Raw genomic sequence first — 280186 nt, forward strand, 5'->3', positions numbered from 1 at the left:
CTTGCAGCTTGCATGCGTTCCTCCTCGTACCATTCACTGAGGCTCTTACCGCCGAACATCAGGTCGTCATCGTCGATAACAGTCGGAGTCATCCAGCCCTGGCAGGCCAGGTCGGCCTCGCTGGGGAGGAAGTAGTACGACACGTCATCACGGGGATGGTGGTGGTGTGCGGTGGAGGATGTGGTAACCATCTTGAGAGGTGAGGGCTGCGGTGCCTTGGCGTGGGAGTGGACGCTGGAGCGCTTGGTGGAGATGTTGATGTGCGAAGATTGCGGCGAATGAGAGCTCATGTGCACCGAGTAGCTAGTCTGGGAGGATGTCCTGCTTCGTGCTTTCCTGCTTTCGTCGGAGACTGAAGGGTTGTGTCGCGACATGGAAGTTTGGGATGACGAAGTCGGGATATATAACCTGGGTGGGATGGAGTTTATGTTTGTCGATGTGTGATGTCGAATCGTCGATGAGTGTGTCGATGATGTGAAGAGATGCGACACCGGGACAGGATATATATGGCGGGCCGTGGGTCACGGAGCGCGTCGGGTTGTATAAATGATACGCGGGTGTGCTGGGATGTCGCGGAATGCAAGACAAGAGTTGCGGTAGAGTTGCGGTAAGAGATGCAAATGACAAAGAGATATTGCCGGGGGGGTCCTGCCTAGCACTAATAATATATCTTGCCAGAGATTTGGTGTGTTTGTCCCGGATTGTTGCGGTTACGGGGCTATGTGGGAGTGGAGTCGTCTTCACAAGGCTGCACCCGGCTGCCTTGGTTATGCCTGTCGAAGGGGAGGTGGGAGAAGTTACGGATCGAAGGCTTGCGGCGGCTGGGAAAAGTGGCCGATCGCAGTTATATAGGCCAGATCGGATTCTGCAGCGTAGTCGCGGCCAGGGCAGGAAAGAAAAACCTGACTGTTTGGACACGGACAAGGAAGCAGGATGAATAAGGATAAGAACGGGTCGGGAAAGGTGGACGCGTCCTGAATCTTAGCTAATGCCTAAGTAAATTGGGATGGGGTGGTGGAGGCAACTGGACTGGAGGCACAGGGAGGGAGCTGAGACTGGGTCCTGGTCCTGGCGTGGGCTGGCTGGTATCCTCTGTTGGGATGAGAAGATGGCCCGAATGGAGACACAAAAAAACCCTGTGCACTTTTGTTGTGTGTGTGGGAGGTGCAGGCGTCGAAAAGGTCCCAAGCTTCGGAGTGGCTGGAAGGGTAAGCCGAATGCGGGGATATCCGGAATGGGAATCCTTGGGTATTTTCTTATTGTGAGGGCGAGGGAGAATTTGGGGGATGCGATTCTGCGCTCTTGCAGACACAATGAACACAACAGGAGAGAAGTGCGAAAAGAGACGGGGTGATCGTCGCGTCGAGACGAAGGGGGTGCGGGTGATGGTGCTGGTGTCTCAGCTGCAACCTATTGGGTGGTGGGCAAATGAATAGGTGGCTGGCTGGTAGGCGGGTCAAGCGATCTGGTCCTGCGTTACACCAAAACGCAATGATACTGTAGAGTAGTCGACAGCGCAAGAAAAAGCCCGAAACGCTGCGTTTCGGCGTTACACGCTACTGCTTCTTTCCCCCTTGTGTCAGAGGCTGAACAAATTACTGGCGAAAACTAAAATCGGCTGACAAATATTTTTTTCGTCGTAACCGAGTCGAGTCGAGGCGTGTCGTGTCAGAACACTTTGGCGAATAGTATCAACGGCCTGCCCGAACTTCTAGTATGGGGATATCGAGTTGAGTCAGAGAAAAAAGAGTCCATCCGTGTTGCGGTCGGCCTTGGCAAGAAAGAGGCTGAAGGTGATGTTGTTTTGGTTGGGCGATGCAGGAGAAAAAAAAGGTCTAGGTCTAGAATCGCGGATCCGAGAGCGTCAGGATTTGAAGAGTCTGGGGAAACTGGGAAATAGTGCAGGCAAGATTGAAGAAGCGGCTCGTGGGGGAAGATGAGGAGGACATGGGGTGGATATATGCTACCTACGTGAGCTACGTTAGCCTTTTCTCACTTCTTACATACACACGGCTCAACGCCCCTTACCTAGTCGTATTGGATATTCCACTTCGTATATTGGCCAAGAGTTACAACAGGTCGTAACGAATCTGGTATGATGGGTCCCGCTGACGGTGATAGTTTATTGGGAGTGGGTGTGCATGATGGGGTTTGCTGACAGGGAGCGATACCTGCGCCTGCCGTCATTTCGCCCCCGGGCCCAAGTACCTCATGTCAGCTTGGGTAAGGCTGTCCCTCTGCACGTAAGCGCCAAAAGCCCTAATAGACCAGATCAAATGGGCTAATAATATGCGTGTCAATCGAGTCTCCAGTGAGGTACTTCGAGCACCAAACTGCGGTTAGGTACCTATCGCCTGCATAAGTATGGATGCCACCTGAAATCGTTGACATTTGATTCCAACGCCAAACGCCTACCGAGCTACATGGGCATGAACACATACAGTCACATTGATGATGTCGTCGGCTGCAGCACCCGTTCCCCAGAGTCGCGCGCGCGGGCTGCAGTCTTGCGAGTACATCATGGATCTTTCTTTGTGACAAAGATGACGAAAATGGCGAAACAGAGGACCAAAGAAACAGAAAGAGAGGGTCTGGCCCATCCGGGCAAACCTCGAAATGCGTTCCGGGCCCCATCGCCTCTTCGAGGGCCACGCCAAATGCATGCACAGAAAATGGTAGTGCGCCCACGCCCAGTGGAGCGACTGACAGACAGCAGCCGCGGCCTCTGTGCCTCGGAGATCCTCCGACGTTACAAGGCCCGCCAGCTTAACTTGCCTTTTGTTACCCGGCCGTTCGATCATGACGACGATCCGTGTCGCGGGCAAAAAGTCATTTCGATTTATTCCAGACAGACTGGAAACCCAATGATATTACAACAAGCGAGCGACACGATGTTAGCGATATCGATTTTTGAATTGCGCTGTCTCGTGATCGTGCAGGACCAGACCCTCCGCGTCGCGTCTTGACTCGCCGACCTGTGTGACAGGCTTTTAGAATGATACCTACTCAAACACGTCTGCAGTAGTTGGCGACAGTTACTGAATCTAACAGAGACTCGGGGGCAGGATACATACGGCCTGCATCTATCTGTCTCGTATGTTTCAACAGTCGCAGACAAACCTTTTTCCTCCTTCCCTGGGCCCTGGCGCCTGGTGCAGAAAGGGGCTGTCTTTTCCGCTCCCCACAGTGGCCGAGCCAACAGCCAACGACCCCATGACCTGAGTAATGGACGTAACCTATCCCACGTATGAGAGGCTGGCTTTGCTTGCTGCCATACGTGGCTCAAGCCCATTACCATATGTACGTGCAAGCCGGCACGATGCAAGCAACAGGAGATATTTCAGACGGGGGAACCGGTCCAGCCGCGTCCATTGGCTGGATCCGTCAACCGATCGTCGGCTTGGCAAGCCCGTGGCTTTTTATGGTATCTCGCGATAGAGGCGTGGGAATCGATCCTATTCACCCGTCGGGCATAAAACAAAGCATCGCAACCCCCCCTCCTTCGAGAGAAATGTTTTGACTCGGACCTCGCTTCCATGTCTTGCCATTCGTGAGTTGACAGCGCTTCTCAATGATCGAGATAGGCTAAACCGAGCGTCGATTCTCCGTGTTGCATGCAGCTTGCCCAGGCTTCTTCGCTTGTGCGACCATGCAGAACGACGGGGGCCAAGGACCCTGCTATTTTGTTACCGCGTCACAAGAGGGGCCCTCTGCCGAGGCGACCGAGCATTTACGTACCTAAATTCGTTTCTGTGGAGGAGGGCACGGCAGCTCAAGCTAGCTAGCTAGCTCTCTCTGGTGGGTTTCTTTTGTAACTCTACTACTGTAGGTACTGAGGATCTAGTGTTACCTACACAACGTTTTTCTCATTTCCTCTTCTTCTCCTCCGATCGCGACCAACCTCCAGACCGTTCACCGTTTCTTCGAGGTGTGTGTGCTTTTCCCGCTTCCTTTTTCTCCAGGGCGAACCGGTTCAAGGCAGAAAATAAGCAAGGTGCCTGAACGATGATGATGGTGCTTTTTCTCCCGTGGTCTGTGGCTTGCGCCATAGGCGCCCACACTTGCGAACAACCTTGGAAAAAACCCCGCGACGGAGCCGCCTCACTCGAACGGGGATGTCAGGTCAGGGTGTGTGGTGGTACCTGTCTCGGTTCGGTTGGGCGCGCTCTGGCGCAGGGCAAGGAAGCATTCATTATCAGAGCAAGCAATGATGCAACGACGTTTATGCTTAAGCAATGTCGAACCCTACCTCCTAGGAGAACCCAACCAGCAAAACCCGCAGACACGCGATGTGACCCCAAACTAAGCTTGCTTGCCTGCATTCCTGACTGACAGCTTGTATCCGAATGTATGTATGTATGAAATGCAGCAAACAATGATGATGAAAGGATGTGATGCATAGAGTATGTACGCCTCACGCTTCTTTGCGTTTCAGCTTTATCGAAAAGGGCGTCGAGGTCGCGGAGTCAGGTCCGGAAGATTGATTTGACTCTGGCTGCTGCAACCCACGTGAACCTTCGGCACCTCATTTAAGTGTCACACCACATAGGCCCGCGATATCAAATTGCGATTCCGATTCTTGCCCCTGGGAATGGAAGGCAAGAAGGGAAAAGAAGCCGTCCGGGGCTCAGGTCCAGGTCTCTTGGCAGAGTTTGAGAGATGACCGACATCGTCCCGCAGGAGGTTATTGCCGGATGAGGTGTTCGCAGTTACAGTATGTGCAACTCATGCAGTAGCCATTAGGGCTTTCTGCTTGACAGATGCCATTATGTACAGAACATTCCATATCTCACCTCGGATCACCCAAACGTCGACTGCGTCAAGCTTGCGCGCGACACGGCGGCCGTCCTGGATTACGATCTTGGCTGAAAAGGGTTGGCATCCCATCTAACGTAACCCATGTAACATTCCTCCTGCGCGTTGGGCCGCAAGAACCGACCACGTGCAATATTGCTCGCGTCGCAAATACTTGAGAAATCTTCATCAGTTCGTATCGAACCTGTAGGTATATCGGACGGACGGCGAAGTGTCCGGAGGTACATAAGCCGCAGCAGCCGGCTTGCCGGGAAGCAGGTTCTACAATTACACGATGTAGATCGATCAACAAAACCACATGTCGCCTCGAATGGGCCCAACCTGCTTATTCTGGGGCTCGGTTACTGCATTTGGGGCGAATTGGAACGAACGGTTGACAGTGGATTTGATGATTTACAATACATACAAACTGGAGCCGCCTCTCCCCATCAAATCGATTGATCTACACTCTTGCAGTTGCCCTATTGGGATAACGACTCGGCTTCCTACTGCCCGTACGCCAATCACCAGTTGCAAATGGGTTAGGGTAACAAGAGGAAAAAATCTTATCCTTCAAGCAGCAAGCAGCAAGGAGAAAAGAAGAAACCTGATTCTGCTTCTTTTCCCCATGCGAAGCCTATTCTTCACAGCAGCCAATGTAGGTGTCAAACCCAGGTGTTACCTGTCCGTGATGACGAACCAATACGTAGCCCAACCGTCGCGTGCAACAACGCACATTTTCGGAGGGGTGTCTGTGTCGGGCGGGGCCAATTACCTGCCCTCAAAGTGTCCGGCAGCGACTCCGAGGGGATTTGCGTGCGTTTTGTCCGCCGGCGGCGATGGCGGCCGTTGGACTGTCAAGTCAATCAATCAATCATCACGCTTTATCGAATGCCATCATTTCATATCATTCCCATCATTACCTCCGGGGCCTCGCGTACCCGCCACTGTCTCTACCCCGTTTATGTGATGAAAGACAACGCGCGCACACGCACACCACGACTCAGAACGCGCGAGCGAGCTGTCGTATTACCCATCCGATATGTACCTCTTTTCCAGTTGACAGGCTCGCGTGGCCGACAGGGAACATGTCCTTCGTTCGTCTCGTAAAATAGCCTTTTGTGATCCGATCCTGGGTTGCGTTGCGTATTGCGCATAATACATTTTCACCGACAATCTTACATGTGCGTGTGTGAGTATTAATTAATTAATTCAGATTCCCAACACGCGCGACAGAACCGGGACTGGCGGCTGTCCCAAATCGCAAAAGGCGGTCCGGCAATCCAGCAGCGCAAATGGGAAAACCCGTTAGCTTAGCCTCAGCAGCAAGCAGCAAATCCGCGAATGATTGCTGGATTTGCTTTCGCATACTGCTGCCTGTACGACATCCCGGCGACAATGCTGTCTTAGGTAAGATGAGCAATTGTTGGGGTTGGTGTTATGCATTGTACAAGTGCCAGGTATCACAGGATCCGATCTCCGTGGAGTCCATCGTCTGCCGTGATTACTGCAGATTCGTCGATTGGTTGGCGCCCGCCGTCTTCCAATGAGGGCCGTTTCCTTGATCTCTCGGCTTCCCCAGTCACACCCCGTGACCTCGCCGGACCTGCTATCAAGAAGTCATCATCCATTATCATAGCATTCGCTACGGGGCTACGGCGGACGTATCAAATGTCCTGAATTCAAATCAGGATACTATCATACACCGCGTGACCCGTGGCTAATATGATTGTTCGATAGCATTTTTCGCCTGTGAAGTTATTTCCAAGGCATCCATCCGAGGTTTGGCTAGCGGGGCAACTAAGTTGGCAGTGATAGCCTGACTAACAAAGTGCATGTCCTGATTGGCATCCGATTCAGAGTCACGATATCTCCGTAGACTTATGACTCCTCTCCTCACCCCGCGCCACCACACCCTCTTTTTCGCACGATAGCAAGATACGGGCGATAAGCCCCGACGATTTGCCAAGCGGGCGATGGCGTGCCAGGGGCGGGGTGCAGATGGGCTGGACCCTTAGGCTGCCCATTATGCACCGCACACCACGACGTTGCAGTTCGAGGGGTTCACGAATCCACACCATCCTCTAGCCCTCTAGCGCCGATCCTTGCACATGTCAGTCATGTCTGTCTCTCGCTCTCGCGCTGTGTGTGGGTGGAGGAAGCGGAAGAGGGGGTGGCAGCAGCTGCTGCTTGGCAGTGCTTGCTCCTTGAGGCCATCGTGGTCTTTTCAGGGAGGTTTGAGCATCGGTTTGAGGTAACAACCTAATTTACCCCCTCATTCCCCAGAAACCTCTAGATGGCACAAACTCAATCCCCCACCGCTTCTTCCGTCACGATAAAGAAGGCCGGCACCGGGGGCCCAGAATGCGCCCTGAGACGTTTAACTTATCTGACATCGGAGACCGTCAAAAGCATCGTTAGGATAGAGAGGGGAAGCAGATGGTCACCCGACTCTTCGGGCCCTATGGTGAACCTATTTTGGAGGTTACATGGTTGAATTAAAAATACACAATTTTAGTAGCATCAACCACCAACGATAAGAGTCCAGCCACACGTCGGAAAGTAAATAACTGTCGATCGTGTTTGACAGCCATCAATGCAATGCTATTTCGATGACTTTTCCCCACATCGCAAGGCCCCGCCTGCCAAAGCAGGAGCTTCCAGAAGAGGGGCTGCTCGCTTCGCCTGCAACTGCACACTGCTACTGTAGTAGTACTGTCTTCTCGGGGGTGATTGTGCCAGCGAGCGAGCAAGGGCGCGCGCGCGCGGAGTATTGCAATCAACAACACTCTCCAAGCACGCCGCGCGATGTCCGCGGACGCGCGCACCAGGTCAGGAAGGACTTGAAGGCTCCCGGGCAAGTGGGTATGCTGATAAGGGTCACCCTCACGTGTATGGATGGCATACAACAGTGTCTGTGATTCGCGTCGGATCACGCTGCGCGCGCATGTACGTAGTAGTTTACTTGTGACTTGCTGCTAACCCGGAACAAAAAATAAGGGCATACGGAGAGACAAGGCTTGTGCAGGTGCGGTGTGTGTGGTGACAGTGTCTCAAGATTAAGTCGCGTGGTGCCCTCCGAAGAAGGCGCTGCACGCACCGCATCTGCGGGCGCCAAAAAAACGAAAGTGCAGTTTACTTTCCGCCGTGAAACATTTCCCCTAGCGGTCATGTTGCGACATTCAACCCTTCTGACTTGCTCCGATTACGTCGCCCCTTGTCCGTTTCGACTCTGAATGTTTCAATAGGGCGCAACGGTAATGCAGCAATTTAGCCCCCCGCCGCGGTACACTGTAAACGAAACCATTGCCCAGCCTGGATCACAGCTTGGTTTGTCCATTGTTGGTCGTTGTTGGTTTCGAGCATTTGGAATCTCCCATTCCCATTCGTGGCAGCTTATGCCGTCGCATGCGGCTTGGCGCGGGGCGTCGAGGTGCGAAAGCCACACAACCGCGCCTCCTCGCCTGGGCCGTCCGATAAGAAGGAGGGAGACGATGCCGTCATAGCGGATCCCCCTCCCTCCTCGCCCCAAAAAGCCCCTCAGCCGACTTGACTTTTCTGACGAACAGACAGGAGACAACAACAATAGAGACGAGACAAGAGAAGACAGATGACAGCACCCAGGTCAGATTGTGTCTCTCGAATACGTCGTATATTTCCGCACACGATCGTAGCCTCTTGCCTTCTAGGTTTAGCATTCTCCAACGGCGTCCGTCCCAAGACATGGACGGGCATCCGAGGTCATTGAATGCGACTGCTTGGCCCAGATTGCCGGGTCCTTGCCTGCTTGAGTTAGGTAGATACGGCGGCCAAGAAAAGGGAAAAGAACACACCCGCTTTCTCTCTCTATCTTTCCCGCATCCCGCTCTTTTGTCGTTATTTGGGTCAGGTCTCGCTTTTGGTTTCGTTTCTTTCCCTTTACTCCCCTGCCCAGTAGCCCTGCCCGCCCCCGATGATGTCATCATGCCGTTTTCCCGTCCCATCCATCCCACCCAATATCCATCATCGTCATGATCCACCCAGCCCTGTTCTGATGGGGCCTTGGTGACTCCATCTATTACCACTGGCTCCGGGCTGCCTGGTGGTTCTCGCCTCCAGAAAGAGCCTCTTTCGCTGGTGGGGGTCGCAGCCTAATCCACATCCCCCCCATCCCACTACTGCACCTGTTTGATTGAACTGCAGCAAGATAGGAGACTATCCGGCACTTGGTAAAGGTGCCCCGGTTGTGACCGCATCGTGAAGCATGTTACCGCCCAGGGTCGCATGTGTAAATCAATTAATATGTTGCCTCTTCGCGACATTTTGCCCCAATTGCAGGCGAAAAGTAATAGCCCGTCGATCTCCTCCCCCAACCATGAGTAGTATGACATCAGTGGCAAGTATATCGGATGCATCGTAGATCCTGCCATGACAATACCCCTAAGTCCCCATGGGAAACGTAATGGCCATGATAGTGATGCGCCTTAGTCATGTTAGTGAGCCGTTCAGTTTCGGGTGTCCCGTTGAGATGTCAGGAAGCATCATTCGCCATCCAATCATGAAATATCAAATGGCCAGTTGAAGTTACTCAATTCAATGACGGGTGTTAGAGCGGTTGGGAAGGCAATGCATACTCACAAGTGCCAAAGGCATCGCAGCTAGAAGATGTAGCCAGTTGTAAACATACTATCACGATCTATTCACCTCTTTCTCTAAAGAACTATGTAAGTCATTGATACTTGCTTCTCTAAACGCATGCGCAATCTTGTCACCCAGCCGGGGCTCGTACTACGGAGCACATCTTCACGTAACGATATCAACCGGCCGTCATTCATCGTATAACCTCGCCTTCCTTGTCGATGCCTTCCGTCATCTCAAGAATGTCACTTCCACCCAGCGCACCGGGACCCAGGCTTGTGCTCAAGGCCTCCGTGCTCATACCCCATATCTCGTGGAACTTGACGCTCTCATCGCTTCCCGCAACAACAAGACATCCATCCCTCTTTGGCTTGGACTTGCGCCGCGATTGCAACTTGCTCATGAAACCTCTTCGTGTGCGCGAAGGCGAAACACTCTCGTCGTCCTCTTGAGAGTGTAGACCTCTGGGGCCTCCCGGATAGTCTATGGCGCACAAAGCTCGGTGCTCGCCATTCCACCGCACGCAACCTATCATTGTGCATTCCGGCCAGCTGAAGACCGCTATCCGGACTGAGTGCTCTGGTTGGGCGTATCCAAAGGTGGCTGCAAGCTCACGACGTGTCTTGCTCCAGGTGAGGCTTGTGACTTGGGCGCTGACAGAGATGGTTGCAAGAGCGGCACCGGATGCGGTGTGGAAGAAATGGATCATCTTGTCGCTTGAACCACCACTAGTGGCTAGCAAGTTGGGCTGCCATGGACAAAATGCCAAAGCTTTGACCGCAGCTTGATGTCTCCATACCTTCGAGGCAGCTGCACGTGAATACATCTTTGGCAAGATGATGGTTGCTTGTGATGCCGCAGCTGGGAGATGGTTGTTTTGGTTCCTGTCGTTGAGTCCGAGAGAGAGTATTGAGCTTCGTAGTGGTGCAGGTGTCCATGACGTAGTAGAAGCGTTTGATCCCGTTGACGGTGCAGGGGCTGGACGGCTGTTTCTCACAGGGGCCATGACATTTATCACATCTCGGGCTCCCATTTCGTCCACGATTGAATCACTTGAGAACGTCGATGATTCGGAAGCCGCGCTCCACTGGAAAGTCGAAATACCTGGCTGAGTGTCGTCTTGCACAGGCTCTGAGTTGGCGATGGCATTTGCGTTATAGAGGCAGCAAAGATTGTCATTGCCCCCGGTTGCAAACTGGGTGCCATCCGGGGACCAGGCCAGGCCACATATCTGCTGGGAGTGGCCTTTGATGCAAGCGAGCAGTGTCATGGCTCCTCTCCAATTACCTTGGGGAGGATCCCACGGGTAAGGCCACTCAACCGAGTAGTAGTAAACGTCACCAACATCTTCGCCAACCAGAAGGTTTTCTGTCTGAACAGGGACACCAGGGTTGTTGGGATTGAGAGAAGCGCGGGTTGTAGGAACTGGGCCCCAGCTCAGTGAAGCCACAGGACGAGCGTGGTGAGCCTCGAACCGAGACGAGGGTTTGAACACGGGAGGTAGCTCGTCAACGCCCTCACTGTCCAAAAGCGACAATAGACTAACGGTGCCATTCGAACGACCGCAGGCAAGAATGGACTTGAGTCCGGCCTCCGACGAGAATGACAGGGACGACACCCAAGCTCCATCTCGAAGACCTCTGCTGAGAAGGGACACCTCAGATGTCTCGGACCATCCATACACGAAACTGCCAAGACCAACTGCAATGACATCGCAGTTTGGACAGAATGCCATCACGGAGCAGTAGTAGTCATCTCGTAGACCAGTGGCATCAAGAACCCTGGGGTGCGATGTCAATGTCAATTTTTTTCTTTCTTTTTTTCTTCGCGTGCGGCGCATTGCGGAATTACTTACCTGAAGGGTTCATTGGGAATGGAATGCATGCTTTCCAGACAATCTGTTGTTGTTTAGAAAATGAACGTTGATTGATGTTGGTCGGTGTTGGTGGGAGGTAGGTAGGTACTCACCAGATGGATAAGCCTCATTGATCCATTCAGTTCCAGTCCAGGTAGTGGCGAGCTTGGGAATAAAGTGGCGGCCTGGGGCCTTCTTCTTGCATCGAGGGAAAGTGGAAAAATTGTCAAAAGCCAGAACACGCTGGGCGCGGTTGATATCGAGAGCGTGAGCAAGACGCGCCTCGTGCCTCTCATTCTCTTCACTTGACCTTGGCCGTCCGCTCGCAAATGGTGCCCTGTAAAGCGGCGCATTGGTGCCACTTTCGAGGAGCAGGCCTCGCCCAGTGTCCACTGCCAACCCTCCAGCAGGCGGCATGCCGCCGACGGTCCACACAGACCCGGCACTGACTTGGCGCTCGATATCACTTGCGCCATTGCTTGAGCTTAGGGCCAACACGGTACTACGTGGGCGTTGGTTGTGCCCGTCTGATCGTGACGTGCGTCGATCTCGTAAAGCCAGGTAGTCTGGTCGGGGTGGTAGGCGAAAGGGGTCGGGTGTGGCTACGGTAGTTCGAGTGAGACGTTCTTGTGCTGATAACTCGTGTGGCTCTTTGATGGTGCGAAATCGGTCTGAAAGAGGTGTATCGACCTCTCGAGATGTTACGAAGCGGTCGTGAACTCTTCCGGTGCCGCGCAGTCGTGCATTGGTTGCGGTTTGAGATCGTCTCTTGGGTCGAGTCAGAACCGTGTCCGACCAGTAGGAAGTAGGCAGGCCTGGGCGAGGCTGACTTGTCACACGAGGAAGAGTGGCAGGCGTTATTGGGGTGAGATCGAGCTTCCTTTGGCCACGACTTGGCGATTCATCCGGTGAATCACCATTTGAACTTGCAGAGGATGACTAGGCTCCATCAAGGAGGTCGCCGCAAAGGCGATCATTTTCGGTCTTGGGAAGAACGTTGACGCTTCTGTCGGCCAGACACGGACGAGAGGATATTCGAACCTTCAAACGGGGCTTCACGTTGGAGGATACCGAGCTGAGCCGGCGGCACACATATCTGGAGCTGTCCGACTCACAATTGTTCTCCACTATGTTCTTCGAACATGTCCGACTGGAGGCCATGGTCCAGGGGGTGCAGTGCAAGATCAAGATAGCAGTAGTAATGAAACCAGAGACAGAAAAAAGAATGAACAAGAAAAATATCGGAACTGATGCTGTGTACAGTCGTCTACTCGATGTTGCAAAGACTGGCTATCGAGTTGTCGGTGCGACACTGTCAACTATCAGTCCTGGCCTCACGAGCAGACCCGATGATGATACTTGGAAGAACTGAAGACTTAGGTGGATTGAAGATGGCTTGCTACCAATCTCGGTCTTGCTGCATTGATGCGCAGGGCATATGAAACCTGGAGCAGACAATGGAGCACTTTAAAGGGAAGCTACGTCTTGGGCATTGTGGGCAACTGCCGATTTCTGGACGTCAGAGTCTACAACAACGGGAAAGAGGAAAGTGCCTTCCCTTGTATCCAACCAGCCCCGCCGTTTCCCCACCCGATCCGACCAACTGCTGTTACAATCGGTAAGGAGCTACTGAATCCTCTTGCGTTCGACTGATCCTGACTGATCTTGTCACCGTGATTTGCCCTCGCGACCCTTTTCTCACGAGGTCCTCTTTGCTGCCGCCGTCTGCATGTCGGCTCGCGGATGTGCTGCTTGTGGCCACTGGAAACGGCTCCAGCGGGATCTCGTTCCCTCCATGGAGCTGCGCTTTGCTTCTGACGTTTCGCCTGGAGCGACTGTCGTCGGCCTGCTTGATATAACGCCCAGCCTCGAGGGAAAAGGTCGAAGGAGACTTCTTGACAGACTTGGCCTTTCGATAGAGACCCGGACCACAGCCCACCATAACAGCTACATACAGCAGTTGCTTGCGTTAACATCTATTAAACCGACGAGTGTATCATACCAAGCGCACTGGACGAAAATGCTGCAACTTACCAACGGATGATTCGATGATGATCCATAGCGCCAGCCAAGGTGGATCCGGGGGCGCTCCTCCGTTTGCTCCCGCGAGCTGTACAGCTCGAAAGGTTGCTGCAATGATACAACACAACCCCAGACAGAAGAGCAAGCAGAGGCTCAACTTCCTTGACGCCGGCATCTTCAAGCCTCGAATAATGCATAGGGGTAACAACATGACTAAGTATGCCGTGGGGAATGTCAGCTTCACTTCAAGAAAAAAATACTGCAGGCAAACCAATGAAAGGGAAGAAGAGACAGACGTACCCAGCAGGTCAGTTGTAACACCGGCGGCATATGACTGCCAAACACTGATAAAGAACCTTCCCAAAGTCTCCGGAGTTGAGCAGCCGCCTTTCGTCCACCAATCGCTAACAGGCAAGCAGCTAGTCACTTGTGTAATGACAGTGATGACAAAACACTTGGGGTAGTTTAGTAAGAGGGTTTGGGGAGAGAGTTCATCCTGCATCTCTGGCTTACACAAACACAATATATGACCACCGCCCACCACAGTCGGGTGTAGAAAGGCACCTGAGCCATAAGGGTCTTATACAAGGACAAGAGCGAGAACTTGACGCACCACAGCGTCAGCCACATCCCTAACGTTTCAAAGAACAGCAGCTTCGTGATATGCAGCCCATCCGTCTCCCACCGCTCGTACATTGGGATCAACCCTCGATTCGCGTCAATATACCGGAATATCATGCCGGACCTGCCGACTAGGAATCCGGACGTGGAAATGAACAGCAAATAGGCTGTGATGAGCCAGGCGTTGTCCCATCGCATCCGAACCCCGTTCCGGACCCCATTCTGGATACCGAAGACGAGGCGCGTGCCGGCAACCACACTCGTAATGACAACAAGCACAATGGAGGCAGTCAGAAAAGAGGTTCGAGTAAGTTCAAGAGACATAGGGAATATCAGACGCGTTTGGCCGCGGTCTTGATGTTGTAGCAATTTGGGGAAAATAAACAAAGAGAAATGTTCTCGGACAAGTGACCGACAAGGACTTTGGGAAGAGATTTGGCGTCCTGTGTACCCCGAGGCGTTTGTCAGCCAGCGTGCAGACCGCCTACTATCAACGGGACGACGGACACCAGGTTGTATCCCTGGTGGCACCAACATGAGCTCATCGTAATATTTCTGGAACCTCCTTGCGTCGTCGGAACTCCTGATAACCCCCGGTCCCGACTGGACTTCAAATTGCTGCAACATCTTCTACTCAGCATTAATAGATGCTTGATCTGACTTGTGGGTGATTCTTCTGTGAGGTAAGAAAAAGGGTTATTTTGTGAGCAGAAATGCAGTGTAATTGCCTGTGTCACGGGTAAAAGTTGAAGTCCTGGCTACTGTCGAACTCTACGGCAGGCTAGCTCGCCAGTACTGATTTCGTCGCAGAGATTCTCTCACCCGGCTCCTTTCTCACCAAATCCTCCTCGCTATCTCCCGCATTCCCGTTTCTGGAGCCACTCATAGAAGTGACAGAGTATGTTGTGAGTGGGACGTCGTTGACGACAGGGAATCTGCTTCGCGCGCTCCTCTCGGGGTTGTCTCCCATCATAGTCTTGGAGACTTCTTGGTTCTCATGCGCTCGGTGTGCCTTTCGGATGTCTCTGGCTTTGCGATAAAGGCCCGGTCCGCACCCAACAATGACAGCTGCATCCCGTTAGCAGACGAGAAATAGATTGGACGTACCAACGTGGCCTTATCAGGAGGATTCGGGAGTACAGTCAGGATGATCGTGACATACCAACGGACGATTCAATAGTGCTCCAGGTCGCCAACCAGACGAGGGACGGGCGCACGCCCTCTATCTGTCCAATCTGCACCACCCGGATGGTGGCGGTGATTATGACCAAGACACCGAGACCAAACAGGACCCCCAGGCTGAGCTTCCTGAGAATTGGCATTTGCAAGTTTCGAATCATGCCAAGTGGCAGGAACATAACTGTCATCATGGGCAGATCAGCGGCGGCTCAAGAATGAAAGGCATAGAATATTCTACACACCCATTAGATCTGTGGCAACATCAACACTATAGGCTTGCCAAATGCTGACAACGGACCAATGCGTAGTATTATCGCAGCCCTGTGGGACAAACCAGTTGGTGACTGGCTGGCACGTGGTGATATGTATCGAAAAACTCGTGACCAAAGACTGCCCCGGAAACCAGTCAGTCAGCTTGTCTCTCGACGGACGGGATGTGAAATCTCACCAATACACAGAACACGACCACGCACCACCATATCCGAATATAGAAAGGGACCTGCACCATGAGCCTCTTCTACAAGGCCAGGAGGGAGAACTTGACACTCCACAGCGTAAACCACAGCCCAGGGCTGGTGAAGAGCACGACCCCATGCACGCGGAAAAGGTCCTCGTTCATGGCGGCGTACATCGGGGACCGGCCCTCTACCGCATCCTGCACGCGGAAGAAGAGCTCCGCGTTGACGGCGTAGGCCCCCGCCACCAACATGAACAGCACGTAGCCAAGGGCGAGCCACAGGTCGTCCCAGTGGAACCAGACCCCTTTTTGCACCATGATCGCGGTCCGGATACCGGTGACAAGGGTCGTGATGACCATCATGGCAATGGATGCGCCCAGAAACGAGGTGCGCATAATGGCCGACATGATGGATGATAATGGTGTTTTCTATTCGGGTGAAACAGCTAGCAGTATTCCGAGGTGATGGATCATGAGAATGAGAATGAAGCATCAGAGCACTTTTTGGCTCGAAACCAGCACCACGGGAGAATTGCGTAACATCGGACTAGTGCCCACATGCGCCCAGTCGTGTCATATACATGGCAGAGAAATTGATAGATCAAATTGGTAAGGGAACCGGGTCATATCCTACTTTCCGTAATTTAGAAACCAAAGAGTCTTGGAGCACACAGTCATCCCAGGGGGATGGTTCATCGGCCCTATTGTTGCATTTCAACATCACATTGCAGCTACCAGCAAGCCTCGAGAACCCGGCCCGTTACCTGACGGCTGGGTTCCGCTTCACTGCCCTACGGAGATGGAGAAATCCAAAGCAAGGGATGCAGCTTGAACCTCCGAATTAGGCAGGTAAACCGTCGGCCTGCATTGGAATCAGGTCAGTCGTAGCAAACACTATCGAGATTTCCAACGAGATAACATGTCCAACAATGAGGGGAGATATTGGGGTGGGTGGGGTATTTCATGTATGTACCAGGATTCTGTTATGCGTGCATGGCAAGCGGTATTCATAAGGTGAGGGACTTGGGACATCTGGTCGGTGAGGACCCCTGCATGAGCGACTGAACCCGACATCCGGCTTGCAGCACGGGGGTAACCCGCATGTACAGCCCATGTATTAATAGGATGCGACTCCCAGTAGATTGCGAGATTGTTGGTACCGGTAGATTACCCGTTATGCATCCATCATCTATCCCTTTCACACAATACCAGTTGGGATATTCTCATCCTATGGCGCTTTGCACTTTTCTCCTCGCGGCCTTGGCCGTTGGCGCCAAGAGTCAAACGTTCGAGCCGGCCAACTTCAATGTCACCCAAGCTCTGATCGGACAGGGGGTGAACCTCTCGGCCCTACCCGAGCTGGCTTCATTAGCCGGGCGCTCTTCCAACTCCGCCTGCCACACAGCCGTGAGTGCGCCTCTTCGTATACGTCTTGTCCTATCGACTGATTCATCTCTTCCAGTGCAACTCGTTACAGTTCGTATACGGATCTGACGCGATTACGTATCGCGGAGAGTCGCAGTACACTGCCTTTACCACCTCATACTGGTCCCAGTTGCTCAACGACGTCAAACCATACTGCGTCTTCCGCCCGTCGACTCCTTCGGCTGTGTCGGTCTTGGTGCTAGTGTCACGCCTGTCGCAATGTCCGTTTGCCGTGAAGAGCGGCGGCCACGCGCCCTTCGCGGGCGCGTCCGGCATCGAAGGCGGCATCACCGTCTCCTTCGAGAACCTCAAGGGGATCGAGCTTGCGCCCGACAAGAAAACGGTAGCAGTACAGCCCGGGAACACATGGGGTCGCGTGCTCTCGGCTCTGAATACCACCGACGTGACCGTCCTCGCGGGGCGCATCGGCGATATCGGTGTGGGCGGCTTGACCTTAGGAGGCGGTTTGTCTTTCCTCTCGAACCAATACGGGTTGGTCTGTGACAATGTCGCCAGCTTCGACGTGAGTGTACTTTTCAAGTAGTATATCACTTGGATCTCCCTCCAAAACTCATCAAGTTTACTACTGCACACTGACACCTGAACAGGTCGTCACCGCCTCTGGCCTCATCGTTAATGCCAGCCCAACCCAATACCCAGACCTTTTCTGGGCCCTCCAAGGCGGCGGCAACAACTTCGGCATTGTCGTCGGTTTCAACTACCAAACCAAACCTCTACCCGGCGACCTGCTCTTCGGCGGCACCCGCACCTTCCCCGAGGCCGCCTTCCCCCAGGTTGCCAAAGCCTACGTCGACCTGACCCTCAACTCCGCCCAGGACCCCAAAGCCGGGAGCTGGGTCGTCTTCATCAACAGAGACGGCCAGAAGCTGGCCCTGGGCGAGCTGTGGTACGGCGCCCCTCTCGCCAAGGGGGCGGACGCCCCCATCCTCTCTGACTTCTACCGGATCGACGCCGTGTCGGACACCACCAAGACGCGGGGCCACGCGCAGTACGTCATCGACAACGAGGACAACAACACCTACGGCGAGCGCCAAGTGACCTACGCGCTCAGCGTCAGGGCGTCGCACGCTATGGCCGCCCGCACGATCGAAATCTTCTACGACAACATAGGCGCGCTGGTCGGCGTGGAGGGGGTCTTCCCGGGCCTCGTGTGGCAACACATCACCGATGGATCGCTCCAAGGCAGCCGACGGAACGGCGGGAACCCGATGGGGCTGGACGCGGCCGGCGGGGGCGGCGGACCGCGGCACATCATGGAGCTGGTCTGCTCGTGGACGAACGCCCGGGACGACGAGGTGGTGTACCAGACCATGTCCGAGATCAACCGGCAGATCAAAGAGGAATCCAGGAAGTTGGGGGTGGACAGCGAGTGGGTGTACATGAACTACGCCAGCCAATTCCAGGATGTCGTGGCGAGCTACGGGGCGGAGAACAAGGCCAAGCTGAAGAGGGTCGCGGAGAGGTACGACCCGAGCCGGGTCTTCCAAACGCTGCAGCCTGGGTACTTCAAGCTGGATGGGGCACCAGTACCAGAAGTTCGTTAGGTTTGGTATTAGGGGCAGGGGCTGAGTGTTGATGTCAAGAAATGCTCAATACCACATCAATACCGCCTGGACTAATGTCCCCCGATTACCTCCTGAAATATGCAATGCACGTGAGAATGATTGAAAACTCTCATATTACCATTAAACTGTGAACTCATTAAGAGGGGTATCCGCAAAGACTCCAACCGAATGTATCTCTGCTGCTCGTTCAATATGTGCCAAAAAACAAGTATTGGTTTTCTCCGACATAAGCCCTCAAGATGAAGAAGCCCGATACAAGCCGACCTTGGTGCCGTTCTTAGGGGACACCGTCAACCCTATACTCTCCACCCACGGGCCAGGGTCGCGGCTCTCGATGTGCTCGAACTCCTGGACGAGGCGGATCGTCACGTACGCCGCCTCGGTCAAGGCGTATTGTTCTTTACAAGCATAGATGTTAGCTTTCCGTTGTATTGCATAGAAAAGGGGCGCAAGTGAGACAAGGGAGGTAACCGAGATACGGAGGAAGGAAAAAGGAAACTTACGTCCAACACAAATCCGCGGCCCCCCGTTGAACGGCAGGTACTCCCAGCTCGGCCGCAGCCTCTCCCAGCGCTCGGGGCGGAACTCGTCGGCGTCGTCGCCGTAGTACTCTGGCTTCCGGTGCAGCACGTAGCAGGACCAGCCGACGACGGTGCCCTTGGGCACGAAGACGGGGGACTGCCCGTCGGGGCCGCCGCCGCGGGGCAGTAACGTGTCGCGTATGGCCTGTTTGTTGTTGAGGGGGACGACGGGGTGGGTGCGGAGGGCTGTGTGAGCGTGTCACTCCTGGATTAGCTACGTCTCCGGGGGTAAAGGGGAAAGAGGAATAAGGGAGAGGGGGACTCACATTCGTTCAGACAGTACTTAACGTACTTTAAACCCTTCAACGTCTCGTACGTCGGCGCCCTGCCCTCGAGCCCCGCCACCTCCGTCTTCAGCTTAGCCCAGACATCAGGCCGCTTCGCCAACACAAAGAAGAAGTTGGACAGCAGCGAGGCCGTGGTATCGCGGCCCGCCAGCAGGATATTGAGCAGCTCGTCGCGGAGCACCCGACGGTCCTTGGTCGCCTTGGCCAGCTCACGGAGAAAGACGTACTTCTCCCCACCAGAGGTAGTAGTAGTGCCGCTGTTGCCCTTCTCGAGGTCCAGGGCCTCGCGCTGCCGCACCGCCTCGTCCACGAATCGGTCCACGTACGCATGCACGAAATTCACCGCCGCCTTGCCGCGGGGGTGCGACGTCAGGTGGTAGAACCACTAAAGCCGGGTCCGCAGGAGGATGTCGACCTGCGCGTCGTTCATGGCCTCGGAAAAGGCCGAGTCGGACGTCTTATCGTCGTCGACCCCGAGACCGCCGCTCTCCTTGAGCGCGCGCAGCGAGTCGACCGAGGTCCCGAACAGGAACTCGGAGGCCGTGTCCATAGTCAACCGAAAGAAGAGCGTCTTGAGGTCGACGGTGACGTCGCCGCTTCGTGGAATCAGCGACAAGAAGAGAGACAGGTGGCGCTCGAGCGACTCGAGGTCGGCGATCTGCTCGCGCGCGAAATTGGGCCGCAGCAGGGCGCGGGACTCGTGCCAGCGCGCACCGTCGACGACGAAGATGCCGTGGCCGAGCAGGGGGCCAAAGGGCCCCGTGCGCGTGCTGCCGTGGCCGAAGTCCTTGAAGCGCGTCGCGAGCACGGCCTTGATGTTCTCCGGGTCCGACGTCGAGAAGGCGTACCCGCCCGCGCCGCCGCCCAGCCAGCGCGGCAGGTGCATGCCCATGCGGGTGCCGAAGGTGGGGCCGTAGGTCTGGTTGCGCCACTGCACCCAGTCGAGCACCTGGCCGGCGTTGCCCCGCTGGATCATGTTGAAGATGGCGTCGAGGCCCAGGATCGGGTCCCGGTTGTAGAACCACTTGCGCACCGGCTGGCACCCATGTTCTTGCTTGAAGCGCCGCCGCGCCAGGTAGAGGTTGACGCTCCGGGACGTCCAGACCAAGAACAGGGCGAAGAGGAGCCCCAAGACGAGCTGGCGAGAGGTGACTATCGTCACGCTGGCCGTGTTGAGAAAGCCCATGATGGTGATGGGCAGGTCTATCTTATGTTGTGTGCGTGTGCTGCGAGTTTATTGGGGAATTTGGTGTGTGCACCTGTAGAGTTGGAGTGAAATCAAGCAAGGGGGTTTCTGGCACCATGGGTAGGTAGAGTTGGTTTGTCTGTCATTCGCCCGACACCTTCTGTTGCTGAAACCGTGGGAGGATAGTATGGGCGCAACCGCAAGTAATCGATTTAGTTGCTGGGCCCGAATAACAATAAATGAGGGAAATCGATGCACCTATATGTATGACGGATGAAACTCTTTCCCATAATAATACGACTGTCCTGTTGCTCCGAGCCCGAGGCCGAGCTACTACTATGCGGTGTTCGTGGTGGCTGTGGCCTCTCCCCGCGACGCAGGCCCAACGGCTCCTCTCGGTAAAGCTGTACCATCCCTGCGCTACCAGCAATGCGAAAGCGAACAAAGACCATTGGTCCAGCAATCCCTGTGGTTGGCACTAATAAGGGTACCAGCATCCCCTTTGAGCCAACAATTGGTTTGGCAGCATCATCCATTTTAGCGACATGTCACATTGCAACGATGATGTCAACTGCCCAGGCAGCCCTTCTTGTTTGGCGCACAAGACGTTTTGCCTACTTTCTGTGGCTGGACTTGGTTCTGCGAGTCTGTCAGGGTTAATTACTTGGCTCGCATTGCGTAAGCGGAGTCCGGGACATGGGCGGGCGGATGAGTAATCTTGCCAACGGACGCCCGGAGTGGGCAGTGGGTCTCCGTCGGGCATAGATCCTCCTTGCCTCCACTGTCGACTCCGTCCGACCTTTTGCCAAATTGGGCAGTCTGAACAATCTCTCCTTCTTATGAACGCCTGTGGCTAATCGTGCGCGGGAATCTACGCCACGTACCGCTTATGCGCTGACGGAACGGCGATTACCTTATTTGCCGATTTCTCCGCAGAGCCTGCATATCACTGCAGCATATGTACATCGCTTCAATTGCTAATGTTTCTATTACTAAGGAACACGCAGCGATGTAGTTAGTTGCCTGATGGACGTTGAGGCGTCATAAAGTAGGTTCTAAGGATAGTGTTGAATGGGCCGTGTACCTAGGTGATTTGAGTCTGGTGATGTAGATTTGCCCGATGATCAACGTATCTACTACGGCGTTGCCCATCAGATCCATCGTACGAAGGAGCTAATGGCCCGTGCGCTACGCGCACGTGACGCCCCTTTTTGGCGTTGTCGGTAGCCCCTGAACTGGTGATACCAACAGATAGGGACGAGGCCGCGGGCGCTTAGATAATTATCACTTGCCTAGATCCTTGGGGATTTGTTCCTGCAGAGGACCTAAGAAACGTCCAAGATAACTTCTTCGGGCGCCGTCCTGGGTGGCTATTTGAGTCCAGACTGGCACCCCGAGAGCAAAACGCTCTCGAGGTGAGCATGACGGCCTGTCCGCACGGCCGGAGAAAAGGTGGTTGGGGGGCGGAGGCTAGTATTTTTAGAAGTCGTGGTACTGTAGACGAGCTACGTAGTGTCAGTGATCGACACATCACGACGGCACATTGGAGGCCCCTCACTCTGCTCTTGTCTCGCGGTTCAAAGACAAGAAGGAAGGAAAGATCAGATTGGGCCACCAATTTTCCTTGTTACAACCACGCGTGACTTCTGTGATGGTTCTGGGGCAGACACTCGGGGTTGATTTGCGTTGAAGCGACCATTCTTTCTGTATTTGTCTTTTACATTCTGTTTCTGTTTGGACATCAAGATGGAAATGATAGACAACCGCCTGGGGCTTGTCCATGTTGGCATGCCTGGTGCCGGCATGAGAGGATGTCATAAATTCTTTTTGTGATATTCCTGGATTGCTTGCCTCAAAGATACCAACATCGTCAAGGTTGACACTGGCAAGTGAATTCCTCCTTCCCACGACGTAGAAGCGAGGATGCCCATTCCATGAAGCCATATTCGAGTCCGTAAATCTCCTCCGTCATTCCTCCATCCATCCCCCGGCACCACGTCTCCCGGTTATATACGCAAACAACAACCGATATCGATCACGACCCAACCGATGAAGCGAATTCCAGAGACACATTCCCGAACATATTCGAACGTAACGGCCGTTATCAGAAGAATAGAATTCCGAAGGAGTCGAGCATAAGTGCATATAAGCCACCAATATGCCTTCACATCCGAGGAGGAGAAAGGCGAAGTCTTCAGAAGTGCCATAGTCATTCATCACTTGCATACGACCCAGATCGTCTGAGATCATTTCACCATACCCAGCTTCCACCACGTTATCTGAGTCAAGTATTCCCCGACAAGTCGTGTATTCCTGCAAAGCACCTCTTTCTCAAGTATGTCGTATCTCAAGAATCCGGGCCCCAAATATACGGTCGCGTTTGCCAAGGAGTTGCAGAACCGGAAGGATGCCAAACTTGAGCAAGCCAAAAAGGATGGAGTCGAACTTGTATATTCGTACGAAAACACTCTCGAGGACATCCGTGGAATCAGAAAGGGAGGGGAGGACACGGCCAAGGAAAGTCTTGAGGAGCAGGAAAGGAAGGGTTTCTTCAAGATCGACGAAAAAGAGTTCCCGCGTTCGTCACCTAGAACAGGCGATATAAAAGTCACTATTATATCGCCTCCTCCCAATCCCGCAATCAAAGACGCGGAACGACCTTGTATCATTTTCCTCCACGGAGGCGCTTTCGCAGGCTCCAGCCGACATGTTGGGCCCCATATGAATGCGAAAAGATGGGTCAAGGAGCTCAGTGCGGTCATCTTCAGCGTTGAGTACGAAAGAACACCTGATGCCAGCGGCGACGACCTCGCCAGAGATTGCTACGAAGCCATGCTCTGGGTCTGGAACAATTCCGGTTACGAGTTTGACACGCGGAAGGTGATACTGTACGGAGCGTCGGCTGGCGGCACGCTTGCCTGCGGTGCTGCATTCATGAACATCGACAGTGAGGATTCTAATAAGCCGGAGCTATGTGGATTGTACCTAGAAGCCGCTCCGTTGAACCCGCGTTGCGACTCAGAGTCTATGAAACGTCTTGATGAGCCTTGCCCTTACCTCAACCTCAAAGAGTGCGAGGGGATGTGGAAGCCAATAATACTGCCAGAGAAAAACGAGGAGGGCAAGGACGACAAGGAGGGCAAGGGGGGCAAGGAGGGCATCAAATACCACAAGTACATTGCCCCGATTGACGCAACCGACGAAGAAATCGCTCAACTGCCCCCCATTGCTGCTGACGTGGGGGATATGGACCCAACGTGTGCTGATCTGATCAGTTTCATGAGGCGTTATGGAATGCCCGACCTTCCTGATGGCACGGATACAGAAATCGTGGTCCGATTCAAGAACAAGGAAAGGAAGGACTGTGAGTTCCGGCTGGTGAAAGGGGCTCCCCATGGATACTGGGCCATATTGCCCGAAGAGAAGGTCTCCAAGGACTTCCAGGATAATCGGGTGCGTTGGATGAAGAAACGGTTCGCGGCGGCCGAGAAACAGGAAGCATAACTGGTATTTCTTTCTTTTCTTTTTCCTTTTCTTTTCGTGTAGTCGGACATGGAGGAACGGTTTCCCTCTTTCATTGGAAGGAGGGTTTTTATCCGGCCCCTATCGCCGTCAAGGGATGCTTGGGAGTTGTTTGTATTCAGTCACTCGTTCATTCTACATTCTCAAAAGAGTCTCTTTCGGCCACACGGCATTCAAGAAATAATAAAAAAGGTATCCCAGTTAACGAGTCTTAGAGGGCACAAAATGAACAATAGAGTTGCAAGCGTGGGTGTTAAAGTCTCCCTTACGACGGGTATGAGAGCCTTCTCCCGAGAAACTGACTGGGACTCAGTGAGACAGTCAAGTCACCCGGGAGCCAGCCATACTTCTACTACCTTTACAGCAGAAATGTTGCTGTGTAGGTTTGGAAAGAAGCTTCTCTTCGCTTCAAGACGTGCATCCAAGATTCACGGCATTTAATGCGGGGGTGTGGAAACGCGCAGGTACAGTTGGTTCAGAGGTATGTAGTATTCAGTATGGTTCATCTACTGCCACGCTACGTGCCAACCATCTGGTGAAGTCTGCGTGGCCAACAGGGGTAAGGAAGGCTCGTCAGGACGTTGGGCTTAGCCATGGAAACGCTGGCCTGAGGATCCACCTTGAGAATGCGGGTGCGGTGACTACCGTCGAACTTGAGGCCAGGGTTCCTGGACCGGGTGCTCTCCACCAGACGGTAGCCCATCGGCTTGTGCGTTTTGACACGGCCCTGTTGATATTCTTCTGGACGTATTGCTCCCGAAGCAGCGCTACAGCACTCCATGTGACAGGAGACGCGGCATGGGTATCTGTGCTAGAAACGGCCTTGAGCTATTCCCAGTCTTCGTGGGCTGAGGTTGGCCACATGGTGATGCAAGGGATGCAACTTCTTGAGATTCTACCCCTGAGGATACTACACTGTCATCCCTGTTTGTTTGTCACGGTATCATATCATTTACAACTTCAGCTGGAATCTCAACAGGCCACAGTTAGAGGACTCACATCGACGTCCGATTCGGAGCACAAGAATCGAAGACACACAGCAACAGTTCAACAGCAACTGGGCAATGTGACTACATAATATTCCGTTTTGAAATGACGAAGTTTATGTGGACGTGTGAATCTAACGTACTGGGCCGCCAAACACTGCCCATTAGTCAACAAACAAACAGGGATGATAATGTAGCCTGGCCCAGTCTTGGTATTGCAGTAATATCAGGCCATTTGAACATATTCGACTAGCCTCTTGATGCCTGGTATATCACTTCTTTGTTGTGTTGGTGCTAATCCGATAACCCCTGACACCGGTTGGGTCGCATGTCTTGACAAACGATCCAAAAATGCCGTAGCGTAGCAAACATTCGACGTCATCTCGATTCCAACTGCATCATCTCCGATCTCCACATCACTCAAATTTACTATCTAGCAATGCTGTCGCTCACCTGGCTGATGGGGAGATCTTATCGAGATGTATAACTGATCTGGTTTCTGTTTCTGGCGCCTAGACATCGGCACTAACGCTTATAGCTCAGGGCTGATATAGCATTCCAGCATACATTGGTCAAATGTATGTCCGTCCACTCACTCATTAATGTTCGCGCGCCCCGCAAATGTCACCAAAGAGCGAATGCGAGATCCGGAAAAGGACGTGGCCTATTCGCCCGAGTGGTGTATGCAATCAGGGAACCTAAACACTTCGTAGGGAAGTTAAGTGCAGTAGTCTCATTGGGGCCAACGGATCGCGTTTGGCCATTCCACAGGGCTGAATCGATGCGTCTCGACAGGTCGTCTGCGCAGCCCCTGCAATTGACCATTACTGACCTACAACTGGGAGCTGGTCGCGCGACCCCACCACGTACTTGTGTACGACGCTGACGCTGGAGCGCGGGCAGTGACCCGGTACGGGGCCTGAACGGGAATCATCTATCAATGAAACGGTGGGCTTCTGTTGTTCGCCAACCAATTCAACACTGATTGGATTGGATTATTTGATACGAAGGTGGACTATTTCCCCGTCACCTTGCATGGTGGTGCTCACTCATTTTACTGACTTGTGAGGTCCTTTGAGCTCGCCGAGTCCTCCTTGTCTTGGGTTTACTCTCAGCTTCGTTGTACAAGTGAACCTAAATGGCCCGGGCCTGGATAAGAAATCATTTCTCATCAATATTTGGCCCTAGCATTAGAAAACCACTTGTACTAATAGTGTTTCACGCTATGCATCTTCGCGGCCCCGCAATGCTAGAGAGAGAGCCAAAAGCGAATGCGAGAGCGGGTGGGGTCATGGCTTACTATTGACCCGAGCAGCGCCCGTAGCAACGGGATCTAGACGTTTTGTACATTAGTAAAAGGAAAGAGATCTTGACACCATGGCGAGGATCGACAAGGCGAAGCTGTGCGGGCGCACTGACAGGGGCTTGCAGTCGGCTTGTAGCTTCCCCTCCTCCGCAGGGCTGGGTCAATCTTGGCATGCAAGCACCGCGACTTTGTCTGTGGGGCCGCGTCCAGCTCCGAGCTTGACAACGACAACGGCTTACCACCATACAGTTTTTCCCCTTTTCGAAGTCGCACATTGGCGCAGCGCCGGCGCCATGGTCGGAATAGAGGCTGCTCTTCTACATGCCGCAACCACTATAATTGCCACCGCCTTCTCCACAGCTTTCATCGCTCGAGCGCATCTGCTGCTGGAAGGCTCACCGATCCGCAAGTCGCCACGTGGAGAGGGATGGCTAAAACTGGTCAGCACCCCCCGCCTGTCAACGTATGTTAAGAGACTGACGCTAAACTCGCTGTCAGGCAATCGCCATCGCGCTTTTCATGGTCCATAACAGGTACTTGGTCAACGCTCTCGGTGTGAAGACACCCTATGAATGGCATAGTTTAGTCTCGCTGACGATGTCTGGCTGGGCTGCTTCTGCCCTCCTTCTGGTACTACTCGTTGAGCAGTACAGGGGGTCCGGGCCATCGGACGTAGCCACGCTTTACTATTTCGCATCCATTATCACCGATGCCGTTTTCCTTCGGAACCTAGTAGATGACCCCTTGGCCTCTGGACCCCATCGTATCGTGCTCGTTCGCTGCTTGGGTCATGCGTGCTTACTGGCGCTCGAGCTCCTAACGAAGAGCCCAGCGTACGAAAAAGATGGTCAGCCGTTGTCCCCCGAGGAACGTCATGGCATTATCAGCAGGGCCGTGTTCGCGTGGGTCAATCCTGTTCTTGCCCGGGGGTATACCAGAATTCTGTCCGAACAGGATATGCCGGTCCTGAGCCGGGATATGACACCCAAACGTTACAGGGGGTTGATGATTCATTGGTGGTCGCAAAGGGGTAAGTTGGAGAGCCCCTGAAGTTCCCGGTCTCTGGTCCTGACTAGACCAGACAAGGCGGACACCAAGTATCCCCTCCACCGGGCCTTGTTTTGGGCTGTGAGAAAGCCATTCCTTGCGGCTATACTGCCACGCACCTTGTTGATTGTGTTCCGGTATTGCCAACCATCTCTGATGAAGGAGACTATCCGATATGTGGCTGCTTACCCAGAAGATGCGGAAGACGATCGTAGCTTCAGGCTCGTGCTTGCAGCCGTCGTGATTTATGTCGGTCTTGCGGTACTAAAGCATGTTCTTTTGATACCCCTTTGTACGATGCTAAGATGTTTTCAGATATCTACGGCCGCATATCAACATCGTATCAACAGACTTAAACTTGCGACTCGCAGTGCCCTGGTTGGACTCATACACACGAAGACGATGATATTGCCCAGTCTAGCCAGCGACAACGGAGAGACCACCACTCTCATGAGTACTTATGCAGAGAGCCTCGACGGCATCGGCGAGATGGCCCACGAGACATGGGCTCAGGTCGTGGAAGTCGTGATTGGTATCGTACTGCTGGTGGGCCAAGTCGGCTGGATTTGGCCGCTCCCCCTTTTTCTGATCTACTGTTAGCCAATCCCCCACTGACATTTACTATCTTCTATTCGTGCTGCTAATGCGAATAGTGTGCTCGCATGTGAGCCGGTTCGTGGCCAGGAACCTCCAACCTGGCCAGACAGCGTGGAATCTTGCCACGCAAAATCGCATAGCGGCTACGAGTTCCATGCTGGGTGCCATTAAGACGGTCAAGATGCTCGGGATGCAAAGTAGTCTTTATAAGCGGATTGAAACCCTGCGTGCCAAGGAGCTCTCGATAGCTTCTAGACTTCGATGGGTCATGGTTTACTACAACGCGTCCGGTATGTCTAACGCAAGCTTGCTTACATCCCTCTCATCATCCTAGACGTGAGTTTGACTGTTGACTGCCTTAGCAAATGCGCTGGGCATCTTCTCCCCGGCCATTACCCTTGCACTCTATGCTGTGCTATCTGCGGCGCATGGGAATCGACTCGACACTGAGACTGCCTTCACCACGATGGCCATTCTCAGTATGGTCACGCATCCGGCCAACATGGTCATGACCATTGTCCCTCGCGCGGTTGCGGCGCTCGCCGGCTTCGGCAGGATACAGGAGTTCATGCTCCGCCCTTCCTTGCCCCAACCTCGCGAGATCCTGCCCGAAGCCCCCGCAGACACAATTCTTCACACATTAGGCAATCTAGAACCAGGGGAAAACAATGTGGCGGTTCGACTATGCAATGTCACCATCGGCGCCAACCCACCTCTATTGAGCGGAATTAACACCGAAGTACCCGCCGGGGCTTTGACCATTATATCGGGGCCCACGGGCAGCGGCAAGTCTACCCTGATACGTGCCATCCTCGGCGAGGTTGTGCCAGTTGAGGGAACTGTAAATGTATCGACAAGCCGGGCTGCATACTGCGCTCAAAGGCCCTGGCTACCCAATGGCACTATAAAGGAGGCCATCTACGGTTTCACGGACCTCGAAAATGCCAACAATCAAGACCACGAGGCTTGGTATGGCGTGGTCACCAAAGCCTGTTGTTTAACGCAAGATTTTGATTCCCTTATTGATGAAGATCAGACCCAGATCGGCAGCAGGGGCCTCAATCTCTCCGGTGGACAGAGACAGCGCGTGGTGAGTTCCCTGGTTGTGATCCGGTTTCTCACAAGTTCTGACACCTACAGACACTTGCACGGGCACTGTTCGCAAAATGTGACATTTTCATAGTGGATGATGTTCTCAGCGGGCTAGATGGCGACACGGAACAGGCCGTCTTCGACAACATATTTGGTGCCAAGGGTCTTCTCCGGCAGTCCAAGACTACTATTATCCTCGTTACGAACTCTGGTATGTTCCTTACGGGTGCACCAAACGATGACTGCGCTGACCTTGTGAAAAGCTCAATACTTCCAATCTGCGGACCATGTAGTGGTTTTGGGCAATGGAGGTATCATAGATCAAGGGCCCTGGGGAAACCTCCACATCACCTTGTCCTTGATCGCCAAGTTCTCCTCTGACCATCAGGCCCGTGAGAAAAACGACACAGCGCTGTCAGAAAGCTTCAAGAAGCTTAGCACGCAGGTCCGCGCGAAAGACGAGATCAAGGCGGACCTCTCGAGACAAAGCGGTGATCCTGCACTCTATGGTACCCCCTTTTCCCCGTCCACTTACTGTGTTTCTATGAAAAGCTGACTGGTAACGCAGGGCTTTACCTCAAGTTTGTGGGATGGACCAACGTACGTCGGGTGGTAGCTTGCACGGCTACCTATGCCTTCTTCATCACCATCCCTCAATACTGGCTTCAGATGTGGACCGAGTCGGGCGGTGCAAGTACTACCTTCTATGCTTCGGGCTATCTATTCATAGCCTTTATGGCGTGGGCTTCGACTAGTATGCAGATGTGGTAGGCTGCTGTGAGACGCTGATCCTTGGTTCTACGGTACTGACTTTGCCAAAGGTCAGTGTTGATACAACTGGCCCCGCGGTCAGGGTCTCTGATACACAAGAGGCTTCTGGACATCATCACGGGGTTTGTGCTACCTCACCGTACTTCTTACAAGGAGTCTCTCTTTATCTAATGGTACTCGTCCTTACTTTCCAGCGCGCCCCTCGCCTACTTCTCACAGACCGACAACGGGTCAATATTGAACAGGTGAGCCACTAATTTTGGCCCCACATAGCTTTTTACACGACTAACAATGAGAAAGATTCAGCCAAGATATACAGGTGATCGACAAACAGTTGCCGGGAGCGTTTCAGCTTCCCGAACGTGGGATCAATCATGAGATACACGATGTACATGCTCACAAGTGCACTAGAGATCTTCAAGCTGTTAGTGCAGGTTATTTTCCTCTGCCTGGCGGAGAAGTGGCTCGCGCTCTCCCTGCCGACCTGCGCTGTGGTGGTCTACGTCGTGCAGAAGCTCTATCTCCGCACCTCGCGGCAACTCCGCTATCTTGAGCTCGAGTCCCGAGCCGGAGTCTTTTCCAGTTTCTTGGAATCCGTAAGTCTCTCCAGGAAGCATATTCGCCATCCTATTACTTACTTTTCCGCCCTGCCTAGGTCGAGGGCCTCGAGACGATCCGCGCCTTCGGCTGGTCCACCGCTGTGTGTCATGAGAATATCGCCTGCGTCGACAAGTCTCAGCGTCCCGAGTTCCTACTTCTGTGTCTGCAACGTTGGCTCGGCGTCGTGCTCGATTTGATGGCGGCCGGGGTCGCCACTACCGCCGTGGCTATGGCCGTTTTCTTCCGAGAAAGCGTCACCGGCGCGCAAGTCGGGATCGCGCTCAACGTCATGCTCGTGGCCAACTCGACGCTGCTCAAGCTCGTGGAGAGCTGGACGGCGCTGGAGACGTCGCTCGGCGCCGTGGCGCGGCTCAAGGCACTGGAAAAGACGGTTCCGTCGGAGAAGGGGGAGACGTGGGCTTTTGAGCCGCGGGGGGATTGGCCGTCGGAGGGGCGGCTGGTGATCAGGGATATCACGGCGTCGTATCGGTGCGTATCATTCCCACTCCCCAAAGCTGGACCAGGACAAGCTCATATCAAACGTAATCTCTAGTCCCGGGACGGTGGTTATTCAAAACCTAAGCCTGAACGTCTCCGCAGGACAGAAACTTATCATATTTGGGCGAACGGGCAGGTACGTCCAAAGACTCCATTCTCTATCCCCCCTATCCCCACTGCAACTACTGACCGATCCTACCCCCGGATAGTGGCAAAAGCACCCTTCTCCTAACGCTTCTCCGCCTCCTGGAGCTGCAGTCGGGAACCATTGAACTCGACGGCGTCGACATCAAACAAGTTAGCCTGGACTTACTGCGCCAACGGTGCTTCGTCACGCTATCCCAAAACCCCCTCTTGCTACAGAACGAGACCGTCCGGTTCAACCTGGATCCCGATGGGATGGCGTCAGGAGACACCATCGTCTCCGCCTTGGAAATGACCGGGCTCTGGCCGCATTTCCGGGCAGCCGCGGCCATCTACAACAAGAAGCCTAAGCCTCTCTCCACCGACATCCGGCGCATCGGCGTCGCCGAACAAGACGCACTCCTCGACCGCCAGCTCGCCCAATTCCCCGAAATGTCCGTCGGCCAAACCCAGCTCTTCGCCCTCAGCCGCGCCCTGATCAAGGCCGCCACCCTGCTGCAGCGCCTCGGTGCCCGACCAGTCGTGCTCCTGGACGAAGCCACGTCGTCGCTAGACACGGCCACCGAGTCCGCCATCTACCGCATCATCGACGAGGAGCTCACGGCCCAGGGGCACACGGTCATCATCGTGGCGCACCGGCTGGGCGTGCTGCAGGAGCACACGAGGACAGGGCGGGATACGGTGGTGTCGATGGCGGATGGGAGGCTTGTGTCTGTGGATATGCTGTAATGGGGTAGTTCCTTGTCAAATCACCACAGCGGCACGACTGTGTCTGCTGACTCATTTACGATTGGCAGGGCTTTTGCCGTCCCTGACCATCACGTTCCTTCCTCATGTTGTCTATGTGTTTATAAATCTCGTGATCCCATGCCATGTGCTTGCATTCCGCTACGAACTATGCCGCCACTACTATATCGTCTAGGAACGGCTCTTTCCAAAATGTAATGCTCGACTCTGGTATTTACTAACTTTGGTGACGTATGTACGGTTATATAGAACCTCTTTGCTTTATATAGAGATATCTGAATCGTTTGGGTGGACCAGACTATTGATCTCGTCGAAATCGGCCTCGCTCGGAGGCAGGCCCCGGTTGATCGCGGCATCCAGGAAAAGCTCGCGCACCACCCTCACGACGGCGTCGTCCTCTTCCGCGTCGCCCTCCATCCCCAACGTGTCTCGGTAGTATTCGGGCCCCCGCTCGAATCCCCTCTGGACCATGTCGTCCAGGTCCCGGAGGGACCAGCCCCTGTCGCGGAATGTGCCCGCTTTTCGTGTGCAAACCATCACGAGATCCCGCAGCTCCGGGTCGATCTGTTGCGCCCCTAGTGACTGGCTAGTCTCGAATAGAGGGAAGAACCTCTGTTGTGGGACGCAAGAAGGTTAATTAACGAGACGGCGTGTTTGGGAGAAACTTCTGCCTGGTGCTTGCTTGACTTACGCTACCAGCGAGGTTGATGAGGTTCTCGCTAATCCGATGCCATTCCTCTTCCCTGTAATAGAGCTCGCTTATTAGTGGCAGTTCAAGTTCTGTGTAATTATCTTTCGCCTAGTGGGGGCGCTTTACCTCGAGATGTCTACCCGTTCTACCGAGCCAAGATCGATCATCTTGAGGATCGGCGACAGTCGATGTTCCGCCTCGAACTCATCATCACCGAAGCTTCCGAACATCACTTACACAGACCATCGTCAGCGCCTTATCAAACCAAGTCCTATTACTGACTGGCGGGTGACTCACGGTTGTTGGTATGCATGTCGGTGTTGTAAAGGACCTCTTGAGGATGCGGGTCGTCGTCCTTGGCCGTCTCCAAACGTACGGGGCCCTCTTTCAGACCCCCGGAGTACGCCATACCCATGGCGATCCTCATCACTGTGAAGAACCAGTCAGATGACGGGATCTTGGGGAGGATGTTACATGATCCACATGAGACACCCCTGGAATGCCGGACTTACGACACCTAAATATCGACCAAAGCAGCCGATTCGGCAGAGCCTTATTCCGCCCCTGAACGCGTGCCTCAAAATCGCGAAAAGCCCCGCCCTCGAGAAATTCCAACAGGATCCATTCCCGCACGCCGTACAAGTCGGGCCCGCCGAATGTCTGGGAGCCGATCCTCCGCACCACATGCGCCGCCGAGGCAAAGCTCTGCCGAAACCAACGAACGAGGATTAATTAGCATACCCGTTTCTCTCTCTCAGTTGCCTGCTTGCTTGCTAATAGTGGGAGTGGAGCGTCAACCAACTAACCTCGAGCGCCTCCACCTCCCCCAAGGGCGCAAAGCCAGCATACCGCGGATCCGGAAACCGCCGCGCCAGCTTCGCCGCGACGCGCCGCCCCGGGACCTGTTGCTGCTGGCCGCCACCGTCGCCGCCGTCGTCGACCCGCCGCAGCGTGTACACACTCCCGAACGCCCCCGCGCCCGCGCGCCCCTCGTACGCGTAGCGGCCGCCCGCGAGGAAGTAGCGGCGCAGGGCCCGCAGCGCCAGGAACGGCGGGTCCGGGAGCTCGATCTGGTCGGGCGGGACTTGGGCTGCACGGGCGCCTATTGCCGGAACCGGGTTGCGAGGCGTGGCGAACTGGATGGGCCGCGCGGCGGGGACCGGGTTGTCGGGCGTGACAAAGGGGTTGCGCATGGCCTCGTCGATGGAAGTCGCTGAAGCCGCTCAACTCTTAAAAAAGGGGAAAGAAATTGACGTATTACGTGAAGCATGGGACTTCGCTGCTCGGCTTGCAGGCTCACGGCTGTTTTTCGAATCCCCTCTCTTGCTCGTTTCCGTTTCGAGATAATGGGGTTCGAGCAACAAAGAGGTGGAATGTTGGAATATCTGGGGTCTCCTTGTCTTTGAGTCCGCGAATGTCCTTGATCGCCTACCCGCCGGACACTCTAACGGAACAAAGAGTAAGATCACCGCGCAAAATACTTGATGTATGTCAATATCTGTATTCGTCTCTCATTCCATATCAGATACGTCATGCCCCACGCCTGCCTGATCTTTCCATGGGCTCATTACTTCTAGTTTATACATTAATCTCATTCCAAAATGCCCCCGACATTATTGCCCCGAACGCATACACGTTTACACCTATGAAAGCCCCAAGGTAGCAATGAGCAGCTGCACCCCACTGAGCTGCTTCCCCAAGTCCCGGCCATCGAACGGCTTCTGCCAGTACCCGCCGTAGAAATCGGACCCGTTGCGGGCCGTGCTGTACGCCGTCTGCTCGTTGGCCCGGATGTAGTCGCTGTAGGGCGAGCCGGACAGCGCCTTATTGAGCTTCGCCAGCCGGTTCATGAAAATCCCCTTGAATGCGAAACCATTAATATCGCAACTCTCGGGCTTGTCACAATCCTCGGTCAGGACCCCGCTCGGGGAGAGCGTCGCGCTGTTGATGACGGCATCGGCAATCTTGGTGGCCGTGTCGAGGTACGACTGGTCGCCCGTCGCCTTATTCAGCTCGACGAGGCCGCCGAGGACGACGCCCTGGTTGTAGGTCCAAACGCGGTCGCTGTTGTTGGGGCACACGGACGAGTCGTTGCCTGGGGGCCCGAGAAGGCCGTCGTTGATGAGCCACTGCGAGTTGATCATGCCGCTGCCGTTGAACCATTGCCATTGGTTCAGGCTCCGGTTCAGGTAGAAGGTATCACCTTGGATGAGGTTGTGCAGGGTGGCAGCTAGCTCGAGGTACAGTTCGTTGCTGATGGCACCCTTGTAGCTCTGGGTCTCGATGTCCCAAATTATGCCACCTTTGCAGGTGTCGGGCTTCCAGTACTGGTAGATGTAGGTCTCATCATCTTTTGCGATGTCGAGGTAGGTGCTGTTCCCAGTCAACTCGTACATGCGGAGCAGAGCCAGAGCCCACCAGCCCGTGTCGTCGGTACTATCGGCGCGGAAGTCCCCACCGCCCTGTGGCCACCAATCCAGCGGGGCGCGCTGGATGTCGATGGTATGCTGGGCTTGGGCGAGGTAATCACGAGAGCCGGTGGTCTGCATGTAGTCGGCAATGGACTGCAGGGCAACGCCGCTGTACCACCAGTTGCCGGTGGGGTCCCATCGTCCTGTCTTGTTATCATAGTACGTGTTCAGGGCGTTAATTGAGGCCTTGGTGGCATCAAGGATGGCGGAGGTTTTTGGTATGGTTCCACCGGCAACGAGGGTCGAAAGTGTCAGGCAAACTGCCCCGAAAAGCTGTGATAGCCTCATTGTCTTTGATGCCGATCCCGTACTTGGGTTGACAGAAAAGGGGGTAGTTTGGGGCTAAAGAAGTGAAGCGAGAGTGAAGTTGGGAACGAGTGTAAAGCCAACCGATCTTTGGCCAGATGTGAATCAGAGAGAGATAATGTCTTGCTTAGACAGTATATCTTCCTGTCAATTGCTGGGTCCAAAGAGAGTTTTATGTGTTCGGCGTTGGGCCGCTTCCCTGGGGAAATTGGAGGTTGCAGCCAAGACAGTGTTGTTGGAGGCGGGAGATGTCTTGCTGGACGCGAAAAGAAGTCCTTGAATCAATCCAAGACAAGAAGCAATATGCAGCAAATAAGCGACTCGGCCCTATTGCTGGTGAGGTCGCATGGAAATCCGTTGTTTCAAGGCCACCAATAACACGAGTAAGCGCGCCCGTCGAGTAGGAGCAGGGGGCGTCGCACCAATGACACGGCGAGACGTAGCAACCGCGACTTTAAGAGGCTTGAGATATATGGCAGGCGTAAGGGGGGCTCGCTTTCCTTGGACGTCACTCAACGTCGATGCCAGCGTGACTGCGGCCTGATTATCGCCAATGACGCAGGGGCAATGCAACGTCGGGTCGACAAAATGAGGAAAGAAGGAAATACGATGCTTGGCAGGACCGTTTGTTGCACTGCTGCTGTTGCATGTTCTCTTGCCATATTATATGTGTTCATGCTGTGCTATTGCTGATAGGAGGATGATGAAAGCAACCTTAATACACCTCAACAAACGCGCCTGACTTCGGAGAAAGAAAGCACTATTGCTGCTGCCAAGACGATGCTGCCTTCCGTTCGGAGATGCTGGGGCAGCAGAGATCATCGTGTTCGGAGAAAGTATACAGGAACAATGCAAGGAAGGGGGAGAATCTACGAAGCGGTGCAGGCGGTCTCCCACCAACAAATAAGTACTGCAAGCGATAAATGTAGTGGGTTGCATGCCGGCTGCATGACCGATCTGGGGACCGGAAAAGAACGTTTTATTGCACATCATGGCGATTGTTTTATGGTGAGAGTCTGGGGAATTGGGTTGTATACTGCAGGGAGCGAGAATTCATGCTGATAGAAGAAGTGGTGATATCGAAGATGAGATGCATGCTTAGTCTCGCCGGCCGGCATTGCGTTGATGCATCTCGAGGGTCAATTCCCGATATTAGAGCAGTGCTCAGTGCCGCTCGCCGATGAATTAAGGATTCGAAGGCCCCTAAATTTAGCATGCGCGGGGCAGATTGCAGGGTGGGACAGGCTTGCTAGTCTTATCGATTACACAGAGATAGCCATAGCGCTGCTCTCTGGCCGCCCCGTACCTTGAACTAACTAAAGCACGGGATGCACCCACCTAAATCAGCTGTCCTCCAGTGATGATGTGGCTGCCTGCCATTGTTTGGTTGGAGGGGCCAGCAAGTGCCGTCGGCAAGTCGTGCAATGATCCCAACTTTGGAATCGTCCCTTCGTTTCTCGGGCCAGAAGTCAGTAATCACCTGAAATATCACAGCAATCGCACCGAAACGATTCAAAAACATGGCCAGCGTAGGTTTGCAACATATCGTCCCAAACAACATGAGAGAGGACCGGCTGGGCTGATACTCCGGTTTGCTTGGCTTTGGCTGTAGCATGGCATAGCCCGGACGAACCGCAGCCGAACCGAAGAACAGCGGCAACAAGACCTCGACAAGATCCAGAAGTACCGTGATCTCGACGATCAGATCCAACACCATGTACGTGCGCAAAATCAAATGACGGCCGTTGCACCATCTGTCCACCGTCTCAACTTCCCTTTCCTCATTACCTACCTAGCTGCCCCTACCTAGCTGCCCTGCAAGGATCCCAGAAGACTGACTAACGCATTTCCTTCCGATCGCCAAAAACAGGTCAAACGATCAAACTACGGCGACCCCGCGCTCTTCCAACTGACCACCAAACTCCTGCGGCTCAACCCGGAATACTACACGATATGGAACGTCCGTCGCCGCTGTCTAATCTCTGGCTCATTGTCCAGACGGTCGGCTGGGTTATGGCACTCGAAGGCGTCGCCGAGTACTTCTCGGAGCGTCACTACGAAACCGTCCTGCGCCGCCTCCTCGCCTTCGCCCTCGGCGGCGACCCCGCCCGCCCCCGCGACGTCCCCGTCACCCCCGAAGGCTGGCGCGAGTGGTACTACACCTGATGAAAAGGAGGGAGGCAACACTACTACCAACCTCAACGACAGCGGTGCGCCCAAAGAAGAAGCAGATGGCGACGAGAAGGCCGACTTAGCCGCCGACACGGCCATCATCCAGGCCGAGCTCGCCTTCACGATCCCGCTTCTCATCGAGTTCCCCAAGTGCTACTGGATCTGGGGGTACCGCTCCTTCCTCCTATCGGTGTGCGACGCCATCCTGCCCGCGGGCGCCGCGCGCGATTTCTGGGTCGCTGAGCTGGCCCTGGACTCCAAGATGCTGACCAAGGACCGCCGCAACTTCCACGCCTGGAGCTACCGCCGCTTCATCGTGTCCGCGCTCGAGTCAGGGGCGAAAAACGACGGTGGGAATACAGCGAAGAGCATGACCGAGTCCGAGTTCGCCTACACGTATAGCATGATAAAGGTCGACCTGTCCAACTTCAGCGCCTGGCACAACCGCAGCAAGCTCGCGCCGCGGCTGCTGGACGAGCGGGGCGCCGACGACGCGGCGCGCAAGGAGTTCTTGGACCAGGAGCTGGAGCTGGCGCGGGAGGGGTTGAATGTCGGCCCCGAAGACCAGAGCCTGTGGTATTACCATCAATTCCTGATGGACCAGATCATTGCTTTAGGCGTTGACGGGAAAGACGCCAAGGCGGATGGGCTCATTGCGCCGAATTTGAGTCTGGCCGACCGGCGCGAGTTTGTCGATAGGGAAGTGGCCGAGATCAAGGATCTGCTGGAAGACTACGCTGACGTCAAACTGATCTACGAGGCGCTGCTGGAGTACGCGATGGCCTACCGGGCCCTGGGCGAGTCAGATGCCGCCGACGCCGCGAATCAGGACGAGATGATGAGCTGGCTGGCGAAACTGAAGGAACTGGACCCGCTGAGGCGAGGGCGTTGGGATGATCTCGAGAAGTCACTTAAAGCCTGATTGAACTCAACTGTCGTATTCAATGCACATTTGGAAATGTGCATAACTATTAATATACTAAGATTAAATCAATCACTTTATCTCATCAACATCCGATAAAGTGACGTGATGGTATGGTTGTAGCCAAATTTCATCCCATCCAGAGTCCCTGACTCGTCACAGGGGAATACTGCCATCACATTTCCCTTTGATCAGACTCGCGTTCAGGCCCACCAAGCCGTCAAAGTATGCCAGCAGCGTCTCAAGAGGCAGCATGTCCATCAGGCCCAGGCTGGGGTTGCTCGACTTGAGCGGCCGGCCCCCGAACAGCACGCGGACATGGTGCGCCCCGTACGCAGCAGTAGCAGCCGCCTTGGCCCGGTACAGCTCGAAGATGACCTCGCTGCCCATGCCGGGCCAGACCATGAGGTCGGCCTGCAGGATCGACAGCACGCGGCTCAGCGACCCGTCGTGCGCCACGTTGTGCAGGTACCGGATCCCGCCCAGGCCGCCGTCGCGGGCGGCCGCGGACCGCAGGTGCGACGCCAGCTCGGCGATCCAGACGCCGTAGGCTGCGACGGAAGCCCCAAGGGCAAGGGGGCCGGCGTCGCGGTAGAGGTGGCTGTACTCCCATTGGCCGAGCCGGTAGACGGCGTCGGCGAGGTCCTGGGTCACGCATTCGTCGGTGGTGGCGTTGCAGGGGAGGGGCTTGTCGGCGTGGCATTGCCGCGCGGAGAGGTTGTCGTAGTAGTGGTCGAAGCTGGCGTGGAACCCGGCGTCCGCGGCGGGGACGCCCGAGATCCCGTCCAGGGTCGCGTACAGGGCGCGCGCGGCGTCGAGGTGCTGCTGCCAGCGGGCGTCGGCGTCGGACTGGAGGCGGGCGAAGGCGGCGGCCGCCGCAGGGCAGCGGTATTGTGGTTCGAGGGAGTCGACGCCGGCGGCTTGGATCAGGAGGGGCACGGGGCGCGTGATGGCGTCGTCGCCCCACATGCCCGCGATCAGCTGGCCGGCCACCTGCGAGGTGATCTGGTTGTTGGTGACGCGGTAGGCGACGTGGCGGCGCCAGGCGTTCCCGTTGTCCTCCTCGCGGCTGGGGAGGAAGTGGAGCAGGGTGTGGTAGACGTCGTAGAGGTCCCGGCCGTGCTGGCGCGAGTCGTCCAGCCCGGCCGATGTGATTTGCGGGAACTGGCAGGAGCCGATCCAGCCCGCGGGGACGAAGGGGTTGACGGGGGAGCTGGTGCCCTTCCAGTACGTCTGCGCCGACTTGTTCCTGGTGGTGGTAGCCGAACCACCATTGTCGTCATTGTCCGCCGCGGGCAGGAGGGATTGCCCAAAGTAGTAGAGCCCCTGGTCGTCGCAGTCCCAGCGGTAGGGCTCGACGGGAAAGGCGTTGGCGGCGTAAGGGGTGCGCTTGTGGTGGCGCTGGATGACCTCGACGTAGCGCAACTCGTAGTCCTCGAGCCGGGCCCGCAGTGGCTCGTCGTCCTTGGGCTGCTGCGGCACGAGGGGCATGCCGCCGCCGTGGGTGTACTCGGTCCGCCGCGCGTGCGGCATGTTGCACCAGTTGTACTGGCCGTACCGCGCGTCGGGCGTCTGAGACGTGTTGAAGATGAAGCCGTACGTCCCGGATCCCTGCAGCGCCGAGGTGAGGTTGTTCAGCTGGGTGGCGGCCGGGGGGTGCCAGTTCAGGTCCACGCCCATGCCAGCCGCGGCGGCGGCGCCGGTAGAGACCAGCAGGGAGGTGGCGGCCGGGTTCAACATCGCGCTGCTGCTGTTGGGGGACGACGAAGACCACTTGAGATAAACGAAGAAGGCGATGCCTAGAAACAGGAGCAGCTTCGCAGGTCTATTCGCCCATCGCGAAAAAGCCGCCATTCAGGTTCAGGCTTCGCTTATCCGGTCTTTTTATGCCTGCACTCAAGCTGCGAGGGTGAGGGTAATTTAGGTAGTTTTGGGTAGTGTTTGCCCCCCACGTGGTGCAGCTCTCGAGGATTACAGGTTGGACAACTCAAAATTCTGGGAAAGCAAAATCAATTGGTTTTTCCAACAACCACTTACCTAGGTATCTTCACATCCAGTCTCAACCAGTTGCATCATGGCTTAAGGAAAACAAATATCCTGCTTCGGCCCGCAAATGGTCCGAGTCGAATGCGATGCACTAAACATGCGATGGAATCTCTGGCGGCATTCAATGGTACTGCACCTCAGAGACGTCGAATGGGCGCACAAAGCAGCAAAAGACAGGATGGATAGGTTGCCAGTGTTGACTGCCTCCTGTTATTGTCCCTAAATGATCCGTCTTCTAGGCATCCTGTCCGCTCAGAGATCTGTCTTACCATTGAGAGAACGGAACTTAGACAGTACTGAGGGGCTGCACCCTCTACCCCGCAACTTTTTTCCCGCTGCCCGCCTCAAGAACCGACCTAGCACCCGCCGAAGCCCCAGTATTTCTACATTAATATCCTCCAGCTGATAATACCTCCCCGGCTGAGGATATGTCGCTGCGAGTTTCAACGTACTTCTAGTCGCGCTATTGAGGCTTTGACTTCCCAATCAGATCTCCGAGAAGAGATACATCCGAATACGGACTGGCCCATCGACGGGGCTGAAGCAGCTCGTAGCGTGTACATCATGCTTAGTAAGAGTACAGTACTCCTGTCTGGAATCCCACTCCTTTTCCGAGGGCGGCTTCCGCCAGCTGTGGGCTTGCGCTGGTCGGAAGCGGGACTCTTCAGAAGCATCCGACGGACGAAACCCTAGGAAAGCAATTTCAGTCCTGTAACAGAGCTGGAGGGCTTCATGACAGCTTGGTTGGCTGAGTTACCACTACCTACTCCGCCGCAGATAGAAGAGTACTGTCTTGGCGATACATTTGGGTTGCCTCGCTGGGCGCTGGACGTGCCTCCTGCATGGAGAACGCCCGCCCCCAAATTTGTATTAGTCTCATCTTGGCAGAGCGGAAGTCCGAACTGCGAGTAAAGACTGGCGATACTCCATCGCTTTGCGGCTCCGTACTGACAGTAAATCGTAGCGAGGGCTATAACGACGATATCACCCGTCGCCATACCCCCTCCCTCGTGGCACGGCTGCTATATTAACGCCAGCCAGCCTTGGCCCAAGGCCTCGTACCTCTGCCAGACTTTCCGATATTCAAATTCATATGAACGATGTCTCTTTTCACGTACCGAATCACCCCACGAGACAAACACGATTCATCCTGGTATACGGGCCAGACGGCACGTTTTCTGGGAAGCTTCTCTCAGCCTTGGGTATTAGGACGAGCCTTATGAGCCTGGGATATCGACAAAAGCAAAAAAGAAAATCCCATGGATTCATATTTCCATTTGGTATTGATCATCGATAGCCGCGCATATGCCATAATTGATCCAGCCACACGACTAAATATCGCATGGACTAAGCGGAGCGCCACCAGATGTTTGTCAGAACATATCGGGAAACACTTGAAGAGAGTCGGCGGCACAGTTCTGCCGAGAAAACGGACAAAAAAGCCACATGACCGCCTCTGATGGAAAGAGGCCAGTGTCCTTGCTCAGCTCCGGATGAGGATGGTAAGGCTGAAGGCTAGTAATTCAAATGGCGTTGTCCCCTGAAAAGCACAGGCGGCAAACTAGGGGGATCAGGGGTGGCGCAGCTCGTAAGCGCGTTCATGGGAAGAAATAGAATAGGTACGGAGTACTGTGACCCTATCAATCGCAATAGGTGGCTGTTGAGGGGTAGTATGCGGTGCGACCGTAAGCGACCAGTGGCCGAGTGAGAAAAATAAAGAAGAAAGCAAACACACCTACGCCTCTTCATGCAGCCCATATAGCCTGATCTTTCAAATAGGAGTCCGTAGACAAGGTGGCACGTCAGAAACGCCACTTTCTCTATCTTAAGAAACCTGCAACCCTGAGCCACCACCTATTACGCAGGTCCAGACTGTTGGGTTAAGATAAATATCGTCTTCGCCTGGGGATCTTCTTCGTATATGACTGTGCCCATGGTCTCCTCAATGATTGTTGCAACCGCTGGCTGATCGTATCCTAGTGCATACGCATACTCCAATACAAAACATGCATCAGTCGTCCTTCTCCTACAACTTGACCCGGGCCTACCCATTCAAATGGCTCACTCCGACTGTTGTCATCGGCGGCATCATCACAGCTATCCTTGTTTCCTTTATCAACTTCGGATCTACAGGCTATGAACTCGTGCCCACGTCATCGAACAACCCTAACGGAACTGTCGACGACCCCTCTCGGTATGGAGGAATTCAGTGGCCTTCATATCTTGTCGGAAATACTCAGGCGACATGTGCGCCGGTCACCTTGCCGTTAAACACTTTCCTCTACACTCAAAATCATGCCATTGCTTACACTTTGAAGAGTGTGTGGCGGGAGAAAGATGATGGTACTAGAGTCGATTTAGGCTCTCTTGTATACCATAATAACACGCTTGAGAGATGCAACGTCACTGAGGTGAACGTGGACGTCTTGGGCAGATACACGCAGAGTCCACGCAATACAGGAACAACGGGCGCAACTGTACTGGCCCATGCTTTGGTCAGCTGTACGGTAGACATCGATACCTCATTAACCGAGTCGGCACTAGGACCAACATATGTCGAGATGAGGGGCACCTATGAGGCCGCCGTTTACCCCAACATCAAAACATTCTTATCCCGGAACAAGACAAGGTCTCCCAGTCTATATTGGGGGGAATCGATACTCCGCACGTATGCGGCCTTGACAGCGAAGACTTATATACTAGATGTATACGACTCGAATCTGGACCGGGCAGAACAAAGGAGATACAATGCTGCAATTATACTCGAACGCCGAGCCGAAGGGACAGGCAGCGATACTTACGAAGAAACTATGAGTGATGACTTCTTTAAAGTCGACTGCTTCACGGAGGGGAATATCTGTGATAACCATAGCATCCCGTCGCTGGCGGCACACGAAAAGACCGGTGGAGGGCACCCCTATCCAAACATTTGGAAGCACGTGAATCTACTGGGGAAAGGGATGTGGCATACGGTATTGGCAGATCTCGGACATAGCGAGTCGTACGTGCCCAGCGAATCGTTCCCTTTTCTGTCTTCGATTCAATGCCGAACGACTAACACCCAGCAGAAACGTGCCCAACATGCTCACTCGACCAGATTTGCTTGCCAACCTAACCGGAGGCCTAGCCAGCGATGTCAATTGGTATAATACGCAAATAATGCCAAAGACTCTCAATATCAGCAACCAACTCGACAATGATCTTGCGTCGACAGCCTTCGACCCTGGTGACAAGGCGCAAGCGAACTTAGGGGCCACCCCAGCCTTCTTCTCGACGAACTACATCTGCCAAGTTCCAAGTACGAAACCGGCGGGTACTTTGTTTTTCTCTATTCTGGTAGCGGATCTGGTGTTGCTCCAGGCTGTCTGGCTTATATTCCGATTCATCGTGGACATGGTTGCGCAGCGCAAAGACCCGTCCCTACGGCACTGCGCAGGATGCAACCAAGACATAGAACTTGCCGATGTAAGCAAGTCGAGCTCGACGACCGGACTGCTGCCGCACAATAACCCCCATGGCTCTCAGTCAGGGAACGACTAGATGAGCAGGATATCGACAAGTCAAGGGGTTAGCCGTCGGTGCAACGGGTTAGGAGAAATTTGCAGAGCCTGTTCCTTGTATAGCAAGCCAATATCGTGAAGTGGGAGAAAAAAATAGGATATGGAGAAATCATCAAGCAAACCAGAAATACCGGATACGTGGTGAAGATACGGACAGAGAAGGCGAGATAAAATATGCGGTGCCCATATGCCTGAGATCAATACATAAATCGGCTCGTGGGTCAAGAAAAGGTCATGGTTACCATCCCATGGTCATGTTTCAAGCAACATGGATATGGTGAATATCACAGCTTACAAGAGGCACACAAATTTTGTACAGACTCACGAGCTGCGTACACGCCCCCTAACAATTCAACTTAGAGTAGATCCCCTTAAAATCTTTGAAAATTCCTCGCTCACGGCTCCCGTTATCATAGTATCTTGTAAGCCAAAGATGTTCACCAGCGGTGCCAGAGCCCTTCCTTCTTTTCTCACGCTTTGGTACGAGGTAGTTGATACTTGCTGCAGGCCCCCACTGCTTATATGTGGTCTGTCAGTCCTTGTACAGTACCTGCTCAGATTCATTAACACCCTCGCCACCGCACTAGGTGCTTTTCACTAAAAGTTGCCTGCAAATCCAAAGCATTTGGAGCGCGGGAGCTAGAAGGGGTGTTAATGAAAGTGAGCACGTACTGTATATGCGTCTAGATGAAGCATACTATTTCGTGTTTTGGCTGACATAGAAGCGAGCATAAGATATGTACGCTACTTGGTGATAATGATTGTCAATTATGGTCCGGTCCATGCGGCGATGCTGCGTGTTCCCTAACGGATCACTCTGTAGGACACATCAGGTTGGCATCCGCTCTCCCCACAAACAAGAGGTTAGAGAGCCGCATTGGTACTAGGGTCAGTGACGACCCAATCAAAAGGACGTCCCCAGAAGGTATGAAAACGACAGTGCCGGCACACGGTGGTATTGAATGATGATTCAGCGAACACGAGAAGGGCGAGGACAAACAACAACGGTCTGCGGCTGTGGCGCCGTGGGTAAAAGCTGGGGCCGCTACTTAAGCGGGTAAGGTTTGCTAATATTAGCGACAGCTAATCGGGCCATCGTCGCTTCGGATCACCTACACGTAAAGGGCTAGCGCCCACGGTCCTTATCCGAACTGGGTCTACGGGTAGGAAAATGGGCTGTTCTCGGTTCTGTGCCGCTCTTGGCGCTCGCCGCGCCCCCCCTGACTAAAGCAATTTTCATTTTCTTTCTCTCTGGGCCGTCCTTAAGCTGCTGCCTAGCTGCCTGCCGCGATTGTGGTTCCCGGACAACAGGCCGTCGACTAGAATAAAAAGTCGGCGCCATCCCCCTTGCTTCGGAGGCCACCGCTTGTTTGTCTTTCTCGTCGCTCGCAATTGTCGCTCGTTTTTTTTTTCCTGCCTTATACCCAGCGCCTATCTTTTCCCCGACTAGGTAGGATTGCTAGTCAGGGCTATTATTAGTTGTCGGTCTTGTCTTGTTCCACACCCACGCTCGGTTGCTTCCGAAGTGGTATCTGAAAGCTTAATCCGCCGATCTTGCTACTCGACCTTGGTGGTTATCAACTTGGATACATAATCTCATCAATCTCGGGGAGGCTTTTAAAGCCGCCTTGAAAAGCCGTTTGAGCGTTTCTTGACTCGGTATAACTTGGGAACGAGAAGAAAAAAAAAGTCACAAGATGGATCAACCACAATCACCGTCCCCGGTCCAAGGGCAGCAGCAAACTGCAGCGCCAACCCAGCCGGTTTCTGTCCCCCAGCAGCCTCGCGCGTCCTACGCGCCCCAACAGCAAGCAGCGGCGCCGCCCTTCCAGCAGCCGGCGCCATACTACGCCTACGGCGCGGCGCCCCGCGTCGTCCCCTTTGACAAGAACTGGTACTGGGCCAAGATCGGCCTGACCATCGCCTCCATCATCTTCGCCATCATCACGCTCATACTGGGCGTGACCCTGGCCCGGGGCCCTCAAAGCGACATGTACGGCTCCGGCTACGAGTACATCGTCATCCCCTCGTCGTCGGCTGCGTCATCTGGGACGTGGCCTCGCTCATCGCCGTCGGCACCCGCCTCGTCCGCCACCGCCGCGCCTCCAACGCGCAGCAGCAGCAGCAGCAGCAGCAGCAGCAACAACAACAGGCGCAGCAGGACAACGCCCACCTTAAGGGTATCCACCCGGGCGCCCATGTCGGCGTGGACCTGATCCTGTGGCTAGGCGGCCTCGTCACCCTGCTCTTCTCCTTGTCGTCCGCCATCGGTTATAGGTACAGGGACCGCATGTGCGAAGACGACTACTACCTCAACTCCGACTACTACCACGACTACTACGAAGAGTATTGCCGCGCGGATGCCATCGCCGCGAGGAGGAGTTACGTAAGCATTGGGCGGGCGCTGGTGGCTTTCATTGGCCTTCTCACGTAAGTCTACTACAATCACGCACAAACTCGAACCAACCTAATCCTCAACAACCCCGGGATGTTCGCCCCTTTACTGACATGCCGTGTTCTTTCTCCAGTCTCACGCACTTCATCATCTTCGTCCGCGCCTGCGTCGAGACCAACCAGCGCAACCGGATGCGGGGACCCATCATCATGGTCCCCGCCCAGCACATGTCCATGTACATGACGCCCCAGCAGCCCGGCATGATGCCCATGATGCCCCCGCAGACCTACATGGCGCCCGCCGCGCACAACGAGAAGGCCGCCGCCGCGCCCAGCCCGCAGGCCCATGTCGCGCCCGCCGAGGGCTTCTACGCTCCCCACCCGCCGGCGGCGAGCCATGCGGGACAGGCGGTATAGACTGTCGCGCGCCAGATGGCATGGCGGTTGTTGGCAGAAGAGGAATGATAGTGTTCTGACCTGGCTTGCATACTATGAAGCGTACTTAGTTCATGAATAGACATAATCAATAATAGCTAAAAAGATAAACCAATGACACAATACGATGTGCGTCCCTCGCTACTGTGATCGGTTTGGTTGATCAGGCATGCCAGCACTTGAACCAGTTGACAAGCTCTCAGTGCTCGGGCCTCCCTCAACCTGAGCACCTCCTTGTCCCGGCATCATGTTCTCTTCCAAAGCCTCCATCAAATTGGCGGCTCTCCGAGCCAAAGCCCGGGCCTCATCTTGGCGTTCTGAGTCGTGGCTGACATTTCTGAACCCGTCTTTCCAGCGTCGCCACTCTTCCAGCGGTATTCGAAACGGACGTTGATATGACTCGAGAGTCTCCGAGGGATTCATCACCTCCCGGAAGATGTTCTGGCCGCTGTAGATTATCCACTGGGCCGCAGCGGAGACGTGGGCGTCCTGCCAGCGAGCAGCGGCTTCTGCGTCAGAAGCAGACAAACGGGAGGAAGCACCAACTTCGAGGGGGGATACACCGAAAGCATCTATCATGACCGAAGCTAAGTACGCCGAAACCTCGCTCCACCAGAAGAAGCAGATGTTTGCATAGAATGCATGCACGTTGATCCAACGACGTGCGCGCTCGAGCTTGGCTGGCCCGTCAAGGTCGCCTTCTTTATGAGGAGCTAGCCGAATCTTTTAGTAAGCGTGAATGCGTGTGTGACCGGTGGATGAGAAGTTTCCACGGGCTTGGCTCCCCCAGTCGAAGACCATGGGAATTGGAAGGGGGTGAGCAAACGAAGACTTACGCTTATAGCGGCTATCTAATACGTCGATAATTCCGGCGAAGTCGAACCTGTATCGGGGACCATTTGTCTTTGGCCAATTGCCAGCCTGCACATTGTACATTTCAGCAATAAGAAAACCCCAAATATCTGAGACGCCTATCGGCTGCATAGGATCACCTACCAAGTTTTCAACAGTTCCGGTTTTGGGCGTGCCGCGAAGGGCGGAAATCAGCCGCGCCAGCTTCGTCTGGGACGGGTGGTAATACGGAATCTGCTCCGCGGCGTCGAGGAGGACGTGGTACACCATCGTGCGCTCCGCCGATTCTCCCTTGGGGGCCGCGTCTCCATTGCCGGGGAGGATCTTGATGATCTCGCAGAATGCCTTCTTGACATTTGTAGGTTCCAAGGAGAGGAGATGGTTGATCAAAACTGTGGCACACCTTCCCTTGGCCATGCCTGCCCGTACATATAGAGGGCCCACACGCGTGTGTGGGCCCTCCCTCATGCTGAGCACATCTTCGGGGATTGTTTTGAAATCGAATCGGAGTCTGAACAGACCCGATCGCTCCATGATTTGCTTGGCTGCTCTGTAAGGGTTGAGAGTATGAGGAAGAAAGACCTCGAGGTGGTTAGGCAGCCAGTGAGGGCATCTTCGTAAATGTTACCTGGCCCAGGAGTTGAGACTGGGCCGATGGCAGATGGCGAGTCGATACACAAATAAACAAGTCAGAACGCACGCTTGTGGTTTGAGTTTCATGTCATCGAGCTTAAACGAGGTTGACTTCGTAACGAATCGTGTTAAAGCAGGGGGGGTCACGCCCCGAAACAAACCCAATGATCCTCACCATGTGATCCTCCCATGACACCCGCCATTTACATATGAAATCCAATCAAACAGCTCTCTTTCTGTCTTCCTGTACAAGGAAAAATTAGCGCTCCCTTCTCACTAACCCCCACAATATTTGACGCACCAGCTGCAGGACCCGGGCGGGTTGTTGTTTAGACCCCTTCCGAGTCGGGGGATGGGGGCCGCCTCGGCTGGGTACTCGTGGACCACCACATTTAGTCGCACTCCTTGTAACAACCACACCAAGCTCATCGCCACAGTTTTCCACGCTCCCACCCCGACAGTTTTAGGCTAAGCAACACCCGGTTTACCGAAGAATGAACTCTTCGAATCCGCGCCCCTCTTCCCGAGCAGAACGAACGGCCTGGCCTTGCATAAGGTCATAGACATAACAGTCTCCGAGGAAGATGTAATGGTCATGTATTGGTCGGAGGATGGCCGGAACGCGCATGCCCGCCAAAACGACAAGAACGTCCCCTTTGTCCATATATCTTGGCCCTAATCCAAGATAACCCTTGGCTGTGGTGAAGAGCGCAAATCGGCAGTTCGCAGGGATCACGAAGTTCATCAATGACAACATCTCACCTTCCAGCTTTTGGCGTAGCTTGCCCCTTTCAAAGCCCCAACATTCGTCGTTGTTCCTGCCTCTGCCCGAGATGTCGTCGTGTTGGTGATGTAGAAGATGCTTGAATTCCTCGGTCGGCATCGGAGGGGAAACCTCGTCGGGTTGGACCTGCCATGCTTCGTGGAGGGCCTTCCACGTAAGTACCATCCGTCTTAGACGTCTGGATTCCCGAGGGTCCATTTCATGACTTGGAGGGCCCGTGCCACTCATATCTCTGATGAAGGTGCGGAAGAGTACTTGGTTCCGAGGGATGCCCGCAAGCAGTTCTTCAGGCAAGTTTTCTCTTGTGAAGTCCAGCCAGGATTTCATATAATCATACCAATCCTGGTATACATGGCCCAGTGGCGGAGGTTTGATAGATCGGACAGTACAACAGTGAATGCCACGCACCGTCAGCTCTCCTTCGTTACCGGGTACACACCATATGTGAGGCTCTCCGTCAGAAGCCCTTGCACGCTCTTTGATATGCGGACTGGATCGCATCAGTGACGGCGGAGCTTCTCGTCGGGTCTGAGCGGTCAGATCAATAACCCACGAGGGTAAATTTGCGACCTTTTTGTGCGTGGTAAGCTGGTGTTCGAGACACAAAACGTCGAGTTTCCCGGAGCGCTGGATCTCGGCAAGGGCGAAGTCGGTGTAAACCTGGTTCACAGGCAGCGCGTAATCCGGAACTATTCTACTCCGCTTCTCTGGCGAAGCCAGCCCTAACAAGGCATATATCTTATCTCGAGGGTTTGTTGCCACCGAGTGCGATGTAAAGCATACTAAGTCAATCATGTCGTAGTCTGCCCGTCCTGCTGGGCGGTCCAGGATCCAACGAATGGGCTCCAGCGGCTTTAGCGCGTCGGTCATGATCCATCCCCCGAGGCTTTCTGTATATGGCTCTGGGTCCTCCTCCGTGGCCATCATCAAATCCCCCTGCGACACTAGCTGGGAAAGTTGCACAATAGCGTTTCTGAATGTATACCAAGTCAACACCTTTTTACCGCAAATAAGGAGCGGAGAGGGGTTGGCGGATGCAAGTCCGATTTCTTGTAGGATCCAAGATCGAGTCCAATATGGCCGGCGAAACAACTGTCCCATGGCATCCCATCTTGGCTTTACTGACTGATCTCGCCACGATGTACTCAGAACGTCTGATACGGAATTAAACTTCCTGCTGCTGAGCTGGTTCGTGAAGGCTAATTGAACCCCGTGGTCTGGAAGGTGCTTGTTGAATGTGAGCTCAACTCCGGGAATCCCGGGCTCCTTGTCTCGTCCTATCTCAATCTTGAAGACTGGTTCATCTTCCTTTGTCGCAGGGCATGATGTACCCGGGTCGCATACTGTGGTCGCCACAGCCTTGCAAACAGACATCAACTTGCTCATGTAACCTAGCTGAACGAGAAGCCCCATGGCCGCTGAGCTACCATCATTCTCTTCGCCCAGCCACACCAAAACTCTTTTCGCTTTGGAGTAAATGTCCCCCATCAACGGAATCTGACTGTTCTTTTCTGTGATGTTGCTCTGGTCTATACAAATGGCATCAAGCCAGATATGGCGCACATTTGGTATCGTCTCCAGGGGCAGCATCTGCCTGAGGGTGGTGATTGCCGCTATAGCATTGATGGTATGCACGACCTTATGCTTATTGATGAGAACAGGCCTAGTAATACTCGCGTCCCCCAAGTATAAGATAAAGCATAGTAAGGCGGTGCTTCGTCTATTGGGAATGCCTGCAGAAGACAACTAGGCATATCCGACGACACTCCGGGCTTTTCTATCAGTAGCAATCGAATCTCGCGCTCATCTTTGTTCAATGGCTGGTAGAGTGGCATGGCTAGTTCCGTGGCGACAGCGTCGGATGGTAGAGAAGACGTCTGAGATGCACCGGATGGGTTATCTGCTCTAGCAGCACTTCCTGGACATAGTATCTGCCGTGTCGTCATCCCGCCATTCGCAATTATGCAGGCTCTTATCCAATCCATGTCGTCCCAATCCATGTCGTTACTGTCTCGTTGACTGCGAACGAGATCCAGTGGAGTTTTGAGCGTATCTGAGATAGGATTCACGTCGGGATCCGCCTCTACCAAGAGATTGACGATGCCAAGGTGACCATTTTTGGCAGCCCAATGCTAGATCTTTTTAGAAGGCGTGCGATCGAGCCGAGCTTAGAATGACTTACCAGTGGTGTCCACCCGAAGTGTGTCCTGAATGAAGGGTTCAGTCCGCGGCGCAGCATAGTGCGTACCTTGTCTGTCTCGCCACTGGCCGCGCAGTTGTGCAGCGCACTTGTCCCATCGAGTAGCGTTATGTTCTTCTTGGCGCCGGAGGCGATCAAGATATCAGCAACAGCTTCGTGGTCTTTAGATCCACAAATTTGACTGAAAGGGGTGTGTCCCTCGTTGGTTCTGGGGCTGACATCGGCTCCCTTGGATAACAGAAGCTCCACCATCGTTGGGTTGTTCTTTTCCGAGGCCACGTGAAGACATCTCAATCCTTCCGCGACTCGGTAATTGACGTCAGCCCTGCCCGAAAGGATCGCCATGACCGCATCAGAGAGCCCCTTCTCAACTGCGACGAACAACGCCACCTGTTCCAAGGCAGGGCTCCAACTCAGCAGGTACCGCTGACAGACTAGCCTCTTAATAGCTGTGTGGTCATTGCGTAATGCAGCGACGAGCAAATCAAGTCCCGTCTCGAGATAGGGCAACTTTAAACGAGTGACGAATCTTGGGAATTGAGCTGCCAAAACGATCTTCTGGGCCACTAATCTGTAGACAGTGTCAATGTCAGCAGTATCCAAATCATGTACCCTTCCCTGCCATAGAGCATTTATTGAGCGGCATCTTCGCATCCAGCAGACAAGCAACTCGGAATCGGCTGTCATTTCTGCATCAAAGTCCATCCGGCCCTTCCCTTGTCCGGAATCGACGTTGTAGGCACTGCCATGATGGGCGACGAGTTCCTGTATCCAATGACTGAGGGGATGTAGTGAGTTGAGTGAAGAAGACAAAACAAAAAGGCGAAAGAAGTGAGAGTCCAAAGCATTTGGTCAGTCGGTGCACACGCAATACGTAGTACCGGAAGGAACTCGTCAGCAAGTCATATCCTGCAATTATACCATCACATGCGATCAGAAGTCGGAGCTGCCGATCACATCAGAAGGTGGGGCAACGATACACGACAATTTCAAATGAAGTATGTGGGATTTCTTGTACATATCCATAGGCTCTGGTGAATACGACGGCCTCTGGGTAGACATGTCTTTTAGGATGGTCTTGTTGGGCACCTGACCCTAGCCGGATTCAAGGGAAGCTACTAGCTCTCAATGACTACCAAGTTCAGTTATCATCACGGAAAGAAACGGTCAAGATAGTGTCTCACAGCCCAGCCTTGTTGCTGACAGGAAGCCATAGTGCTAGAAATTCATGGACGGAGGAAGTGCCAGAGCCCAGTGTGTCATTTGGAGCAACACCAGTCTCGCTCTGTGTATCCTACGCGGGGGCGTACCCAGTTTCCGATCATGATGCCTTAGCGCATTGAAGAACACAAGATTTCAATCTCGTCTAAACAACGCGGCAAATGGGTTTCAATGAAACGTTATACAAGTGCTGCGAGACGACAGAGATCAATATCTGAATCCAACACAAGCACAGCCTTCACAACCATAAGCCACGTGCAATATGGTTCGAACGAGGCGTTAAGGTTTACCAGAACCAACCGTGGCAGCTGCAAACTTTGGCCTAGCTCTTTCCCTTGTACTCGTTCATTTCGTTTCAGCTTCTGGAGCCAGCCACCAGCATTCCTCTGTCAATCTTGAGACATCACCTCGATTTGGCCACCACCATGTCATCAACAATACTAGACAGCACCAACTGGGACCTGGAAGTCTCGGACGATGAGCTGCAGAAAGCAGTGGTCCAGAGAATCCACCTCTGTGCCCTGCGCAACGAGTTCAACGAAGGCTCGGACGACCAGCCCCCCACCAACCACTGGGTCATCTGTCTCGAGACCGCGCCCAGTTCCAGCATCATGCTCGACATGGCGCCCGGCTACGGCGAAGACGGCCTGCGCGGCAAAATCCTCGTCACCGCGATCCGCGACCGCGCCTACACGGACGAGACGCTGCGGAACTTCCCGTACGAACTCCTCGACCGAGACCGCCAGTCCCCCACTACTACCGCGGCCGAGATCCTGCGACTCATCCAGGCCAGAGGCCGACACAAGTACACGTTCTCGCCGGAGTGGGAGGGCTGTCGCTACTGGATCTCCGTCGTCGTGGACGACTTGGAGACGGAGGGAATCGTGGGTGCTGGCACCGCAAAGGAGGCGTTGGAGCAGTTGAGTCAGTATTGGAGATGTCCCGACGGAAGCGAGGCGAGGGAAATGAGAAAGGGTGGATTCGCGTAAGTCATTGTCACTGTCAGTCTCTTTTGATCAATCAATCATACCACGAAGGGGTAAAACCCGTGTTCAACCAAGGCTCGTCAATTTCTTCAAAAGTCCTGCATTTCTCAGAGGGCCCCTACTTATCTATCTATATCGCAATATTATCATCCATGAACATAGCAAACATAGCCCTGTTTAGCGGGGCGGGCTGGGAGGTATCAATGGCCATCAAGTCGTCGACGTCGGGGTACCAGGCCAAGCCCATCTGGACCGTGGCCTTGGCGACGGTGCTGATGAGGAGCCCCGCCTGGACGAGGGCCGGGACGTATCGAGAAAGGGGGCCGACCCGGTCGCCGGTGATGCGGCAGTTGCCGAAGATGCGCGGCCGCAGGAAGGCCCAGTTGTCCTTCTCCTGCTCGAGCACGGCCTCGGGGAACTCGTCCCGCGACGGGCGCCAGAACTGCTCCAGGTCGTCGCGGCCGGACCACTTGGTCGGCACAGACGGCAGCACGAGGCGGCACACCATCTGCAGCCGCTCGCGGAGGTGCAGGTCCGCGGCCTGCCGGCGGCGGGCCCGGTGGGCCGCGGCGGACTCGAGGGGCCGCGGGGGGAAGAAGGTGTCCTCGCGGCAGAGCAGGCACTCCTCGTTGCCGACGAAGGCGTTGTGGAGCAGGAGCACGGCCTGCCGGACCATGCACTGCCGGCAGTAGATGTTCTTGGACCGGCCGGTCCTGGCGTCCATGGCCGGCAAGGGGGCGTCGGGGCGGACCGTGAGAGGGGTGTCCCCGCCGCCCCAGACGCACTCCAGCAGCAGCGGGAGGTTGCACTTGCCGCATGCGGCGCTTTGGCGGCATATCGGGCACTGTTCCAGCTTTTCTCCCTGCTGCTTGCGGCAGTCGCGGCCGATCAGGTGGCCGCAGGGCAGGAGGCCGGTGCGCTCGAACGTGTGGCCCGAGTGGTCGTGGTCCGGCGCCGCGAGCGCCTTCCACGAGTCGCCGGCGGCGGCCGGGGAGATGTCGAGCACGTGCTCCAGGCAGATGGCGCACATACTGCAAAGGTGGTGCTGCTCCTTGGGCCCCTTCTCGCCCTTCATCCAGGCCACGTACTCGGGAAACAGAAGCGAGTGCTCAATGGTGGTCGTCGGAGCGTCGGCGTGGAGGGGCTCTTGACCGGGGGTTGGGTTCGAAGAAGCCATGACTGTGGTCCTTGGGCTACTGTTTGGTAATTGGGAAATAAAAGGCGCGATAGATGTGTTGACAAGGATGACACGCTTGCGTGAGTGTCCGCTGGCCGAAACAAATCTGGAGTTTCGGGACGGGCCAATCGTATTATATGTATTACCGGCACTCGTAGACTATTATACTGGTGTCGACGAAAGATCATACAAAGCGATTGTTTGAAGAATTGGCGGAAGGACAGATCGCTGGGATAAGACGCTGCGCTCATGGTGCATTGGTAGACACTATGACAGCACAATACCATTGTAGGCAGGACAAAGACTCTGTTCAATTATTGTCTTAAGGTTTCCTTTTTGGTACAGTGCCCGGGCTTTGTGAGTCTTGTAGCCCAAAATAAGCTCCCCACGCGAACTGTTGTAGTGACACAAAGACACAGGAACCAATCGCTCTAGGCCTGTTATAGGAACACAGGCTTTCAGAACACGGGAATTTAAGTGCCACTGTAGTATACTTAATAGTCAACTAGGCTACTTAATTGGCAAATAAGTCGCTAGAATAAAGACCCGATTAAGCCCTTTTTTGATACCCGTACACGCGTATGCATCATCTGATATCCTAACCATCCAGCCCTGGCAATCATGGCTGGAAGTAACACCACCACCTCGGCATGGCTGCCGGACTTCATCGGCTGGCTGAAAGAGGCAGGCCAGCCAGGCAAGCGTCGACTCCACGCCGAGTGTTCCATCTGCCTCTCCATGCTGGATATATCCACCGACGTCGGCGACATGGTGACCCAACTGGTCCAGGCGGGCTCCCCCGTGCCGGTCGAGGACTTTTATGCCCAGAAGCAGCTGGAACCCACATCCGTCCTCGCCTGCGGCCACGCGATCGGAAGCCACTGCATCCGGAAATGGACCGCGGCAGGCCACACGCGCTGCCCCGTCTGCCGCAAGAACGTCGCGTGCCACAAATGCAAGCGCATCGTCCCGACCCCGCAATGCACGCCCCTCCAAGACCCCCTCGGCCACCACAGCTTCGCCCCCTACGAAGCCATCCTGGAGAAGATCCCCTGGACCGACGGGGAGCGACCTACTACCCTCGTCGTCAACGTCAAGGAAGCGCCCAAGCGCTACTGCGGCGTCTGCGTCAGCCAGCAGGCCATGTTCCTCATGAACAGCACCTTCCTCCGCAACGAAAAGTGCCTCCTCTGCAAGCCCCGCAGCCGCTTCCACAAGTGCGGCGAATCCGAGTTCCAGCACCGCGCCCGCCGCGAGCGCGCCGTCGAACACCTCTTCCGCACCCGCCTGCGCAACGTCTGCGACCTGCTGTTCGCGCGCCCCGGGCTGCGCCGGCCCGAGGGGACCGCGGCGGCCGCGCGCCGGGCCGACTCCCGGGCAATTTTCGCCGCCGAGCTGACCAAGTTGCACGCGAACACGGGCATGCTGGGGCTCCGGCGCCGCCTCCTCGTCGATTGCTATCATCTACGGGGCCAGCCGCGCATGACGCGCAGGGCGAACGCGTATCTCCTCGGCCTGCTGGCGTGGACGGTGGCGAATCTGTCGCGCGAGGCGCACTTGGATCCCATCTGGTTCACGGGCGTCGAGCACTTGATGGCGGTTGACGGGATGCGGCCGGCGATTTCGGGGCGCAGGAATAGGGGGCGCTGGGAGAGACGGGTGAGCCGGGATTCTCGGGTCTTGCCGCCGACTTTTTCGATGGTGTTGCGGCGGAACAGGGGGCGGTCGAATGGTGAGTAGAAAATGGCCGAAATCATATCTAAAACGTTTGAGGGGGTGTAATACATGCAAAGAAGTTTAGGCTTACATGATGCAAATAGACGAACATGCCGCAGGTGCCTAGGCAAACGCTGCACATGAATAATATTAATTCTAGCTCCCTCAAAAAGTTGTCGTCCGGTCTTCTTTCATCATTTCGCGTGTAGTTAAACTCACACGCCCGCTTCTCTTCTCACTGTTTACCCCTGTTGAATAGGTTTCGGTGTCATCAAGGGACAATCAGGCATACCTGAATGAATCGTTGCATGAATGCCCTGTACATGGGTTACAAGAGAGCTGCTTCTAGCAAAGCCTTTGTTGGCCAGGTGGGGCCTTTGTCTCGGACCAGCAACCTTGTCTGCTCAAGTGGTCAACAAGGACTGTAGAGATATGTTGCTGTTGTGAAGTTACCATGTGGGAACTGCTCTCCTGCCATGCTGAGGCGGAAAATGATCACTGCCTGTCATAGGAATCCAGGCATGCTACATCTAAAACTTTAGGTGCCTATCTAAGGCTGGCTTGATCTACCGACTGTATTAATAGATAGATAAGTAGGTAAGCCATCTGATCCGCACGTCTACCAATCCCACGGGCTACGCCTCTGCAGATCTTCATCATTATCTCAGAAGCCCACAAGCTAACCCGAAACATCATGGCTCCCATTGCCCAGAAGGTTGCTGAGGCCGAGCACTGCCTCAAGTCCACATGGCTACCGGAGTTCTTGAGCTGCTTGCGCGAAAGTGAAAATCGACCAAAGCCGGCAAGAAAACTGCATGCCGAGTGTGGCATATGCTTCAAGCTACTCGACATCTCGACCAAGGTCGGAGAGCTGATCGACAGGGAGATCCTAAAAGACCGCAGCCTTACGACGGTCGAGCAATTCTATACCAAGATGCAGCCGGAGCTCGAGAAGACCGCCTTTCTCCCCTGTGGCCACGTGGTGGGAAACACGTGCCTGTCGAAGTGGGTGGCCGGACAAGCCAAGCCACAATGCCCCTTTTGCCGCCAGGATTTCGGGTGCAGTCAATGTAGCGCCGCACTGTCGCAACTAGCGCCGGCGATAATAAGAAAGCCTGCCCTCTTTGCAACCAAGAAGACGCAAGGCAGCAGAAGGAGACAGTCGAAGAGCACCGCGCGCGGCGGCAACGGGTCGCCGACGCCATCTTCGAGGAGCGGCTGCGCGGCATGCTCCGGCTGGCGCGCCCGCCCCGCGGGGCTCGGCCGAACCGCGCGGGTTTTGAGGTCGACGAGTCGATGTGGTGGTGGAGCGACCCGCTCCTCGACCGCCTGAAGAAGCATGAAGGGATGTTGAACCTCAAGCGCCGCATCTTTCGCGACTGCCCCTTCACGCGCGACACGGCGGGCCCGCGGACGAGGCTGGACCGGGCCGACCTGAAGGGGTTGAAGGGGGCGGTCGAGCGGTTCTGTCGCGACACCGAGGGGAGCGCGTACGGGTTCGTTGAGATTGACGAGTGGATGGCGGTGGATACGAGCGTGCCGCCTGCCGTGCCGGATCGGGGGCCCGGTTATTGGGTATTTCCCTCAGGTCGAGCGAGGGAGGACGATTGATCAACCGGACACACACAAAAGCCGCGGAGCTTGACTCGATTCGTTGCAGCTATTTTGATATGATTACGCATGGACAAGAGTGTTTTCACGCAACAAGAGTTCGCCGCCATCACTAAAGATCGCTGAAGCCCTCCCAGGAGTAGAGTGTTCAAAATTATTTATTATTTGATCCTTACTCCGTCCAGGGTTCGAGGAGAATCATCAACAAACCTCTCATCCCTTTCCACTCATAGATCGTCTCATTACGAGTGCCATGTAACCTAAACCCATCAATAGACTTAAGCCTTCGACTTAATAATATCCGCCGCCTTCTCCGCAAGCGCGTACGTAGGCTGACACGTATTCCCGCCCGGCAACACAGGCATGATACTAGCGTCAATAACCCGTAAGTTCCGCACCCCGTACACCCGCAACGTCTGATCCACCACGCCCCCCAGCTCTTGCGGCATCATCGCCGCCGTCCCCGCGGGGTGGTAGTCCGACGGCGTCAACGCCGTCGCGACCCAGTCGCCCAACTGCGCGTCCGTGACCACCCCCGCCCCCGGCGCGGTCTCGCTCGGCCCCAACTCCTTCAAGGAAGTCTCAAAGTGCAGCCGGCGGTAGAATTTCACCATCTCCACCAGCACGGCCCGCTCGACCGGGTTGGCCAGCGAGCGGTAGTCGACGACGGGCTCGGCGCCGAAGGGGTCGCTGGCGTTGATGCGCACGTGGCCCCGGCTGAAGGGCTGGTTCAGGATGGGCTGCGAGGCGCCCGTGGTGGGGTCCATGCGGTAGCGGGCGAAGACGGTGCGGGGGGAGCGCATGACTTTCGCGAGATCCTTCATCTGCGCCGCGTAGCCGGCGGCCACGGTGGGGTCGGTGCCCGCGGCCAGGTAGGCGGTGTGGTCCTGGGATTCCAGCTGGGCGGCCAGCTCGGCGAACTTGTCGGGGGCGATGGCGGTCAGGGGCAGCCAGCCGGCGAGGTTGCCGTAGGCGATGGAGTGGGGTCCGGTGCGGTTGGCGGCCCAGACGTCGTCGGCCCATTTCCCGAAGGCCGGGTCGGCGGTCAGGTCGTTGGCGTTGGGGTGGATCTGCGCGAGCCCCGGCAGCGCGATGAGGGCCCCCGCGTTGGTGTGGTCCTGGAAGTTCTCGCCCACGCCGGGGAGGTCGACGACGGTCTCGAGCCCCGCGGCGGCGAGCACCTTCTTGGGACCCACGCCGCTCAGCTGCAGCAGCTGGGGAGTGTGCACGGCGCCCGCGGCCAGGAGGACCTCCTTGGTGGCCTTGACGGTGGCGACGCTTTTGCCGTCCTTGGTGTAGAACTCGACGCCGGTGGCGGCGGTGCCCTCGAGCAGGACGCGGCGGACGGCGGTCTCGGCCATGAGGTGGTAGTTGGGGCGGTCGCGGTGGTTGCTGTAGTGCGCGTTGTTCGCGTAGGAGCGCTCCGCCTTGACGGGGTCCATGAAGGTCGGGTACCAGTAGATACCTGCACTGCCAGCGCCACTGTCGGACACCATCTCCACGCCGGGCATCTCCTGCAAGGCGCTCATCAACGGGTCTAAGTGGTCATGTATGTCAGCAATAGTTCAAGGCCCCGTTCACTTCTTCGACAAGGGGCAACGTACCGAGGCCTGGGTATTGGAAGCTCGGGAAGCTAGCCTGGATTGGCGAGTGGGCGCCCCAGTACGAGGTGTCGGTCGAGATGTTGAAGCGCTTCGCCAGCTCGGCAGCCGGGGGGTTCAAAGTCAGACCCTGTAGTCACGAGAAGTCAGCAAAGGTCGATGCCAAGTCTTCAACCATATCTCTGTTCCGATCCCTACTTACCTTCTTGAAGTACGGCAGCATCCCGTCCCAGCTCCAGCCCTGCGCATTATCCGGGAACAACGCCCCCCAACGGTCGTAGTCCTCCGCCGAGCCACGGACCGTCATCATAGCGTTAACACCCGAGCTACCACCGACCATCTTGCCGAGCCACACGTCAGTAGTGCGTCCGCCCAGGAACTCCTGGGGCGCAGACGGGAAAAAGAACCGGGGCTGGCGTTGGGTGCCGCCGCCGGTAACGGGCAAGACATCCTCGTCGGGGGCGAAGATGCCCGCCTCGAGTACGAGCACCGTCACTTCGGGGTCCTCGGTCAGGCGGTCGGCCACGGTGAGGCCCGAGGTGCCGCCGCCGACGATGACGTAGTCGTAGGCCGGCAGCAGCTGGGAGCCGTCGCGGATCTGGCGCGCCTGGTGGGCCGAGGGCGGGATCGCAAAGCCAAGCGTCGACGAGGCGGCGGCCAGAGTCCACAGGAGCGACGAGCGCGTCGAGAGGGACATGGCGATGAGCGCGAGATGGGAAGGACAGTGGAGCGAGGCGAGCACGCAAGACTGCTTAACGAGAGAGATCGACCGATCGATCTTGCTCGACTACAAAAGAGCGAAGAGGTCAGAAGAGCCTGGCTGGGACGAAAGGAAGAAGAGAGGCCGATCGGCAGGGCAGGTATCATCGTGCAGTTTATAGTCTCGGACCGCCCAGGTCCTTCTCCTCGTGAACGAGTAAGTATCTCATCCCCTTAATCTCTTCTAAACTAACACACCGTTCTTCGGCGAAGACGGACTTCTCCGTCCCACCCAGCCTTCGGACCCCGGGGCGCCAAGAACGAACGGGTTGCATTCTGCAAGGAAGGGCCCGCCACACACCGCGTCTACGTCGAGGGGCCCCGCCGATAAGAGATTTATTGCGACTAGGGATCGACCCGGGTTCGAATCGAACCGATACACGAGCAAAACTGGTTCCTGCTTAATCAACTGTGCCACATGCGCGCCGAGACTTGTAATTTCCCCGACGAGGTTCCCGTGGTTGACGACAGGCCGCAGAGGCCATGACAGGGCTGGCGGGGGCTAATGGACTGGCTGGCGGCCCAGCTGCCAGCGATCATCGGTCTACACGTTGCCCTGTGGGTGGAGATGCTGCAACGTATGCCCCGAGTACCAGGCACAGGGACAATAAAGTTTGATCTCGCCCTGGATTTGTGGGCTGGATACAGCCAATTATTGCTCGGCTTGGCATCGATAGCGTACAGCCCGCGTATCCACCCCGACTTCACCGCATTTGAGGTTTATGAAAATCAAGTCATGGAATCTCGAGCGTTATCAAGGGTGTTGTTTACCATGTACTACGTTTACATCTAAGATGTGAAGAACTTTCACTTAGTAAGGCAGTCTTCGTCAGGGGCTCGCAAATCTTGAATATTTTGTCTAAACCTTGATGTTGACCCTGGCCCATTCTTCTGTGTTTTTGTATTTTTGAAAAGGGGTAATTAGCTATCATGCCATATTATCAAATCATCCGCTCTTGCAGAGTTACATACTCAGCCCAACCATGGCTTCACACAAGAGCAGCCCCTCGCTCTCCGGTATGAAGCCCAAAGGCGAATTCGGGCGAGGAACACATTGCTGAGCGCCGGGAAGCTCGATCCCTCCTACCCGGCCAATAGCCGACGGACCCTGGCGCTGATGAGTTCTGCCATCACCATGCCCGCCGCTCCGGTCTCCATCGCCTACCCGTCCCTCTCGTGGTGGTTGCTCACGCACCCGCCTACGAGGTCGAGAGCTCGGTTGCGCGACGCCGCTCCTTTCCCGAGCAGCACGCGCTTGATTACGCCGGGCACGAGTCGGCGCGTCGCGAGGAGCTGGCTCGACGGGTCGCCGGCGTGTAGGAGGAGTTCGCGGGTTTGCACGACGGAAATCGGCCTGTTGGCGCGGCCGCACTCGAGAAGGGGGTTTGGGATACTCACAAATACAAGGCAGAAGCCCATCCGACTCCCGTGCGCCACAGCGACACCGATCCGACCCCCTATCCGCCCGTCTCGCGGGGGGAGGCAGCCGTGGTCGTGCCGCCGGGACGAGTCGGGACTCCGCCCGATCCTGACGGCGGGCGCTCGCCCTACCGAGCCTTCTGGTGACTTTTCGCTTTACCCACTCCTCCCTCACCTCGACCGCTCCAGCGTTGCGATAGGACAGCCGCACTTCGGCTTTGATATCGACGGTTATGTCGCCCGGCTCCATGATGAACGAGGGCATGATTGAGTGGGCGAGTGAACTACCTATTTTGCTAATTGGACCTATGTAGACCCGTTGGAACTTCCGCGTTATGGGCAACTGGTTGCGTTCGATACGTATATAGGCCAAGCTCCTTGGACAAAGAGCGTACCAATATTCAAGCCCATCTCAAAGAAAGAGTGAAAGATTCTTTTGAATCGGAACAAGGGCTTTGTTCTCAGGGCACCTTTGGCTTCGAAAACGTGGCGTCCAACCTTCAGGCAGCTTCATCACAACTGCAACTGTGCTTCAGAATTAATCAGGAGCCATAAATGGGAAATCGAACGAAGCAATGTTCTTCAACAGCAAAAGTGAGTTTCATGATTTATCCAATAGTCATACGTGCATGCCAGCTTTGTGCGAACTGTCCCAACACCGCATCCCTATCCGATCCCCCTTTTTAACATTCCAAACTCCCATTCCGCCCCGCCCGTAACGATCCCGCCTTCCCCTTCCGCCTCCGTATCCTCAACCGCGCACCGTCTGAAAACCCCAACGAGCTCGCCGTGCCAATATCAATCCCGAACCGCGCCCGGCGGCTCTCCTCGCTAGGTGTCGTCGTCGACGCTCCGTCGATATCCGCAATTGTAGTAGTGCTTTCCGTGTCACTACCACCCAATCCCATTTCTTCCCGGAAACGCCCCCTTCCAATCCCCTGCTTCATCTCCACCAAAACCGTCCTTGAAGTTGCTGCCTTCCACTCATCATATCCGTCTTCACTTGCCCCATCGGGTCCTCGTTTACCCCCACCCCCATCCCGCGCCCACCACCCCAAACTAAACACCCACCCATCCAACGCCCCCCTTAGCCCCCGGTCCGACATGAGCCCCAGGTCCGCCGGCAACGTCACCACGTCCCGGTCGCACAGCTGCGACCCGGCCAGGAAGCCCAGGACGCTGGCGATGGTGTAGGGCGCGCGCGGCAGCACGCCGCGGAGCCGGACGGAGCCGTACGCGACCAGGCCGAGCAGGGCCATGCCGCCCAGGAGGGCCTGCAGGACGAGCTTGGAGGGTTCGTGGATCGTCAGGCGGCGGACGGTGTATTTGGCGGAGCCCTTGATCGGCTTCGTCGTCCCTACTCCTTTTCGTTGGTCTTGCTGCTGTTGTCTACTGCCGCTGTCGCTGTCGCTATCACTCGAAATAACTGGCTCGCTCTTAGCCGGCGGCGAAGCCGTCTTCCGCCGGAGATTCTTGTCGAGGATGTACGCCACGATCTCCTGGTACTCCCGCGTCACCGCCCCGATGAGCCTCGGCACGTTGCCCGGGCCGGTGAGGTCTTGGATGCGGGTACCGTTCGGTCGCTCCGAAAGCTGGTAGAAGAAGTTGTCCATGTCCCCAAAGGACTTTTGGAGGAGCGGGAACTCGGTCCAGTAGTCTTCCGTCAGGGCCGAGATGTTGAAATGGAGCGGGGATGTGCCGTTTCGTAGTAAACGCTGTTCGGACGGTTCCACGGGAGAGAACCGCCAGGCGAAATCGCGCGAAATCCGGTCGAGGCGGGGGTTTCCGTGGTAGGTCACTTCCGCATCTAGCTGCTCGATCCCCTGCACACAGACGAGGGCAGTGACGTCGGGCCGGTTTGGGGACTCCTTCGCCGGCCGGGTGTTCCCGTTTTCGGCTTGGGCGACTATCGCCACAGAGTACGGGCACTGGCTGCTGTTGTCCCTCCCCGCCGTATTAGAGCTGAGGACCTCACGGTATGAACTGAACCATTGCCCGTATATGGAGCCGGAAAGGTTAATAACGTCTTGTTCCCCTTGTCCGCGGCATATCGAAGGGTGCGTGGTATTAATACTAAAGTCCCATGAGTACCCAACATCGATAGGGGTCACCAAGACATCCTCCGGCGGGACCTGGACGCAGTCCAGAACGGGGCGAAGTGCGGGAATGCCATAGTATGTGTAATTCAAAACGAGTGGTTCCTCGTCGCTCAAGTAGGAAGGCTCCCAAAAGACCCGTGCCAAGACCGCATTATCATCCAGGATGAGTTTGGAAGCCGCCGCGCCTCCGTGGCGGATATTGTTCAGCTCCCTCATGGCGCCGCCGTAGTCCTCCTGGCTGCGGTTGAGCCCGGCTACGTCCCAGGTCTGGGCCAAGGCGCTCGACGGCCTCTCTACCCTCATCGGCGGGGTCGGGATCCACAGGCCCGACACGGCGATGGTGAGGAAGGCGCCCAGCATGGCGGCTAGGTAGGAAGCGGCCACGCCGATGTGGCGCGGGCGGAGCGATCGGTAAAACACTGTCCAGGGAAACAGGCTGAGGGGCGAAAAAGCGATGGTGTCTTGCGCGGGGGCACTGCCGTGGCTCAGGCGGGTAAATGGTATGAGCGAGCCTATGGTGAACTCGAGGTTGCTGAACATGGTGGCCACCAGAAATACGGCCAGGGTGCAGCTTATGCGGATGGCGTAGAACGAAGTCATCGATCCTGAGACGTCGAGATCCAGCAGCCCATTACGCTCCATGGACAGCCGGAGCAAGACCTCGAGGGCGGCAATGAGCAAGATGGGGTAGGTGAGCGTGGCGATAATCACAGGAAGTCGTGCCGTTTGAGGTACCCATCCGCGTTGTCTCGTGGTAGTCATCTTAGGGGGTAGTGTACCCGTCCTCACCCCTGGGTTCTCGGACAGCTGGAGCGAGGGTCGTGACCCCGAGGTATCGAGCCAGAATTTCGTGCCAGCGAGCCCCATCCTCAAAACACGTCCCCGGCATTGGTCCGCATCCTGGAGTGCCATCTTGGCGGAGGTACTGTCGGACAGGATCGACGCATGGACAGCTATTGAGCTCGCGTTCCCGAGCTCCCACCGACTCTTTGGCAAACTCAGGAGAATGCCAATGCAAACAATAACTGATAAAACGAGGGCTGAGACCATGATCCAAAGCGCAAAAGGCGCCAAGTGAAGTCTGTCCTCGCTAACCAGCCCCGTTCCTTTCGACGTATCATTGGTCTGGGGCACCAACAGCGAGGTTCGCGCGAACTCATTAGCGAGGCCCGTCAGTACGGTCTTGCCATGCTCTGCAAACTTTACCGAGGGCAGGGTCGCCAAGCTATGGTTCGGGTAGCCGGCTGTAGCGTGCATGAGCTCGAACAAGGCGTTGAAGGTGGTTTCCAATCGGTCCCACGAGGACTCGGGCGTCGTTGTGTCGGCAAACAGGGTGGACGAGGCATTCGCTATGTCGGACCGTACGATGGTCCCGAGGTCGTAATTGGTCAGGTTGGGCAGCAGCGTCGCCCCTGTAGTCGACAGGTTGGTGTTGAACTTGGGCTTGTCCATATTCGCTAGTCGATGGGCCGTGGCCGAGAAGATGCCGTATTCGATTTTGCAAATTGCGGCCGCCCATGCCCCTGGCGTGTAGGTGGTATTGTAAATCCTGTTCACGATCTCCTCGTCGGGGATGGGAATCTGGTGGGCAGTGAACTGTGCTATGGCAATGGCGTACCGCGTGTCGTTTGTCGAGCCTCTGGTGCAATTGAGTGGACTGAACACTTCGGCCTGAGTCTTGAAAGTCGCAGTGCCGTCAGGCCGTTCCTCCGCTATTTGGTTTCCCAGAAGCACCAGGTTGTTGCTGGCGCACGTGTCGGATTCGATTCGATACAGCAAATGCTTTTCTTTCTGCCACGCCGAGTTCTGGGTGTCATCAACCAGCGTGGCCGGCTCGCACGTGACATTTGGGAGAAAGAGATCGACGAGTATTGAGGTTTCGGTCAAATTCAAACCCGCACTCGAGATCTCATAGTCTTGGTACACCGGATCACTCTTACCGGTGTACTCTATGTCGCCGGTACTGATCGCAGTCTTGCCTAGTCCGGCTAGATACGACCAGCTAGATTTGTCGGAGCCGAGGAAACGAGGCTTGAGCTCGCCTGCCTGCATCTGGTACTCCCAATCCCACTCGGTTTCCAGTTCAAGCGTTGAATAAGCAGGCTCCGTCCACAAGTTGGACCCGGAGAATCGGCTGGTGTACTCGACCGGTACCGTCACGGATTTCTCAGAGGGCCCGACGAAGAATACCGCGGTGGAGGCGAGGATGACCAACTTGAGAAGCACGAAAACCAACACGGAGGCGGCTACCGGATAGTGGCGAAGCCGGAGTGCTCTGAACAACGTGAAACCGATGAAGGGAGAAGTATAGTCCAGGAGCACGGACTCGGAAGCGGGAGCCGGCCCGGAGAGCAGGCACCACCACGGCTGGTTCAGGCGGTATATGCTGTCGACGCGGCGCCACAGACTCAGGATGACGGCGAGAATGGCCGTGGGGCCGTAGGTCCACAGGTAGTGGTTGTCGTGCCATCGGAGTTGTAAGCCGCGCTGCTGCAGCGCGAAACGGTACAGGAAGACGAGGGCGGCGATGCAGGCGACGAAGACCAACAGAAAGGCGAGCACGACCGACTTTCGAAGCCAGATGGGACGCCTTACTTTCTTCTTCCCACCCCCAGGGTCAGGCCCATCAGCCGTGCGGGCCGTGGGTGTGTGAGGGAACATCTGCTTAGTCCTCTGCGTTGGGCAAATGGCGGTGATGGATTGGAAGAGAAACCGAGGTTGGACAAACAGCTCGGGGAAAATAGCAGCCGGGGAGACGTCCATTCGCGTCGCTGCAGATCTGCATTGCGGCACAGCATCGCACCAGCATCTGCGCGATGCCAATCCTTCCGCGGACCAATTAATTTGGAGAAGGACGTTGTTCCTGTTGCGGCGCAGCTGCTTTGAAATAGCCGCCGGTGATGTTTTGTGGGGACGTCGACGACTTAAGCAACTATGCGGATCCTTCTTACATATGCTGTGTTTGTTTTCACCACTTAGTCTAACTCTATAAAGAATTTATTTCTATGTGAGTGGAGAATCAGTATACAGAAACCTGGGGGGATCTAATACTAGGACTTCGGGTCCTTTCCGGGGGGTAGGATCTTTTTACACCTACTCTTATCGCCCAGTATTATCAATATCCTGTCTTCTCGTAAGAGTCTCACCACTACGGTGTATTCACTTCCGTGGATGCCAAAGATCCTATGTACTCGCCACTTATACCCAGGCAGGCATCGTCTCCGTATTCTCTCATCTTCTCCCGTCCCCCAACTTAAACATTCTCACCCCCCGCCCCATCCTTCGCCGCCTCATACCCCAACATCCCCTCCCGCAACTTGCCCAGCGCCAGCATCAACGCCGTCAAGAAAGTCCACTTGCCCAGCGGCGCCGTCGCCGCCTCCAACTCCCCCTCGAGCCCCGCGAACTCGGCCTCGTCCAGCACCAGCGGCTCCCCCTCGACAGGCAACCGACCGAGCAGCTCCGCCGCCATGCCCCAGCGCAGCGCCTCGCGCAGCTGCCACCGCACGGCCGGGATCAGCCCGTCCGGCAGCGCGGGCTCCCGCATCGACGTCGCCTGCCCTTCGGTCAGCAACTGGTTGGCGCGCTCGCCCAGGTGGCAGAGGCCCAGGTAGCCCTCCGGCGCCAGCACGGCGGGGTAGGGCAGGCCTGCTTTACCCGGGTGTTGGTGGTCGACGGGCTGGCCGCAGGCGATGCGCGGGTCGCTGATGGAGGACGGGTCGGCGGTCGGGAGGAAGAGTTTGGGGACGTAGAACATGGGTTCCAGGAACGTTAGTTGCGGTTGTGGTGCGCGCTGTTGTCGTTGCTGGTTGTGTTGCGAGAGGCTGGTGGTGTTGCCGGTACTGTTGTGACGCCAGTCTGTTTCCGGGGCCTTGCGTAGGATGAAGGCGATTTGGACTTGGCCGTACAGTCCCTCCTCGCCGTGCATGTGGAAGTCGCCCTTGTCGACACACCCCTCCAACTCCGGCCAGGGGGTTCCGTAGGACGGGCTGCAGATGTTGGCTCGGACCTCCACCGTCAGCCGGAAGCGGGAGTTGGGGCTGATGGGTAGCTGTATGATTGGGTCGGGTTTTCCGTAACGCCACTTCAGACCCGGCGAGGCGTAGATGGCTTCCGCAAAGTAGCAGAGGTGGAAGATCGATGCCTTCTCGTTGTTGATGGCAAACTGAACATCACTTCTTCCCAGCGTGTTGCTGCTGGAGGGGGAAGAGGCGGCTGGGGGGCTACTGGCTGAGATCTGTTTGGCCGAGGACTTCGAGCGCAAGTGATTATGGTACAAACCCATATCGAACTCGGGTCTACTGCTCGTTCCCCAGATCTGGTTTCCATCGGCGCCGGGGCTATTTTGCGCTACAGTTGGGTTGGCCATTGCGGTATTGAAAAGGCTATGGATCTGCTCGCCGCTGAAGGAATGCTGGGGTCTGCTTCTTCTCACACCCGACGTGGTTTGGTTGTCTGGCTCCTCGGCGTGGGGAACGTTTTGTGTGTCAGCTGGGCGGTTCATGGCCTCATCGACGGATTGCTGGACCTCTATCGAGCTCGAGGGATACTTGGGCAAGGCATTGCTGTTACTTTCGTCAGACATGGTTGTATCGGATATGAAGAAAAGTCGAAGGTCCGACGCTTGGGGATTATCGGTTTGTGTAGGTTCTGCTTGAATGGCGATAGAGGTATCGAAATGACATTGACATGTTGAAGGGTTCGCAGTTATTAATGCATGGCATGTTTGGGGGCAATAAGGTGTTGTTGGGCTTACTGCCTGAACTGTGTGTGGTGCCTTCCCTTTCAGCAAATTCTTTTGTTTGCGCTATCTGCGCCTTCCAGGGAATACAATAGATCAAAATGTTGCACTCACTGTATATGAGTGTGTGAGTAGATATGAAAAGAAACAGAAACCACTGGGCGCCAAAAAGTGACCGCAGAGGGAGTCGAACCCTCCTGCCTTTAAGCATATTGAATAAGAATACTACCGCTAGGCTACACCGGCCCGGTCAAGGGAGTATCCTGTCAAAACAATTTATTAACCTAAGGTAGGAGCTGAATGAGTTGGGTGAGAAGGATGGTTGAGCGGGCAGGTGCTCCTTACATAGAGTTTGAGGCGGACATGGTTCGTTGGAACGGGTTACCAGTCGAGGGCCATGCATTAAACCGCCACATCGGCTCGGGTGCTAAGTTACAGCCCCGACGGATGTCATTGTGCCTTTGTAACAGATTGGACAGGTAAAGAAGAATAAGGTGCATGGCGTCCAGTGTCCCCTATAGAATGAGACAATACAACTATGCGCCTTTGTTATTTCACAATGCCCCTTGTACCTACAGCAACTTCCAGCCCGAGGCCAGTAGTTCTTACAAATACAGGCATTGGCTCCTTCGCTGATTCCCTCTCTCCATTCCTGCTAGCATATACCAGAACCCTTCCTTATTCGCACAGCTACCTTTTTCATTCCTCAATTCACTTACCTTCGATCTCAATCAGCCCAGTCGTCAAAATCCCCAACCAAACCATGGCATCCTCCACTTCTCCCGCTCAGCAGCAGGAACCCGCCAAACCCCTCCCCACCTTCGCCGTCGAAGCCGAAGGCAGCCCCTGCCGCCTCGTGATCCGGGGCGTCCTCCTTCCCGGCCGGGCGACCCTGCACCACGCCCCCTTCGGCGAGTGCCGGTGCCTCGAGTCGGACGACGGCGCGATCCGGTACTGGATGAACTGGATGGAGCGCGCGTGCGTGACCGAGGGCCTCATCACGCCCGAGCAGGCCCACGCCCTCTTCCTGGCCTACTCGGCGCCCACGTTCCGGGCGTGGTGGCAGCCGCCCCTCACCGACGAGGAGGAGGAGCGGGAGGTGCTGCGGGAGGCCGGGGCGGCGGCGCGGGTGCTGGGGTTCGATATGTTTCGGGCGGTGCAGGGGCGGCTAAAGGAGGGGCAGTGGGGGCTGAAGATTACCAAGGTCGAGGTGGTGGCCCCGATCAGCGAGGAGAGGCTGATTGAGATGTTCGGGGAGATTATGACGTTTGACGACTACGACGAAGAGGAGAGTTACGACGAAGAAGAGGGGAGTGATGATGATCTGGTTGACGACGACTTTATTTAGTATCAGGCTTAGTTCATAGGTGGATGTAGGTAAGTAAATTGACAATAGGTCGTGACGTTATTCATAATGGAGTGGCTATTAATAAACACAAAAGGATATTCGCTTTCGTTTTCCAAAACTTTATGTGAACCACAACCGCCGCCAACACGAACAGATGAGTGACCCCAATCAAAGACATCCTTACTAATGAACTACAGCACCAAGTGCGTCTATGAGCACCCCAATAAGTAAGTAATACCTAGGCTAACAACGACGCTTTATTCCTGCAACGCCCGATCCACATCCCCCTGCACCCTCCCCGTACACCCAAACCTCCCCCCCCCCCCTCCATATCCCCCTCCTCGAACCCAACACACTTCCAGCAGTTGAGCAACCGGTCCGGATCATACTTGTTCTCCACCTCGAGCAGGCGCGGGTAGTCATCGCCCCAGTACGCCCGTCTCCAATCTCTCGTAAACGGGTTCGCCTCGTTCTGGTACGACCCCCCCTTATCACCCAAGCCATCTAGGGTCTCCGCCTGCCGCGTCATGTTGCCCAGCCGCACGAGCGCGTCGAGCCGCTCCTCGTAAGTCGCGTCCCAAGCAAACGTCCCGCTCGTCTCGAAGTGCCACAAAGCCCCGTACCAGGCAGGCGTCATCGACGTCCCGTGCTCGCTCTGCGGCCGGTTCCAGAGCGCGCTGCCGTTGTAGGTGTAGGGCGTGGTCACGGGCGTGTACATGGTCTTCGGGTCGAAGCCGAGCCCCTGCGCGCGCCGCATGTAGGCGATAATGTCGCCGCGCGCCTCGGGCGTCGCAAATTTCTCGTTGGGCAGCACCCGGCTCGAGACGAAGGCGACGCGCGCGCCGTTGCGGGCCGAGGCCGGGTCGGGCTGGATGTATTCATCCCAAACGGCGCGGAAGCTCTCGCCGACGACGATGGTGGAGGTTCCGCCGTGGGCGAGGGCGAAGTCGGTCTGTCTCTTGAACGCGGCCTTGGCAGCGGCGGCGCCGTCGTCCGATGACGTGAAGGCGGGCAGGGGGTTGACGTGCACGACGTAGGTGCCAGTGACGTGGCCGCCCCAGCCCGTGCGGCCCCACTCGAGGGAGTCCTCGAGGAGCAGCTCGACCCACTCCAGGGCCGTCTCGGAGGTGATGTCGCTGGGCAGGCGGATGTCGGCGTAGGCGATCGGCATGCGGGGCTCGACGCGGTGGGTGGCCGACAGCACGACGCCGAAGGTGCCGCCGCCGCCGCCGCGCAGGGCCCAGAAGAGGTCGGGGTTCTCACAGGCGGAGGCGGTACGGGACACGCCGTCCGGGGTCACGATCTGGAATTCGACGACTCGGTCTGCACCCAGCCCATACACCTGTTGTTATAAGTTAGCAGTTAAATGGAACAATGGATTGTCCGAGTGAAAGACTAACAGGAGAAAAAGAACACTGTGACCACCACCCATGACCTATCCGCCCGAAACAGCCACAGTGGGGAAGTAAGGGCCGAGGATGGTCGAGTTGTGCTCATCAGCAAAAGTGTAGGCATCTTGGACCGTGACCCCGACCGCCACTTCCATGACAACACCAATACTGGCATCGCATTCCTTGGGTGTGAAAGACTCGTGGTGCGTCATGCCCTGGAGATTATGGGTCCAGAGATTTAGGGTTCCCTTGCCAGAGCTACGAATCATGAAGTCGTGTCTGTTCTGTGTGTTAGTCATATGCATCTTATTGGATATAGGTATGGAGGTCAGTCTTGCTTACCCGCTGTTCTTAATAGAAATATCAACGCCATTTTCCTTAGCGAACTTGAAGGCCTCACTGGCATCCGTCTCCGACTCGACGCTGACGTAGAACGACGGCACGCTCCCCTGGTTGCAAACGCTGTCAGAAGGTGGCATGCCGGCCGGGACGCCCTTGTTGTCGAGCAGGCACTGGTCCAGGGGGTCGGCGATGCACATCTCGCTCTGGAGGCTCATGTAGGAGGGGGCATTGGTGGTCCTCAGCAGGCGCTTGGTGTAGTCTTGGCGGAGAGTCGCACAGGCGGACTTATCGACCGCGCTCGCGGTGTCGTTGTAGGACGGGAAGCAGGCGAGGGCCAGCGGCGTCGCCGTCTGCAGACGACCGGCGAGTGTGGTGTTCAGGGCTTCCCAGGAAGGGGCGGCAGCCGCGGCGGCGGCGGCGGCGAGGCCTAGGAAAAGGGCGGCGCGGTCCATGGTGGGAGTTCTTGGTTAGCGACTGGGGCTCATGACAGGCTATTCGAATCGAGTAGAATGGACGAGGGGAACATCACCTTAAGTATTCAGGCGTTGTAGCACACACCCATGCTGTGGTACCGGCGGGCAGGATCGAAAGGGAGGGCTTCGCATGGCCGTTATTTGGTTGGCTTCGCCGACTTGCCTCCAAGGGATGGGAGGCCGTTAGACATGTGCAACCCCAGATTCGCAGGGGTCTCGAGGATGGGTTGCCCAAAGCGGAAGGATGGTGTGGACGAGTCGACCGCATAGCAGCGACTTCCCACTTCCCCGCATCGGACCAGTCATTGATTCGCGCTTCTCCCGACTGGACTGGGAGCCAAGAAAGAGTTCCTCCAAAGAGATGATACAGTTCCCGTCCCTCATTCTTCTCTAGAGGCTCGTTGACAAGTAAGGCCCCGCTGAGGATGGGCGGCCACAGTGACATGGCCCGAGCTTGGCGGAAACGATGGGCCCTGGGGGTCTGGGGTGCGGGAAGTGAGACTCCACCATGCATGTTGTCATATGTCAGCCGAATGGCAACATCGCCTGGTTTTGTGAGGGATACTGGTTCATTCGGGGGACTTCCAACTATAGACTGACCGGCTTAGTTGAGTGCCGTGTTTGTACCTACCAGATATGAACAGGTTGGCAACTCAAATTTGGTATTATTACTTACTACTTGGGATGCGCGGGGACATGCATTCACTGGAACTTCTGGGCCTAGGCACGCACCACCTCTTTCGGGACAACGCCGACAGAAGAGGGGACGCGTCGCGAACAAAGGGCGGAAATTCCACATGTCTCTTTCACCCGTCATCGCTAAGCTTCATAGAAACCTTAGTGGCTGTTGTGTTGAAGAAACTAATGCCGGTCGCGCTTCGGTCGCAAGTCGGCCGTGTATCGGTGGCGCAAGAGTTACTTACTTATCCTCTATCCGAACATCGTCAAGGCCGCACTTCGTTATTACTGGGGTATATACTGGTCCCAGACGGCGCGAAAGATCTCGCCGATAACGATAGTGGAGGTGCCGGCGTGGGCGAAGGCGAAGTCGGTCTGTCTTTGAAAAGCGGCCCTGGCGGCAGCGGCGGTCCCGTCTTCGTCCGACGTAAAGGCAGGCAGCGAGTTGACGTGCACGACGTTGGAAACCGGCAGATTGTAACGGGTGGTAATAACCAGTTACAGCGCCAAAAACAAGTTTCGAAATATTACATGGAAATGAATGCAGCACGGGAGTCACACAATTACGAAGAAAGCTTGCTATGGAAGGATGTATTCATGAAATCCTATGGAGAGTCCTGAGGCATGCCGCGAGGCATCCATTATGTTCCCCTGCCAAACCAAACCCAGAGGCACAATGCTTTCTCGCATCGTATCCTGTAGTACTAGAAAACCTTAGCCCAAATGGGCGCATAACGAATCTCAGCTTGAAGCCGAACGAGTTTCACCGGGGCGCTGCACGAATTTCACCGGGCGCTGAACGAGCTTCACCGGGCGCTGAACGAGAGAAAACTCAAGCCTCGTTCTCACGAAGGACCTGCTCCTCGGCAGCGACAGCGAGGGCAGCTTCCTCATGCTCCTCAGCAGCCATAGCCAGGAGGGCGAGGGCACCATCCTCATCCTCCTTGGTAGGGGCCTTGGAGGCGGCGGGCTCATCGTCCGCGGCAGACAGCTTAGAAGGACCGGCGCGCTTGGCGCGCTTAGTAGGAGTGTCGATGGTGCTGTCACCAGACGCCTTGCGTTTGGTGCTGGTGGACTTACGGCCCTTGGGCGTAGCGGGAGCGCCCGGGGTGGCGATGGTACCAGGAGGACCATTGAAGGTGCTACCAGCAGCCTTGACCTTCGAGCTGATTTCTCCCCATCGATTCTTGGCCGTCTTGGTAGTATTGGCGATGCCCAGTTCGACGATCTTCTCGTACTAAGACAGCCATGAGAGTCAGTCGTTTGCTGTGAGGAAAGATCGATCGCATGAAGAGAAAGAACGATGGTAATAATACTTACATCGATGTAGATCTTGTGGTCGAGGCACTGCCAGGCGACACACATGAGGGTCTGCTCAAGCTCGGTGAAGTCGCTGAACTGAGCGACCTTGGACTTCAGGAGGGCGTCCTTGACCTTCTTCTTGCCATCGCCCAATCGGTTCTTCGCCGTCTTCTCGGTGTTGGTACCGGCAAGACCCATGAGCTTGGTGGCGTCAGGATGGACCTGTGGTACTGTTAGTTGGGCGTTCAAGGGAAGGTCTTTGGGAATTATGATGGTACCTGGTCAATGTCAACGGCGTGCCAAACACCGACCATGAGCTCGCGCTCGCGCTGGGTGAAGCTGTCGTAAGAGGCCATGACGACAGTTGGTGATGATGATATTGAGATGGGTGCAGATATGCGACAGAGAGTAAGGTGAAAGAAAGAGTGAGGTAGACGCGAGTTAGACGCAAGTTAGACGCGAATTAGACGCGCGTGGTGATGAGTGGGAAGTTGAAGGGAAGAGGGAAGTAGACGCGAGAAGACGCAGGTTAGACGCGAATCAGACGCGCGTGGTGATGAGTGAAAGTTGGAGGAGAGAGTGAAGTAGACGTAAAGTAGGCGCAAAGTAGACGCGCGCGGCGGTGAACAGAATGATCAAGAGAACAAGAGTGTGTTGTCTTGGTCAAGGGAAGTTGCAGTCCCGAAGACGGGAAGGGAATGGGATTTTATGGGAGGAAGTCGGGACCAATGTGGGAAGGGTTGGGCACAATGATCTTGTGAATAGAAGGGTTTGGGAGAGGTGAAGGGCGGGCACAAGAGAAAAAAGAAGTGAAGTAGGGCAGGCCAGCTGTTCGACGAAGGAGCAGTGGTTAGCAGACGCGCCTCGCTCACTTCGAGGTCACCCAGAATACAATCGCGGGCAGTCTTTTGTTTATTCCTCTGGCTGGTCAACCCCCAGGGCCTACATTGTGGTCTGGTCGCGCCAAATAACTACGCTGATACCTAGGAGATATGAAGTAAAATTCGTATTGTCTACACGCGCGTCTCACTGCCATGCCCGCCTGTAACAATCGAACCCTCGTCTCGCGGGAATAGATAAAATCACTGAAAAACCGGATATTATAGAAATCAGATAAAACGTATGAATGCCAGAGTGTCTCAGTCACGAACTACCCATAGGAGAAGACATGATTGAATTTATTCACATTGAGCTGTACTGCCGGTATGATGCGCTCAAGTCACTGTGCTGTAGTCCTCATGTTGAGGAGAAGTTGTGATGTGCAAGAAATACGCTTGACTGCCATATCAACGCCAACTCTGTCAACCCCAACTCCGGCAAAATGAGTCGAAAAAAACCGCCTTCAGCCGAGTGCGCCTTCGACTATGACAGATGAGTCGATGCGCGAACGTTTTCGTGATTCGGGCGTGGTTTGGTGGTGTGGTGGTGATGTTTGCAAAGAAAGATAACAGAGAGTGCTTTGGTTGAGGTCAAGGGATTGTCAACCTGTTTTGGCAAGTTGCGGGGTAAATAAATCAGGCAGGCACGTCACAAAATATGGAAGGCACGTTAACTGTTTAATTTCTACCAGTAATTGTGCCTCGGGAACTCGTTGTATACGGCATGGCAATGCTACAGATCCAGGCGACAGATAATGGCAGGAACGAGCTACACATTCCATGCCCTGAGTGTTCCAGGCTTTCGCTACATAAAAGTCTAGTTCGGGGCATATCACACCTAGCAGATGAAGGGTTTGTCATGTCCTTGTTGCAAATAACGAATATGGTCTATCTCTTTCTGTAATCACAAAATTGGGCTTGTACTTCCCAGGTAGTGTTGTCAACCTACCAACCAACTCCCTTACCAATGCCTAGTTGAGAAGAAAATACCCTTGGTCGGTTGACGAGAGCATTGGTGTATTTGTATTTGGTTGCCTGATGAACAACACTGCTCCCAGTTTGAACCTCCTTCCCAGCCCTGTTGTGAGGCAGACCGACCTTGACAGTAATCACCCCACATATACGAGCATCCTTTTCCCCCAGGTTCCTTTGGTATGTTCCTAACCCATCCCCTTTGTCTCGTATCTGATATCTACCTTCCATGGGAAATCAGGTTTCCCATCTACAGTCCATCTCGAATTCTTGCCCTTACGGACTGTGATTTGATCCAAGGAGTAAGCCGTAGCCAAAGGCATCAGTCGCCAGGTGGCTCACTAGCTGGCAGATAGTGACGACGGTATGATCCTGTTTGCTCTCTCCTTCTACTTATGTTTGCCTATTTGAAATCTCACTTACATACAAACAGAAACGAAGGTCACATATTTGACGATGAATAAGGCTTTGGTCGATGAATCTTATGCCATACAGCCACACTCGCACCATTCTACCCTGAGGCGATCTCACTAGAATGGATACTCGACACTGAATATGGCAGCCTACTATAGCACAAAACCAACAAGTAGAATCAGGGATACACCCATTCCGGTTACACTGCCACCCAATCGCTCAGAATATCCGTTCCGATTGACATTTGACCTATCAAACAACCTCCCCGAAATCCACAAGCCCCGAAGGCCGACCATATATACCCCTCCACACTTAAAGCAGCGCGGAACGCGGCCGAGCAGCAGTTCAAGATTACGTCTCTACGAGCTGCCGAGACCCTGGTGCGTCTGGATACAGGTTTCAATAGTCTCGCTCAAGCTCTTGGCTTCGGCCTGGAGGTCCGAGGCACGGGATGGGACGTTGTCCATGAGGCTGAAGGCCAGACTCTGGAGGATACAAACACAATGATTAGTTAGCGTCGTTAAAGAAGAGCGTTCCCTTCCATTAGATAATGTCCATCGGGGTCCCTCCCGCTGAACGAGGACAACAAATTCGCGGACCATGCCAGCGGGGTACCTGGGGGCAATAAGGACTCACGTCGGTGACACTCTCGTCTTGGCGCAGCACGGCGGCCACGGGCTGCCCGATGAAGGGGACCTGCTGGGACATGCCGGCCTTGCCGGTGAGCGTCTTGAGCAGCTCCTGATGCACGCGCGCGAACTCGCGGAAGGCGTCGCAGATGGCGTCGGACTCCTTGCCCTTGGGAACCTCGGCCATGCCCTGCATCTGAGACAGCGCCGTGGACCCGGCCGAGACGATGTCCTTCAAGCCCGCGATTATTTGCTGACACGTGTTTACAATCATTAGCCGGGCTGTGTCTCCTCGTTCCTCAAGTCAACAACTAAGGGGAGAGACGGCGAGGGGTTCAGAATAACTATTGGGCAATTCTTACCGGGTAGGGTCCCTGCCCGATCATGATCAGCGGGCCATTGACGATGGTGATGGACTGCGCCGGGGCCTGGAGGTCTTGCGACTTCTGCGTCAGGCCCTTGATGTGAGTGGCGACTTGCTGGGGCGTATGCATCTTGAAGGATTAGGATGGATGATCTTTGCGAATGGTATAAGAGGAAGCAAAGTGATGGTTGCCGGCAGTGGAAAACTTCAATAATTCTAGACGACTGCGTTGACTTTTTATACGCGAAACACTGCTATTGTATTCCGCTTCCCGGTATTTCTCTACTTCTCCCTCTCTTTCTTCTAACCTGACTGACGTAACCTGGCGAAGCATTTCGTCACTGCGACACCCGGGCTGCGCGATCGTCTCCATGCCAGTTTTGCTTCTTTGTTTCTTATGCCCGGTCATCGGTAAATGTCTGCATATGCAGTCGTGAGACAAGGCGACTGCGGGTGCTCAACTCAAGGTTCAGACTAGACAGTTAGCCATACCGCCAATTGGGTTTGAGATCTGATAGGCTGTCGGTAATGCAGGAACCTGGGCAAGTGGCTGGCTGCTAACCCCCTTGCAGCTTGGCACGGGATGTCAAGCCAATGGGACGAAAGAAGATCTGAGACTGTATCAGACTCCCGCGTGTCAATCTGACCGACAGAGGCTTACTTTGCTTTTCCTACCCGTGGCACCGGACAACTTGCCACTAACCTAGGTGCAAAGTGCAACCTATCAGATAAGAACGGCATTCGGACTGGAAAGGAATCGGCCCATGTGCAGCACCTCAATTGGTGTGTACGTTTTGAGGTCCTCACGTCATTCAATGCATCCTTAACTTAACTATCGATGGGCCTCAGTAAAATTCAACGAATGCATCTTCACTATTAAAGTAGCGGTTAGAATATTTAGGGTTAAGTAGAGCTAGGTAGGGTTCAAATTAAGGCTCGGATACTTGGATTTGAGTTATTTTGGCATGTTGTTCCTGTGTTGACGTCGTCTCGAAGCCAATGGTGAATCGTCGATACAAGAGCGAGGTGCTGCACAGAAGCTGCGGGAAACGGGCTCATTGAACCATCCTCGAGCATATAAGAATGTTCACCGCGTCGCTACTAAGATCATAATATCAGGCTGAGCCTACGAATGTCCCCTTAAGTTAGCCTTGAAGTGGTAGCCCTCGTTACACCCCACCTCACAGCTTCCCCCAGAATAAACACATTCGCTGTTCACTGTGGCGGCCACACAGGCCACGATGGGAGATTCAAATACCCTTTCATAATACACTCGTCTATATGCGTGTCCTTATTACATGTTTTGCACATTTATTTGTACCCCTAATATATATAAACTCCCAAAATGTTATACATCAACCAATGCGAATTGCAATCCCTTATTTACTAGTTGTTATGGCCAGCTGGTTCTTTCTGTATCTCTTTCTCCTCTTTGTGTAGGTCTTCCTTCAAGACCTCCATTTGATCTCTCTTCAAAGGTAAAGGTGATGGTAAGTGGCTCTCACTCATTTTCGACTCCCTCGCCCCTGCCTTTTGCGCCTTCATAGGGTGCAAAGCTTCCTCGGCCCCCTCTTCATAACTCTCGATGAAAGGCACTAGCTCTTCAGCGAATCTTTTCAAACTCCAAGCTGTGTAAGGTCGCCAATCAACTTTACCCAATGCGGGCCTGATCAACCCATGCAGGTGCCATATATCATCGAATATTGCTTCCGCCGGCGAGCTTTCCGCCCGCACTAGGCGTTCTGAAAGAAGATCCAGAAGGTTCTTTCCATCGTCGTCTCTCTCTATTGGGCTAAAACCCTCTTCGACAAGACACTCCACTAGTCGCATAGTAGAAGAAGCGTAGTGTAGCGCATGTCTCCCGTGAGAATCTTTGGTCATTATCGAATGCTTTCCATGTAATAGCGACGTCTCAAAAAGACTTCCTTTTAGTGCATCAATTGCGGCCAGTGGGTTCATAATGAACAGGTGGAATGCTGTTCGCCCTTGACGATCCCGTATAGTCGGGTCGGCACCCTCGTCAAGCAAAGGTTTCACCAAATCCTTCTTGTGGGGATTGTATGAGGCGTAGTGAAGAGGGGTCATACCGAAGACGTCCTGGGCATTTACGTCCAGCCCTTTTGCAACCAGCAATTTTAGTAATGATCCTTGGCCATTGTACTGAACGGCGATAAAATGAAGCACTGTCTGCCCGTGGGGGCTAACAAAAGTTGGGTCTGCTCCCAACTCGACTAGGCGGGCCACATTTTCGTTAAAATAAGGCCATTGGCTCTTACAAACACACATAAGAGGCGACATTCCACAACCTCCAATTGCGTTTACTGGAATGCCACTTGAAACGTATGTTTCCACAGCCTCTCCATCAAGGGGAAAATGTAGAGGGGCAAATCCTTCATAGTCCTGTGTCTGAATGTCTGCTCCGCTCTCTAATAGCAGCTTGATGACATCAGAGTTCGCATGAAATAAAGCCGTTCGACCCTTATGGTTTCTGAAGTTGATATCTGCGCCACGTTCGATTAGCGCCTTGCAGGCCACTGTCTGGCGTATTGCGGCTCCTGTTGTCTGTCTGACCCATGGCCAATGACGTGTGTGAGGATAGCTATCAACCCAGTCCCAACCCCAGCAGAGATGGAGGATTGACCCGTGGCAGCCTGTAGCAGTCACGTCTGCTCCCATGGCAATAAATCGAGGAATCATATCGACGCCACCATAAATCATGGCCCTGAACAAAGGGACATTGTTCATGAATGGCTCTTCTATTTCCGTCCCTTCGTCCTTGGGATAGCTCGTCAAACTGGCACCCTTTTCAACAAGTAGCAAGATGAGTCTTTGCAGCTCAGGTGTGGGGCCTTTTGCATACTTCTCCGCCACTTCTGCTAAGATATACTCTGGTTTACCAGCGCCTAGTGCTAGCTTTCGGCGGTGGTGATCATTTGGATCAGCCCCCAGTTGAAGAAGACGTTGTGCGAGTTGATATCCCCCGGATCGGATGGCATCATTCAGGAGAGAGACTCTTGGGGTTCGTTCGTCAAAGTTCAGAACTTTCGTATCTTCCTGCACAATGTCCTCAACAAGCTTCGTAAGTCTCAAATGGATCATGTACGACGTGTTGCAGAGTCGAACATCATAGCCTTGATCTTTCACTTTTGCGAAGGACAAGTCTATCTCCTCCATGTCACATCCCTGACCGTTGCAATCAACCCAATCCCGCAACATGGGGCCGTGCGTGAAAAGGGACCGACACCTGTCATCGACCTGAAGATCAGGGCAATTTGACTCCAGAACATGCCAGCGCCAAAATGAGCAACAATAAGCGTGGAACTTGTGCGCTTTGCGGAAGTCATGGATGAACTGTCTCCTCAGTCTTGAAAGGAGGATGAGCCGCCCAATCTTGTAGTCTGGACTTATCCACCGCCAGTCTCCCGAAGGTAGCTCCCGTTCAACTTGAGCTTCTAACTCTCGGCACTCAATAAGATTGAGATAGGTCAAGCAACAATCTCCAAATACTTTGTCGGCGATCTGGGGCGAAATGGAGTTGTGCCATATTTCAGGGACGGCATGGCCATCTTCATCCAGGTGAAGGAGTTTTGAAGGCTTGTTCACAGAGTAAAGAAACTCCCGCACCGTCTGATGTAAGAAGTAGACTTTGTTCCTGTATACTGAAAGCATCAGACCACACTCTCGCCTAATAGTGCTCTTGAAATCATCCAGACTCTCCAGATCAAGCTGCTCTGCTGATTTGGTGTCGCGTAGAGTGTTTATGGCCTCGTTCATCTCTCCAAGATTCAGTGGCCGAGTTGCTGCGAGCACGAGGCAGAACGCCTTGAACGCAAAGTGTTTGTCATGCGCCCGTTGAAGTATCGCCTCGTATGCATCTTCTACGGTGGAAGGAAGTGTTCTAAGAGCCTCGCCCATGCCCTTATCGGTCTTCTTGAACGATCTGTCTTCCAGGTAATCAAAGACCAGGTGAATCCACAGGTAGGTCCGATGGGGGATCATTAGTAAGCGTCGTTCTAGGTATGCTTTCAAGCTGTCGTTAAGGCCAAGACGCTGGCTGAGGTCCTGTACCCGATGCTTGATCACAATGTTGATCTCTTCTGATATGGCAGCGAGCTGGGTTTCTCCAGGGATACGCAATGTAGCGATGTCTTCATGAAGACTTCCAAAACTGGATATAATCGACTCGTACGGACGACTGGTCAAAACCATCTTGAAGGTGGTATCGCTATCGCCCTGGCCTCTGAAAAACCCTCTCACGAGATCGGCGAGTACCCTTCTGTCATTCTGTCTGCATTCGTCAAGGGCGTCCAAAATGCAAATGACTCGACCAGCACCTGGGTGACGTAGGATGCAAGTCAAAAGGGACCAAAGTGAACTGAGGCTTCTAGTCACCGATGGCCCTTCAGTATTCAGTTCCACCAAGGAAGGATACCTTGTTAACAACTGATGAATGACGGCCGAAAGAGCCTGCTTGAGTTTATCCTGTGCCTGGTCTTTGAAGAAGAAGTAACATATGGTCGCCTGCGGTGCTGAAGAGGGAAGGAGCTCGTCGATGAGGAATCGCGCAAGCACCGACTTCCCGCAGCCGGGGTCCGCTGAGATTAGGATGGGTCCCGAAGGTCGTTTATGCCACTCTAGATAGCTCTCATGCTGCAGGAGCCAGTTGCACGTGCCATCAAGGCGCTTGGGGACACGGTTCTTCCAATCAACATAGTCCTGCTGGCCGTTGGTAAATATCTCTAGGCATTCTTGCTCTTGCCGCGTGAGCGTTCTCTGTTCCGCTTGTTTGGAGAGCTCCAGCTGCTGGGACAATATCTCTTGGCTCTTCGTAGCGATCTCTTGGTCTTGCTTGGCGACCAAGAGGTGCTTGCGGCGTATCTCGATGAAAGACTGGAGAAGCTCCACCGATTGCGAGGAATCGACCCGGATCTTCGTGATTGTCTCCTGCCCCTGTGCGGTGCCCATCTGTTCGGCGTTGCGAGCAACCAAGGCCTCGGTTTCCTGTACCGCCGCGAGTTTCTTCTTCCAGTCGGCCAGGTTGAGCATGCCGCGAATGGCCTGCTTGGTCCTGGAATGCTGGATTTGTATGACGCATTGCACGATGTACTCGATGATCTGGCCATACAGTCGTACAACGTCCGGTTTGTTTGATTTGGCGAGCGCGCCCAGACTGGAAGAAACCTCAGCCGGGCGGAACAACACCCTTTCGAATGCTGCATAGTACTCCATCCTGGATGTCAAGTACACAAAGCCCTCTTGCATGGTGGCCGTCGACTCGGCCAGGTTTTCGACGAAAGGCATGACGAAGCAGATTCCAGCCCAGACAGCCGAAGCTTCGGGTGAGGCCCTTTGAACGGAGTTAGCCGACATGAGTTTATTTCGTTCATAGACAGGTGTTGTTGCGAAAAGATGAAATGGAACACGGAAGCGACACTGAAGACAATTATAAAAGCCTAAACTTATTCAAACATGACACAGCCCTCGATTGCATGGTCAATCGAGGCTTAATGAACAACGAAGAGAAAAGAGAAAAGAAACAATCTAGTAGACTGAAAGTCCAGGAAGTATAGAAAATGCATCCCTTCAATAGGGTCTTAATAGAAATGAAAAACTTACTTCACAGCCGAGTCAACGACCCCCTTAACACTAGCCAACACCGTCATCGTCTCCGTAACCTTCCCGAGAACCTTCCCCTTTCGGCTCTCCGCCATGCGCTGCAGACTGTGCTCCGCCATGTCCCGCATCTGCGCCCTTCGCTCCAGGGGCCGATCATCAAGCCGCCCCTGCAACAGGGCCGCAGCTTCGTCGTCACTCTGCTGCTTTGCCAACAGCACTTCCTCGTACTCCTCAACGAGGGCGCGGTCGCGGACCTTGAGCTGGCCATACGCTACATCCCAGAGGCTGGGCGACTCGGCGTCGAGGTTGGGCGGAGGCTCTACAGCCGCCACTACTTCAGCCACGGGGGTGGGTGTGTACGTGTCCGAAGTCGAAGAAGAGTCCTTCTTCTTCTTTTTGCTCTTACTCAAGAGCTTGGACAACGTACCGCGCAGTCCCATGGTGGCAGTTCTAAGTGGGAACCGTGAGTTTACGTGATGCTCGTATATACAATTGAGTCAGAGATGATGATGTGCTGTGTCAAGAGATACATGAGAATGTTGCCTACTGTTGCAACACACAGAATTATTGAAAAGGGAAGATGGTTGGGCTGAAACGAGGAAGTGAGGGGATGGGCATATGCAGCACAACCAACTGCATGATTAAAAAAGGAGCTGCATATAGCGGCAGGGAACCTCACGGCGTAGAGCCAATCAACTCCTCCCGGTAAAATAGAGTGGCCACAAAAGCCGGCCAGCCAAGTGCATGCGTGGTACCCGAGAGGCGGGACGCCTGCCACTTAGTGCAACCCTCCACGTTTGGTACATTCATTGAGGTATGATAGGCCTTAGATAGTTCTCATTGTTAGGATCATTAGCTAGCAGCATTAACCTCACGCAATCATTCAAGGTATAGTAGAACCATTATCATATAAAACTACCAATCCTAAACCCCCTAACGCCACGCCCAATTGTATCGCATGTGCGTCAGTCAGCCCATGAAACGAGAGCCTCCACGACATTCTGCTACTGCTTACTACCCCTCCGCCGTCCTTCGTCTCTTACTACTACTACCCTCGCGAGTCTTCCTCCTCTTGCTACCACTACTATCTAGACTCTTCTTACCCTCGCCACTCTTCTTCCGAGGACTGCTTTCTGTACTCTTTCTGTGAAGATCACCCTCCAGGCTCTTCCGACCTCGACTGTGACCCCTTTCCAAACTCCTCCGCAGCCGTTGATGGTAATGCGAAATCCCCCACCTATGGTGCGCGGCCCGATGATCATCCTCCTACTCCAGACCCCGGAACCGGCGGTTGAACTCGTTGACGGGGATCGCGATCGACTTGTACAGGAACTCGCGGCTCGACTCCTCGCCCACGGGAATGAAAGGCCCCACGGACCCGCCCCTGAGTACGATGCTAAGTCCCGTGCGCTCCCGCTTCACGATCTGGATCTCCTTCAGGGGGACATCCCATTCCGTCGTCAGCCGGTCGCTGCGAATCAGCAGGATCCGGCTGTAAGTCACCATAACCACCATGTTGTCGCGCGGCAGCTCCAGGTGAGCCACGTACCCCTCGTTGAAGTACTTGCCATTGTCCGTCTGCTTGAGCCAGAACTGACCCAGCGCCTCGCGCTGGTTGTAGGGGCGAACAATGCCATCGGCCGGAATGAAGCGCGTCAATCGCACCCGGTCCAGCTCAGATCCGTCAAAGACCGTCATCGTGTTGCGGATGCCCTCGGAGAAGTTGGACGCCATGTCGAACACGCCGACGGCGGGCTTGGTCAGAAGACCAACACCACCCTTCACCATGCCCTTCATGAACCCAGCCGCACCACCAGTCTCGGCTCCCTCGAGCGGCTTCTTCACGAGGCCGCCCGCGCCGGACGCGACCGAGGTGAAAAACGAATTGGCGCCCGTCGTGATGCCAAAGAGTGCGTGCTTCGGTCGGTTTCTGGCCCGCGTGATGCGGCGACGATCCTGGAACTGCTTGTCTAGGGTGGCTGCTGCCAGACCTTTTCCAAGACTGCCCGTGATCTTGGAGAACGAGTCCGAGAAGCCGTACACGGACTTCTTGACGAAGCTTGCCGCACCCTTGGCGATACCGATACCGAGATCCTCAGGCTTGTCGGACATGATGAGACCTTGGTATGGCTCGTAGAAGACGTCGGTGATACCGCTGCTGAGGTTGTTGAAGAGACCGACCGGGTTGCCCAGGAAGTCTGCACTGCCGATGATCTTGTGGATCTGGTAGATGACCTCCTGGCTGTAGTGGTTTGACATGTTCTGTACGAGTACAGGGACCGACATGCGTGCGTTCTCCAGAAGCAATGCGTTCATGCGGATGGGCGCATCGTTGACGTTTCCGATGGCCATGGTCATGGCGTTTATGAAGAACATGATGGGGTTACGCGACGATGTCTTGTCCTCCACATTGACTCGCTCTGTGCGCATGAACGAGAGATCAAGCTGCATAGGTTGGATGTTGAGGACTTCGAAGTAGATATCCTGGCCGCCTTGCTCTTGCTTCGGCTCTGGGATTTCTAGGTCATCGTCGCAGAGCTTGCCCTCGTGTGTCTCGGTCCAAGCTGCTCCGGGTACCTTTGTGAAGTCCAGAACAGCGTAGATGAAATCCTCGTCCAATTCAATGGTCATTTGCTGGAGAAGCAACGTCGCATATTTGACATACAGTACACCGTAGTCATTGTCCTTGACCCTGGTGACCTGGGCATGGAGCGATGGATGCATCTCAATCTCCTGCGCCTGCTTCGGCACGACACTAGGGTAGAGCACCATGGGGAAAAGTCCTCCGTAGAGCTGATTATCGATCTGGATCCATTTGATGGACGTGCTGATTGTCTGGTACAGTGCCGACTCCTTGTAACTCAATTGCACATCACGGAAGTTGATGTAAGCAAGCTCCTTGAGCGACGTGTTGATAAGCGAAACACCAATGCCCGAAAGCTTGAGTTGCGCTTGGAAGGTTGTGCCAGTGTCCAGGTTCTTGACTTCAAAGCCTCCACTGCTGTTGGTGCTGAGCCCGGTTCCGGTTCGCTGGCGATACAAACTCTTGCTTTGCTTGAAGTTGGACAAGATCAGAGTTTGGGTGGGTCCGTCGGCGGCGACGTTGATGTCAATAATCTTCTGAGTGCCCGTGCCACTGACGAACTTCATGGGAATGAGGTTTCCAATTTCTGCCAGCTTGACATGTCTCTCTTTGCCATAAGCAGTGATGACTACCTCTCGGAACTTGGCAGCCGGGAAGTCCCACGCGTAGGGCATGATACTTCGAGGCGGTAGGCGGTATTTGACCGGTCGCCAGCCAGAACGGTCCTCGCCCCCTTCATCGTCGACGTTGGGGTTGGCCTGGTAGAAGACGAACTCGGTGTCACTTTCATTCCTCATGGAGAATGGCCATGCCTTGGACTCCATGGTGAGATGCAAGAAGATGGTCGAGTCCTCCATCAATACCTCGACACGAACCAGCCGTTGGCGCTGACCCGCCTTGGCGATCTTGATGTGGTTGGTGCCGAGATCGGAGATGTTGAAGGGCGACGTCCACTGGTTGTTGATGCCTGGGAAACAGAGCGCGAGCTGCTTAACTGGCGAGCGTTGAAGCGTGTGCATAGCTTGGAGTGAACCTGTCTGCAGCGTCATAATGTTCGAGGAGCCTGGCTCGCGAATGTTGATCTCCTCGCCCAGCTTGTTCTTGACGATGAAGCGAGGTGCAAGAGTGACGACTCTCGTCATCTTGTACTTGCCCTCTCCCGCTTCAATTGTAATTCCAACATGATACTCGGCGTTCTTGTTGACAGCGGGCAGGATAACATCGCTCGTGCTTCCAATGGCATCGAAACTCTGAGGCTTGCTCCATTCTGAGTCACCAATCTTGAGCAGCGCACGGTTTTTGTGTTCGTCGCTCGGGTATGAGAACATGAAGGGGGTGGCCTTGGATTGTCCTCTAGAGGACGCATTGAGTTGTGACTGACCCGCGGCCCTCTTTGCCTGTTGCAAAGGCTGCTTGGCGCGAATGTTAACATCCAAGCCTGTCTTGTTCAACAGGACGTAAGGGCTGAACACGGTGACCTGGAACGCCCCACCGCCGTCGGGAACGCGGTAATAGTGGAGAGACAGATGCAGTTGAAGGCCTTCCTCGTCCTTGCAAATCAGTCTCTTCTCTTTTCGGAAGTCCTCTTGTTGACCAGGGTTGACGATAGCAAACTCGCTGGGTTTGAAGACGGTGTCCTGCATATCAATGCTCATCAGGAGCAGGTGGGACAGCTCGACGACATGGACGGGACTAACGCCACCCTTGCGCAAGAAGTTCGTCCAATCTCTCTTAGTGTTTTTGTCGTAGATGCGGTACTTGAAGTCGTATGGCAGAAGGTTCTCCAGAACGATGGGGGAGACAGCTTGATCTTCATGTAAGGGTATTTGCTGGTGAATTATGTTAGCATTGTCACATCAGATCCGCAAGGGTGAAACTTACCCAGTGAGGAAATGTCCCTTTTCGAAAGTTGTGCTCATCTGGAAGTAGAAAGGATCGTTGGACTCGCCCTTGCACATCAGGGTGCGCGTCGGACGTTTCAAGAGATCTCTCCACCACAGATGCTCCGAAGACCATGCATACCCGAAGCCAGAGTCCGGCCGCACTAGTAGCGACTTGACGAAACAAGCCGCGACTGGAGCAGGCCGACTCTCACCAGGCGGGATCTTCTCAATCTTGAGCAGATGCCCCTCCTGGGCATCGTACACACCGAGCTCGACCGGTATCTGCGTTTGGTTCTCGACCACCAATGGTGACCTCAACGTCACATACTTAATGTTGTCATTTCCAAGCTTGACTTCCACCAAGAGCTTGTGTAACGCATTGTCGGCCTTGGGGTGCAGACTGTAGAGGTACTCGCCCTCACGGTTGAGCCGGATGTTCTTGACGGCGTCGAACCCACTGCCCTCGATCTGAACACTGACACTGTTAGCCGTGTTGCTCTCGGACATGATGTTCTCGCGCATCTTCTCCCAGTGTTCGAAGCTCCAAGGTGCCTCCTCTCCATCCGTCAGCTTCGCGGAGATGTTCTCAGTGTCGCTTTGGTTTCTAGCCTCCACGAGGACATCGAAGCCTGTGTAGTTCCGGATCTTGTAGGGAGCTTCGGTGCTTCTGGTCTTTTCAAGTACATCCTCGCCGCCCGTTAGGAAGTCGAACGACTTTGAAGCAACGGCGATAGTGGCCGTCGTAACAGTGACCTCGAAGGTCTTTTTAGATTGGAGGTCGACAGACAGCAGCCCATCCGAAGATTTGGCGACGCCGACGCCCAATTGCCAAGGCTCGAGCAGAGGCTCCCAAGCAGACTTGGCGAAATTGTAGACATTGACATACATGTCAATTGCCGTCTCGGCCTTGAGGCTACTAGACCAGTCCGCTGCAGATGCAGAGAAGCTCTTGATGTTCATATCCAGGATCGGCAACTCGTGCAAGTCACCGATCAGAACGACGCGGATGCCAGCAATAGTGGCAGTCAGCTCCTCGTGGCGCTTGGGTCCCTTGTTGACATCGTGAACGGGCTGCGGCGGCTGGGATCCCTTACGGGTTTTGGTTGTCGCAGTGGCAATAGTCTTGGTTCCCTTTGTCCGCTTCGCAATAGTGGATTGACCTCTGCCGCTCGCAGAACGCTGTTTGAGTCCGTCATCCCGCAGCTGCGAGGCCTTCTTATCGGATGCGCTGGGCTGCTGTGGTGGCTCGGGTTCATTTGCTGACAGCTCAGATGCCTTGCTCACGATCTGAAGAACAAGCAGGATATCCCGCAGCGATACTCGGAGGATCAACGGGTCGATGTCCAGATGCATGTTCGTCGCGTTCGGCTGGGAACTATCCATAGACATCTGGATGGAGAAATCATCGAGAACACGTAGTCTTGACGCTTCGAACTTGTCCATGCGACACAGGAACATGCCGACCTCGGATACTTGGAAGGTCAAGGCATGCTGTTGTGACAGAAGCACTTGTTTGGTGCCCAGCACAATCGCTTCAGAGCTCGAGCTGAGGGGGTTGGCGATTAAGATAACTTGAGCGTCGACGACATTAACACGGAAGGCGATATCCATCTTCGATTCCTTCTTCTTCTCGGGCTCTCCTCTCTCAGACACTGTCTTCTGCGACTTGGAACCAGCATAGGTAACCTGTACTGAGTCCGTCTCCGAGCCATCTGGCGATTCTTCCAGGGCATCCTCAATAGGTGTCGGCTCATCCACAGCCAGGCCTGCTGAGATGAAGTGCTGGATGGCATAGATGTAGTCCAGTGTGAAGATGATTCTGGGGCTGTCAATCGCGACCATGGCAATCAGGTTCCTATTCTCGCCGCCAGTCAACGAAACAGATGCCATGAATTGCTGAACACTCTTGTTTGCGGATGTCATAATCTTGCGGAACTTGTTGGCATCTCTCTGGCGACTGTCCTGGATGGAGAATGACTGAATGACAAATTCGGCCTCTAACGAGGAATCAGCGAGCATGCGTGTCTTCAGCGTACTGTCGTCCAGGGAGAACTGCGCAAGACTTGCTTTCTCCGTGTCACCGACTGGTCGGTCATCCGGGGCGTTGATCAACTCGAGACCGATCTTGTGGACATTAAACACAAGGTCCAGTTTGGTCCAGGTATCCTCATGAGATCCCAGCTCCGGACCAAGGTCCACGAGATTGTCATCTTTCGTGGAATGCATGGAGGTCATGGTCTTCGCCCTACGGAGAGTTCCTTGGTCCACATCTCTTTCTGCTTCCTCACCACTTGCATCGGCATCGGTAGCAAATGCACCTGGAACAGACCGAGTAATGCCCAACAGTGACCGCATTTGATGCTGGGTAATTTTCAGATTGAAGTCGGTCATCTTGCCTTCAATCTCCATGTCGGGGCGTTTCCAACCCTTCTTGTGTTCGGCATAGGTGATGTTGAAGCCGAGGTCGACATGGTCAATCATCTCAAGTTCCTCGGACTTGTCCTCGGGATAGTGATAGAGTGATGTAAGCCTAATGTTTCGGATACCTGCCGAGAGCTTCATAGCGATCTCCGAGTTCTCGGAGTCATCCAGCGGAGCGAACTTGTTTTGAGCATAGATCTCACCCAGATAGGCCGTGATAAGATCACGCTTAGGCTGATCTGGGTCAACCGTAGCAGGGAAGACAATGATAGGAGTATTGACAATAACGTCAAACTTGAAGCGGCTCGTACTTTGCTGAAGCTGCTGGGCTTGGTTGGCTGCGGCTTGTCTTGCAGCGTTGTAGATGGCCTGCATCTTGCCGAACTTGACCAGGAACTCAATGATCTTTCTGAAAGGCTCTTCCAAGAAGTTGACCTTGATGGAGCCGGCTCGTAAGAACACAGACGAATCGTAGCCTGGGTACGCCTTCTCGTTGCTTGAATCAAAGGTTTCGTAGCGGAAGTCGGCAAGTTCGTCGCCTTGAATGGTGATAAGCCGTCGGAAACTGGAGGATTCCTCCGCACCCACGTTCACATCATCCACCAAGCTCAAGTCACCCAGCTTCGCTCCAACCCGCATCGTCTTGCCGGACAGATGGATGCCGACATCGGCATGATTGAACGAGAGAGTCGCGAGCCTGATACCATCGTTATTGAGAATCATCCGGATTGTCTTGAGGTCAATCTTGACACGTATGGAGCCCCCTTCGTTCTGCTGCGGCTCGGGCTCTGGCTCCACGATCTCGACCGCGTCGTCTTCATCATCAGTGTCCATGAACTGCTGCTTCTTCTGGGCACCTGCGTTGTTGTTGTCACTGTTAGAGAACGTAACAAGGATGAAGTCCAGCAGGGTCAACAGCGTTTTCCTGGTCACGACCAAGTTGATCGTCGATATTGCAACATCCACGTTGGTCTCTATTCCGTCGTAGACTGGCATGAACTCGGGGGAGTCTCTCTTGACTTTAACAAATTTGACTTTGAAGAGTGTTGCTTGTTCCTTGCCCTCCTCGGCATCCCTGGAAGAGATGATTGACTTGAACTCCGCCGGTGGGTTGTCGACAAAGTCGTCCACAGTGACAGAGCCAAGTGAGACATTTGCAGCCATGTCGAACGGTCGCATGAAGAACTCGAGGTCGAAATTCTCGGCAACCAGCTCCACCAATAGCGACTCGGTTCCCTTCCCGTCCGGATCGCTGCGGTAGAGAGAGCCTTGCAGTTTGTCAACGGCGAACTTGAACTCGAAGCTTCGCTGTTGCATCTTCAGCTGTTGGTTAGAGCTGCCATCAGGCGCGTCCTCGAAGGCATCGTCATCATCATCATCAATATCATCATCGATAATCACGGCAGACTGCTTGGTCATGAACAGGTTATTAGTCGGGGTATCCTTCCTCTGGTGGCTTTTTCGTGAACGACTTGAAGCAGTGCTAAGAAGCCGTGGCCTCATAGTTTGCTGCTGAGGTTGGTTTTGCTGTTCGTCACCACCAAACTTCGGGATAGCAACGTCGATCAGCTTCATGAGACTCTTGTACTTGGTGTCCGAGACTGCAGCATGAAGTACAGGCATGTGACCAGCGATCTTCATCCGGGTGAGGTTCGGCGCCTTCGGTAGAATTGACATGGCAACTGTGAAGTCCAAGTTGATCTTCTCCACAATATGGTAATGACGTGCGTCGTCCTTCTCAATGAGTTGCGTCTTGGTCTCTTCGATCGACGGGCCGATGAGGAGTTGGGTAGATGTCAACTTGACGACGAAACGATCGTACATCAGAGACTCAAGCTGCTTGAAGTCTTCGTCGGAGTACTGTTGGTTCTGTTTGTCCTGGATCTGCTTCAGGGTATCCTTGTCCACCAGTTCGCTGGAGACACTAATATGACCAGCGTCGAGGATGAGACAAGTAGACTCCTTGACCGTAATGCTCTGAGGTACGATGATCAGAGGCGCTTGCAGATCCAGTTTGGCGTTGATGGTCTTGTGCTCCTCGAGGGCGAACTCCAGGCCGGCTCTCGTCTGTTGTCGCAAGCCCTCGACAGTAGCACCGGCAGATTCCATGAGTGCGGTAATGGACTCCATATGACGCTCGGGGGGTTTGAAGAAGTCAACGATGCCGATGACGAAGTTGGGGTTCCATATGATCTCCAGGGGCTTAAGCTTTGCGGTAACAGCGATATCGCCTTGCCCATCCAGCGGGTTCTGCTCGACAGACACATCGAAGAACGTTTCGTGTTCAGTGTTTTCCAGATCACCAATGGACAGACGTTTCTGGCGGCCCAGTTCCGGGGCGTCTTTGACTCTGACAATTTCCTTAAACTGCGAGGCAGGTGTTGTTCCGTCCTGGACACGGAAGCCACCCAGACTTACATCAACCAATACTGAATCGGGTCGCTTGATTCCTCGAGCCTTGAACAGGTCGAAATGCAAGCTCAAGAGATCCTTCTTGGATCCATGAGGGTCTTGTCTCAGAGTGAAGCTTCCGGTACTCAAAGACGCATCAAGTTGCATCTTGACAGTATCTCGAGGCGCGTCCACAGATTCAGCCAAGGCCGTCTTCTCATCCCAGTCGATTGCTTCGTAGAGTTCCTGCCGTTGCTCCTCTGTCATCTGAGTATTCTCAGTGGAGTCCGCGGGGTGAGCAGGCTTCGAGCCCCAGGCCCATGCAATCCAGCCTTGCTGCTGAGGCTCTTGCTTCGGTGCATTCTTGAGCGCTTCAGCATTCTCCTTCTTCAATTGGTTCCTAGCGAGGGATCGCCAAAAGCGTAGGTCTTCGTAGCCCAACTTAAACTCCAGCTTTTCGAGGTCCTCGGTTTCTGTGGACGAAAACTGTTGGTTGGCCTTCTTCTTTTTGAACAGCTCGATATACCGCTTGCGGTCATCGCGGCGTTCACGGAAGTAGTCCCACGTCCACCGACGATTGCGCTCGTGGATCTTGTTCAGGACAGCGTTCCCGGCAAACTTGAACCAAGCACGTGGGTCGTCCTTGGGTGAGACATCCTTCGGTTGAAGCTTCTTGTACTCTTGATGGCGGATGAAGTAGTGGAACAGATCCACCATCATCAGACTGTCTCGGTACTGATCGTCATCAAGGACAACACCAATTTCGTCAAACAAAAGGTTGCCCTTGAATTTCGGAACGTGGGCGTCGCCCGTCTTGTCCAACTCGATCTTGGCCTGGCCGCTCACTGGCTTGAGTATGAACTGGTGGTTTTTCGTGTTGTTGTTATCGGCTCCCCCTATCATGCCCTTGAAGCACTCAACCATCTTGTCGTGATTCATTTCGTCCTCGCCCTTGCCAGCGACCTCACGGCCGGAGCCGAACAGTTCGGTGTCCGTATTCCAGTAAACTGCCAAAGCTCCTAGCTTGGCCAGCTTGTGGGTTGTCTTGTTCGAGTTCTGGATGAAGGTCGGTTTCCACTCGCCATCGGTCGAGACGGCGCTGAACTCTTCTAGGGTGATGCCGAGGGCGAAGGGGTGGCCCGGGGCGGATATAGAATCCTCGTATCGGACGTGGATGTTCTTCACCGTCACCTGGAGATTGTCGACAATCTTAGTGACCAGACTCTCGGTGAAGCTCTGGCTCTTCTTCTGCTCTTCCTGGCTGAGACCCTCCTGGGAGCGCTCCTTGAGCAGTTCCGCCGAGTCCAGCTTCTCCATCTTGATGCGCTGTTTCCGCCGTTCTTCCTCGTCCTCGTCATAGGCAGCCTCCTCTTTCGGAGAGGCCAACAGGAAGACATCCTCGATGATAACCTTGACCGGAGCGCCACGCAGGTTGGACCATGGTATGACCAGCGTCAGCTCGCCCAAGTGTCCTTCGGCAACGTTTATGGGCAGCTTCAGCTGGTCTAGGGCCTCCTTCCGCAGCTCGAGGTTGCGCAGCTTGACGTCGCCGGACCAGATACCGACCTTCAGCTGGGCAGGGTCAAAGTTCTTGACGTACATGCCCAGGAAGCGGTTCAGCAGTCCTGCAACCAAGCCTTCCAACATATTGTCTGCGGGGTGCCGTAACCCGGGCCGGGACGAATTCGATTATTAGGGCGGGGTATCGTGAGTCCTCATCGGCGGGACGAGAGCAATACGGTCGGGAAGAAATGGCCGATATGAGGACGAAGGTCGAAACAGAATCGTTGGTCACGCCTCAGAAGTCGAATGAGGGGCACTGGGATCGATCAGGGGCGGACGACGTAGTGGGTTGCTCAAATGGGTCTCGTAAAGGGCTAGGATTTTGATTGAATTACACTGAAGTAATCGGGTATCTAGGTCGGAAAAACTAAGTACTTTGCATGGGTGGGTTGGAAACAAAACCAACGCAGGAAAGATCAACCACTACCTACTCCCTCTTGACATGGAAAAAGGTATGGGGGAAGGGGGGACGAGAGTAGGATGGGTGTTAGGTATGGAAGGATGGTGTTTTGGCCAAAACCAAAGGACCTGGTGCGTGGGAATTTCTCGATGTAGCAATCGATCCCGCATCTAGGTTAAAATGGGACAACGACTGGATGGAGGTCGGTTGGGCACCTCGTCTGTCAGTGCCGTAGCTTTGCCCAAGGAGGTAGACCGACGAGGCAGGCGTTTAGTGGTGCGAATGTGTGCAGCAGTCAGGTTACTACGCTCCTCGATTTGGCTGGTGCCTTGGAACTGATGACGCCAATAGTCGCTACCAAAGCAAGCTCAGCATCCACCATGCTCCTGTCGTGGTTGGTGACTGTGGCTGGAGTTTTGCGCTAGCTGAGGGTTTGCTGGGGTTAGTGCAGCGGGTGGTCTGATTGAGCTTGTCTACATGACACATTGAGAGGTGCTGCAACACGATGAATATTGCTAGAATTTGGTGTAAGGATGCATATCTACACGACTTGAACTAGGATGTTATGGCTGTTCCTGAAACACCATGATGAATGTGTAGTAGAATGTCGAAATCTGCATGCAGCTCATTCTGCCATGGCCATCGTCTAGCCTGGTACGGCGGAGCAAAACCCCCGCCAAGCAAGCCTAGCCCATTGCGATCTGCCCTCTTCTTGCAATACTGTGCTGCTTTTCGAGACGTGGTACTCCGTACGTTGAGTGAATAACTATTGAAATATTTTCATGGAAAGTGTTCAGAAGGTTTACCAAATCCCGAACGGTCTCTTCATTTCCCGATATCACAAGCGCATTATTGATACCAATGGAGTCGGGCTGTCTTTTGAGCGTATGTCGAGGAAGCGAACCACCAGCCACAGCATGTGGGGTAGCTTCGCTTCTGCAGATGTTTAACCTGTTTCAATTTCATCCCACTTGCTGAGGTCCCAGTCTGTCCCTCTCGATCAAGCGAGGACCACCCAACCCTTTTGCCAAGCTTTCAGTACCATTACGTCACCTGCGCCCAAGCTTTTCCCAGCTTCCCCAAAAACAGTTGCAGCTCAGGATGCGGATATCCAGGCACACGCACCGGGATAGACCAGGACAAGGGGCTTGCACCTAGGCGATCGATCGATTGACGCAAAACAGCGCTGCTCCAGCTATAGATTACAGTACACGCGGAGGTAGCTCCCTGACTCTCCAACTTGCCGTGATACCGAGCATGGTCCGGGGGGAGCAAGCAAAATGCAGGTAGTGATGATGTAACTTGCAGCAGCAATACACCACCTGCTCCATGTCATGTTTCCGTGTTGCAATTGAAATTGAGAGGCATCTTACTCTTCTCTTCTCGTTTGGCCATTCTCTCCAGCTCAATCATTAACCACTATACCCTTTTGCTTCTTGACGCCGGCAAAGTCCTGGATCTTCGTAATATCTCCAAACCTGCAATTGACTCCCGTTCTCGCCATATACCGAGTTGCCCGCCATGTTCCGGAGCACGCAACCGCTGTGGGCGGGCTCCGCGAGAGCCCTTGCCGCCTCCCGCCAGCTCTCGCTGCGATCCGCCAACGTCCCCTCGTTGGCTCAAAATGCCATGAACCGGGCACCCCGAGGGACCTCGCTCGTTTTCAAGACACGGTATGCGACGAAGCCGTCGTTGGGCGACAGGCTCAGCCCTGAAGACGAGAAGAAGGCGCAAAATCAGAAACTCGAGTCGCACCCCGACCAGGTCTCCACAGAGTCCAGCGTCCGGCACGCTTTTGAGCCGTCCCCCGCAGACGCCAACAAAGACGTCGCGGACGGGCTTGGACATGATATCGTGAGTACCAACTTTGCATAAATACGGATTTTGCTCTATATCATTTTACAGCATAAACATTGATGCCACTAACACCAATACCTCTTTTCTAGAACACCGTGAAGCAAACCTTCAACCTGACCCAGGTGCCCAAGGAATCCTATGTCCTCGGTCTTTCGGGCACGGTCCCGTACCTCGCGACATCCCTCAGCGTAGTCTACCTCTCGTGGGCCTCCAACACCGACTGGCCCACAACGTCGACGGTGCTGAACCACCTGCTCATGAGCCACGAGAACGCGCACTTCTTCCTGAGCTACCTGGAGCCGCTCCAGGTCGGCTATGGCGCCGCCATCATCAGCTTCCTGGGCGCGATCCACTGGGGCCTCGAGTACGCCGAGAAGGCGCCCGACGCGGCGCGCACGCGGTTCCGGTACGCGCTCGGCGTGGCGGCGCCCCTGGTGGCCTGGCCCACCCTCCTGATGCCCTGGCCCTGGGCCCTGACGGCGCAGTGGGCTGCCTTCGTGGGCCTCTGGCTCGCGGACCGCACCGCGTCCATCCGCGGCTGGGCCCCCTACTGGTACGCCACCTACCGCTTCGTCCTGACGGCCATTGTCGGCGTCGCCATCATGATCAGCATGATCGGCACCATGAAGGTCGGCCAGTACAAGCCCCAGTTCGGCGAGATCAGCGAGAAGATTCAGGAGAACCGCTTCGAGGAGGCCTACTCGGAGAAGTGGCAGAAGCTCGAGGAGCCCGCCTACGAGGAGGAGCGCGTCAAGAAGGAGAAGGCCGAGGCTGAGCGCAAGAAGAAGGAAGAGGAGGAGGCCAAGCAGAAGGAGAAGGAGGAAAAGGAGAAGAAGGAGAAGGAAGCCAAGGAGGCTAAGAACAAGGACAAGAAGGGTGACAAGAAGGCTGAGAAGAAGGACGACAAGAAGGAAGAGAAGACTGAGGATAAGAAGGATGAAAAGAAGGACGAAAAGAGCGAGGAGAAGAAGGATGACAAAGAGGAAAAGAAGGATGACAAGAGCGAGGAGAAGAGCTACGATAAGGGTGACGATAAGAAGGGCGAAGAGAAGAAGGAAGGCGAGAAGAAGGAGTAACACCGTCACGAACTTGATGTTTCGTTATGTACTTTTTCAGGTGTTGGGTCTCGGCTTCATCATGGATGCATCTGCATCGGGAGAGCCTGGCGTTCCGGGCATGTCTTTTATATATCTCACATAGCCTTTCGGGCGAGAGATCAATCAAAACTATTCAAATATGTACCTTCCTACCTTCTTCCTGGCTGCTTTGATTAATCGGGATCTATCAGCGCCAAACTTGTCAACGATTTTGTTATCATCAAATAGTAGGGCAGTCATGGGTAGCTAGTCTCTCGGTCTTATCATTAATTCGATTGCCAGTTGCTTCAATGACCTTTGGTGCGATGGCTCTCAGGCAGGCGGGCTGGAGAGTAGAAAGCACACTGTAACCCCAATGTTACTTATGTAAGTAACGGCATTCGGACAGGGGGTTCAATCACCAGATATGGTTTCGGGGATTCAACGAATCACGAGAACAAAACGGATGGCAGGTAAGGTTACGAAGGGCATCAAGACATGTTCGAGCATTCCATCGGTGTATCTTCCAGTTGCATGGTCGTTTTGGTCGGCTGCCGACTTCTTGATGAGGTAGGTAGGTACCTAATCAACCAGGATAGGTATGTCCCTTAGCAAATAGGGCTCATCGCACCGAAATTAATGTTTCCAGACGTCCAGCTGCCATTCGGGGTCTTTTGGATTTGTTTATGGTCGGCATGACTCCCAAGTCACAGTGGGTACAAGACATTTCACTGCTTTGCCATTGCCCGCGAGGTCTCAGGACCCCTGGTCGCCTGCTTGTCGCATGGACCGATGTCGCGGGGTATTCTGGTCCATCCAGCCAGGCTTCAGCTGCAGCTGGCGCGCAGCAGCCCTCACGTCACGGGGGCAAAGGCACCGCGAATGTCGCCGAGACGCGAAGACGGTGGCGGCTTGGTCAACTTCAGCATATCGGCCCATGTTGCCTCGACGAAGCGAAAGCCTCTTCAGCACTGCTACAGCTCCGAGGAGCGTCTTATGAAGTTGATGGACGACACCCACAAGTTCATGGGCATTGTCGCTAGTACCAAAGGTCCAATGTACATTCGAGGGCTCGGAGGTAATGATCTGTACCATATTGTTGAACATGGCCTATTTTACCGTACAGCATCACTACACTCAGCCAAGCAATGGCTGCTTTCTTACTGGAGCCAGTTGGGCCAGCTTCGTGAACACGGTGGTGGTGCTTCCATCCGAAGAGCGAAAGCAAAACTGATCGCCGACGACGCCAGCAAAAGAAATCTTCGAATGGGCTCGATACGATGATCACGAGGAGTTCATTGAGAACAACATATGGTATGCAAAGTAAGTTAGCGAAGGCTATGATGGGCCTAATGCTGCCGGGTTGTTGGCTGATCAATGGTGTAATCTCAGAGCGCCGAGCGACGTCCCTAGGATGACAAGAGACGTTTTAGACCTAGCAATAGAGATCATTGCCGGAGGCGCAGCCGCCGAACGACTCGGAGACTGGCTTTCTGCAACTAGTCCTAGCCAGGGCAGTGAAGAACGGCCAGAGTTCCTTAATAGATTGCGTCTGAGGTGCCATCTCTTCACGGCATCGGTCGGCGCCATCAATCGGTGGAGTCCCCGGGCCGCTTACAGCCGTGATCGAGCCGCCTTCTTCCATCGATTCGTCACACATCTCCAAGACCATTTGGACATTGCCCCGTTACTGATAGTTGCCCTGCAAGACGCCTGTATGACTACGCCCCCTCCCAGCGACGCCAAGAAGCTCCAAAGACTACTCAGGCTGGCAGAGGAGAAAGCGTTCGACAACTGGGCCGAGCTTGAACTGCGAATGGCAGGCCTCGCGCTATACGTGCCACATCATACGTCTCCCGATCCATTCTTCAAGCTGATGACAGAGATCCACGGTGACCCCTGTCACCAGCTCCGCGTGGGGCTCCCGCACGAGAATCCCCAGATGAGGCTGGCTAGAATGCATAGGCTGGCAATGAGGTGCGCAGTTTGGCTGCGGAGACGCAAACGTCGTGGGGATGCTACAAAGGTGCTCGCAATGGCGAAAACAGTGTACAACGATCAATTTCTATCTTATCAACGTGCGGTGAACAATGCTGGCGAATCCAGTCTGTAGGGGTTCATATACTGCTGAGGAATGATCAGATCAAAGTCGGTGTGAAAGAGTTGGATGACATGTTCCTGAATGTGAGCCAATTGGCCTGATTCGTACGTGGACATTGAACTCGGGACGTACTTCAGGGGTTTTCGTACTCTAGCCTTTCCATTCACTTACCGCGATAATGACGTTACATATAAAAAGAAATCCAACATGTATTTGCTAGAGTTTCAATTGTTGCTTGTTAATCATAGAGTTACATGCCGCGCTTAGCAACTTCCTGCCATTTGCTGAATGTGTAGGTACCTACCCTGGTCGTCGGGTGGCGGCAGTTCCGTCTACTTGGGACGCCTCTTCCAATCGTTCTTGCCTTTCAGCAGGTCAAAACCCCCTCCAATACTCAACCTCTTCATCTGTGATCGATTCGTTATCTCATCCCTAGAGATACGGAACGTCAACCCCCCCAAACAATTTGATTATCTGTCTATCATTCGCCAGGATTCAAGGTGTATCGTGCGAAGATGGTCATGTCGCTGCGGTCTCACAGCCTAGTCCTTCGCGTTGCAGGCGGTGGTGACCGTGGTGTGCTGCAGGCGCGGCGTCAGCTTGGACCGCACCATCAACACTGCTACCTCTTCATGAAGGCAATGAAGGATTTCTTTACGCGGAGGAGCACAGCGAACTCAGAACCGCCGCCAAACCAACGATCCCCTCTTCCCAGGACACCAGTTTCCGCGTCTGGCTGGGTACGTGCTTCAGCACCAGGTTCCCGCGACCGCCATCGCGACCAACTTTCCGGGAGGCTGAAGGGCCATATGACGCCCTCGACCAGCAACGATGGTGCTCTTGTCGCGCATCGCTTCATAGACGCGCTCCACACGCTTTCTGAGCAACTGGATTCCGCCACGTCACCTGCCGGGGGGCTGCCTCGAGAGGCCACCGAGGACGTGCATGGCGCGGGCCGGCAATCGGCGGATAACAGCGCTCGACATCTGAAAAAGCTGGAAGCTTTGGAGTTGGGCGAGGATTGTTTTTATTCACTACAGAAAGCCCGGCGCTACCTGCTGCGATACTACCGCCTACTAAAGTTGGAAGGTGGGTATGGCAGCTCTCTCAATACGGCGAAAGAGATCCTTGCAGCCGATGATGCTGGCAGAAGGGTGTATCACTGGGTCAGATCCGGCCCATTCAGGGAACTCATTGAGAGCCCTTCTCAAACCACGTAAGTTGCTTTAGCCATAGTTCACATTTCCCAGTCCCTTTGGTTCATATACGCCAAGATATATTTGCTAAACACGTTTGTTGGATGCCAGTTACTCGAGGGACGTGTTGTCTCTTGCCATCCACATCATCGTCGGTGCGGGAGAATGGCGCAGGCTTCAAGCATGGTTGCACATTAGCGCAAGAGCATTCGGCGAACATGACCGTGAAGCAGCCAGTCGGCTCCAGCTGAGGCGCCATCTCCTCGAAGAAACGGTCGAAGCTCTCTACCGATGGGATGGTAAGAGAGATGTCTCAGGCGATGCCTTCCGCTTCCTGTCCATGTTTGTCAACCGTCCCCGAAGGCACATTGACATCGCCCCCCTGGTCATACGGACATTGCAGAATTCCCGCCTCAGAGACACCGAGAGGGCGGAAGCCTTGGATATGATGACTCTTGCCTTGAAGCACAGGCTCGTGAAACACAGAGGGGCACTCCAGCTCCAAGCAGTCATCATGGATCTGTATTACCGAGTGCCGCCGTCCCGTTGGGATCTCAAAACCCTGCTGACGGACATCCACTCCGACGATTGTCACCCGCTTCACCCCGACCGCCACCGAACAGCGGGTGATATATTCATCAGGATGCATAGATTAGCAAATGCGTACGCAGAGGCGCCCCGTCAACGTCATATTATCGACGCAAGATCCAGTAGCACAGATCCATGTGCAGATGCCGAGGAGGTGCTACAAAAAACGAATGATTTGTACGGGGATAAACCACCTGCCTTTCTATCCGTACAAATGCGCATTGAAGATAAAAGTCTGGAATAAAGCAGAAATATATGAGATGTTTGACGCACCGTTTCGTACCAGGTCAAAATGCTATAGTGCCGCATGTCTGGCCGGGAACGAAGATCGAAAGATGTCCATGGAGGAAAGTATTGCCATGAGGATGTGGGAAAACAAGACAGTGTACAGCGTTGGCTTTCTGGCCTATCAGTCCTTCGATACCGGGATGAACCGGTACTCAATAGCACGAAATTTCAAAATTGGCAATGGGATTGCAGATTCCGAGTGGTTCAAGATCGTATTGGTCGCGTAGGTAGCTCGCTGGTTTGAAGCCGTATATCGCGTCCAGTGGATCTACGGCACCTCCCTGTACGTACAGTATGCCCTGGCATCGGGCGGCGGCGGTACCGGCAATTTGGGACGCCTCTGAACCAGCCACTCATTGGTTCTTATGTACGAAGCCCTTATGCTCCTCTGTCGCACACTGGTTATTTACTTAACCCAACATACGAGCCTCGGAGCAGTTGGTGCATCGTCATTGCGGTTGGTCGCAATCAACCGAGCAGCGATTGATCCCCTCAGTGTGTTTAAAACCATGACCTAAGCGCAGACGCGTGCGATAAACGCATTCGCTTTTGACAACTTCCTCCTTTCCATCTGATTTTAAGAAGGAAGAGTGAGCGTACATGCGCACGCGCGACAGCAGGATGCCGATGGTAACGCGGCCTCACGGCGGCGTTCTGCTTCGGGCAGTACGGACCCGGTTCAAGTTGTCGCACCACCTCCACAATTCACCCGCGGTGTCCGCGTTTTCAACAACCACGCCGACGGCTAAAATACATCCATGGTCCGTGATTATGGAGTTGCAGCGGCGGGGGTGGCAGCAAGTCCCCAGCAGCCCTCTTTCAGCCGCTGCCGACGACGCTCCTGCTCCATTGTTTGACCTCCTCCGCCGGTCGCCACCGTCGGCAAAGCAGGCAGATCCCATTGGTCATGCCCCTAGAGCGTCTGACGGCGAAAGTGGCAGTGCTGAGTTCCACCGTTTTCTGGAGGTGCTGAGCAGGTACACTCGGCTCCTGGACTCTGTTATCCAACCGCCAGAACTGCCTGGGGGATTGACCAAAAAGTTTTACCACCCGAATGGGAAAGTACTACAGGGCGACATCGACCGCTGGTGGATATACTTTTTCGATAGAAGGGTCAATAAAGAGAGGCCTTGGCTGCAGATTGCCAAGCGCCGTTTGATAGACTACCACCGCTGTCTAGGCATCCACCAACCAAACAGCACCAATGACTCTATTGAAAAAGCAAAGGCAGTCCTCGCGGCCGATGATGCCGGCCTGCGAGTATTTTGCTGGCTCATGCAAAGCACGGTCCGACGCTTGTTCGAGGAGAAGCTTTACGAGGAGCGGTACGTAGACGCTATTGGCTTGAGCCAATGCCCCCCTTTAGACAACTTCTTTCTCCCTAAGCCATGTGCTAATATGTAAGTTCATCTCGGCGGCAGATCGGCAAGAGACCTGCTAAGCCTCGCGATAGAAACCATCGTGGTGGCTGACCAACGGCAAAAGCTCAACTTGTGGCTGGAGGACAATTCAAGGGTGAATACTATTACAGGCGGGGATGAATACCTCACGATGCTGCAGTTGAGGTGTTTTCTGTTCACAAGTATCATCCAAGCCACTCTTCGCTGGGATCCCGAAGCTGCCGCAACCGATACCCACGATTTCCTGGCTAGAGTCGGGGGTCAAAACCTCCGGAGGCACCTGGACATAGCCCCGCTGATCATACGCGCCTTGGAGGAGTGCAGCCGCCAGGCGGTGCATGGCGCTGCGCACTTAAAGGAGTTACTTCGCACGTCGAAGCGCGAGCTCCTGGATGCCGGAGAGGAACTCGAACTCCGGATGGCGGTACTGGCTCTCAGCCATCCGTTCCGACCCTCTCCGGTCGAATTCAAGCGTCTTCTCGCCGACATCGTTTCCAACGACGGCCACCCCCTTCGCGTTGAAGACGAAGACCCCCACGCAGTTCATAAAAGGAATATAATGCGCGTCCTTGCTGAGAGATGTTCGGCGCTGTTCAGGGAGATGGGGCATGGTAGAGAAGCGACAGAGGTGATGTTCATGGCAAGGGGGCTTTCATTTATTAAAGCGGTTGGCATTGGATCGTCTGTGCCAATATATTTACAAACTCTTTGACCGGGAGGTTGATATTGGACTGGGCATGGAAAGCGCAATGCTTAGTACTCGAAAAGGTTTACAAGAAGTACTATCAACGGGTGAGCTACCTATACACTGGTTGTAGGCAGTTGCTTATCATTACCGTGCGTGGGTCAGAACCTCTACGATACCGATCGAAGAGGGCTGTACATCACGAGACTATTTGATGAATTGACTGGTAAATGCCAAGGTAACTTGGACGACTCCCCCTTTATAAAAGTGAGATGCTTATCATTTGGTTTTCTCGCAGTCTAGTTGGTATTCGTGGCTTCTTGTTGTCCCTACCCATCTGGCAAATGGTAAGTCGGTCATGGTGGCGCCTTGAATAGTCGCAATGCCATCTGAAAGTCTTTTCTTCGGGCATGTTTCAGCCACTTATGTATCGTGCTGATTTATATTAAATTCTTTATACCACTGTAGTAACATTTCGTAGACCTGCTTGTTTTTGGAAGAGACTTGGCCAGTTTTACTTTCTTAAGGTGCCAGCCCGCTCTTTCACGGTATGCTCCTGCTTAATCGAAATCCCGACTCGATCCTCGGTCTGATGGGTTGTCCTGAGTTCGCCTTCGTCCTTGGATATGATACTTGTTTATAACCAGGCCTGGTGGCCCAGTGCCCTCTAAGGCTAAAAGGGGATGCATGATGTAAAAGTAAGCTTATAATATATAACAGACAGCCAACTTCCTATATAGTATATATCACAAGAACCCCAAGCAAAAGGGCCTCCACTACCCATTGTATTCCAATCATATCCTGATACCTCGTCTGTTTGGTGACAGCAATCTACAGTGGGGTGCTTCGACCCCTTCGAATCTATGTCCAATTCCAATTACACCTTCTTCTGCCCTGCGCCCCCTATACTCGAGACTGACGTCACGCTCGACTGTGACGACGACCCCGACTGCACCCGGGTAATAGCCGACGTCGAGCTTTCAAATAAGCTTCTTTCCGTACAGATCTGCTCTGCTAGATCTAGACATACTACAACCCAGTTAGTTAGCCTAGTCGTTCTCTACCAAACAACAGTAAACAAAGACAGTGGACAGGAGGGGGTTAAAGAAGGGATCGGGGTTTCTTTGTGCCAACCAGATGCGGCTCAGAAGGGATATACAGATTAGTAAGGGGGGGAAAGGGAAACACTTACGTCGTTGCAGGCTGCCCGCGCCCAAGATCTTCAGCACCGCCACATCCCGCCCCAGCGCCTTCCAGAACCAGTTGCGTATCTCGACCGAGATGAGCGAGTCGATGCCCAGCTCCGCCACGCTGTTCTGCGGGCTCGCGGCCCCCTTGGGCAAGCCCAGGAGCGCCTCCAGACGGTCCGCAAACGCCGCCACGATACACTCAGCCATCGTATCGACAGTGTCCAGGGTTTCGAGTTTTTGCAGCAGATTCTGTTGGGTCTGACCCCCCATCGAACTCTCCCCGTCCCTCCCATCGCTGCTGTCGTCGTCAATGGTGAAATGCGAGAACCGCGGATCGAGGTGCCAGTGCAAGGGGTTAGCGCTTCCCCACCTGAACCGCTTCAGCCCCGTCGTGATATCAAAAGGCGGCTGCTCCTTTCCCTTATCGCCACCCTTGGGCGGCCTACCGGCGACGATGGCCTCGAGGAACATATGGTGAATATCCCGCTCCGACACCGGCGGATACCCCTCCCGCTCGAGCCCCGCGTACAGCTCGCCCTTCTCGCGCTGCAGCAGCCCGAGCCCGTAGATGACGCCGATATTCAGCACCGACCCCGCCCGCCCCTGCCGCAGCCGCCGCCGCGCCGCGAGGCCGTTCATGTACATGTTGGCGGCCGCGTAGTTGGACTGGCCCGGGTGCCCGCCCACGGCGGCGAAGGAGCTCGTCATGATGAAGAAGTCGAGCGCGTCCTGGCCGAAGACGGCGTCCAGGTTGGCCGAACCGATGGTCTTGGGGGACAGGACCCGGTTCCAGGTCGCGGCCGACTCCATCTGCGCGAAGACGCGGTCGTCGAGGACCATGGCGCCGTTGACTACGCCCGCGATCGGGGGGTGGCCGGAGGCGACCAGCCGGCGCTTGAGGGCGCGGACGCTTTCGAGGTCTGTCACGTCGAGGCGCTCGATGGTGATGTGCGCAGGGGTCATCTCGTTCTTCCACTTGATGTCCGGGTTGGGGTTGCGGCTGGCGAGGACGATGTGCCGGGCGCCGTGCTGGATGAAGAGGCGACACAGGCTCTGGCCCAGGTCGCGTGTTAAGCCCGCCAGGAGGTATGTCGCGTCCGGTCGGAAGAGATTCTGCTCGACGATGGGGTTAATTGGCGGGGACATTACACGACGAGAGGCGTTGATCCGGTCGTTCAGCGGCTTCAGGGGCTGGATGCGGGGAATCAGGCGTTGGCCCTTCTCGATGTACACCTCGGGCTCCTTGGTGTCGAGCTCCGTCGGCATGCTAGAGTCAACGGAGCACAGTTGTCGTAAACAACCACTGATCACCCCAGCTGCGTTCTCGAGGCAGTCCAAGTCGACGACCTGGAGTCTGAGGCTCGGAACCTCGGCAATCATCGTGCGAGTGAAACCGAGAGTAGCAGCATGTTCCGGGTTGTCGAGCCGGGCCCCGCGGGTCACCCAGACCACCGTTGTGTCCGGCCTGAAGAAAGCCTGGAGCTGGCTCAGTCTTTCATCTGTCATGTTTGTCATGACCGACTCGTCAAGATCCGCCAACACAATAGCTGCCGTGAAGTTTGCCATCGTCTCCGAGTCCAGATCGTCGAACGAACGAGCAATTGTCAACCCGAGAGAAGACCTGGACAGGCGGCTCTTCAAGTCTTGGCTAATCTTGGCCGTTCCATCTACCCGACCGCCTATAATGAGCAAGCCGTCGATGATGGGCTCGAGCTGCGCTGAATCTGGACTCCCGGGTATTGTTGTAATTGCCCGGCTCACTTGACGAACATGGATGGATGCCCCATTTGGAAAGAACTGATCCGCATGCCCTGCCGATGTGATAAATCCGCCTTGGTCGAGCAAGTTGGCCCAATCGAGGGCTTCCGGATTAGCAGTAGGAGGACGTTCTGGCGCTGCCAAGCTACGTAAACTGTCGCGTATCCCCATTTCTGGGCTGTTGATTAGCACCAAGATCCCGCCGTCTGCTGTGACCGTTCGAATGGCGTCCAGGGTTATCTTTGGGTTATTGCTATCCAGCTGTGATGTTGACACGATCACCAAGTTGCTATGAGCCCCTGCGGATGACTGGTCCTTCAAAACCTCATGCAGGTTAAGTGGTGTGATACGAGTCCTCTTTGCGACCGAAGCAGGAATATCCGGCAAGCGAGAATAATCCTCCTGTTTCGGGTCGCACCGGATAGTGTGGGACAGGAAACCAGCCCCCAGCCCGGAGACGACAGGTTCAATAAGTCCCAGGGTCGGGTCAACGAGACTCAACACATTCAGCCTCGGGAAACGGTGCGTGATCTGCCGCACTATCCGTCCCACATGGCCGTTGAGCCAGTCCTGACGGCGCGTCTGCTCCACTATGAGCGGGACGGCACTCGGGAGCAGATCCGGCAGAGCCATGCCGAGTTCCTTGACGAAATCCAAAGATGTTCGATAGGGCGAGGAGTTTATGAACTGATCCACGCTCTCAAGATCATCGAACTCGGAGACCAGGTGCTTGGGTCCCTCTAACCCAAACGAAAAGTTGGGGGACACACCATGTCTGCACTTGTAGAAGAAGTCCCCGACCCGCTCACAACTCTCGACGAGCATCGGATCCACATCCTCCATCACGGCCGGTGCCTGGACGATCTCATCCATGGGGTCGACGTCGAAGACCGTGTGCAGATACAGCTCGTAGTCGTCTTCGGGGCGCGTATCCGCAATCGCCGTGACCGAAAGCCCCTCGACCTGGATCTCGCAACCCAGTGTCTCGTCCGAAGAAATATCGATGTCGACGGTGAACCCGGCCTTGGAAGTGCGACTGGTTGGTTTCGCTTCCTTCAGCGCGCTTTCTACTTTCAGTCTCGTGTCCTTGTCGGCGTCGGAGTGTATGCCGTTGCAGTAGGCCATGTTGAAGCTGAGGCGCTGGATGTGGGTCGGTAAGAAGGAGGTCCAGAGGGAACCGTCTCCTGGGGCGGAGTAGGTGAGAAAGGCGGACTGTAGGCAAGTGTCCAGAGTTGCTGGGCTAACATTCAAGGATGTGGTGTCGTCCTGGTGTAACCTTTTGACACGGGCAGTGGAGTAGTCGAGGCGACGTTCAATGGACTTGAGTGCTCTAAACGGGCCAGTGTAGACAAGGCCACTGCTGTCCATCATGTTGTAGAACGCCTTAGAGCTCGCCGGCAGTGTTTCCGAAGCGCTCCGCTGTCTCAGAGGCAAGAGATCAGCGCGAGGCTCGCCCAGATGGATACGAAGGAAGCCCGACATGTTCTTGGTCATGGTGCTGGTCCCGTCGGCCGGACACGAGACCAACATGATATCCGCCTCGATAGTAGCAGTAGCCCCATCCTTCCAGTCCTTGGGCTCTCCGCGCGGCGTCAGCGAGAACAGCACCTCCACGCCCGTCGAGTCGGGCTCCACCGCGATGCCGGCCATGATCCGCATATCCACGACCTCGATCGCCGACGCGGGCCGGCCGTTGAGAAAGGCCCGGGCCGCGTCCAGCGCCATGACGGCGTACGCCGAGGCCGGCACCAGCGGCTGGCCCTGGAAGCTGTGGTGCCGCAGCCAAGGCACTTGGTTGATCGTCAGCACATTCCGCCAACGCAGCGCAAACTCGCAGTCGTCGCGCGTCCGGACGCCCAGAAGCTCGTGGGGCGGGTTCTTCTTAAAGTGGTATTGCCTTGAGAGCCTGGACTCCCGCCAATGGACTTGCGAGTGGTCCCAGGGATAACTTGGGAAATCCTCCAATGGTTTGTCAGATGAAGATGGTGATCCAAAGTGCTGCGTCAAGTCTACTGCTCCAGGCCCGAAGTGGCACCAGAGGAGTCCCAAAAGATCCGAGAAGGCGGTTTGGTCGTCTTTCGTCCGGTCTAGGACCCCGGAGTACAGAAGTGCGCCCCCATTGAGAGATTTTGCCGTTTGGGTGGTAGGTCCCTTCAAGGCAGGATGAGGACCAACCTCAATAGCACAGTCAAAAGGCCCGTACTCAACAAAGGCAGTCTTGACAGCATCGTGAAACTGTACCGAAGAGACCATGTTATCCTCCCAATAACCAACGTCTGGGTCCACACTGCCACTTCCCGCGAGTCTGCCAACGCTAGAAATCCAGTTGACGCCGTTGCCACCAGATAGGGGTTGGATGCCGCATTTCTGTAACGCCTTGACGTACTCAGCAGCAGGCCGTATCATGTGCGGCGAATGGTAGGCGGTATCCACGACAAGCATCCTTGCAAACTTTTGCTGCTGCGTCAGCTTATCCCGTGCCAAGTGCACCATATCCAAGTCGCCAGAAAGGGTCACACTACTCGGCGCGTTGCTAGCCGCAACGCAGAGTCGGCCGCCGAACTCCGGAGACTGACAGAATTCAATGGCTTCGGGCTCGGATAGACCAACCGCCATCATGCCTCCCTTTTCCCCATCGAGGCCCCCGGCTAGATAGGCAAACATGCCGCGGTAGTACGAGATCACAATGGCGTCCCGGGCCGTCAGCCGTCCAGCGGCGTAGGCGGCAGCAATCTCACCAGAAGAATGTCCCACAACCGTGTGAAACTCGATGCCGTGAGTTCTGAGAAGATCGACCAAGGCTATCTGCAGGGCGGTGCAGAGGGGTTGCGATATGGCGGCCTCGTTGATGCGGGAACACTCCGGCTCGGACACGATCTGCTCCGCCAGCGTCCATGAGGGCGGGTCTGGGCAAGACCTAAGAGCTTCATCCAGGGAGCAGATCGTGCGGCGATAGGTCTGATTGGTTAGCAGCAAGGACCGCGACATGGTGGCCCATTGTGCACCTTGGCCGGTAAAGACGCCCAAGACTTTCGGTTTCAGACGAAGCGTTTGCGCTCGGATCCCGGGGGAAGGATTGAGAAGAGCGGATTCCATCAAGGCAATAGAGTCGGTCGTCGAGTCCACGGAGAACGCCATTCGATACGGGAGCGCTGTTCGTTTCGAGTAGAGATGCCAGCCCAGCTGTCGAGGTGTGATGTTGGGGTGTTGCTTAAGGTACTGTACTAAATCTTCCAGTACGTGATGAAGTGAGGTTTGCGAAGCGGCGGAGACCACCAGGGGAGCGCAGGTACCGCTACTTTCGTCGACGAGAGAGGGTAGTAAGCTACGAGTTCCCTTCCTGGGCCGCGTGTGATACATGCTCATGGCGTCGTGGATGCGGGGAACATAAGACTCGATGATGGCGTGCGCATTGGTTCCGCCGAAACCGAAAGAATTCACACTTGCTCTCCGAGGCACATCGCCCGGCGTAGTCGGCCAAGGCGTCACGGCCGTCGGGATCTCGAGATGTTGGTAGAAGGGTTGCACGACGGGGTTCAGTGACTGGAAGTGGAGATTAGGTGGAACTGCTCCGTGCTTCATGGCCTGAAGCACCTTTAGCACGCCGGCGAGGCCGGCGGCGCCCTCGGTGTGGCCGATGATGGTCTTGACGGAGCCGACCAGGAGTTTCTCGGAGGGGATGTTGTCTTTCGGTACCCCATTTCCAGGTGGCCCGAAGAATGCATTCTCAATTGCTGGAACAAGAAGGTGGTTAGCACAATTTCAGTTCATGTGATTTCCGTAGTGATATAGAAAAGAAGCAGGGGAAAAAATAGGCAGGACAATTGAAAGAAGAAGAAGAAGAAAAAAAAAAGAAAAAGAAAAAACAAAAAGAGGCTTGCTTACCTTGTGCCTCCCGAGGGTCGCCGACCTGCGTCCCCGTCCCATGCGCCTCAAAATACTGGCAGCGATCCTCCTCGCTCCTCGGGTCCAGTCCGGCCCTCTCGTACGTTTTCCGAATGAGCGACGCCTGCGCCTCGGAGTTCGGCATCGTGATGCCCTGCGTCCTTCCGTCCGAACCGACGCCGGTCCCCCGGATGACACCTTCGATCCGATCTCCGTCCGCCAATGCCTGCGACAGCGTCTTGACGAAAACCGCCGCCACGCCCTCGCCGCGCGCGTACCCGTCGGCGCCCACGTCCCACATCCGGCACCGCCCCGACGGGCTGAGCATGTGCAGGCTGGACTCGACGATGAACTGCTCCGGTGTGAGCATGAGGTTGACGCCCGTGACGCAGGCCATTTTGCTTTCCCGCGCCCGCAGGCTCAGGACGGCCTGGTGCAGCGCCACCAGCGACGAGCTGCAGGCCGTGTCGATGGTGACGGAGGGCCCGCGCAGGTTGAAGAAGTAGGAGACGCGGTTGGCGATGATGGAGCGCGCGTTGCCGGTGGCGTAGTACTGGCTCGTGGCCAGCTCGTCGCGCTGCGAGAGGGTGTCGTAGTCGGCCGTCATGACGCCCGCGAAGACGGCGACGTCCTCCCCGGAAAGCCGCGCCATCGGGTAGCCCGCCGCCTCCATGGCCTCGTAAACGACCTCGAGCACGAGGCGCTGCTGCGGGTCCACGGCCTCGGCCTCGCGGGGCGTCATGTTGAAGAAGCCGGCGTCGAAGGCGCGGACGTCCTGCGAGAGCCAGTAGGCCCGCACCGAGTTCGTGGTGCCATGGTGCTCGCCGTCCGGGTGGTAGAAGGCCTCGGCGTTGAACCGCTCGGCAGGGACTGGGCGGGAGAGATCGGCAGGGTCGGCGAGCAGGTCCCAGAGTTTCGAGGGGGAGGTGGCTTCTCCTGTGAACCGGCAGCTGGTGCCTATTATGGCGATGGGTTCCGGCTGACGTTCCGTGTACATGGTCGCTTCTTTTCCTTTTTTTTTTTCTATCTGCGGCAGGCGCGGAACCTGCTGGCTTTTACTATGTACACCAAAAAAAGCAAAAAGCGCAGTAACGGGTGTGCCAAAAAGAGAGAGCAACGGTGAGGTGAGAGTGTAAGTGAGGATGTGGTTGGTTGCCAGCCAATCGTCGACTGCAGGGGATTCAGTAAAAAGAAAAGACTCGAGACATATAGGTACTACCGACTGTCAGGGAACAATCGCAGTGTGGCAAGCTGGGATTGCCCTCCTTTGTACTTGAGATGAAATGAAAGACAGGACTTGGACAATGGCCTTTCGATTTGTTTGCCCCAAGCTCGAGGGCAACTTTGATTTGCTGCATCATCGCCGAAGCTGATAGCTGTTCGTTGCTTGTCTCAGATGCCCGCCTGGGTTGGTCCCTGCAGCCAACCGCAGGCTCCTGTCATTTGGCAGATGAAAACACCGAACGAGGTTTTGATATGCCATGATTACTTATTCAGACCGGCGTGATCTAACGGAATGCCAAGCTGTCATCATGAGAAAAAAGATTCCAAGATGGTTCTAGCAGGGGCAGATGGCGGTTGTTGGTAGTTCTATAGTTACGGCCGAGACGATGACATCTAACGGCTCGAGCTGAAAGAATGTGGAAAGGATATAACCACTGGCTCCCGGCGCCTCCCATCATCTCCGACCCCGAGACTAGCAAAAAACAACTAGTCCATCTGATTATCAATTGGAGTTCTAGTTTTTGGGTAGTTTTGTCGTGAGCGGCTGGTGTGTAGTTGGTGTGTTGATGACGACTCGGTGCCGACGAGCTCGACGATACACTGTCCTTTCACGTCATGGGACACGCGCCCCTTACTTGCACCAAAAACGCCTACGAAGTTCCAGAACGATTTCTATTCCACCAGCAACGATACCAAGGGAGAGCAAAGCTGAACTTCGCCGCGTCGAAAGGACAAGAAGGACACTTGGAGGGTCTGATCGGAGGGCGTCGCGATGCAACACCTCCTTGGCGCATGCCGGACCGGAAAGGGTGATACAGTCGGATTACTGATAGGCACGGGCATGGGACTTGCCGATCACCGATCGGTGAAGAACCACCGCGTTGGGGAGGTTATTTTCGTCATTGTATACAGGGCGAGCCGGATTCGTCTGCTTTTGCGCAGGCTTGACCCCTTATTTCGACCCTTGGTTCGCTACCGACGAGACAGCCAGGGATGCTACATGACGAAGCCCAACCACCTCGCCTGCGATATCCCTACTATCTAGGAGCCATATTGGAGCTCACACAGTCTAATATCACTTCGATCACGAGTCCTATCTTGGCTTCGGACACCAACACCAACATACAGCATCATTCTTTAAGGGATGTTCATTATTAATTCTGCACTCATTCCAGCCAGTGTGGCGCCCTATTCTAACCAACAACCTGTGACTCCGCGCGTCCCAATTCCTAGATACTAATCAAACATACATTGACGACCAAGGGAAGAACCAAAATAAAAAGAAAATAACCAACGGCAGTTTCATCCATCCGACTACGTCAGCCCCCCTTGGTAGGGCGGCTCCATGCAGACGACGGGCTGCCAATCAAACCGGCCCCGACTGCCGCCGGGTCCGTAGCCGCCGGCCCCATATTGCACGTACCCGGGGCCGTAGCCCATGGGGGCGGTGTTGGTGGGGTAATATGCATAGGGGCCCAAGTCGTCACGGATACCGGCGGGATCTCGCGTATCCAAGGATGTGATAGGCGGTGCTGCGGCCCCCATGGCGGGCTGCAGCGGCACATGGTCCAAGGCTCGTGCAGGGTCCATACCTCGGTCAAGATGGGGGAAGTCACTCGCCGGAGTCTGGATGGATCCGGGGTGCTGTAAAGGAGAGGAGGATAATCTGTCTGGATACCCGCCACCAACCAGATGGTCCATTCTCGGCGTGTCCTCCCCGTCGGGCCAGCAGGGCGCAAAGTAAGGGGGGTATGCGGCACTGCTGAGCTCAGCCGCGGTGACGGCGTGGCCAGACCAGCAAAGGGGTTCCATGTACTGCTGGTGCGGGTGCTCGTCCATGGTCTCCGTGACCAGCTGGTCAGGCATGACAGGGATGGCCGACGCTAAATATAGTATGTGAGTAACGTCGGACCAAGAGCGTCTCACACAGGCTCATCAAAGATGTGCTCACTCACCTGTCGTGTCTTGGTCATGGGAATAAGTAGACGAGGAGCCCGACTCGGAGCAGGAGTAGGAGGAAGTCGGGGGGATGCCCGCAGTAGCAGCAGCAGCTGTGGTCGTTGCAACAGCAGCAGGAGGGGGAGATCGAGGTAGTATGGCGAGTGTCTTAGGTCTTCTCCGGCCGCCGTCGTGCTCCCTCGGGTTGCGCCGAGTGTTGGTGCTGTTGCGCTGGTTCCTCAGCGGGGGGCTCGACGTGCACGGCCGCTTGAGCCTGTGGCACCGCTCGCACTCGTCGCCGCCGCTTATCTTCTTGCAGCTCAGCTTCTGCTGGTGGCATTTGTCGCAGGCCTTGCGGTTGCGCTCTTGGGGCTGCGGTGCCATCGTTTGTTGATGGTTTGGTAGTGGGGATAAAAGGGGGGACTAAAAGACCAAAAAGGGGAGACCAGATCAGAGAGATAATTCCCGACTACCCCTCGTTACTCTTCTTCGTTTGGCTTGTCTGGTTCGGTTGTCATAAAATGATCGATCGTACATGACTAGACTAGTTGCAATGCGATGAGTAAAGATCGAGCGTGACCTCTTCCCCGGGACTGTCTCTGCAATATAAGTGAGTGAGACACCCAATCTGGCTACGTGCAGGATCTCATGTACGGCGTATCAACATCGCAGAGTGCCATGGCGTTGGCGATAGTGTGGGTTAATTAGGCAGTATAGCGTGTCCAGGAGGAGTGGGCATAATCTCATTGGGGGGTCGGAGGAGGAAGGGGCGGAGGAGCCCAAGCTCAAGCAAAACAAAAGAAGGGGGGACGAACGGCTGAACCAGCAGCGTGGATCCTGTTGCCGGGGGCTGCTGTTTCCTTGAGCCACCTCGACCCGCAGGATCGATCGCATGTGCCATATTGGGTGTGGTAGCACGAGAAAATGGGCGCACCATGTCCGATAATGCAATCAACCGCGAAGTACAACCACCTCATACGCAGCCTGTCTGCACGACGGAGCCCAATCAGGCCCGCCATCTCGATGGAATTAATTGGTATCACTGTACCTTCCACCAATAGTAGAAATTTCGATCAAGATCAGCGCTCAGGCGAGCAGAGTGTCCAGATTGTGTACGATTGCATAGTACGTCAGGGTGTCAGGGGGTAAGTAGGATACGAAAGTTTCCGCCAAGAAAACCAAATGCTTAACGTAGGTATCCGCCTTCACGTGGGTGGAATGCGAACGTCCGGCACCATCTTCTGTTTCCACGACGCTATGTGTCGACCAGTCAGCCAGTTCCATCCGTCAAAGACGGCTACTCATTTCGAAATCGGGCGGGAAGGAGATAGGCGGTGCTGACAGATAGCTTTAAACCAGATATGCTTTGGCAGTAGTCTTGGTCTCACTTTCGTCCACTGGGCTAGTGTCGTACTAGACCCTCTCAGCTTCCCGAGGAACATGTCTAAGTTAATTGGATACCACCACATTGTCTCAGTGTGTGCTGGCGTGACATGAACAACGCAATCGAAGTCGCCAGGTTCTCGAAGCTCCCCGCTGCATCGTTTTAGAGTATCACGATCTGTGACCCCCATCCCAGATGCAACAGAACAGGCCACGGCATATTAATACACAGAGTGGCACCTCGTGCTCACTCCAGGAAGTCGGGAAGAAGTCCCCGTTACGAGGTGCACCGCGGGTGACCTGCTAAGCCTTTCCAATCAAGCGTGTCAAGATATGTCCGTCATTTGGTAGAAAGTACCCCTGGCCTGTATTGTTGTTGGACTAAGAAAGAGCTTTAGCACCAAATTAGGCAAGTGGAAGCATGGTACTCTTAGATCCGGGGTTACCGGTAAGTGATATGGTGTGCAGATCGATTGCTAGCACTTCCAGAATCACGGGAAGGTGTGGCGGTGTAAGTAGTGTGGATGGACGGCACAAGGACCCTAACCCCCAGGCTGGTGACATTATTTCGAGCGTCAACACTTGTGTGTCCCGAGGCGATTGCATGGCCACCAAGGTCTTCATGACCAAGAAGCTACTCGCTATAACCCAAAGGCGTCTAGTGGTCGGCGACATATAAGCCCTAGCAGGAAGATCGATGCATGACATAGCATCTCTCGCAACTGCAAGATGGGGAATATCTGGCAACCCGGGAAATAAAACAAGCAAGATATCCGAAACGGATCTATGTACGCCCCGTGCCCAGTTACAATGAGGCTGATGACCTGCAGCCACGGGCGCCCAAGCCACAGAAACGCTCAGCCGCTTACCCCCCTCTTCCCAACCCAGGAATACGGTTTCGTGCGAATAGGCAGGGAGAATTCTGAATACGATGGGGCTAATGCTCGAAGAATTCTTCAGACCCCTAGAACTGCAAAGAACTTCGGCAACCTAACGCCACAGGCGCTGCTAGTCCCCGGCCCGCCCGTTTCTTGACAATCGTCGGGACCAGCCTTTTAGTACTTAAGTAGAGATCAGACGTTGAGGCTAGCAAGATCTTCGATCAGTACGGACGTAAATAACGTGAGGCTTCCAGACCTTCCCAGGCTGGTGGGAATACGGTCGATCTATGGGGTCGTTCCCGAATTGTAAGCAATCCGTAGGGCTAAACGTTTGGGGGGCTTGGGGGAGCGCCATTTGGGGTAAAGGGGGCGTCTTTCCAGCCTCACGGATTCACGAATCACCATCTGCCGCCGCCTTACTATGGCCGACCGACATCGCTCAGCACAGCGCCCCCTGAAACTGTGACAGCTCCGTCCAGTCATCCGCTTCCCACCACCTCCGTATCTACCCGTGAGGAAGGCATTGGCAGATACGATCTGCCCTGCGCCCACTATCTCGCATTCTTTGGTGAAGCTGTGAGACGAATGACGGTACCAGCATCCAACGGAATATGCCCCGCCCCCCGCGCGCAGTCGGTGCAACCCGAAAGTGACTTTTGGCATGTCGCTTTCCGCGCGACCCAGAGAAATAGACATTGCTCTGGACTGACCCGGATCTTGGGGAAGCACGCACGCAGCAGGCGGCTGCAGGAAAAAGGGAATCTGCCCACAATCCCAGATGGCGCACCTTATGCGACTGCCCTGCCTGCCTGCCTGCCCTCCCTTACCCTTCGTGTTACACGGAGGAAGCGGGTAAGCGCATAATCTCAAAGTCAAGAATTTACCGAGTACCTGGTAGTTGGAGACATGTTGCGCTGGCAGGCAGCCCTCCCTTACATTGTGCCCGATGAAGGAGGGAAGAAGCAGGCAAAGACCCTGAAGTAGCCGGCGACCTTGGAAAGGGGGGGTATGATCCAGGGCGCCCAAGATCCCCCCACTTGATACCTTTGCACCCTTATTGGGCAAGTCCAAACGAAGAATGTCAGTTCGAGGCGGATATCCGGCCGCGGTTCATCCGGAAATCAGGATCCCAGAGAGAGGCTTCGAGCCGGCTGCGGCAGATATAGATCTCGCGATAATAATGAACTGAGACAAACGCCACCTAGTAAAATGACATTGTGAAGATGACATATCTTGCAGCGACAGAGAAAGAGCGGTATAGAGTAAAGAACAAGAATGAGAGAAAGGTGAGGAGCAAGAAGAAGAGGTGACAGAATGGCAAACGGATGGTGAAATTGCTACTGCATATATGCCGTGGCACTAGGTGAAAATGACACCGCTTTTCCCCCGGTGAGTTCTCTCGGTGATGATTAGAAGCCCTAGAAGCCTGCTGTGCACCGTGGTGAAGCAGTAGTCCCCCATCACCATCCTTACTCAGACGAACGAATGCGTATTCCTTCCAAAAGTCGTCTGAGAATTAGATACGGATGCTTATTTGATCACTTTGTCAGTCGGGCTCAATCATCACGGGATCACTCACACGCCCCGTCTGTGCCCGCCCACACCCATGCCCACACACCCACAGACGATCGTACGCTGCAAATTACATGCATGCATGCTGCTGCAAGCACATGAGTTGTTTGCTTTTTCGGGCAAACCCGAACGAATCACGCGTGCGTGACGCTCCCTGTTTCCTGGAAGCGAAGGCGCCCCTTGCGATATTGTGGTGCACCCACAGGGAGGCTGAAAAAGCCACACGAGTCCGGGGCGACGGCTCGGCCTTTATCACGGGTGCAGCACCCGCAAAATGCATGAGGTGAAGGCCAAAGAATGGTCAAGGTCAAGTTGACGCTCAGACCCAGAGATTGAGGGGTACTTGGAAGCATCTATGCTGCAATGTTGTAATTCATACTCTATTCTTACACGTAGTAGGGGTGGTGGTATCAATCCGTCAACTAAAGACTCCGCCGAGTGGTCTCTTTCCGCAACTCCGAAAAAGAAAAGGCAATGCGTCTATTCTCGCCGCTTATTCTCCATCGCCGACGCCAAACACCTCCATATGTATCCTGCTCTCGCTGACTCCCGCCTTGATAAGGAACTGCTGCACATCCCGCATGAAGACGGGAGGCCCGCAGATGTAGTAGTTGGCCTCGGGTTGGTCGAGGAACAGGCCCTGGTTCCGGTCGACCTTGTCCAGGTCCATGCGGCCGGTGAAGTGGTAGTCGACGCCCTTCACTTCAGTGTCCTTGATGTTGTTCTTGAAGATGGTCGCCTTGACGTTGGCGTGCTTCTCGCACACGTCGCGGACGTGGGCCGCGAACGCCTGGACCTCGGTGCTGCGGGCGCCGTGCACCCAGGAGACGGGGCGGGTGGAGCCCTCGGCCACGGTCGCGTTCAGGATGGAGACCATGGGCGTGACGCCGACGCCGGCCGAGATCAGGGCGATGGGTGACTGGCTGCCCGTCTTGGGCTCGACGGAGAAGGTACCGGCGGGGTGGGTGGTCTCCAAGACGTCGCCCTCGTGGAAGTCGCTGTGCAGGCGGTTGGAGATAAGGCCGGGCACGCCGTCCTGCTTGCCGGCGTCGCGCTTCACGCTGATGCGGTAGTAGTCGTGCCCGGGCACGTCACTGAGCGAGTACTGGCGGGGCTGCATGCAGCCGAGCTCCGGGATGTGCAGGTGCAGGCTGATGTACTGGCCAGGCTTGAAGTCGGGCAGGGGCAGCTTGCCGTCCTCGGGGGCGAGGTAGAAGCTGGTGATCTCGGATGACTCGGCGACTTTCTTGGCGATCTTGAACTTGCGCCAGCCGTTCCAGCCGGCGGCGCTCTTTTCCTGCTCGGCGTACATGCTGGCCTCGAGCCCGATGAAGATGTCGGCCAGCGCCTGGTAGGCCGCGGTCCAGGCCTCGGCGACGGCGGGCGTGACGGCGTCGCCTAAGACCGTGGCGACGGCGGCGATGAGGTGCTCGCCGACGATGGGGTACTGGTCGGCGGCGATCATGAGACTGACGTGCTTGTGGGCAATGCGCGCAACGGCGTCGGACAGCTTGCCGAGGTCGTCGACGTAGCTGGCATAGGCGAAGACGGCGCCGGCAAGAGCACGTGGTTGCGCGCCCGTCTCCTGGCTGGTCTTGTTGAAGACATTGCGCAGCTCGGGGTGGGCAGCCAGCATGTTTTTGTAGAACATGGAAGTGATCTCCTCGCCGTGGGCCTTGAGAGCCGGCGCCGTCGACTTGACAATGGCGATCTGCTCTGGCGTCAGGGGCGCCGACACTTTAGCGGTGGCAGCCATAATGTCTTGTTGTTGTTGCTGTGATCCGAAAGAGTAGAGCACGAGTGGCTTAATGTTCTTCCGTAAATGGAAGGAAGAATGTCCGGCAGTAAGTAGGTTGGGCTGTGGGACAGAGGTAAATGAGGAGGTGTTCATCAAGGTAGTATTCTACTCTCACCTTATATACTCCCGAGCTAAGTGAGTGCTTTCGTCAATCAGGGGTTCATCATGAACAACACCAGGGTAGGTAGCGACGGTAGAGGATCAATCAGCGCGGAGAAAGCAAACCCTTCTTTGTCATATTCTTGCTACGGTCCCACCCGGGCATCGCATGTTTCACGGATGCGAGTACACGAAATGCCTCCATTTCATCGCAGAATTTGGCATTGATATACATTAGCAATTATCGCGCCACTTTTCCCTGCGCCGGCGGTAAAGAAGGGCTGGATGCAGGCAACAAGTGTGAAGCTGGCAGGGCAGGCAGGGCAAGACGCCGTCTTGTGCTTGACAATTGGGCCCGTCGTTAGTGGGTGTGGACGTGGTCGAGGTGTCCACTTGCCGTCCGGTCGTTCTCGTGCGGTAACGACTTCTCCGCGGCGGAAAGGGCCACAGAACAATGCTATTCTTGTTTTGACGGCTCGGCATCTTCGGGGTTTCGTTTTCGTATATACAGGGGAGTGCCAATTGTGACTGTAACTTTTCAAGCATATTTCGAATTGGCCTACCAGATGCCGACGAATGCGACAGTACGCAGCGGGCCAAGGCCGCCGGTAAGCATTTTTAATTCGTGCTGGGGGGCTTCCCTTTCGTACTTTTAGCGTGGAAGCCCACGTGCCGCTGACGGCTTGACGGATCATACATAATGTTATCGATTGACTACTGTACGTAGCAAACATCTACTAGTCTTCGGGTAATAAAATAGAATGATGCATGTTGAGTACATGTACGGTACTTTCACCAAAAGATACAGTATTCACATGCTGTGAATGGGTGATTGTGTCAAGGTTCAGAACACCCCTCGAGATTGTAGATTGTTCGCAATACTGTCATTGGCAGGCACGTTGCATTAGCTGCCCACAGGCAACTGCCAACTGCCACAAGTCACACCGGCCAACTAGAGCTGGGGTAATTGCCGAGCATACCAGCCAAGCAGCGAGCGTCCCAGACAAATGTCCGCATCTGCATTACGCATAAAGCCCTGACGATTGGCCAAAAAGGAAAGAAATCCGTTTAGAGCGTAATTATCAGTATTTTCAAGTCCGCCTGCTGCTCATTGGCTGGCTGTGTTCTTCCCCCAGATCAGACGGTTTGCGGTTCCTCCCGATGCCCACGACGGCGGATGGTTTAGCGCAGCCAAGGCGAAAAAACAAAAACCGCATGCGGCTGAAGGGGAAAATCTATTGAATCACCCACCAACAACATCACGCCAGGTCGTACGATTGCGTTCTTACTGTATGCAAAATATCTACCAATAACCCATCCGTTTAGATTCAAGACGAGCCAGGCTGGGGGCTAAGCTACTCAGGCCAGTCACGGGTACGTGTATATGCGAATGCGCTCAAGGCCTACCGGGCCCGTGTTATGGCGAGCTGCGCGGAGATGTCGAACCTCGCGGGGAATTCCGCCTGCGCTGTTACTCAGCGGCCCAACTTGCTAGAATTTGGCCGACAGGTAGGTAGATGCAAGATGACTTTGGGGGCCTGATCCATGACCCATGGAGCTGGAATCCATTTGCATCATCTCGCATCTTTTATTGAAACACCACTTTGTAGCTTAATTCCCCTCGGGCTACGATGCAATGCTACTCAGCTAACACTGCAGGAGCGCTTCCCAAGGCTGGGATATGGGGTAGACCGCCCTACTTCAATGGGGTCGGTCCGCCACCTATCAGCGCAGCAAGCCCGGCCAGAGATCGTACATACTCACATGTACGTACATACATGTGTACGCCCCGATTGCGTACATACTTGAGGAATGCGACGGGTGGCGTGCATTGAGCGAATGGGATAGGCCCCCATGCAAGACGTTCCTCGGATCCCAGTCTCCTGCGGCCAGTTGAAGAACCCTACCGTCGGGACCCCACAGGGTATTTGTTGGGTTGAATTCTTCTTGGACTCGTCACCACAGCGCGGAAGTCCCGGCTCTCATCCAGATGCAGTCCATGCCACCATCATCAATAATGAAGAAAATTCTATCGGTGAAAATGAACAATGATCCAACTACCGGTATATCGGAAGCAAGTGACTGGCTCATCATCAATGTGATGGATGTGATATACGCGGGGTGACCAACCAGCTGTGATTTCTGCAAGCAGCCATCCAAGAGCATTAGGGGTCACACACCACCCATTTCCCCTTTCCGTCTTGAATACCAAACTATCGGGTTTTCAATGCAACAACATCTTGAGAAGGGGGTTTACAAACGGCCCTTTTGCTAGATAGACTCTCTGCTATGTTGGATCAGTTATGTCATTGCTAGGTGCACTGCAATCAATTGATGCCAGCAGGCATATGGCATTGAAGATAAGATCCATTGATTGATTGATGGGATGATACGTAGGCGCGCGCAACCCCACCCCTTTCCCGCAACAGCCGCAACACCCGCCGCCGCGGTCCACAGTACCCTTTCTTTCCCCTTCCCACTTCCTTCCTTCGCCCCGGCCTGAGAACCCTGCCCGCCTCCTCCCTCCCTCTCATGCAGAAATCGCAACACCGCCACTTTGGGGGCCTTGCTTTTCTTTTCTTCTGTGTGATGGACGGACGAGAAAGTGTGTCTGCCCAATCTGCATGTATGTCTCAGTATGGGAACCGATGCTGCTGCTACCCGTCCTGCTTCCATTCCATCGAGGAGGGCTTGCTGCGTGTCTGAGTTGAATTGTGTGCGTGTGTGTGTGTTCCCCCCGGACTACTCCTACCCACTTCCCCGATCGAGGCGGCAGGTTGCCGGGGGCATGATGGACTGCCGCGTCACGGGTTTTCTGCGTGCGTGCATGCAGGCTACCTACGCGTCCAAGGCTACCCGCTTCCCCCCTATTAAGCAGAACAAGCCCCGATGTCTCGGGCTCCCGCTGCGTATTTAGATTGTTCGCATATGCATCGTGACTGTGATCTGTTGACCATGATCGAGAAGAAAAACAACAATGGCATGTCTGCCTGACAGGACGAAGCAGGGCCAGGGTCGGACTGGGCGATTCCCTCGTCGCGTGGTGGTGTTTTCAGCTACATACACTTCATCTACCAAACCTTCTGAGGCGTTCTGACAAACCAACCAAATCAACTCGAGAGCTCCCAAACAAGTAAGCAACAGAATAAGAAGATGTGCATGTGTATAGATGATGAGCGCAATCAATACGTGTTTTATGTCTGTCTGTCTGTATCTGTATGTGAGGAGAATATACCCAAACGTGCCATGCCAACCAACAGTCAAACAGCAAAGACACACCTATCATCATCGTGAACCTCGTCTCTTAGACCAGAAAAAGAAAAGAAAGAAAAACCGTAGCCCCTGACCGTGAACACCCCTAAACATGACCAAACGACCAAACCGTAACTAGCCCCATCGTCATCTCGGCCACTCATTACTTCGCCCCATTAATAGCCAACACCTTCTCCTCCGTAAACCGCCGCGGCAACTTATTCTCCCCCTCCTCGTAAGGGAACCCGGCCTCCTCGCGCGCCATATCGTTGATCCAACGATGATTAGGCCGGAACGCCTGGGCCCTCCCGCCGTTGGCCTTGATGTCCGCGATGGCCGCCCACTTGCTCGCGAGGTAGTACCAAGCCAGCGCGTTGCCGGGCGTGCCGACCTCGTCGCTCACCAAGTCGCGCGCCGCCCGGCTCATGCGGTGCCAGAGCTCCTCGTCCGTGAACAGGTCCGTCAGGTGCTCCGCCACCTGCATGTAGTCGCCCGGCTGCACGAGGTAGCCGTCGACGCCGTTGTGGACCTGGAGCGGGATGCCGCCCGCCAGCGTCGCGATGACGGGACGGCCCGCGTGCAGCGCCTCGGACACCTTGACCTCGAAGCCCTCGCGCGTCGACAGCTGCAGCACCACGCGCGCTTTCGCGATCAGCGTGTTGAGCAGCTGGTCGTTGGCGTCGAGGCGCATCACGCTGATGTCGCTGGCCAGGTGGGCGTACTTCTTCTCGATCTGGTCCAGGGTCTGGTCGTAGATCATGTTGGCGTCCGGGTCATCGACGGAGCTGTTTCCGGCGCTATGTGGGTGATCAGAGTTTAGCCAGACTCGGTAATCTTCGTGAATCAGGGAATAGGTGGGGTTAGTCAATAACTTACACAACGAGCTGCGGGGGGGAATCGATGCCGGCCGCGAACGAACGCTTGCGGAACTCGGCGTAGGCATCAATCACTGTCGGGATACCCTTGGCGGGATCGAATCGAGCGATCTGGACAATGTAGCTCCCTGATGGTATGGTCAATATGTTGTGGAGAACTAGTCATGTATCCATCCAGAGGTTTACTCACTTCTGGGGTACTCCAACTTGGTCCTACGTGCCTCCGTTAGTAGTGATTGACCGTGAGGAGGAAACAGGCCTTGTTCAACTTACATCTGGTGAGCATTGCATTGCACATTGTACTGGTTACCGTAGTAGCCCGAGTCCCAGTCGTTCATTGGCTTGTTCAGACCATCCAGCCTACACTCGCAATCGAGAGTCAGCAAAGTGATCAAGAGAGAAGTCGCTACGGTGCTGTATCGGGTTTGGCTTACCAATCGGTGGTTGCCGGCATGTATCCCACGATCTCATGGGGCACGTTGTGCGGGACGAACTCCGGGATGGGGTGGCTAATGAAGCTATCGGCAAGCTTGATGTTGTTCCACAGGAAGTCCCAGATTTCGGCCTGCGGAGAGCCTTCCTTGGCGACCAAATCGCTGCGGATCTGGATGTGAGATCGGTAGATGACGGGTCGATCAGGGGTAAGCTCCTTGATCATGGGAATGATGCCGGGCATTTGCGGGTCGTCAATCTATAGATGGCTCAGATCAATACAGCTACTCTCCCCAAATAAGGCATATATGGGCTAGTGATATGTACTTACCATGATGACATGAGCGCCACCCTCCTCCGGGGGACGAAGGGGTCCACCTTCGGAGAACCAGTAGCGGTTGGCATTGTCTTGGATCCACTCGGTAATGGTGGTCATCTCCTCCTTGGAGAGGCGCTGGTCGGGATCCGCGACTCCTTGCAGGATGTTGTGCATGTTCTTGGTGCTTCGGAAGACTCCAGGTCGAGGCTTGGGGACTTTGGCATCACATCGTCAGCTCATGGTTCAATGTGGTTCAGGAAGGCCCAAAAGAAGATGCTCGCATAACTTACCGTACCAGTTGAGGTCGACGTCCAGTATCTTAGACAGACGCACGAGGGCGTGGCGCATGAGCGCCACGCCACCCCCCTGGGGTGTCGAGCTGAAGAAGCCGATGCGGAGCTTCTTGTCCTTGAGGTCCTTGGTGTAGTGCATGAGGGACTTCCAGGTGGCGGCGCTGACGGTGTTCTTGTGGTCCTCGGCCGTGTTGAGACGGGCCTGGAAGCCGCCGTCGACCTGCACGGCCCCGCGCCAGCCGACCTGCAGCAGCGGCACCATGGACGGGCCAAAGTTCCTGCGAATCGAGGGTCAGCGAGGTGCTTGTCTCTCTTTCTCTCTAGAAAAAACAATCATCTCCGTCGTCCTCGTCCTCGTCCTCGTCCTCTCCGGGAAAATGGCGGAACGGCGAAGGGGGCACCGAGACGTACATGATGCACTTGCGGGCCATGGAGTCGGCCTGCTCGTCGACGCGCTTGTCGTCCCAGCGGCCGATGGAGCGGTTGCGGTGGACGTGCACGCTGGGCTCGATGACGATGGGGATGATGTCGACCTCGAGCCAGAGGCGGGAGCAGAGCGTCGGGCTCAGCTCGGCGAGGGCCGTGGGCAGGCCGCTGCCGATGAGCTTGGCGAAGTTCTCCTGCTCGTACTTGAGCACGTGCCGGATCACGCAGTCGGCGACCACGTCCCGCTTCGGGTCCGCCGGGTCCGGCTGGATGTGCTCCTCCCAGAAGTCGACCAGGTACGTCTGGTCGTGGGCCGCGAGGGCCACGGTGAAGCTACCGTCATCGTTCTTGACGGCCGATATGCCCATGAAGAGGGTCTGCGATTAGACGAGTTAGCATGTATGAGGGCATGTGTCCCTAGTACAACGGGGTGTGTGTGTTCTGGTGGTGAGATGGGGCCGGTGGATTTACCTTGAGGGTGGGCGCGAAGATACCCTTCTGATCCACGGCTTGGCTCAGCCGGCGGTTGTGGTGTGCAGATGCACGTCTGGAGAACTTGTGCTGGAACTCCTCCATGATGTGTGGCAGTATGATCAATGTTTCTAGATTGTGGATGAGGATGTGAATGAATGAAGACTATCCGGATGTCAGAGGCCTACAGCCTACTGTAGTCCTTTTTATATGATAATCAGAAGGGGGCACTGCTTGGCCGTGTGGCCTGTGGTATGGTTATTCTTTCGTAGACCCAAGGTGCTCTCAGAGTTACATTGAAGTGAGGCTGCAGTGCTTACAGTGTACAGTAGCAAGTGGCGGGTTGCAACATCAAAAGCAGCTGTTTACTCTTTGCTGGGCCGCAATGAGCTTGAGACGGACGGGAATTCTTTTTGGCATGATTGAACGAATTTGCTGATGCTGACGTCTTCTGATCCGGATGCCCGGAACCTTTCCGGCATGCTTTTTGCTGGAGCCAATCTACACCGTGTAGGTAACTGAGTTTACGTGGGCAGATCACTCTTGGATACGTAGACAGTTGGCTACGGGTTGTCGTCAGGATGACAAGTCGACTGATTTGGAGGCGCGGAACCTGACGATGCAACATCTCACTGATTGCATGAGTCCAGCATTACCCCACGCTAACCCACGCTCTTCGCCCCCCAGCTCTCAGGCTAGCATTTAAGGATTTAGGGCAATTGATCAGGGGAGCTCGGGGCGTGTTTAGGGGCCGAACAGCCCTGTACCACGTTGATGGGGGTACTTGGGGAAAGTGGGCTAGGGCGTGCCATCCCATCCGCGGGCGGTGCCGGCAATCCATGGTGGGATGTTTGGTGGGTCGCCCAGAACCCCGGGATTCACTGAGTCCTGTCTTGACGGATGCACACAGTCAAAACCCCAGGGCTCTCATATGAAAGCCGGCTAAGACCCGTTCACCGACTATGTGATGCTCGCTCGTTAATGAAGCCCAATAAGTCAGACACGCGGTAACACAGATGACACGAGTCTGAACACGAATGCGACGGTATTTGCCCTGCTCGGGAGCTTGGCCAGGAAATTAATCAGCAGCGGTGTGTCCCCTGAACCCGGCGCCGCCCAAGCATCAAGGCAAGAAAGCTTCAGGCTTCTCGAGATTCGGTATTACGGGTGGCCTGATCCTGATCTCTCGTCTACCCTTTCCCACTCTTTCGCTTGGGGCGCCCCGGGATTCAAGTCGTGGGTACTTGCTTTGCCCCGCCAATCCCCGCGTCCAGTCATGTAAGACATACCACTCGGCTACCTCTCACTCGATCGACCTCTGCCGAACAATCGATTGTCGGTCGTTCGATGCCAGCTCTCATTGTCCTTGTCGTGCTGCTTGCTTGCTGTCAACGTGCCGAATCAATTCGCGACGGTTCGCTACCGCGTCAAAGCCAAATCATTCAACTCAGGGGGCGCAGCGGTCCTCTCCTCATCTAATTCAGCCTGAGAAACTGTTTGTATCCAATCTATTAATCTATGTTCAGTCATGTGATGGACAAAGATTTGTTGCGACCCAACTTCGCCCCCTTCAGCATTTGGAGCTTCGCTTGCATGTAGCTTCTGAACTTGGCACGGCGCAAGCGACAGCTATAACTGCTACCTTTCAACCTATGCGCTTCCAAGATAGCTGGGGCAAGATGGCATTTTCGGGATCTCGAGTCTCATCAGCAGGTTGTATTCATAGTTTTTGTTACATGAAAGAAACGTTGTATTCGTAGGAAATAAATTGAAAATTTCCTTCAAGCGGTGAGCCGCTCTGGATGAGCGGCAGCTTGCTACAATGCCCGGTGATCTCTCGCTCTCTCTAGGTATCTCATCCGACTCTTGGGTATCTTGGCACACATGGGGGTATCATTCGGTCAACGACAACTAGAATCAATCGTTATACTCGGTCTTCGCACTCCTCTCCCACTCATCTGCGGCGGTCGCCTCGGACTTCCTCTCGCGCCATAGTTCTCTTGCTCTCTCATGATCGGCAGCATCGGCCCGGAGTCGTCGCTCTGCTCCGGTTGGGGGTGATAGTACTCCTCTTGTACCGAGTCAAGGGATCGCATGTGGTGAAGCGGGATCCCGCCTTGGCCCTCCTCCATCCCCTGGACCCGGTCTCCCCTGTATGGCTGCCAGTGGGGGCTGGGACTGTTCCGCTCTCCCTGATACGTCTTGTTATACCGCGACATGGCCACCACAGGCAGTGGGTTGTTGAGGTCGGGGCTCTTGGTGCGGTCGCTCCTTCCTGTCAGCGTCGTGGAGCTTCTTGTGTCGTTTACTTGGTCGAAAAGGCCACTCTCCGGATCCGCGTGGATTATAATCGGAACTGGTCGCTTCTTCCTTGGCCAACAAGGGATGCACCCACCCCTGCTTCCGCCATTGCCCCTGCACCCCTTCGGTACGAACATGTTGTACATGGCCTTCCTACAACCGGCAGTCGTGCCGAAGACCAGGAAGACGAAGATGCCCGGGGTGTTACCAGGCAGGAACAGGTAAAAGGTCGACTTTGCACGCTCGACAGACAGGTCGGGCTCAACAGACGCCGCGTCCTTCTTGGTGTTCAGCACTGATTGGACCTGGAAAAGGGTGTTGGTCACTTCAAACACTCTGCGATCTGGTCAGCCCAATTGATCTTGCGCAGTGGCATATTGCAGTACAGGTAGTGCGAATCAGGTACTACTTACGCGAGGACCACAAAAGCACATGTGAATCGAACCATGAGCCAACGGTCGTACAGGCCCTGTCGAGGTGGGGGTTTCCCCTGGCCGGGCGACATCGGGTTGCTCTGCACTGTCGCGCCACTTTGACTAGTATTGCCTGTACCTTGCTGGGGCGTCCAGTTGGTGATGCTCTTGCGCGAGTTGATATACCTCGCCAAAATCGCAACTACGGTCCCACTGCCAACGGCCAAACTGATCATCACTACACAGGTGGTCAGCATACTGCATCGTAGGTAGTGAGCGGTACGATCTACGTACACGGTAGATCGGCAACTAGGATGAATACCAAGAATTGAGCCTGCAGTGCCGGAAGTCGCAGCAGAAGGATAGTCACCATCGGGAACAAGATGGATATCCACTTGCCCACAGTATTGATGCGGTGAAGCAGGGGTCTCAATCGCCGTCTCGCGGACAGGCCATACACGGTCTGCACAAGCTCTCCTGCCCTACAAGTGAGAGCTCCAGTCAGAATGGTTCAAGACAGTTCCACTGGCGGAGGTTCAATGAACCTACCAGAACATGACGAGCATGGCCTCAGCACTGTAAGAGTAGTACTCTGGGAGATCAATAACGTTAGCCTTCAGACGTTTGGGGAGCATATGCGATCATACGTACGGAGATAGTAGAGCACAAGGTCAAGTCCAATAGATCCATTGGCGATCGCGTTCTCGGGGCTGTCGGGATTGGCCTTCTTGTGCTCGAACTGGTCGATCATGACGTCCCGGTAGTATGTTATATCATGGGCTTGCTGTATGATGGACGCAGTCGTGCTGAACAAGGTGAAGAAAGCCAGGATGGAAAGATCTAAGCAGATGGGTCACGGTCAGCACCCCAATCATGTCCCCAGAGCACGGCTTATCTGCGTTGCTTGACTGACAGGAGAGACCTTCGCGGTAGACGCGGGCCACCATGACGAACAACGCACTGCATGTCCAGCTGATCGCAGCATATATTAGGGAGAAGGCCGCAGCGCCTTCGGCGCCGGCGGGCAGTTGATTAATGCCTGGCATCGGGACCTGCCGCGTATGCCTACGGCGCGCGCACGAGAGGAAGCTCTTGGAGGAGTGGCAGATGTAGGTAGGTATATTCGAGGTCCCGGTATAGGCAGATGAAAGTCCAAGCGTTCCTTAAAATAGGAAGACCTAGGGGGGAGGGATCGGCTATACATACTGTCCGCGCGAGTGTTGACGGACGGCATGCTGTGGCGAGGTAGGCAAGCAAACATTTCATTCATGACACCGAAGAGGGATACAGATACTCACTTGGTGTAAGAGGAGGCAGATAGAGAGAACGAGAGGGTTACCAGGTATTGGATCATCCGAGATGCATCGGCGGTAGTTCCTGAATAGACCCATGGTGCAACTCGGGCCCACACGTGGCTGTCATTGGTCTGCCAGGCTGCCTGCCAGGAGTAGACAAGCGTTGCATACTGATAACCCAGTGAGGAGTTCCCATACCCCCCTCCAGCACCACATCTCTAAACATCCACGGTAGCAGCTAAAAGCAAGCTTAATGGGTGGGGTGACGTGAGTGCGCAACTTGCCGCTCAGGCACAGGGCAGTAGCGACATCCGTCTGCTATCTCGAAGTGTCCTCCCTGTCTGCCATTGAAGTGCCCAAGCATCTACAAGTCGGCTTTGGGAGTCGGTGACCCTACACGAGAATGGAACACATATACCATTCCCAGCACTTATGCTGCCCTCTCTGGCCTTGCGCATTAGCTTCGGGGTGGCTGGGCCGCCGAGTAGATTGGAGAGGGTATGATAGAAGTCGGGTGAAATGTCCAGATGCGGTCAGAACATGGCCAGGCGACATTCTGATTCGACCAAATAGATGCCCTCATTCAGCCACATTGGCAGTGGTTACAGATGCAATTGTCGCACTGAAGCTGTTCCAGGGGCCACCAATCCAGGACTGCGGCCTAGATCCGGCTTTTACCATGTCCCTGGTCACGACATGTCAAGGGGCACCGACTTGGATTTCCTGTTGGGAGGGTGAGTTCAGGTTGCCATTGGACAATGGCGTCGTCGTAAAGATCCAGGTGCGGGGATATTGGTGCTAGGTCAGTTAGCAGTCTAACTAGCATTCTGCCAGGTAGAGGGGGGGTCAGTGCACCCTCTCACCTCGGGGAAAAACTCCGCCAATCGAAAAATCCCAATTCCCCTTCACGCCAATTCAATATCACTCTTCGAATGACGAAGTATGCAGCAGTAGTGAGTGACCAGACCTTTTTTCTGAGAGGGTGTGGCTGCAAGTGCGGCTATGGCGGACGACCCCGTAGCCGTCTCGAAAAATGCGACCCATCCATCCAATCTTGTTGGCGTCGTTTTCATCTGAAAGCTTCGCCAGATGCAATGCTCGCAGGGCTGGAAGTCCACTGCCTTGCACCCGCTTAAGTAGGCGCACTGGGAGTGACTGGGGCGGGCGCTGCTGCGAGGCCGGCAGCGGGCGGCGGGCAGCGAGCGGGTACGCATCAATTTAGAGATCAGACGAGACGATCGTCCAAAACCCAAAACCCACGAGATGCCAAGTCGCATGGGCAGGAGCAAACCGACGGCGCAACACCACGACGCACACTGATGCAGGGAAAAGCACGCATCTCAAATGGTGCGCCTTTTTCTTTTTCCCTCTTTTCCCAACAATCTGATGCAGGTCATTTTAGGGCATTCCACCGGAGGCGATGTACCGGCCTCGACGGCCATGCTGTCCTCTTGAGGAAGGACGCTTTCTCCAAAGGACTTGGCATGCAGCATTGATGCACTTAATTCCTCGGCTGCTTTTCGTTTCGCAGCAGCACTTGGTCTTGTGGTCTCCAAAACCGCTCATTGCGCTCGCTCGTCGTGAGAATCGCCCCGTCTGCGGCCTCAAATCTTGCTGCTGGAGCATCGATCTGGGTCTCTGGTTTCCACAGTCCAATCCGGGTTTCAGCTGACCCCTATGTCATTTTAGCTCATCGCATGTTAAATACGTACGAGCTACCCGCCAAGCTAGTAGTGATAGGCGTTAAGTTTATTACCTATGCTAAGTATATATTAAAAATATGCCTTAGAAAGAGCCCTAGAGAGCCCTGGAAAGCTTTAGAAAGCCTTAGAAAAGGGGTATATACTTAATATATACTTAATATATATTAAGTATAAATAACCGGTTAAAGTTAAAATAATTAAGGTTAATAATTAAGGTTAAGATAAGGTTAGAATAAGGTTAAGGTTAATTAAATATTAAGTTTTAATATATAAACTTATATTTTAAATATTATATAACTTTATATCCCTTTATATATTATTCTATATCCCCTTAAATATTAAAGCGCTATTTAAGGTATAATACGTTTAATAATTAATTATTAAGGCTATATAAAACGGTATAAGGTTAATTAATCTAATTATAAAGCGTAGTAATATTAAATATAATAAGAAACGTTATAACTTTTATATTAAAATAATCCTTAAACTATATAATAAACTTTTTAATATTAAGTAACGCTTTAATATTTAAAGGGATACTTATATATATTAAATATAAATAAAAAGCTTAACGCTTATTATTATTAACTTAACGGGTAATTCGTACGTATTTAATATACGATGAGCTAAAGTGACATGGGGGTCAGCTGATAGCTCAGTCCAATCTTTGCGCCCACTCAATGTTGGAAGGCTTACATCGTCGTCTGGCGCATGCGCGTCTGGCCAATTACATCCTTGGGCATACTGTCCGCCGAGCGCCGATGGCCGAAGTAATGCAGTATGTAGACTTGAATCTCACTCGGTTCGACTTGAATATATTAAAGCAATCCAAGTCTAGAGTTTCGGAAATCTGACAGCTGAAGGGCAACCCCGCAAGAGCACCCTCTGAAACCAGCAGGGGTTGCTCGGTGCAGGATGCCCGTTGCGGGCGAATAACCCCGTTGCACATGACCAGAGTGCATACGCATTGCACATTGTGCATTCATAGCTTCGCGGTATGCGTATTATACATGCGCGGCCGTCACGTTTTGGAGAAACATGTAGAGATGCGTTACATATGGGATGGTGTTGTGACGGGCCTAAGTGAGCAACGGGCCCCCTTTTTGGATATAGTCGTCCAAACCGGCCAATGAGAGACGGGGCAGGATCACCCACCCACATGTTTGGTAACCAAAAGTCCCCCCTTTTTGGGTCATCTTGGTTGCGGAGATTCGCCTATCGCGGAAGGCTGTTAAGTTACATACACTATCTCGATATCCGTCGATATGCGGTCCGGCGGAGGCGAATGCGCTCATGATCGATATGTCTGCACATCTTCGGCATCTGGATAGGCATCTGCTCTCCTGGACGGACCCAGGGTCCCGGGGTTGCATGCGGAATGGGGCGATTATCGCCTTCGATTTGAGCTTGTTCTCTCCTAGCATCTTTTTGCTTTTTCGGTGACACTTACCGCCTTCCACCTACCTAATTTGGTGATTGAGTGCATACTTAAAGATAATGGGTTGCCAAGCCCATAATGAGCTCAGGTCTGCATCACGCATTTACGTTCCCAAGCAGCGAGCTTCCCAGGGGTAGGTCTTGGGAGACGCACGTCTGCGCCATATGTTCGGAGCTTGTCATGCACGCACTCTATCCCTTTGCGGAAGTCGTCGTGTCTCGTTCATGATACCAGCCAGGCTTACCGCGGCGACCTACACGGGAGAGATCAGTCGTCGGATCAGTTCTGAAGGAGGAGACGAAAGTGCCAATCCCAGGAGAGTCGTTATATTAGATGGTTGCTTTTGCATAGTCTCGTATGCCTGTAACGTAATGATACGGAAATATGCTACTTATGAAACTCACAAAAAGCAAACAGTTACGAAACTGAAGCCGCCTCTTTTTGGTCACCCCAACTCTCTCTCACTCTCTATCTAGATCTTTCAAACCTTTCCCGAAACAGCACTGTGTGAGACGTAAAGGCATCCGTCATCACTGGATAAGTGACTCGTGGTTTTCTTCGGCCGCTCGGTGCAAGTCTCCGTTCTCAGGGGCGCCGTTGCGGGCTCCACTCCGCCTGGGTAAGTCGGTCAATATTAGCAAACCGCGTAATCTTTCTCACGTCATGCAGTTGTTGTTTCTTTTGCCCTGTGACAGAGCGCGCAAAGCTTGTACGTGCATAATCGATCTCCCATTCTTTGGATACTTCGGTTATAATTACACAAGGCATGTCCAGACTATGAGCTGTCACAACCAACTAATATCATCTTATGGCCACTCGATTGCTGTTGAACATAGAGCCCCAGCTGCCCAAGTAGGATATAGCTACAGCATGATTTGAAGGCGCCGGGAAGGCACAAAGCTCAAACTAGAGTCTCTCTCACGCGAGGTCTCTAGAGCGCCTCGTCGTCAGCACGGCGTTGGAAGAAGAAGCAAATGTGAGAGGATATCTTCATCGTGCCATTGAAGGGGAGGGATCAAGTACAGGAAGATATAATGTACAGACGCGTTGAGCAAACGCCGTCAAAGCCCCTTGGATAAATATTTACCCGTGAGTGTAACTCGCCTTTGCACAATACCTCTTCGGCCCAACATGGTCAGATACCATGCAGTCAACAGTCCAAGAGACAATCATGAAATGTACACCTCATTCGTTAACCTCATTACTTCCTTAGCTACCTCTGTCTCGCCGCGCTTCGAAAGTAATTTTGTACAATCATTGGCCAATGTGCGCATCCGGAAACACATGTCTGGCGGCTGGTACCCGAGACGGAGTGGATGGCGAATGTTGGCGTGGATATTTTTCATCAGATCCTTGAATTCCCAGGGGAGGAGAGGCGGTCTGGTCGATACATCTCAAACACCGCCATCTGCAACTCCAGTGCACCGATGAGCTCGTGGAGGCCGTATCTCGAAAGGCTCAGCATGTACTGGATGTTCACAAATTCGCGCACCGGCCCCAGTCGATTCCGTTCCTCGAAGGCCCGTTTCACCAGGGGCGCAATGTCCAGATTCTGCCCGAGGCGCTCCATACAACGCTTTAGGAAGCCAGAGCTTTCCGAGGAATAGACATCAGGTTCCCACTGGCGGATGGCCCGTGATCAAGTGGCACCTCAGCTGGAGTCTCTTGTTGGCGGCGTGGTCACCCTGATCAGGTTTCTTTGCAATGTCGCGTAGCCATTGATCGAGCCTTCTCCATTCCCCAGCGCCAACAAGTATATGCATTGCAATGCTTAGACAGTGCCTGGCGCTCCTGCAATCCGAAAGTCATTTTCTTAGTAAAGATCGGACCAGGAGGTTAGGATAGGGGTAAGTTAAGTAATGATGCAAACCAACCGCGTTTGATTTAGATACTTACGGATTGCTGAGCGAGAAATGGTCGACACATTTACTAACATAATTGCGTCCGATCCAGCGAGATACCAAGCGGCCGGCATTGTCGTTCGCCAGTATTGCCTTCGCCCTTTCAACGGCGTCTTTGCTATTCTGTGGCCGGTGCATGTCCAGCGAGCGCCAGTATTTCAGCAGTAGATGCTCGGCAGACTGTACGCGTTTAGCGGACTGTAGGTATCCGCACTTGGCTGCATCCAACAGTTGCAATGAATAGAGGAAACCCCTGCGATACTTCTTTGCCGACCCCTCGGTCGTCTTGCGGGCCTTCTTGTACCTCGCAGATCTTGCTTGCCGAGGTGGTGCATAGGGATAGATGACGGCCTCCAAGCAATGCGAGTACTTGGTCATCAAGCTTTCAAGATGGCGATAGGGGACATCGAAAGCATCAAGTTCATCATCCACTGCGAAGAGTATCTTGGGCATCTCTCGCTGCTTCGAAGATGGCGCATTTGACTCTGGGCGTATTGCCCTGAACGAAGCCGTCGTAGTCGAAAACAAGTCCGCCTTTGACCGAGTGAAGCCGTTATTGTTACATCGGTGCCGTAGTGGGATTTTAGAAGTGCGAAGCACTATGCTCAGAGGCCGTATCGCCACGGCCATCTTCGCAATCTACCCTGGCGCCTCCCAGCACAATATTGTGAACAAGGCAGAGATAAACGTGCTTCGGCATGACGCTCGAAGTCGAAGGAATATTGCAGGCTAACAATGCTGGAGACGCGGTGAGAGGGCAAGTGGCAGCTGAAATGCGGACGGCTGGCCAGGGCGTATCCCGGAACGACGGAACCGCCGCCACCCGATCTTAGGGTACCTATGCATAATGTAAGTGGGCAACTGTTGGGTGGTAATCAGTGCCTAACAAAGGATGCGTGGTTAGCGAGACATCATTGAGCGCGGTATATGGCCAGTAATAGAAATAGCTATGTATCCCTTCTGCTACCTAAGAAGCAATGTGCTATTTGGTGTGATAGTAAGACTGTACATAGCCTCAAGTGCCAGAATCAAAATAGAAAAAGCAATATGGCCTAACTCAAACATCGAACCCGACCTTCTTCATCCAGCGTTTCACCTTTTGCGGGCTTTTGTACTTCTCTTCCTTATCCCAGCCATGAGCCTGGCGGTTGTACGTCAATAAGCCGTCATTGTATACTTGTTTCACATTCTGCAAGACCCCCGGGCCGCAGCCGGGAAATCCCTGACTCTCGAGCAGATCGGCACATCTCGGGGCCCAGCGGTGCATCAGAAAGAACCGGTGCAGGGGATCCTGCCGCGGCGGATCGACGAGGAGCGAGTGATGGCGATCGGCACAGATTCTGCTGAGCAACTTCCGGAATTGCCAAAGGGACGGGTGGACCGGATGGTAGAGGCACAGCTCCGCCCTCAGGAGCTCGAGCTCTGCCTCTAGCCCGAGAGCCTCCCGTTTGGCCGCGTCCAAGAGGTTCTGGAAGTCGTCATGGCATCTCGACGGCCTCCTGCTGGCTTCTTGCAATGCTTGAATCAGGAGCGGTAGCAGATCCATATGGTCCCGGACTAGACGGACACAGTGGGCAAGGAACTTCGCAGAACGCCCGGAAGCGTCACCGGGATCCCATCGGTAAAGGGCACGGCATATGGCCGTGAACAGATGACAGCGCACTCGGACTCTTTTGATATAGGCACTCGGCTTATCGCTCGCATGCTTTGGACTCCCATTAAGAAGCCAATGACCCAACAAGTACCAACAATCACCGCCTGCAATTACTTGCACCGCAAGGTCCAGCACTTCTTTTACCGGTCGGTCTACAGTCGCAACCTCGTAAGCTCACAGATGCGAAACAGTAGGGAGGAGTCGGGTTATGACACAATTAAAAAGCGCTTACTGAGACTGGTCGAGATGATGTGTGATGTAGTGCCGGACATTACGGTGATGGAGCCACCGGTACACCGTTCTACTTGCGCCGTCCCTCCGCAATTTGGCCTTTGCTCTTTCGATGTAGACTACTCTATGGCCCACGTGATAGGAGAAGAGCTGGTCCACATAAGTTTGCAAGCAGTCCTTGGCTCTGGGGATTTCTTCCTCCAACTCGTTTCGTTGTAGAGCTTCCAGACCTTTCAGGGCATTGTCGACCTTGCCACCACGTGATTCCTCGAATTTGCCTGCTCGAGGAGCCTGGGCGTGGATGGGACGAGGCATTGGTGGTGAGCCTGGCTTCCAAGGGTCGTGTATAGCGGTGGTGATACCAGTTTTGGCAAAGTCCAGACGCTCGCAGAAGTGGCGCACCGTATTCATCAAGCGTTGCTCGGCCTCGGGGGTGAGATCCCGCCGCTCGGATAGGGTAGGGGGTGCCGGGGCACGGCGAGGGGCAGCGGGTGCGGACGGGGGCAAACTGAAATTGGCACCAGTGCCGCTGAATTGCCGCCATGTTAACGTCGGGCGTCAGCCAGCCCACCGGAGGCGAAGTTGCCGGGTTGCACCAACAGTACGGGTAAAAACAGATAACGCCATAGCATTGGTGCTATGGGGAAGTTGTCTTGAATCTAGCAGACGGACAGATGGGCACACTGGAAAGACGGCGGGGTGAAGACTGAAACGAGAGTAAACAAGCGCGAAAGGGGCGTACTGGTGGCTGACGGATCTCCGAACAGGAAAAACGCAGTAACCGAAGGTGGCGCCTTCGCAGCCAGCCCAGAAACCCGGCAAAGGGTTCCCCACGGCCTCGGAGTCACTTCACTAGCCACGTCTGTAACGTACAGTCGTCTTCGAAAACTGGCTTGCAAATATCCGATGGCACCATGATCTTTGGGCTTTTTCCTGAAACCACTGCGTAGCCCACACGTTGATGGTACATCTCGTCAACTCTCTCAAGTAGGAGGCATTGCGCCCGCCAATCCCTCTGTTGAACATAACCAAACGATGTCCAATGGTTTGCCGTAATGACCACGACGTCGAAGGCTCCGTAGGCGGTCTGCTTATGGATGACTTCTGCGGGCAGTCTTCGATTCGAACAGTCGATATAGAATTCGGAGGTGGTCACACAAAACTCCGTCTTGAATGGATCTTCTCGATTTGTATCGAATAGATCATGCGGTATGGCATACGACTTAAGAACTAAAAGGTCAGCCGTGGTGAGTGTTTCAAAGTCCTCAACCAGACCTTGGGCAGAAAGGGCGGGGAAGGATCCTATGGATTTGCTCTCATAGTTGCATATCGGTGATGCGAATGAGACATCCTCGATCACTGGGTTTGAATCGACCACCCTAACTTTGTATGGGATCTCGAGTGACGAATCCCTCGTAGAGTGATGGTCCACGGCGGCATATCCTGCCCAAGACCAGGACGGAGAGGACTCCCGCCGGCGGACCTCGACTTTATGCAGTCGGAACTTCAAGCAGTCAGCCCACATCTGAAGCTCTTGTGAGCGCCGCTTTCCATCGGAGTGCGGTACTATTAGTGGCATGCCATGGACGAAAGTAAGGCCCGCGCTGTCTTCAGAGGATGTCCTCCATAACCCCTTCTTCCACTGGGCCTTTAGATGCTCGAGGCCTGCTGTACAGGCAAGAACAGCGTCGTCGTCGAATCGTAAACTTCTTCCCCAGAACTTTCTTACCATAATAGCGTATCTCATCCAAAAGTTACTCCCTTCATCGTGGCCGAATTCTTCGTCATCTCCGATTATGAAGGGCGCAGTGTCGAAACGGTAAGTGGAATGCCATCGGCTCAGACCATTCCTCACTTCCCAGTCCCAAGGTCCAGGGCAACTTTCTGAGTGTAAAGCATCTCTACACTGGAATACGACCTCATTTGTGCCAATGAATAATAGCCGAGGGGAAAGATAGCCTTCCTGGAACGTCCAACCGCGGTTATTCCATGTGGAATATGTTACTGCCGCTGAAGTGTTGCCCTGATATGACTGCACGATGCATCCATCCAGCCAGAGTGATGAGTATTGCCGTCTTGGATGTGAAGCCACACCCGGCAGTCCATGGTTGGCGTCATCCCCGCAAGCTGCCACCAGAGTCAACTCAGCTTCGCCATAAATGCGGCCCATGGATCGAATCTGCTCGTGCTTCTTTGCTGGATTATCTTGGTTGATGCAAAACTGATCAACCCACAGATAATCGTAACCGAGAGCCAAGGTCAACTCAATAGCGTCTTCAATAGTTCGGGGAGTAGTTCCGGAAGATGGCCATTATCTAGTTGGTGGATTGTGACTTGCCCCCAAACATAGCTCAAGGCAACGTACTCGTCCTCGGTAGAGAGGTTCTGCTTCAAAGAACGGTCCCTGCAGTCGACAAGCAGTAACGGCATTGGTTGTGATGGCTCCTTCCGGCACATCGAGTGTTTGCTTTTGCAAGTTTCCAAATACTCCCTTATTTCTTCGCATGCCATCACAGGCTGGCCTGGTCTTGTTATTGCCGAGTAGTGTTGCTGGTGCTCTTCTTTGGACAATATGGGGAAGCCTCTCGCCCGGAGTTGGTGGTTGATCTCAATTTCGTTGTAGGAATCGGAGCTGGAAGGCAGTTCTGGGACAACCGCCAGGCCAGCAATAACAACACGCCGAGACCCATCATCATCCTCTCCAAAGCAGAGACTTGGCTCAAACGTATAATAAGGAAACAGATATAGGTAATCCTCGCTACAAAATTGGCGCTCGGTTACCCGGGAACGGAAAAGCATGAAGCAAAGTTGGCAACCGTTTGTTGGTTTACTCCGGTACCTCAAGTCCACTCGGGCAACACGTACCCACTGACAGTGCTCAGGTCCTGACGTATTGATATAGTGCCTGAATACATCTGCCTTCCTTCGCAATTTCTCGGCAAGCCGCTGCATAGCGCCTCTCAGGTCCAATATGAGACAATCGTTACAGAGTGACGATGTGCAGAACTTTCGTGTGGCATATGTATTCAGAGCTGCATCAACTTGTGAACCGTGTGGATCTAATTCAACCTTGAATTGTGTATGTTCACTGCTGGTGATTGTATGTCTCCGTCTAGGGACGGAACGAGAAGGCGATTGTGCGTCTGGGCCAATCCTCGTCTGGAACGAATTGGATTCTGATTCATCCATAGCAGGACTGTTCTTGCCTAAGCTTGATGCTTTGGGGTGATACGAATGAAGTAGAGAGTACAGTACGGATTCAACATTAGATCAAGGATATTACAATAGTATTTATAACAGGTCTGCTCGGTGGTTGAAGATGATGTAGACGCTAATAATGCCGGTTCTTTACGACCCGGCAACCAGAAAGGGCGGACAGACTGGAATTCCCTGAGCACATCAGGCAACCCAAAGGCTTCTTTTTGCCTTGGGAAGGCAGAGTCTCTGGCCATGTTGTGCAAAGTCCGGTGTCGCTTACCCCATTATGAGATTGGTGCTTGATGTTCAGCTTTCCGCTTCACCCGCATATTTCTACAGCATCATGCATAGTAGGGTTGACATGGTCTGGATCGTCTTGCCGTTCCGTTGCTTCGCGTAGAATCTCCTTCATGCCAACTATGAGGTGTACAAGTCGGGGCCGAAACATCCAGGGAGATACCGCAGCACGAACAACCTTAGCCTCGTGCCGTGTAACAACAGCCACTGAAACACCCGAAGACCGAGACTTAAATGGTGCCGATGATATCCACAAGATTAACATTTTTCATATAGACCCTTTCACATCAACTCGTTTTGGTATCGGTTTAAGGTAAGCTGTAATTACAAGGTTGTTCTATGCTAACTATGGTGTAAGCGTAAAATCTCAGCTGAGGATAGACATATCCGGCTTTCCTGTTACTGGCTACTCTGTGGTCGGCTGGCCCCCATTGGGTCGAACCGGCAAAAACATAGAGTACCCTTTTAGGCAACGCACCACGAGCTGCCCGCCTTCGCGGCAACACCACTGACGTTGAACAACACAAAGACAACAACAAGTTTGTTTGCCCCATGGTCAACGGAGCCAGCCTCTGTAAGAATGGCTACCGAAAAAAAAAGAAAAAGCTAACGAGAGAGGAATATATCCAGCATCTCAGCAGTAAGATTTAGAATAGCTTATGCTCCGACAATGTGTCGCGCAAATGCGAGGCCTGGAGAAAAGTTTGCCGATCGTGCGCATTCGCCGTCGCTCGCTCACGAAGAACCGGTGGTACCTTGGTCGTCGCAGGCCACGTCGAAGTATATGCCAAAAAATGAAATCGATTTGTCGGCAGACATTCGGGCTTAGGGAGAACATGCAAGTCAACATGGTGATGAAATGCGGGCAACGTTCGGCGGCCTTCTTGTCTCGAGTCAATCAGGCATGACGTGGTCCCTACCGTCTTATGGCTTCAGCGTCACGCCCCTTGGCTACTATGACATTGAATCTACTCGCCCCTATATGAGAAAGCGCAATACGATGGTGACCTCTTATCAAATATCACTGTCAAACTATTGTTCCTCCTGGTTGAACTCCTTGTTGAACCGCAATGAGAAAAAGGGCAAAGCTGATTGATCGCTTTGGGGTCACGTCAATTTGCTGAGCTTTCCCTGAGCCGAAACAAAAAGTGCATACGTATCTCAAGGCCTGTATGTACGAGACGTTTAAAGACCGTAATTAACACGTCCTGAACTTTCAGGACGAGGGACGAGTTAAAAAAAAGTGCCAAAAAAATTGAGTCTGACGTGGTATCTGTGGGGTTCGAACCTGCTCGGCCGAAATTAGCACTTTGAAGCCAAGGGGGTTGCGGGCTCGACTGTGACTTACCCACGCCTCTTTCGAGAATGGTGAGTTACGTCGATTTCGACTTAAAACTGGACCGGAAGTCAGTAAGTGCGACATGATTGGCTGCACTGAGCACATCCTTATCGCAACACGTGACTGATAAGCTTGATTAGGCTTATCGATAAGATCGAGGATAAGTATATCCTTATCGATAAGCCATCGCCTTAGACGTCACGTGACTAGATAGAGGAATGACCAGGCGGGGGTTAGGACCGTTAAACGTACCCATCGCCTTGGACCACTCGGCCAAGATACCGTGTTTCTGTTGGGGCAATAGCTCACAATGGTGCTTATATCATGTCCCAGCGCAGGCAATCCTTTCCTTGGTCGCCCTTGAGATTTTCTCTATCCCGATATGTTCCCTACTTGCCACAACAGACATGTCTTATCATTGTGCTAGCCAGCTTGTCTAGCAATCAGCATGCTCATTCCACTGGCTTTTACAAGATGGACAAAATAGATTGATTTATGGAATAAAGGTCACGATTCCTGGACAAATCCGTCGATTGCCGCATTAGTCTCGTCCCTCTTTTCTAGGTGCACCCAGTGTCCAGATTTCGTCGTCACCACTTTCAGTCCCGGCCACCACGTCTGCAGCATCTGGACCTGCATTTGCTTTGACGATGCAGGCTCGTCTGGTACGATGAGCAGTGACGGAAGTGCCATGTTCGCCCCCTTGAAGTCCAATTCGTCGCCCACCGACAAGTTCTGATCGAGCATTTTGTAATACTGCGCAGGGCCCAGATATCCGCCCTCCCTACTGAACGTCTCCAGGTGTAGGCGCCGCAGCTTGGGAGGGTACCAGGCGCCGATTTTTTGACTGCGGCCCTCTTCGATGAAGGTCTTGAAGCCCTCGAGCGGGTGGAAGTGGGCGTTCCACGTTTTGGGGTCGTCGGCGAACAAGATGCTCATGACCGACCGCGCATTTTGCTCCATCATCCGCTGGGAGGAGGCGTCGCGGGCGATGTAGGATATGTAGCCCAGCATCTCCGTGCCCGTTGCCCTTTTCGTCATCTCGTTGATGGCGTCCAGGTCGAAGGCCGTGCCGGGGCTCGACGGGCCAATCCCGAGAAACACGGCGGCGCGCAGACAGTCGGGGTGATAGATGGCGAAGCGCGAAAGGATGGTGGCGCCCCAGTCATGGCCCACGCCGACGGCCTGCCGGACCCCGACGTGGTCGAGAACCTCGGCGATGTCTTGGCTCAGTGGCTTGAGGCGGTACTCGCTTGTCTCCGAGGGGCGGCTGCTGCTCCCGTAGCCCAGAATGTCGGGCACGACCAAGCCGTAGCCCTTGGACTGGAAGTGCCGGATCTGATAGATCCAGTCATCAATGTGCGACGGCCATCCATGCAGGAGGAGAAGCGACGGTTTATTTTCCGCGGCTCCAATGTGCACGAAGGAGTACGTGTGCCCTCTGGACACAGCAAAGTCATGACGAGGCAAGTTGAAATCCATGATGAATGATGACTATTTAAAATATGCTCCTCTCTTTACATATGTGTCTTCGGAAAACAAAACGTCTCTGAGTTTATTTAAATGCAGCTTGCTCGCCTGCAGTTTGGTCTGACTGAAAGTCTCCGAGAACTCACCGGGTGGGAGTCGCGCCATGCTCGAGATCATCGCAAGGCAAGGCAGACACTACTAGGATAGCATCAACTTCGCGAAATCGCATATTGCATAAAGTGCGGTGTTTTTAAGTGTTTTTCGAGACATGTTAGAAATGGCTTGTGCTTCCCAGTACAGTTAATCAATGTCATGTTAGGAATGTAATTTCGTGCCCATGTGATGACCAAAGGAATGGGTTTCCGAGACATGCTCCCTGGCTTCCTTATAAGATGGAAGATATTTCCACAATCTAGGGCGACAGCCAAACCACTCTCAACCTCAGCCACATTGGGCTAGGAAGATAGGTAGGGTAAGTTCTAGGGCACAAGCTACATGGACTGCAGGCCCAGTATAGCGTAGTGCCGGTATCTTATGCCCATGAAAGCAGCAGGATATACGTGGAATACGCGAGAAGACCATCGATTCCTGAAAGCACGCCTTCAACAACGCCAGAGCGGTGGAATATGTCACGGAGACGCCACGAAGGAACAACTACGCCGCCGAAAGAGCCCAAGCCAACGACGTGTTCGCGGTGTCCTACACCTATTCATCACTGCAGGCCTCTCAGTCATAGTCGCGCGACCAAAGGAAAGGGTCTGTAAAAGGTCTTCCAAAGCGTTGCCGGTAATTTTGCCCGGGATGCGCGAACTGCTACGGACGGACCGTCTACTTACTTCAAGATCCGCGCCCTAGTGTTGGCAATAGGCCAGATACCTCTCTTAACATGGCGTTTAGAGCAGTCGAAGTACCAGATATTGGCGAAATAGCACGTAAATATATCCCGACTCAGTACGCAATTAGCTCCCTGGACGCGGCGGTGGCGAGCGGCGTGACGGAACGACACTCGGGTCGACATCGAACTGCATATCCCAAGGCAATGTACAGCAGAACAGTCGCCTCGGACAATGAGATTGCGGAGTTGGCTCTTACCTACACAAGGGAACCGGCGCAAGAACAAGGGAAGCTAGGCAGGTCTACCATCCGGAGAAAGGACCTTGGCTATTCGAAAGACGTCCGTACGGCTGGAGTGAACAATCCCGAGGTATTGTAGCAGCATGCAATACTCGGGCAGAGAAGGGAATATTCCACGGTGGTCTTTTGATACTCGACGTCCACCGGTTAGAAAATGTGACCGTCCTTGGGCGGCTTAACAAGCACCAACTAGCATGACCAACATAGATGTGTTTAAGGCAGTCGCTAGAGTAAGTTACTTCAAAACATCGAAGGAAGGTTACGACTACTAGAGTAAAAGGATCACCTTAGGCACATCACCAGAAGAGAGAGTAGGAGTCGAACTTCCATCTGTATTCGCAGAAATCGCTGTCTAATCCCAGTTGCCCAGGCTGAGAGCCACGCAACAATCTCTCTCTCTCTCTCTCTCTCTAGACCTTCTCTCTTCTGCTCTTCTCTTCTCTCCCACTATCAATGGAATAACTGCAAAAAGGGGGTATGCATCAGACGCCGTAGAAATGCACTCAACAAAGCCAGGTACTCGCTTTTTCATGTCCCACCGCCATCCAATCCCTTTGCCTGGCCCCTTCCTTCCCATTCATCATAATTATAAGTTGAATACAGACAAGAATAGCAGGACTACTACTACTGGCTGATGCGGAGCCTGGGCCTCACGCTTCCCTGCCGGGCCCGACTCTGCCAGCAACTTTGCTCGGGTCGGGCAGAAGAGGAACCTCATTAACGCTCATATGTCCGGTTCGGCGAACCCGCAGCTGGTCGATATCCTAAGGTCGATTGAAGCCCTGCCTCGCCTGTGTGTTGTGTCAGTAACTGTGAAACGTATTGTGCATGGGCGGAGTAGTTCCTTACTTTCATCTGCTCGATCCTGGCTTTGAGCTGACTTGTGACTTCGGCTGCGCGCTTCCAGCTTTCGACGCCATTACCGCCGTTAGCACCAGCCGCAGCGGCTGCCTGGTTCGCACCTGCAGCCGGGCCGTTGCCTCCGTTCCCAGCATGATCGTCGATAGATGTGCTCCTGAAGTTACGTGCTGGGCTGGCGCTCCGGAACCCTCGCGCGGGGCTGGCACGGCCGCTCGAGCCGCTCCCTACTCGCAATTCGGGGCTCATCATCTTGCTTCGGGCCTGGTGGTGAGGATGGGCATCGCCATTCTCCTTCTCTTCGGATTGGTTGCTGGCGAAGCTCATCCTATTCATTTGGTTGCCAGTGTGGTTGGGGCCATCGCGATAGATACCTGCCTCGTCGTTGGTCGGGCTACCGAGAGCTGGGCTGCCGTTACCAACTCTCGACTGGGCCGCCTCAGCCTTACTGAGCGCGCGCTTGAGCCGTTCGAGTTCCCGTCGTAGTCGTTCGTTGGTCTGTTCAGCGGACTCGGCGTCGCTTCTGGCTCTCACTAGTTGCGTCTCCTTGGCCTTGATACTTAGGACATCCCTCGTGTGATCTTCGATGAGTTGAGCGTTCTGGTTCTTGAGCTCCTGTATCTCTGAATTCATCTTGGATCTTTCGTGGCGCATATCATCTGCCTGCTTGAGCAGACGATAATTGGTTGCGCGGATCTCCTCCAGCTCGGCACGCTCCATGGCTGTGAGTCCACTCGAGGGTTCTGGCGAGATTGCAGCAGGAGCTGCCGCCGCCGGGGCAGCGGGCTTTGCTAATGAGCGCCCTGCGAGTCCACCTCGACCAACACCTACGCGAGGTCGAGGCGGGGGAGAAGCGGGCAAAACCTCTTCCTCTTCCTCCTCCTCTTCATAGTACTCCTCGGGCGGCGGCGCAGCAACTCTGCGCGGCGAAGCAGCTGGGGCTGCCACACGCTTCTGGGGAGCTTTGAGTCCTGAGATGCCAGATGGCTTTGGCACGCCGAGTTTGCCGCCAGCTGGGGCAGCTCGCGGCGTAGGCTGCGCAGCAAGTGGCGCAGCCGCAGGAGCGGGCTTCTTGGCAGGAGCTGTTCCCTTCTTGACCATCTTCTTTGCGCCGGCAGGCGGAGCACGAGCGGCAGGGGCTGCAGGTTTGGGCTTCGGCTTCTCCTTGGCTTTGACTTCGGCCGTCTCGAAGTACTCCTTGATCTTGGTCTTGCGAATGTCGTCCAGTCCCTCGAGATGCGGGTTCATAGCGCGTTCGCCGACGATCTTCATGATCGTTCCCAAGACCTCGGCACCACCAGATCGCAGACCTTCGCTTCCCTCGGCCAACAGCTTCTTTGCCGACTCCACCAAGGCTGTAATCTCTTGCTTGCTCGGGACATCGCGTGTGGTACGAAGGCACCGGACGAGGAACTTCAAGGTACCCTCCTTGACCTGGGGGTTCTTGTGGACGAGGAATGCCTGGATATCCTCGAAACACTCCGTGAAGCTCGTGGCCAAGAATACCTGGTCTAGCGCCGCTCCGAGAGCATCCGACACCGCTGCCTTCTTCTCCTTTAACCTTTCCATGATGGGTGCCTGGACAATGGATCGATATTTGCCGTAGGATTTGCGTAAGCCTTTAGCGAGCACCTCGATACATTGTGCGGCTTGAACCACGACGGCAATGTTGGCGTCCTTCATGCACTTGGCCAAGCCACGATTGATCTCGTCATAGTGGCCATCCTTGATACGCGGTACGTTGATGATGGCAAAGAGAGCCTCGAGGGCCTCCTTTCGTTCCTTCCATTTCGACGAGGCCAGGTTGTCATGGAAATTCGCCGGTACTTTGGAAAGCACATCCTGTGGTTCGGCCAGATCAAAGGCATCCACTTCAGCTGGCTCGTCTCCTGCATCTTCTTCGCCGTACTCGTCCTCAGCGCCGGGTGGTGGTGCGCGGGCCAGTGCCGCTTGTTGTGATCGCAGTAGCCGCTCCGGTTTCGCGGGGCCCTCCGCCTTGATCTTCTCGAATTGGGCTTCCAGGTCGGTCTGTTGGGTGGGCTTGAGATCGCCCCAGAACATGGGCTTCATCGCCTCTCTGAGCCATCGGTAGAACTCGACGGCGAGATTGGTAGCTTCGGCTCGCACATTCTTGTCTGCATGGCCAAAGGCCTTGGGAAGGACCTTGAGCACCGGCTTGGGGTCTACTGTCTTACAGCCATAGTTGTGATATATAGTAGTGAGGACAGCCAGGGCGGCGGCAATGACTTTGGGTTGCTTGGCTGATACTGCGGGTAGGATATCATCTATAACGGGTGTCGCTACATCCAACTCGATAAGGAGCAGTAAAGCTTCGATACATGATGCTTTGGTAGCAGGTCTTGTAGAAATTAGACCCTTTTCGCAAATCGGCGTGACTGTGTGACCCCTGGATCGCACGGCGTTCTCTTTGCCGCCGAACTTGAGGAATGCGCAGTACGCGGCAGTGCCGTCTGTCTGAGCGGCCACGTTGGAGTCCGCAACTGCACCCTTCCAGAGACTGGGATCTTGGTTGAAGGGTCTGAACGCCGGGTCGTACTCGTCGGGGGTAATCTCGAACGCCTTGGCGGCCTCTTCGTAGGCCTCCTTTCGGACCTTCCATACCTTATGGACCCATCGGTCCGTCAGCGGCAGAGAGCTGTAGTCAGGCTCTCCCTCCGCCATCTCGTTAGGTGGGGTTTCGGGAGGTCGTACGTGTCGTGATCGAAGTGAGTTGAATGGTGAACGTGGAGTTCTTGCACCGTGCCTGTTAGGCGAGGGGGTTGGAGGAGGAGACTGTGGTTCCTGTTGATTCTTGTTGCTCCTGAATAAGGAGGAGAAATCCCGGGACGACTTGGTGCCGTGGTTCTTGGGACTGGATCTGGGAGGCGACGATACGGACTCTGTTACTTTGTGTATCAGCTTATGCAATGATGATTTCCTAAAATGATCAAAAGGCATTTTGGGATCAAGGCAGGACGACAGGAGAGGGCCCAAGCATAGTGGCAGCCGTAGACAGCTATGCTTCTCTGCGATGCGTGTTGGGATGCCACAGCATCAAGCTTTCAGAGACAGAGACAGAGAGGCATGTGATTGTTGAAAGCACTCGCATCCAATGTTTGGAACGACATCAAGACGCAAACAACATTGAGAACGCGAGACAGCTGCAGCGGCGGCAACGGCAACGGCAACAGCAGGAGCAGGGGCAGGAGCAGCAGGTGCGACTGGTGAGCCCGGCGATGTTGTGCTTTCCTTTTACGGGTCTTTCTTCCACCGCCTTTCCACTTGGTGTTTCTTCTGGGCGTTGGTCCCCGCCTTCAGGAGGCCTGATCTGCGAATGGAAGCAAGCGAGAGACATACCCTATTGTTCTTTTTATATAGATTTCAAAGCTCGAGACCTGGTTGTCGGGAAGACTTTGGGGGGTTGTCGCAAATCGAGCTTGTTCGGGGGGTTGCGCGGCAGCAGCGATGGTTGCGCTTCTTATGAAGAAATTCTAGGTTTTCGGAATGCGCGCCTGCAGTCAGAGCTTGAGGGTAGGGTATCTGGTATTAGAGGCTCTAGCGAGGGCCGAATCGAAAAAAAAAAGCTGTGTGCTTGGGTAGGAAAAGCATCAGCAAGGCGCAAAGGTGGTGAAGTTTAGAATCCTGTACTTCGGTTTTATTTGTTTGGCGGCAACCCCAAGACCAAGACCAGCCTTGCAACCACAAAGCAATAGTGTCACGGTCAATTGTGGGATGGCAGTTTCTTAGCACCAGGGGTCGCAACGGCAACGGGCTCACGGCTCTGGTCAAGGCAAATCACCCCTACCATTGGGCAGCGGCAGGCGGTCGCGGTCGGTGGAGCCCATGTCATTGTTTTAATCAATTGCTGCTCAATTTGGCGGGGTTGACAAGTCCGCTAGGACGGCTACAGAAAGGGCTAACTATAATAAAAAAATAAAATAGCTATTTTTACACTAAAATTCCGATATATCGACCCCCCCGACGCTTAATTCCGGTTAATTTTATTATTATCGATATATTTAATATACCTTTTAATTGTTAATATTAATATTAATAGGAGAGAATTAATGTTAATTATAATTAATTAATAGTTATTAATTAAGAGTAAAAGCTGGTTTAAAGGTTAATTTAAATACCGGCTCTTTAAATATTAATTTAAATGCCGGCTATTTAAATACTAGCTCTTTAAATATCGACTACTTGAATATTAACTTAAATACTAGCTCTTTAAATATTAACTAGCTTAAATATTAGCTTAAAAGTATATAGCCCGATCGGCGACGAGGGTAATAGAAATACGGAATTAAACTAAACCCTTTTAATCAAGTTAATATTCGAATTAACATTCGTCGCCTATCGAACTCTTAAACTAATATTTAATTAAAGTTAAAAAAGGTATATATATACGCTTATAAAAAGCCTTAAAAGGTATTAAAAATGGTTGGATTAAGGGTAATTTAAATAAAAAATAGTAATCTTATTTTTTTATTATAATAAACCCTCTCTATAGCCGTCGCTAGCCAGATCAACAACCCCCCCTGTAGGTGACGATGCTACAAACTAGGGCATACTACTACGGCTTGGAGAGAGCATTTCCTCATAAGGCTCAATGTTTACGCCTAGATGCATTCGATAATACGAGTAAGAATTGCCCGGAAGGAATGCGTCCCTTTTCTTTTTCAACGATATCTCTTTGACCAGCAAGCTTACGACAGATGTTCGCATGCTACATCCTGTCCTTGGACAAAGCAGATCTTGCATTTTTGAAATGTCTGTTGTCCTTTGGTGGTTGATGGACAGCAGGTTACTTGGTGGATACCCCTAAGCTTAGCCTGGCAGCCCAATATGGACGGCCGCCTGGCCTATGTGTTGACTGCAACGTTTCCGACTGGGGCAAAGGATATCAACAACCACCCCTCCTCGTCGCCCATTGCCACAGGAACCAACATAAGCCTGCTACACGTGTAGGCCGGCCTGGGGTACGGCCTGTAAACGCTGTCATTTGGTTAAATTGATACAGCATGCATTTTGCTGTTTACCTTAACGGATTGAAATATACAGGTATATGTTCCTTTGGACACCAGTGAGATATTTCCAATGACGCGGTTCGATGTTTTTGGTTCTGCTGTAGAAATCCGAATTAGGCGACATGCTGCAACCCAATATCACCCGTTCCTTGTTTGCAACCGCTCTCAAAGTCTCTTCCGCCCAATCCGACCAGCAGGCCATTTCCTCTTGCATCAAACGCCATGATTATGACGTTCTTGCGATACTATGAAATGCTACTACTTATGAGGACTTCCCCCTGACTTGCCCGCGTCCCACGGACAGCAAGTCACGTCTAGTTGATCTGTACTATTCCGTTCAAGGTCAATGCAATCCGCATACTGTCAGGCGTAGGCGGCCGACACCTACATACATATGTATCTTACGGACAAGGTGACGAGTTCGGATCCGAGTCCCCAACCATCAAGCCACGCATTGTTGCGGCTGCGTGCGTCGAGCACGCGGGGCAGCATCCACATAGCTCAGTCAGCTGCCGCATGTGCCCTGGATCACGGGAGTTTCGTTGTGGAGTTGTCAAGGCTGATGCGAGTCCGGAAGACCAGGAGAGCAAAGTACAAGTACTAATGAAAGATAGTTGTTTCATCAAGAGGTTACTAGTTCTGTTTCTGAGGTTATGATAACGACTGAGACAGTGCTGTCAAGCTGCAGCATCGTGAAGTTCGCTGCCGACTTTCAAGTCAGATGTTTCATCGCAATCGAGGATGATGATCGTGATGCCCGCGTCTTTGCTAACAGTACCCGTTTTTACAACAACCTCCCAATCTAGAATTTGGGATTTTAGATTGGGGTCGAGGTGAATCCTATGTCCAACGTTATATGCTTCCATACAGTCATAAGAAAGACACGGAAGAACATAGTACGATCCATCTGCGGCGTTTAGGGTATGAGCAATATGTTGGGGATGGCTCTCCGGGCTTATCATTTCCAGGTCTACAGAGGTAGGTAAGCTGACAAAATGAGATTGGTAACTGTGAATGTAACTGGCAATTCATGCTTGTCCATCATTTTGAACTGCGCTTCAGCTCCCATCATGCCAAGCGCATTACTCACTTGCAACTTCCTCTCACCACGCCACACACTATACACCAATTGCAAATAAGGCAAAGACACGGCTGCAAATAGAACTAGCAGTACGGCTAAAGCGAACCGGCTTTCATCCTCTTCCAGGCGATTTTCGAAGTGCCATCCTACACCAAGTTGGGGTCTGACTAAGTACTGTCCCTTAGAGTGGAGAAACCGGCTTTCCTGTCTCGGCCTGCATGTTTCCTGCGATATGTGTCATAGCTGCTCGTTATAGGATATCTACACATACGGAATGCCCAAATAAAGAGAACTCGGCTCAGTCGAGAATAAAACTGGATCAGTCACAACCTCTGAACATCGATACATTACCCTTCGAAATTCTGAAAGGCAACAACTCGACAAGCTGGACGTGATCTTAAATCCTCGCTGAACCTCGAATCTTAGACAAGATGTCAGGAGACATTCCTTTGGGTGTCAGTGTCGACACTCATGCGGCTCCCCCGCCTCAACGGCAGACCATTGAGGGCACATTTGCAAAGTTGGTGCCGCTTCAGACGTCCCACTCCCAAGAACTGTACAAATTTCTTTGCGATGGATCCAAGACCGCGACCTTCGCCTACCTAGGCGTCGGCCCCTTTGAGGACGAAGACGAGTTCACCAAGCACATCGCCAGTATCGCCCCCTCACAAGACCCATTCTACTTCACCATCATCACCAAGCAGGCCCTGGCCGGCGGCGAGGTGCCGGCGGGCTCCGCCGTGGGCTACTTTTCGCTGCTCAACATCGACCGGGCCAACCGCAGCGTCGAGATCGGCTGGGTCACCTTCTCGCCCAGGCTGCAACGCACGACGATCGCGACGGAGGCGCTGTACCTGCTCATGAACTACTGCATGGACACGGACGACGGCCTGGGCAACCAGCGGCTCGAGTGGAAGTGCGACGCGCTCAACGCCAAGAGCCGCCGCGCCGCCGAGCGCCTCGGCTTCGCCTACGAGGGCACGTTCCGCAAGCACCGCATCGTGCGGGGCCGCAACCGCGATACCGCCTGGTTCTCCATCGTGGACGACGAGTGGAGCGCGCGGAAGAGGGCGTTGCTGGCCTGGCTCGCGCCGGAGAACTTTGATGACGGGAAGCAGGTCCGGAGCCTGGAGGCGATTCGGAAAGAGATGAAAGAGTGAACTGGCTCAGGAAACCGAACGGCATGCGCAGTTTTCGTTTGACCTGTCCCTTTGATGCCCACGATAATACAGCTTAGGTCAAGATCCGTATAAAGACTTGATTAATAGTCGTGTACAGTCAGCTTGCTTTAGATCAGACGTTACTCCTACCCTCTGCCTCTGTTCCAGTGTTTTCATAGCAACGGATATTCTTCGGGTCACTTATTCCAAATGGGATTGCGGAAAACAATGCCTTTCTCTAGGAGTTTCCAGTTTATGGCGATCTTGTCAAATCGCTTCTCACTAAGCAGGTTGCATGAATCTGCGAAGTGCTCGGCCTGGGCCGGACTCCAGCTGGTTCGTGAACCGCCATGTACCTAATCTTGCCGCGCTTGGCCTGTTTGAGCTAGCGTCACGTCAGCGATACAGCCCTCCCTGTTTTCCCGCGCGACAGCCCGAGTTCAAGTTGGTACCCGCTGTTAGGCTTGGGGCTTGGACCAGGTGCACACACCAGCAAGACACGTGTGAGAGTCGCACTTTGAGTCTAAATCTAGGTAAGCACCCCAGCAGCCCAGCTCGGTTGCTAATTGCGCAGGCCAGAACCAACCCAGCTCTCGCTGCCCAGTACAGTATGGTTGGTACTTTTTGCAAGCCAACCAGCGCTGCCAGCCGCAAAACCAAGTCCCCCCCCCGGCGCCTGCCGCTCACGCATGATTTGGCCCATGCCCCGATTCCTGGGCATCTGCGACCTGGCCCAGTTTAGAGAGGGTAACAAGCGTAATAAGCCGAGATCAATGTGTGCGTGCGCGTGCGCGCGCTGATGACTGCTCCTGAATGCATGCAACGGTATTGCTGCTGCTGCATTGGATGCAGTTGAGTTATCGTATCGTCAGGCCGAAGGAATGGCCATTGATAGATCAAATTGGAATTGTATCTAGCACAGGTTATGAATAGATGTGACTGATTCTAAAGTGAGGCAAGGCATCAATTGAGGCCAATTCAATTGCCTTGCAGTGCAGCAGTCAGTTCCATAAGCCGCGCACTTACTCGCCAAAGTGAGTCGAGTTGCATCTTAGGCGCATGCAGGCAATAGGTACAGGTTATGTACATACTGACAGGCATCAATTGCGGCGGGTTTCCTCGAGTAACAGGAAAACCCATTCCGATTTGACTGCACGATCAGGGAGACTCCATCCACAAACCCTCTCCCTCCCCCTCTTTGCTCACTGTCGGGCATTTTGTACGTAGTTCCCCCTCTACGAACCCCCCACAGCAAGAACAAGAACAGGAGAGCACAGGAGTGAGAGCGAGAGATTAAGAGAAGGAGAGTCAGAGGAGACGACACATTTCACATATTCAATTTGGGGGGAGTTCCCAAGCATTCAATCTGCTCGAGCCCAAATCTGCTATTTTACCCGCAACTGCAGCCCCCCCAGGTTGTTTGAGTTCATGTAGCGCAGACGCTTGCTACAGTTGTCTGTCGACCGAACCAGACCCTTCCTTCCCTTATCCAGCTATCTCTCTCTACTGGTTCAGCCGGGACATCCCCAACACCTTCGTTTCCGCCGGCTTTTTGTTTCATAGCCTTTACTACATTCGCATACCCTCTACGTATTGGCATTCTGCATCTCTAGACGGATCGGCGCGGAACAAACACCCCCAAGATACCCAAACCTGTCCGACGGCTGCGCTGGCCCGGATGGACTGCGGCGCAATCTGATTAGGCATTTGCATACCCTGTCTTCCCGACGAGTTAACCAGTGTTGCACAACCATCACGCCCATCGCCCCAGGGTCGCCCTTCTACTTGACCAAACACCCGCGATAGACGGTTCAGCCTTGTCCCCAACTCTAGAAAGGCGCCTACACAAAGGACCTTATCCCACATTGCGACCACTACGTCCCCAAAAACACCACCACCACCGCCCGTAGCCCGATTGCAACACAGCGCCTGCTGGCTTCGTTTCCGATACGCTCCGAGTCACATCAACACTTTTTGTGCCGGAACAACTTCGACCAATCGGTTCATACAGGTGACGGTGACGACAAGGCATCTCCGTATGCTGACCTACACGCTCTCGTACAGAGCCCATCGACATCCTTAACCTCGCATGTCTGGCACCGGTGATTACCTCCCGGTTCATTTGTCTACACCAACAACCCCCCAGACGAAAGGGCATTGAGCCCGCCCAATACCTTCACCATGTTTTGGAGATTTGGCGGTTACGCCAACATCTCCACCATCGACACGATCCTCGATAAGCAAGACTTCCAACTCGAGGACCTGCTCGACGAGAGCGATTTGATTCAAGAGCTTAAGCAGCATAACACGAAACTTATCGAATACCTCCGAGAAGAAAAGGTCCTACAGAAGCTACTCGAATATGTCGTCGCGCCCAAGCTAGAGCCTGTAGAGAATCCCGATGAGGACAAAGATGAAGAGGAGAAGAAGGGCAAGTCCCGTCTGTCCTTCGGCCGGCCGCGAGCATCCTCCAGCGCTACTAACGACGGCGAGGTTGCCGAGGATGAGGTCGAGAAGAAGCGCAACCGGTATGCCTACGTCGCTGCGGAGGTCCTTTCCTCTGACAATTGGTCCATCTACGAGGCGCTCATGGAGAGTACCTCGCTGCTCCGCAACTTCTGGAACTTCCTCAAGCTACCAGCGCCCCTTGATCCTCTGCAGGCCAGCTACTTCACCAAGGTGAACGAATCTTTGTTCGACAAGAAAACCGAGGAGATGCTGGACCTGCTCAAGTCTTTGGACAGCGCTGTCGCCGACATGCTGCGCCATGTTGATTGCCCCATGGTCATGGATCTCTTACTCAAAATCATTAGCCTGGAGCGAACAGAGAGTGGTCAAGGTGTGGTCGAGGTGAGACAACATGTGTCCATATATGATCATATACATGCTAACCAGAATTATACAGTGGCTTTATACCAAAGATGTCATGCCGACTCTACTCTCCTTCCTGGGTCCTGAACACAGCTGGGCTACACAAACATCCGCAGGCGATTTTATCAAGGCCATCATTACGGTATCGGCCAATGCTTCCCAGAACGAGCAGGCTTGCATTGGCCCCAACGAGCTCACGAGGCAGTTGGTCTCCAAGGACTGCGTGGAAAAGCTAATTAGCTACATGCTGGGCGGTGGAAACCCTTTGACCGTAGGCGTGGGCATCATCATCGAGGTGATCCGCAAGAACAACTCGGATTACGATCCGGATGTTGGTTCTGACAACAACGCCCAGCCCTCCAGTCGCGATCCGATCTACTTGGGCAACCTCCTGCGCATGTTTGCGGAGCACGTGCCCGATTTTATGAACCTGATCATGCACACGCCTGCTCAGAAACAGCGTTTGGAATCAACCTTTGGAGACAAGATTGAACCTCTCGGCTTCGATCGCTTCAAGACCTGCGAGCTCATGGCAGAGCTCCTGCACTGCAGCAATATGGCGCTGTTGAACGAGGTCGGGTCTGAGCAGGTCATCGCCGGACGGGACGAAGAGAGGCAGCGGTTGCGGGCCGAAGGTAAGCTGGTTATGAATCGTGGCGATGATGCGCAATCATCCGCGGAAGATCTTACCATGCGTGGCCGACACTCCTCTCCCGATGACGGACGCCGTCTTGAAGTAACCAATGCGTCAGACGATGATGGCTTTGAAGAGGTTGCGCCATCCGGCGAGATGACCGAGGACACATCCCATGAGTTCGTCAAGGCCGAGGACGAAATACTGCCTCCCGCTTCCTCCGCCTCATTCCTCGACAAGGACGATGAAGATTTCGTGGATGAGCCTCTGAGCTCCCCCAGGCTCAATGTTCATGATCACACAGTCCATGAACAGGAAGTTCCCGAATTCGAGAACCCCGAGTTGGTCGTAGCGCCTCTATCTCCCAAAAAGGTGCCCATTAGGACTGCTGCTCCTTCAGCGGAAGGCGAATCTTCTGTTGAGCAGGCCAACGAATCGACCAGCGAAGCCCAGCCCGCAACTGCGCCTGCATCTGCGGAAACATCGGCACAGCCCACTTCCGAGGCGAAATCGACACCCGGGGACACTTCTGATGCAAAGGAGGATGTCAAGTCTAGCTCAGATGCCACTGCCTCAGGGACGGAGGCTAGTACAGAGGAGCCGAAGACCGAGACTATTCCGTCCAAGTCAGAGCCGACACTCGGCGACGAAGATAAACCAGCCGAGGTTGCTCCCCTGGTGATTCGGAGTCCGGATGCTAAAGAAGCCGAGATCGCTAAGGACGACTCGGTAGCGGATGTCACGACGACACCAGGTTCTGCACCACCTAGCAAGACTGACGAAGAGTCCATTGTTGTTGGCCACAAAGCTGAGTCGAGTGAAGCGCCAGCTGCCGCCGCGGCACCTGAAGAGCCAGTGGAGCCTGTTGTTGGTGACTTCCTAAAGATGCAGTTTGTGAAGCATCAAGTTGTCCCTACCATATTGGTAATTACTGAATTCCCTCCACTCTTTATCTTTAAGTGTGCAATATGCTAACTAAACCCAGACGTTTTTCTTTAAATACCCCTGGAATAACTTCCTGCACAACGTTGTATATGATATTGTTCAACAAGTATTCAATGGCCCTATGGATCGTGGATACAACCCCACTCTGGCGATCTCCTTGTTCGAGGCAGCCGATGTCACAAATGCCATTATCAAGGGCCAGGTCGCCAGCGAGACCTCGCAGGCACAGAACAAGACACGCATGGGCTACATGGGTCACCTCACTCTGATCGCCGAGGAAGTGGTCAAGTTTACCGAGCGCAACCCTCCTGAGCTCTTATCTGAGCTGGTCCTCGATCGTGTCATGAGCCAAGACTGGATCAACTATGTCGAGGGCGCTTTGGCCGAAACTAGGGAACGAGATAATGCCATTCTCGGCGGTGTGCGACCCGAGGTCGCTATGAGCAACCGGGCCGCTATGGCCGGCAATGGTCTTGGTGGCATGGGTCTATCAAGTCTTGGTCTTGGGAACGCTCAAGGCGGGTCGAATGCTCTGGCCGAGGCAGGTTTGAACGGCGGGGCTAGCGCGGAGATGCCGGATAACGGTAGCGGAAGCAGCCTTGGTCCTTTCAGTATCAGTTCTGGTCTGCTAGGCTCAGGCTTCGGTAGCTCTAGTGACGAGGACGAGGACGAGTCGGAGGAGAACGAAGAAGACGTCAATAACGAGGTTAGTAATTCGTCGGACCCTACCGCCAGCGAGACTGGTGGTGGCGGTTCGGACGATGTTCCCTTACCACCAGCCCCTTCCCCCTCTCATGCTACCCTATCCCCATCCTCATCCGAGGAAGAAAGCCCTACAAGCAGCACTTCAGGACCTGAGGCTGCTACACTGGCACTTAATTCCATCTTGAGCGGACCATCCACTTCGACCTAGAGAGGAGAAGGCGGAGTGTCGCTGCGAGCGGGCAGCCCCGAAGGCGAGCCTCATGCGAAGCGTCGGAAGCTATTTCCCTAGCTGCTTAACTTCCTGGCCACCGCCTGGAGGTATTGCTTGGCCATCTGGATTTTCTCCGGTCGAGGATTCTTTGGATTCGGGCGTCTAAGGACAAAGCGGCCATTTCACATGCTGCCCAGTCCATACCTTTCTTGATCCCTTTTCTGGCCATTCTGAACAGCTCCTGGAAGCCTTTGGCGGCAGTCATGTCAGCATATAGGATATCAAAAGCGATCAGATAGCAGCAACAGCGAAGGATGACATCACTCACAGTCTGATCGGGTCACCCACTTCGCCTTGCGTGACAATATAAGACTGTGATGTTGAACCCCTTATTGCTATAGCTGCTATGAGCCCTGCCGCATTCCACTTCCCTCCAAACTCCCAAATCATTGCAGCACATTCGATTGGTCATTTGAACATAACGCGACATGTTGCTAACTGTTTCTCTAGTTCCGTGCTTACACCGATCCTTTGAATGCTTCCTCATCATCATTGGATCCGCCTTCTATCCCACCACCTCCCCCACCCCCGCCGCCGCTGAACATCCCGCCTTCCCGTGCCCGTCTGCAGCTCGCTGCGCGCCTCGCAATGCATCAGAAGAGTTCCGTAGCCGCCTCGTCACAGTCAGCCGAAATCGAGAACGGCGATGACGACGACGACGAGTTGAAGCTCACCCGGGAACCCGACAGCATACTTCGGGATCCGTTTGGCGACGATGCCGAAGAAGATGATGAGGACAGTGACGATGGTCTCGGCGAAGGTGGCGAGGGCGGATCCTGGAACTCGCAAGGCCGAGGCAGCTGGTGGAGAGGTGCCCTGACACGTGGAGGAAGCGAGAAATTTGGTGACGGAAGAGATGACGACTCGGATTCCGAAAAGGACGAAGCCGCAGAAGATGACGACGAAGAGTTCGGGGATTTCGCCATGCCCGAGGTGGAAAAGGAAGGTGGTAACGGCGAAAAGGCCAACGTTATTGTCAAGCCACTGCCCCTGCATCCTCCCAATCAGAACCAGAAGAGCTCCACATTCACCAGCCTGTGGCCATTCAGCAGTCCGGGCTTTGGCTCCAAGGACAAAGAGAAGGAGAAAGAGAAGAGCAAGGGAGAGGAGGAAGGAAGCAGCAGCAGCGGTCAGAAGGCAACAACGAGCGAGATCACGGGTGACGATGGGGAAAAGATCAAGAGAACCCACGAAGCGACATCGAGGACCAGTATTGAGGACCCTGATGATGAAGAGGTCGTCGTTTAGGAAACGACCAATGAATGGAACGCTATGGATGATGACCCGACCCGCGGCGTGGAAGACGATTACGTAGCGGTGCGTCCGGGGCGCACGTGGCTGGCAAGGTCCCCGCTGGCAAGGATTCTTAGAGGTTGAGAGAAGGGGAGAAGGGTCGATATGGAACGCCGCCGTGGTCATGAGCGGTGCTGACGATGACGACCTGTGATGTCGTATTTGTGTTTGTAATATATATGTGCTTGTACCCTGCGGGGTCTAGGGCGATCTTATCTTTTGGCTGTTGCTGAGGTGGTGGTTGTGGCTGTACAGTATGCATGCATCATGGAAACGCTGAGACGGTTCTTTCTAATGATCGTTATATGATTCGATGGGCCAATTATGTCAAGGGATATGTATGGAACGTGTAATTTGATACGATATTGATTGTAAGTCTTGGACTAAAGTAATACACATGAATGGTGACAGTAGTGAACCTAGTAGAAGAATGCTTGCTCTGGTCTCCCCCAAAGACAGAATCTAACTCTCTATCTCTCTCTCTCTCAGCCGGCATCGAGCTGCTTCAGGCTCTGCATCTTGGCGGCCGCCTCGGCCATGGCCTTGTCGTGCTCCAGCTGCGCGATCTTGGCGTGGGCGTCCCGCATGGCCTGCTCGTGCTGCCGGGTCGTCTCCCGCATGGACTCCTGGGCCTTCTTCATGGCGCCCTCGTGGCCCTTGGTGTAGCGCTTGAGCTGCCGCCGCGCTTCGGCCATGGCTTCTTCGTGGCGCAGTTGCCGCACTTGGGTTTTCTATGTCAGTGTGTTGTGCAATGGAAGGGGGGTCTAACGAAGGGGTTACTTACTGTTGGCTTCGGCTTCGGCCATGTTCTTTTCATGGTCTAGTTGCTGGACTCCAGGGGGGAATGTCAACATTATATCAAGCTGACAGTTGGGTTACAGAGGGTAAGGGAAGGCAACTGACTTACTTCGCTGGGTGGCCTCGTCCATGGCCGACTTGTAGCTGCTGCCGAGGCTGCGCATCTTCTGCTCGCCCTCGGCCATGGCCTTGCGGTGCTCTTCGGCTAGCGCCCGGAGGCGGAGGTCGCTTTCGGACATGGTGGTGTCGGTGGGACCACCGGTGTTGCCCGACGGTTCTTTCCTTCTGGCCCGCATGGGGTGGTGTGTGTACAAGTAGTGCAGTGTGTAACCTGGCGAAGGGGGCTCTTAGAGCCAATCAGATGGTTTGCTATAAGGAAACCTCTCTTTGGTTTCTCATGGGTTTGGTCATAATGAGTGGATAGTGGGTTGTCGTTGTTGTTGATGTTGAGTGTTGGTTTACACTGGCAGACAGAAAGTCAAGCAACACAAGCAAAAGCAGGGCAAACAGCTAGCTATTGTCTCCTATTGCAGGCAAAGAAGTGTATTCCCCGATCGAACGGGCATGCCATACATCGATTGATGTTGTGTCTCCCCGGGCAAGCAAAAGTAACGCTGATCTGCGATTAATGGCAATCTATGGAAACAGGAATACAAGGAATTGGAAAGCTTGTTACCGGTTGCTGGCGGTGGGGCTGCCAACGTTGGGCAAGATTGTGGTTTGGTTATGACGTCATCGCGTTTGGCTTGCTCTCCCTAATGAAAGTCACAGGCAGAGATGTTACTAACCTCTTCTCGTCATGGAGTACAATATTATACTATTTGAAGCGACCAGGTATTGATATATTCAGATAAAAAGAACATATAATGGCATCCACATTGCCTTGTTGATCTGGGGTCAAAATGTCCGATCAAGCGAGCTTCGGCTGGTCCCGAGAACTACTTCACCAGCATATCCATTAAGTCCAGGCCAAGAGAGAACATACCTTCTATCGTTTCCCCAAGAAGTCGTTACATACATGCAGTTTATTCGCTCTCAGATTGGATCTCACCACCAAGGCCCTGTTATGTTCATCGACATGGGTGTTAAAGAAGGCCAATACCACCCTAGAATTAGAACGGACGTTGCTCGAAGCTTCACCCGGCATCCGGAGGTGGGGTCCCGCTGTATTTCACCCCATGTACAGACTCGTGGGGCTTTCCAAGGGTGCCCATGCGGAGATCCTAGCTCGGATTACTTCCGGCCATGGCGGCGCAGAGGGAGGTGAAAGACTCGTCCGGGACTACCGGTAGTGTCATCTGAGCCAGACAACTGTGTTGAACCCTGGAGGCAACGGCTCGCTCATGCTAGATAGAATCTTTTGGTCGCCTGGCAGGAACTGCCTTATTGATGTCCTCGTTCCCCATTTCGTTATCAACACATCTACGTTGGACCGTATCCTGACATGCTCGGTCGATGCCTGCCTCTGATGTCCAGGGTGACGAGAGACCTTGGATAGTATGGGCGTGTGCCATTCATGAACACTGGGTCGGCCGAGCCGAGATGAGCTTCACATCAACTGACTCGTGGTGCGTGGGACAATGGGCCGCGGATCATCGGCTGCGGTTCAAGTTTCCCTTTCACTGAAGAGGCGATAAGGCTTGCGGCTGGGAAGAACCAATCTCATATGATCTTTATCCTTCAGCTACCGCTACACACTCCTCGAACGGCTTCTATTACTGGCAGGGAACCCTTCATCATCGATTCTCGATGGGAAACAAGGCGTCTCGAAGGCGTGGCAGTCCTGTCCTCGCAGATATCGACGTGACTCGGCATTCGTGCTATTCGTGCTATTCGCTCGTTTCCTGGACTGGATGGGCCCGCAGAAGAACGTTTTCGACGTATTGGTTTCGGAATCGATCACGGCTGGGGACTTGGTTGCCGGGAAATGATAGGGCTTGTCATTGCTGATGGCTGAACAAGGTGGCATGTCGATCTTGAGGATGGTAATTATTAAGCAGTGCGAAGATGGGTTAAATTAACAAGGCACACACACCATCTTTCTACATATTTGGTACCCGTTTCGGAATGAAATAGAGCGGCGGGTCTCTCTCGGGAGGTCGTGGGAGAAGAGGCGTAGTACAGTGGAAGCTGTCCGTCCTCTTTGTGAAAGTGTGAGTGATTGTAATGTGAAGTTGTCGATAGGGCAAAGTTAAGAAGGCGTGCTTTCGCACTACTAATATGCGTGCGTAGGTAGGTTACGTTTGATAAGATACATGTACCTGGTATCAAACCTCTTTCGCAGCTCTTACTTGGGGGCTCGGGTCATGGTGTTGTTGGAGCTTTTTAGGACCTGAAAGTGCCGACAGAGGTACTTCAACAGCTCAACCGCCTCACCGTTCCCTACGATCCAGACCCTCAACACCTTTTTCGCATCCCCTACGGGTACGGTCTTCCGTCATCTGAAAAGCACGCCCGTCGTTCTTTCAGGTGGCGGGTTTTCGTATATATTGCCTTGGAATTTTCTCTTTCTGGTTATTTCTCAGTCTGCCCGCCTGTGGTCAACCCACCAAGTCACTTACTGCACTTTGCTTGAGCTTCTATTGACCCGTTTACCACTTGGCTTTTCCTTCCTCCACCCCACAAGGCGTTTTCTTGGTTACTTGGCCAGGTTCACCTCCATCTGGTATCAATTGCTTGGTGCATAATTTCATCTTGCTTTTGCTACCACGACAAAGGTTTTAGTCATCCTATAAATTGCCAAACGCAACCCTCGACCATTCACCTTTATTTTCACTTTGCTATAGATCATCTCACATATGATCACATTCCTCAACCATGGCAGTCAACGACCTCTACTCTCGCTACAAGCGAGATACAAGGCACATGTTGTACTGGCTAATAAGGGCGTCAAACGACCTGATACAGTCGGGCGCGGCCGGTTCAGCCAATTTGAAACTGAACACAGACGGCAAGCCTAAGGTTGCGGACATTGTGAGAATGGCCTGTTTGGTCGGCAGACACATTCAGCCGCCTGATATCCCATGCACCATTTTCTGGTTGTTCAGGGCTATCATTCGAGACAGAACTATCCACCACCGGGATTTCTTGCCAGCCCACGGTGATGACGCTGAGCTTGACGCCGACATCCAGAAGAGCAATGACCGACATTGGGCCTTTATTGAGGAGCTCTCGAAGGCCCTGGAAGCGCTTGGTGGCTCTTCCGAGTTACCTCAACACGGAAATGCGAGTGAGCATACACAGAAGTCGATACAGCATGGCTTGGATGAGCTTGTGCACTGCGCGAATAAGTTCAGTCTGCTCAGCACCTGCGATGGCAACACTACTGATTCGAGTTCTGACGATTTAGGCCCCCAGGCTCCTAATAAGCAAAAGCGGTCCAGAAAAACCAAAAAGAAAAACAAAGGAAAGCAGCCCCAGAAGAACAGACTGCAGAAACACGCAGCTGTTAACCAAATTGATCTTGAGAAATGTCGCATAATCGAAGACGACATCGATGATATCAAGGATAATGTCGAGTATCGTATGGCCGCCCGAGCCCTGGCTCAAGAATGGATTGATCTCAGAGGGTCCGTCCAGGGTCAGTGGTGCTGTGTCGTCTACGACGGCACCAACAGTGCTGTTGCGGCCGGCGTTGCCAATGCGGCCATCGAGATGCTTCAGCGGTCAGAGCTCGTATTGCAGCTCGACTTTCCCGAATACGCGTATTATCACGCTGTCATGAACTCCCTCACAAACCGGAATCCCGAATGGAGGCGCATGGCGGTCAATGTTGCTATGCCCGACAACAGAGATCAGATGGCTGTCCACAAGGTGGGCGTAGACGTGAAGGAACAGCTGATGGTTCACGCCTATGAAGCCTTGCTGGAGTTCCTGGACGATTTCCGAAAGACTCGCAGTGGTAAGCCGACCAAGGCAATGTTGGCCCAAATCCAGGACTGGGATCCCTTTTACGATCTGAACGAAGCCAGTGATGGGGAGAGGGTTGCGTGGCGCCGGTTATACACCATCAACTGGCTTTATGACCTTGTCAATCGCTACTCTGCTCCTGCGATTCCAGGCAAAGAAAAGCGTCGCGAAAGATATGCCAAAGATGGCGTCGACTGGTCCGCCAGTGGGGTTGGAAACCATCATCGGGGGGTTCCAGGACTAAATGAATTCGCAGGCGTCATAACGACCCTTGCGATGCAGAAGCCAGGGTCAGATTTGCATTACAAGATCATGCCCAGCCACGTCTTTCGGCTGCAATGCCTCGTGGATGCCTTTACTGCCTCCCGTGGATGGGTGGTTTCTTTTATTCATGGACACCGTACCTGCATTCCTTCAGCCACATTCAGCCCGCGACGCGATCTCAGTACCTTCATTGGTACCGAGCAAGCCAGACCTGCAAATGGATGGCCGCAGGCTGTTCAGCTGTTGAAGCTGGTATTGGCCAAAGAGCGCACTCGATTCGACGATCCGACCCGGTGCGCGGACTCCCTCAAAGCTATCGAGCTTGTGCAGAACGACTTCATTGAACAGCTGGGCGATCCAAAAGACATGGACTCTGTTCCTGCTTCGCGGTTCAGAAAACACCACATAAATGGTCTATGGGAGTTCTCCCCTTTCCTTTGCGGTGCTGGTCTGCTGGAGGGGCTGGAAATATTTCACGTTCTTGGTGTCAGCTTCTGGAATGATTTGAACGTGCCCATTCTGCTCATGCATTTACACAATATGCTATTGCAGGCAGGTTACATTAAAACGCCGATTGATCTCTATTCCAAACTTCCTGGATGGTTCTTCCCGGAAATGCTCCGGACAGACATGCCCCCAACGTCCGAATTCCATCAAGCACTGCTGGCTCACCTTGACGCCAAGAGCCGCAAAGCGTCGAAACAGCGTCAGTCGAAAAAGCAGCAGGCGAAAAAGCTGCAGTCGAAAAAGCTGCAGTCAACAGTACCAAATGTAGTGAAATCCGCAATGGACTTCTACAAAATGTTCGAGGCAGAGAGCAATCCATACCACAGGCCCAAGACCAAGTTGAGTATGTGGCGCCGTGCCAGCTGGAACCCCGACAGGATACACGACGAAGAGGTGCGGCACAGCGTGTTGTTTGGAGTTCGGCTTGCCCAAACAGAGCATGTTGTCGATCCCAGCACTGGTGAAACGAAACCCCAAGACACGCCGTTCGTGTCAAAGATGCTCAAAGAAACCTCGAACAAGCCGGAAGACCTTCTTAAGGCATCAGAGACAACGCGAGAGGTCTTGGCTGAGGCCGCGGGACCCGCTGGTGGGGAGTTGCCGCTCTACATTCGAGACAATTACGAACCGGGGGCCGCTATGCTCCCACAACTCGGAAGACAACGTTACTCGCGATCTCCAGGGTGTCCTGACGTCGAGATTTCTCCAAGGAAACTACTAGAACTTGTGAGCCAGGATCTGCGCAGCGACATCCACGGTATCAGGCCGATGTCGGGTCTCAATCTCATCCGCCTGGCGGTGCACTTCATTTTGCTGTTCAAGAAGATTGAGGAATCTCTGGAGAAGCAGAGGAATGAAACTTATATCGAAATCTACGAATCGGGAAAGGCCTGGAACCGGCCGAAATCAGTGATGCTGACGTCTGCGGCACTCTGTGGATACGACGAACAATGCTTGCGGACTATGGCGAAGGCCTTTGAGAGTACACAACACGAGGCCAAGGATTTTCAGTACTGGAATAGTGCGGGTGCTCCTACATTTGCCAATCAGAATGTCTCGGCTTGTATTATATTGTGAGGCATTGGCGCTTGCTGCCAGACGAGCCATCTTCTCTTATGGCATTTTGGATTATGTCTGGCAGACCCTTGGACCGCTCTTCCTGCTTTGGCGGCTTGACAGTGGTTGCAGAACTGGTTTATGGCAGCGGGCCTAACTTGCCAGTTTCTCTAGAGCTCGGGCAGATGGGAGGATATAGATGTACGAGTGTTGGGTAGCCAGATACAGAGGTTGGATTCTCACGAACACGAAGGCGGGCTGTGATTGAATACAGTTGCCAACAGCAACTGGATGGTCGGCATAGAGAGTCTCGGTACATGTTGGATATGATCAATAGACGTGTATGGCCATGCTAGCTACATGCTCGCTATTAGCTAAACTGTGACGGGTGAGACATCTGGACACTGTCAACTTGAGCTCTATCCATTGACCAACTGAGATGGATGGTATGCGTCAGGGTGGTCACTCAGACAGAGCTTTTCCGGTCAATATTACTACTGCATTCGTGGATTCTTTCGGCATCAATGCTTTTCAGGGAATGATTAGCCCGAAAGGTGTGTTAGCCATCAATATGCAGATGTCGACTTGCGTCGGCATTCGTACTGTCTTCCTGGACCGGATGAGCTGGATGGAATTACAGAGTCGCGCTTCGGTGTCTTCGCTTCTCTGTTACCTACGCTGGGGGGGCTTGGATGCGAAAACGACATGAGCAGCTTAACATTGTCGCTAAGGACTGAGCAACATGGAATGCCATTTTTGAGACAAGGAGCGTTGATGCTGGATTGGATAATGTGCACCATCTTGTCTACAAATCGCGGGACCTGAATCATACTGGAGACAAGAGACGCCACTCCATAGATTGTGGGAGAGGAAGTTGGATGCTGTGGTAGCTGGCAGCTCACACCACCGTCATGGGCAGGTAGGCATCTCGTGATAAGAAGATGTATAGCCAGTACCAGCGATTACCTACCTCTACAGCTCTTACTTCAGAGGTGTTTCACTTCGGTCGCTCACCCACCGCACATTTGCCCCGCGATACAGTACTTCAAGTCGAATTGCCTGAAAGTACAGCTAGCCATCCCCTCGGTAAGCTGGGGATTTCCTTCTTCAGTCTTTTTGACCCGAGGTTTGCTTTCCAACTCTCTTACAACCCACACAGCGAAATTGATTGAACAGCTTCAGTCAGTTACCCAGAGAACGCGCCAGTCCATCGATTGCTTCGCTTTGCTTTCTTTCCCTTGGACTCGCTACCTTTCACCTTTTATTCCATCCGGAATAATTGCATATTGCATCGTTCCCATTCCCATCGCTTCCCTTCCTGTGAACAATTACCCTATAGGCCACACACCGCAAGCATCACTCCTTCGCTTCTCTTGCTTTATTGCTACAGAAACCCCAGATATCGGGTTGTTCAGCGTTGAGGGTCGCCGAATATGGCGGCCCAAAGTCTCCACGATATTTACACGCGACAGACTACATACTTGCTACACTGGCTCATTAACACCTCGAACGGTATTATTGAATCACGCGAGGATGGCTATTTTGATATGCGAGTGAATACCACCGGCGAGACAACAGTTGATGACATCCCGAAGATGGCTCGTCTCGTTGCCGAGAACTTGAACTCCTCCGAGATTCCCGATCTTGCCATCTACCTGTTTGACGCCGTTATCCAGGATCGGACGACAATCCACAAAGCTTGGGTACGGTTTGAGAAAAGCACAGAGGAGCCAGATCCCGAACTCGTGGAGAGTAACAAAAAGCACAAATACTTCATTGATCAACTCCTTAAAGCATTCACCGCTCTCGATGGTCCTTCAAGACTCAGCGAACAGAAGGCCTGCAATGCCGCACGACCTGGTCAAGATGACCTAAACGAACTTGTGCGCTTTACCAACCGATTTAGTGCACTGAGTCTTAACGGTGACAGTCGAAGTGACAGCGGCCAAAGTGGCGCCGAATATGCAAGTCGCCAGGCCAGTCGCCCGGCTTCAACGAAAGGACGGCAGAAGTCCAAGGGTCAAAGAAAGAAGACAAGGAAAGAAAGGGGGAAATGGAGGAAAGGAGACTCACAGGAGAAGAAGAAACAGCTACCGCAGGAAGACGCAGCTGCGAAGCCATGTCACAACGAGATCCCCCTGGAAAGTTGCCGGATTATCGGCGACGTTGACATTGCTTACAACATGGCTGTCCATGCCTTTACCAGGAAATGAATTGAGCTTCGAAGTGAAGTTCAGAACGCATGGATCAACGTCGTTGATAAGGGCCTCCACAGTGTCGTTGCAGCTGGCGTCTCCCACTTGGCCGTCGCCATGGTCAAGCAGTCGGAGGCGGCACTCGCAGTCGATTTCCCGGGGCGCGAGAACTACCAAACTGTGATGGGCACTTTGACCGGAGGAAACCCTGACAAGTGTCGCGTCTCCCTGCGTATCACTGGGGCCGAGCTTGACATTAGAGAACGTGCCATGGTTTATATATTTCGCGACCTTGTGGACTTCCTCGTCGACTACTCCAGTTATCCCCATGGCAGGCCCACGATGCGAATGCTGGCCGAAATAGAGAGTTGGGATCCCCGGTTCGACCTACAGCGAGCGAGACCGGCACAACGAGTCGGGTGGCGTCGCGTTTACACCATCGAGTGGCTTTACGGACTTGTCGATGCCTTTTCCTCCACGAATTAGAACGAACAGCAGCTCTTTGGACTGAAAGAGTTTGCGGCCACCGTCGCCTTTCTCGCCGAGAACGCGCCAGCGAACGACATTGGCCGCAACATTATGCCGCGCCACGTCTCCCAGCTGCAGTGTACCGTCGATTCGTTTACTATTTCGCGCGGGTGGTTCGTGTCTTCTCGCGGACATATATTGAGCAGTCCCAAATATTCATTTCACTCAAGACGTGATATCAAGCGTTGGATGCATGACCAGACCTCTGCGATTGACCTTGGACGCTTGAACAACATAGATCGTCTCAAAGTACTCTGTGAAGATGACAGCGCTGCTCTTGGCGCGGCCAAATCACTTGAGAACGTCCACCTCGAGTTTGTCGGTCAATCGAGAGGTGCGGATGGTATATGGGAGGTTTCCCCTTTCACCTGTGGTGCGGGTCTACTGGAGGCGCTCAGTATCTCTTACTCGATCGGCCTCCGCCTCATGGATGACACGCAAGAGTGCCTATTACTTATGCACCTACACAACATGCTGGTGGTGAAGGGTTTTCTCAAGAAGCCAATTGAGATTTATGCGATGATCAGTCGGTGGTTGGCGTCGACGTGTTTCGGAGGTGCCGGGACCCCAAATTCAGGCTTTTCTGAGGCATTCCTCGCATGTATCAAGACTCCGGCGGCTCGCAATAATGCCACAGATGGACAGTCCTCGAAAGGAGAAGCCACCGACACCGCTTCAGACACCCACCGCGATGACGATTGCGACACAGCTACAGAAGGACAATCGTCAAAACGAAATACTGCCGAGACGGCTACAGACGACGTCCCCCACATGCTGGAGCCCGAAGTCAACGGTTATTTTCAGACGCATTCGGTCTTGAATCTGTGCCGCCGAGCCAGTTGGATCCCCGACAACATACCCGACGACGAACTGTGTCCCGCTTCTAGACTGTATTCATATCGGGTCTCCCACACCGAACCCACATTCGACCCTGTAACGGGCGCTCGAAAACTACAAGAGACACCACTCGTGTCGAACGCCAACAAGAAGGGCGTCACTGAGAGGATGCTGATCAGCAAGTGCCAGGTATTCTGGGATCGGAAGAAGAAGGCCCAAGGCAACCAGACATCGAAAACGCCAGGCGGATACGAACTCCCCTTGGGCAACATGATGGCCCTGCTGATGTGCGACCTCTCCAACGACATCGAAGGCAACAGGCCCCGAGCGAACCTCAACTTCGCGGCGATCGCCGCGCACAGCGTCTCGGTGTTCCAGACGATCGAGTACGATCTATACCGGATGCGCGACCCGCTCTACATCACGGCTTACGAGCGGCGGAATCCTTACGGGTGGGGGAAGCGGGTGGCGTTCACGTACCTGGCGCTCTTGCGGTAGGACGAGGGCTGTCTGAAGGCCGTGGCCGCCGCCTTTGAACGGACGAGAAAAATTGGCGGGGACTTCACCTACTGGGCGGGCAAGAAATCCCCACCGGCTCGGGAGCCCTACGATCCAGACTTGGGCAGGTTTCTTGACGCTATGTGCCCTATAATGTAGGGGAAGAGCAGTAGTGCTGCAAGTATGGGAGTGGTTGATGGGGAAATGGGTAAATGGTACTCTTGCGTTGACACTGCTCTTTGTTGTTTCTGAACTCGGAGACTGAGGCCAAATGGCGACAGGATTGGTTATGTTTGGGATTTGGATACCCACGACAGATCACCGCAATTGGACAGCGGTAATTTGGATATAACTGCAAACAGCAAGCAGTTGGGTCATCAGTGTATGCGACACAGGTTAGGAAGTCTCCGTACATGTAGGGATATCAATGGATATCTACGAATCCCCGATGGGCTTTTCTCCCAAAGGGAATGACTTCGATCGACATGAATGCAAATTCAGCTAACACTCGAGATTTCTACTGTAGTCCTATGGCACCGGCACTGACATGCAGACAGTCGATATCTTGGGTCTTGTAATGTAATAATAGACTTGAAGAGTTTGGCCATTGTCCAGTCTATGTGAACGTAGAATCCAGCATGCGCATACTGAGCTACGTGTGAGCGTTTCCGCCCTAGCAGCAGTGTAATCTCATAGCGGTAGACAAAGATCAACCGCCAATTGGGAAGCGAGTTGTCCACCTGCTAATGGCAATGTCGCATGCGTGGATTGAATATCGCCGTCCTTCTCGGCCTCCATTGCGACGGCCCACTCTCGGTCAGGTCGCAGGTCGCCGGCCATCTAGCATGGTCACCGACCCCATCCGCGATGGAGAAAAACACCCTTGCAGCCGGGGACTGATGGGGACTGCTTCTCCCGCAACACCAACCTGGCCAGCGTGGTTGTCATCTGGCTAACTACATAGAACCATAGCGTGATCTCTAGAGGATGAATGCCGGACGCCATGATTGACCTTTTGGTCGCCGTTTATGCTTATCAGTCCTTAGCTTTTAAAGTTGGAGAGGCTTACTATTACTTTAGTCGAAAGGCCTGAGGAAGGCTAGAAAGGCCCATCTTCATCGGAAATATGGGCTGCCTTCAGGCCCCAGCTAGCGTTTACTATAATAATCTACTATTACCGACAGTAACTTTACATATGTACGTACTCATTTCAAATGCGATGCGCGATCTGCCCCATGTAGGCTGACTTGCTACATACTACTACATCCCAGTCACAGCTCGGGGTCCATAGCGAATGAGATGACGGGAGCGTACTGGCTGGCTGACTGGCTGACATGTATCAGGTTGATCGATTGAAAGGGAACCCCACCACTGTCAGTCAGGTGCGGGCGCACTTATTATAATTTGGTGCTTGGTGCTTGGTACTTGGGGATCATCTTTTTAATCCTTGTCCACAACAAGGCGAGACCCGCGAACCATGTGAGCTAATAAGCGCGGTATTCACTTTACTGAACGAGCGCCTATCGGGGGCCATGCTAGTTGCCGTGATGACTGTGTGCACGAAAAGACATAGCCCAACGGGTGTGTCTCATCTGGGCTGCTGCTGCTGCTAACGGTGACGGAGGGGCCCAAGACGCGATATTGGGAATCCATAGGCTGGCTGTCTTCGATCCGAAGACTCCGGGCCAGTCCCGACTGCCCGATGATTCTCGGGGAATCGATGCATTGTTATTGTCAGTTGTCTCACATTTCTTCTGGTAGCTCGTCATCGACTCTAGGACTCCATACACGACGGCGGCAGCTACGGCAAGGCCGGGGAAGATGCACGGTGGGGTAAGTGGTGGCAAATGCAATTGATGGGAACAGGAGGAGAGGAAAAGGACGTTGTAGCGCTCGAGTGAAGAGCCTCTCGGACTTTCTAAAGAAGCGATACGTGTCCTCCCTCGGCATATCGCGGATGTACACACTGCTCTCGGATTGCACGGGAAATGGCCTAGAGATTCCACGTGCGGAGGATTGCAAGCCGCCGGGCGCGCCCAACACTGTGGATGGATGTTAGAAGGAAGCGGCTGAGCTGGATATTTATGATTTCCAAGATTTTCGGCTACATCTTGGCGTTGGGGGCGCTGGAATGGGGCTTTACCATGCTGACTGATGCTGTTGGCTTATTGAATTGATGACTCTTCCCAGGCATATAACGCGAACCAACACCCACGGCGCGGCATGGCTGGGTGAGAATATTTACACAGTTCGCGTCGGTTGGGTCATCTAATCTGGTTATTAGTAAGCTCTCGCTCTCGTTCCATTTCGTTCTCTCTTTCAAGCTCGGATGGAATGCGAGCAGATAGCTCTGTCGGCTGGGATGGATGGGCGGATAAACCATCCAGACCTCTCCAGTGGTTCGGAGTTGTTTGCGCGTTTGCGGGATGCCCGAGATGCTGTTGTTAGTCGCACCTAAACGCACACTCATCCGACGAGCTCGGCTGCTGCAACTTCAGGCCATTCGGCCCCGAGTGTGTGGCGAGCGTGTGATATGCATGCAATTTTCAACGCTGCACTACAGCGTGGATGCTAGGTGGTAGTGTCAACCCTAATTCATCTGAAACAGACGCACGCCAAGTCATCAACCGTGGTGGTGGGATGGGATCGTCGTCAGCTAGGTATTGAAGGATCGGGCTAACGGCTCTCTGCCCGTCCTTTTGACCAACTTGCAGAGAAGTAGGTATGTAGGTAGTGTAGGACAGACAGCCACGGTCGAGTCGTACCGCGCATCTTGTAATAAGCCTGGCATCCGGTTGTTTGGCGGGCGTTGTGTGTGTGGGCGTCACACCTCGCCCAATGCAAAATCAATTACAGCGCTCCTGTTTCTTTCGTAGGGGTGGCGCGGCATGCCCGCTGATTGGCCGGCTTAGACGGCCGGCACACCCACACCACTGGGGCAGGGCACCGAGTTGCAGGGTGGAATGGGAGCTGGAGTTGGCCGGTTGGGTGGGTGGTCAGCAATTCTGCAGGGTGGCCCAGCTGAGGAGCGTGATCTTCGGTGTGCTGACGCGAGGCGAACAAGACCGAGCTGGGCTCTTTACAGTAGAGAAATATGAGCCTATAGATCAAATGTGCAGATAACCTCATCTCAAATACGCAGCTTGTACTACCCTCTCATGTTTCATGATGCGTGTTTGATATGTCAGACAGATGTTATCCAACCCGACTTTGAGTCGCATGACCGTAAAGATTATTGGGCGGATTCATGACTAAACTCATGGAGCTTCGGGGCTGGGCCATATGGGGGGGGGGGGAGACTCTGCTAGGCGCGGCACAACCAGACACTTGCAGAATACCTAACATAATGAGATGATCAAAGAATAAAGCGACCCGATAATGAAAAGCAATTTCCACAAAGGATCTCGGCTGCTCCATGCTTCGGATGGCAGTGGGTAACAAACCGCCCAACTGCCTGCCGCAGGGGTCGGCATACCTCATGAGCAAAGGCGATTCGACGCTATGGATGCTGTTGGTGTCTGTGCGATTGCGGGAGCTAGACAGGCAGAATCCATTCGCCAATCCTGCAATGCCCACCTTTGAATTATACCGAGTCTTCCTTGAGGCATGTTGGTCGTCCGTCAGCAGGTGGCTCATGTTGGACTGTTGGCACATGCCTGAGGATGCTGAGGAACGCCTCTCAGCTTCATCGCGTGTATTCTGGCACTTGGTAAACAAAGAAAAGCATGAAGTAGAGTTTAGACCAGTCCTGGATAAAAAGGAATCACTCGGGAGCCATTGCGGGAGTGAATGTCGGCTTTTCGTGGAGGTGGACGAGCCTGGCGTGATTGGACCGGACGACCGAAGTCATATGAAAACCGGCTTGCTCGTTGAGCCAATCTGTCCAAATCACCAGACTCGGTCGCTCGGGGGCTCGGCTCTGGTCAATATGCACTTGATGATAAGCCCGTCCTATTTCGCTTACGGCCTATATCGCATGACTCTCGCTGCGATTAGGCAGTTGACGTTGGGTAACAACCCTCCAGCCCTGCCTGTTTCCTGGACACAACAACGATCCATCGGATTCCGAAAGATGGAGAGCTTGGCCGACGGTGTCGTCAGTTCACGTTTAACTGATCCGGATGGGCCGACAAGGAAGGAATGCGTGATTGCTTGCTGGTGCTTGCTGGTGCTTGCCATCTCCATGTGTTCTTCAAGACCCAGAACTCAGCCCTAGTCACCATCACAGAGCTGGCCCCCCACCCACCTTCTGGTTGCCATGACGTCGAATTCTATTGGCGAGATATTCTTCCCATGCGGCCTGGCGAAGCCCCAGGTTGGGCAGACGCGGGAAGATCGACCGCGGCAGGAATATTTTGACAGATCGACCTGGCGCAGCAATGACGATGTGGCCACCGTGCGCAGAATCGTGTACTAGGATTTCTCATGTTCCCTCAGCGTCTCTTCCAACAAGTCCACTCGTGACATCTCTGTGCCTCTCGGCGGAAATCAGTTGTCCATGTCTGCTTGGATTGCTGCGCTCAGGTGCGCTCAGGTGGGGTTGGAATGCTCATGTATGTATATATGCTGTAGTACCCTCTATGCCCCTGCCCCGCAGCAAACCAACCCTGAGAGTTTGGGGCCCTTTATGCCTTCCAACAAGCACTTGACTCGCGCAAGTGCTGACAAGAATGCTGGGGAATAGTCGCATAGCTGTTCCGGTCCCAGTGCCGTGGTATGACGCGGTGCGTCTCTCTCAGCGCACTGTTCATTGCTTTGCCAAATGAACGGTGGTGGAGTGCTTGGCCAATCTTAGGTAAGGCAAATTTCTAGTGAAGTGACGATTAAGAAAAATGATAGCTCCCAGGTTGGTCTCAGAAAATGGATGAGAGAGAACTGGGGCACAGCCGCGCTACTGCCACCCGGCAGCTGTTTTACCGCGACGGGTGGGAAGGAGACCTTACTGCCTTGGGCCTGGCGCAGATGTATTTTTAGCCCGTACCACGCGAAAGTCCCAAGTCCCCCGCAAAGCCCGACAATCGGCCGGGCGTGTTTACTGGGGCGCTCGCTTTCCTTACTGCTATGACCTCAGGCCTGGATCCGCCCCAGGAAGTGCACTCGATATTCACATCAGTTGCGCGCCGAGGGATCGCATCCTTCTGCTGTTAGGTGTGTGGCATAACATCAAACTCCCCTAGTCCTGGAATGGAGGGCAAAACAAGCACTTTTCTGTTTGTTTGGTGCAACCCAAAAACTCCGAGGAGGAAAAGCTTTTTATCTTTGGGTGCTCTTCCGATCGGTGTTGTGTCTGTCTAATATGATGTTACGGGGTCACGTTTAGCAATTCAGGCCAGTCGTCTATTCTTGTGCGGAAGTGCTAATAGACGCAAGCTACGCAATATGCTTACTACAGGCAGACACACACATTCGCCCTCTCGCCCACGCAGACATCAGACAGAACCCGCTACTTGGTTAGTTAGTGCACATCTGCACTGTCTGACTGTAGCCGAACGTCAATTTGGTCAATGTGATTCCTTTTCTGCCTGGTTTCCACTTTCCACTTCCCACCCTTCCCACCGTCGACAGGCAATGCACACCCCTGCTCTTTCCTTCTTCCACCTGCCAAATGCTCCGCCCGCCGAATGGGTCTGCCCCCCGTCCGTGCCATCTGCCCTGGGCGAACCGACCAAAGTATACTGTTATAGATGGCCTGGAAATAGGACCCTAGATTGTACTGCATTTACTTACATACGCATTGAGGAGCTAGCCCATACACACTGCTCCATGAACACACTCATGCGCCGTCTTACTGTGATACAGGAACTTGATATCTGCCACCTTGCCCCCCATTCCTAGTACTTCTTACCACCTTCATCCTTCCAATTATTTACTTCCTCCCCCACTGACTCCGTCCGTCCGCACTTACACGCCTATCATTTCGCACTCTCATACTACCACCACCCGTCGGACAGTGAATGCGATTATAACCTACTTTCATTATACTCTCAACCATAAACATTCTCAAACACAGGCAAGGGTCACCGAATTTCAAGCTTTTGACCCCTTTTGGGCGGCAATCTTACACGAAATCTCACAGTATAGTTCAAGCCACGAGGACGCGGCAATGGACTACTTACAGATACCTCCGCTGGACACGTCTTTCGGCATGTTTGGAGAGGAATCTACAGAAAAGGCTTTAGCCAGGGGGAGAACTCTATCCGCCAAGCGGAGACTGCTCCCCAGTATACGCACCTCCATGTCTTACAGTCCCGCCACCAGGCCGCCTATTCCCCAACTTTCGCCAAAATCGGCCGCGGCCGCCGTTGCAGATGCGCTGGGAATTTCAGTCAGCGACTTGGAGCCGCCGCGAACGGCAGAGGAGCGCCGGGACCTCCGCAGGACGAGCTCGATATACACGACCACGCCAGACCGCAATGTGGAAGTGACGCCGGTCGACAACAAGATTGAGAAAAGGTTGATATCAGCAGTGGCGGATACGTTAGGCCTACCTATATCCTCGGTACAGCGGGACGAGTCGTTCCAAGACCTCGGCGGAGACACGAGAGCGGCGAGGCTTCTCAGGGCGCGCTGTATGCAAGTTGGCCTGACCGTAAAGACACGGGACATTATCGGTTGCAGGACCTTGGCCGAGTTGGAGACTCGCATCACGCCCATGCACAGGTCGCCATTTGGGGAGCCTTCCTGCACGATCAGCCCTCTTAAGCTGAGCTCACCCATGAATTCCTTCAAAGGCACGGCGGCGGCTGCCGGCCAGCAAAGGCCGTTACCGGACTTGAACAAACCCATGTTGCAACCAAAGGCCTCCAAGAGATATCATAACAGGGTCGAGCAGGTACTATCGCTAAACAGCGATGTCGCAAAGGCGTGCGTGATCAAACCAAAAGCGGGTATGTTTGAGGGACAGACCGTGGCCTTCCTCAGCCTCGCCAGCTGCATCATCGAAGGACCAAACGATTGCGATATCAAGCTTCTCAACGCCTACTACACCAGCCCGCTCCCCTCCATCCGGGCCGCAGTCAAGGCCAAGGTCGATGAGTCCCAGGTACCGAGCGTCTGGGTTGTCCTGGAACGGCTGCCCCTCGACGACAACGGCGTGATCAACCGGAGAAAGATGCAGACTTGGATCCAGAACGCCAACGAGGAGCTCCATCGCCAAATCATGTCGGTGGAGACCCAAGAACTTCTGGTCGCGCCCACCACTGATAGGGAGGTGCAACTGCAGAGGCTCGTAGGCACGATACTGCATATGGATGCCGAATCGATTAGCATGAACCAGTCGTTCCTTAAGCTCGGCGGTGACTCCAAGATGGCTATGCAGCTCGTGGTCCGCTCTAAGTCTTTGGGTCTCTCGTTCAAGGTGGAAGATGTTCTCCAGACCATGTCTCTAACGCAACTTGCCGCCTTGGCCGTATCCAGCGACGAGATAGCAAGGAGGTCATTCGAGGATACGGGTAAGGAGACCGAGATCTCACCGATGCAGCGTCTCTATTTCCACACCGTCATGGGAAACAAGTCTCTCCTGAGAAGCTCTCGCAGCGGTACATATAGATTCAACCAAAGCGTACTGCTACGGATCAACAAGTCGATTGGTATTGAAGATGTACATGCCGCTGTCGAGGCAGTTGTCGCACATCACGCCGTGCTGCGGACCCGGTTCAGGAGAAGCGGGGCGTCCTGGACTCAACACACCCTTTCGGAGGTGCCCTCCTCGTACCACTTCGGCCACCATGCCGTAGGCACCAACGCAGAGATGGAGGCGGTGATTAAGCAGGCCCAGATCAATATTGACATTGAGAACGGCCCGGTCTTTGCTGCCCACCATTTCCACACGAATGATGGCTGCCAAGTCCTGTATTTGGTGGCACACCATCTTGTCATCGACTCTAAGTCGTGGCGCATCGTCTCGGAGGATCTGGAGGAACTACTTACTAATGGCACGCTGGCAACCCACCACCTCGTCTCGTATCAGGCCTGGTCCTCTCACCAGCGGCGCCGCATCGATCGCATGGAGGACGCTGCCAAGCTGCCGTTCCCCATCAGCCCCGCCAACTGCGACTACTGGGGGGTTCAGAGCCATCGCAACACATACGGCAGCACAGTGAGCTATGGCTTCACGCTGGGATCCGACCTTGCTAGCGCCCTCGAGGAAAGCAACCACGCGCTTCGCACCGAGTCCTCAGACATTTTCAGGGCGGCTCTTCTGCAATCCTTTTCTAAGACTTTCACCGACCGGCCCACTCCCATCATCTGGAGCCAAGAGAATGATCGGACAGCCCTGGATTCCGAGGTCGACATTACACAGACAGTCGGGTGGTTTACCTCACTATCGCCTCTGTCGCTTTCCGTTAGCCAAACGGAAGACATGTCGAGGGTACTGAGCCGGGTCAAGGATGCGCGCCTTGCGGTCAGCGAACGAGGCGTGCCCTACTTCGCCTCTCGGCTTCGCGATGGGATAGCGGCAGATGCCTTTGCATCCTCAACCTGCCCCATGGAGGTCATCTTCACTTACGCTGGACCGACGGCGAGCTCCGAGCGTCAAGACCGCCTCCTAGAGCAGCTTCCCATCCCCACCCAGTCCTTAGTCTCGGAGACATCCGACATTGGAACCAGTGTCGGCCGCATCGCCCTCTTCGAAGTCTCTGCATCGGTTGGATACAGCGGCGAGCTCAAGTTCAAGTTCGTCTGCAACCGCGACTCTCAACGTCAGGACCTCATTCAGCACTGGGTCCGCAGCTGCGAAGGACACCTCCGCCAGGCTATCCAACGTCTGCGCAATCAGGTGCCTGAACTCACCCTCGCGGATATGTCTTATATTGACATCACATATGATGGCGTTACCAAGATGAACAGAGATGTTCTCCCGGAGTTCAACGTCGAGGTATCCAACATCGAATGCATATACCCCGTGACCGCCAACCAGCAAAACCTTCTCATCAACGAGGCTCTCGTATCCGGCACATCCATAATGCAGACCATCTACACGATTGATACCATCGGAGGCTATGTGGATGTTGGTCGCATCTGCGCGGCCTGGCAGGGTATCATTGAGAAGCACCCGGCGCTGAGAACTGTCTTTTCGGACAGTGTCTCCAACAACGGACTCTATGACCAGATCATACTCCGGCGCCACTCGCCCAACATGCTCTTCATTGAGAGCTTCCTGGCCGAGGAAGCCCTGGACGCCATGGAGAGGCTCGCTCCCCCCAAGTTGGCCAAGGGCACCCCTTGGCACAGATTAGTAGTATGCCAGGCGCCGGGCAAGACTCTCCTGAAACTGGAGATCAGCCAGGCTCTTTGCGACCCTGCCAGCCTCATCAAGATCTTCGACGAGCTCGACAGGGCGTACTTCCACCATGAAACCTCGACCACCGCAGCCGTTCGCTATCCCGAGTATCTTCAATGCCTGAAGACGACTCCCGTCAGCACCGAGTTCTGGCGTGAGTTGCTGACGGATGTACCGCCTTGCCAGTTCCCCACCTTGGTCTCGAGATGTGTGGATGTCAAGGATTTTCACATTGACTCCATCGATTTGGGTATTCCGCAGGAAGCCCTGGTGGAATTTGCCGGCAAGTACGAGATTCAGGTCGCTTCAGTACTGCGGGTGGCCTGGAGTCTGGTGTTGCGAGCCTATGTCGGCTCCGACGCTGTTTGCTTTGGCTACCGCACATCCGGCCGCGACATCCCGGTTAAGGGGCTGTCGGATGCGGTGGGCTGCTTCTCCAACACTCTGGTGTGCAGCATCAATCTGCACCCGTCGCGGCTCATTGACGAGCTGCTGATGCTCTCGGACGACATCCATAAGGACTCGCTTCATCACCAGCACGTGTCGGTGAACAACATCCAGCATGCTCTGGGCACCAAGGGCGGCCGTCTCTTCAACACTTGTCTGTCCTTTGGCTACGAGAACACCCTCGACTCCCAGCCGGGCTCTCGACTTTACCCCCTCAAGATGAATCAGCATTCCGAGTATGATGTCAACGTCGACGTCAACTTCCGAAACGGCGGGGTTGCCGTGGACATGGGCCACCGCATCCTGGCCCCTGAGCAGGCCAACCACGTGGCCCGCGCCTTCGGCCAAGCCATCCAGTGCCTCATGCAGTTGCCTGCCAGCACGGTCAAGGACGTAAACCTGTTCAACGACTACGACCAAGAGCAGGTCCTCCGGTGGAACGGGCGCTCCAAGCCCGAGCAAACCAAGGACCACATCCACCGACTGATTGCGGAGCACGCCATCGAGAACTCGGACATCCAAGCCGTGTGTGCGTGGGACGGCGACTTGACGTACGGTGAGCTGGACGAGCTCTCCATGACGGTCGCCAGCCACCTGCGGAACCGCGGAGTCACGGCCGACAGTGCCGTGCCCGTCATCGTCGACAAGAGCCGATGGGCCATCGTCGCCATGCTGGGCGTGCTCAACTCGGGCGGCATTCTCGTGCCCGTCGACGCCGAGCTTACCTCCATGTTCGGTTGGGTAACCAAGAGCGTCGGCGCCAAGATCGTTCTGGCCTCGGAGAGCGTGCGCTCTCACCTTGACGGTGCCGTGTCTTGTGACGTAGTCTATCTTAACGAGGAGACCATGGACTCCATGGCGTTCCAGCCCGTCGCCGTCACGCCCCCGGACACCAAGTCCCACCAGACGGCGTGCATCCTCTTCGAGCACCAGGGCACCAAGCAGCACAAGGGTATCAAGTACACGCACGGCGCCCTCTCGACGGCCTTCATCAGCCAGGGCCCGGCCCTCCGCATCAACCCATCCAGCCGCGTCATGCAAGTGTCTTCCTTCAGCAGCGACATTGCCCTGTCCGAGGTCTTCACGACTCTGATCAACGGCGGCTGCATCTGCGTGCCCTCGGCTGCCGAGAGGCTCGCCGACTTTACCTCGGCCGCGTACCGCATGCAGGTGAACTGGTCCTACCTGACGCCCACGCTTTCCCGCAGCCTCCGCCCGGAGAACCTTCCGGATATGGCTATCGTCTGCTTCCGTACGCTCCACCTCGATGAGGATACCTACGCTCCCTGGGCAGATCGAGCCAAAGTCCTCCTGGCCTATGGGTCGGCCGTGTCTTGCCCCTTGGGGTTATCCGCCTCCGAGGTCAAGGATGCCAGCTCCCTGCGGTGCATCGGAAAGCCCGCGTGCGGTAACTTCTGGGTCGTTAGCCAGACGAAACTCAACCGGCTTGTGCCCATTGGCGCCGTTGGTGTTCTTGTCATTGAGTCTCCCACTCTAGCTGAGGGCTATGAGACTGACGAGAAGAACGTCATGCGCTGGAACCCGGCGGCTAAGGCGCCCGGCCGACTCCTGCGGACTGGTCACCTTGTCCGCTACAAGGAGGACGGGCAGCTCAAGCTGGTGGCCGGCCAGGGCGAGAAGACGACCATTCAGGGCAAGTCGTTCCTCGCGTCCGAGGTCGAGCCTCACCTGCGAAAGTGCCTGGGCCGCGGCGTGGACGTGGTTGTCGACACCATTGCCTTCAACTATCGGGACAGCAACTCGAACCCCATCCTCGCCGCCTTCATCCAGCTGGGCGACGAGCTCTTCGGCGAGGACGAGGATCTGACCCAGCTCAGCCGGCACACCAAGGAGAAGCTCTACCTGGCCAAGCGCACGGCCGAGATGTCCCTGCGCGACACGCTGCCCAGCCACATGATCCCGTCCACCTTCATCCCCGTCCGCAAGATCCCCCTGACGGCGTCGCTCGAGGTCAACCGCATCGCCCTCCAGCGGCTCATCGCGGGCTTCTCCAAGACCCAGCTCCTGTCGCTCGCTAGTGTACCTAACCCCCGTGAAGTCCAGGCCGAAGGGCTCAACCCACTCCCGTTGACCCGCATCGAAGAACGCGTCCGCACCCTGTGGGCCTCCGTCCTGAGCATCGAGGAGTCCTCCATCACGGCCGAGGACGGCTTCCTCCGCCTCGGCGGCAACCACGACCTGGCCCACGAGCTCGTCATCGCCTGCCGCCAGCACGGCATCTCGCTCTCCGTCATCGACATCCTCCGCAACACGTCCCTGGCCGAGATCTGCCGGGGCATCACGCTGTCCAGCGTCGCTCTGCCCTCGCTAAGCATCAACAAGATCGGCAACAACAGCAGCAGCCCTCGGAACATCCACCACCACAGGCGCGGTGGTAGCAGCAGCAACAAGAGTAAGAACGGACCCGCCACGCCCACGAGCCCCGCGCAGGCCTTCATCGACGAGTCCATCGTGCCGCAGCTCGGGTGCGACCGGGACGCCATCGAGGACATGACCGAGGCGTCGTCGCTGCAGACCATGTTCGTTGAGGCGGGCATGCTCGAGAGTAAAGGGGCCGTCGATTGGTTCGCCATCCACATCCAGAACAATGGATCGCTAGACTGGGGTAAGCTCGAACACGCCTGTAACTTGCTTACGCTGGCCCACCCCATCCTCCGGACGACATTCGCTACCCATGACAGAAGACTTTGGCAAGTGGTCCTCCGCCACCCGCAGGCCCACGCCCCGCACCGCCTCGTCGACTTTGGCCGATATCAGTGTCCTGGCTGGCGACTATCGGCCCTGGCCGGCAAGCTCGTCCGCCGGGACCAGGTCGCCCCCGTCGACTTCCGGAAGCCCGTCACCAAGTTCTTGTAGGTCTTCCTCCCCTTATATTGTATCTTTATTTGAACCGGCAATATACTGATATTTGATAACGCTCTAGTTACCTCGACGGCGGAAAGAATGCCGTCCTCCTTCTGAGACTATCGCGGGCCCAGTACAACGACCTTTCCATGCCCGTCTTGCTGAAGGACCTGAGCCGGCTCTACGAACAGGGCGAGTTGTCGACCCAGAACGCGGGCTTCTGCGATGTCATGAGGGCTGCCAAGCAAGCTTCCAGGAACGGGGCTGCCGACTATTGGAAGAACCTGCTGCAAGGCTCACAGGTGACCCAGGTGGTGGCCCATACAGCCCCCAGTGCGGCGAGTATTGAGCCCAAGACTATCTGCCAGCAAATCCCCACTGGCTCGTTGCAGAATCTCGGCATCCCGTTCGAGACTATCCTCAAGGGTGCGTGGGCCATCGTCCTCTCTAAGCTATCTGGATCCGACGATGTTGTCTTCGGCCACCTCGTCGAGGGCAAGCATCTCCATCTCGAGAACGTGCTGGGGCCCTGCGGTGGCATTGTCCCCGTGCGTGCCCAGATCCCCACGGTGCCCGTCACGCCCTACGAGTACTTCCGGACGGTGCAGAGCCAGCACGTGGCCAGCATCCCGTACGAGAACATGCAGTTCATGGACATTGTGCAGCAGTGCACGAGCTGGCCCGCCTGGACGCGCTTCAGTACCGTGGTGCAGCACCAGACCCGGAGCGAGCGGGTGCACGAGCGGGTGCGCGACTTCGCCATCGGCAACGCCGCCTGCCGGCTCACCGCGATGGCGGCCAACCACGTCTACGCCGACCTCTTCGTCAAGTCGGTCCCCGTCGCGGGCGCGCGCATCGACCTCTCCCTCACCTTCTGCGAACGCCGCGTGCATCCCCTGTTCGCCGACGAGGTCCTCAAGATGCTGTGCTCCACCATCAGCCTGCTCACGTCGGCCTTTGTCATGGAGCCCCTCGTGCTCAAGAGCTTGAACAACGACACCATCACCGCCAATAACAACAACGACACCGCCTCGGCCGGTGGCGCCCCCCGCATCCCGCTCTCGCCGGTCCGGTCCGAGGCCGCGGGCCCGGGCAGCGCGGCCTCCTCTTTCTCGCCGCCGGTGCAGGCGGTGCTCCCGGACCACGCGGGCGCCATCCACGCCGTCATCTCGGCGGGCTGGGAGGCGGTCCTGGGCGCGGCGTCGCTGGCGCGCGTCAGCAACGTGCGCTCCGTGCCCTTCTACGACCTCTGGGGCTCGCTGGTCCCCGCGGCCGAGCTGGCCCGTTTTTATAATGAGAGCATGCCGCACCTGGGCGTGCCCGGGCTGTCGGAGCAGGCGACCGACTTCACGCTCGAGGACGTGGTGGACGCGCCGACTATGATGGCGCAGTACGAGATGATGATTGCGAAGCAGCAGGGGGTCTACCGCCCGCGCCGTCAACATTCTTCTTCGTCGAACGCCGCCGGCAGCAAGCGGAGCCCCAGCATGGTGCTTCGCACCAAGAGCAGCGCCTGGGGCAAGAACTTCAAGAAGCTGACGATGGCGACGGGGGCCGCTGGCGGCGTGGTGCCGCCGCCCGCCATTCCCGAAACGGGACACGTTGGATTGACGACGGGAGGTGCGATGCCGCCGTCGACGCCGACGCACGCGCGCCACCGCAGCAACGGCAGCTCCATGGAGTCCATGACGACGGGCAGCAGCCAGAGCGACGAGGACGAGGTCCGGGACGAGGTGTCGCCCGTTTTGACGGCGTCGCCGACGGCGACGATGCGGTTGGCGCGGCGGTGGACGACGGTTGGCAGGGATAAGGAGGCTGTTGCTGCTGCCTCTTCTCGCACCGCGACGACGGGGGGTGGCAGCGGGTTGACTAAGAAGAAGTCGACGGCGCAGTTTTTGGAGAGGTTTGGGATGATTTGAGGGGGAAAACAGTCATTATTCATCTTGTTTTCCCCTTTTGGACAGTATTTTGGGGTTTTCCTTTGTTGTTGATTTACTACTGACATGTCGTCGTTTTCTATGTTGGGAAGAGAAAAACGGATTTGGAAATCAACACCATATGAGATGGGCGGTTACAGTTCAAGAGGTATCATAGCTGTGGCGTATTGGGTATTTGTTTGTCGTTTGTTTTCTTCGCCTTGCAAGGTGTGTATATGGATGATACCCAGAGTTGATTTAGAATTGCAAATATCCTTAGTATGGTAAACAATAGATTGATCCACACATACTCGCCTCGCTCTCCTTCATTCGGCCCTTCTGATGTGACTGCTACCATAATCATTGGTAAGCGAGCCCTGATGAAGTCATGGCTGTCTGCACTCCTAAGGGGTTTCTCCAGCATACGTCAGCTAATACTGCCAATGTATATCAGGTCACTCCGCGAACTTGTACCCGGGCAATCTGCCGAGCATGCAGGGAGATCCGGAAGGGCCTGGCGGGAGCGTCTAGAGCATCCAATCGGGCCCCGGTCTCTCATCCCTGACATTGGCATTGCGGGGGGCGGGGGACGGGAGCGGGGGTCTGATGCGTGTCCCATTTGAGATCTGATCAGCTGGGGGGCACCGCTTTATCCCCGCATGATCGTCGTCGGTCTATCTTACCGGTACTTATAGGAACCTGGGGTGGCAGAGAATAAGTGCCGGAGGTTGCAAGTACTGTAGGACATGAGACACCACGGCAGCTACTTCTTGAAGCTAAGAGTCGGGTCGTTCTGTTTTGCCTTTTTATACATAAAGCCGGTACACCATTCAACTCCCGATTGGATCATTCAGAAAAGCCACAGAACTGTTTGTGGTGTTGTTGTGTGAGATCTGATCTCAATTCCCAGATCTTGGTCCCGAAGATTGATTGACGTTACACCCGGATTGACGTCTCCTCGCCCGCCCAACAACAACAACAACATGACCGCCAAGACCGCCTACGACGAGGACAGCGGTCTCGAAGCCGGTGCGCAGCACGTCGAGACGAGACGCGAGGAGCGAGGCGACGCGCCGTCGATCGGTGTCGGTGCCGTGTCCGAGACGGAGAAAGGCGGCGTGGGCGCCGTCGTCGGGGACGGAGGAGACAAGACGGACCTCGAAGACGGTCCCATTGATCCCGTGGCCGAGAAGAAACTCCTCTGGAAGTGCGATTTGCACGTCTTGCCTTCCATCACGGTGCTCTACTTCTTGGCTTTCATGGACCGCACCAACATCGGTACGTTTCGAACAACACCCTTTTGTCCGTGGGAGAAAAAAGGTCAGATTGAACTGACCAGGGGCACACGATACACAGGCAATGCGAAGATCCAGGGCATGACCGCGGACCTGAACATGACGGGTCGGGATTACAATCTGGCTCTGTTCATATTCTTCATACCCGTGAGTTGCCATGGGGATTGATTGCTGGATACGTTGCTATGTCGCAGGCACACATGGCTGACCCGAGAACACGTGCACGACGACTTGCAGTATATCCTATTCGAAGTCCCTTCGAACCTGATCATCAAGAAGCTCGCCCCTTCGACGTGGCTTAGTCTCATCATGGTCTTATGGGGTGAGTGGCATACATACCGCCTTTCCATGATACGTTTGCCATGTTGCTGGGCTGCTGGCAGAGTGAAGTTTGACCTGTTCTTACGTTGACAACAGGCATCGCTACCGTCGGCCAAGGACTCGTGACCAACGTTTCCGGTCTCGTGGGCTGCCGGTTCGTGATCGGCATCTTCGAGGCCGGCGTGTTCCCGGGTAAGTTACGAAGCATCCCATTCCCATTCATTGCACATGCCCTGTGAAGGAAAGGCCTACTAACTCTTCTCACGTCCCAACACAGGTTCTACCTATCTGATCAGCATGTAAGATAGCCGCCTCTCAATCACTGGATATACGCATGCTAACCCGGGCAAACAGGTACTACAAACGCTACGAGCTGCAATGGCGCATGTCCCTCTTCTTCTGCTCCGCCATCCTGGCCGGCGCCTTCTCCGGCCTCCTCGCCTTCGGCATCGCCAACATGGCAGGCATCGGCGGCTACGGAGCCTGGCGATGTACGTTGCCGTGAAATCTTTTCCCTCAATTTTCCTCCCCGCCATCACCCCTTTTCGTCCACACTTACTCCCACCAACTCGGGTTAAGTAAAGACTGACACAACCTCCACAGGGATCTTCATCATCGAAGGCCTCATGACCGTCGTCGTCGGCGTCGCCGCCAAGTTCTGGGTCGCCGACTGGCCCGAAAAGGCCGCGTTCCTGACGGAGCCCGAGCGGCGCATGCTGGTGCGCCGCCTGGCCGCCGACACGGGCGAGGCCCGCATGGACCGCCTGAACCGCCGCGCCGTCCGCCGCATCGCGACCGACTGGAAGATCTACGCCGGCACCCTGGCCTACTTTGGCGTCGTCAACACGGGGTACGCCGGGTCGGTGAGTTGTCATTACCCTTATATAGGACAAGTGTTGCCGTAACAGTACTGAATGACTCCCTCCCAGTTCTTCATCCCCACCATCCTCAACCAAATGGGCCTCACCGCCGAAGCCGCCCAAATCCGCACCATCCCCCTCTACATCGCCGCCACCGCCGTCTGCCTCCTGACCTCGCTCGCGACGGACCGGCTGCAGCACCGCTACGGCTTCGCCCTAGCCGGCATCCTCGTCACGTCGCTGGGCTACATCCTGCTGCTGTGCCAGACCCAGCCCGGCGTGACGGTGGCCGTGCGCTACTTCGCCTTGTTTCTGGTCGTCGCGGGGGGCTACACCACCCAGCCCGTCACCCTGGCCTGGCTCGCCAACGACGAGAGCGGCCACTACAAGCGCGCCGTCTCCTCGGCCGTCCAGGTCGGCCTCGGCAACGCCGGCGGCATCGTCGCCTCCAACGTCTTCTTCGACGCCGAGCAGCCCGCCTACTGGACCGGCTTCGGCGTCAGCCTCGGCATGCTCTGGGTCTGCGCCGCCGCCTGCACCTGGCTCTACCTCGGCGCCAAGCGCGAGAACCGCCGCCGGGACCGCGGCGAGCGCGACTGGCGCTTGACCGAGCCCGATGCCGACAACCTGGGAGACGACCATCCGAGTTGGAGACTGGCGACGTGAAAAAGGGTGCCTTGGTATACCGGGAACAGGTGTCAGTTAGCACATAGCAGTAGGATATCACAATGATCAGTACAGTTTCGGTTGGAATCAACGTGGCGAAATGCAGCAAGTAGTAGTGTGTATGTGCGCTTGTGCTCTGCGAGCTTCTGAATTCAAGCGTGCTGTCTATATGGGTGACTCGCATCAAGCTGAGATGACGTATATATTGTGTGAACGAGACACAATTTCCAAGTCATCACCTAAAGTAGCAGTATATTCTATTTCCCACCAACGCCACATGTAAACACATCATCATCCGTGATCCTTGACCCCTAGACAGTGGGCCTCATCCCTCAAACTGTCCGGCTGGCAAAACATACTAATATTTTGCTGAGACAAGCACCTGCGCATCGCGGAACAGCTTCGAAATGCGTCCAAGTCGTAAGCCCGCTTGCCTACACTCAAGGAAGTTGCGGTGCATCCATCCTGGATGCCATCCCGCTGTTCTTCCCAATCCAACGAAGACCCAACCGCAAAAGGAGACAACCGTCTCCCTGCTATCAGCATGGCCCGTTCTAGGGAGATGCGATGCATACATGCCTCCTTCCCAACCTGGATGTGATCTTGCTAGAAAACCCCATGAGGTGTGGCCTGGTCGACATCTCGCGGCGCGGCGCTTATCTGCTAGCCCAGACAGTCAGCCGACCTCTGGTGCTTGGTTATGACCAGGCCCAGCATTGCGGCATCGATGCTCTATTGCTGGGATAGTAGCACGCCGAATCGCCGCGGGCGGTACGAGTAGTCGTGGGGCGTAATTAGAACCTGAAGTGGTGCTGTTATTTGTCCCAAAACATGATTCAAATCATCAAGAAAATTCGCCCAATCGAGGACCGAAGTAACTTCCCTCAGGAACCGAGTACAATGCACATGGTGTCCCTTCGCATCCCGTTTGGTTGACCACATTGTTGCCCCACCAATTCAGTTCGACCATGGGCCACTGCAGGGTGAAGAAGATCAGAATGCCAGCAATCGCAATCGCACTGCTGAAAGATGCCGAGAGCACAAAGTTGTACTTGGACCAGAAGCCGACGTACTTCCGCTTCAGGAAGACCCACGAGAACCAAGCAATGGGAACCGACGGCCAGATGTACGAGATGTTGTACGGGCTCCAGGTCAAAGCGCCGTAGAACATGGCAATGGGGTGGATCTGGCGCAACCACGACTTCCTGGTCTTCTTTTGGATGTAGTAGAAAAGGATCGGGATGATGAGCCCGATGGGGAAACCAAGCAGAAGTAGCGGGTAAAGGCCGTCCTTGCCAAACATCCTGCTCGGCCCGACAGTGCCCCAGACGATGGACGCGGCAAAGAACGTGTTGATGCCCGGGCAGGTGAATCGGTATGGCGCTCCGGGGGTGCAGACGTCCGGAATCTGCTTCATCTGGAAGTTGAGCACGGCCACACAGATGACCGTCGAGATCAAAATTCCCATGACTTGCGCAGCGAAGGTCTGTCGCGGGGGCAGCTTGGCGTAATGGGCGATTTTCAGATCATTCGAAAAGAAGATGGCGTGTAGAACCGTGACGTAACCGAACGACTTGAAGTAGTTCATGGCAAGAGCGTTTCCTTGTACCCAGCTACCCCCAATAAACTCGGCGATCACATTGAGGGTAACTTCGACACCCGTCATTGCCTTGATGATGCCGATGGGTATGATGAAAAGAGCACACAGGGCCAGTCCGTAGAAGACGACCCCTGGGCTGCTAAAGGTTTCCCAGGCGCCAATGGCAGCACAGCCAAAAGCGATAGCACAAGAAAGCACCAAGATATTCCACCATTCGGGTATGTCCGCGTACGAGGCCATAAGGCGGTTGTGGACATCTTGATAGTGGCCCTCGTCCGGGTTGATCTCTTGCCGGAAGCTCCTGAACAAATTGCGGAACCCCATCATGATCTCATGGCGATGGTAAAGGTAGGCGTAAGACAGCGTTGCCGTATAGATGCCGAAGAAAAACACATAGACGACCAGGTTGCCGGCGGATAGGAAGGGGGGCGAATAGTTGGCATATTTGACCGGATCGAATAAACCAGTGCTCCAGTCGACAGCTTTACTAATGTTGTAGAGGGCACCGGTGTTGTCAAAGATACGGTTGCTGTTGATGGGGATGTAAGCCGTGTAGTAGGCGTTGGTGTAGAAGAAGACGGCAATGATGGCCCCCGATATGGCAGCGCCAATGAATTTGTTGAAGGTGCTGAAGAAGGGTAGCATGAGAGGGTCAGTGGCATCGAATAACAGGGTATTCCAGTCCCAGGTGGGCCAAGGGTTGAAGCCGAGGCCGTTGTTGAAGCCGGTGACGGTGTTGAGGTTGACATTATTCGGGGCGATCCACGACATCCAGCTGAAGACGCTCAACGCGGTGAAAATGTACCCGGGGAACCAGAAGTAGATAAACATGGCGGCGAAGGTGAGGCCAAAGAATTTCATGCGCGACATGGTAAATACCCTGCCGAAGGGGCTCTTGACTGGCGTGTTCTTGTCGTTGTGAAAGGCCGAGTTGAGGGCGATGGTCACGAGGGAACCGGGCCAGACGCAATACGACGGGAAGACCAGGAACCTCCGGACCAAGCCGGCCATGCCGTAACCCAGAAAGTTGGTGCAAAGGGCGATCAGTACCTGGTAGGCAAACTCGCCGGCGTAGCCCTGCTGGAAGTAATGGTACTGGGTCCAGATGATGTTGTTGGAGTAGGGAGTGTTCCAGCTGACGTTGGCCATGATGGTGATGAGCATATGCTCCTTTTTGGAAAACTTGCCGGGATTTAGGGAGTGCCGGGTACCCCACAAGGTAAAGCCGATGTCCGGAAGAACGCTCTCAAAAAACTTGCCGATGGGATAAGCCAAGAGCTGAGCCACGTTGGCCTGGACGGTGATGGCGGGCTGGCGGATGGAGAAGAGCTGGTTGACGAAGGAGAGGAGGACGGCAAACCCCATGCCGATGATCCAGGCGCGGATGGTACTACAGGGAATGGCGGGATCGTCGTGGTTGTCCACCACCGCTCGCACTTCCGGGTACGGGCTATTGACGGTAATCAGAGCAGCCTCGAGCTTCAGCTCTTCAATTAGTAGCTCATACTTCTCGGGCTCAGCAAAAATGGACAGGTTCTCGAGAAAGGAGCGGATCTTCTCAATGATGGCGAAGGGGAAGTTGGGATCCGTCTCATGGACGCGCAGGACCTCCTCCAGCATGGGCCTGATGTCATCCAGAGTGAGGCTCTTGGCCAGCAGCCGGGCTTGGAGCAGATCGCTTTCGCTGACATTGTGGTAAGCTTGAACCTGGATCTCGGACGGCGGAGCTGCTGCATCTAGACTGCCGTGGAAATTGTCGATGTGCGTCTTTTCATTCTCGACGCCGCCAGACGAGGACGGCGTCGGAGCGTCGGTTTTCTCCTCGACGACGCGTTCCATGACCTCGGATGTCACATGGGTTTGAGATTGAGCAGTCGCAGGCCGGGAGATGGCTTGCGACGAGTGAGTGTGATGTCGCAAGGCTGGGGTGATGAGAGATCAATCGATCATCAATTGATTGATGATTGATGAGTGAGTTGAGGCTCGACTAAGCTGGAAAGAATGGACGTCGCTAAAACTGGGGGTAAATGGGAATTGCAGGAAAGCGGTAATGCGGCCCTTGGGATCTAGGAGGGCCTCTTTGCTAGACTAGCTGGAGAGGTCAGTGGGTGGCCAGCCTGAGCTTAGACACTGCCTGCTGCGACTGAAGGACTGCCACCAAGCCACTCACTGCTGCTGCTGCCAGCTAGCAAAGAAAGGAAACGTCAAAAAGCCCGACTCCCCGCCGCCGCTTCTCTTGGCGCGCTAGTCCCGTTTTCGGTTTACTGCAGATGTAGATGCAGTGTGTACGTACGTACATTACTTGGCTGTCGGTACCTTTGCTGCAGTCAGTTCTTGTCCATTTGACATGTCTCTTCGACAGTGTCGCACTGATCGTCATTCGTCACAGCCTCTAGATCGGGAAGAATCTTCGCCTCAGGGCTCGCCAAAGTCACTAACCGTACGGAGTAACACGTCGTGCTATCAAATGGATTCTTTCCTTTCGTCCTCTTTATTCCAGCAAGTGCCTGGTGCAACCTCGCACCTGCCCAATCTCTGCTGGTAAATTGGAGAGATGCCGAGAATCCGGGTGCCCATATCTTTGGTGCTTGGCTCACCCCAGTCTGCGCTACCGTGAATTTTCCAGGGGGCTTTTGAGTGGCTTATGTGGCACGGGTGGCTCAAACTGACGCCAGTAGCCAGATTAACCTACTTGGACGAAAACACCGGGGATCCTGGCAGGGGTTCAGACTCCATCATCCATAACATTTGCAATCAAGTCAGTTTTCTTTCTGGTCAGTTCTCCCTCGATTCGGTCAGCGCGGGTCCCATATATTTTTTCGTTCCTGACTCGGACGCCTCAACAAGTGCCAGGGAAATGCAGAGAGAAGTGCAGAAACGACGTAATGATTTGGAAAGAAATGCTTGCCCCCCGCGCACCCGTTCGGGATGCTTGATGCTTGGACCATTCCCCGGAAACGAAGCGACGGGCTGTACATGCACAGAGACTTGTGTGTGTGAAGTTCTGTTGTGCATGGGGGCGGTTCAAGATGCATGCCTAGAAGCTAGACCAGCATTGATAAGCGGCTCACTCACTGACTGCTCGGGTTTGCTCTCGCCATGTCCCGGAACTCGGCTCCTGGTCCCAGCTGGCGTTTCTAGCACTTAGCACACACAACCCATAACTTTCCCATTAGCACTATCCAGTATACTCCGTCCATACACCGTCAATCCGCTCAGCTCCTCAGTAAATCCGCTCGCCCTGGATCGCAATAAACGTTGAGCTAGTGGCCTCGATTGAGATGCGGGCCTTCCGAGCCCGGTATCCGCCTGGCACCCAGCACCTGGCAACTGGATTCTGCACTCTAATGTGATTTGTAAGTAGGTTGCATGACATGTAGGGAATATGGGCACTGTAGCAAGCTTCCGATGAGGTGGGGGGCCGCATCACTCGCACTCGGGGCTCGATGGCAGGCAGCAAGCAGACAGGTGAAGGAAATGTTGCAAGTTTGGATTCTAGATTTGTCCTGGCCTTGAAGGTTCAATATTTTCTTGTTTTCAATTAAGTTAAAGCATCACCGACGCCCATCATCCGACTAGGTACTCGAGTTGCCTGGCCTTGTTTGATTGACCTTTGACCCCTAATCAACCTACCACTATGTAAATTACCTACATACCTAATGGTCCCCTGCAGCATACGGAAACCCCCGTCTTTCGATCACGTCGCCGCCGCCCGATTTCGAGTACACCTGACCACCATCGACGTGCCGGTCGATCTGTCTCTGCAGCTCGTCGTCCTTGAGCGTGTGCGGCTCGATGCCCGAACCCGCCAGCTCCATGTTCATGGCCTCGGCCAGCGTCAGCAGCGCCCTCCAGCCCCGAAGCACCTCGGGCTGGCCACCCTCGAGCGGGTCGTGCCTGCTTGACGTGTAGGACATCACGCAGAGGCCCGTCATCCAGAGGCCCATGAGTATAATTGCGATCAGGAGCTGCATGAGCGAGAAGCCCCATTGGTATTGCTGGGGCGCAGGAAGCAGTCAGCACACGAATGCAAGCCGTCGGTCCACGGTGAATGATTCAAGGTCAACCGAGTACTTACGTTCCGGACAGGCTGACAGGTCGCATTGGCAGCAATGTCATCCATTGTGAATGTCTGGTTGGCGGCCGTCCAAGCAACCCGCCCTTCGTCACTGAAGGGCTTCTGGCCGGTTCTTGGGTCAACCCAATCGTGCCCGTAACCATCGCCAATGAAGACGTTAACGTCGTCGAGGTAGAAGGCTGAGATGTTGAGAGAAGGAGCAGCCAGTGTGACATTACCATGATCAGTCGGCCAGACTGAAGTCTCGTTATGCAAGCCGTAGAAGCCATACTGCGAAGCGTCTTGAGTGTGCAGCCAGTCAGTAAATTGCTGGATAAGTCAACGGGCATCAGGTTACTTACAATACGACGTGGAGTTCTTCAGCTGACAGTTCAGGCTCTGCGACTTCTCCTTGCCTCTGCATCCCGCTTGCATAGCGGCGCCTCCCACCGCGGGAAGGATCCAGTTCGTGTTATCGCCCATCGTTTGATAGTCATGACCGCCCCCTACATTGAGGGAGATGATGTAGTCTCCCGTCAGGTTCAGCCGCCACCCGTCGTGAATGACATACGCCACAAAATCGAGGCTATCGAAAGGCACCATTTCTCCGCCCGAGGCTTGTACAAACCCCCTGGATAAGTTGATGTATCCGGTCATCGATCCCGACAGGGTCGGAAAGAGCAAAATAAAGACCAACGTGGCCACCATGAACGCCAAAGCAGTCGGAGGTACCACCCGGCGTCGACCTGTTACGCAATCTTTTATCAGTCGGTAAGTCGATACTATAGCTGGCTCGCTTTCGAGATAGATGGCCCGGAAGACTTGGTACGTGACCGGGTGGCGTCTCATAGAAACGGCGAGATACTGCCGGAAGACTTTGAACGATAGGAAGGCCATGGCCACGGCGAACCCGCGCCCGCCAACCTGTTGTTAAATGTGTTAGTGTCCATACCACACAAGATTGGGCAACATGATGCACATATGATCTACACGTACCGTATCCCAAACCACGTCAATGACCTTAGCGGCGGAGAACGACAGCGACCTCGCGGCCACGATGTTAATAGCGAAGAACTGGGATGTCGTCCACGGCCCCTTGTTCTTGTGGAACGGGATGAAAGACCCGTCGGCGCTGCACGCCGCCACGTAGTCTGGGAAGCCGTTGTCGGAAAATCGGACGGCATACAGCAATGCGAAGATGGACCCGACGACCCAGAGAACGGCCAAGGTGTACGCGCCGCGCCTTCGCCATTTGGGGGATGCTGTGAACTGCTGCGCGCTTCCACCCTTATTCGCACGCGGCGGTTCTTCCATCAGCAATGGCTCCATACTGGCAATTGATGCTACTTCCTTCGTCCATTCGTGGATGAGGATATATGGGCTCGGGATATGGCATGAGACCAGAGGAAGAATAGTTCGGAAAGAGAACCATTTCGCGCTGACAAGTAGAGAGAGATGCCACGATATTGCTTATCATGCGCCAGATCAGATCACGTCGATACGCGAAATGCGCAGCCCCCAAATTGAGGGGGGCGATGCCCTGATCCAGTTTCCCGTCGGCGCCTAAGTGCTTACTACTATCTATATTTGTCGATTGACGCTCCAGATGTAACTCGGGTATCTGCTTCATCGGCCCCATTGATTTCTCTCTTGGTAGCATATCAGCAGTCTTTAGGTATTATGGCAAAAGTAATACCACGATTCAAGACACTCACAACATCAATTGATCAAAACGCCGCGGCTGCGTTTTACCGACCAATTCGGGAAGAAACTGGACAGGACATTCGCTCGTACATGTAGCTTAACTCGGCCGCAATTGGCAGGGGTTAGGGGTTGGGGGTTCTTGAAGGCGGCCCCAAAGCACCAAAAAATCCCCAAGGCCATTGGAACCGCCCCATTGGAAGGGAATAGTAAAAGCCAGTACCCCCAACCTACATCGGGCTGCCATGTTCAGCAGCCCACACACTTTCCGTGACGTTCACGGCAGTTGGGTTGACAGCCGATCAGGCCGTGCGTATCCTTGGATTGCGAATTGGCTGGTTTCCCCCGTATGCAAATTTGACGGGTAGTGCCACGACGGGCCAAATCACGTTTTTGGATATGGATCATCCCAGACGAGGCGACCATGTGCACTTACTTTGGAATTTCGTACCGACTAGCATTGTATAATACCCCACCGTGTCCTCGTGGCCTTGAATAGGACTCTAGCGGAGGCGGCTGCAATCTTCGACAGCACCGATACCGTCGTCCACAACGGCGCCGAGATGTCTCACGAGTTGCAGTGACAACACAGCAGCAGCACCACCAGAATACAATAGCACACCTACCCGACGGCTCGCATGGATATATGACCTCCAAGTGGGTAAAGGAGCGCTGGTTTTGCACGGCGACCGCGGAGGCAACGATGATGACGACCAGAATGTGCCCTAGGCTCACGTTCCGCTGCAGGAGTGGGCGGCTCTCACGATCACGGGGGGTATGCACACGTCTGTGACTGCACTTCTCGAAGCCATGGATGTTCCTGGCGCCCGATACCCGGGGTTTGTTGCAGCATAGCCTCTTCTCCCTAGAACAAAATTGATATTACCAAAACTAAGCCGATGCTTATAGATGGATCTAAGACGGTATATAAGCCTTGTACACCTGAAGCGCGCTCTCGACGCATTGCACGAGACCCAGAAGGGTGGTCAGGACGAGCACCAAGATAGCCACCCAGAAGGTGTACCACTGCACCCCGTTGCGTCGGTCGTGCCACCACTGCGAGATGGTCCCGGGCGTCGCGTCATCGTAAGCCTGCTTCAGGATGACTAGTCGGTCGCGCCAATACGTAAATCGCTCGATCTGGCGCTCCTCCATCTGCACGTTCCCGCAGTGCGTCAGTCTGCTGTCGAGGAGACTGCCGGCGTCTTTCAACCGCTTTTGGCGGAACCATCGTCCTCCAGGGGTGCCGTTTCGACCAAATTGCGCCTCTGGGAAAAGAAGTGCAATGGTACGCAAGGTCTCATTGACGAATCCATCCGGGAATATGGGACTGCTCATGTCTTGTTGGTATTCCAGGAAGGAGACGTAGTGGAAGATCAGGAGCTTTGAGCCATCCTCGACCAAGAGGAGATGATCCGCCAGGTTGTCAGTAAAGCAAATGTCAATCCCCCCTATTCTCTCAATGTTCCATCCATGAAATGACTTGGGCAACCGTACCAAGTCGCAATTGAGTTCCGGAGGCTCACTAAAGTGGCTGGTCAGGTACTCTTTGAGACAGCCTTGGTCCCAGTCCAGATATCGGCGCGGCATGATTTGACGTCTCGCAGTCCCGAACTTGATCATGGACACGAGCCGCAGTGCTAGATTGATGGAGTCTTCTGCAGTTGGGTGCGTTGGACTGGCAAGACTCCCTTTTCCTTGAAGATAGTCGACGAGCTCAACGTGCCCTTTGCCAGCATGGATTTGCTGTACCAAGGCTAGAATTCCATCGGGGGTTGTCGATACGGGATGCTGATTGATGTCGTGTCCACCCATCATGAGATGCCATTGCTTCGTGTAGTAATCGGCATACGCGCTGTGATCGATTACGGAGCTCGGATCACCATTGAAGAGCTCCTGTTTGTTCAATGGTTGCCATACCTGAGTGGTTAGCTTCAACGCGTCCTCATTCATCTTGCTGGGGGTTACGTGGCTTTGGATTGATGCTTATTCCAGATAGCTGGTGTTTGGACGGACATCAGTAGTGGGATAACTACGTATAAATACTAGAATAACCGGGAATAGTCGGATGGCTGGTCAGAGTTCAGTGTTGACAGCAGGATATGCTACCACTGTGATCAGCCAACCGTCAGATGGTTAAAATTAGGTATCCAGATTAGTGAACCTGCTCATGTGGTTACTTATGCCTGATAGTAACCGCGATATCTCAGGAGGGTTTCGTTTGCGATTCATTTTGAACATACGTTTCCTCAGCACAATTATTTCATATGGTGGTACTCCTTCGTTTTCGGCGGTCAGAAAAAAGGGGAGGTGCCAATTTGTCGTAGCCCCTGTCTTTCGTGGCACAGCGTCTTTGGATCATGACAAACGGTGCTAGTCGGACAATCAGTTCCTCTGCGTTTGAAGCCCGGCTTCAGAAGATCCAGAATTTTCGCGATTACTACCCAAATTGCCAGGCACCCCCAGGCACCAAAGCCTCTTCAATGCCCGTCCACCTCGCGTCGGCAGTTCACGCAAGCCCCTTCGCTATTATCTTTCTCCATCCTAATCAAAAGCCCCTGAAGCTTGCTCTTCTATTCAATCACCTAAGCTACATGGCTCGATCTGAAAAGGCTACATAAGCTTCTCATCCTTGTTTGTGTCAATTGACCATTCTGAGAATGCCATTCCCCCATGTGCCCACCCTTAGCAAGAAATGGGCAGACCCGGAACTATCTTGCGGGAGTCAGATCATGACAGCCGAGCTTGGACATACGAAGAGCGCCTGGTGGGCTCAAGGAGCAGCCCTCGAGAAGTTTGAGAACGACATCGAGCCTCAGATTGAGATGACATTGAGGAACACCGACTTGGGATACGCCGACATGTACTACCGGCTGTACATGATTGGCAAGCGCACCGAAGCGTCCAGACCAACAATCATGATTTGCTGCACCGACTCGCACGCCAGAAGACATGTCGAGTCCTCAATCCGCCAGAGCGGCGTTCTCGACGAATATCCGGAATTTGATCTCGGCACGTGTGCTTTACCACTAGAGCAGCCGACACCTGCCAAGCCTCTGGCTGGAGGAGACAGCTCCCCAATTGGCGTTTCTGCTGACTCTGGCTTGCCAGAAGAGACGTCTCGAAGACGGCCGGCAGCTGATGGACCAAATGCCTCCTTGGGCATCAAGATCGCCATCTCCAATGAGACGGGACTAACTCAGTTCACCACCGGTGGAATCGTCATACAAGTTGGGCGTGATTTCTATCAGATGACGGTGGAACACAGCCGTGAGCGCATCAGATCGCGGCGACACCAGTCCAACACGCCAGGCCCTGACGAAATCAATCAATGCTCTACCCGTAGCAATGGGAGTGAAAAGGGTCAAGAAGAATGGAGATCGACTAATTACGCAGAAGACGACGAAGACGTGGAAGACGAGGTTGACGATTCAGAATCAGAAGAGGCAATGCATGGGAGTCCCACTTCTACCGAGTTGCCTCCATCTTGGGCTGATAATCCTCATTTTGGAGGCGATAACCGCCATGACTCCATTCAGCTACCCCATTCTGTTGACTCCAAGTGTGAAGATCAGACTGAGCCTAGAGAGCCCGAGGATAATGAACGGGTGCAGGTTGTGTCCGAAGATCTGAAGCCTGTCCTCCGCGGTGATGGGTCTGATGCAAAGCTTGACTATGTTCTATTGCCCTTGAATGGCCGCCCGAACGATGCGAATCGGGTCAACTTGCACTACTCGCAAACACCCGGTAGAACACTCGACGATACACTGGACATCAGATCTACATCTACGATCCCCTCGCGGGAATGTGCTGTCATGGCAGTCACTGGATCTAGTGGAGTGGTTTCCGGAACCCTATTCCCTGGAGCAACCTACCTGCGCGCCGCAAACAGCACTGCGACACAGAAGATGTATGACGTTCACTTGGACGGCAAGGTGGTCGAGGGAGACTGTGGATCTGTTGTGTTGGATTCGGTGTCGGGTGGACTCTATGGCCATATCATCAAGGGTTGCCCCCATACTGGCATGGCGTACATCAGCTCCGCCGAGGCTATTTTCCATGACATCAAGAAACAATTCGGTGACGACGAGGTCACTATTGCTTCGACTCCAGCTGTGACTCCTGCTGAGGATGAAGGGGTGGATGTCGAGGCTAGCGTCAGTTACAGTGGTAAGTTAACCAGCAATACCCCATTCGATATCTGTTTGTACTCACGTACCTCTTCTTATAGATGCTCTGAACAGCCAGCCGCTTCCTAGTGGCCTTCATCTACATGCGTTGTTCGACAACTTCGACGCTGGTCGACACAGCCTACCCCCCGCCAAACATGACCCACACCTCGATGATGAATAGGTGAGGCGCTCCCTGCTTCGAATCAGTCTATACTGAAATTCTGACTTGAATATAAGCAGAAACCGGATAGAGGATAGGTGCCTGCCACTCAAAGCGGATCTGGTCCGGAGGCAAGACTTCTGTTTTCAGCACCCCCTTTACTACTTCGGGATAGATAGCCAGGTGTTCCTTCCTGTCTGACAAGGTTTCCTACTCTCAACATGAGCAGATGCATTTTAGTAACGCAAGGACTTGAGCTCGATGTCAAGCCCCCACGAGACGTACTGGGACCCCTCGCTATGGGGCCATTGTATTGGTGGCCTCGGTGAGGCTGCAAGAGAATGAATGGACAATACAAAACTAGCCCAGATGTCTACATCCAGGCATACATCAAGTAATGCATACACGGGCCCGTCTAGGAAGCTCATTCCATAGTCAGAATGTACTCTATAGAGAGAGGTAAAAAGCCGATGAGGTAGAGAAGTGAGAGTGACTAGCAGTTTCGCATACCTTGGGCTGCCTTGCTCGATTATGTCATCAATGTGCCCAATCTACATAATAAAAGTTGCTACCACAGGCTCACTAGATCGGCAGCGCTCGCCTGGGTACCACTCGAAGAGAAGTTTGATTTCAAAGAGCCCAGGTCATACCAAACGGCATGCTCGGGACCAGGACGTGGGATGCGTGCGACACGCTCGTTTGGGAACCCAAGCGCCGCGTCACCCAGAAGATGGGACAAACACCTGCACACCGAAGATGCGGGTGATCGATTGGTCGATACCTGCGCCGTATCGCCAGCCAATAATAAGGGGGCACCGAGGGACTGCCAGACTGGATAAGTAGGTACGTAGGCGTATTGGTCCGGGGAATGGCATCCATAAGCAAAAAGAAGTCACTAGAGGCATGGTGTCACCATCCCCTTCTTAGGATGCTATGTACGTACGCTGGTACGACATGAGGGAGCTGAGAGAGCTACGTACTTGTGCCGAGGCAGAACAAAGCGCCACGATGTCATTGAATCAATCCTTGCAGCCTCAGCTGAGGGTAGCCTATCGGCTCGATAGCAATGAGGGAATAAGGCCGAAGCTAAATGGTCATCTGCCACCGATGGCAAGCGTTGAGGAATCACTGTTGGTAGCATGCAGTTGCGGCCGAAGAGGGGACCTGAAAAGTAAGAATTCCCGCTAGGCTAGGGCATACGTTAAGATCAGCGGGGGGGGCCATACCGTAGAATGGGGAGCTGTTGTTAGTTTTGTTTCGTTTCCTGTGGTGTAGTTTGGGGAATAGACGGGGGATGGGGGGAGCCTGTCGGGCCCATGCTTCTGGGTAAATGGGGAGGGAAATTACCTGATGGGGTGTCCGGATAGGGGGGTGCGGCGGCGGAAGACAATTGACAATAACGTTGTGTCGTACAGTATGTAGCAGTGGTAATACGCACACGCAACACGCCTCGCTCGCTCATTTGGGGGCGAACCAATTGAGCAGACCAAAGTCGAATGTTGCATTGTTCCATGGCTTCTAGCGGCTTTCCGTTGCAGAAGGGAAAAGAAACCCGTCAGCATCACTTCACTGTACATACGAAGATGGACGGTTAACGGGTGTTATGCGGTGCTGCGGCGATGTTCTGGGCATTCTCTTTCTTACTGCGTATACGTCTGCGTACACGCGGGACTGGGTGATTTGCTGGGTAGAGAACCCAACTTCTGACTGCCGGTCTTGCCATTATCCACTCACGGCATGTCGGGCCCTAACCGCAGCCAGGCCCCCGAACGCAGCCAAGGCGCCAACAGCAAGCCAGCGTGGTACCAGCTTCACACTCGACCTGCCAGCTCAGTCATGTAGGTATTGTAGGGGTCAGACTTGCTTTTGTCGTGTTGCGCCATCCGCCGAGTCGGCCGATACACATGCGATTGACCAAGGCGGATGGCGGATCTATGAGCGCCAAACCCCGGTGAACAGAACATGCCGGGGACTTACGGTTTCCGGTATAGTGTATTCAGATTAAAACCTTGAAGCGATATCTGCCTTCCTTGAAAGATAAGCAAGCAGCTGAGCGATCAGATGGGATCCAGGGTTGTGTCCAAGGTGTTGGAGTTGGAGGTGTCCCGCAATTGGTCCCGTCCCGAGACTTCTGTGGCCGCAATCGTCACCCCTCTCCGTCGTATGGGCCTTGCTTACTATGATTGAGAGATAGAGGCGTGACTCCGTAGATAGGGCGTTTCGGTGCAGTTTGATCCCGACCTGGACAGCAGTTGTTGTCGGTGTCGCATTCTGCGTCTTCCAAAATTGTGAATGCCAAGTCGAGATGTTCAAACAAGAGAAGCCAAGCAACAGCCAAGCAACAGCCAAGCAAGAAGCAGGTGGGAAGGCTGGCTTCGTGGCTTGCATCGACGGCTTTGGCAACTCTGAAAAGGCGAGGGGAGGGTTGCTATCGTCGCGTGCTCGAATCCGTCGTCTAATCTACATGGGGAAGCTGCAAGTAGTCGACCGCGGACATCCCGGAAGAGTGTAGGAGACCATCGAATCATGTCCCGAGGACGACCCCTTGCCCTCACCATCCATCATGAACTGCATGCGCGAAAGGACGAGTGGGTCTCCGCTCCTCGCGTAGGTAGGAAGGGAGGTACAGGTACCGAGATGCTGTTGAGACAATTGTATGTCAAAGAGCACGTCAGACAATAACTCGAGATATTGTACCGTTCAGGCTGTCAGGGTGCAAGACTGTAGAAATGCACCGCCTCTTCACAATGATGTACCAATATGCCCTGTAGAATGCCCAGCCTGTCAGCAGAGACTCGGAATATGCGCCAAGCCCCATGCCCAGCAAATCCCCAGGAAGCTTGTTGGAGAGAAGCAACGAACGTGCTCCATAGTGGGCACTAAGAATTACCCGGCAGCTACCCATTTTACAGGCTAGCAAGCACTAAATAAACATTGCCCCAGGATGCTATCCCGCCCAATCAGCCCTGTCTCATCCACTGATAGCTGCTTGGCATTCCGTCGATGGAAGCTTGCCTGCATCAGAAGCTCTCTTGCGAACTATGTAATTCAGCCATCATCTGTCAATGGGGTTCATAGCCTTCAGCTAGTTGACCGAGCATTTGGGGATCTTCAAAGTCTGTCAGCTAAGTGTCGGCCGTACTGCGTTGAAATGCGGCCGACACCTCGCACGTTCGAGGATGGGATGAACAGGAACGTCGTTGAAGTCTTTTGTTTAACCTATTGCAACCCTGATTAACGGTTACAATATATCGAGATAGTGACCATGCCATGGAAGCCTAGCGGCCATTGGCCAACCACAGCGTCGGGGAGCCCTTATCTTTCTCGTCCCTTCGTCTAAATCAACCCCCTGTACGAGGCATCCATGGCCCGATCCAAGATATCGATGCCTCAGGATTCGGGACCGTGGGCGTAACCACGGCCGTCTCTCATGACGGCTGATCCAATCCTGCCATCCTTACCATGGACATTGACAACGAGAAGCACATGCTTTAGTTGCAGAGTTGCATCATGAATCGCTATGCTTTTCCCTGTATAGGTAATTATTGCCTCGACGCCAGAGAATTGGGCATCGACTGGAAGATTGAGGTAGCTGGAGGAAGGGACGGAGGATTGAAGTAGGTATTGTCGCTTCCGCGTTATCAAATCACACGTGTGTCTCCTTCAGTGTTCCTTCCGCTGCTGCATGTTATGTATCATTTGGAATTCCAACATCAAATTGGACTGCATTGCAGGTTGACATGAGGCAAAGTACCTGTACTTGACGTAGATTGCTGCAGGAGAGGGGGTGTCTGACATGGGGAGCTTTGCCTGCTTACTTTTAGTGCAGCACATAACGTAGCCCGGGTCTCGAACAGGATGAAGCTCGAGTATTGGCCTGCTGCCCCCTCCCCCGCAAACGACCCCAGCCGAGATTGGTCATGTCGTCCCTTTAGCTATGATTCCTCTCACTTGCACTGATTTGGATCACCGCGGAAGTTCCTGTCCTCCAGCAGTGCCAGTGAGGCCTTGCATTTATTAATCGGCTGCTGTTCCCCCCGTCCACCCCTTCTAGCTTGTCTTACTCCCTTCTTTCCCAGTGATTCACGAGGCTCCTCTTCCTGATTCCACCAAGGGCCCTGCTGTTCTCGACACACAGCCCAATAAGTCAATCCGAATAATACACCTTCATGTCAAGTAACGCCTGAGGCCCTGGAAACCTTACTTAAGGCAGGTGTCAATTCCCTCCTATTGAACACCGAGGGAAGAGCCCATACGGAAAGAGAGACATAGCTGTTTCGGCTACTCCCACCGCCAACTTTTCGCAAAGTTTCAACAACCAATTGCTGCTACATTGAGCACCTACAACACCCCGCCTTTCGTTAGATATCGTCAGTCACCATGGCGGTAACGGACGAGTCAAAACTCGACACTCCCCCTGCCGAGAAGGATGTCGGCCTTCCAGGCTATACCGCTGCTCGGACCGACACGCATCACTCCCAACAGGAAGGCGCTGTTCGCTCCGACAATTTTTACACCCGCAACGGTCTTAACTTGGAGTCCTTCAAGAAGCGCGACTATGGCGCCGGCATTGTCGAACTTGACCGCTCCATGCAACCCCGCCACTTGCAGATGATCGCCATCGGCGGTTCCATTGGCGCTGGCTTCTTCGTCGGTTCTGGCGGCGCCCTTCACAAGGGCGGCCCCGGTTCTCTCTTGATCGACTTTCTCATTATCGGGTAAGAAACCCGACCTGCGTTTCCGATCATATTCTCCGTCTTTCCCGGCTTGCAATCCTCTCGTACGCGTGACATGCTAACTTGCTTTTGCAGTATCATGATATTCAATGTCGTCTATGCTCTGGGTGAATTGGCCTGCATGTACCCGGTTTCCGGTGGTTTCTATACGTATGCAACGCGCTTCATCGATCCCTCTTGGGGCTTTGCCATTGGCTGGAACTATGTTATGCAATGGGCCGTGGTACTGCCTCTCGAGCTCACCGTATGCGGCTTCACTGTCAGCTACTGGAACCAAGAGATCAATGTCGGCGCCTGGATCACCATCTTCTTCGTCGCCATCCTCGTGGTCAACATCTTTGGAACCTTGGGCTACGCAGAAGAAGAGTTCTGGGCTTCGTCGCTCAAGTTGATCGCGACCGTCATCTTCATCCTCATCGCCTTCATCATGGTGTTGGGGGGGGGTCCGAGTCGAGGCATATACAGCCAGTATTGGGGTGCTCGCCTCTGGTACGACCCCGGTGCTTTCAACAATGGCTTCCGTGGCTGGGGTACCGTCTTTGTTACCGCCGCCTTCGCTTTCAGCGGAACGGAACTAGTGGGCCTTGCTGCCGCTGAAGCCCATAACCCCGTCGCATCGCTACCCAGTGCTATCAAGCAGGTGTTCTGGCGTGTCACCATGTGAGTAATCCCCCGTATAGGACGTACTAAGTAGCCCCGAGCCCCGAACTAATGCGCCGTCTCTAGCTTCTACGTCCTGGGTCTCTTGTTTGTTGGCCTGCTGGTCGATAGCCAAGACCCGAGGCTTCTTGGCGCTGCCAACTCGTACGCTGATATCACCGCCTCGCCTTTCGTCATTGTCGGTAAAAATGCCGGTCTCGATGGGTTCGACTCTTTCATGAACGTCATTATCCTTGTATCCGTCCTGTCCATTGGTGTGTCGGCGGTATACGGTGGCAGCCGAACCCTGACTGCCATGGCTCAGCAGGGATATGCGCCCAAGATCTTTAGTTACATCGACAAGTCCGGGCGTCCCCTGCCTTCCGTCGCTGTCATCATTATCTTTGGCCTTCTGGCCTACATCAGCGAGGCGGAGAAGGGCCAGGAAGTCTTCGACTGGCTTCAGGCCCTGTCTGGCCTGGCGGCCCTCTTCACTTGGGGATCCATCTGCTATGCACACATTCGCTTCCGCCAAGCCTGGAAGCACCATGGCCACACCTTGGACGAGATTCCATTCAAGGCTATTGGTGGTGTCTATGGGTCGTGGCTCGGGCTCTTTTTGATCGTGCTGGTCCTTGTTGTGCAGTTCTATACTGCCGTTTGCCCCGTCGGAGGAGGCTACAATGACGCTGCTGGCTTCTTCAAGGCGTACTTGGCATTGCCCGTGCTCCTCGTCTTTTGGGCCGGCGGCTTCTTGTGGAAGCGCACAGGCTGGCTGAAGTTGAGTCAGATTGACGTGGACTCGGGTCGTCGTGTGCTCGACTGGGACGAGATCAACGCCTATCGCGCGAAGCAGGCTGCCTGGCCCATGTGGAAGCGCATTCTCAAAATCTTCTTCTAGAGAGGAGGGCTGGACAGTGGACGGTGTTTTCGAACCGTCGCATCTCGATTAACTGCTTTCCGGTTCGTCTTTACAACATGTCCAATCTTGGTTCTTTGAAAGAGGAGGCTGGTTATGTTTTCGGTGTAGTAATGAATGATACCACTTTGCCAAGTTCATCTGTCCGTAATCTCCTAGCAGTAGCCCAGGATCTGATCGGCAGTCGGAGAAGGACCAGACTTTGACCGAAAGGCGGCCTGTGCAAGTGACCTCGAATAGGATGATGACCAGAGATGCTCTATTGCAATGGCATATCTCGTCTAGATAGACATGAAGAGCAACTGTTGGTTAAGTACTCTATGTAGAACCTGGGTCCAGCGCACATATGATACCCCGGAGGGAAGAAGGTTGGCTGGCGCCCGCCAAGCAGGATGACCAATATAACGAGCGCTATCTCGCGCATCTATTGGCCGTTGCACGCCGTCGCACTTTGATTGGGTCGGTTGCAGGCTTGTTGTTTGCCCGAACTCAGCCACCAACTTATGATGCTGGCAATCGAATATCACTGGCATGGAGTTCAGGGGTTCATGATGGATATGATTCATATTATATGTTGAAAACGTGGCCACTGTGCAAATACTATGTAGACATGAGCTCCCTATGAGCTCGCCAGGCCAAAGCGATAGACGGCAATAGGCATCTGGGATAAAAGAGTTCTCACTACCATTAGGTTTATACATGCACTTCAAATACAGAGTTACAATAGTTTCTCTCCTATTCCCTCCTTCGTCATGAGTCTGTCCGCTAACCGACTTGCTCTGCCGAAAACGTAAACGTCGCAAGTATATGCGGCAACGGGCCCCAGGTCGCCCCTGCAGCATCCCCTTCGAAGGTGGTCGAAAACGACCTCTGTTGTTGTTGCTGCTGCTGCTGCTGCTGCTGCTGCTGCTGTAGTTGCTGCATCGCCGCGGCCTGGTCGCTCAACCACTTGGCCCACTCGGCATCCGCCACGGCCCAGTCCCCGGGCGCCGCCGACGGCACCCGCCGCCCCATGTCGCGGCTGCCGGTCCAGAACTGGATCTGGCGCAGGCGCTCGCGCAGCAGCTGCCGCCGCGACTCGGCGTACTCGCGGCAGGCGGCCATGAGCATCTTGCGCTGGGACCGCTGCTGCTGCGCCGCCGCCATGTCCATGGCCATGGCCGCCGTGGTCTCGGCCGACGTCTGGATGAAGGCCTGCGACGAGGGTGGCGACGACGAGGTCTCTTCCATCTCCATCTCCCACATGATGGTGCGGATCAGCTCGAGTTCCTTCTTGGTGGTCTCGAGGTCCTGCTTGAGTTCGGCCTCGGTGTCGGCGAGCCAGTCCTTGGCGTTGGTATTATCATTACTACTATTGCTACTGCTAATATTGCTGTTGTTGCTGCTGCTACTTCTGCCACTGCTGCTGCTGCCGCTATTATGGCTAACGCTTCTGCTGGCGGGTTTCTTGTCGGTCGGGAGGCGGGGGAGTGGTGTGTTGGGTGGACCGCCCAGGGGTTCCCAAAAGGAGAACTTGGCGGCATTGGTGGCGGCGGCGTTGCTACCGCCACTACCGTAGCCGCCGCCCATGTTATGCGGCGAAGGCGCAGATGCGAGAGCAGGGGCTCCAGGAGGAGCACTAGAAGGTTTGGCGAAGGACAGGCGCTGTGGGGTCGGTGTGGTGCTTCGCCTGGAGCCGACGCCGGCGCGTTGGCGGCGTGTCAGGGATGAGGCTTGTTGCTCGACCGGGGGCATCGGCTCTGCTTGTTGTTGCTGCTGATGCTGCTGTCGATCCATCGTGTGATTGTCTGTGTGGGTATCCCGGAATTTGACAACCATGTGCATGCGTAGCGAATAAGACTCAATGTTTGTCCATCAACTTGCCAACCATCAAACGCACCCCTGTTTTTCATGGGCGTCTTTCCGAGTCATGGCATCGCATGCATGGGAGATCCTGTGGGGGCGGACGGGGGGGAAAGCTTGCCATATAGGTTTGGCCCGGGTGTACATGAACAGGAATTTCTGCGCCAAACATCCAAGTTTTCTTCATTCTTTGTTTGGGATCTGAACAAAGCCCCAATGAGATCGGGTAGATCGTTTCCACCCGGCTCGACAAAGGAGCTGAAGGGGAGGGCCTACGGTAGGAGACATGCAAACAAAGACCAACTGACAGGCCCGGATCTTGCACGCAATTTTTGCCGGGAAGGGGTGCGAGCAATATCTCGTATCGATCTGGGAACACCGATGCTTGTATGCAATGCAGCGCGGGTGGAAGATGGCCAATCGCTGGAGCTGGCACCCACCGAGGCAAACATACGCCTTTTATTCGCGGCGATACCGAGTCGTCCGATTGAATTCGTCCCGTGTTTCCGTAACACTAGATGACGACTGTGGGTTATCGACACGAAGCTTCTCGAAGTCAATCTCGGGGCGATGCCCCTCTCACTTCACACGGGTGGATAGGCCGATTGGTGCCTCGTCAAGGTATATACAGACGCAAAGAAACAATACGTCGCATAGGCTTTTATATATACATTGATCTGTGTCAAAAGTCATCATCATGACAGAGATTTGCAGCATAGTAATGTGCAGTTTAAAAGGACCCGTTGCTCAACCGGGACGACGTCGCGCTGACGACCCCTTTCGGGCCCAACTCGTCCATCCTGACCAAGCTGGCCTCGTCGTGGTCCTTCTGGTACTCCACCGTGTAGGACTTGGAGTACAAGATGCCGCCGCCGTCTCGGCTCTGCGACACGTTCGAGTTCTTAGTCGCACTCCTGGCGTTGTTGCGGCTCGGGTCGGCACCGCTCGCGTAGTACTGAGATCTCGCGTTGGTCGATCCGCCAACGACCTTGGGGAATAGCTTGACAAGGAGGAGGCGGAGGGAGGGCATGCAAGCACAGATGATACCTTTTTGGTCGTCAAGTCAGCCAAAGTCCTGCGCCTTGAAGGGGAGGGCGGGTATTTCCAGAGGGGCTATCCATACCTGTGTTGATTTCAATCGTAGACCAATTGGCCACATCGAAATTATCCCATGTAGGGTTGTGGGATTCGGCAAAGAGGACGAGCGACTGGAGACGAAGGATGCTGACGATGGTAACGCTGTGTGAAGGTGGCATGTTAGTAATCATTTTACCAGCTAGAGTTGGAGAGGGGAGATGGTAGTGGCTTACAAGGTGCCGACAATGAACATGGCTGCGACGCCAATCTTCTTCTTCCAGTGCAAATTGAGTGCCCTAAGCTGCCACAGCGGGATAGCCAGCATCCAGATGTCGAGGGCGATGGAGATGGCGGCATTGGACCATCCCATGGCATTGATGTCGAAGCACGTGCCCTCCTGAAGCCCATCCCATTTCTTCCAGTAGAACTCAATAGGCTGACACTGGAAGACGGCAACAAGGGAAAAGGACAGCCCGAAAAGACAGTTGAACACCACAGTGCCCCAGAGAAGCCAGCGAATGGTACGCCCGGGGAAGATGCGCATGTAGAAGAAGAGAAGCGACAGCTTCACCAGCGAGACCTGGGTAAAGTACAGAATCTCCAAGATGTAGAAGAACTTGCCGAAGTCGGTAATCTGATCGTCGCGGAGCGTCCATATGTCCTTTCCCAGCCCGTTCGGCGAAACGCCGTGCACGTTGATCACGGTGCTCGGAATTCCCACGAGTACGGTGACCAGGACGGCCCAGTCGTCGAGGCCGAGGTCCGTCTTCATCACCAACAGCTTGAACACCAGCCGCATCACCACAAAGAAGCCGGAAAGCACACCGAAGATGATGGAGATGTTGTCGTACAGCTTGCCCTTGTCGCGGACCGGCGCATGGCAGTTTGTTTCCGTCAGGTTCTTGGTGAACAGCGCCTCCCTGATGGTACAGCTGGCGCTAACACAGGCCGTGACGCTGCTCTGCAAAGGCTCATTGGTGCAAAGGCAGGTTTGGTTTCCAGGCGCGCATGGCGATTGTTTGACGGCGGCGACAAGGCATGCCCGCTAGAGAGTGTAAGTGACGAAGTTTAGAGCATCATGGTATGGCCCGACTCCCAGATACGCCGAGGGGGTGAATACTTACAGCACAGAGCGGCAGCCCAGCCAGGAGCTCAGCAGTGCCTGATGAGCCGGGAGTTTGTTGTGCTTGAGCGGCGGCACACCAGAGGCCCACGAAAAGGGCAAATCCGAGATATAGCCTCATGTTGCAGGTATCATCCGCAAGTAGGTGCGAGGATAGACTTGAGCTAGAGGAGGTCCAGAAAGAAAACAACTGTAGATCCTTCTTTTCAAAAGCTAGTCCCACAGGGCAGGGAAGGGGTCGAGTTATAGCACTTCAGTATCTACGCCGGCGCAGATGGGTTGAACTTTGATCCTAGGCAATCATCTAGACTGTTTTGAACAATGTTGCTTTCGGGGCAACGCAGGCTGCAGGGGAAAACGAGGAGATATCTGATCTCTGCGTAGTATTACTGCGCCGGTATTATCAGACGAATACTACCAGTTCTCCGGCCTAGGAAGTTTGGTGGCGCCGCCTGGCACTGGGTTCAGGCAGGTTATAGGCTGATCAGGGTTGGGTTCCATGTTAATAGTCCCGGAGAGGACGGTGGATATCCGCCTTGAGGAGGCCTATCCATGCACGACATCGGTGTGGCTAGATCGCTCTAGGTAGGTAGATATAGGTAGGGCAACGTACAAAGTCTAGATCCCTGGCACGCCCAATGCAGGGAGAAAGGGGATGGATCACAGCAATTGGAGCCCCTGATTGGTTGGATCGTGGTGTGCATCGCATGGATCACGGGCATTTCACACGTGGTGGATACTCTCGCGAGCCCTGTGCGATGCAGTTTCCGTCCCCCCCTGGAAGCCAGCGAGGCCTCATTCATGGCGTGCATGAACGTTGAGTATCGAGTCTCAACAGGGCCAGTAAAGGTTGCAACGGTCGGCCACACTCCGGCCTTCCAGCTGCTTGGGTAGGGTCGGCTTTGTATCTCATTCGTCAATTCAAAATACCAGAGGAAATTTGCAATCGAAGATAGAAAACCCCCGATGAGATAATTCGCCGCGATCGCGAGCATGGATTGTGTCCCCAAAAGTATTGAGTCATGAATTGTCGAGTGACTGGTGACTATTGTTTCTGGTTGATTCCGGGCTGACCCAGGCCGAGGCAGAAATAACCTCCGCTCCAAAGTTGACAGCCACCGATGCCACGCCAGGACCCGTTGACATGTCTTGGCGTGCTACCCTGTATGATATTGATCGCGCCCGGTCCGAAGGCATTCCATCCGACTGGGAAAGGGCCTGCTCACTCTGGAGCCTTGTTGGTAGGAGAGAGGGGCGAGCCCTATGTGTTGAGGACGGGATTAATCAGATCTCCATTGTGACATTGTTAAATCTGTCGAGACGTGAGACGAGAGCCCCCCAATTGGTGACACAATTGGGCCATCTGCTTGCTGCTATGCTTAGGGAAAGTTGCGGCAGAATGCGCGACGTGGCCATGAAGACGAATGGACATATAGCCTGACCAGATATAGTCGTGGTTTTGTTGGTTCACTTTGCGTCTGATGTAGGTGGCATCTCAAACAAGCAGATTGCAACATTCTTTTCGGGGGGTTGCCGACCTAAATGTCAGCGTCCGGGGAAGCAGACAGATTGAGATGCACGCACCGGCCACGCGAGTCCCCACGTAACGATCTGATACCTACAGGCGAACGAAGAGAAGAGAAAGGGAGAGAAAGGCTAGACCATTCTCACATCGTTGGATCTTGACATCTGATCCAAATTCCATTGCAGTTTGGTTGATGTTCCAAGGTTCTTTTTTTCCCCCCCCGTGATTACTTAACCCATGGGCATCTTCTTCTCGGACTGGGCACAATGGCTTAGATGTTCCAGGAGCCCCCTCGTCGTACTTCTGGTCGTACCTGCCCGCCCATGCAATACTTCTGGAACGACCTCTTTCTCTTTCTGGTCAGGGGGTCAATGCGTTACAGGTGACTGCGACCAATGGCAAAGCAGCAGACTGCCAAGCACAAACCCGGCCGCTTTCTAGCTGAGCCCCAAACTCTGCTACACCTGCATGCCCTGATTCCCGTCCGAGCACTCGCTGGTACCACAGGAGACGAAAATTCTTGCTGGAGGAAGAGACTGTGACTTGACGTCCATTCCGACGAGGCTTTCAGAGATCGGGCCTTGATTCCTGTGTGGGAAGGTCTGTAGGTGCAACTTCCCAAAACAGCCATGTCAAAACCACTTTCTCTCACCTGCATGCGGCCATCCCTAGTGATGTCGTACTACAGCAATTGGTGGTAACCCTCACTTGGGATGAACTTGCTAGTAGAAACGAGACATTTATCCGGAGGGCGACGATGCAACATGGCGAAGTCTAGAATGAGCCGGCCAGCTGTCTGTCAGTCGGAGACTCTTCCCAATCCGCTGCCCCGTGCGGCTCTGGCTGCACCGTCGGACGGAAGACGGCCCTTTCATCGACATTGCCGGAGGAGGGTTGGTCTGCCGCTTACTACGAGTATTGGCCGCCGCGAGAGAATGTGAGAAAGAGTTGATAATAAGGTTGCATTCAATCGATGCAAGGGCAGCCGTTGCGTTTTTCCTCTCCGACGAGCTCTCCGACGAGCGATTGTGCAGAAAGCACGCCTCCTCAGCTGGTCAATTGAGCTCATCTGGCCCTATCGATAGTATGGAGTACCACTGCTCACTTACCTTGTCTACGGCCCCTGCTCCGTCAATTGCCAACAAATGATTTTGCGGCCTAGGTCCCTAGGACAGGCCGGATGAGCTGACCCGATTCCTAACCTTGCTTGGGTGCTGTGCCTCTTTGCTGTAGTAAGTAGTGGGTAGATTACGGCTTGGATATTGGATCTCCCCCCACTCCCACTACCTCCTACTTGCCCTCCGTCGTTTGACTACTGCTATCGCGGCATGAGAACATGAGAACATGAGAACAGCAATGCCGCTTGCCGCCTATTTCGTCCGGACGACTGAATTCGTGCCGATACCATTTCGCCACCATTCTGAGTTATCACTGTTTTTCGTACCTGAAGTTTCTTATGCTCGGGATCGTGTCTTCCTGGGGAAGCATGTCCGTTCCGACTACTGCTTGTCGCCGTCCCGAATACATGGTCGGGTGGGGCTTCCTGATGGCGGTGCAGCCAACGGAAAGGGAGAGATCGCCATTTCGGCCCTGTTCATTCCACGATGCCCAATCTCCAGACTTTATGCGGTATCCAGCTAACGTTAGTTCGGGATGGGAGGATACGGGATCCTCATGTGAAAGACTCGGGGAAACAGTTTAATAAATGGACGGCAAGGTCCGGCCTGCGACATGATCCTTCCCTTTCGTTCTTCACCACCCAGTACAGTCTTATTATAGACATCTTACCCGAGTCATTCTTTTCATACACTCCGCTGGCGTGTCCCATGTGGTCGGTCTTTTTGGTTCAAGGTTCATTGTCTATCCAAACATTTTCAATATGAGGCCAACTACCCTGTTGTTGGCGACTTGGCAGTCGGCCGCTCTAGTTGCCGCCGCTGCCACTCCCTATATCCCGCGCAGCCCCGATGCCGCGCCTGGCTGCTACTGCATGCCGGGCGATGCATGCTGGCCCTCGGCTGACACGTGGTCAACCCTGAACTCGACTGTCAGCGGTAGACTGGTTGCGACGGTCCCGATCGGCTCGCCTTGTCACGACCCTACCTACGATGCCGAGGCCTGCGCCGCTCTGCAGAATGGTTGGTCCCTGCCACAAACCCAGTAAGTCGAGGGCGATCCGAGCAGCACACGTACGCCAAGACGTGGAACTAATGCCAACGACAGTATACCCTCGTCTTCCTCGGTGATGCAACCCTTCTTCGCCAACCAAAGCTGCGATCCGTTTACCCCTAGATCTCAGCCCTGCCTACTGGGCAACTATGCTGCATACGCCGTCAACGTCACCGGCAAGGAGGACGTTCAGGCGGCTCTGAAGTTCGCCAAAGCCAACAATATCCGCATTGTCATTCGCAACACTGGGCATGAGTAAGTACATCTATAATTGGTCCCGGGACGAGTCAAAAGAATGCCTTGTCTTTTCCCTGATCTGAGCTGACCCGATCGATAGTTTCCTGGGACGTTCCACCGGCGCCGGGTCTCTGGCCATCTGGACGCAGTACCTCAAGAACATCGAGTTCTCCGACTGGTCCGACGAGTTCTACCAGGGCCCCGCCGTCAAGTTCGGCGCCGGAGTCATCGGCTATGAGGCCACCGAGGCCGTCAACGCCAAGGACCTCGTGGTCGTGGGCGGCGAGTGCCCGACCGTCGGCATCGCCGGCGGCTACACCCAGGGCGGCGGTCACTCGGCCCTAACCACCGCCTTTGGCCTCGCCGCGGATCAGACGCTCGAGTTCGAGGTCGTAACCGCCTCGGGCGATGTTGTCACGGCTTCGCGACAGGAGAACGAGGACCTCTACTTTGCCCTCAGTGGCGGCGGCCCCGGCACCTTTGGCGTCGTCACCTCCATGACGGTGCGCGCCCATCCCAACTTGGATGTGGGCGGCGCCACGCTGCAGATGGCCGCCGCCTCGACGACGCAGGACAAGTTCTACGAGGCCGTCTCGCGCTTCCACGCGCTGCTGCCCAACATGACGGACCAGGGCGCCATGGTGGTCTACTACGTGGCCAGCAGCGTGTTGATGATAAACCCCATAACGGTCTACAACTCGACGGGCGACTTCGTCCGGGACACGGTGCTGGCGCCCTTCGTCGCTGCGCTGAACGAGCTCGACATCCCCACAAGGTCAGCTACTCCACCCACAGCTACCGCGACCACTACGACACCTACATGGGCCCGCTGCCCTACGGCCACATCGCCGTCGAGGAGTACAACTTCGGCAGCCGCATGATCCCGCGCTCCGTGCTCGAGAACAACAACGAGGACCTGCAGGCGGTGCTCAAGAACCTGACGCTCCACGGCGTGCTGGCGGTGGGCGACGCCCTCAACGCGACGGCGCCGCACCCGACGGCCAACGCGGTGAACCCCGTGTGGCGCACAACGGGCGTGCACATGCAGCTGACGACGGCGTGGAACGCGACGGCGCCGTGGGCCGACATGGTGGAGGCGCAGCGCCGGATCACGGACGAGTACGTGCCGCAAATGGAGGCCGTCACGCCCGGATCCGGCGCCTACACCAACGAGGCCGACTTCCACCAGCCCGACTGGCAGCAGGCCTTCTTCGGGGTCAACTACGACCGCCTGCTCCAGATCAAGCGCAAGTGGGACCCCGAGGGCCGCTTCTACGCCATCCGGACGGTCGGCAGCGAGGCTTGGAACGTGGCGGCGGATGGGCGCATGTGCAAGGCATAAGTAGGAGACATGCGAGTGTTGGCTAGACCAGGGACGAAGATAGATGATGAGCTAGTCGATAGATACCCAGTGATTCAACGATATATCATGTTGCTATCAAGTTCAAACACCCCTATGAGTGACTTGGTCGGGTTGTGATTTCTCCATTTTATTTACTGCCCCTTCTAGTTGATACTTGCGGCAACGTCCCGAAATGTCGGAAATAAAGCGAGCCTGTCCCAACTTGCTTGCACCGGCCAAAGACAGAAGTGATATGCGGACATTTATCAATCAACGAGCTGACGAGAGATAATGCTTGTTATTGATCTGGGGAGTGCGATATGGATGCTACCTGGATGCGGTAATCCGATGCCCACAACGGCAACTCAGACCGGCAACCCAAAAGGACTCGTTAGGGGCAGATCGCGCCCGCGACGTATCAACGACACGACGTCAACATACTGGAGCCTCCAGAGCTAGGCTTGCCGCCGTCTCCATTATCCCCAGTTTACAGCGTCTTACCCCAAGTTTGGTGTCTCCATAACCCCCGCATCTCCGCCATTTCGCTGCCAGCTACCCCGAAGCTATTGTATGCACCCCAGTTGCCAGTCGTCGCTAACAGGATCTGGTGGTGGTGGTTATGATCCGTGACGAAGCCATCCCGCCCGCCCAATTGAACTGCCGAAGATGGAGCTCGCTTATGACGGTTGATCTAGATACCCTATCTATTAATAATTCATTGAAGACCAATCCAACATTCTCCTGCATTTTTCCTTCATCACTCGTCGTTTTTTGCTGCTGGAAAGCATTGTACTATAGTAAAGCATCATCGGGACCGTTCCATGATCGCAGAGAGGCTGGATACTTCACCCCCGAACAATAAACCAGGTGCTCAACATGGACCCGATTGAGCAAGAAAAGGCCGATGCCGCAACGGTCGAGCATCGCAAGTCGCAGGGCGAGTCCGGCGATGAGGCTCTGTTCCGTCAATTCGCGTCGGCGGGAGAGGAATGGCACCACCTGATGACGAAGAAGATGCTGCGGAAAGTCGACCTTCACCTGCTGCCCGTGTTGGTCCTCATGTATCTGCTCAACTTCCTCGATCGGAAGTAAGTCTGCCCTTACTTTCTTTTCTCCATTATACACTTCGCATTAAGCCCCAGCTTTCTCATAATGAGTATCATATCAATCAAGCTAACGCGCGCCCAAAAAAGCAACCTCTCCCAAGCCCGCCTGGGCACGCTCGAGGCCGACCTGGGCATGACGGGGACCGACTTCAACCTGGCGACGTCGATCCTGTTCGTGGGGTACCTGGTGATGCAGCTGCCGTCGAACCTGGCGCTGACGCGGGTGCGGCCCTCGCTGTACCTCGGGATCGCCATGGCCATCTGGGGCGTCATCTCGGCCTGCCAGGCCGCCACCCACAACTTCGGCGGTCTCGTCGCCGCCCGCTTCATGCTGGGCTTCGCCGAGGCCCCGTTCTTCCCCGGCGCCGTCTTCCTCATGAGCTCGTGGTACACCCGCTCCGAGATGGCGCACCGCATCGCTTGGTTCTACTCGGGCTCGTCGCTGGCTAACTCTTTTGGCGGGTTAATCGGGGCGGGCGTACTGGGAAACTTGAACGGGGCGCACGGGATTGCTGGTTGGTAAGTGAAACTCCATAACCTTGATTGGGTTGTTGTTCTCCTTGGCTGATTGGGTGAATAGGCGATGGCTCTTCATTATCGAAGGCTCCATCACCGTCGCCGCCGCTATCTCCTCCATCTTCATCCTGCCCAACTATCCGTCCACGACGAAGTGGCTGTCCCGCGAGGAGCAGGCCTACGCCCAGTGGCGGTTGATCGACGACACGGGCGAGGCCGATAACGCCGGCGCCAGTACACTCAAGGAGGGCGTCATATTGGCGATGCGGGACCCCCGCTTGTACCTCTTCACCCTGCTGCAGCACGCCTCGCTGCTGTCGCAGAGCTTCCAGTACATGTTCCCGGCCATCGTGAAAACGCTCGGGTTCGGCAACGTCGAGACGCTGCTGATCACGGCGCCCATCTGGATCGGCACCTTCCTGGTGTCGCTCGTCGTGACCTACACGTCGGGCCGGTTCCGCGAGCGCAGCTGGCACATCATCGCCCTGATGCTGGTGTCCGTCATCGGCAACGTCATCGTCGTCTCCACCCTCAACACGGCCGTCCGCTTCTTCGCCATGTTCCTCATGCCCATGGGCGCCGTCGCCGCCTACCAGATCATCCTGGCCTGGGTGTCCAACAGCTTCCCCCGCCCGCTCGTCAAGCGCAGCGTCTGCATTTCGTTTGCCAACATGGTCGGCAACAGCGCCAACATCTACGGGCCCTACATGTACCCGGCCTCCCAGGGCCCGCGCTACCTGCCCGGCGGCGCCGGCACCGCCGCCGTCGCGCTCGTGACGGCGCTGCTGGCGCTAGCGGTTCGTGTGGTACTGGCAAGGGAGAATCGGAAGCTCGAGGCTCGGGAGAGTACTGATTCGGAGGGCAATGTGACCATGGCTGGTGGTGATGTTGACGAGAGGGCGGTTGGGTTTAGATATGTTTTGTAGATGTGGGTTGTCATTTTATAAGACAAATAGGGGTCGAATACCAAATAGATATATGAGACATGATATGACTTCTTTGGTGCCATCATATCCATTACTTCTTTACCTGTCGACGGCTTGCAAAGGTATATGCTCCTGTCAGAACCCAACTTACGGCGCCAATGTAGGTTTCAAGTTGATAGATTGGTAGCAGCAGGGATGAGTGTATGAGTGGCGTTGGTGTCCCAAGGTAACCCATGAGAAAGTGTCGCAGTTTCGACGATGCGTATTCTCACATGACGGATAACACCAATACAGACTAAGGTAGCTTCGTCGACGACTGCTCAGGCATCATCTCTTAGGTTAATATGATATTTACCCAAGGGCAAGCTTTCGTTGTGTGCGAGCGATCCTTAGGAATCAGTGTGTATAGAGCCTGGGGAATGTTCAGGCACAATTTCTGACGAAGAGAGCCTGCACCCGCACATTTCAGGCAGCTTCTGCCCTTCGAGCACACATCAGTTGACACCAAGAAACTATTTATACTACCGTAACTTTCTTGCGCAACTCTTTGGAGCCTCTCCAAAGCTTTCCACCGCTAAACTCTCCTACAAAGCAACTCTTTGATTCATCGTCTCAACCACCTCATCTCGACCGACCCATCATGGCTCAGATACAAGGTGTGCTACAACCGTGCTGTCTACTTTCCGGCGGAGCCAAGGCTAATTTTTGCTTCTCGTATAGCCCCTGGAATACTTGCTCGACTGCCACTTGAGATCCGGCTCAGCATCTATGACCTGATGTTGAAACGAACGCATAGGTTCGTATGCTTCGGTACGAAACTGACCTACGTTCGCTGTATGGATCTGTCGCCCCCGAAGATCGCTTCCGTGTGTCACGAGATGCGAGTTTATGCGCAGCGAAGGTACGAGTCGTTCAGCGTGACCTGCTATAAGCTGGCCGTCAAGTGTTACCTTTACAAAGTGCAGCAGTTGCCCCTATCGCAGTACGTCAACATCAAACTCAATGAATTCGCGGCAAACGCCATCAAAAGGCGATACCCAGCCTGGTTCAGCACAGCCTACGACACCATCGAGGTCCAGCCTGGCTATGGTCACTTTGGCGACTGTTTCTATGTGTGGAAGACATTTGGTTTTGGAGACAGTGATGACTTCCTTGGGAGAAGTGGCCTGCGATGGGTGGGTGCTACAGGGGAGCTTTTGCCATCGGAGACCATTGATCACCCAGAGACCGACTTCCACCAGCTTTTGAAGACGAAACGTGATGCTACCGTCCAGGCTGCTCAACTTGCGAGTAATCGTTTGATTCTGCTGGGCTGAACAGATATTTGTTGGGAGAAAGAATGAAGCTACCCAAGAAAAAAAAGACATTACTGTCCTAGGCTGTGTCACTTGGAGGCCTGGTCTTGGGGTTTTATCCTTCATACATGTGCATGGAGAGAATACACAGGGGACGACGGGAAGGCACGAAATGGGCATTGAATTTTAGTACCTTGGACAGGGGATGGAGGGCCAGCGAATGTTTGGCTGCCCATGCCTACCGACACAATGACATATCTCTCGCATCTGTAAGTAAGCAGTACCATTCATCTACAGTCTGTAAGTGGTTAGGTTAAGCTACCTGAACCCGTGTAAAGATGGTTATCCCTTGTCGTACTATTGCTACTGAAGACCGAGACCTGGTGGTAAAAGCGGACCCAGGGGTCGACGACAGTGAGGTTTTAGACAGAAGCAAAATAAACACTAAAAATTAAAGACCTTCTCATTCAATTGAATAGTTATTGTGATCTTTTTCACGAGAACAACCTTTACCCACAACCCATCTTCTAAGAAAGAACACAACTATCACTTCACTTCGCCATGCCAGACGGTGGAAGCGCTCCTAGCAACAATGAGGTCGTGGAGATCCTCCGAGGCAAGTCACTCCAGCCCACCAGCCCCGTTCAAGGGCCGCCGAACTAATTACCACCCATCTCTTTCCTCACAGCCCCCCGAGCTCTCGACCAGTTCGTCAGATTCCCGAACCTACCCCCTGAGATCCGCATCATCATCTACGACTTGATGGTCAGACTCACCCGCGGCCCCCTGAGCCTCCTCTGCCTCCTCGAGGACTTCAACTTCATCACCGGTCTGGACCACGCTCCCCCTATCATTACCGCCGTCTGCCGCGAGATGCGGGGCCATGTGATGAGGAAGTACCAAAAAGTCTCGTTGGACTACATGGTCCTCCGCACCCCGCCCCTGCGCATGGACCTGCAGATCCTCTTCGTCCCGAACCCGTACCCGTGGCCCCTCTTCGAAGTGGCCCAGCATGCCCGATGCGAGTTTTGGTTCAGTGTCGAGTGCGACGACGTCAAGGTCGAGTTCGACCGCCGCTGGGAGTGGGCCGTCAAGGAGGTCTGGACTGACGGCCCGGGTGGTCCCTACGTCGGCCACATCAGTCAGCTTACTCGATCTACCCCCTTTCACCTGCCATCGGTCCTTAATCTGGAGATGAACGGCCTGCGCCGCCATACAATCACCAAGATCGAAGAGGCCATCCGAGACGCTCAGCGGGAGACTCAGCTTCACATGCTGGAGGGCGACACTCGTGAGGACGATGCCCGAGAGGTTGCTGAAGAGAGTTGAGTGAACAAGCGGTCGATTTAGAGGCTCCGTTCTCGGGAAGCATGAGAGTTCGCAGAGGCCTCGGAGGGCAAGCCGTGGCTAAGAACTGATTCGGAGCACTTGGTGTCCTAGCTGAGCGTCATCGGTTGCTCCCCCCGGCAAACCATAGCTATCTTGGCAGCACCTTCGCTGCCAACAGACAAAACCCCATCTCATACCCTGAATTGGAGATTAGCAGTGGCATCTGTGGATGTAGACAACGAGGACTGTAGCATAGGGATTGGAGAGACATGATAGGGTTACGATTGAGGTTGACTAAAGAATATGAATCGATTAACCCATGGCTGACGAAGCAACGTAGGGTAATACACGCACAAGGTGGAATTCATACCGCTCCGACAGCACACCCTTCGATACGTCTCACATGTCGTTGGTCAGCGTACAATTGAGCCAGGTGATAGAAAGAAAAGGTCGAGTGGTAGCAACTATCCTGGGCAGAGTAATCTCTCGTTTTCTAAGCGAAATCCAGCAACTGCGACGTCGAAAGGTATAGCAGTCTACGAGAAGAACTCCGTGTCTGTGGCTTCCCTAGCAAGAATCGTCGATCTTGGATGCCCTACTGACAGCTGAACTGGCGCCAAACCACAATCCAGGCAATAGTGCGCATCGTGCTTGGTGTTCAACAATACTATTCACACATTACAATATCTATGCGCGTCAACGTATCTGCCGTCCAAGGGCATCACTACGTATCGCACCTTCCGCAACCATCCAGGTCTGGAACAACACGATGGCGTCTATTACGGGCGATCAGATGGACGTCCTCGACAGATTGTGGGACATCTTCGAGTCGGTCACTGTAAGTCTGTGGCTTATTGCTTCGGAAGCAACATCAATACAGCCAGCTAACTTTCCTCTCACTATAGATCAGATGGTTCATGCTTACCATCCGTGCCGGATTCAAGAACATCCAAGCTGCGAAGAACCACTACGATGACATTGGAAAGTTTAAACCAAGCAAGATTGCCATCACCCGCCGCGACCTCAAGACTGTGATTGGGTTGGCGGGCATTCTGAGCAGGGTGAAGGTAAGAAGAGTCTGAACCTGATATCACCATTTGTAACAATAGACTGACAGGCTGTGACCTAGATCGATTGGAAGCGGGTCGCTGTGCGTTCCGGACTCAGGGACGAGGGAACCGCCAGAGCACATCACCACGACCTGGTCAAGCTCGAAAGCCACCCCCCCGCTTGGACTTACAAGAGGAATGCGGGCCCGCAGTTCTCGTAGTTCAAGTCCAGATATACTTCATTCCTAAACTACCTCGATGGGATAGTTGCGATAATTACGGCCGAGGGACGCTCTTCCGAATTCCCTTCCCCAACAACAACAATTCTTATACTTATTTGGCTGCTACGGGGTAGGTTTGGCACAGCTCGTGTTGATGGGACAGGATAGCTTACCGAAGATATGATAAACACGCATGCAGCGAGATGAACTGACACAGAGCGAACCTCCCTCAAGTAACCCGTGACCAACTTCACATGTAGCATCCTAAGTCAAATTTCGATCGCAGTGTAGCCTGTTGCCTGTTGCCTGTTGCCTGTTGCCTGTTGCCTGTTGCCTGCTGCCTGCTGCCTGCTGCCTGCTGCCTGCGTAGCCACTCACTGTACCAGCCCCAGTTAACTGAATCCCAAAATCGTAGCCCCACGACCTCTCGTGTTACCACTGGTTACCATGCTCAATATCATACTTGTACAATATTGCTCAACTATCAGCAATGAATCTTTTCCTTAGCGATAACTCGGCGTCTTTGTTGCCATTGGATGTCATACCAGCATTGTCACCAGGACAGAGCATTCACTTCAACCCAACCCAGCGTGAACGAAATTATCAGTCCTGTTGCTTAACAGTAGTTTGCACCGTATCCACGCTCGAATGGATTCGCCAAATATTGGCTCGCCATTTACAAGGCTACCCTACGAGGTAAGTTGTCTTGTTGTTTTGGCCACTTTGCCTCCAACACTTTAGCTGACACTTGCTATCAGGTGGCCATTATGATCATGGAGGCCGCTCTCTGCCAACCGAGACTGGTACAACCAGTGGAATATCGCAACCCCTGGTGCTACCCGACACCTCCGCCCCTTGACCACCAGCCCACCAAATACCGATACAAGATTCTGGCTAGCCAAGATCAAGCGGCCATGACCTATGGCACGACTCCTGCGGTTTTGGTCGCGGTGTCCCAGTACCTGCGAAGCCTAGCCCCGCAGCTATGGCGTATGTTTATCGGCGCGCAGACTTTCATTTTCGGGAAAAAAGCAGATGGTCTCGTATATGGCGCCGCGAGTCCTCTTCTAAGGTATTTTACATCGCAGCCCAGATGGATGCTGCCGTATTATCGACACATCGCCGCTGGCCACGCTTCCGAAGTTTTCTATTGCTTTGAAATCGAACCCATTGGAACTCTGAGTCCCAGATCAAATCTGCGGCATGCCAGAACCTTCCTCAGCCTCTTGTCTCCGGATGTCCGCCTCACGGCGATGATGGTTTTGCCATATTTGAGCTCGCCATCCTGTTACAGCGACTTGGGAGGGGGGCCGGAGAGGGTTCCCGAATTTTATTTGAGCAGAGCCGTGAAATTCCTTGATGCCATCCGCCGGGACGTGGCGCGCCGTCCACTAGACGACGACCTCTCGGTCTTGAACATGGCAGGATACGAAGTGGCCCTCCAGAGTGGCCCCAACACGGAGCACTTTGCGCTGGGCTACGGCGCCCTGCCGCCATGCCTGTCTGATCTCCCCACGCTCCCGTCCGTTCCTCGGGCCCTCAAGGCACTCCACGCGTTCGACGAGACCCTGGCCTCGAGGCGCCAGTACCTTATGGAGAACCATGTCGAGCCTCTTCGTAGCTCGGAAGATGATATCCGAGAAGCCTACCTGGCCAGCGGCCTTGTGCCGAGTGATCTCGACTCTTCGCTACGAAGGCCGGCATGACTTTACATACGAGATAGGCAGAGAAACAGCAACAAGAAAAAAGCAGGAATGGTCTGCTTTGACTGCATATGTCCTGCAGAGTTACCTGTGCCGGTTCCATTTTCTTTAGGATTGATATGGGGTTTGTTGGGAACACTGCTCGCATCTTGCAACGTAGCCTCAACAGGAACCGATGCTGTATCAGATGAACTATTGTCCAGAAGACCATAAAGTGTGTACACAATGTGATATTCTGCCAGCGCCCACAGGTGGTCGGTGGATGGGCAAACGAGGGAGGCTTGCAATGATCGTAGTTGTGGTGATTGCTATGTGATGTAGGAGTGAGTTCCCTGGCAAGGTTGTAATGTGTTTTGCCTTGTCGATGGATTGCCGACGAGCAAGCATAAGGTAGGCCCAGATGGAAAGTCACGCAACATGTTCGGTGGCAGGGGAGCAGTAAAGATGTTCAAATCGGTTCTGACCTATGGTAAAAATTGCTTCTCGAAGTGAGAAAATTGTTGCAGCATGCTGGAAGCCGTGTCTGCAAGGTTGCAAACTGGTACTGTAACCCGGATCGTGAAGCAACTACCTGCCATAATTCGCCTGCGATTGGCGCTCCGGTCGAATCAACCGACTCTGCCTGGTAGGTGATGAAGTTCGAAACGCAGATTTGAGGTAGATATCGCAATGCATAGGGTAACGGACACACGAGCCAGGCAAGCATGCAATCTTAGCTAGGTATGAGAGAAGAGTTTGCTGCTCTGCGTCGTTTCGCAAAATGTGGTAAACGGTGCTGGCCTGCGCCGCAAAGGGCCATAAGAGCATGGAACATGGGGAAAATGAATCATCCAGGCCTGGAATCGACCAAAATCCAAATGTGCATCTTGTCGATGGCCAGGGCTTGGATATGGACAGCGAAGACATGCACAAGATCGCGTACGCATGACGCCGTTTGGTGATCTGAACTTGGACTGCTGGTGGAGGAAAGCAGAATGGAATCAGTTAACAGCCCTACGTATGTAATTACAGACGAGCAGTAACGGCACTACCGCCAGTACCAGTAGATAGTATCCCAGGATGTAAAAGCCTCGGGCTGGAAGTAGTCATGGTGGTAGCATCTCGTCTGTTTGTCGTGGTCAGTCATCATGTCAGTAAGATTGACGAGCCTTCGCACCCTACATAATCACCGCCAGCAAGACGAGTACTTGAGCAAACATCACCACAGTAGAGAAGCTTTCTTCTTCATTGACGATGCGCGAAGCACCAGATCAAGATGAAAAAAGAGTGTGACATCAAAAATTCCACCGAATACGATCCCGAAGGATAGTATAGGAAGAGAGAACGCCGCGCTGTGCAATGCAGGTTCCTCAACCTGGCCCAGGGAATGCTTGATCTCCCCGAGCCCCAGCAAGGTAAGTATGAAGAAGAAAAGGAAAGGAAAGAAAATTGAAATGGTGGGAGGGAGGACGGGAATTTATACCCTTCCAGAGTGGGTCCCCGGCTGCCTGGAGGGCTGGCTGATTTCGAAGATGCCTAAGGTGGCCAATCAGATGCCTGAGGTGCCTGGATTCACAGGCAGATTAGGCCTGAGCTGCCTAAGCCGCCTACTGGCACTCACCCCCACCTGCCTTAATTGAATTCAACGCCTAGGAGACGCGAGGTAGTTGACAATCGCGTCGACCCCACCAAGGAAGGTGCTGGCCTTGGATTGTATCACGGCGGCTTTGCTATTGTTAGCTTTGCGATGTGGTTGCCAGTCAATCTGCAAAGCCGCGGAGATGTCATACTACGACCTTGACGCCATCCTCACTGATGCGGAGGTACGTATTTTCCATAGAATATCACATGATGAACTCTCGTCAAACCTTCCAAGCTAACATCCGAATCCAGAAAGTGCCCTGCAAATTCGAGCTCGACGTCCCCGACCTGGGCTACCTCGACAACAACCCCTCGCAGGCCCTGAAGGCCCAGACGCCCGTGTCGCTACCGCTATGGCTGGCTGAGCTGCTGGCGCTGTCGAGCCGGACGCAGTCGTCGAACCCGGAGGACTCGGCGCCCTTCCTGACGCTCGAGATGCCCAAGGCCCTGTCCAACGAGGTCGTCTCGGCCCTCAAGGCCGACCCGCGCGCCGTCGCCCTCCGCGACCAGACCCACAACATGTACGGCCTCGCGACCCGCATGCTCGACCTCTTCGAGGAGCCCGAGCTGTGCGCCGTCCTGCGCCGCACCTTTGTCACGCGCGCCGCCGAGACCGCCCTGCACGCCCGCAAGGCCGGCGCCACCGACGACGTCGTCCGCGGCGAGGGGTTCCTCAGCGGGCTGGAGGAGTGGGAGCGCTCGCTGTTCCGCCGCGCCCATGACGGCAACAAGGCTTGCAAGGAGTGGATGGAGGGCGTCAAGAAATGAAGGAGGCGAGAGTGAATGCTTGATCAAGAATGCGTACCAACGCCGCGCTGACCTACTTATATTAGAGTACTACACGGGAGGGTAAACTACTTGGGCGCAAGCTTACATCCCAACTGTTTGGTCTGCGAGTTGGTGGTTGGGGGGACCTGGCACATGAAATGTGTTTCTGCTATACCCGCTTTGCATATATTCTTGAAGCATTTTCTGCCCGAGGCATCAACCCATTATATAGAGAAGGCGGAGGTAACGAGACCACGATGAATGAACGATATATTAAGGGACCCCTTTGCAGGTTCACATGACTAGGGAGACTGTTCCAAACTCGTGGTGGTTTCATTTAATCGATCATGATTGCACACACGTATATACTTGAGCGTGGTCTTGTTTGCCTCCTACCGGTAGTTTGCGACATACTGGGCCTGTCGAGAAAGATGTACGTTTGAGTATGCTGTCCGTCGATAATATTTGCGGTGCCTTCTCAATACGTGCTTCGACAAGTGGCAATTACCCTTGGGGTGGTTTAGGTTTTTGAGTGCCATCTGAAGTACAACTTCCATTTCCATTCACCCATATTGTTGCTACGTGAAGCTATCTTATTCCGGTCAGATCTGGTCCATGGTTATTTCCACTTCCAACTCGACCTTCCGTGTTGCGTTGCTGGTTGTGATATTGCTGGTTAGCGTCAGCTAAGCAGTTACCGGCCACTATCAGTAGAGCTAATAAAACATCGCCCTAGTTACTCCGTACTCCGTAAGTTTTTCAATAGCTCAAAAAACCATGAGTGAGTTTAATATCAAGAAGAACCGATATACAAACCTCCGTTACTGTGTGTTCGGAGTTACCATTGCTGGCCCATGGGATTTAAAGCCCACCCCACCAGGCTGCAAACCACCGTACTTTTTTGTTGCATCATATCGTAGATCGCCGATAAGATAAGAGCTTTCGCGCAGCAACCGCGATTACCTAGGCACCCTCGCGATTGATTCCTCCTTAGGACAGCAGCAACCGAATTCGTTCAATCATCCACAACCATGTCGCATGACACAGGCAATATCTCCAAGGCCGACGCCGCCGCCTACTCATCTTCTGATTCGGACGAAAGCGCGAACGACGATTTTACCGATTTCAATCCACGGAAACGCCGCCGCACCGGCCACAATGCGAAAGACAGCGCTGCTTTGGGCATTTTCGGGTCCGACAGCGAAGATGACGGTCCTGGGCGCCGGTGGAAGGGCAAGAAAGACTTGCGGCACAAAGGCATGTCCTTCGTGTCTGGTGGCAAAGAAAAGCTGGACGAGGAAGACGAAGAAGATGACGAATACGCGGAGCCCGGCCGATTTGGCGTCGGCTCCAAGGGTGCTGTCCCCGAGGACGACGACGAAGAAGACGATGATGAGGAGGACGACGTCGCCATGGGCGGCGTAGGGCTAGGCTTTCGCCCGTCTGCACCAACAGAAGCGGCCGCGGCCACGGCTCCGACCTCTACCGCACGCACATCTTTCGTGAAACCCAAATACGACGGAAGCACGCCCTTGGGCAAAGGATTTGTCCCGTCTTCGGCAACGGAGCCGGTATTGAAGCAAGGTCTCAAAGATGTGCCTCTGGCAGCATCAAATACCCCTAAGCCCAGCGCCTTCAGCAAGAGCGGTGGCGGCGGGAAAGCCATGTCCTTTGCCGCCCGCATGATGGCAAAGATGGGCTATGTCGAAGGCACGGGTCTGGGTGCTGAAGGACAAGGTCGAAACGTCATCATCGAGCCGACTCTTCGACCGCAAGGCGCCGGTTTGGGTGCGGTAAAGGAGAAGTCCAAACAGGAGAAAGAAGAAGAGAAACGTCAAAAGCGGATGCGCGGCGAGGAGGTCGTCGATTCTGAAGAGGAGGAAAAGAAGAGGAAACGCGAGAGGAAGAAGAAGCGCGCCCAAGGCTTGGATAGCGGAACGGCCAGCGGTGGCAGTACCCCACGACGCCCAAAGACCAAATATGTCACCGTCAACGATATGAAGAAGGCCGCCCCGGGCTTGCATATTCCGGATGCCTTCGCCCCCATCCTCGACATGACTGGGCCGGGCCACAAGATGTTGACGTCTGGCTCCGGCCTTCTGACCCCTACTGCTGGCACAGAGACCGTGGAGCAAACTGAAGCGAGGAAACTGGCCGGCAGAGCACAGCGAGATCTCACGGCATTTGTCGAAGAGTGGAAAACCCTCGAGGAGAGGAAGGCTTGGTTGGACATGGAGACGTACCAACGCCAACAGGAACTTGACGAAACTCAAGCCGCGTTCGGAAAACTCCAGGTCTTTGCCTCAGTTCTCGACGAAATCACGCAAGCTGCCGCGGATAAAGAATGGGATCCAGTTATCAACGGACTCAGGAAAGCCGAAGCGGAGGGAAGTGCGAACAACGACGAACTGGCCGGGATCGCTGTCGCAGCCATTCACCCATTCCTGCGAGAAGCTGTCAACGGGTGGCAGCCTCTGGAGGATCCCAAGCTTGGGAACTTTGCTACCGACCTTATGGATATTCAGGGCGTCCTTGGCCTGAAGAAACAAGCAACGAACGGCAAGGCGGTTGCTAAGTGGGAGCAACAGGAAGTGGACGGCACCTATCGACATCATCAAAAGTCGACAACACCCTACGAAAGTATGATCTTCAAGCTGCTGTTCCCCAAGTTGGTTACCGCAGTTTCACAGCAATGGGATGTGTACAACCCGGCATCTTTACTGGCGATCTTTGAGAAGTGGGACGGGCTCTTCCCAGGCTTTGTTCGCTCACAGCTACTGGAGCAAGTCGTTCGCCGCCTGGATGAGGCAATCAGTGCTTGGAAGCCCCGAAAGAAACAGCATAACCTTCCGCATCTTTGGGTCTTCCCTTGGTTGCAACATCTTCCAGTTCACCACTTGGAACCGAAAGGAACCGGTTTGGTGGCAGACATTCGGCGCAAATTCCGACAACTCATTGATGTCTGGGAATTTGACCGTGGCGTGGTTCCCGGCCTCAAACATTGGAAGGATGTTTTCCGGCCGAGCAAATCCCAGGACCAGTGGAAGCCGCTTGTCATGCATCACATTATTCCCAGCATGGCCAAGTACTTGCGGACGAACTTCCGCGTGGACCCGTCTGATCAAAACCCCTATATACCTATGCTGGAAGGCATCATGAAATGGACGGACATCATTGCGCCGTCCATGATTGCTGAAGTCATTGTTGCCGAGGTCTTCCCCATGTGGCACGAAGTGCTTTATCAGTGGCTTACAACCGACGAAGCCGACCACGATGAGATTGCAACATGGTACCAATCGTGGCAAGAGGACATTCTACCGGACTTGGCATCTCAAGAAAGCATCATGGCAGAATTCAACAAGGGCCTGGTGATGCTGGAGAAGGCGGTGGAGCTTGGGGCCGACGTGCAAGCCAAGCTGCCGCGGCCCGATGGTAAGCCCGCACACCAGCCCAAATCACGCTCCCACCACAACAAACCTCGGGCCGATTCGAGCAAAGCCTCCGTGCCCGAAGTGGCTGCTGCTGCTGCGGAGCCGGCGGAGAAGACGTTTCGACAGGAGATCGAGGACTGGTGCAACGAAAACGATCTCCGGTTCATTCCCATGCCCAAGAGCACCGACCAGGGCGAGAAGTACATGCGCATTACGGCCCGCATGGACGGCAAGGGTGGTTTCCTGGCTTACTTCCAGAAGGGGGCGGACCTGCTGGTGGTGGAGCGGCGGAAGAAGGACGATATTATTATGCGAAGAGGCCAGCCGGAACAGTGGGAACATGTGTCGGGCGATTTGCTGGCAGAGGTGGAATAAATAGGCGGACTGGCCGGGATGCAGTACCTGAGACAATACCAGTGGAATATATCAGCACTCCCGAGGGCGAGGAGTTTTAGAGATGGTATGCATTTGTTAATACCCACGCTGCCACGTGTGCAAGCAGGCGTCTCTATAGGAGAGTGTATAAGATAATCATGTTGCGGCAGTACCGGATACACTTGCACAGAACATATTGACTAGTGCGGCGGTTCAAGGGAGCTTGCTGCTTAAGACGTTGCGGGCACTAAACGATGGCGGGGTTCGGGTTCCAGCTATTTTTGGTGACATACTGATTCTCAGGTAGTACATATGTAATAAGCAAACAACTATATCCTGCCGTTCCGGGCTGCTCAGCAGGCTTCCGCCTTATTTTTACGACATGAAAAGTGACAGCATCCATAGAAAATGCCAATAACCGTGTGTTAGGTGAGGATCAACAGCATCCAACTTGATGCAGCACTCGGCATATGGGGCTGACAGGGGGGGTTACTGCTTAGAGTGCCGCTGAGAGGAGCCCCCAAGCGCATGCATGACGAAAGAATGAATGGACCGAACAGTCTAGCTCCGAAGCCGAGCACTTCCGACTCGACCAAGATAAAGAGCTTTATCGAAGCTCCCACCCTCCCCTCCAAAATGTTAACCTGCCGTCTCTATTGACATCATAAACCTAGGACTGCTTGCTACAAAAACATCCAACCAACAACACCAACAAATCAAGTCGCACGACACACACCTCAACTTCTTCAATTGATATTCGAAAACCCCTCCCAGACAGAGACAACAGACTATCACAATGCCGATCCGCATGCCCACTACCACCGCCCGCACAGCCGGTCTGGCTGTCCGCGGAGCTATGGGAGCTCGTCCCGCCAGCGCTGCCGGTGCCCTCACATTCGCCCGCGGCAAGGCGACACTGCCTGATCTCTCCTGTAAGTAGTACAATAACCATTGGTTTCAATTGGTTGCGAACGGCCGGAAACATGGTGTTTCTTTACGAAATGAAGTGTACTGACCCTGATGCCAACCACAGACGACTACGGCGCTCTCGAGCCTCACATCAGCGGCAAGATCATGGAGATCCACCACAAGGGCCACCACCAGACCTACGTGACCAACCTCAACAACACGATCGAGGCGCTGGGCGAGGCCAAGGAGAAGGGCGACACCTTCAAGGCGGCGGCCATGGCGCCCGCCCTCAACTTCAACGGCGGCGGCCACGTCAACCACAGCCTGTTCTGGGAGAACCTGGCGCCCGCCAACAAGGACGGCGGCGGCGAGCCCGAGGGCGCCCTGAAGAAGGCCATTGAGCGCGACTTTGGCAGCTTCGACACGCTCAAGACGCAGATCAACACGGCCCTGGCCGGCATCCAGGGCAGCGGCTGGGCCTGGCTCGCCAAGGACAAGACGGCCGGCACCCTGCAGGTCATCACCCGCCCCAACCAGGACCCCGTCACCGGCAACTACGTGCCCCTCATGGGCATCGACGCCTGGGAGCACGCCTACTACCTCCAGTACCAGAACAAGAAGGCCGAGTACTTCAAGGCCATCTGGAACGTCATCAACTGGAAGAAGGTCGGCGAGCGTCTGGACAAGGCTTAAATCAAGCCCGTAATGAGTAATAAGAGAAGAAAAATGAAATGTATAGTAGTTAGTTGTGTGGAGGAGAGCGAATGAAGCAGTCGAATTTGCCCCGTTATGATGATGCGTCGAGCAGTTTTTCCTACTACCGATGTCTGTTTGCTGTGAGATAGGTAGTCAATGAGATTATGATCAAGCAACCTTGATGTCTAAGGCGTCTATCAGCTGCCGTATGCTTAATTTAGTTGTGACAGGTTCACTTGACGTGACATGCTCCGTCAACCCCATCGCAGTTTCTCCCTCTCCTCATCTCTCGTCCTTTCTCCCCAGGACTGGCTAGTCGTCTTTCTTCTCGGCATATCCGGGAGGTATCGGGTTATAGAGAAGAGCTAGCAAGATGCCGCTGATGGCCTAGTTCGGAATGCGCATTATATCAGCCCTCTGTTCTGTTTCTAGTACCCGTTCTCTGGTAGTTGGTGTGGAATTGAGGGACACGATGATGGGGGAATCAGAAAACACTTACAGGAGCCACCCACCATACCCATTGCTCTAAAAGATTTTCGGCATTTCACGTCAGTCCTTATTCTCCTCTTGGCAGCAGCAGGCAGCAAAGAAAGGGGCAAGGAGAGAGGGAGAAGATGACGCTCACTTGACCAGTCGCCCGAGGCGACCGCCATCCCGAAGCAGCGCGCCGGGTTCATGGTGGCGCCGCTGTAGCCGGGTGCCGTCCCAGTCGTTACGAAGTTGACCATGCCGAAGCACAAGCCCACCAGGATGGGGCCCAGGGCCGGGCCGAACATCTGCGCTTGTCGGGGGTCGAGGCCGACGCCGAAGGATAGGTATCTGAAGTAAGGCGTCAGGGGCCGAGAGTCCTGGATGGAACTCGCGGGGCAGTCCCCTATATAACGACAGGGGGGAGGGAGGGGTGAGCTTACAGCAGGATGAAGCCGCAGGCTATGTCTGTGAGGAGTACTTGGCCCGTGGATATGCCGGCCGGGTCATAGAAGCAGCCGCCACCGTGCAATCTGGAGTCGTCGTCAGTGTCCTTCCATTCTGACCCCGTCGTGTTTCCCCAGTTCCTCCTCTCTGCCGTTCTCATGCGTACTCACCTAGCCGCCTTCTCATGCCCCCACGAGCCCACCAAGAACCCGCCCGCCAGCGCGGCGCCTGCAGTCTGCGCAACTATGTACAGCACGGCGCGCGGCACGGGGCATAGCCCGCACAGCATCGTGGTCCACGTGATCAGGGGGTTGATGTGCCCGCCCGTTGCGGGCGCCGTCGCGAGGATCAGCGTGCTCAGCATCACGGCCGTCCAGATGCCGATGACGGCCCCGGTCCCCAGAGAACTCGCCGAGGCGGAAAAAGAGTTGGCCAGGGTGCCGCCGAACTGGGCGCTGAGGTAGGTGGTGCTGAAGCTGGCTACGGCTTCTACGATCTGCGTGTGTGTGTTGTCAGTGCTTGGTGCTGTGTGGTAAGGGGCAGTAAAGGGTGGCTCTAGGATCCATGGGAATGGATGGATACGCACAGCAGCCTTCCAGAGGTAAGGCTCCGTCCACCCGTCGACGAAGTAGGACCGTCGCCGGTACCACGGCCGGATCGGGACGGCGATGCCCGGGCGCGCGTTCCGGGCGAAGGAGCCTGTAAAGTCCATGCCGTTGGTTTCGAGCGCCCGCGGTGCCAGTTTGTCCTTGCTGTTGTGAGGGCCACCATCGCCAGCTGAACCATTTGCCTCTGCCGAAGGCCTCCTATGCGCGCCTGGGCTTACGTCTCGTTTCATCGTGCCGGTCTCGAGATGTGCTTCTGCTACGTTGTTGCTAGTATGCTGGGTGGCCATTGTACACCCTTGGTCGCAGTCGTTGTAAGCAGATCATGGCCCATGTTTGTTATGTACACATCACGCATATTTACACTCTCCCAGCCGATGAAGGGGGCGTCGTTCGCTGGCTTTCTAACAAATCATCCGACAAGCCCATAACTAATGGATCTGGCCAATCAAAGGCTATTTCCAAGCCGCTGCAAGTATATTACATTGGCGCCGGCGCGAAGTCAACTACTGCATTAGCGAGCAATTGCTAAGCCAATGACACACAAGTGAGGTATGATCTCAGTGCTGGTTTTGGCAAGGAGATGGTATATCAATTCATAAGCTTCTAGAACGATGCTGGTATAGTAATAGACTTTCCTTGAGCACTACTGATTTTGCCATTACTTGGCGCCGTGGTGCAGATTAGTCACCAGCCGCCGGACTTGGGCAATGGAAGTCGCAATAACCCGGAGCCAGGGCAATTTCCGGGGCCATAGACACCATCGCTATGGTCAATACCGGAGCATGATGATGCACGATGAGATCCAGCAGATGGGGGAAGCACCTCAAGAATATGAAGTCAGAGTGAGTCACCGGCCCGCAGAAGCAGGCAGGTCACACCGGTCATGTCAGCTTTGTCCAATAAGGCCGCGACCCCAACCACCCGGAAGGATAATCTTCCCTCTTCGGTCATACTATACAACTGTCAAGCTGAAATGGACTATATATAGTCTTAATCCTGTAAATTTGGAATAAATATATACAGTTAGTTCAAGGGATGGGTTTATATCTCGAGCAACCTATAGATATGACTGAATTGCAGGCCTGTCCGAGCGAGGTGCTCGACCTCGTTATCGAGCAGCTCGTCATTGTCATTGGTATTCAGAAGGCGGTTCTTTTACGGACCGTCAGCCGAGCTTTTGATGCTGCCATCCGGCACGCTATCACTGTCCACCAGGTCGTCGACTTGGATGACCCTGCCACACCCTGCCTTGCGAACCGGATGCGCCCCGAACTCCGGGGACAGATCATTGCAGCCAAGTCGCGCTCTACCACGGCCACACCAGCCAGAGTCCAAAGCTATGTCTCGGTTGTCTCCAGAGTCAATCAAATGCTAGACAAACTCCTGGACGAAGAAGACCAGGAACTGCGGAGGCGCCGACACGAGGCTATTGCGCAGGCAGTCATACCTGTGCGAGATGTAGATCCCGAGACCGACGACGAGGAAGACTGCGTCTGGGAGGAAATCCGCAATATGGTCGGCAGAGACCCTCCCAGGGACGACGTTCAGGTCGAGGCACAGAATCTTCTCAGCGGCGCCGTCATTGCGGGCAACCTGCCGCTCCTCAAGGCATTGCTTCAACAACACCCCAATGAGCGCTTCCCTTCCAGCCTGGCAGGCGTGAACGGCTCGACACCGTACTTCCCTACCCTCTTGCGCCTTGCGATCACGTGGGGACACGTCGAGGTCGTGCGCCATCTATTGAGTTGCGGTGCGCTTATTGACCCGAACTCCAGGACCTGGCGTGCAAGATGTTCACCCTGCAGCCAGGAAGACTGGCCTGCACATCATGACAAAGATTTGCATAACGCAATCGACTGCATCTGGACAAAAAGCGGATCTTCCTCTTCCAAAGCCCTCTATGATGCTGTTCGTTATGGCCAAGGGGACATTATTCGGCTCTTGCTCCGTCCCGAGCACCGCCTCCTACCCCTGTCCAGTATGGTGTACATGAGCGCCATCCAGGCCGGCGCCCAAGCCGGAAGGCCCGACCTCATCGATGCTCTCTTGGAAATGATAGGGAGACAACTCTCGGACTTCGCCGGGCTCGACACCGAGCTGCTATGGTCCGCGGTGCAGAATGGGCACCAGGACCTCGTTCGTAAGCTTCTTGACGCCGGCGCAGTGATCAACGCCATTCCGGACGGGCTCCTGCTCTGCCAACGCCAATACTATGGCGCGCTGCCGATAGCCGCATCACGGGGGGGCATCGACATGGTCCGCCTCCTCCTCGAGAGAGGGGCTGACGTGAACAAGGGCAGGCCGCGCAAGCCTGGCCACCTGCCCATCCAGATCGCCGCGCGTTCCGGTCACGAGGAGGTGGTCCAGCTGCTCCTCGGCCACGGCGCAGACTCTCGGGCGGCCGTCCTCGCTGCGGCCGAAGGTGGCCAGCCGCGGGTGCTCCAGGCTTTGCTGGGCAGGTATCCAGGTCTGCTCCGCGGCGGTGTCAGCGGCGAGGGAGGAGAAACAGGTGAGGATGGGACGTCGTGGCTGGCTCAGGAAGCACTGCGGAGGGCGCTGAAAACCGGGAACCTGACGTTTCTGGCTATCCTGGTGAAGGAAGCCAGTGTCGACAAGCCTGGCCGGTCTCTGCAATTCGAGATGAAAAAGACGTACCCGTGGGTGGCCAGGTACCTAACATCACTCGGCGTGGAGGAAACAGAGAGTGACGATCACGATAATGGGGGACCAGCCTTCGATGAAACTGAGCACGAGGTCAGAGGTGTGTGCGTCTCCGAACGCACATGGGAATGGGTCAGCAAGTACTAGTGTGGTTTTCTATAGACTGAATGCAGTGCTGGCCACGCTCCGTCGTAATCAAGTAGATCGCGGGATCCTCCTCGACAGCATCATCGGCATGTTGGAGGGCTTGCTGCGAGATCATTGGCCAACACGGATATCCGGTCTGCGTCTTCAACGACGCGACATCAGCCCAAAGCCGCCATCATTCCCATCGTACTCACCAATGCCGTTGGCATGGCTATCGCCCTCACAGCCATGGTCTACTGCTTCTCCGATGCTCCATTGGCGACAACGGCAAGTGATTCCATCGCGGTCGAGTCACAAGAGATGCTGCTGATGTAGGCAGTTGGCCGTTTAGTACTACAGTCACAATCGCAGTAGTTAGCGCGTCCTAATCAGGGGACTCTGCTCTTTTCTGATGTAAGGTGGGGGGACTTCCCCACGAGTTGCTCATTTTCCGCTAGAGTTTTTAGATCGAGACCGGAGCTTTCAGTGGGCGCCCTCGTAGGGCGCCGTACCAAGCGTATCACAGCAGCTAGCATAGCACCACAATCTGCATGAGACCCTGCCTCCGATCGGACTTTAAAGTGACTCTATCTATCTCTCATACGCTGCCGCTGGAATTGAGAGGCTTGGAAGCTGTCCCTCACCGCCTTGGCGGGGTGGCAGAAAAACACCGTCATAAAAACATTATCTCGCCCGACACAGTCATGGCAGAACACCCCGCCATAAAGTAATAATATCCTCTCGAGACACCACGACCTCACACACCCCACATCTCCCTTCATAGTCCCCCAACTCAAGCTTCGCAACAGCAATTGCAATCGCAAACATGTCTGCCGACAAACGAGTCTGCCTGTAAGAGATTCCTGATACTCGTCCAAACCAGAAACTTAGCTAATATTGCCTCCAGCGCCTACTCTGGAGGTACGCTTTCCAAAAGCTGCCCCTCCGGCCGATGCTTCGGCCGATGGACCCCTTGCGATAGACCTTAATTGCTAATCTACCGCAGGTCTTGATACCTCGACAATCCTCAAATGGCTGATTCTTGAGGTAAACATCTCTGCTCAGTCTCGTATTCAAATTGGATTGCTTTGCTAACGTGTTCTATTACAGGGTTACTCCGTCGTCGTATGTGCCCTATATCCAGTCTCATTTCGGAGACCGATCTCGGACCCCAATGCTAATATGGGCCTCCTCTAGTGCTTCCTCGCCGATTTGGGCCAGGAGGAAGACTTCGCTGCAGTCGAGAAGAAGGCGCTGGCTCTCGGTGCTGAGCGCATGGTTATCGACAACCTGCAGCAAGAGTTCGTCGACGAGCTCATCTTCCGCGCCATCCAGTGCAACGCCATTTACGAGGATCGTTACCTCCTCGGAACCAGTCTTGCCCGCCCAGTCATTGCTCGGGCACAGGTCCAAGCTGCTCACAAGTACAACTGCAAGATCCTCAGCCACGGTTGCACAGGCAAGGGCAATGACCAGGTCCGCTTCGAGCTGGCCTGGAAGGCATGCGATCCTAGCCTCTCCGTCATCGCTCCTTGGAGGATGCCGTCTTTCTTCAACCGCTTCGCGTGAGTGCTCATCGTGGCAGCTTGCTCGATAAACTTTACTAACATGATAATAGGGGCCGACAAGACCTTCTCAACTTCGCCGCCGAGAACAACATCCCCGTCTCGTCCACTCCCAAGGCTCCTTGGTCGCAGGATGATAACCTGGCACACTGCAGCTACGAAAGTGGAATCCTGGAGAAGCCAGACATGCCCGCGCCTAAGGATGTCTGGACCCGAACCGTTGGTGCGTACAGTCATATTGCACCCGATCCAAATGGGTCTCAGTGTATGTGCTGTGGAGATTGACTAACACATGTGGTATGTAGATCCTCTCGAGGCGCCCGATGTCCCGACCAAGTTCTCCGTCACGTTCAAGGAGGGCATCCCCGTCAAGCTGGAGGTGGAGGGTGGTGAGACCGTTACTGGCTCGCTCGAGCTCTTCAAGGCTCTCAACGACATCGCTGGCCGCAACGGTGTCGGACGGATAGACATCGTTGAATCTCGGTTTGTATCCTTGTCCTTGCTCTCTTACTCTTGTGCTAATAACCCAATAGCTTCATCGGACTCAAGTCCCGGGGCTGCTACGACTCCCCGGCCATGACCGTCCTCCGTCTCGCACACGTTGACATCGAGGGCATGACCCTTGACTCCAAGGTCAAGCAAATCATGGCCTACATTGGAAACGAATGGTCCCAGTGCCTCTACAATGGTATGATAACCACCCATGATGCTCTATTACTAGAGATTCCATTCTGACATGATTTAGGCATGTACTTCTCCCCGGAGCGTGAACTCCTGGAGAACTCCATTGAATTCAGCCAGAAGCACGTCGCTGGCAAGGTTAACATGATGGTCTACAAGGGCGCAGCCCACGTCCTGTCCCGGTCTGCACCGGAGAGCAACCTGTACAGTGAGGAGCAGGCTAGCATGGACACTCTCGAGGGCTTCAGCCCCGAGGATACCAGTGGCTTCATTGCCATCCAGGCCATCCGACTGGAGAAGTATGGCGCGGCCAAGATCCAGCACGGTGAACCCCTGGCTCGGAGCTCGTAGGAGTTACGCTACCTTAGTGAGAAAAGGAAAAGACACTAGGTGGAGTAAAAGGTAGAATACTACTATCTCCTTGTAAAATTACAATACAACAAAGGGCTTGAAAGCCCAATGGCAACTGATGCCATTGACAACATCAACATTTACCACTATAGTAGTGATTCCAGGGCTGTGATACGGTATATAGAACGTCGTGCTTCCTCGCCCGGGTCGAGGAAAAACCACGTCACTGTAAGCAGGCTGTCAGATTACAGTTATACAGGGGTAGGCCCAAGTCTACATCCTACCCTACTCCTTCCCCGCCCTGCTTGAATCACCCCATCGACACGCGTTACTTCACAGTTCTTTGTGCTACCATCTCTCGCAGTTGCTACTTGGACCTTCCTTCAAGACCGTTACTCTTATACATCCGCCTTCCAGCTCACCCTGGATTTGGCGAACGTTGCCCCGGCCAAGAACCTTGTGGGCTGGGGGTCTAACGCCATCTTGAACTTCGCCCGCGATCTACGCAAGACTGGATCTAAGCTTCTTGTCGAGGACGACTTTACAGCCGTATTTGGACGGGCCAGAGTCGACGACACGATGCGTGCTATATTTAAGAAGAATGTCCTGCGCGAGGGCTTCATCCAGGATATGCACCCTGGTGGTAGTTAGATCGGGCTGGCATATGGGACTGGTCCCAGTGTGCAGCATACGGTCTACGCTAAGGACCACGCCCATCTTGATACCTTCATCCAGCTTTCCATGCTTTCTTAGTTCCACGGCAGGCCCGAGCTAGTTTAAGTTATGGCTAGATAGATCGCGCGAAGCCACCGCGAGCGATATCCTTAGTGTCACTTAGACCTCGGCTTTAAAGGGGTAAAAAGATATTAATTATAAAATGTTATTAAAATTATTTAAATATAATTATAAAAAAAAATATTTTATAATATTAATAAATTTTATTATTAAAATAAATTTAAATTGAAATAAAGTTAAATTAATAATAAAATTTATATTTATATTTAAATTTTAATTCTAAATTAAATTTTATTTTATTTTAAAAACATTAAATTTTAAATATATTATTATAATAATTTATAATAAAATAATTAATATAAATAAAACTTATTTATATTAAATAATATAATAGAATTATTTATTTATATAATATATTTAAAGTTTTAAATAAATTTCAATTATAAATAGAAAATTATTAAAAAGTTATATAATTAATAAAATATAATAAAAAAATATTTTAAAAAATGTATAATTAAATATTAATTTAGTTAATTAAAAAAGTTATAATATAAATTATTTTATATATAATTATTATATTTAAGAAATAAATAAAAATAAATTATTAAAAAAAAGATTAATTTTTAAATTAAAATTCTTTTAATACTAGATAAATTTAAATATTTAAAAAATATATATTAAAAAATAAAATATATTAAATTTTATAATATATAGAATAAAATTATAATATAATAATATAAGAAATATTATAATTTTTTTTAGAAAATAAATAACATTTTAAATAATATTAAAAATATTAAATTTTAAAAAATAATTAATTAAAATAAATATAAAAGATATATTAAATATTAAAAGAAATTAATATTATTAAAAAAATTGATAATTAATAATAATTATGATAATAATAATTAAATATTTTATAAAATAAAAATATATTTTATAAAATATACTAAATAATATAAAAGAAAATTATTAAAATAAATAGTATTAATTTCAAATTTTATAATATATTATATCTAATAATATTTTTAATTTTATTAAAAGATTTTTTTATTATATTACATTTATTATTAATTTTAAATAAGAATTTTTATAATAAATAATATATTATAAATTAAAAAATTTTATTATATAATTTTTAATTTTTAATTATTATTTAAAATTTAATTAATATTTAATATTATTAATTATTACTTTTTTATAAATATAATTTAATTTAAATTTATTAAATAATTAAATTTTTAATAAAAAATTTAATTATTTATTTTTATTAAAAATATAAATTATTTATTATTATACTTTAAATATTTATTTTTATTAATTTATTAAAAAATATCTTAAATAATTTAAAAAAATTATATACTTTTTATAAATTCATTTTTTAATAAATATCAAATTTAATTATTTTTTTAAAAAATTATAAAATAAAGAAAAAATTATTTATTTTAATTTTTAATATTAAAATAAATTTATTAATTATATTATTATAATATATTTTAATATAAAATATTTCTTTTAATTATAATTTTATAAAAGAAATTTATTTTTTAATATAAATAATATATATATAAAATAATAATAATAATAATAATTATATATTATTATTATTAAAATATTTATTAAAAATATTTTTTTAAATTATTATATAAAAGCTTTTTATAAATTAATATTTTTTTATTTTTTTAATTTTTTTTTAATATATATTATATATAATCAATATAATTAATAAATATTAAGCCCCTTTTTTATTAAAACCTTTAATTATAATTATTTATTATTTTTTTTAATATAAGGTTTAAAATAAACCTAAAACTTATAATAACTTTATATTTAATTATTAAAAAAGGAATTATTATATTTATTTATATTATATAAGTTTAAAATTTATTAAAAATTATTTATATTAAATAATAAAACTTTTAAAATTAATATATATAAATATCGATTTTATATAAATTTTTAAAGAAAACTTTTAAAAATAAATATAAATTCTTATAATAAACGTTTTTTAAAACTTATAATTTATTTCTCCTTTTTATTAAATATATATTACTATTTCTTATTTAACTTTAACCTTTTATATATTATTATATATTTATAATATTATCTATATTATAATAATTATTAATAATAATAATAATATTATATTATATATATTTATAAAGGACGCTTTTAATAATTTTAATAAAGTTAACGTTATTATATTAATAATTAAATTTTAATTTCTTAAAAAGTTTTATTTTTATAATTATTATATCACCTTTAATAAATTTAATTTTAAAATATTCGAAATCGCATTTAATAATATACCTTTTAAATCATTATAATATATAACTTTTTATATATATAACTTATATATTATATATAAAGTATATAACGGCGAAAATCGCTATTAAAATTATTAAATAATAAAAAATATATTTATATATATATAAAATAAAAATAAAGCTTTGAAAACTATAAAACTTTTAAATAAATTTAACGAAAATCGATATAATAAAATCGCGAATTAATTTAATTAATTAAAAAGAAAAAGCCATTATTAATAAATAAGAAATAAATCGAATTTAATAAATAATATTTTAATAAATATATTATTATTATTTTATTATTAATAAGTTATTATATAATTAATTAATTTATATATTTATTTAATTTAATTTATTATATAAAAAATAATAAACTTTATATAAATGTTTTTTAATATAAATAATAAATTAATATTCTTTATAAAACAGATATTTCTAAAATTACTTTATTCTATTTAAAAATATATTAATTTATATTTATTTAATATAAAAATTTACCTATATTTAATTATTTAAATTATTATTTTATTATTAATTATTTTTAATATTTTATAATTATTTATAATATTTTAATTTATAATTAAAATATTTATATTATTAATTTAAATTATAATGAATTAATAAATATTATTTTATAAATTATTTATAAATTATTTAATAATATACTTTATAATATACTTTATAAAATATTAATATTAATATTAATATTAATATTAATAATAAGGGTTATTTTTAAAACTTTTATAATTATTATATTAATTATATATATTATAAAACTACTTTCCATTAAAATACTATTAAATAATATATATTATAAAAAAATTATAATAATAATAATAATAATAAACTATAAAATTTTTTATAATTTTAAATAATTTAAATATTATATAATAATCCTTTAAATTATTTAAAACTTAAAAAATAATATATATTAAAAAGTTATAATAAATAAAATAATTAATAAATTTATTAAAATTTATATTATTAAATACTTTAAAAATATTTAATATTAATAATATAATTATTAAAATTTATATTATTAAATACTTTAAAAATATTTAATATTAATAATATAATTATTAAATATTTCTTTTTATTAATAAAGTTATAAGTTTTATAAATATATTTTAAAAGAATATAAATAATATATTTAATAAATTTTATAATAAAGAATAAAAACTTTTAATATAATAATATATTTATTTTATAATATTTAATTTTAAAACTTTATTAACGGTTTTTATAAAAGTAATTAATTTAAAAAAATTAATTAATAATAAATAATAAAGTTTATAATAAAAACTATATTTTTAATAATAATTTAAAAAGTTTTTATAATTAAATATATTATAATATATATTTATTTATTAATAAATCGACTATAAATTATAAATATTTAAAAAAAAAAATAAAATTAAAATTTATTTATTAATATATTTTATTATAATTTTTAAAGAAATTTAAAAGGTATTATATTATTTATAATTTAATATTTTATAAATAAATTTATAAATATTATATTATAAAATAATAAATTAATAAAAAAATAAAAAAATAAAATTTTTAAATATAAATTTCTTATTATAAAGTTTAATTTATATAATTATAATATAATTATAATTATAATTTATATCTTTATTATAAACTTTATAATTAATTATAATTCAATTATATTTTTTTATTTCCTTTTTTAATTAATTAATTTTATATATAATAATATCTTTAATTATTTAAATATTTTAAATCCTATATTTAATTTAATTAATTTATCTATATTTAAATTCTAATTATAAAAAGAATTAAAAGTAAATAATAAATAAATAAAGGAAGATATAAATATATATATTATAAAAACGAGTTTAATAAAAAACCTTCCTTAAATTATAAACTTTCTTTATAAGATTTATATATAAAAATATTATATATATAATTAATATATATTTAATTATTATATACTTTAATAAAAACTTTCCCCTTTTATAACCTATTTAATTTAATTAAATAAATTATAAATAAATTAAATTAATATATTTTTAACAATTAAAATCGTTAAATATATATTTAAAGACTATTCCCCTCTTAATAGAGTTTAATAAACCTTATAATCCATTTTCTTCTTTATAAAATTTAAAATTTTTCAAATTTAATTAAATTTAAAAAATTATTACTATTAAACTTAACCAAACCCTATAATTAATTAAACCTTATAATAAATTTAATTATATATTATAAATATAAACTTAAAAATATTATCTATATATTAAAATATACTAAAAAGTTTCCTTAATTAAAATAATACTAAAAATATTAAATTAATTAATTATTTAATTATTATTACATATTAAAAATCTTAATAATTTAATAATTAATATAATTAAACTAAATCTTAATATTATATAAAAGGGATATATTAAAAATCAATCAACGTTATTATTAATTTATTTAATATATTAAGGACTTTAGAAAAAAGCTTTTTAAAATATTATTAAAGTAATTAAAATATTTTTAAAAACAACTTTAATTTACTTTAAACGTTTATTAAAGAATAATGGATTAATTATAAAACCCTTTAAAAAAAAGTATTTATATCAATTAATTTTAAAAACCTATTAAAATAAATTTAATTAAAAGTTAAAAAGGAAATGTACTTTAATTTATTATTTAACCTTTATTTAAGATTATATTATAAAATTAATCTTTAATTATAAATATCCAAACTTAATTTATTAAAACTATAAATATATTAATTAAACCCTTTAACTATAAGTTTTTAAAATTATTTTAAATTTAAAAATATTTATATTATTAAATATCTCCTTAATATTAAAATAATAATAATATTTAAACCCTTTTTTATTAATATAAGAGAAGGAATAATTAAAGAAATAATTAAGAGAGTATAAATAATTAATATTCTTTTCTTTAAATTTATCCTTTATATTAAAATTTAAATATAACGTATTTATTTAATTAATCCTTAAAATAATAAATAATTAAATAAAATTAATTAAAGGATATAAAACCCCTTTTTAAATATATTTATTATAAAATATAGCTATTATAATTCAATTAATTTAATTAGGTTAAATAAATAACTAAAGCTTTAAATATATTTATTATATAATATATAGCTATTATAATTCAATTAATTTAATTAGGTTAAATAGGTAACTAAAGCTTTAAATAAAAACTTAAATAGAGGACCATTAATAAAACTAGTAAATAAAGGATTTCTAAAACTACCTTTAAAAGGATTATTATTCTTAAAGGATTTAGATAGCTATATAAATTAAATAATATTAATTTTTATTTAAATATTTTAATAAATATTAATTATTAATATATTTTAAACCTTTATAAATATTATATTAAACATTTTTATAAATTAATAATAATAATAAAATATAAATAATTAAAAACCTTTAAATATTAATTATTTATAACTTAATTAAAATTTAAATTATAATAATATAAATAATATTATAATTAATATAAATATATATTTTTATAATATTTAAAGTTAAAGTAATTTAATTAAAAATAATATTAATATAAATAAAACTCTATTAAATATATTTTTTATAACTTTCTATTAATTATTATAAAATATTACTTTAATTTAATATAATATATTAAAAGATATTTAGAAATTATAAATAAATATAATATTATAAAAATGTTTTTATAAAATTATTAAATATTTTAAAATTAATATAACTAATATATAATATAATATATAAGTAATTTAATAGGGTTAAAATTAAATATTAAACTTAATAATTATTTATATATAAATTATTTAAAAAAAAAGAATAATATTTATTAATAATAATTAAAAATAATTAAATAATTTATTTTAAATATTAAAAATAATAATTAAAAATAACTAATTAATTTATTTTAAATATTAAAAATAATAATTAATTATAATTATTTAATATTATTATATTAAAAGATATACTTATATATAATATATTTTTTATTAATTAAAATATAATTATTTAATAATAATTAATTTTAAAATAAAGGAATTAATTAAAATTATTAATAATAAATTTTATTATATTAATTAATAATAATTAAATTATATTAATTCAAAATATTAAAAACGTTTATTAAAGTTAAAATTAATAAAGTTAAAATTAAAATTAATTAAGTAATAATTAAAAAAATAATAATTATATATAAAATATTAATTAAAATTTATTATATTAAGATTATTATAATAACATATAATAATCCTTATTGCGATTTCTTTAATTTTTAATACATTATTTATAATTATTTTTATATTAATTACCTTTATAGAATTTTAATATATAGGATTAAAAATATAATTAATTTAATTAAAACAATAATTATTAATAAAATTAACGTTAATCCTTTAACGAATATATATTAAATAAATAAACCTAATTTATTTATTAGAAAATAATATATAATAATATAAATAATAAATATTATATAAATTAAAACCGGCTTTAAATAAAATATATAAAAGAATAAACTTTATAATAATAGTTATTTAATATTATAAAAAATATATAAAAGTGAAATAATTATAAATTAAATTAAAGAATTTAATATTTATTTTATATTTTTAAACGATATAATATTAATAAAATTATTTAAAGAAATTAAATTTTAAAAATATAATAAAAGAAAATTTAATAATAAAAAATATATAAAATATATATTTATTAATTAATATACTTTATTATAATTAGAAAAAGTAAAATCGTTGTATCAAATAAATAAAGTTTAAAATATAAATAGTTAAAAATAATAAATTAAATAAAGAAAATAATTAGGAAATATTATTAAAAACTTTAATTTATAAAATAAAAAAGTTTATATAATTTTAAATAAGCGACGTTAAGGTTAGTTTAAAAAATAAGTTACTTTAAAAAGAAATATATATATAATAAATTTAGAAAGGGGTATATTAAATAATAAAGTATAATAGGAAGTTTTAAAAGCTATTAAAAATTATATTTTAATTCATTTAATTTAAAGTATTTAAATATAATATAAAGAAATATAAAAATTTATATTTTAAGAGAATTAATTAAAGTATATATTAATAAAGGTACTTTAAATATTATAATTAATTATAATTAATTTTAATAAAATATCTTTAAATAAACCCTTTTTATTAATAAAGAATATATTATAAAAGGTATTAAAGGTAATATAACTCTATATAAATAAGTTAATTTTACTTTATATATTTTAGAAATTAATAGAAAAAAGGAAATTATAACGATTAAATATTTAATATTAATTTAAATTAACGATTAATTACTATTAAATATATTATTAAATACCTTATAATTAATTAATTATAAAATAATATTTAATTATAAAAATAATATAATAAAGTTAATAATTAATTAAAACTTTATAACTTTAATTAAATACTTATATTATTAAATTAAAATAAATTAATAAATTTAAATTATTAAAAATATAATAATTCTATTTAAATTTATAACTTTAATCTTTATTTATTAAATAAAATCACCCGTTAAGTTTAAAAATAAAGTTTATAAATATATATTTATAATATATATCCTTAATTTAATAAATATATTATTATTATATTAATTTTTTAAAGCCGTTATTATAATATATAATATAAATAAACCTATAGAATTTAAAAATCAAATATATATTAATAAACTTTAAAATATAAATTATTATATATTTATAAAAGTTATTTAAAATAAAATTTATATAATTAAAATAATAGTTTTTATAATATAAATAAAGAATAAAATAATGAATATTTATTTTTAATTATTAAATAAATTTAAAATAAATTGATTTATACTTTTAACCTTAAAAAATCTAATAATAATAGTAAATAATATTTAAAATATAATAAATATTAATTAAAAGTTTAATGATAAGGAATTTTTACTAAATATTAGAAAGTTAAATAATATATTTAAGAAATAAATAATTAATAAGATATATATTATTAAATAAAATATAAAGTTTATTAAAATATATGAAAAATTAATAAATAATTAATAGAATTATAAAATTATCATTAAAATATACCTATTAAATATTAATAATTAGGAATTTCTTAATAATATATTTAATAAAATATATAAAATAAAATAATTTAATTAAATAAAAAGTTAACTTAATTTAAATACTTAATATTTATTATATAATATATTATAAATAAAGTTAGAAATTAATTAAAATTTTTAATCTTTAGTTAATTTTTAATTTTATTTTTTTAAATTATTAAAGTAATTAAAACTAAATATTTTTAGTTATTTAAAAAACCGATTTAATTTATTTAATTAATTAAATGATTTGAATTAATTTAATTTTAATTAACAATTTTTTTTAATCAATTAAAACTCTAAATTTAATTAATATTTAAAATTAAATTTAAAAAATAATATATAAATAATAATTTAAATATAATATTTTTATATATATTTATAATTAAATTGTAAATCTTTTTTATAATATATATATAAAAATATATTTATTATATCTTATTTTAACTTTATTTTTTAAATAAAATATATTTATATTAAATTACATTTAAATATTATACTTTAATATTCTTTTTATTATTATTTAATATTTGATTTAAATTTTTAAAATATATTTTATTATTATATTTTAATATTATATTTTAATATTATTTTTTAATATTATATTCTATTATTCTTTTTAATATTTTATTATTCTTTTCAATATTCTATTTTAATAACATATTTTAATATTATATTTTAATATTATATTTTAATATTATATTTTAATATTATATTTTAATATTATATTTTAATATTTTATTTTAATATTATATTTTAATATTTTATTTTAATATTTATTTTTAATATTCTATTTTAATATTTTATTCTAATATTTTATTCTAATATTTTATTTTAATATTAATTTTATATTTTATTTATATTATTTTTATTTTAAATAATTATTTTATTATATCTATATAATAATTATTTAAAACATTTTTTTATTTCATTTTATTCCTCCTCGCTTTCTAACTTAATTAATTCATTTAAATCGGTTATTTTCTAACCTTTTAATAAAATTAACCACTTTATAACTTACGGATCTAATTTATTTCTAGTTTTAACAATAATACTAGTAGAAATAGAAAAAGTCCGTTTAGTTCCAGCTGTTGTAGTGGGAATACTTAAATAATCTTTAGCTAAAATTGCTAAAGTAAGAAATCTAATTTTATTAAATTACTAATAATCTAAAGGGTCGGTCTATAATTTAATTAATAAATAATAAATAAAAACTTACCTATTGCAGTATAACATTTTCTATTAAATAAGCGTTAAATTCTTCTATAGAATTTCGATTTATATTTCCAAGATATAAATCGTTATCGAAATCATAATTTGTTTTATCGTCATTATTTTAAATTAAATCGTTATTTAATTTATCGATATCGTTATTATTAAACGGATTATTTAATCGATTATTTAATTAATAATAATCCACTTTTAATAAATCCACTACATCATTTTTAATACTAGCGTATAAATGTAATAAACATCCATTATTAAAATGTCCGGTTTTAAATCGTAAATCTAAAACCATACTTAAAATAAATGGTTTATAACCTTTAATTACAGCATTATTTAAATAACGTAGGAAATATTTATTTAATTTAGCTTTATTAGTAGTAATAGCTAAAGTTAAATTTTTATATTCCGTTACTTATAATAAAATTAATAAATATAATTAAAATATTAAAAGATAAAGGGATAATAAAAGAATAAATACTATATCTAGATTATTAATTCTTTTTTATTTAAATTCATTGATAAACGCCTTTAATTTATTTTATATTTTATAAATAAAGAATAAATTAATATGTAAAATTATATATTTTTCGCCTTATGATTTAACTAATAATTTAACGAATATTTCGAACATTTTTTCGATTCCGTTAATTAATAACTAATCGAAATCGTTTAAAAATAACGATTTAAATTCGGTATTTTCGATAGTATAATTTATATATAATAAAACTAATTTAAAATACTAAAACAATAAAATTATTTTATAAATTAAATTCTATCGAGTTAATTATCTAAAATAAATATTAATAAAATAAATCTAAAAAAAAAAAATTAATTAACCTAAAGAGGAATATTTTTCAATTCCCTCTTTAAATAATTCTTTAATATCGACTATATATTTAATTAATACAATAATTCGTTAAATTCGATTAATTAAATCTAAAATAAATATATTAATAACTATAATATTAATATAATAATAAAATAAAAATAACTTACCGATTATTTTAATATCATCGTCGTCTTAGAAATCATTATTTATATAATTGAATAAATTAATCGATTCCTTTTCTAATAAAATATAATATTTTAATATATCGCGCACAATTAAATTAATAATATATACAACGTAACGAATATCATTTTTAAATCTTTTGCTAATCAAATCGTAATAATAACTGGAAAAGTTATTTAAAAATATTATATTATTTATTACATTATCTCTTATAATATTAAATAAATTATTAATAAATTAAATAAGTTAATAGAAATTTTTACTTACTTAAAATATCTTTAATAGATATATTATATAGTGATAACATATTTTTAAAAATATAAAAAGTATTTAAACCAATATAATAGTTATTAATTAATTTAAAAATTAATTTAAAATCGTTATCAACGAATACTAAATTAATTCCTAAATAGGAATTTTAATTATTTAAAGTCCAAATATTAAAAGTTAAATTAAAAGAACCATTATTTTTTAAATAGTTTTTTAATTCATTATTAAATACATTTAAATATTTGATAAAATCGCATTTAAGAATTAATCGTATTTTATAACGATTAATAATTAAATCCTTATATAATATTAATATAAACAATTTATTAAAATAAAGAAAAGGGTATAATTTACAGTTCAAAATATTTTAATAAATCTTAAAATAAAAATAAATCTAATATATTAAATAAGAGATTATCTTTAATAATAAAATTCAATATTTTATTATAAATAACATCGTTATTTAATTCGATAATATTATTATTTTATAATCTTTTTCATAATAAATCGAATATATTTTATTATAGATTTATTATTTCTAAAATTAAACATTAATATTTAAATATTAATATATAAATATTTAAAAATAAATATTTTAACTTACTTTTTTCCCGTATTGTTTCTAATTCTTTATTATAAGTAATATTAATATACTTAATTTTATAATAACGTTATAAATTCGATAAATTGAAATTTAATAACGATAAATCGATTTTCTATAAACATCTAAATATTGAATATTAATAAAATCAATATCTAAATATTATATATAATATTTAAATAATTAAATATTAAATTAAAAGGGGAAATAAAATTACTTATATAATATAACTATATCGAACTTTTCGATTTATATTTAAATTAATCGATAATAAAGTCCGTTTAAATAAACCGTTTTTAATTATATAAATCGATATATTTTCGTCATTTAATTTATAATCTTTATTATTATAAGTATCCTTTTTTTTATTTAATAAATTCGATATAAAATCATTATTTTCGTTATTTTAGTTTTCTTTATTATTAAATAGATCGTCGGAAATAAATTTAAAAATATTATCTAAATTAATTTAATTATTAATATTTAAAATAGAAAGGAAATCACTTTAAATAAATTATACATATTTAAATTAATAGAAAAAGAACTATTTAAATCGTTAGGAATATTACGATTTAAATACGTAACGGCTAATAAAAAGGAATCGGCCTCGGATTCGTAAGAAGACATTTTAAATAATAACGTTATAAATAATCGTTATTAAATAAAGGAAAATTAATTTAATATTATTTATTTAAAAATGAATAATGTTAAAATAAAGTAATATAAAGTATATAATATTAGATTAATAAATATAAAATCGATAAAGATTTAAAATAAAAGAGAGGAATTTTATTAGATATTTATATTATTTAAAATCTTTATTTAAGAATATAATATCGTTTTAAAAAAATTATTTTATAAGGATAATCCCTATAATATTTATTAAATATTTTAAGTTTTATTTTTAAAAAACAATATTTATTTTATTTATAGGGATTATCTTAATAAAAATATTTAAAATATATTATTATTTAAAGTCCCAGTTTCCTAATATTACCCTTATAAAATTAATTACGCTTTAATACGTTATTATTTAAAGTTTTATTTTCTTAATATTACCCCTATAAAATTAATCACGCTTTAATAATTATTATTTAAAGTTTTATTCTATTAATATTACCCCTATATTAAATGATTATACGTTAATATATTTATTTTTAAGCTTTATTTAATTAGTATTAACTTTATAAATTTTTTTATATATAATTAATATAATATTTAATTTCTAATATACATATCTAAGCTTTTCCCTTAAATAATTTCTTCTTTTTCTTATATATATATATATTTATGAATATATAGTTATATAACTACACATTTACATATTTTAAATATTTATTTAAAGGAGATTCCCTTTAAATAAAATATTTATATTATTTTTCCTATTCATGTTTTTATTTAAATATTTTAATAAAATACAAATATAGCTTTCCTTATTATTATTACCATTTTTAACTACGTTTTTAATACTTATAATTCGATTCCATAAGAATTGAATTTTAAGAATTATTTTAATACCGATTTTAATCTAATTATTTATACCTAATTTAAATTCAACGATATTACTATTAAAAAGGGTTATAAATATAAATACCCTATAATAGACCTTATTAAAGGTATACTAAAAAGATATAATATAATTATAAGTAAATATCCTTTTTCTTAAAAAATGATATTAATATTTATTTATAGAAATACGACTCTTAAACTTCTTTTATATATATAAATAAATGTTATTACTTCATACGTAAAGAAATAAAGGAAGGGAATAATAATTTATTTCAATTATTAAATTTATATATTGAATTAAATTATATATTAAATTTTAATAATAAAAATAAATTATTTAAGAATATAGTACGAAAAAAGTATGTAAATTTTATTAATATATACGAAGTAGTTAAGATGATAAAGGAAACGTAACCTTATTTATATTTATCGTTATTAAATTACGTAACGATTTATTAAAAAGAACGATTAAAAAGGCCGGATAAGATAAAAGGGAATTATTTATAGGGTATATTAAAGTGGATTTAAAAGCACCTTTATTATTTAAATATTTAAATGATTAGATTTAAATATAAAAGGAATAAAATAAAATTAAAAAAGATTTCAAAATTTAAAATTTATACTTAATTATATATAAATAAGCTTAATTTTATACTTTAAATATTATATTTATACTTAATATATCTATTGAAATATTAATATTTAATTAAAATAATAATATTTAAAAAACGTAAAAAATTAAATTATAATTTTTAAATAAATTATATTGAAAATTAATTTTAAATGTAGAAATAAATAGATTTTAATATTTAAAATATATACAATATTATATTAAAATAAGTTTTATTTTATATTATAAATACTATATTTATATCTATTTTATTAATTAAAATATTAATATTTAATTAAAATAATAATATTTAAAAGATATAATAGATGGAATTATAACTTTTAAACTAAATAACATTAAAAATTAATTTTAAATATAAAAATAAAAAAGATTTTAATATTTCAAATAGATATTATATTATAGAAAAAAAAACTTTATTTTATACTTTAAATATTATATTTATATCGAATTTATAAATAGAAATATTAATATTTAATTAAAATAATAAAATTTCAAAAACGTAATAGATCGAGTTATAATTTTCAAAATAAATAATATTAAAAATTAACTTTAAAAATAAAATAAAGAAGATTTTAAATTTTAAAATAAATATTATATAAAAAAAGCTTTATTTTATATTTTAAGTATTATATTAAAAAATATATTATTATTATAATTCTTATTATTTATTAATATTATTTTTAATATAAAAACGTAATAAAATAAAATATAATTTTTAATATATAATATATTAAAAATTAATTGTAAATATTTAAAGATTTATATCATATATTATTTAATAAAAAGGAAATTATATTTTTATTTTAAATATAATATTTGTAATTAAATTAATAATAAATAGAATAATATTTAATTAAATATTTTATATATTAAAATATAACAATAATATATTATAATATTTTTATTTAAGATTAAAAAAAGAGTTTTTAATTAACTAAAGAATTTTTAAATAATTCTTAATATTAATCACTTAAATAAATTTAATCGATTAAATTTAAAGTAATTTATTTTAGTTAGAGTTTTTTTTAATCATTTAATAAAAAAAACTTAAATTTTATTCAATAATTAAATTTAGTCTTTAATCGACTAAAAACTCTAAGTCAATTCTTTCCAACCTTAGTTATAAGATCTAATAAAAAGGGGTATACTATAATTAACTTATAAATATTAAATAAAATTATAATATTAAATGCTTTTTTTTATTAATTTAAGTAATAATTATCGCTTAATTATAAAAAAAACAATATATTATTATTATATATAAATCGATATTCTTTTATTAAATTTTAATCGTTATTAAATATTATAATTAAATAATAATTATATTATTATAAAGATTAAAAATATTTAATATAATATCAATAAAGTTTTATAATAACTTATTATTTATATAATAATTTTTAAATTAATAATTATAGAATTTAAACTTTATAAAGGTATATATTAATAATATTATTATTTAGAACGATATAATTAAAATGTATTTTAATTACTTACGTTAATTATTTTAATGGTTTAAAGAAATTAAAGTATTACTTATAATTAAGAAATCGTTTTTAAATTACTTTAATATAAAATTATCAAGATTTGAAATTAATAGAATAAATATATTTATTATAAAAGATAGAATTAAGATATCAATTAAATTATTTATATTAATGATTTTATATTAATTAAAATAATATATTAAAATAATAAATTATTTAAGTTAATTTATATTATAATATTATTAAAAGTTAAAACCTTTATAAAACTATAAAATAAAACTACTTTAAAAAGAATTTAAAAAAGGTTAAAAATATAAAATAATAGCCGATTATAAAAAATAAATAAAATCGAGTAAATTTGAATTAATAAAAGTAAAATACAAATCTTTTTAAATTTTATAATTATAATTTATTAAGATATTTATATTAATTTATTAATAGTTAAAGATAACCGTTTTTTTAAATAAATACTTTAAAAAGTAAATGTTATAAAGTAATTATATTTTATTTAAAAGGTTAATAGGAGAGATATAATATTTACTTAAAAAATATTTAATTTATTTTATTTTTAAATAAAATCTTAATAAAAGTTAAATCGCGATATTAAATAATTAAATTAAAATTATCTTATTTTATTTAAATAATAAAGAAATTAAAAATAAAACTATAGTTAAATAAAGCCTTAATTATAATATTAATTAATTATAAAATGCTTATAGATAGTGTTAAAAATAATCTTAAAGTAATAATAGTATTAATATATTTATCTTAATTTTAATTATAAATAAAATATATTTTAAGATAAATAAATTTAATTTTAAATATGTTATTATATCTATTTATAAAAATTTTTAAAAATAATAAAATAATAATTATAAATAAATAATCGTTAATATTAAATAATATAATAAAAGATTTTAATTATATAATATATTTAAATCTTTAAATAAATCTCGATTTATATTAATAAATTATTTAAATTTGTAAAATGAATTTAAAATTATAGGATTTTATAAAAAAGCTATTTAATCAATAAATTATTAAAAAGAAAGTTAAAAAAGAAAATATAAATTAAAAAAATTAAATTAAATATAAACTTATTTAATTAATATTAAAGTATTAATATAAATTATTTAATAAAAAATTATTATATTTATAAGAAATAAATACTAATAAATAATTATATATATTAATATTATATATAATTAAATTTTGAAATAAATATATAATATAGTATATTACTTTAAATTAAAATAAATAATATATAAATTAAAACTATTTATAATACCTTAATTAATAAAAGAAATTCAATAATATATTTAAAATTACTTTAAATATATTAAAAATTACTTTAAATATATTTAAAATTTATAAAGTTTATATAGTTAATTAAAGTATTAGAATTCCTATTTTTAATAATAATATAAAACTTTATAATTAAATTAATTTAAATAATAATTTTTAATATAATATAATATATCTTAAATTAAAATAAATATAATAATTTAATAATAATTATAAATAAATTTTTTATATAGAATTATTAATATTAAAATATATAATATATATAATAAAAACTTAAATGAATTAAATAATATTAGCTTTATTATATATTAATTAAAGAATTATTTAAAAGATTATATTAAATTATAACTTTAATTTTATTATATAATTTTAATAAATATTTTAAATAAAATAAAGGATAAAATTAATAATTTTAATTAATTATTATATTTAAATAAACGATAAAAATAAATAAATTAAAAAATAAAAATTACATTTTAATTCTATTATAATAAAGGAAATAATGCTTAATTTAAATTATTATTAACGTTATAATATAGTTTAAGTAATACTTAAATAATAATTAATAATAAGTCGTTTAATAAAATAATATTAAATTTTTAATTTAAAAACCTCTTATTAATTTTAATTATTTTAAAAAGTTAAATAAATTTAAAAACTATAAAAAAAACATATTAATAAAAAAAATTATATTAAATTTCATAATTAATATAATAAAACTATAATATAATTATATAAAACAATATTATAAATTTAATATAAATAATAAAATATATTTTAAATTATATAAAAAATATAAACTTTTTAAAGATAACCTATAAAAATAATTATAATAATAAATCGAATCTTTTATAATTATAAAGAAAATTAACCTTTTAACTTATAAATTAAACTTTTTAAAAATATAAAGAATATATTAATTAATATTAATTATTTAATTATATTTAATATTTAGAAAAAGAAATTTATTTAATTAAAAACAACTTTAACTATAGTATATTATTATAAAAAATAAAAATAATAAATAATAATTATTTAGAATTAAAAAATTAATTACTTAATATATATTTAGAATTAAAGATAAATTAATAATTAAATATCTTATATAATAAATAATATATATAAAAATAATTAAAAAATAATGTAATAAATATAATATTGAAATATAATATTTAATATAAAATAATAAAAAATAAATTATTATTAAAAGTAATAATATTAAAATTTAATTTAAAACTTTTCTTAAATATTAAATAGGGCGTTTTATTAAAACTAATGTTAATTATTAATATATTAACCTTTAAAAAAGGGGTTAATTAAAACTCTTTATTTAATAATAAAGTAATTATAGAAACTTTTTATATAAAGAAAATTAATTAAAAGTTAATAAAATTATATATTATTAAGAACTTTAAAAAAAGAATATTAATAATAAATATTATTAATAATTAATTATTTTAAAAAAACGATTATTTAATAAAACGATTTAATTTAATTTAATTTAATTAATATATTTAAAATTATAAAAGTAATAATATAAATTATATTATTATATAATTAATAAATTATAGGTTAGTTAATTAATAAAACTATATTATATAACTAAAGGATTAAATATTAAATATAAAAATATATTTAAAAAAGATAATAATAATAAATATATTATATATTATAATAGATATATAAAATTAATTAATTAGAAAAATAAATAGAAAGAAAAATAATTTATATATATATAGCTTTAAAGGGTTATTTAATTATAATTAATTATAAAGTTTATAATAAAATTATAAATTATAATTATAATTATATTATAATTATATAAGTTAAACTTTATAAAATTTCTATAATATAATTATATTTATATTTTAAAAAAAGATATCCTTAATATTTATTAAGGTATATTTATAATTTTACTAATAAAATAAAAATATTTATTTATTAAATTTATAAATTTATTAATAATTAGAAATCTTTAAAATAATATAATTAATTTACCCATTATTAATAATTATAAAAACCTAATTATTATTTTAAATTTTAAAAGGATATATATATTAATTTATTATAAAAATAAATATATTAATTTTAATCGCTTTTAAAAAACTATTTTTTAATAAAGAATTTATAAATAATATAAATTAATTAATTTAAATAATAAATTAGATTAAGATAGAAATAAAAAATATAACTATAATATTTATAAAAAAAAGTATTTATTAAATTAATTTAATTATATTATAATTTGTTTTATAGAGGACGTTAATTTTTTATTTATATTAAAAAGAAAGTTTATATAAAATTTATTACTTTTTATATAATAAATTAAGTTAAGTAAATATATAAATTTCTTAATTATATAATAATCGATTAATAATAAATCGATAATAAAATATTTATTAAAGGATTAATTGTTAATTTTAATTCGTTTTTTTAATTTTATTTCCTATTTATTAATACTTTAATATTATTTATTCTATTATTTTATTATAATAAGTTTCTAAATAATAATTAAAGATTAACGCGACCTCTTTTTTTATATTTATATGGCCTTTTTTAAATCTTATAAAAACGTGGTATTCGTTATTAAAATCGTAAGAGAATTAGTTATTATTTTTTCCGACTTTTTTTTCGTTTTTATTTCTTATTAAGCGATAAAAAAGGGATATAAATATAAAATTATTTTTTATTTCAGCTTTTAAAGTATTATATTATTAACGGCTTTAATAATATTAAGTTATTTTTATATTAATAAATTAATAAATTTAATAAAATATTCTAATTTTAAAGCGTTATAATATATAATTAATAAAGTAATTTCTTTAAAGTTATTAAAAGTATCCTTTATAAATATATATAATATAACGTTATTATTATTATTAATAATTATTATAATATATATAAATAAGTATTAAAATATAAGTAATATTATAAATATATAATAATATATAAAAGGTTAAAATAAGAAATAATAACGTATATATATATATATACGATAAGAAAAAGAAATATATTATAAGTTTTAAAGAGTATTTGTTATAAGAATTTATATTTATTTTTAAATATTTTCTTTAAAAACCTATATAAAATCGATATTTATATATTTTAATTTTAAATATTTTATTATTTAATATAAATAATTTTTAATAAATTTTAAGCTTATATAATATAAATAAATAATTCCTTTTTTAATAATTAAAGATAATTTTATTATAAACCTTAGGTTTACCTTAAACCTTATATTATAAAGAATAATAAGTAATTATAATCAAGGGTTATAATAAAAAGGAAACTTAATATTTATTATTTATTATTATTAAAAGCTTAATTTTTTAATTTTATTATTTAAAATACCTATTTATTTTAATATAGAGTTATTATTAATTTATATTATTATTTTTTTATTCCTTATTATTTATATTAATTATATATAATATAATTAATAATTTATTTAGAATTATTATAATAATTTAAATAATTAATTAAGTAATTATAGCTTTAATTAATATTTAATTAAATACCTTAAATTTAAATAGAGAATAATTTAATAAGTTTAAAATAAATAAACTAATTAATATTAAAATAAACGAATATATTTAATTAAATAATAATAGAAATTATTAAATAAAAATAAAAACGATTATATATAATATTTTTAATGTATTATTTATATTTATATTTAATTTAATTAATTAATAAAGATATATAAATAATAATTAAAACTATTTTAATATTAATAATATTTTAATAATAATATAAAATAAATATTTTAAAAAGTTATAAAGTTTATTATTATAAATTTATTTAATTAAAGTCTATTTTAATAAAAAAAATAATTATAAAACGATTAATTATTAAAATAAAATTATATAATTAAATAGCTTTAAATATATAATTAACTTAAATATATTAATATAATTTTAAATTATAAAGATTATATTAAATTAAAAGATTTTAAAAATCTTTTACTTTTATATTTATATAAGATTAAAGGATAAAAATTAATAGGAATATTAAATATAATATAAGAGTTATACCTTTAAATATTAAAAAACTATTAAAAATTATAAAATGAAACTTTTTAGGAATTAATTTTAATAAATATAAAATTCCCCCTTTATAGTATATTATATATTATTTAATATATTAAATTAATTAAAATAAATTATATAATAAAAATGTTATAATATAATATTATTAATAAATAATATCTTATATTAATATATTATAAATAAAATTGATTATATAAGAATGGAAATTTTAATAAATAACTAGCTATTTATTTAAAAGTTATTAATTTTATATAATATATATTTAATTAAAATATTTAAATCTTAAATATAATTAAACCCGTTTATAAATCCTTTAATATAATAATAATTATAAATTAAAATTATTTAAAAGTTAATTAACTTACTTATAGAATAAAAATTCCTTAAAAATAAAAATATATTTATAAAAAGCGATTAAATAAAAGGTCCTAAATATAAATCTATTAAACTTAATTTAAATATTTAATAAAATTATTATATAATATATTAATTTAAAATAATAACTTTTTAATAAATTATAAAATATAATTAAATAGAAATTAAAGTTTATTTATAAAAAATTATAAAGATTATAAATTAAAGTAATTAATAATATAATAAAAGATAATTATAATATCTTATAAAAATAATTAAATAATTTAACCTTTAAAATTAATATTAAAACCTAAGTTATATAATAAGAAATTAAATAATAATTAATATAATTATAAAGTTTATTATTTTTTTTAATATAAATTTATTTAATATTTATAATTATATTATTTTAAAATTAAAATTAAATTTATTATTTATTTCTATTAATATATATTTTATTTATAATTAATTATAATTAAATAGTATTTATACTTACCCTTTATATAACTAACTTTACTATTAATATAATAATTAATTTAAAGTATATTAAAAAAAAGTAAAATAAAGTTTATTATTATAATTAAATATAATTAAATTAAAATATAATTAAATTTAAAATTATATATAAAAAAGTTTATTAATTATAAAATAATAACTATAACATTAATAATTAATTAAAATAAATAATAATTAAAATTAAAATAAATAATAATTAAAATTAAAATAAATAATAATTAAAATTAAAATTAATTTTAATTAATTATATTTATTTTAATTAAATTTATAATATTAATTAAATTAATCTAATTAATTTATTTAATAATTAAATTTAATTAAATAAATTTAATTAAGTAATTAATTAATAAATAATTTAAATAAATTTTAATTAATTTATTTATTACTTTTTAATTATTTAAAGTTAATTTTTAAAACATTTTTTAAAAATATATTTAATATGAAAAAATTAAATTTAAATATAAAAAAGTAATATAAATTTAAATATAATTATAATCTATTTATTAAATAATTTATATTATTATTTTAAATTAATATTTTAATTTAAACTTTCAATTTAATATTTTAATTTTAATAATATTTTAATATTAATATTTTTAATATTTATATTTAAAATTTAAATTTAATATTTCAATATTAATTTTATTTTTAAATAAATACTTTTAATATTTAAATTCTAGATTTAAACGTACTATTTCAATTTAAGTTCTATTTTAATATTAATATTTTTAAGATTTCAATTATAAATTTAAATTTAATATTTTAGTTTTAGTTTTATTTTAATATTATTATTTCTAATGTTTCTATTTCAAATTTAAATTTAATATTTCAATTTCAGTTTTATTTTAATATTCTTATTTTTAATTTATATTTAGTATTTAAATTTCATATTTAGATTTAATATTTTCAATTCAATTTTATTCTATCTAATATTAATATATAAATCTTAACTTTAATGTTTAAATATTCTTTTTTATAATTTATTTTTATTTTTAAATCTAGAATTCTTATTTTACAATTAGTTTTAATATTTGTATTTTACTTTTTAATTTTATATTTTAATTGTGCTTTTATTTTTAATATTATTACTTTAAATTTAAATATTAAAGGTTCTATTTAGAATTCAATTTTAAATATTTTATTTGAAATTTAATTTTAAATGTCTTATTTAAATTTAATCTTAAGTTTAAATTTAAATTTAAACATCTATACACTATAACTCCCACTAAATATCTAAATAAAATAAACGTTCCTAAATCTATTCTAATAAATAGTTTAAATAAGCACCTTTTAAATCCTTATTTCCTCTTTTACGATAAATATTAACTAAATTATTTAAGTTTATATTTAAATAAAGCTATATATTTTTAAATATAACCCCTATTTAAATAATAGAACAATATAATTTAGGTTAATTATTATAAAGTTTATAAATAAATTTATTATTTCCCTTATTCTTTAATAATTAATTTAAATTTAAATATATAGGTATTAAATTAATTAAATTTCCCCCTCTTTTACTATATACTATATAATAGGAAATAAATATTAAATATAATCAAGGGTCTATATCCTATTTAAATATTAATGTTTAATTTATTATTTTTAAAATAAAATAAAATAAATATTTATTAAAGTTTTATCATTATTCTTTTCGAATAATAATTAAATATCTCGCGATAAAGGATACTTATAATAATAATTCGATCGAGAATTATAACTTTTAAATTTAATTAAAGAGTAAATTATTAGATTCGATTTATTATTAAAAACCGATAAATCGTAGGCGTATAAGGGAGTTAATAGTAAAACTAAATCGGTTAATTTAATCGGATTAATAGTGATAAGGATCGAGGGAGATATGTTAAAATATTTATTTAAATAATTTAAAAAGTTAAATAAATAAAAGGGAGTAAAGAATAGTATTTAAAAATAAATAATGTTTTTAAATAAATAAGTAAGTAATTATTTAAAAATTAATAAAGTCTTTAAATAATTAAAAGTGTAGTTGGTAAGATAGTAATAGTAATAGTAAAAATATAGTAGATTATTATTATATAATGGAAAAAAAAAATTATTTTAATTAGAATTTATTTAATATATATAAAAATATTAAATTTAAAAATAAATTAATGTATGAATTTAATTTAATTAATATATAATGGATTAAGTTTAAAAAAAATACGGTATTAAATTCTATTTTAAGAATTTAATGCCGTAGTATTTAAATTTAATAATGTGTTAAATTTAATTTTAAAAATAAATGCGATACTAAACTTTAATTTAAAACTTTAATGCCGTAGTATTTAAATTTAATGATATATTAAGATTTAAATTAATACGTTATTTTATTTTTAAATTTTAATTTTAGATAAATATTTTATATATATATATATATACCTATACTTATTCTTTTAAATATATTTATATATATTTAAATATTACTTTTTACCTTTATTATTCCATTTCTTATTTATTTAAATATTTATTTTTATGAATAAATATTTATCTTTTTATTTTATTAAATAATCTATTTATGTGAGATTAAGCGACGATTGGGGGTGTGGCTACGCCACACTAGATAAACTAGCTTTAAGTAGTTAACCTAATTAGGTTAACACCCAATTAAACCATGCTTCCTTTATCCTCTTTTCTTAACTAATTAGTTTAACAATTTATAAATAACGTTCTTTAAATAAAATATCTTCTTTTAATTTCAAACTTAATTTCTTTTTATATAATGTTAAATTTATAAATAGAAATATTTATAAATCGTTAAATAAAGGTAAGTAATTTCTAATATTAATTTATTAAAATACTTATTTAAGTATATATTTATTTAAATATTTATTTAAAAAAATATTCAAATATATATTTATTTATTTCAATAAATGTTTAAATATATATTTATTTATTTAAATAATTTATCCAATTTAATTTTAACCGACCCTTTTAATAACAATAAAACCGAAAATAACAATTTAAACGAAATTATCGATATTAATATCGAATCGTCAATTAATTCCCTATTGAATAAAGAGCGTTTTAATAAACTAAATTTTAAATTAAACGATAATAACTTATCGATTTATATTATGAAGAATAATTGATTTAAACGTTTTTTATTTTTAATTAAATCGAATTATAATCGTTAAGTTAAATATATATACACTATATAAGTATTTATTTCTAATATATTTTAATATTAAAATATATAAATTAATATTTAAATTATATATTATTTAAATACGATTAAACTATTAAAATTAAATTTATTAGATTTTAATTATTTATCTTATAACGTTATTGTTAATTAAAGTATTTAATACTTGCTTATAACTTAAAAATAGAAAAAATACGATAAAAAAGTAAGTTAAATCTATTTTATTCTAAATATTAATATTAATATTTAAATTTTAAATATTAAAATAAAACTTAGTTTCTATATTAAATATATTTATTAATTTATTAACTTTTAAATTAGGGAATTAATAAAATAACCCCTTTAAATTACTATAAAAACTCCCTCGCATTATCACCATTATTGAATTTTATAACGATAATATTTATAATAAAGTTTTAATCTTTATTATCAATAATGATTTATTATTTAATGTAGTTAATTTTAATTTATTTTAGGATTTAATTATATATTTTAAACCGTAAGTTAATGCTTTTTTAATTTTATTCAATATTAATACATTATATTTAATAATGTTATTATAAATTGAAAAAAAAATACGATTTATCTTTAAACGCGATTTTATTAAATATTTAAATATATTTAATATTGAATCAAATAACTATTTTATAAATAATGGTTATTTTAATATAATATTTAATATTTAGATAGTAAATAATTAAAATAGTTATATAGGAGTTAATTTATCGTTTATTAATAACGACTTTAAATATTTTTAAATTTCTTTAGAATATTATATATCCGTATAATGTGATTAAAATGAAAAATATTTATTAGTAAGTTTTTTATTAACCTTTTTTTAATAAAATAAATATTAATATTATTTTATTAATTTAGTATTATTCACAATAATACAGCGAATAATAATATGTTTATTAATAATTTTAAATCGTTTTATTTAATTAAAACGAATAACGTATTTAATAAAAATATTCGTTATACCGTATATATTATTAATTTAATAGTGCGTGATATATTAAATCGTTATATTTTAATAGAAAAAGAGAATTTAAATCTCTTTTTTTATATAGATAACGATTTAGATTTAAACAATAATAATAATTAAATCGGTAAGTTATTTATTTAAATATTAATTTTTCTAATAATAATTTATTAATATAAAATTTAGATTTAATAAATCGAGTCCAGTTGTGAGACCAATCGGTCAAGAAAGTAAGAGGAGAGAAGCATACTCAATTAGGCTGAGCCCCGGAGGGGCCAGCTCTCTATCTAGCTACTTGGATTGTGGCGCAGCCATAAGCCACAATTGTGGCTAGGGTCTCACACCAGTGAATTATTGTTTTAATTTAATATAACGTTGAAATTAAAGAATTATTTAATTAAGGTATTAATATTAATGTTTATTAATTAAAAATAAATTAATAAAAAATTCCCTTTAATAATTATAATCCCTTATTATATAAAAATTTAATTAAGTCTTTTTTTAAATAATTTAATATATTGGAATCTTATTTTTAAAATGATATTATTAATTAATTATTTTAAAAATGTGTTATTATATATTAATATTAATACGGAAAATAATGAATTTAAATCGATTTTTTTAATCGATATCGATTGGTTATTATTAATTAAAATTAAATAAATATTTAAAATATTTATTAAATTATTGTTTAAATTACAAATCGAAAAATATTTAATTTTATTTATAAGTTTATTTTATATTTATTAAATATATAATAAATTAAATGCGTTTATTATCGATTTTAATATGAAAAAAAGAAATAACCTTAATATAGTATTTATTTTATTTATTATCCTCTTTTTTTTAATAAAAATTAAAAACTTATTAATAATATTAAATAGGTTTTAAAATATTTTAATTTAATTTTATTTATTTAAATAAGTATTAGAAAATTAGAGAAATATTTTCTTTATTATTTAAATAATGTTACGATTAAAAATTATAAACCTTATGTTATTAGTATTATTTTAGATTTACAATTTAAAACAGTATACTTTAATAATAATATAGTTTTATATTTTTATTAAGGTATTAAAAATAATGTTATCTATTTATTAAAATTAGAATATAATCGATTTTAATATAATAATAATAATAACGATATTAACAAATTAAATAACGATAATTTAATCGATAAGAACGATATAAACGACAATTCCAATAATGAATTATTTTAAGGAAATTGAAATTAAAATAACATCGATAAATATATTAAATATTTAATCGAAAGTTTAATACTATATTAAGTAAGTTATTTATTTATTTATTTTTAATTTAAATATTTATTAACAAATAAATAAATTACTCTATTAAAATATTAATTAATTAATTAAAATCGATTCTTAATTTTAAGTAATTTAATAAAAAAATATTTAAATATATTAATTACTATAATTAAAACTAAATAATCTTTTTTTTAATTAAGAAATATTATAACTAAATCTAAAAATAAATTAAACCTAAAGGTAATTAAATAGATTATATTATTAAAAAGTTAAAAAATTAAGGATTCAAATAAATTAATCTAACCGGATAGTAATAAAGAATAAATAAAAAAATGAATAAAAAATGTTTAAATAGATATATTATAAATAATATAAATATTTAAAATAATCCTTTTACTTATTAAAATTAAAGTATTAAAATTATAATACTATTATTAAAATATTAAAATATAAATATTAATAATTTAATATTAATATTAAAATATTAATATTAAAATATTAAAATTAAAATTAAAACCTTAAATAAAAACATTAACATTAAAATATTAATATTAAAATATTAAAATTAAAATTAAAATATTGAAATTAAAATATTAAAATTATAATATTAATACTTTAATTAAATATAAAGAAAATAGTAATATTTAAAAATATAGTATTATAAATTTTTATTTTAAATTATTTAGCATTAAAGAAATATTATTATTTTATTTATTTTAAATATTAATATAATTTTTATATTATTGTTAAATATTTTAAACCTTTAAATTTAATATAAATAATTTTAATTTATTAAATAAATTATATATAATAATCTTTTTATTTTTAAATAAATTTATTATTTATTATAAATAAAAAATGAATTTTAATCGATTAATTTAATTATTAACTAAGATTATATTTAGGATTTTTATTAATTAAATTAAATTGATTAAATTTAATTTAATAACTAAAATTAATCGATTAGAATTTAAATAAATTTAAATTAATTAAACTAATTTCTAACCTTAATTATAATATAAATAAGTTATTTTATTATATATAATTATTTAAATACCTTTAATAAATATCTTTTTAACTTTAAAAGGTTCAAATTTAATAAAATTATAATAAATTATTCTTTTATTTAAATTTCTAATAATAATATATCTTTCTTTATAACCTTTTATTAAAAAGGTTTTTTATAAAGGTTCGGAAAGTTATATATAATAAAATATTAATATATTATTTTAATGTCTTAAAATTAGTTAGAAATATTAATTAATAAAATATAATAATTTATTTAACAATTATATTTAAATTAAAATTATTAACTTTAAAGTTAAATACCTTAATAAAAGGGTAATTAATAAACCACTTTTTAAGGTTAATAAAGATATTTTTTATTTTAAATAAGTTAAAACCTTTCTTTAAATATTTAATATATTTTTTAATGATTTTAAAATAAATAATAATATTCTTAATAAAGGCTTTATAAAAATTATTAAATTTTTTAAAAATGATATTTATAAAGCGTTATATAGATATTAAAATATTCTTAAAATTATTTAATATTATTATAAGTTATTTTATATTTTTTAAATTAATAATAATAAATTTAATTTAATAATTAAAATAAATAATAAATTAATGAAAAAACGTTATTATATTTATAATAATAATAATATATAATTATTTAATATTATTATATTATTTAATAATAATAAATTTATTATTATATTTACCTTTATTCTATCTTTAATTTATTATTAAACGATAAAAAATAATATAATAAATAAAATTAGTTTCTTTATTTATTTTATTTATTTTCTATTATAAAACACGTTATAAACATTATTTAAAACCTTTTTATCTTTAATATTTAATAAATAATTTTAATTATTAAATAGTTTATTTTATTAATTATCTATTAACGATATTTTTATTTATTATTCTTTATAAACCTCTATAATATTATATTTTTTATATATTAAAATAAGTATTAATTATTTTAAAAAATATATTAATAAAGGACCGATTATAAATATAAATATAAACTTTTTTATTTATAGTAATTCAAAAATATTTATTAATATTTTAATATTAAAAATTAAATATAATTTATTTAAATTATATTTATTAAAAATAAATATATAAAGTTTAATTAAAAGAATTTATTTAACCTCTTATTAAATTTTAAAATTAAATTAATATATAATTAATATATAATTAAATATTAATTAAATTTATTTTATTATAAAGATTAATTCTTTATTAATTTATATATTATTTTTTTATTTTATTATAATATATATTTATTTAAATTTATTTTTAATATATATTATATATAACTAATATAAATAGTAAGGAATAAATAAATAATAATATAAATTAATAATAATTCCGTATTAAAATAAATAGGTATTTTAAATAATAAAATTAAAAAAAATTAAACCTTTAGCGATAATAAATAATAAATATTAAACCCCCTTTTTATTATAAACCTTAATTATAATTATTTATTATTCCTTATAATATAGGGTTTAAAGTAAACCCGGGGCTCGCGATAATATTATATTTAATTATTAAAAAAGGAATTATTTATTTATATTATATAGGTTTAAAATCTATCGGGAATTATTTATATCAAATAATAAAATTTTTAAAATTAACGTATATAAATATCGGTTTTATATAAATTTTCGAAAAAAGTTTTTAAAAATAGATATAAATTCTTATAATATATATTCTTTAAGATTTATAATTTATTTCTCCTTCTTATTATATACATATATATATACGTTACTATTTTTTACTTAACTTTAATCCCTTTTATATTATTATATACCTATAATACCATTTATATCTTAATACCTACTTATATATATTATAGTAATTATTAATAATAATAATAACGTTATATTATATATATTTATAAAGGGCGCTTTTAATAATTTTAATAAAGTCGGCGCCGTTATATCGATAATTAAACTTTAATTTTTTAAATAATTTAATTTCTATAATTATTATATCGCTTTTAATAAACTCGATTTTAAAATATTTGAAACCGCGTTTAATAATATACCTTTCGAATTATTATAATATATAATTTTGTATCTATATAACCTATATATCGTATATAAAATATATAACGACGAAAATCACCATCGAAATTATTAAACGATAAAAGGCGTATTTATATATATATATAACGGGAATAAAACTCTAAAAACCGCGGAATTTAATAAACTTAACGAAGGTTGATATAGTAAAATTATAAATTAATTTAATTAATTAAAAAGAAAAGGCCGTTATTAATAAATAGAAAATAAATAAATTAAGATTAACGAATAATCCTTTAATAAATATATTATTATCGATTTATTATTAATCGATTATTATATAATTAATTAATTTATATATTTATTTAATTTAATTTATTATATAAAAAGTAATAAATTTTATATAAATTTTCTTTTTAATAGAAATAATAAATTAACGTCCTCTATAAAACGATATAATATATATTATTATAATAAATAAATTAAATCCCTTAATTTAAATACTTTTTATATAATTAAAATTTATATTTTTATAAATTTAATTAATTTTAATTATTTTATTTATTATAATTATTTATTATAATAATTTAAGTTATTTTTATATTTATTAAAAATTTAATATTATTTATTTCTTTAAAATAAAAATAAAAATTATAACCTTTAAATAACAATTTATAATTTATAATTATGAAAATAAAATCCTTAAAAAAACCGTTATTTTTTTATAATAATAACTCTTTATATATAAAACTATTTATATAATATAATTTTAAATTGTATTATAAATTTATATATAAAGAATATAATAATATTTATTATAAATTTAATATTAACTTTAAATAATTTTAGAATTTAAATATTAATTCAAATATTTAATTTAAAGTTATTAATTATTTATCCATTTTTAATAAATTATTAAAATATTAATTATTCTTTATTTATAAGACCCCAGCCACAATTGTGGCTTGTGGCTACGCTATAATCTAATTAGCTAGATAGAGAGCTAGCCCCTTCGGGGCTCAGCTTAATTAAGTATACTTCTCTCCTCTTACTTTTTTAATCGATTAATCTCACATTATTACTATAACTTTTATTTAATATAAACTATAAATATAATTTATTTAATTATCTTAATTCGTTTTTTTATAATCGTTTTAATTTTAATTTTATAAGGTATATTTATATATTAAAAAAATTAAAAAATGGTTATTTATAAAACTTTAATTTAATTTTAATATTTAAATAAATATATATATATTATGAACTTTTTCTAATTATTTATATATTAATTATAAAATATTTATAATCGATAATATTATTTCCGTTATTAATAATATTCTAATTTATTTTAAAAACCTTATTTTATATATAAAACTTTTTTATATTAATTAAATAAACTTTATTATTTAAATAATAAAATAAAATTTATTTTTAAATATAAATTAATTATAATTATAAATTCTATTATAATCTTTAATATATTTCAATATTAAATTATATAAAATAAATATATATTTATAGTAATTATATATTTATCGTTTAAGTATAAAATTTAAAAATTTAAACTTTCTTTTAATATTAACGTATATTTTCTAATATAATTAACGTTATATAGAATTAATAAAGTTCGATTTATAATATTTCTTATAAATTATATTTTAATTATATATAAAATAAAAATAATAAAAATCGTATTTAAAATTATTATTAAATTTAAATAATAATCTTAAAAAATAAAATAATAATAAATTATTATATCAAAGATTTACCTTTTTATTATTATTATTATTAAATTCTTTTTTTTCGGGTTTTTTATTAAATTTCATAAAATTATTTTTTTAAAATCCTTTCTTTTAAAAAAAAAAGTTTATTAAAACTTTTTAAAATTAAACCTTTTTTTTATCGATATTTCTTTTTTAAATATTTATTATTTTTATATTTAATAAAACTTTCCTCTATTATATAATCATTAATAGATTTAAATTCAATTTAAATCTAGGCAGTATTATATTTTATTAACTTCAACCTTTTAATTATTATTTAACGTAATTATATAAGGTATTACGTATTTTATAGACCTTATTTATAAATATAATAATTATATTATTATTTTTAAAAGGTTATCGAAATCGTTAAATTTTTATTTTAATTTAATTATAAATTTATTATAAAATATTAATTATATTATAAATATTAAATATTAATAGTTTAATAATTTTAATATTCTTAATTTATTAATTAAAGAAATATTTAAATATATTTTAATTATTAATTAAATATTTTAAATGAAAGAATATTAATTAAGACTTTTTATTAGTTAAATTATTATCGAATTAAAAACGATATTAAAAGGTTTATATAATATAATAAAGGCTTTAAGCTTTTAATAATATTTTATTTAAATCGGATATTTTATTATTTTATTAAATTAAAGCTCTACTTTTTAATAAAATTTTAAAAAGTCTTAAAATTTATTTAATTATATTATTAATATAATTACTTTTAATAAAATTTCTAATTCTTAAAATAAAAAATATAATATTGATAAAAATAACGATTTTATTATTTTAAACTATACTTTATTTTATTAAATTTAAATAATTAAAATTAAGAACTTTAATATCTTTTTATATAATTTTATAACTTAATTAATTATAATTATTTAAAATATACCTTATTTATTAATTATAAATAATTATAAATAAATATAAAAGTTAATTTAATAATCCTTTTATTAATAAAAGAAACTTAATTATTAATTTAAATAGCGGTATTTAAAGTTATTATATAATTAAAAGTATTTATAAGTTAATATATTATACTTATTAATAAATAAATTATTATATAAAAATATTAATAAATTATTATATCGATTTTTAATCTCGTTAATAATAATAAAATTACTTTAATTACTTAAATGTTAAAAATAAATCTATTATATTTCTTTAAATATAATTATTATTATTTAAATTATTTTATTAATTATAATAAACGTTTTTAAAAATAAAATTATTCTTTAAGTTATTATTATTATAAATAATTAATATAATAGCTTTATTTATAATTTAAAGATAATATAACTTAAAATATTTCATATCTTTATAAACATAAAATATAAAATAAAGTCCTAGATTATAATTATAATTATTAAATATTAAATTTTATAATTATCACCTTTATAAAGTATTAATATAAAAAGAGTTATTTTATTAATTAAAATAAAAATTGATTTAATTTAAATATTATAAAAAAGCCTCTAAAAATTATATAAATCGTCTTATTATATAATTAATATACTATTTATTTAAATTTTTAAAATATATATAATTATTAAATTATTTCCTTATTAAATAAAGTTTTTATTTAATTAATATTTAACGATTTTTTTATTAAGTAATTTAATATTTAAAGTTTATAATTTTTTAAATTTATAAATATTATTATCGCTTAATATTATAAATATTCGTTTTAAAATTAAAGGAATTATAAAAAGATTTAAAAGTTTTTAAAAGCTTTTTCTTAAATATTCACGATTCTATCGGTTAAAGATTTTAATTTATTAAATAAATAGTTTATTAATTAATATATTAAAATCGAGTTTTATTTAATTAAATTAATATAAAGTAAAAGTTTCCTAATAATTAAAAACATTAAAATAAAAAAGATTAAATTTAACTTTAATATTATCCTTAATATATATTTAATAAGGATTTATTAATTTTTTAATAATAATAATAACCTATTTATATATAAATAATCGATATTTAATTAAAGAAAAGTTATAAATATAATATAAAAAGGTATTTAAAATATATAAATTTAAATAAAATCCTTTTATAAAATGATATTTAAATTATAAAAAACTATAACGTTTATAATAATATAAAAAGATATTATTTAAAATTAAATAATATAAACGAATAATTTATTGATTATATAATTTAAATTAAATAAAGTATTAAATTATATTTATAAGGAAATTTTCATATATTTAAATATATTATATTTTTAAAATACTTTTTATATAAAAAATATATATATTTAATAACTAAATATTAATTATATTAAATATATATTTAATAATTTAAAAATTAAAAATATATTAAATTAAAATAGAAAGTTATATTAAAATATAAGTCTTTAATCTCAATTATCTATTTCTAATAAAATATTTATAAAATTATATTATATATATAAATCTTATTAATTTAATAGCAATTTTAATCTATAAATTAAATTCTTAATATATTAAAAATTATATTAAATATATATATTTTAATTAATCTTTAATAAATTTATTAAATTAAAATAATTTTATTTTTAATTAAGTAGGGTTAAAAAGATTTTATAATTAATAAGATTAAATAAAAATAACGTTAAAAATAGAATTAAAATAAAATAAAGAAGAAAGGAAGAAAAGGTTTATTTATTAAGGCCTATTATATCCTTTAATAAAGGAGTTAATTATTACTACCTTTTTATACTTCTTATTCCTAAATAAAAAGAATAACTCTTCCTTAGCTAATACCTTTAATAAGGTTTATTAACTATTATAATTAATTGAAATATTAATGTTTTTATTTTAAAAAATAATATAAGATTTTATAATTAATTTACCTTTAATAATAATTATAGATATAATATAATATATATTAGGATAAAATATATATAATAATATAATAATAATTATAAAGAACTTTCTTTTTTAAAAAAACTATTAATATTAAAATATATAGTATATATAATAGAAGTTTAAATAAATTAAATAATATTAGCTTTCTTATATATTAATTAAAAGGTTATTTAAAAAATTATTTTAAATTTTAATTAAAATATATTAATATAAAAAGCGATAATAATAAACAATAATTATTAAAAATTAAGATATTAATTAATTAATATATATTTAAAATTAAGGGTAAATTAACAATTAAATATTTTATATAATAAAAAGGTTATTATAAAAGGTATAACGAATAATATTTATAAAAATTATTAATAATTAATATAATAAATATAATATTAAAATATTATAATATTAAGCTATAATTAAAGGTATAGTTATATTATATTAAATAGATAGCTTTAAATAATTAATTTAATTAAGTTAATATTTAATTAAATTATATTTCCTTTATTTTCTTTTCTTAACTTAATAAGTTTAATAAATATAATATTTAATATAAAATAATAAATAATAAACTCCTATTAAAGGAAATAATATTAAAAGTTAATTTAAAACTCTTTTTAAATATTAAATAGAACGTTTTAATAGAATTAATAGTAATTATTAGTATATTAATTTTTTTAAAAAAGGGTTAATTAAAATTCTTTATTTAATAATAAAATAATTATAAAAGTTTTTTATATAAAAATAAAATTAATTAAGAATTAATAGAATTATATATTATTAAAAGGTTTTAAAAAAGGATATTAATAATATATATTATTAATAATTAATTATTAAAAAAGAAGAAAAATTATTTAATTTTAATATAATTAAAATTATATATTATTTAAAATGTAATTTAATTAAAAATTATATATAATAAACTTAAATTTTTTTAAATAAAATAATTTAATTTAAATTAATTTAATTAATATATTTTAAATTATAAAAATAATAATATAAAATATATTATAATATAATTAATAAATTATAAATTAATTAATTAAAAAGATTTTTTATATAATTAAAAGATTAAATATTAAATATAAAGATTTATAAGAAATTTATTAAAAAAAATAATAATAATATAAATATTATATATTATAATAAACTTTTAAAATATAATTATATTTATATTTTGAAAAAGGTTATTTTTAATATATATAAAAATATATTTATAATTTTATTAATAAAACGAAAATATTTATTAATTAAATTAATAAATTTCTTAATAATTAAAAACCTTAAAAATAATATAATTTATTTATCTTCTATTAAGAATAATAAGAATTTAATTTTTATTTCGGATTTTAAAAGGATATATATATTAATTTATTATACAAGAAAATATCCTAATTCTAATCGCTTTCTAAAAACGTTTATTTAATAAAAGTTTTTTAAATAATATAAATTAAAATAATAATAAAAAGTACAATTATAATATATAAAAAAAAGATTTATTTATTAAATTAATTTAATTATATTATAATATAATTAATAATTTATTAAACTTATTACCTTTATATATATAACCTTTTAATTAAAGTTAGTAATTAATCCGATTACAAAACTCTTTTTAATAAATAAAATTAAAAATAACTAGTCCGGACTTTTTTAATCTAAATTAATTTAATTTTATTAAAGATTAAAATTAATTTAATTTTAAATTAAAATTAAATTAATCGATTAAATTAATCTTTTTAATCTTTTATTTTTAAATTTAAGATTAAATTTTATCTTAATAATATTATTATTTTTAATACTTAAATAAAAATATAAATCTATTTTTAATATTATTTTAAAATAATATTATATATTCTTTACCATAATTTTATAATAATATATTATATTTTAAATATAAGTATAAATATTTAACCTTATTAATAAATATATTTAATATATTATAATTTTTAATAATATTTTATATTTAAAATTTAAAATATAAAATTATTTTTATTTATAATTAGAAATTAAAAAAAATGAATTCTTTTTAAAATACTTTTAAAAGTAATTTTAAAAATATATTTAATTACCCTCACTACCTAAAAACTTAAGATCATTTAAATCAGCTATTTTCTAATTTTTTAATAAAACTAACCATTTAATTACTTTAAAACTAAAACTATTCCAGCCTTTATTAATAATTAAAACTACTATAAAAAAAGACCGTTCTATTAATGCTACAGTAGCTAAAATAGCTAAATATTTCCTAGCTAAAATAATAAAATTAAGAAATCGTAATTTATTAAAACTCTAATAATTTAATAAATCGGTTTAAAATAAAAGATTAATATAAAATTAATATATACATACTTAATTTAATATTTTAATATTTATATATTTATATATTTAACTATATATATAAATATTTAAATATTAATTTTAAAATTAAATAAAATTTATTTATCATAATATTAAAACCTCTTATAAATAAATATTATATTTTTTTATAATATTTAAATTCCTATTTCCTTAAAAAATTTATTATTAGAATTAAAGTTTAAATTAAACTTTAAATTAAAATTATCGTTTAATTTATCGATATTATTATTATTTATAATAATGTAATTTTAATTAATTCGATTATATTTAACTTTTAATAAATTAATCGAATCCAATTTAATTATATTACATAATAATAATGATTTTCAACTTTTAAAATATAATAATTTTAACTATAGGTTTAAAATAATACTTAAAATATAAAGCTTATAAATATTAATTATAAAATTATTTAATTAATATAGAAAACATTTTGCTAATTTAATAATATTGATTTTAATAGTATGAATTAAATTAAAATATTCTAAAACTTATATAAAATTAGAATATTAATTTTAACTTTTAAAATAAAAATAAAAAATAAAATTAAAATAAAGTTAAATAAAATATTATATTTATTAATTCTTTATTTCGAACTTTTTTATCTTTAAATTCGCCGATAAAATACTTTAATTTATTAAATAATTTATAAATAAATAATAAAGTAATAAATAAAATAGTATATTTTTCCGCTTATGATTTAATAATGGGTTTAATAAATATTTAAAACAGTCGTTTAATTTCTTTTAATAAAACTTAATCTTTAGAATTTAAAAAAATCGATTTAAATTTAATATTCTCTATACTACGGTAAATATAATTTAAAAGCGGTTTGAATTTAATAAAAACGGAAATTATATAAAAGGTAGAATTCTAACGGGTTATATTATTCAATATAAAATTAGTTTTAAATAATAATATAAAATATATATTATTTAAATAAAATAAATATTTATTTAAAACAATTTTTCTTTTATTTATATTTAAATCTCCGGAATTTATTTTAATTTTAATTCTTTAATTAAATTATTTTTTAACTTTATTTATATATCTCATTAAAATAACGATTTAACAGACTCGATTTATTAAATTAAATTTAAAGTTAATATTAAAATTAAAATATAATTATTAAATAAATAATTTAACTTATTAATATCTTGATTTAATTCCTCTTTATTTAATTTATCGTTTATATAACGAAAAATATTATCGGTATCTTTTTCGTTTAAGATATAAAATCGTAAAATATCTTTAACGATTAGATTAATTATATAAGCTATATACCTTAAATTATTTTTAGAATTATCATTTAATTTAATTCTATAATTAATATAAAAAATAGATAAAAAGGTATTATTATTCATAGTATTATTTTATGTAATGTTATAAAGAAAATTCTTATTAAATTATTTTTAATATAAAGTTTAAAATTTTATTCTTTAATTTAAAATTTAAAATTTAAAATAATATACTTAAAAATATTATTTAAAAAATTTGCGTTATAAGGTTATAAAGTATATAAAAAGGTATTGAATATTTTTAATTTAGTATAATTATCGTTAATTAATTTAAAGCCGATTAAATAAGACATTAATTTAAAATTTAAGTTAATAAAAAATAAATTAATTCCTATATAAACGTCTTAGGTACACATAGTTTAAGTATTAAAAAAAAAGCTAAAAACGCCTTTATTATTAATGTACTTATTTAATTATAAATTAAAAAACGTTAAGTATTTCGTAAATTCGAACTCTAAAGTATTACGAATATTTCAACGATTTAAAATTATATCCTTAAATAAATAAATTAATAATTAAATATAAAAATAAAATTATAAAATTAAAATAATTGATAATTTAAAATAAATAATTTAATTTTGAAATAAATTAAAATCTATAATATTAAATAAAAGATTATTTTTAATAATAAAATTTAAAACTTTATTAAAAATATCGTTATTTTTATATTTAAAAATAATATTATTTTATAGCCTTTTTCGCGCTAAATTATATAGTATAAAAGATATAAATAGTAAATTTATTATTAAAAGATTAATTTATATTTAAACATTAAATAATAACTTTAAATATTTTAAAATGAAATAATAATATTGAAAATTCTTAAATAGAATAATAATATTAAATACTTTTAAATAAAATGATAATATTAAATATTAGAAAAAAATAATATTAATATTAAATATTTTAAAATAAAATAATAATATTAAATATCTTAAAATAAAATAATAATATTAAATAATTTAAAATTTAATATTTAATTTTAAATTAAATATTAATTAATTATTTTATTAAATAAATTATTAACTTATTTCTTTCTCTTATTTTTTTAAATACTTTATTAAAAGCAATATTTAAATATTTATTTTAATAATATCGACTTAAATTCAATAAATTAAAATTAAATAATAGTAAGTTAATAATTAAATTGTAATTAAATAACTTATTCAATATTTAATATTATATTGAAAAATAAAATAACTTACTTAATATATTTATAACGAACTTTTCGATTTTTATTATTTATTAGCGATAATAAAGTACGTTTAAATAAACTATATTTAATAACGTAAATTTTATTATTTTCGTCGTTTAATTTATAAATTAAATTATTATAAACTTTATATTTAATTTTATTTAGATTATTAAAATTAGAAATTAAATTAATTATTTCCGTTAAATTATCTTTATTTAAATTAGGACTTAAAGTAGAATTTAATTTAAAATTAACATTTAAATTTAAATTAGAATCTAAATTAGAATATAAATTAGAAACATATTTATTTTTAAATCTAATATTTTAAATAAAAGAATCTTTAATACATTAAGATACTATTTTAATGTTATTTAAATAAATAAACGTTAAAATAGAAATTCAATTAATTTAGATTAATATAAAGTAAGTAATATAATTTATTAATATATAATTAATAATAAGAAAATAATAAAAAAACAAGGAATTTTAATTTCATTTATAATAATTTAATTGATATAAAATGAAACCGATAGGCTAATATCTATATCGATTATATTATTAATATATTTAATTTAATCAAATCGGATTTTAATTTTAACGAGCTATATATACCGATAAATAATTTATTCAATTTAATTAATTAGATATGAAATTTAAAAATAGATAAGTCGAAGTATATATACCGGTAAATAATCTATTAAATTTAATAAATTTAATACTAAATTCAAAAGTGGATAATTTAAAGTATATATATCGGTAAATTTAAATTTAAATTTAATTAACTCGATTTTAATTTTAAATTTAAAATATATATACCAGTAAGATTATAATTAATATTATTAATTAAAATTAAATAAGATTAACTAATTATATATTTAAAAATCTATATATAATATAATATCGATATTTAATATTTATCTAATTAATTAAATTAAAATATTAATTTCTAATAGTCTTTTCGGATTTTTAAATAAAGTCCGATTAATAAATTATATATATTATTCTATTTCCTTTAAATAAAATTTTATAATTATAATTATATATATATATTAATTTATTAGTATAAATACCTTTATTAAATTATTATCTTATCTATTTAAGTTTGAAATTAAATTACTTTATCATTTATTTATTTATTTAAATCAATTTAAATAAATACATAAAAATATCGATTACTTATATTACTATTAATTAATAACTCCCTGTTATAATTATTTATAATAATATTACTAATAATTTTTTATTTACTTTAATTCCTTATGAAATAAAATTAATAATTTATCTAATAATTTTAATCCTATTTTATATAAATTTATTAAGTTTAGTTAAATTAAGTTTAAAGACGATTATACCTATATATACTCGATTTATAAGGAATACCCTTATTTAAATAAATATATTTTTAAAGTAGATATAAAGTTTATTTTATTTTTATTTAATTTATTATTTAAAAATAACATACTAATATTTTTTTTTAATTTTATTTACCTATAATTTATTTTCCTATTATTATAAATTTAATTAAATATATACGATATAATTAAAATACATTACTAATGATTTTATTATATATTTATAGCGATTTAAATTCTTAATTAAATGCTGGATTAAATAATTATTTAAGAAATCGCGATAATATATAATAAGCTATTATTATTATTAAGGATAATGTTTAATTATTAAAGTAAACTTAACCTTATTTATACCTTCTATTTAATATTTTATATAAAGAATATAAAATAAATAAGGAAAAGAATAAATATAAGAGAGATAAATTAGGGCGGGTTTTAAAGCCGGCGTTAAAATAGATAGATAGTCACCCTTCTTTTTTATATTTTATTAATTTAATAGAGAATTTATTTTAATTAAATTGAATTTATTTCTTCTTAAAAATAAAAAACAATTTACATTTGATATAAAATAATTAAATTATATTTTTAACTTTAAAATTATTATATAAAACTTATTTAAATATTTTTTTTTTTTCGAAAATAATGGAGATTTTATCTATTTTATTACTAGATATATTAATGTTTTAATATAAAGATTAAAATTTAATTTTATAATCGATTAAAAGGTGGTTTTTAAAAATAAAGATTTACAATAATATTATTTAAAATAAAAAGAATGATAATAAAACATAATTTTTAAATATTAGGATAGTAGAAAAATAAGCTTTATTTAATACATTAAAAATTATTTTAAAAACTACTTTATTATTAAGTATATTAAGATTTTTATATAAAATTTAAATTTAGATTTTACAATTTATTAAAAAGTACTTTTTAAAATAAAGATTTAAAATAATGCTATTTAAAGAAGAAATTATTAATATAAAAAATATATTATAAGAATATAAATAACATAAAAGTAAGCTTTATTTAAAATGATCAAAAATTATATAACTATTTATTCTATTATTAAATATATTAATATTTTAATATAAAATTTAGATTTTAAATTTATAATTAATAAAAAGGTATATTTTAAAATTAGAGGATGAAAATAATAATATTTAAAATTAAAATAAATAGTTAAAATATTTATTATAGATAAAAATAATAATAAAATAAGTTTGATTAAATAGATTAAAAAATATATTATTACCTTTCTTATTATTAAAATAGTCAATATTTTAATATAATAAATATTTAACATTTAAATTTAAAAGTATATTAAGATTAAAAAGATTAATTTAATAATTAAAAAACTCTTTAAATTAATCTTAATTTAATCTTTAATTAGATTAAGATTAATTTAAATTAATCCGGATTTTTTTAATTTAAATTAATTTAATCTTTTAATTAATAAAGATTAAAGAATTTATAAATTAATTTTAAAATTAAAAAAGCATTAAAAAAGTTATAGATTAATTACTAACCCTATTTATAACCTATTTAAAATCGTTATAAAAATATAAATAATTATTTAAATAATCGCGATTTTAATTAAGATTTAATTAAATACTTTAAACTTAAATAAAAATCGATTTAATAAATTTAAAATTAATAAATTAATTAATTAAAAAGAAAATAAATAATAATTAAAGTTATTCTAATATTAATAATACTTTAATAATAATATAAAATAAATATTTAAAAAAGTTATAAATATTATTATTATAAATTTATTTAATTAACCTTTATTTTAATAATTAAGTAATTATAAAATAATTTATTATTGAAATAAAA

The 280186-nt window shown here is 47.7% G+C and overlaps 68 protein-coding genes across 68 annotated transcripts in view; 29 read left to right on the forward strand and 39 right to left on the reverse strand.

Moving 5' to 3' along the window:
• PG985_008115 (uncharacterized protein) overlaps positions 1-374 on the reverse strand; it is a gene marked incomplete at both ends in the record, with an annotated part of 570 nt that extends 196 nt beyond the window's left edge. The window contains one exon of the mRNA XM_066827883.1: positions 1-374. This exon is cut by the window's left edge and continues 34 nt beyond it. Coding sequence (XP_066682795.1) covers positions 1-374 — 374 coding nt within the window.
• A 9230-nt stretch (positions 375-9604) lies between these two features.
• PG985_008116 (WD domain-containing protein) lies at positions 9605-15276 on the reverse strand (the record flags this gene model as incomplete). Its single annotated transcript, XM_066827884.1, has 10 exons — positions 9605-11192; positions 11267-11309; positions 11380-12158; positions 12382-12416; positions 12969-13213; positions 13301-13396; positions 13589-13742; positions 13802-14262; positions 14732-14977; positions 15072-15276. 10 exons carry the CDS (start codon positions 15274-15276, stop codon positions 9605-9607), a joined length of 3852 nt encoding a protein of 1283 aa, XP_066682796.1.
• Positions 15277-15605: 329 nt separating this feature from the next.
• On the reverse strand, positions 15606-15953 carry PG985_008117 (uncharacterized protein; the record flags this gene model as incomplete). The annotated part of the gene is made up of 1 exon (XM_066827885.1): positions 15606-15953. The coding sequence occupies one exon, from the start codon at positions 15951-15953 to the stop codon at positions 15606-15608; it is 348 nt and encodes a 115-aa protein (XP_066682797.1).
• A 2837-nt stretch (positions 15954-18790) lies between these two features.
• PG985_008118 (cytochrome P450) lies at positions 18791-20610 on the reverse strand (the record flags this gene model as incomplete). The annotated part of the gene is made up of 4 exons (XM_066827886.1): positions 18791-18954; positions 19060-19323; positions 19404-19773; positions 19840-20610. 4 exons carry the CDS (start codon positions 20608-20610, stop codon positions 18791-18793), a joined length of 1569 nt encoding a protein of 522 aa, XP_066682798.1.
• A 2337-nt stretch (positions 20611-22947) lies between these two features.
• PG985_008119 (Esterase lipase thioesterase) lies at positions 22948-24114 on the forward strand (the record flags this gene model as incomplete). Its single annotated transcript, XM_066827887.1, has 1 exon — positions 22948-24114. One exon carries the CDS (start codon positions 22948-22950, stop codon positions 24112-24114), a length of 1167 nt encoding a protein of 388 aa, XP_066682799.1.
• A 535-nt stretch (positions 24115-24649) lies between these two features.
• Positions 24650-24835, reverse strand: PG985_008120 (uncharacterized protein; the record flags this gene model as incomplete). Its single annotated transcript, XM_066827888.1, has 1 exon — positions 24650-24835. The coding sequence occupies one exon, from the start codon at positions 24833-24835 to the stop codon at positions 24650-24652; it is 186 nt and encodes a 61-aa protein (XP_066682800.1).
• A 1882-nt stretch (positions 24836-26717) lies between these two features.
• PG985_008121 (ABC transporter) lies at positions 26718-31902 on the forward strand (the record flags this gene model as incomplete). Its single annotated transcript, XM_066827889.1, has 17 exons — positions 26718-26864; positions 26923-26957; positions 27006-27454; positions 27506-27732; positions 27787-28066; positions 28125-28358; positions 28431-29158; positions 29209-29371; positions 29424-29669; positions 29729-29927; positions 29982-30053; positions 30126-30176; positions 30232-30293; positions 30343-30527; positions 30587-31020; positions 31085-31165; positions 31239-31902. 17 exons carry the CDS (start codon positions 26718-26720, stop codon positions 31900-31902), a joined length of 4257 nt encoding a protein of 1418 aa, XP_066682801.1.
• Positions 31903-32181: 279 nt separating this feature from the next.
• On the reverse strand, positions 32182-32841 carry PG985_008122 (uncharacterized protein; the record flags this gene model as incomplete). Its single annotated transcript, XM_066827890.1, has 3 exons — positions 32182-32532; positions 32612-32663; positions 32738-32841. The coding sequence occupies 3 exons, from the start codon at positions 32839-32841 to the stop codon at positions 32182-32184; spliced, it is 507 nt and encodes a 168-aa protein (XP_066682802.1).
• Positions 32842-32885: 44 nt separating this feature from the next.
• On the reverse strand, positions 32886-33804 carry PG985_008123 (uncharacterized protein; the record flags this gene model as incomplete). The annotated part of the gene is made up of 3 exons (XM_066827891.1): positions 32886-33040; positions 33124-33316; positions 33418-33804. 3 exons carry the CDS (start codon positions 33802-33804, stop codon positions 32886-32888), a joined length of 735 nt encoding a protein of 244 aa, XP_066682803.1.
• A 450-nt stretch (positions 33805-34254) lies between these two features.
• Positions 34255-35370, reverse strand: PG985_008124 (uncharacterized protein; the record flags this gene model as incomplete). Its single annotated transcript, XM_066827892.1, has 1 exon — positions 34255-35370. One exon carries the CDS (start codon positions 35368-35370, stop codon positions 34255-34257), a length of 1116 nt encoding a protein of 371 aa, XP_066682804.1.
• A 1538-nt stretch (positions 35371-36908) lies between these two features.
• On the forward strand, positions 36909-38482 carry PG985_008125 (protein prenylyltransferase; the record flags this gene model as incomplete). The annotated part of the gene is made up of 3 exons (XM_066827893.1): positions 36909-36917; positions 37043-37105; positions 37259-38482. 3 exons carry the CDS (start codon positions 36909-36911, stop codon positions 38480-38482), a joined length of 1296 nt encoding a protein of 431 aa, XP_066682805.1.
• A 156-nt stretch (positions 38483-38638) lies between these two features.
• PG985_008126 (uncharacterized protein) lies at positions 38639-40336 on the reverse strand (the record flags this gene model as incomplete). Its single annotated transcript, XM_066827894.1, has 1 exon — positions 38639-40336. One exon carries the CDS (start codon positions 40334-40336, stop codon positions 38639-38641), a length of 1698 nt encoding a protein of 565 aa, XP_066682806.1.
• Positions 40337-42534: 2198 nt separating this feature from the next.
• PG985_008127 (uncharacterized protein) lies at positions 42535-44068 on the forward strand (the record flags this gene model as incomplete). The annotated part of the gene is made up of 2 exons (XM_066827895.1): positions 42535-43529; positions 43597-44068. 2 exons carry the CDS (start codon positions 42535-42537, stop codon positions 44066-44068), a joined length of 1467 nt encoding a protein of 488 aa, XP_066682807.1.
• A 1717-nt stretch (positions 44069-45785) lies between these two features.
• Positions 45786-46899, forward strand: PG985_008128 (uncharacterized protein; the record flags this gene model as incomplete). The annotated part of the gene is made up of 3 exons (XM_066827896.1): positions 45786-46106; positions 46241-46518; positions 46617-46899. The coding sequence occupies 3 exons, from the start codon at positions 45786-45788 to the stop codon at positions 46897-46899; spliced, it is 882 nt and encodes a 293-aa protein (XP_066682808.1).
• A 159-nt stretch (positions 46900-47058) lies between these two features.
• Positions 47059-52135, reverse strand: PG985_008129 (uncharacterized protein; the record flags this gene model as incomplete). The annotated part of the gene is made up of 6 exons (XM_066827897.1): positions 47059-47618; positions 47754-48319; positions 48891-50849; positions 50948-51318; positions 51369-51957; positions 52119-52135. 6 exons carry the CDS (start codon positions 52133-52135, stop codon positions 47059-47061), a joined length of 4062 nt encoding a protein of 1353 aa, XP_066682809.1.
• An 897-nt stretch (positions 52136-53032) lies between these two features.
• Positions 53033-53596, forward strand: PG985_008130 (uncharacterized protein; the record flags this gene model as incomplete). Its single annotated transcript, XM_066827898.1, has 1 exon — positions 53033-53596. One exon carries the CDS (start codon positions 53033-53035, stop codon positions 53594-53596), a length of 564 nt encoding a protein of 187 aa, XP_066682810.1.
• Positions 53597-53723: 127 nt separating this feature from the next.
• PG985_008131 (uncharacterized protein) lies at positions 53724-54770 on the reverse strand (the record flags this gene model as incomplete). The annotated part of the gene is made up of 1 exon (XM_066827899.1): positions 53724-54770. One exon carries the CDS (start codon positions 54768-54770, stop codon positions 53724-53726), a length of 1047 nt encoding a protein of 348 aa, XP_066682811.1.
• A 621-nt stretch (positions 54771-55391) lies between these two features.
• On the forward strand, positions 55392-56510 carry PG985_008132 (uncharacterized protein; the record flags this gene model as incomplete). The annotated part of the gene is made up of 1 exon (XM_066827900.1): positions 55392-56510. The coding sequence occupies one exon, from the start codon at positions 55392-55394 to the stop codon at positions 56508-56510; it is 1119 nt and encodes a 372-aa protein (XP_066682812.1).
• Positions 56511-57180: 670 nt separating this feature from the next.
• PG985_008133 (uncharacterized protein) lies at positions 57181-58097 on the forward strand (the record flags this gene model as incomplete). Its single annotated transcript, XM_066827901.1, has 2 exons — positions 57181-57491; positions 57581-58097. The coding sequence occupies 2 exons, from the start codon at positions 57181-57183 to the stop codon at positions 58095-58097; spliced, it is 828 nt and encodes a 275-aa protein (XP_066682813.1).
• A 278-nt stretch (positions 58098-58375) lies between these two features.
• On the reverse strand, positions 58376-60395 carry PG985_008134 (alcohol dehydrogenase; the record flags this gene model as incomplete). Its single annotated transcript, XM_066827902.1, has 3 exons — positions 58376-59634; positions 59702-59828; positions 59901-60395. The coding sequence occupies 3 exons, from the start codon at positions 60393-60395 to the stop codon at positions 58376-58378; spliced, it is 1881 nt and encodes a 626-aa protein (XP_066682814.1).
• Positions 60396-61421: 1026 nt separating this feature from the next.
• Positions 61422-62126, reverse strand: PG985_008135 (uncharacterized protein; the record flags this gene model as incomplete). Its single annotated transcript, XM_066827903.1, has 1 exon — positions 61422-62126. The coding sequence occupies one exon, from the start codon at positions 62124-62126 to the stop codon at positions 61422-61424; it is 705 nt and encodes a 234-aa protein (XP_066682815.1).
• Positions 62127-62559: 433 nt separating this feature from the next.
• Positions 62560-66636, reverse strand: PG985_008136 (uncharacterized protein; the record flags this gene model as incomplete). Its single annotated transcript, XM_066827904.1, has 1 exon — positions 62560-66636. The coding sequence occupies one exon, from the start codon at positions 66634-66636 to the stop codon at positions 62560-62562; it is 4077 nt and encodes a 1358-aa protein (XP_066682816.1).
• Positions 66637-67228: 592 nt separating this feature from the next.
• On the reverse strand, positions 67229-68560 carry PG985_008137 (uncharacterized protein; the record flags this gene model as incomplete). The annotated part of the gene is made up of 1 exon (XM_066827905.1): positions 67229-68560. The coding sequence occupies one exon, from the start codon at positions 68558-68560 to the stop codon at positions 67229-67231; it is 1332 nt and encodes a 443-aa protein (XP_066682817.1).
• A 919-nt stretch (positions 68561-69479) lies between these two features.
• Positions 69480-70064, forward strand: PG985_008138 (uncharacterized protein; the record flags this gene model as incomplete). The annotated part of the gene is made up of 1 exon (XM_066827906.1): positions 69480-70064. One exon carries the CDS (start codon positions 69480-69482, stop codon positions 70062-70064), a length of 585 nt encoding a protein of 194 aa, XP_066682818.1.
• Positions 70065-70247: 183 nt separating this feature from the next.
• Positions 70248-72249, reverse strand: PG985_008139 (uncharacterized protein; the record flags this gene model as incomplete). The annotated part of the gene is made up of 4 exons (XM_066827907.1): positions 70248-70255; positions 70377-71406; positions 71521-71734; positions 71798-72249. The coding sequence occupies 4 exons, from the start codon at positions 72247-72249 to the stop codon at positions 70248-70250; spliced, it is 1704 nt and encodes a 567-aa protein (XP_066682819.1).
• Positions 72250-73780: 1531 nt separating this feature from the next.
• On the reverse strand, positions 73781-74606 carry PG985_008140 (uncharacterized protein; the record flags this gene model as incomplete). Its single annotated transcript, XM_066827908.1, has 3 exons — positions 73781-74185; positions 74269-74472; positions 74529-74606. 3 exons carry the CDS (start codon positions 74604-74606, stop codon positions 73781-73783), a joined length of 687 nt encoding a protein of 228 aa, XP_066682820.1.
• Positions 74607-76873: 2267 nt separating this feature from the next.
• On the reverse strand, positions 76874-77637 carry PG985_008141 (uncharacterized protein; the record flags this gene model as incomplete). Its single annotated transcript, XM_066827909.1, has 3 exons — positions 76874-76999; positions 77151-77396; positions 77506-77637. 3 exons carry the CDS (start codon positions 77635-77637, stop codon positions 76874-76876), a joined length of 504 nt encoding a protein of 167 aa, XP_066682821.1.
• A 1256-nt stretch (positions 77638-78893) lies between these two features.
• On the reverse strand, positions 78894-83563 carry PG985_008142 (ankyrin repeat protein; the record flags this gene model as incomplete). The annotated part of the gene is made up of 2 exons (XM_066827910.1): positions 78894-82854; positions 83124-83563. The coding sequence occupies 2 exons, from the start codon at positions 83561-83563 to the stop codon at positions 78894-78896; spliced, it is 4401 nt and encodes a 1466-aa protein (XP_066682822.1).
• An 826-nt stretch (positions 83564-84389) lies between these two features.
• Positions 84390-94049, reverse strand: PG985_008143 (Vacuolar protein sorting-associated protein 13; the record flags this gene model as incomplete). Its single annotated transcript, XM_066827911.1, has 3 exons — positions 84390-87536; positions 87589-87761; positions 87803-94049. 3 exons carry the CDS (start codon positions 94047-94049, stop codon positions 84390-84392), a joined length of 9567 nt encoding a protein of 3188 aa, XP_066682823.1.
• Positions 94050-95886: 1837 nt separating this feature from the next.
• PG985_008144 (uncharacterized protein) lies at positions 95887-97298 on the forward strand (the record flags this gene model as incomplete). The annotated part of the gene is made up of 2 exons (XM_066827912.1): positions 95887-96219; positions 96312-97298. 2 exons carry the CDS (start codon positions 95887-95889, stop codon positions 97296-97298), a joined length of 1320 nt encoding a protein of 439 aa, XP_066682824.1.
• A 792-nt stretch (positions 97299-98090) lies between these two features.
• Positions 98091-99411, forward strand: PG985_008145 (uncharacterized protein; the record flags this gene model as incomplete). Its single annotated transcript, XM_066827913.1, has 3 exons — positions 98091-98376; positions 98549-98612; positions 98802-99411. The coding sequence occupies 3 exons, from the start codon at positions 98091-98093 to the stop codon at positions 99409-99411; spliced, it is 960 nt and encodes a 319-aa protein (XP_066682825.1).
• A 503-nt stretch (positions 99412-99914) lies between these two features.
• On the forward strand, positions 99915-100619 carry PG985_008146 (uncharacterized protein; the record flags this gene model as incomplete). Its single annotated transcript, XM_066827914.1, has 1 exon — positions 99915-100619. One exon carries the CDS (start codon positions 99915-99917, stop codon positions 100617-100619), a length of 705 nt encoding a protein of 234 aa, XP_066682826.1.
• A 2613-nt stretch (positions 100620-103232) lies between these two features.
• PG985_008147 (uncharacterized protein) lies at positions 103233-103481 on the reverse strand (the record flags this gene model as incomplete). The annotated part of the gene is made up of 1 exon (XM_066827915.1): positions 103233-103481. One exon carries the CDS (start codon positions 103479-103481, stop codon positions 103233-103235), a length of 249 nt encoding a protein of 82 aa, XP_066682827.1.
• Positions 103482-104605: 1124 nt separating this feature from the next.
• On the reverse strand, positions 104606-111386 carry PG985_008148 (PKS-NRPS hybrid synthetase psoA; the record flags this gene model as incomplete). Its single annotated transcript, XM_066827916.1, has 3 exons — positions 104606-104616; positions 104749-110238; positions 110390-111386. The coding sequence occupies 3 exons, from the start codon at positions 111384-111386 to the stop codon at positions 104606-104608; spliced, it is 6498 nt and encodes a 2165-aa protein (XP_066682828.1).
• A 1541-nt stretch (positions 111387-112927) lies between these two features.
• PG985_008149 (uncharacterized protein) lies at positions 112928-113935 on the reverse strand (the record flags this gene model as incomplete). Its single annotated transcript, XM_066827917.1, has 2 exons — positions 112928-113496; positions 113569-113935. The coding sequence occupies 2 exons, from the start codon at positions 113933-113935 to the stop codon at positions 112928-112930; spliced, it is 936 nt and encodes a 311-aa protein (XP_066682829.1).
• Positions 113936-117880: 3945 nt separating this feature from the next.
• On the reverse strand, positions 117881-119143 carry PG985_008150 (uncharacterized protein; the record flags this gene model as incomplete). Its single annotated transcript, XM_066827918.1, has 1 exon — positions 117881-119143. One exon carries the CDS (start codon positions 119141-119143, stop codon positions 117881-117883), a length of 1263 nt encoding a protein of 420 aa, XP_066682830.1.
• Positions 119144-122699: 3556 nt separating this feature from the next.
• Positions 122700-125457, reverse strand: PG985_008151 (trehalose synthase; the record flags this gene model as incomplete). The annotated part of the gene is made up of 9 exons (XM_066827919.1): positions 122700-123333; positions 123413-123539; positions 123602-123624; positions 123685-123771; positions 123846-124102; positions 124175-124377; positions 124453-124733; positions 124867-125258; positions 125353-125457. The coding sequence occupies 9 exons, from the start codon at positions 125455-125457 to the stop codon at positions 122700-122702; spliced, it is 2109 nt and encodes a 702-aa protein (XP_066682831.1).
• Positions 125458-127331: 1874 nt separating this feature from the next.
• Positions 127332-129112, reverse strand: PG985_008152 (uncharacterized protein; the record flags this gene model as incomplete). Its single annotated transcript, XM_066827920.1, has 6 exons — positions 127332-127989; positions 128067-128304; positions 128361-128548; positions 128616-128658; positions 128718-128906; positions 128980-129112. Coding segments are annotated over 6 exons (1449 nt in total), but the record flags the coding sequence as incomplete, so codon positions are not given.
• Positions 129113-133847: 4735 nt separating this feature from the next.
• On the reverse strand, positions 133848-135033 carry PG985_008153 (uncharacterized protein; the record flags this gene model as incomplete). Its single annotated transcript, XM_066827921.1, has 3 exons — positions 133848-134094; positions 134153-134293; positions 134399-135033. The coding sequence occupies 3 exons, from the start codon at positions 135031-135033 to the stop codon at positions 133848-133850; spliced, it is 1023 nt and encodes a 340-aa protein (XP_066682833.1).
• Positions 135034-135460: 427 nt separating this feature from the next.
• PG985_008154 (uncharacterized protein) lies at positions 135461-135949 on the reverse strand (the record flags this gene model as incomplete). The annotated part of the gene is made up of 1 exon (XM_066827922.1): positions 135461-135949. The coding sequence occupies one exon, from the start codon at positions 135947-135949 to the stop codon at positions 135461-135463; it is 489 nt and encodes a 162-aa protein (XP_066682834.1).
• Positions 135950-136285: 336 nt separating this feature from the next.
• Positions 136286-136915, reverse strand: PG985_008155 (uncharacterized protein; the record flags this gene model as incomplete). The annotated part of the gene is made up of 2 exons (XM_066827923.1): positions 136286-136796; positions 136860-136915. The coding sequence occupies 2 exons, from the start codon at positions 136913-136915 to the stop codon at positions 136286-136288; spliced, it is 567 nt and encodes a 188-aa protein (XP_066682835.1).
• A 1023-nt stretch (positions 136916-137938) lies between these two features.
• On the reverse strand, positions 137939-139240 carry PG985_008156 (uncharacterized protein; the record flags this gene model as incomplete). The annotated part of the gene is made up of 3 exons (XM_066827924.1): positions 137939-137956; positions 138018-138551; positions 138635-139240. 3 exons carry the CDS (start codon positions 139238-139240, stop codon positions 137939-137941), a joined length of 1158 nt encoding a protein of 385 aa, XP_066682836.1.
• Positions 139241-141629: 2389 nt separating this feature from the next.
• Positions 141630-142604, reverse strand: PG985_008157 (epoxide hydrolase; the record flags this gene model as incomplete). The annotated part of the gene is made up of 1 exon (XM_066827925.1): positions 141630-142604. One exon carries the CDS (start codon positions 142602-142604, stop codon positions 141630-141632), a length of 975 nt encoding a protein of 324 aa, XP_066682837.1.
• Positions 142605-144443: 1839 nt separating this feature from the next.
• PG985_008158 (uncharacterized protein) lies at positions 144444-147266 on the reverse strand (the record flags this gene model as incomplete). Its single annotated transcript, XM_066827926.1, has 1 exon — positions 144444-147266. One exon carries the CDS (start codon positions 147264-147266, stop codon positions 144444-144446), a length of 2823 nt encoding a protein of 940 aa, XP_066682838.1.
• Positions 147267-151123: 3857 nt separating this feature from the next.
• Positions 151124-151852, forward strand: PG985_008159 (uncharacterized protein; the record flags this gene model as incomplete). Its single annotated transcript, XM_066827927.1, has 1 exon — positions 151124-151852. One exon carries the CDS (start codon positions 151124-151126, stop codon positions 151850-151852), a length of 729 nt encoding a protein of 242 aa, XP_066682839.1.
• Positions 151853-154033: 2181 nt separating this feature from the next.
• On the forward strand, positions 154034-158526 carry PG985_008160 (uncharacterized protein; the record flags this gene model as incomplete). The annotated part of the gene is made up of 4 exons (XM_066827928.1): positions 154034-154702; positions 154758-156281; positions 156343-157008; positions 157729-158526. 4 exons carry the CDS (start codon positions 154034-154036, stop codon positions 158524-158526), a joined length of 3657 nt encoding a protein of 1218 aa, XP_066682840.1.
• A 530-nt stretch (positions 158527-159056) lies between these two features.
• On the reverse strand, positions 159057-159665 carry PG985_008161 (uncharacterized protein; the record flags this gene model as incomplete). The annotated part of the gene is made up of 3 exons (XM_066827929.1): positions 159057-159292; positions 159356-159391; positions 159479-159665. 3 exons carry the CDS (start codon positions 159663-159665, stop codon positions 159057-159059), a joined length of 459 nt encoding a protein of 152 aa, XP_066682841.1.
• A 2521-nt stretch (positions 159666-162186) lies between these two features.
• PG985_008162 (uncharacterized protein) lies at positions 162187-165126 on the forward strand (the record flags this gene model as incomplete). The annotated part of the gene is made up of 1 exon (XM_066827930.1): positions 162187-165126. One exon carries the CDS (start codon positions 162187-162189, stop codon positions 165124-165126), a length of 2940 nt encoding a protein of 979 aa, XP_066682842.1.
• A 1412-nt stretch (positions 165127-166538) lies between these two features.
• On the forward strand, positions 166539-169163 carry PG985_008163 (uncharacterized protein; the record flags this gene model as incomplete). The annotated part of the gene is made up of 3 exons (XM_066827931.1): positions 166539-167294; positions 167343-167714; positions 167787-169163. The coding sequence occupies 3 exons, from the start codon at positions 166539-166541 to the stop codon at positions 169161-169163; spliced, it is 2505 nt and encodes an 834-aa protein (XP_066682843.1).
• A 6103-nt stretch (positions 169164-175266) lies between these two features.
• PG985_008164 (uncharacterized protein) lies at positions 175267-183677 on the forward strand (the record flags this gene model as incomplete). Its single annotated transcript, XM_066827932.1, has 2 exons — positions 175267-181766; positions 181838-183677. 2 exons carry the CDS (start codon positions 175267-175269, stop codon positions 183675-183677), a joined length of 8340 nt encoding a protein of 2779 aa, XP_066682844.1.
• A 980-nt stretch (positions 183678-184657) lies between these two features.
• Positions 184658-186816, forward strand: PG985_008165 (uncharacterized protein; the record flags this gene model as incomplete). Its single annotated transcript, XM_066827933.1, has 8 exons — positions 184658-184952; positions 185031-185116; positions 185207-185291; positions 185387-185482; positions 185568-185589; positions 185645-185781; positions 185894-186153; positions 186220-186816. The coding sequence occupies 8 exons, from the start codon at positions 184658-184660 to the stop codon at positions 186814-186816; spliced, it is 1578 nt and encodes a 525-aa protein (XP_066682845.1).
• An 844-nt stretch (positions 186817-187660) lies between these two features.
• On the reverse strand, positions 187661-190255 carry PG985_008166 (uncharacterized protein; the record flags this gene model as incomplete). The annotated part of the gene is made up of 1 exon (XM_066827934.1): positions 187661-190255. One exon carries the CDS (start codon positions 190253-190255, stop codon positions 187661-187663), a length of 2595 nt encoding a protein of 864 aa, XP_066682846.1.
• Positions 190256-192096: 1841 nt separating this feature from the next.
• Positions 192097-193802, reverse strand: PG985_008167 (uncharacterized protein; the record flags this gene model as incomplete). Its single annotated transcript, XM_066827935.1, has 4 exons — positions 192097-192414; positions 192495-192775; positions 192836-193397; positions 193470-193802. Coding segments are annotated over 4 exons (1494 nt in total), but the record flags the coding sequence as incomplete, so codon positions are not given.
• Positions 193803-195089: 1287 nt separating this feature from the next.
• On the reverse strand, positions 195090-196127 carry PG985_008168 (uncharacterized protein; the record flags this gene model as incomplete). The annotated part of the gene is made up of 1 exon (XM_066827936.1): positions 195090-196127. The coding sequence occupies one exon, from the start codon at positions 196125-196127 to the stop codon at positions 195090-195092; it is 1038 nt and encodes a 345-aa protein (XP_066682848.1).
• A 779-nt stretch (positions 196128-196906) lies between these two features.
• PG985_008169 (uncharacterized protein) lies at positions 196907-198527 on the forward strand (the record flags this gene model as incomplete). The annotated part of the gene is made up of 2 exons (XM_066827937.1): positions 196907-198344; positions 198406-198527. The coding sequence occupies 2 exons, from the start codon at positions 196907-196909 to the stop codon at positions 198525-198527; spliced, it is 1560 nt and encodes a 519-aa protein (XP_066682849.1).
• A 4359-nt stretch (positions 198528-202886) lies between these two features.
• Positions 202887-204782, forward strand: PG985_008170 (Amino-acid permease inda1; the record flags this gene model as incomplete). The annotated part of the gene is made up of 3 exons (XM_066827938.1): positions 202887-203224; positions 203318-203902; positions 203969-204782. 3 exons carry the CDS (start codon positions 202887-202889, stop codon positions 204780-204782), a joined length of 1737 nt encoding a protein of 578 aa, XP_066682850.1.
• Positions 204783-205565: 783 nt separating this feature from the next.
• PG985_008171 (uncharacterized protein) lies at positions 205566-206576 on the reverse strand (the record flags this gene model as incomplete). The annotated part of the gene is made up of 1 exon (XM_066827939.1): positions 205566-206576. The coding sequence occupies one exon, from the start codon at positions 206574-206576 to the stop codon at positions 205566-205568; it is 1011 nt and encodes a 336-aa protein (XP_066682851.1).
• A 796-nt stretch (positions 206577-207372) lies between these two features.
• On the reverse strand, positions 207373-208963 carry PG985_008172 (uncharacterized protein; the record flags this gene model as incomplete). The annotated part of the gene is made up of 4 exons (XM_066827940.1): positions 207373-207689; positions 207766-207881; positions 207953-208764; positions 208844-208963. The coding sequence occupies 4 exons, from the start codon at positions 208961-208963 to the stop codon at positions 207373-207375; spliced, it is 1365 nt and encodes a 454-aa protein (XP_066682852.1).
• Positions 208964-212246: 3283 nt separating this feature from the next.
• PG985_008173 (FAD-linked oxidoreductase ZEB1) lies at positions 212247-214115 on the forward strand (the record flags this gene model as incomplete). The annotated part of the gene is made up of 4 exons (XM_066827941.1): positions 212247-212527; positions 212591-212791; positions 212874-213548; positions 213569-214115. The coding sequence occupies 4 exons, from the start codon at positions 212247-212249 to the stop codon at positions 214113-214115; spliced, it is 1704 nt and encodes a 567-aa protein (XP_066682853.1).
• Positions 214116-214991: 876 nt separating this feature from the next.
• Positions 214992-216663, forward strand: PG985_008174 (MFS general substrate transporter; the record flags this gene model as incomplete). The annotated part of the gene is made up of 3 exons (XM_066827942.1): positions 214992-215203; positions 215309-215740; positions 215802-216663. 3 exons carry the CDS (start codon positions 214992-214994, stop codon positions 216661-216663), a joined length of 1506 nt encoding a protein of 501 aa, XP_066682854.1.
• Positions 216664-217541: 878 nt separating this feature from the next.
• On the forward strand, positions 217542-219287 carry PG985_008175 (uncharacterized protein; the record flags this gene model as incomplete). The annotated part of the gene is made up of 2 exons (XM_066827943.1): positions 217542-217953; positions 218647-219287. 2 exons carry the CDS (start codon positions 217542-217544, stop codon positions 219285-219287), a joined length of 1053 nt encoding a protein of 350 aa, XP_066682855.1.
• Positions 219288-220056: 769 nt separating this feature from the next.
• PG985_008176 (uncharacterized protein) lies at positions 220057-222263 on the forward strand (the record flags this gene model as incomplete). Its single annotated transcript, XM_066827944.1, has 4 exons — positions 220057-220125; positions 220193-220354; positions 221316-221629; positions 221900-222263. 4 exons carry the CDS (start codon positions 220057-220059, stop codon positions 222261-222263), a joined length of 909 nt encoding a protein of 302 aa, XP_066682856.1.
• Positions 222264-224020: 1757 nt separating this feature from the next.
• PG985_008177 (DNA replication complex gins protein psf3) lies at positions 224021-224648 on the forward strand (the record flags this gene model as incomplete). The annotated part of the gene is made up of 2 exons (XM_066827945.1): positions 224021-224062; positions 224133-224648. The coding sequence occupies 2 exons, from the start codon at positions 224021-224023 to the stop codon at positions 224646-224648; spliced, it is 558 nt and encodes a 185-aa protein (XP_066682857.1).
• Positions 224649-225679: 1031 nt separating this feature from the next.
• PG985_008178 (uncharacterized protein) lies at positions 225680-228454 on the forward strand (the record flags this gene model as incomplete). The annotated part of the gene is made up of 1 exon (XM_066827946.1): positions 225680-228454. The coding sequence occupies one exon, from the start codon at positions 225680-225682 to the stop codon at positions 228452-228454; it is 2775 nt and encodes a 924-aa protein (XP_066682858.1).
• A 796-nt stretch (positions 228455-229250) lies between these two features.
• On the forward strand, positions 229251-230056 carry PG985_008179 (superoxide dismutase protein; the record flags this gene model as incomplete). The annotated part of the gene is made up of 2 exons (XM_066827947.1): positions 229251-229386; positions 229488-230056. 2 exons carry the CDS (start codon positions 229251-229253, stop codon positions 230054-230056), a joined length of 705 nt encoding a protein of 234 aa, XP_066682859.1.
• Positions 230057-230371: 315 nt separating this feature from the next.
• On the reverse strand, positions 230372-231869 carry PG985_008180 (uncharacterized protein; the record flags this gene model as incomplete). Its single annotated transcript, XM_066827948.1, has 6 exons — positions 230372-230446; positions 230559-230584; positions 230685-230878; positions 230971-231060; positions 231145-231470; positions 231561-231869. The coding sequence occupies 6 exons, from the start codon at positions 231867-231869 to the stop codon at positions 230372-230374; spliced, it is 1020 nt and encodes a 339-aa protein (XP_066682860.1).
• A 778-nt stretch (positions 231870-232647) lies between these two features.
• Positions 232648-234390, forward strand: PG985_008181 (uncharacterized protein; the record flags this gene model as incomplete). The annotated part of the gene is made up of 1 exon (XM_066827949.1): positions 232648-234390. The coding sequence occupies one exon, from the start codon at positions 232648-232650 to the stop codon at positions 234388-234390; it is 1743 nt and encodes a 580-aa protein (XP_066682861.1).
• An 805-nt stretch (positions 234391-235195) lies between these two features.
• Positions 235196-237617, forward strand: PG985_008182 (argininosuccinate synthase; the record flags this gene model as incomplete). The annotated part of the gene is made up of 11 exons (XM_066827950.1): positions 235196-235221; positions 235277-235290; positions 235376-235416; positions 235480-235494; positions 235567-235934; positions 235988-236199; positions 236240-236417; positions 236468-236622; positions 236680-236962; positions 237151-237194; positions 237331-237617. 11 exons carry the CDS (start codon positions 235196-235198, stop codon positions 237615-237617), a joined length of 1623 nt encoding a protein of 540 aa, XP_066682862.1.
• Positions 237618-280186: the final 42569 nt, after the last annotated feature.

The sequence above is a fragment of the Apiospora marii genome, assembly GCF_038362585.1.
Source record: "Apiospora marii strain CBS 49790 chromosome Unknown utg000005l_segment0_segment0, whole genome shotgun sequence".
NCBI lineage: Eukaryota > Fungi > Ascomycota > Sordariomycetes > Amphisphaeriales > Apiosporaceae > Apiospora > Apiospora marii.